This window comes from Taurulus bubalis (assembly GCF_910589615.1).
Source record: "Taurulus bubalis genome assembly, chromosome: 6".
In the NCBI taxonomy this organism is placed as follows: domain Eukaryota; kingdom Metazoa; phylum Chordata; class Actinopteri; order Perciformes; family Cottidae; genus Taurulus; species Taurulus bubalis.
The window spans coordinates 21,053,411-21,285,011 of NC_136594.1; the positions used below are offsets into that span (position 1 = coordinate 21,053,411).

General features: G+C 41.7%; 11 protein-coding genes across 13 annotated transcripts in view; 8 read left to right on the plus strand and 3 right to left on the minus strand.

Annotated features, from left to right (window-relative positions):
* prkcaa (protein kinase C, alpha, a) overlaps positions 1-13,217 on the minus strand; it is a gene marked incomplete at both ends in the record, with an annotated part of 127,884 nt that extends 114,667 nt beyond the window's left edge. For all 3 annotated transcript variants that reach the window (XM_079220168.1, XM_079220166.1, XM_079220167.1), the window contains 2 exons: positions 11,239-11,270; positions 13,051-13,217. In XM_079220168.1, coding sequence (XP_079076294.1) covers positions 11,239-11,270; positions 13,051-13,217 — 199 coding nt within the window. The remainder of the gene's footprint in view (positions 1-11,238; positions 11,271-13,050) is intronic.
* Positions 13,218-16,251: 3,034 nt separating this feature from the next.
* Positions 16,252-25,046, plus strand: LOC306737489 (P-selectin-like). The gene is made up of 17 exons (XM_079219222.1): positions 16,252-16,330; positions 16,618-16,797; positions 17,328-17,424; positions 17,532-17,608; positions 17,846-18,031; positions 18,115-18,294; positions 18,432-18,629; positions 18,932-19,008; positions 19,566-19,576; positions 20,163-20,275; positions 21,039-21,215; positions 21,488-21,584; positions 22,424-22,500; positions 22,789-22,977; positions 23,415-23,594; positions 24,057-24,254; positions 24,931-25,046. The coding sequence occupies exons 1-17, from the start codon at positions 16,261-16,263 to the stop codon at positions 24,993-24,995; spliced, it is 2,172 nt and encodes a 723-aa protein (XP_079075348.1). The 5' UTR covers positions 16,252-16,260; the 3' UTR covers positions 24,996-25,046.
* A 3,077-nt stretch (positions 25,047-28,123) lies between these two features.
* nol11 (nucleolar protein 11) lies at positions 28,124-36,008 on the plus strand (the record flags this gene model as incomplete). Its single annotated transcript, XM_079220188.1, has 18 exons — positions 28,124-28,270; positions 28,803-28,916; positions 29,677-29,733; positions 30,023-30,171; positions 30,338-30,395; positions 30,644-30,785; positions 31,305-31,511; positions 31,915-31,991; positions 32,470-32,593; positions 32,693-32,784; positions 33,038-33,103; positions 33,192-33,376; positions 33,584-33,709; positions 33,878-34,120; positions 34,302-34,380; positions 34,482-34,574; positions 34,989-35,096; positions 35,473-36,008. The coding sequence occupies 18 exons, from the start codon at positions 28,124-28,126 to the stop codon at positions 35,584-35,586; spliced, it is 2,181 nt and encodes a 726-aa protein (XP_079076314.1). The 3' UTR covers positions 35,587-36,008.
* A 1,940-nt stretch (positions 36,009-37,948) lies between these two features.
* Positions 37,949-78,372, plus strand: LOC306737605 (nucleosome-remodeling factor subunit BPTF-like; the record flags this gene model as incomplete). The annotated part of the gene is made up of 36 exons (XM_079219352.1): positions 37,949-38,522; positions 41,476-42,298; positions 45,905-45,956; positions 46,189-46,357; positions 48,904-49,122; positions 49,780-49,989; positions 50,934-51,122; positions 51,559-51,725; positions 52,063-52,239; positions 52,348-52,529; positions 52,759-52,890; positions 53,640-53,769; positions 54,606-54,741; positions 55,127-55,426; positions 55,629-57,744; positions 59,386-59,510; positions 61,067-61,219; positions 61,406-61,556; positions 62,465-62,504; positions 62,732-62,957; positions 63,410-63,559; positions 66,444-66,574; positions 66,957-67,071; positions 67,258-67,454; positions 67,570-67,810; positions 67,917-68,179; positions 68,352-68,465; positions 68,574-68,735; positions 69,014-69,096; positions 71,272-71,497; positions 71,784-72,109; positions 73,038-73,211; positions 73,375-73,567; positions 74,409-74,493; positions 76,372-76,558; positions 77,472-78,372. The coding sequence occupies 36 exons, from the start codon at positions 37,949-37,951 to the stop codon at positions 77,476-77,478; spliced, it is 8,925 nt and encodes a 2,974-aa protein (XP_079075478.1). The 3' UTR covers positions 77,479-78,372.
* Positions 78,373-83,730: 5,358 nt separating this feature from the next.
* Positions 83,731-90,087, minus strand: LOC306737490 (uncharacterized protein; the record flags this gene model as incomplete). The annotated part of the gene is made up of 6 exons (XM_079219223.1): positions 83,731-83,918; positions 84,194-84,385; positions 85,102-85,188; positions 86,504-87,160; positions 87,986-88,024; positions 90,030-90,087. 6 exons carry the CDS (start codon positions 90,085-90,087, stop codon positions 83,731-83,733), a joined length of 1,221 nt encoding a protein of 406 aa, XP_079075349.1.
* A 175-nt stretch (positions 90,088-90,262) lies between these two features.
* On the plus strand, positions 90,263-97,492 carry LOC306737722 (importin subunit alpha-1-like). Its single transcript, XM_079219494.1, has 10 exons — positions 90,263-90,361; positions 90,443-90,577; positions 90,942-91,030; positions 91,801-92,069; positions 92,467-92,561; positions 93,715-93,978; positions 94,523-94,756; positions 94,952-95,134; positions 95,983-96,129; positions 96,947-97,492. Exons 1-10 carry the CDS (start codon positions 90,296-90,298, stop codon positions 97,034-97,036), a joined length of 1,572 nt encoding a protein of 523 aa, XP_079075620.1. The 5' UTR covers positions 90,263-90,295; the 3' UTR covers positions 97,037-97,492.
* A 936-nt stretch (positions 97,493-98,428) lies between these two features.
* Positions 98,429-147,956, plus strand: LOC306738121 (E3 ubiquitin-protein ligase SMURF2-like; the record flags this gene model as incomplete). Its single annotated transcript, XM_079219949.1, has 19 exons — positions 98,429-98,480; positions 120,024-120,062; positions 121,975-122,083; positions 127,289-127,422; positions 130,717-130,782; positions 131,297-131,381; positions 131,646-131,729; positions 133,354-133,565; positions 135,459-135,543; positions 136,767-136,925; positions 143,547-143,760; positions 145,349-145,452; positions 145,535-145,649; positions 145,857-146,035; positions 146,708-146,845; positions 147,020-147,140; positions 147,249-147,450; positions 147,694-147,769; positions 147,857-147,956. The coding sequence occupies 19 exons, from the start codon at positions 98,429-98,431 to the stop codon at positions 147,954-147,956; spliced, it is 2,274 nt and encodes a 757-aa protein (XP_079076075.1).
* Positions 147,957-153,202: 5,246 nt separating this feature from the next.
* Positions 153,203-154,892, plus strand: LOC306738448 (uncharacterized protein; the record flags this gene model as incomplete). Its single annotated transcript, XM_079220298.1, has 5 exons — positions 153,203-153,343; positions 153,959-154,057; positions 154,244-154,322; positions 154,436-154,508; positions 154,622-154,892. The coding sequence occupies exons 2-5, from the start codon at positions 153,986-153,988 to the stop codon at positions 154,890-154,892; spliced, it is 495 nt and encodes a 164-aa protein (XP_079076424.1). The 5' UTR covers positions 153,203-153,343; positions 153,959-153,985.
* A 2,018-nt stretch (positions 154,893-156,910) lies between these two features.
* On the minus strand, positions 156,911-172,141 carry LOC306738446 (centrosomal protein of 95 kDa-like). Its single transcript, XM_079220296.1, has 21 exons — positions 172,085-172,141; positions 171,110-171,238; positions 170,125-170,232; positions 169,830-169,940; positions 168,465-168,585; positions 167,459-167,577; positions 166,949-167,127; positions 165,972-166,038; positions 165,650-165,717; positions 165,078-165,274; positions 164,821-164,932; positions 164,472-164,589; positions 164,172-164,377; positions 163,438-163,533; positions 162,263-162,413; positions 160,118-160,287; positions 159,913-159,987; positions 159,547-159,699; positions 158,876-159,022; positions 158,691-158,762; positions 156,911-157,098 (listed from the first exon to the last, which is right to left on the minus strand). The coding sequence occupies exons 1-21, from the start codon at positions 172,107-172,109 to the stop codon at positions 156,922-156,924; spliced, it is 2,601 nt and encodes an 866-aa protein (XP_079076422.1). The 5' UTR covers positions 172,110-172,141; the 3' UTR covers positions 156,911-156,921.
* A 12,969-nt stretch (positions 172,142-185,110) lies between these two features.
* Positions 185,111-190,499, plus strand: LOC306737492 (C-type mannose receptor 2-like). Its single transcript, XM_079219225.1, has 9 exons — positions 185,111-185,422; positions 186,341-186,483; positions 186,626-186,726; positions 186,896-187,029; positions 189,016-189,105; positions 189,366-189,449; positions 189,595-189,737; positions 189,878-189,978; positions 190,274-190,499. Exons 1-9 carry the CDS (start codon positions 185,305-185,307, stop codon positions 190,416-190,418), a joined length of 1,059 nt encoding a protein of 352 aa, XP_079075351.1. The 5' UTR covers positions 185,111-185,304; the 3' UTR covers positions 190,419-190,499.
* A 9,978-nt stretch (positions 190,500-200,477) lies between these two features.
* LOC306738032 (C-type lectin domain family 4 member M-like) lies at positions 200,478-203,153 on the plus strand. The gene is made up of 6 exons (XM_079219862.1): positions 200,478-200,699; positions 200,988-201,080; positions 201,712-201,783; positions 201,929-202,071; positions 202,212-202,312; positions 202,706-203,153. Exons 1-6 carry the CDS (start codon positions 200,624-200,626, stop codon positions 202,845-202,847), a joined length of 627 nt encoding a protein of 208 aa, XP_079075988.1. The 5' UTR covers positions 200,478-200,623; the 3' UTR covers positions 202,848-203,153.
* Positions 203,154-231,601: the final 28,448 nt, after the last annotated feature.

Consider the following 231,601-nt stretch of genomic DNA (forward strand, 5'->3'; position numbering starts at 1 on the left):
ACAAATTGATGCATTCTGAAAGGACACTGTATCTGCAGTGGATAATGTGTGCCGACATGGGCTTCACAACAGTTAAAGCATATTCCATCACGCATGTGCCTCATCTCCTTCAGATGGTTCCTACACTTGAATCCTAACCTGAATGCCTTTCAACAAACACACAAACGACTCGACCGGAATGTTGCATTCATATGTGAATGTGGAGAGGGCAGCATATGGCAGTGAAAGCATGGTTTGTGTCTGTGTTGCATTATGTAGTTCAGTGCGCCGTGCAGGAATATCTCCTCGATGATGGGTTCCTCTATGTGTGTTTGCTAAACACTGTTGCAAAACAGCGAGCCTACTTTTTTTTTTTAAAAGCCAGTTCTGTGTTCGTCCTCGGACACACAACCGTCTCTCTGGCGCTAAATACTGTCACATGCTTTACGGTTGTTTTAAGGTTGTTACGTGTTTTATGGCTGTTTATCAGCAAAGAAATTGCTGTGCTGGAACAATAAACTGGTCATTATTCCCAGTGATAAACATGACAGAGTCCTGTAAAACTAGTCAGCCACAATAAATATCAACTATAACCATTCCAGACAAGCTGAAGGGGGAATCACGACGAGTTGAGACTCACCACTTTGGCTCCCCATGCAGTATCTGCACGCTCTCAACCTGTTATGACTGAGCTGCCAAACGCTTCCTCCTGTAAGAGCTCAAGATCTCCGAGCAAATACATAGCAGACCCCACGACACAGAGCTGCTGGCAGGGCCCTCTCACTTGCACCTGACTCTACATGGGTACACTGTCCATCCTCATTTATTTTACATACATCAGTACACGCGCACACACCGACACACACGCTCATCCATAACATATATTTTGTTTCTAGTTTACAAGGCCAAGCCTGGGCAATTAGTAGGGATTGATTTTAACACTCTAAGTTATGTCAGAAGTTAAAGCTGCTTGCAATTAACTTGTAACAGTAACGTCGATGCTGCAGCAATAAAAAGGCAAAAGCCAGAATGGCAGTTTTGAGAACAGGAAACGGTTGATGTTGCATTCTGGCATCCACACAATGTCACATCCAACAGAGGCTAATAAATAATAGTCCCATGGGCGTCACATCCTTCCAACAGTGTGTCGGTTAAACAAAAGCCACTCTTTGAGCCAACTCTTGTTGTAATCACATAGGTTTTAGTTTCCCCTCTTTTAAGAAGAGAAGAATCCACAGAATTATTCACAAAGAGCACTCCTGTCTTTTTTTTTTCTCTGAATTTTTATTGAATAGACTTTCTCTAATATGCAAGATTAATATAAATGTTCTCATAATTGCAGTCTATCATTCAAAAAGCATTTTTTATTTCTCAAAAAGGTCAAAACTTGTTACCATAAAAACCTTCTTTTCTATTTCATCCTTAATTTCATCCAGTGCTTAACACTGGCAGTCAGCCAGGATTCATAGAACCGTAGTTACCTTCGTAACTTTCGATACATTATGTGTGTACACAATTACATTAAAACTGGAGTCTGCAATTTTTTGGAAGGCGACGTTGGGATATAATAGCTTGAAATCACATTGTAATCCAAGTGGTCTGAGAAAAGCCTGCCAAGTACCAAAGTGTTTCAGAGTTGGAGAGAAAATGTTGCTAATAGTTTAGCTTTCTGCCAACCGTCGCAAACGGCTCAAGGCTCAAATCAAAAGGGCTTTACAGTCCCACAAGTTTGCAAAGAAAACATGATAAAGAATTTTCGCAGGATCCCTATCAGGATCAAGATAATGTTTATTAAATGATTGACCATTACTCGTGTGCATAGCCCGTGTCTGGTGGGAGGGGCTAAGAACAGAGGGGAAGGCTGCAGGGAGAGGGCTGGGGTGTTTTTTTTCTGCCTTCTCTAGAAAACTGCCTTAAGTCAAGGGTATTCAAATCCCGTCACTTCTTTACTCAACAACGTAGAACTTGAATTCTGCGTTGAGGTTTGGATATTTCCTACAGAATGCCCGAATGACATGCATAAATCACGCATCCAGACAAATTGCAGGTCCCAAAAAAAATGTCGACTGCATTTTGTGTATTTTTGAAATGGCAAATGTACATGCAATACAAATCCAGTATTTGAGCCAAATGCAGCAGCAGCACAAAGCCATGTGATGCTTTGCTGGAGCTGCGTCTTCCAACTGACAGAGAGAGAGAGGGGGGGGTAGAAAAACCTGACCATTCAAATTCCATGTGACATCAGCATGACAGCAGGGACATGGACGTCATCCCACCTGGGACTGCTCAGTCAGTTCCCTTCCTGCTCTCAAATCCCCTTATCAAACTGTGAAACAGATTTTGGCTACATCATGACAGCATGCAATCAGGAACTGAATAGGGCTCCATTATCTCATGACATGCAGGTGTCAGAGGATGTATTTCCCTCCATGCAGGAGCCGTCCTGTGCCAAGAGACAAACAGATCTGCATCAACCTGTCCTCCAGGTCTCCGTGGAACCCAAGAAGCTATCTTACTATCACAACTCCATTTCAAATATTGACATCAGCGCTCAGTCACATAAATTTAAAAGCAATATTAATGATGAATGCTCAGTTTGTAAGCACTGGGATTTACATATTCCAGCACAGTCCCCGCAGGCTGACAAATAACACAATCAGAAGCATTTTTTACTGTGAAAACACAAGCTCATACATTGCCGAACACAGAGGAGTTATCAGGAATGTTGAACACAACAGGGCATTTCGCCCAAATGCATAATGGGAATTCAGCTGATAAATAATGCAGACCGCCATGATAGATTAGACTACCCTTAATGCAGCTGGTCTGAATTGATTGTCTTGAAACAGGAAGCGACGAGAGGCTTTCAGGAAAATTCAAGGCGACCATACAGTTTACGTTGACAATGCTGTTTCTGATCAGAACCAAGCTGCTGGCCAGCACCTCTCACTCACTGTCCAAACTTATCATTCAGGCTTTTGAATATATATATATATATATATACATATATCTAAGCAGTGACATTAAAATGGGCATGTTCCGTTTTTCTGAAGGTAAAAGTGAAACAACCCAGTTGTCAGCAACTCAGAAACGTGTGCAATCCGTCTTACATCAGTTTTACCTTCAGTGAAACAATTTGCACTTCTGCAAATAAAATCACAACAAATAATCCTTTGTCGCTTTACAGCACCTCGCATTCACAAGGCAACAGTCATCTAAAGACTAAATATGTTGTCAGGTCAGTAATTACAGTTCTTACTGCTCAACCACATTCTTTCTAAACCACAGGGAAAGTTTAGTTCAGTTTAGCTTCAACTCTGAATGACTAGACAATAACACGAATGAAATAGCTAATATTAAAAGGGTTATATTTGCTACATTAGCCAAAACCACGAGATATTTCAAAATTTGTTTGGTCTTAGACAACACTTGAGGTTAGTTAGTGCACAACAGACTTGTAGAACGACGGCACATTGCAGCTGTTCTGGAGGCTTTGAGAGACATGCAAGACATCTAATGCTGGTTTTTGATTTGCCATATATTTTGCTCAGCTACTGCCATTGACTATCAGCGAAAACAAGTTGTTTTAGTGTGTTCAGAGCACTTCTTTAGACAACCTCAGCTGTATATATTAGTTGTGAGGTAATACTGCTCATGCTTGTCCAATCGGTTTCTGCTGTTTCCACCTGAAGACGACATGAGGTGACCAGCCAGTCAGAAATTAGCAGCTCTTTGAGAGTTATTGTGACTTAAAGTGTTTTGCAACAGAACTCAAAGCTTATGGACGTTATCATGCATTGATACCAGTTGCTTACTGTCCAACTAATGTTGTTTTTACAGTAATAACACAGTAATGTGGTGATAGTTCAAACAACAGTTTGTTCTGAAAGTAACAGATAGTAATAGCGAGGAGTTGTTTTATCCACTTTCTATGGTGAACCTGAATCTGCGGTGGCGCTCCATTTACAGCTGCGGAGGCTTTAGGCCGACCAGCTTTTACTGCTGGGGATTCGCTGGAGCAGCGTTCAGTAATACAGGCCATATCTCTTCAGGCACCAGAGAGCACTATGCAGGTCATGGTCCTGATCACATCTATGATTTAAAAGGCGTCAAACACACCAGCAATGACTGGAGTCTGTACAGGGTGTGAGTCTCTCTCAGTGTGCATATGAGACTTGTTCAACAGTAATTAAGAAAAGAACCACACCGATATGGGGCCAACTATTGGTTGATATTGTTTTGTCTCAACCTTATCAGGAGACACTATTTACTATTTAAGAAAAAGTCACTTTAGCTTTTAGTGAAGACACCTTGATACAAAAGTCTTTGAAATTATGTGAAATTTGAAATGAATAACAGTCAAAGGTTAATAAGATGTGTGTGTTTTTTGTTAATGGGCAGTAGATTGTCTTGCACCTGTTTCTGTACCATTTTAACAGTTTATTGCGCTGTCTTAACCATTTTTCTTTCTTTTGAACTAACTAGACTGGATTGGGGAATATGCCTCTGACTTATATGTATACAAGGCAAAAAGAAAAAAAGCTGTGAGTGGTGATCATTGGGGTAGAGTCCATACAGTGTATGATTTGTGTACATTTCCGTAGGAGGAAGAAATAATGACTGATGTCTTCCAAATACTCAAAATAAGTTGCTGACATCTGCAGAACTTAACCGAAGTGTGTCCCCACAAATCCCTTATGTAATCAAACACGGGGCATCTAAAGACAGAGCAAGTGTTCATCCATAAACAGAACCTGCTGTATGCAGAGCAGTGTGTCTCTGCAGGGCCCCAGGGAGCAACTCTAAATATAGCCTAAACTGAACTCTGCCCCTTTCCCTGTCTGTCTCATACACACACACACACACACACACACACACACACACACACACACACACACACACACACACGCACGCCTCTTCTCTGCTCCATTCAAAAGGTCTCTAAATCTTGTATCTTGATGAATGTTAAGATAAGATAAGAAAACCCAGACCAAATCCGCATCTGCTATTTTCCTCTGCTTCACCTATATGGGATGGAGGGATTGAATATGTGTGTGTGTGTGTGTGTGTGTGTGTGTGTGTGTGTGTGTGTGTGTGTGTGTGTGTACGAAGAGAGAAAGAAAGTGACCATATAGGAGCAGCCCCATGGGCAGAGGGCACTGCAAAGGGCAGTTTTCTGGCTGAGAGCCCAAGAAATGAGAGGCCAGACCGATTAAACTATAAGTAAAAACAGAGATAAAAGGAGAAGGAATGGAGAGATTAGACAAGCAGTGTAATCAAGAAACTGGCTGTTAGCATCAAAGCTGTTGTCAATTAATCAGCTTCATTGTTCTAAGTAGGACTGTGCGGTATACCGGTTTCAGATTTCCATACAGTATGAATTTTTCATATACCGTGATATATATCACGGTATATCAGTGATTACACGTAACAACTGTTGTTGCGCTACAGCGGTCAACTAGACAGCGGTGCCGTCAGCGACCATCACCGTCAACAAGCCATGCATATCCACAAGAACAGCAGGCCGCAACATTTTTTTCACAGTTTAATACCAGAGCAGTGGAGCTACTTATCTGTCAGTGCAACTTGGTTCACTCATGGTTCAAAATTACACAGCCAAATTGCATGATGGGAAGTTGGGCGGCGAACAGCTGTTTGTGTGGTGTGTCTGTCTGTCTCTTTCTGTTTTTTTTTGTTGTGCGAACTCTACCCAGAATGCAATGCGGCGCTGTAATTTTATAACAAGTGTGAACCATGACTGAGCCCAGTTACACTGACAGGTAAGTAGCTCCACTGCGCTCCCAGTTTTAAAGTGGACAAAGTAAATGTTGCTGCTGGCTGTTGTTGAGGCTGTGGACGGCTCGCTGACAGTACTGCTGTCTAGTTGACTGGTGCTGTTAATGGAATCAATGTGTTTACTTGTTTTTTTTTTAAAAAATACTGTGAAACCGCCAGAATCTTACAAAATACCGTGATATGAATTTTTGGCCATACCGCCCAGCCCTAGTTCTAAGTATACAGCCCACTTTACAGCAGAGAGGAAGGGTATGAACAAAGGCACGGCCAGTCGGCCTCTTAGGTGGCGGAGGCCACAGATGCAGCAGGGTGGCCTGTGGTCTTATGGTTTAGGGCTTATGAGAATCCCAGGACTAGTCAACGGGGCTTTCATGTGTCTGTCACAGGCCATTTCTTGATGGCATGAAAATGAGGGTTTAAGTTTTCATGGCTGAAACTGGGACAAAAATAAAAAACGGAGGGCCAAGGCTTTCCCCGAAAAAAAACAGCCAAACAAATACATTGTGAACAGAAAGCTGTAGAAAGTTTTCTGTGGAACCCGCCAATTGTCAGATTGAAATTCATTTTTAGCTATAGACCAGAATATGGAGGGGGCACTTTTGAAAATCATCCCGCTGGATTTGGACTTCAAAGTTTCATCACAGAGATTTAACCCTTGCTAGTTTTCTGCTCGCTGCTATTCCACTAACAAATTGATATAATCGCGCTCCATTGGATGGAAGAAACTAAGGACATTACTTATGAAAAATAAGCTGCGGTAATAAACTGCGGAAATAAGCTGCGGTTATTTGAATAACTGTGTGTACTCGTAATGCAATATGTTGTTGTTGTCAATATGTAGCTACTTGGCTACTAGCATTTCCAGTCATTTCACTGTAAAAGCATTACTAGCTGAGGCACACATCAGCGTGGTTGATTTCAGGGCACCTGAGGTTGAAATTGTAATAAACCATCATGAAAAGATGGAGTTTATTACAGGCTGTGTAACCCCCTGGAGGAATAAAAGCTTGAACCGATGTATCACTGTCTGCATGACCAACAAATCTGCCGAGCTGTAGCTGTGGCGCCGTCAGATGCTGGCTGATGGTTAGGTCTTGATGTCTTCCATCCATCACAATGTGTAGTCGCCGGTCAATACTTCTATGTGCACAAACTGCCTTGTGTTTCTGGCCACCAGGGTGCTGAGCCTTCAGCATTGTAACCAGGTCTTCTAACATAGGACGTGGGGCTCAAATGAAGCAGAAAAAAACATTGTCTGAGAAGCATGTACTGACTGAGCGAATTGACATGGAAAGATGAAACAACAACAAGCAGTTATAGTAGAATCTGTGCGCCAGCCTGCAGAGACAGGGGCGAGTTTACCTTCCCATGGCCTGTCAACAGGGGCTTTATTGGGATGACATGGTGGCGGATGTGTACTAGGATGCTCCGAGTACTGTCCAAACAATGAACAGCGAGAGATAAACAAAGACACTGTGTATTGATGGGATTTGGCGGATGAAACCTGCCCTCCATCTAGAAAACGGGCAGGAAACATCCCTGGAGACCCATCACAACCAGTTTCAACTCCTTCCCTCTTGCAAATTCCTTGTATATACGCATACATGGCCAATAAAGCCATTTCTGATTCTAAAAGTATTTGTAGTCCTTATTATTTGTCTGACAGTGTCAAAGTGTGGCCTCGCACATTAAGCAAGGCCACTAATGATCAAAGGACCAAAGAGGCCAGGCTGCTTTGTGTGATTAACTGGTTGGTTGGAGTTGTTTGGGGATTCTCATAACAGAAACACAATCATGACAAATGACAATTGGTCCAAATGCATTTAGCTAGCAGGGCACAACTAGGGTCAAAAATCCATCACCATTGATGGACATCAAGTAGACTTCTCTCTCGGGAGGCAACAGAAATACTCATTAGCTTCCTCTCATGAACTTTGGAAGGCCTCGGGGCAAAATTCAGTCATCTATAGTCTGCCAATAAACGTCCAATGCACTGGGGAAGTCAGAGGTTCTTCTAAAGGAACCGTAGAGCGAGCACAAATCCATCAAATGCATCGACACTCGAGAAATGAAGCGGTGTATGGAGCAGAACATTTTACTTGGTCACCCTTCTGTGAAGCCTCTTGGTTCTCCGTTGACGCCGTAGCTTTCACGTCTTTGTTGAAATATGTGTTACGCAATATGTGCACAAAGGCCTCATGATACCAACTCCATCCTGAAAAGTCACCTTGTCGCAGAAACCCTGGATTAACGAGACAATCTGGAGCAAGTAATGAATATTACACAAACACTCCTCTCAATGGGAGGCCTCTGAAGAAGGCACTTGACCTCCAACACTTAAGGAGGGATGCTCAGTGGCCGACAGAAGAATGTGGCTCGCTATGAATACGTTTGGCTGAATGAAGGTGAGGCTACGGGACGGGATTTACACCGTCGGCTTCACCCTCGGAAAATCAGACCTCGGAGAGATGAAACCCAAATGAGAAACCCAAGCCCACGGCCCGGCTCATGTGAACTCAACGAGAGCTGAAGTGTGAATCCGCTGAGTGCACTGAATTGCTCGGCTGTATTATAATGTCAACGAAACTCATTTGAGATACCCTTCTGCACAGCGGCTGCCGCCTTGAGCCTTGAAATGAGACTCCGCAGGGAAAGTAGCCAGGTGAAGGCAGACAGGCGGATGGACGGATAGTTCCCGATGCCGATAGCATCTAGAAAGCTGGTTACTGATGTGATTGTTTGTTTACACAACATTAACTCTCCTCAAAATGGACTTTGTTCTAATGTTTCATTCCAAGTGTGTTTTCTTCCGCATCAACATAACTCATGTTCAACACAATAAACTTGATGTGTAGCACGATGAACAATGCTCACATCCTCACATACAAATTCACTACAGTACAGCAGAGTGAGACTAACTACTCTTTTTCTTATTCATGAATCAGACAATTATTTTCTGGATTAATCAACACATTTTTTGGTCTATAAAATGCGTGTGATAGCTGCTAAATATTCAAGGCCATGGATGACATAATCGAATTGCTAGATTTTTTCAAAGAACAAATCCAAATCCCAAAGATATTACTCTTTTTTATTTTACAGTTATAAAGACTAAGAAAACCAGCAAATATCACATCTGAGAAGCTGAAACGAGTGAAATGTGTTTTACACGGCTCCAATGATTAATAAACTAGCAGAAGGGTTTTGAAATCTCACTTCCCATCTGGCAAAACATTTATGTACCTCTTATGTTTTTATATCTAATCCCAAAATGTTCACAAAAATAACCACACACAAGCGACACATTTAATGAGCTTTAAATGTATGCAACAGAATTACAATGTCAAGCTCACAACATGTGTTATACTGTGCCGCCCACCCTATTCTTAGAAAAGAGACATTTGCAGGGCTGAAAATGAAATGTCACTCTTGTTAGAGAAATGCCACTCTCCGGTTTATTACTTTGCCACTTCAAGTAGGGGCTGAGAGGCTCGCTGGCTCTGCTGGAGCACTCGACCCTCATTTTCTTGAAGCTTAAGTTGAATAATTGATGGCTAAACAGATAATATGAAATGGGGGGAGGCTTTCTCTCTTTGAATAGCTGCAGTGGTAACCAATGACCTTCATCTTGATAAGGCACGCATTATTTATTTAACATTATTTATGGTGGTGGAAGAAGGAGTGGTCAGTTTTGGAGCGGTGCCGCCAGTCCTCTGCTGTCTGGAGAGAAAAAAAGAAATCTCCAGAGCGCCGTCGGTGCGTAAGACCTCTCTTTCGCATCGTCTCTCTGACGTCCTTCCAATCACTCAATTTATCGCTTCCTGTATGAAAGCAGGCGGTAAACGACGAGGCAGGAGGAAAATGACAACTCGCTGCTGAAGCTGAGGAAGAAGGCAGGGGGCGGGAAGGGGTCTGCGGACACACTGACGATAATGTCAAGTTATGCAAAAACATGTGAGGCTGTCAACACTGAGCCTGGTTTCACCCGAGGGGGAGCGGATACTAGAGAGCAGGCTGCCTCCCACCTCTCAGAGAGGAGATCACATAGAAGGGTGGATGTTGGGGCTTTTAGTAGTCAATGTGCTCGTTCCTATAACGTTCCAATAATTGATTTTCCTAGACACAGGCCCGTACGGACACACGAAGCGCCTAAACGTACGAGTACGAGGATTCACGCTCTCTCTGACACTCTGACGCTAAGAGAGAGAGAGAGATTCCAATCAAGTCCTTCTCTGGATGCTTTCCTTTTTGCCGTGGTGAAATATGACACACTTTTGACAGACTTGCTCCAGAGGACATCTGATAATAACTAGTACTGCAGCAGCTCTCAGAACCAAGTCACCAGAGATGACACGTTGTAAAACAAATGCCTGTGATCAGATATTTAAGTTTGAGGGAGGTTATTTTGTTGTTGTTTTTTTAAACCAGTGTGTCCTGAATGTAAATGTGACTTCTTCCTTTTTTTTTGGTCTATGCACATAACTGTAAAAGCCTGTGAAATCCAGATCAGCAACGGCCATACTGAAGACGGACTTTTGGAATCTTTTTTTTTTTAGGCGCTAAAACAACATGAAAGACTCTGTATCTAAGTGCAACATCAGCTTAACATCATCCGCACCGTTACCTGGGCACTCTGCGTCAGAGTCAGACTTTGGCAAGCCCGCCCGTTTCCACATTAGATGAAGAATTCTGAGAGTTGATGCGTGCTGAAGCTCAACTGGTGATTTTTGGGGGGCTGACGTGGGGGACAAGATGTGTCCTTAATCCCACATAGAGGTACAAAATAGTCTCACCTGGCATCCTTTTGTTTTTTAGCTCACACCATTTATATCAAACACACCTTTATCCGACTCTTTTTGCCAAACTGTTCGCTACCTGTTGTCACTCCACTTGTTAGGAGGCGCTTTATTGATAGATGAACTGCTAAATAGCACATTCAATTCCAATCATCACTGTGTTAATAAACATTTTAAATGGAAGTCAGCACCATGCACAAAGCTCATTAGAACTAGATCCCATTAACAAACAGAAACCCGCCCTCTAGTTCTACACTGCTTGTTAAATAACAATATTTAAAAAAAACAATGTTGTTCTATGCTCATTTCCTTCAGGCCACCTAATTTAAATACATTATGGCCACAATAGCTCTACCCTGGCTGTGTGTAAACAAATAATGCCAAGCTTGCAAAAAAGCAAACAAATCAATGAGCTGTTTTTTTCATCGTCTTCGTCGCAGGTCGGACAAATTGCGTTCTTCACGCGGGCCACCAAACATAATTTTTTCATGTTAGCCGCACACATGAAATGGAGCGCCGCTGTATATGTTCAGACTTGTGAAATGTGGGAGTGAGAGAAGCAGCCAAAAGCCTACGCTGAACACACTGTACATGTCTCACACACACACACACGGTCAGGGTCTCATTACATCTGAATGAGTCAGCTGTCAGTCAATTCTGCATTTACCTTGGCACTGGAATCCTTGTTTTCCAAACCCCCTGTGAAAACAAAGAAGGCTGAATTACATGGTTGTTTAACTCTCTCTCACACACACACACACACACATATACAAAACACAGAAAATCCATTAATTGATTCCCACCAGAAACACAGTGTTTCATTATATACCTCTACTATTGAACATTTTCATATTTTGCTGGTTTAAGGTTTTAGGGTCCGTAAAGAGTCCTGTTTCTGAGTCTGCCGTGGTGGAACTTGACTGGCCGTGCGAAGCCCTGACTCCAACCCCATCCAACATCTCTAGGATGAAACACCGGCGGTAAGCCATGCCTCCGGACTGTCGGCCTCACGAATCCTGAACGGCAACGAGTCCCTGCAGCCAACATTTCATTTAGCTGACGCTTTTATCCAAAGCGACTTACATGTTTGCTCTGTACACCGTAGACACAGCAACGGGGAGCAATTAGGGGGTAAGTGTTTTGCTCAAGGACACATCGACATGGACTAGCGGAGCAGGGGCTCGAACCACCGATCCTCTGATTGAAAGACGGGCATGCATCTATGCATCATAGACAGCATACATACTTTGGGCACATTCAGTGTTTCTTCTACTGCTGTCAAATGATTTGATTTTAGTCACATTGTCAGGACAGAAAGAAAAAAAGGTTCTCAACAGCTGAAACACTGCGAGATGAATACTAAAATATGTTCCGATTACAAGTCACAAAACGCACCGCTTGCATAAAGAGCCTCCTTTCTGAAACCTAGCAAGCCAAAGCAACAGGTTGTTGCCTTCAAGTTGTGCGTTGAGCTTTTGTTTTTGCTGAGGAGCGAGTCGGACGGGCACAGGTCCTGATGTAAAACTAGCAGCAATAAAAAAGGCCTGAGGTACACAACCCAGAGGACAGTAAACTACCAGGCTGTCTGCGCATCATACTTTCCAAATGTCACTAATGGAAATAACTGCAGCGTAAAGGCATCATCACCCCTGCAGGTCACGACCCACTTCATGTGTTTCAACTGAAACCACATGTGCATATATATGTGGAGCCGATTGCCTGAAGGGTTGGTGAAGTTCTTTTCCATCGGGGGTCTCTCAGCGTCAGTACACCGGAGAATGTCTCCTAGAAATCCAGCCAGTGAGCAGCAACACAAGAGCTTTTCAGCAATACATGCTGTGTTCCCTCACAGTAGGAAGAAGGAAACTGAGGATGGAAGGCTTTATTAGCTGGACTCTGTGCCAGGAAGAGGGAACCTATTAGTCATCCGAAGACTTTAACCAGGTTCCAATCTCAGCAACTGGAGAAGTGGACTTTAACAGTTGTATAGTTTAGGGACACATTGCCACTAATGGAGACATATGTTCATTCATGGTTGTGCAACATTGACGTTGTTCTCCAAAAAAAAAGGGTTTCTGGGAGTTACTGGGATCACTTTGTCACACAAAGATGAAAATTGCTGCTTTCATTTAACTTCCATATATTACATGTATTCTAAACATGAGTTTGACTCAAACAGCCATGGTGCCAGTGCTACACTAATAACATAAACAACAGATTAACTCCTCCCATATGGGATCGCTTGGACCAAATCTCGAAGAAAGTGGGATCCCCGGAACAGAAATCCACTTGGGTAGAAAAACCCGTGGTCACTTTAAGTGTTACAGACGAAGTGTATGTGGCAGGATTAAGAAGGGAAGGTTAGCATGAAGTTGTGTTACATCTTCCAACACACTCGACTGAAGTTACCAATATGCAACAGGCGGCAGCAGTCGTGGGGGAGTGCGGGGTGGTGGAGGTGGGAGGCGGGGAGGCTTACCAGATGAAGTCGGTGCAGTGGCTGCAGAAAGTCGGCTGCTTGAAGAACCTGGCTGTGAATTTATGGTTCTTCACCTCGTGGACGTTTTTTTGCCTCAAAGCACCTTTGCGAGCGAACCTGTTCGCCACGTCCGCGGTGGGCGCCTCGTTTGAATTCACATCAGCCATGTCGTCCCTTGCGAAGAAAAGCCGCGCGTAAAGCTCTGGTCTTCTTGTCCTGGAAGAGTTTCCCGTCCGTTTGGAGGCGCAGCCGTCAGGGTCGAGCCAGCAGAGCGCGAGGCGTCGGTCTTCACCGGAGACACTGTACTTACTGTCTGAGGGCTTTCCCTGCCGTCTCCACTGGGCTGCTCCACTGACAGCTCTGCCAAGCTAGCCACAGCGGAAACGCATAATACATCCGGTTAGCACCTTCAAAATAAAAGTGTTTTTGTTGTTGGTGTTTTTTTTCATATCTATTGTAGACTGTTTTATACAACGCCCAGTGTGACTACAGTTTGTTCAAAAGTGACAGCCGAGTTGATAAGCAAGACAGTAGTAGTTCTCAATCCTGGATTATTATCCTAAATATTAATGTTAATCAATATTACGGTCAAGACACTTTTTTGTGCAGGAATTAATCTACACAAGCAACTATGCAACACAAAAACGATTTAATACCCTGCAATAAATCAAGAATGCTAAATTGTTCAGTCATAATAAAAGAAAAGGTCAGGCTGTGTTTGAGCATGCACCCCATTTGTATTAATTATGTTAGACAACATATTCACCTCTCAGTATTAGGCAATGTGAGGCAACAGCACCACAAATCACTGGCCATAAAGTTGAAACAGCGCCTCTCTAAACAGTTATATAACCTTTGTGAAGGTGGGATTTATTACAGGGCTTTGGGCTGCATTAGCTTCAGCCACCGAATACACTGGCAACTGAGTGTGTACAATTCCTAAACTGCCATAAAAACAGCTCTGAGTGTCCTTTGTGTAGCCGTGCATCTGTGTGGCCTGCATTTGCTGTCAAACAATACATGACAGCGACAGCCACCAACCAAAACATTTCTGCATATAAAGTCTTCTACAATTAAAAAGTACTCAAACACAAACTAGATAATGTTCCCAAGTTCAGCTCCTTGGAAGATTCAACCTTCAAGTCATAAACAGGAATCTCTGAATTGCCATATTATTTCTGATTTCAAACTGTCAATCCAAACGCTAGAGAGAGCACGCTTCTGTTTTTAAATTGTATTTTATTTCTAAGACAGACTTCCTTCTCGTGGTCCCAGTAGGCCATATCCTTGTGTAACTTGACGCTGCTCCTCACGCTTCCTCCTTTTCCATCTGGCTGATGTCACGCACAGGGCTGATGTTCCTGCAGCGGGACGAGGGGGCCCCTCGTCCCGCTGCAGGAATTGTGGATGGGGAGCGCCACCGTGTGGAAACATGGCGTATTACACACGTACAACCGCTCTGCAGAAATTGTTTTCAACAAGTGCTCAGTTCGGTGACATTAGCAGAGATCCAATGAATGTTGTGTTTGAGTCGCTTCCACTCATTTTGTGCTTATGTCTTTCAGAATACTCAGCCTGGATGTGTATAGTTACAGTCTTTCATAGTCTAACTCTGTCCTCTTTTAGACTCACATGTCTGAATGCTGCAAAGGAGTTACAGTCATTAATTTATAGTTTAGTCCTTCACAGTCTTAATAGTTCCTAATTTATGTTGTCTATATGTTATATGTTTTTTTTTAACTTTTAAAAAATTTTTTGCACTTTATTATTATTATTATTATTATTATTATTATTATTACAATTGCACAATTCTCTATATGTTGGACAGAAGAGAAACATACTTTCGATCTTCTGCATGTTTGCACATTGCACAAAATTGATAATAAAACTGACTGTGACTTTTTTGACTTTGTATGCATGCATCTATAATAAAAGAGCAACCTCTTCATGATTAACAATGTTGCTTTGCATGTAGAAAACGTGGGAATAACGATGAGATCACCACTGTAGACCTATTGCCCAAGACATGTTTACACCTAAGACTTTGCTTATGCCACCAACCTGTCTGACCCAGCCTCATGTTCACAGACACTGTGTATCTAGTCCTTCATAACCACCATTTTATTAAACACAAACCAGATAGTTTTAGTTTCCGTGTTTGTCTAATGTGCTTCATTGGGTTGATTGTTAGGAAAAATCTCTTGCTGTTGTTATGAACATGCCTCCAACTGGATTCCTTGCTCACACACACTGCAGCAGGTGGTTTGTGTTTCGGCTGGAATGCAATTCCTCCCATTTGAAGTGTTTTCTCACAGCTGTCTCACAGCCCGCCAGCTCTTTTGACTTGCTTGCTATCTCTAAAACGTTACCAATCCTCTCCGGTTCACTGACCAGCAGAGCAGCCTGGTCATCTCATGCGAAAGACAAATATTTGCAAATTAAACGGGTTTAGATAAACCAGATGAACTCTTTGCTGAAATGATGTGTTTTTGGGGCTCAAGTCAATCTAAAACATGCATCACTGAAGAGAAAGAACAATAACTCGTATCTGTCAGTGACATGATGTGTATTTCATTCAAATAATGAAGCATATCTGCTTAGTTGAACCAACAGTATGACTCAAATCCTTTGACCTAGTTAGGTATTGCATAATTTCAGTGGACATGGTTCTGCAGATCAAAGTGTTTCTGCCTTTTTTTTTAAGTAGACTACCTTCTTCTCTTAAACTTTCTTTAAACCTTAGCCTCTTTCTATTTTTCTTGTAGTTGTAAACCTGAACTGTGTGTGTGTCTCTGCTACAGCCGTACAACATGGTTTATATGAGTGTGTGTGTGTGTGTGTGTGTGTCTCTGCTACAGCTGTTTAGCATTACTAAAAAGTACGACATGGTTTGTGTGTGTGTGTGTGTGTGTGTGTGTGTGTGTGTGTGTGTGTGTGTGTGTGTGTGTGTGTGTGTGTGTGTGTGTGTGTGTGTTTGTACAGTGTCTTGGGATCATTATTTATGAGTTCAAATCAGGCTGCTGGCTTCTTGTACCAAATCCAGGTTATCGACCAGTTCTGGGTAAAAATGCAGGAGTTAAGACCTTTGTGTTCAATCAATAGGACCTTACACTGGCATCTGATTGGTGATTGGAGTGGGCTGTCAGGGGCCCGTTGACCCAGCGGCAGCCCTCATGCTGGCATCACTGAGGAGACTTCACTCCCGAGAAGATGGCTCCTGCGTTGGCTTTGTTGGTCCTTTGCCAAGTGGCTTTATACACAACTGTAACATCCAAGAACGGTAAAATAGAGCAGGACGATTGCTTTATGTGTCTTTGTGCATCGACTGTGAATCAACTCTTTTCTGCTTTTTCCTCATGTGCTGCAAGTATTTCTGTACTTTTAATCACTGTCCTTTATCTATTTTGAATGTATCTATTGTACAAGATTGATGCCGTCGAGTCAAAAGTATCAAAATGTGCACAACTTTTACAACAACCCCTGACATTTTAATCTGTACATTGGATTATGGGATTATGAAGCGTATACTGTTGTTGAATATTAATCCTGTGAAACCTTCTGGTCCAGTATGTAGCCGTCCTGATGTCGCTGACGGGATTGAGGAGTTGACCCTAAAACGTGTGTATGAGATTGGAGAGCAGGTGAACCTTGTGTGTGAAAGGGGTTACTCGCCTTCCACGGCGACCCCTGGAAGGCTGACCTGCACCAACACAGGAAGATGGACACAGTCAGACCTGGCATGCACCCGTGAGTTTACTGGGGTGTTGGACTCTCACTCTACGGCATCGTAACAAAGCGGTTTCAGAGTGCACCGGTGTAATACTAGAACAGCTGGAAATCCTAAATTGTTACAACCATCCAAAAGTAGAAGGTGTGAGCAAGGCGGGAGAAAAACTGCTGACCTTCAAAAAACAAAGTGAACCCCAGAGGAGTTAACTTCCCAGTGTGTAGCAGGAAATATTTTACTCCATGATATCCAGCTTCATCTTTTCCGCCTGTCACATGATGAGGTCCAAATGCAAAGAACAGCATTTTTGAAGGATCATTAATTCTCTTTAATTATTCATAATGTATTTACCAGGACAAAATATGACTAAGTAAATATACAATGTACCATAAAGAATAAGGGTTTTCAGCAGATTTATCAAAATAGTATATCAATATTCTAGTTTGATTTAGTCCGAAATCATCTGACCTCAAAAACATACCAGTGTCTCACATTCTGGTGCTTCTACAATGTGTGTGTATACAGTAGTACTGAACCATCTCTTCTGCAGCCAAGATGTGCCCAATACCTCGACCTCTGCAGCCATTAGCAATGGGAAGGACAGAAGCTCCATTCAAGAGTGTGCTTAACTTCACATGTAGTGACGGGTAAGATTGATTAAGATTTTAAAAAATCTAAAAAAGTCCAGTTCTGAACAGATCATCAGAAGCTGTGTTTACAATACTAAATTTGAGAATGATGTGAACTTTGTCAGGTACGTCATGCAAGGAGCCAATGAGAGCAGGTGTTCACATGATGGTACCTGGAGCAATCCACCGCCTCTCTGCAAAGGTACTGGAGGAAAATATATGCAGTGGAAATGATAACAGACTCTGTTCTTCAATGAGAGCAAACATCACATCCAAAGTCATGTTTTATCCTTTAAGGAAGCTTATTATTTATTGATGCACTTGTTTATTAAGTAAGTGAGATTATTTGTGCGTGTGCAGAACATGCCTTACATGGATGTCATTGTATACATAGAAGAAATGCAGCGGAGTTCTAGCATGATCGCTTTACTTCTTACAGCCGTGAACTGCCCACTGCCCAAGTCACCTCGAGATGGAAGGATCGTCTTTGATAAGCCAGTTACTGGAAGCACCACCATGTATGGGCAAGGCTGGACATATGAGTGTAACCCACGTATGGCACCAAGCTATGAGAGGGGATCCTGCATGGCTGACGGAACCACGACTGAGCCGCCGGTGTGCCGAGGTACGCTGCCAGTGTTTCTCCATGTTCTTTGGCCATCCTTTTAACTGCTAAATAGCGCCTCCTCACCTTTGTGATCATCCCAGAGGTAAGCTGCAGCATCCCAGCAGCCATACGGAATGGCTTCATCACCTTCGCTGTGATGAGACAACACAGCTACAAGGAGACGGTTAAGTACGCCTGCAATGAGCATCACATTCTGGATGGAGAGCCTGAGATACAGTGCCAAAACTCAGGAAACTGGTCTTCCAAGCCAGTTTGCAGAGGTGAGTCATGGGAAAATCAGATCTTGAAAACTAATCTCAGCCTGAATTCATGTATTTATGATTTTAGATCAGGAGTAGCTTTGTAAACCACAAGTATTCATATGAAAGGTTACTGAACATGAGCTTGTCCCATCCAGCTCCCTGCGCAGTTGGCATCAAAAGAGGCCGCATCTTCTACAACGCCAAGAAGCTCTGGATCGCTGACCTGAAACCCAACAGAGTCCTCCATGGAGAGCATGTTGCCTTCTATTGTCTGAACAGAGAGGAGAGGTGTGGCTACCCTGTGGTCAGCACCTGTAACGACGGGACCATCCCCATCCCAGAGTGCTTTGTGGGTGAGTTCTATAAGTTCGATTTCCACCCGTCGAGGTTTGGAAGCTCAACAGATAATAACAAATATGAATGCATTCAAAGGGTTTTAGATTTTAAAATAAGGCAGCGTGAACACTTGTACAGATACAAAACCTTTAACCCAACGTGTTTCTAATGCTCTTCTTAATATATGACTCCAAACTGAGGATGGCCCCAATAAATCAGATTGCTCATTCCAAGTTTTTGGAGAAGTCCATTATGTTTCCATAAAGCAATGATTTTATGATGACTGTAATACATCTGCCTTTCTTTTTCTTGCTTTTAGAACCAGGCAAGGTGGAGTACACCTTAAAGGCCAAAACCCTTCCATCAGAAATCACTATGTGTGTTGCGTCACCCCCTGCTAGACCTGCATAACTTTAAACACAATGACCTGAAACACTATGTACACTGATAGATATGAATGATTGGACCATGCTACAGAAGACAGATGGCACTTATTTCCTTGTGCCTGTCATTGTCAGCTAATAATAAAGTCATTATTAATTGAACAATTAAAAATGTTTGGTTCCTGAAAGAGTCTTTGTAAACTTGTGTACTTTTCAATCCTCTGATGCATACCAGTACATACTGAACATACATACGACAATGAAAACTGAAGATGTGAACTATTTGTGGCTACAATCTGACATAATTTCCCAGGAGGTTTGAGACCAATTCACACCTCATTCATGTGCGAATCTGACTTCCATGCGACCTTAACCACTCTTAGTTGATATATCACGGTGTAAGTAACACTCAGAGGTGCTTTTTTCAGTATAACTAATGTAGTGATGAGTAGTGAAATACCAAAAGACAGTGGAACGAAATTGCACAAAGGCTGAGGCCAAAAATAGATCAAACTTATGCAAATTTCAACTTCTCACCTTCAAATAAAGTTTGTCTGCATGTGTTTGTAGCATCTAGCTTTGTAGATCTCAGCTCAGTTAAAGTAAAGTAATGCAGACTTCGGTCATCACTTCACTTCAACCTGTTTAAATTTGGACGTTGATATCAAACATGTAGCTGATCGCTGAGAGATGCATTAAAGATCTCACTTCTTTCTGAGTATCGTACACAATAACTCTTTGTTATCTCTATATTTGTGCTGAGATTGCATTGTCAATTGCCCCTTTATTAATTGTTGGGTGCGGAAAGGGACATTTATTGAATAAACAATCTTACACCTCATTACCAAAATTAGATTCTTAGGTTTCGATGCATCTCTGCTCTTTAATAGGATTTGAGCAGCAGCCAAATGGGGCCAAAAGGAGTTTCATAATATTGCAGCAACATGGGAAAGTCCGCTGCTGGAGCGTTTCACTTCCAGTATAATGTCACGAGGATTACAATCTGTTATTGCAAAAGGGAACCAAAAAAAGGAGAAGAAGAGAAGAGAAAACAAGGATCACCAGCCAGCAGTTACTTCATGCTGCTCTTATCTGTTTATTTTTCGAGGAACACAAACAGCAGTGAGAGAGGGGACAGAGATTCAGACTTTGAAGCAGAAACCACAGGAAAGAACAGAGGAGCGTCTGCACATTTCTACAAAGGATGGAACGCATGCTGGCTTTGATTCTGCTGTGTCCATTTGTGTATTTTACCACCGCGGCATCCAAACAAGACAATGGTATTTGCTTTTATTTCTTACTTTTGTAATCTTTACATGGCTCAAACTGCACGCATTTACAGTCATTACTTTGCTGTTTTCACTTTAGCGTCAGGCAATGTTACAAGACATTAATTCTCAAGGCATTTTCTGAAGTAGCAATGACGATGTTTAGTTTTGGATGCATACAAAGCAATTATTTATTTTCATTAGTTGTTTGAGATGGTTTGTTTCAATGTGTTGTGAAGCTGACAGGAAGAAAATAACACTTTTTATGTCTTTGTAAAATAAAAAATGTTTTTGTTGGATGCAAGTTTCTGCTACTGCCTCCCTGTCAAAGGTCGCCAGCATTGCCTGTCATATTGTTTAAATGGTTGACATAAATGTGCAATATACAGTAGTTATCACTAATAGAGTTATCACTATTTCAGAAAAGTGGACCAAGTAAAGCCGTGAAGAAAGTTATGCTCCTTCAGAATAATCAACTTCCAGTAGATGTTGCTCTTGCTGCATTGCACATATTTTTTGTAGGGAACAGAAAACAGTACTATAATGATATAATAACTAAACGGTTGAGACAAATACAAACTATAACGACACTTTCACACACATTCCTTCTGTTTCAGGCTCAGCAGTTGAGACACACACGTGGCATTTAAGCTCAGACTAAATGCTTAACTCCTTAAGTGTTAATGCCCATTGGCTTGTCATATATTGGAATATTCTTTTCCAAGTGATTTGAGAGTCTATACATAATCATCATTAAATCCATTTGTCCTTGCAGTGTGTCTAAGGCCTGAGCTGGGTGCCAACATTGAGACAGATGGGCTCCAGAGGTTCTTTAGCCCCGGTGCAGAGTTAGCGCTGTCCTGTATACAGGGATACACCCCCGTGCTGGGCCCTCGGAAGATTGTCTGCGGTGCCAGTGGACAATGGACGAAAACCAAATTTTTGTGCATACGTGGGTCTCCATTATTCTAGTGAGAACTTGGGGTCAAATGTATACACTTCAATTCAATTTGACTATGATTGTTTTTGATAGGGCATAGAAAAATGCAATGCGTTAATACATTTTGGGGAGAATTGTATTTATTTATTTATGTGATTATTGTACTCTCATCTATAATATTATTTGTATTGGTATTGCTATGTTTGCATTATTCATAACTGAATAACTGAATAGAAAAACCCTTACATTCACACGTGTTCTCTGTACTGTTTTCTCTCCTGCAGCAAAACGATGTCCCTATCCTGAACCATTGGCTAATGGAGAAGCGTACTATGAGGATGTCGTGTTCCAGAGTATGATTAACTACACGTGTTATGAAGGGTAAAACAAAAACATCCTGTTGAATTTCATTGTGTCACCTCTGGCATTTTTGAAAAAGCAAATGGGAGGGCCTCTAATCAAGCAAACAAGTCTATTGAGCAGACAATACAATAGTGAAGCATGTTAAGTAAAGTGTAGTAAAGTGTGAGGGAATTGTGAAGATAAACCAAAGATAGATCAAACGCTGGAATTGAGTAGTATTTGAAAGTATTACCTCAAATCAGCAGGGCACACAGCTGTTGATCTGACTTTGCCTGCGATCACATGCCACGTAAAGATTTCCTGGCATTTAAAAAGCAAGCATTTCATTGAATATATTCATATATTTCTCTATGTGATCTGTTTTACCAACACTGGCAAGTTAACATCGCAAGAGGGACCAGGTGTGAGTATATACACGCAAAGAACACTTAACTGTTGGGCACCAAGGAAGTCTGCACACTGCCAGGCAACATTTTGATCTACTTGAAAGGCAATAAGAAGAATACACTATTTATTTCGAGCCTAACAGTGTGCAGACCTGAGTTTTGACTATTTAAGCATCATCAAAAACAACAAACAGAGCTGCATACGGAGCGGGTCCTCTTACGGAGCCGGCCACCATGTTTCTACAGGAGCCCAGAACCAAACCCTGGCTCCAAATAGGGCCATTCCTGTATTTTCTGTCAGGCAGCGTAGTTCTCCTGCTCGCTTGGCACACGGTAGAAGTTTCAGTTGGTTGAAATCTGCAACCTTACCGCTAGATGGCACTAAATCTAACACACTGTTCCTTTAAGACAAGCATCATGTGTTTTGTTTATTTATTTGCAATCTAAGCATGATCTGACTGCTCTGCACAGGTACACCTTGACTGGAGACAGTTCCTCAGTGTGTCTTGCCGATGGAACATGGAGCGCAGCAGAACCAGAGTGCACGCGTGTGTAAACCATTACATCCTTCTGCAAGGCTGGGGAAAATAAATAAGAAAGCATACAACTGGATTTTCTGTGGCCTTAGAAGACAGGCACCCGATTGAATGATTCTGTCCATAGGCCCTATATTTGTAGTATCCAGAAATGTACCACAACTTACCCCTCAATTTGCCCTGTTGTAAATGCAAACTGATCAAATAAATATATAAAAAAATCCTGACACATTACTCAGTGCAAGCATGCGATATACTGTATATAAATTGGGCCTATTCTCTCTCTTTCTTCTCTTGCAGCCTTGTCCTGTGGTCTCGCACCGATCCCACAGTTTGGGATGATCATTTATGACAAGAGGATCAGAGGGGAAACCACTGATTACGGCCTTGCAGGGACGTACGAGTGTCTGCCTCCGTACATAGTTATTGGCAACGCAAGAACCGAGTGCACTATCACTGGCAACTGGACCAAGACACCTGAATGTCGAGGTATAAAGGCATTGCAAGAAGTATTTACTGACCACAACCGTGTTTTAAACTGTTGTGACGCTTCAACAAGCAGGATGATGCTAACCAAAGTTATATTAATAATATGACACGTACACTATGAGATTGGGTGAATATTTCAGTAATGGGTGATTAGGCACGATTTGAAATCTCTTTCAAGAAAAAAAGAAAAACTACGAAACAGTTTTGGAGGATATGGGGGATTTTCTCACTCCTATATTGGTAGTACAGCGAGAAGATAATAACTAGTGGGAGCTGAGAAGGCACACTAATAACACATTAGATGCAATAGCACCCCCCTCTGGTCTTCAGCATCTCCAGGAAACATTTCCAATCCACTTGAACTGGGATGATTAGCAGACAAAAATATGAAAACAAATAGTGTCTCTAATGAATGGACTAAATAATTCCTGTTACAGTGGTGACCTGCCCTCCTCCGGAGAACATTGACAAAGGCTACATGTCGAGCAACGACCAGAGAGACTATGACTACAAGGAAACAGTCAGCTATGGCTGCAATGGAGATTACGTACTCGATGGAAGCCTCCAGATTGTTTGTCAGCAAAATGGGAATTGGTCTGAGAAGCCATCCTGCAAAGGTAGGGCTGCAACCAATGTATTGTATTTTTATTTTACATTAGAAATGACACATTTCTTGGGTGATCTTGATAGGTGAAGATCCTGAGACTGGCTTGTAGTTGTTTTTGAGAGTTTAGTTCTGCAGTAAAGGGTGGCATAGGAACGGTATTCATAATTCCATCTCGGCCTTTTTCCATTTATTTTACTCTCAACTTTACTTCAATCCCATAACTCTTTTTTTGCCTGCATTGAATATTATAAAAGTGTATATACATTTGGAAATGCTTTTCAGAGTTAAAATGGTCAGTGGAATGCCTCTGCATATGAGCTAAACTTTCAGTTGCCATCTAATATAAACCCAGCCTCTCGTTTACAGGTAGCTAACCACTCTCAATCTCAATGTCCTGCGTCGGGACACATAAACAACACAACGCTATCTATCAAGTATAATGTTTTTTGTTTCTTCTACTTGTCACATGCAGCTCCTTGCCATGTTGGCATACAGAAAGCAAGGATATTATACAAAGGACAAAAAATCTGGATCAAAGACCTCCAGCCTAATGTAATCTTACACAGAGAGATTGTCTCAGTCTACTGCATGGACAAGGTCCGGAAATGTGGTTATGCAGTGTCAACCCAGTGCAACGGTGGAATACTCAAAATCCCTGAGTGCTTTGAGCGTAAGACATATTTCATAACATATCACCCAATAGCTAGAATATATACTTTGCTTTATTCCATTTTATTTATTTTGTATTTTTAAATATATTTGTCATATTTCCACCTAAGACATAAGCAGTGCCAGCTTGTGTCTGCTGTTTTCATTTTTTTTAAATGGCATTAAAAGCTGTTTTCTAACTAGATTTAAAGAAACTGTGTTTAAAAAACTATTGATAACATAACAGGTGTACACTTAAACTATCAGAACAGCTTGTGCGGTACATGATCCAAGTGTTTCATAGCCAAGTGATTGTCCTCTGGGTTCAAAAGTATAGTTTTTATTCCCCATCTCAATTCAGATTTCCCCAAATAGCTATTGGTAATAACAGTACATTATAAATGAGTTATTGCAATAACAAATATAAAAAAAAAAATAATAAGATTTACAGTCTCCTACAAATGATCACCAAGCTTGGTCATATCGCTTGGAGCAGCTACACTTCCCATCAGACTTATTATTGTTCAACCCTGCAGTGAACAGTAAATCACAGCAGGACACATGAATGCTTTTGGGGGCAATATTCTTTCGACATGATCACTAAATTATAAAAGAGAAACACTTTGATTATTAATGGTCGTTGGCTCTATTATGGTAAGTGTATTCTAACCTGTTCTCTGTGTGTGTCTTTTTTCTAGAGCCCAGGAGTATTGATTATAACCTTTATTCAGCTTCACTTCCATCAGAAATCGAACAATGCTGAAAAAGCAGCAGATCCCTTCTCTGATTTTTATTAAACTACTTCCATATACAATATGTGTTGGTGTGTTTTTGTTGTCGTTGTGGTCTCCTTCTGTCCACCAAATAGCCACAAATAGATTCATAGGAACTGGACACTGAGACGCTGATAACACAAATCTGAAAACAAAACAAAAAAACATACATTTTCCAAACCTTTCATGCTCCGCTCCTCCTGATTGGTTGGGATGCTCCTGATTTGTCAGTAATCAAAACACGGAAGACACTGAGCAGGTGGTTATGAATTAAATACAGGATTGTTAGACATTTCACTTTATCTCACCTGGAGGTTCTACGACACAAGGAGACTACATTATACCTGAAACTTTTGCCAACCTGTACCTCACATTTGCAAAATTGTTTTTAGTGTGGTGGTGCCAGACAAGCGCCCTATTATACAAGTTCCTTCCCGAACGAATCCAGTTACTCTTTCACTCTGGTATGCACAGGTCATGGTGATCTTCTACCTTTCTATATACTCACTTTCTGATCATCTGTATTTCAAATTTTATATAATTAAAATTAACACATAGATTATGCAAGTAATGTACTGTAATTAAAATGCATAGCTTCTTAATTGAGGAGCGCTTAAGGTTCTTGTAATATGTGTTAATAGGTAATACTATTTCCTCCTGTATGTACCTGCAAAAAGCATAGCTAACTTTTGATAAGTGCAAAACAAAGGATGTGTTAACCTTAATAAGGCATTGTTCTATGGGCATAGTCAACTGCTCATCTCAATGTCCATTTGGCTCTTTCCCAGGCAACGCTGCAAGTCCAGGTGCTGTATCCCCATGGTATCATGGATAGGTACTGTACTTGGATAGCTCCTCTGACCACAGGATTAAGCAAACATGCTGCTCTCTTTTAAGAGCCAGCCAAATTTGACTTTGAGATTTGGTTGTGTGTGTGCCAGAAATAAATGTCCTCCTGGCCAAATGAAGGCAGAATTGGCCATGAAGAGCCAAACCAGAAAATAGCATGTCCCCTAAGGAATGTGAGCTGAAAATAATCCTGCCCTGGTTCAAATTGAAAAAGGATTCGTTCCATGACATCTGTGAAGACATGCAATGTGCCTGGGATTATATCGCGTGTGGATTTTGATATTCCAATACTCCCAAAGTGTCCTTCTGCTTATTGTCCAGACTGCATATTGTTGAAGGTAAAGAGGTCACTTCAGAAAGATAGTCAAAATGTTTCTGAGGACCAAGGGTTTCCTACAGCAATCTATTAAGGTTACCAAGAATGTGTGTACACTGTTACGCTGACCTGCCTATAATGCTACAACCATTTCTAAAGACTTACTGTCAGTAAGATGACACTGTAAAGACATGCATTATGTACCTGAAGGCTTGCTGGAGAGTCAGAAAAGATTGGCTTTCTGAAAGCTGCGGGAGACTTAAATGGCCAGGAAAGCAGGAAAGGTTGCAGGACCTTTTTGCATTGTCAGAACAGATTCTTGACTGTGCTCCTTTTGAGTTCCCTGTTCAGTGGATACAGTTCATGTTGTGTAGCAACAGCGGTTTCCAAGGAACAAATCGCGGAAGTAAGTAGCTTGAGCTGAAAGTGACCACATGAAATGAAAACAATCGCAGTAATTAAACAAGAGAATAATGGATGAATACCATATGACCAATAGGATCAGAAAATTCAAAAAATAGAGAGTATAGAATACATAACATACATATGACACCACATCCATACAATTTGGATTAATCCAATGTTAGTTTTCGGCTTATGTGAACTGATGTGAACTGCAAGCCAATACAATGTCTATAAAATAGTGTCTATCCTGCACAGTGGGTATATCAGTTCAAGCAATCTATAACATCCACCCTGTGTCCATGTGTCAATTCAGCTACCATAAACATACTGAGCTTAATTATCGAATGCAATTAAAAGGTTGCAGCTAATACAAATGCACGAGTAACTGTTGGATAAAAACTCAATCAGAATCAGAATCCGTTTATTTGCCAGGAATGTTTACACAAACGAGGATTTTTTTCTAGGCAGAAGGCGCATAACATTAGACATGAGACGTTAGACGAGACAAACAACAATCAACAATCAACGACAACAACAGTGCAATGGGTATTAAATTAAGTATAAGATAAAGTGCTCAGACAAACAGATAACATTAATGTAAGTGTATGTTAAGGTGACATGTGTGTTTAAGTTAAAGTGTATGTTAAGGTGACATGTGTTTAAGTTAAAAAAAAAGTGTATGTTAAGTGGCATGAGTGTTTAAAGAATTTTGATCAGACAAACATGTAACTATGACCGTACCCATAAACACTGGAACACATTGGGTTACATAACATCCTCCCTTCAGAAAGCCTCATAAATTCTGAGATGGGGAGCAGCAACAGCAAGTGTAACCGTGCCGACAACCCACATCCTGTTTGCGCTAGGTCTGTTTCCACCAGTTAAACAGCAGACCTATCTCCTTCACCTGCCTGACAGGCTATATGAGGATCACATGACACCATTTGATTTTGCACAGACAGGATGTTTCCTTTCATATACAAGTTTCCTCCCTTTCTGCTCCTTTTCACCACATCCATTAGATCCATCCAAAGGCTCCAGCCCAAATGCATAAGGAAATGTTGACCTGTGAGAGAAAGCACATATTTGATTACTTCTATTGATCTTTAAGCCATAGAGATTACTTTTGTCTGTAAATCTGTACCATTGGTGGCTCTTTTTCTCAAACTAGTGGCTTCATTGATTTACTGTGTATATTCACAACTTTATCCTGTGTAACTACTATTAAACATTGTTTTGGGGGTATATTTGATTACAAATATATAATAACAATAACAATAATAATAATAATAATAATAACAACGAATCGTCCTCCTTGCAACTACATCGAACAGAATGCAAATAATGCACGGCTTCTCCACGTTAAATCAGAGTTTCTGTTTCTGTAATTTTCGCTTTACACTGTGCGCGCTCCCGCGAGGTGCAAGACAAATCTCGACGAGGAACGCGCGCGGGCACGCACAACTCGACAGAAACACCCGTTTGCCTCCGACAAGCGTTCGTCTCTTCTCGCGAGATCCTACGAGTTCTGCTTTCTTCTCGTCCAGCATGGCCGCGCTCTATGAGGGATACACGTTGTGCGGACTTGCTCCAGCTCAAAATCTGTCAAATGCAGGTATTCTGGGGATCGAAGAGGAGAGAGACAGCGACCATGTCGTCGTCACCGACTCAACCAGATCGGTCACGCTGTACAAGGTAACGTTTCACGTCTGTTTCGAGGCGGCTCTCCTACCCAGCTGATCGGCGCGACCTGGAGAACTCGTGTTGGCATCCTCGGCTGGTCTTAGCTACTGTGGCAGAAACCATCAGAACAGACACGACACGATACAACACACATAACGCCACTTCCAGCTGTAATAGCGCGGACTCCTGTTGCGCCAACATCGTGAGCCCGGGTCGGCCCGGTGATAGTAACCGGTGTGCCAGCATACAACTACACGCAACTGTGAGCTAACGGGCGCTATGTCGCACAGCTTGCTAGCCGGGTTGCTCGGTCGGAGTGTGTATTACTTTCATGTACTGCTCCACATACCGCCAAACGGTTTACCACGCACCAACCGTTCAGAATGGGCCTCACTTGCTTGCTCCCTACTCTCCCAGCGAGGTGGGCACACTATGGCATAGTGGCAGCGTTTTAGGAAGTGAGGGGGAACTTTTGTTTGTGTTGTAGCGTCATTGCTGGTATTTACCGGTGCTATTTTCATGCATGTGTTCGTGGTCCCGCCAGGTTTCGGACCAGAAGCCGCTGAGCAGCTGGACTGTGAAGCAAGGACAGACACTGACCTGTTCAGCGGTCTACAACCCGCAGACCAAGGAGTATGTGGCGGTGTCGGACAGCAAGGTAGGCTTCACGTCTTCTTCTCTTAGTGGTGTCTGGAGCACCGCCTGTACAGAAACCTGGAAATAAATTGGGGCAAAATGGATACATTCTTACATGTAAACATGTGAACAGCTGCTGCTGTGACTTAATGTCACGACCATGCTTGAATATCTGTAGCATTGCATAGTTGATTTTAAACGCTGAGTAATACTTTATACACTGTGCAATACTGTCATCACGTTTTTGTGCAATACTATTACTATATTTTGTGCCTTATTTGTATTCATCTTTTATCTTTTGTATTGTAATTTCTGTGTGTTAGGAGGACCCAGCAAAATAAGCTTTTCATTGTACAGAGTGACTGTCTGTTATCTGTGCATATGACAACAAACATATTTTTTAATGTAATAGTTATTACTCAAAGTGAACTCCAAAGTGCAACAGTGGCTGAAATGTTGCTTCTTTTTTTCTGTAAACTTGTACTTTCTGAATTTCCATTCTGCATGACTCATTCTCCCACTCACTTGACTACCAGCTGTACAAAAGATGAGACAATGTTCAGGAGGCCGTGTCCATATGATTTATTATTCACTTCAGTGTTACCTCATTTAAAGGTTTGACCGTACTACTGCATTTGGCCCTTGATAAATAAACTGAAATTAAGTTGTTATTCACTTTGTCTTTCATTTAGACTCTAGGTGTCACTGTAGATCTGTCCTTTGAGAAATAACTGCCCGACACTTGTCACAAAAGTAATGTCTGTGTTTTTTATTTTTTGAAGGTGATCAGAATTTGGAAGCAAGAAGACCTCCACTTGGATCAGGCCTTCAAAGCAACCGTACGTGAACTAGTTTGAACAATGTGTTGTCTGATCAATCCAGAAGTGATTCCACCTGATTTGTGAAAAGCCCCGTTGCCACAGAGAGGGATGAGACGTGATGAATAATACAATCGGGGACAATGACTTTGTGTTTTCCACCAAGCATGCTGGAAGCAGTTCATTCACACTCTGTCACAGCTCCATTTGAACATGTCCATTGTGCCTTACCGATGCCACTGAAACTACAATCTGAACCGAGTCTGAGCCCATCCTCATTCCTTCTCCTGTGTATGAATTCTCTCTCCAGGTGTCATCAGATGTCTGGAGGGTCCACTGTGTGGCTGGAGGGGAGCCTGTGGTGTTGTTCCTTAGAGGAGCAGTGAGGCTCCTGGACTCCCTACTTGCTGCTCCCCAGCAGCCCATCGAGGAAGTCCTGCCTCAAGAAGAGGCCATTAGGTCAGTATCACTTACAGACCCGCTAAACCCTTTGGGTTATAATCTGGATTGAGAGTGATGTTTACATTTTAACAATTTATATTGACAATTCAATTTCAAACAATAGCTCGGGTTGTGCAGCAGCCTCACCTTTTAGCGTGTGGTTGATTGTTCCTTTTGTCTTTAGGTGGAGCACCAACATAGTGACAGAGTCACAGCAGTTTGTCATTTTCACAACCGAACAGGTAACATCATTTAAATTGTACAGGAGACACAAAAGCTGATAACTAAACAGAATGACTTCAGATTTAAGCATTCGTTGTGCTTGTAACTTGTAAAAACAAATAATTTGACTGTGAATGGCTGCCATGTATTTCCTCGACCCTTTTACCCAAAACTATTTTATTTTGTCCTTGACTTGTCCTCGGACATCAACTCTGTTATTGGTAATTCTAAAGGCCAGTTTGCCTTGGCTGTCAATGTCGTCCCACAGAAAGGAGATCATTTCCTGTACCTGCAGAGACTGAATCCCAACACCCTCCAGAGGTACCGGCTGGAGAGGGAAGAGCCGGGTCTTTCCCCGCTCAGCTTCTCTGCCTCCTACAGGGATAAACACATCTGCCTGCTTTATCTCTGTAAGTCTGAGTTTCCTGTGAAAGTATTTTTAGTATCACTGTTTGACAGCAGAGGCTAATTTCGCGGACTTCCTTTTCTGTGCACCGCTCATTGTTTGCAGTCCTATTAGCAAGTTGAGATGCGAGACTGCGATTGCCGTTGAAAGACAGCGTGTACAGCAGGATTGATTCACAAGTCGCCGGTTTACAATCTAATTTCAAACCAGTGAAAAGCTTACTTATCGTCAGACGATAGTCGGGAGGTTTGCAGTTCTTTTGCTCTCCACATGATCTACGAACCAGGACGCTTTGGGCGACAAAATCTTGTCCTGCTGCATACATATTTTGTTTATGGTTTCGCTACTGTGAGTTAAGTGTTTCACAACCCAAAAAACTCAACAGAAAAACAGCAGTGACTAATTGCACATTCATTTTTTGGTTTATTTCAAGTTACACATTATGTTGCACATGTAAGATAGGTGTTGTGGTATTAGTTTTCTCATTAATCTTTTTTTTGTGCCTCATTTCCCTTCCATCCAGACCCTAATGGTCATGTATACCAGAGTGTAGTCTCTGAGAGGGTCCTGGTGGCTGACGAGGGGGCCCAGGCTCTTTCACTGCCCCGCAGCCTGCTGCTGGGTCTTCCCGTCGGCGAGGGCCTCCTGGAGTCTGCATCGGCTCAGGCCCTGGACGAAGCACATGTCGCTGTTGTGGGGGTGCCACACCCCTCTGCCGGATCCGGCAAAGGTAAATGCATTTTAATCACACTGCCGCAAATGAAGACCCCAGGGGCTCTACTCAGACAGGTTGTCGGATATTATTTGCATGAGCAGCTGGCTGGTTTTCACTCTGCTAAAAGTGCCTTTTTATGCAAGGCTCATTTTAAGTAAGTTAATATGGGATCTACGGAGAGCTGTGTTCTCAAGGTTTTTAGGATGAAAAGTTCAGTGTAGAAAGTGGCAACAAATTAAACTATCATCTGTCCAATAAAGGAGCTGAATTTTGTTTCTAGTGTCTCTGTATTGTGCTGTGGGGAAATTACCAGGGTTTTTGGTAATGAAGGCATGATGACCTGAAGCCATGTGACTCCAGTATCTAATGCAAGCTTGTGTGTGGGTCTTGAACGTCTCTCTGTCTTTGATTTTTTCAGACTTCCTCTGCATCTGGAATACCAATTTCCAGACGCTTCAGGCAGGAAAAGAGATGGCGGGAAAAATCTACGGACAGGTAGGAATGTTTGGTGTGTGCGTGTGCGTGTGTGCGTGCGCACATAACCCACCAAGAGAATTGTATTTCTTTTTGTGTGTCTCTGTTGTATGTTCAGTAGATGAAACAAATACTGGTAATACTTTTAGCTATGCTGACTGCTGGGCCCTAGCGCTCATACGGGACAATCACCAGTGTGTACATGAGTATGTGTGAGCCTAGCACCCACTCCAGCTTCCTTCGTGGTTTAATTACTGTAGGCCAAGGTTCCCTGTCCTTCCAGCTGTTGGGTGCTGATGGAGGACTGTATGACTTTGGCAAAGCATTGTGGCTGCTCTCCACCGTGACTGGGCTCTCTGTCCCTCCTCACAACTTTATTGCAGTTTACATTCTTAATATTGACGCTGAAATAGTTGTCCTAGCTCATGTTATCACTGTTAATCTTCGCTAACTTAAAATTCCTGTTTGTATTCTCTTTCCTCACTTGTCTTTGATCTAGCTATGGAGTTTTTGCAACAAGTTATTCATTCCACATGGGAAAACCCTCTCAGTTATTCCATATGAGTGCCCCAAATCTTCCCTGGCCACTGCACTGGGAAAACTGAGGCAGGTCAAGACTGAAGGTGAGCCTAAACAAATATGCAGTAATAACATGTTCTTGCACTAATTTGACACTGCAGAGTTGTTCACTCGGTACACTGTGCTTTTTCTTACTGCAACAGAGTCCAAAGCTCCCACTTCTGTACCATCTTGGAATAACATCCTGCATGAAGAGAAAGCTCATCCCTCGAGAACAGTGGAGACCAGGAAGACGGTTTGTAGATTGATCTATAATGGGTAACCTAAATGACTATGTAAAGAAGTATCGGTCTCATCAGACAATTCATCCCATCTTAAACATGCTCGCACACTAGAACCATAACAACACCAGTTGATGAACGTGACACCGATTTCACGAGTCAGCAATTCACTGCTTTTGCTTTCAAGTTGTAAAGTTGTGAGTCATGGTTTAGTAATTATCCCATCAATAGTATCATCCATGGTTGTATTCCTCTCATTCCATACAGAGAACAACCCGTAAGAGCCAATCAGCACCTAGTTTAACAAATTACCAAGTTCTGGAGCTCATCAAGGTAAGAATAAGATTATTATTTGTATGATTTTCTGGCAAAAAAAGTGCAATTTTATAATTGAAACAAATATTTTAATTTCCTCATGCAGACCGCACCAGTAGAAGAGGTCCAGAGGGAAGTGAAGGTGCTCCTCTCAAGGACAGACATCCAGGATCTGCAGCCCTCGTTGGGACAGCTCGCATCAACCCTGGTGTCCCGGAGCCTGCAGGATCCAGCCTTCTATACCCCCAGCAGCCTGGCTCAGCTAGTGCACACTCGGTGCCTCTGCCACAGGTCAGTAAGGCATGGCAATGGGATCAAGGTGATGTTGTTCTTTGAGTGAGAGATATAACTGAAAAATATAAATAGATCACATCTCAAAACTATTTAACTGGTATTCCGTCTGAACCTGTTTTTGAATACGAATGTCATAATTGTGATGGTTTACCATAATTGTCCTTTCTGCTTTATGTGACCATTCACCATCGTGACGTTCAACAGTGTGTGTCCCGACCTTGTGCTCCTGGCCCTGGAGAGGAAGGACTACTTCCTGTGTCAGCTCTGCTTGCAGTTCTTCCCTGACATCCCTGAAGCCGTCACCTGTGCCTGCCTGAAGGCCTTTATCAGGTAAAACTGATGGTTTTGATTTAAGTGCACAACCCCCAAACTGATGTCCTCAGGGACAACATATTTTGGGGATTTAGGGTTTTAATAATGTGATTTTTAGCCTGACTCGGTGTAGTGAAAAATGCGGGAAGAAAATAAACGGTGTGTGGCTCTACCATGGTCTTTCAGCATGTCAGACGTTGACGTAGCGAATGGGAGCCTGGAGCCCGGCAGTGTCTCCTTCATGGAAACCCTGATTGCTCGAGAGCGCGGCCCGGTCGGCGCGCTGAATGGCTTTTGCCCCACCTCCGCTGACGAGGACCGCTCGGACGGCCTGGGTGGTGGGGGCACCAGAGCACAACAAGAGGAGGAGAAGACCTCAACGCCACCAGAACAGATCTGTCCAGTGGGATTGCACAAAGCTGTCCTACTGTATCCTGCACTATGTTGCCACATGTTGTTGTTTATTTATCATTTATCATAGGATTCAACCCCTACCCACATATTGTATACCAGTGACAAGCTTTGTTATAGTTAAACAGCATAATGGCAGACTCTTTGTCCGCAGTGATTTTAATTGACTATGTATGAGATCTTAACTCAAGCTGTATAGAAATGAGGTCCTGCAGACGGCGTACAGCGACTCCTTCCTCCTCCCACACCTAAAAGATCTCTCTTCCCAACAAGTTGTTGTGAGTGACCGCCAGTTAATTGCATATTTTTATAACACCAACTATAGATGCTTAGACGAAACGCTATTTATAACATTCAATGTTCTTTCTCGTCAAATCAGCTTTTCCTCCAGTACCTGCAGTTCCTTTACCTAAAATATTCCCAAGATGCTCTCCCACAGACTCATGGATTGAGATCACCAAGCCTGACTCAGGTCTGTGTCAATGTCTAACTGGATAATTAGTGTGGCCGTACTTGGCATATTGAGGCAGCTCGCATCTCCTGTCACACCGGGACACGTCAAGTGACGAGTCCGGATGCAGAAAAATATACTTTGCTGACAGATTGTCAAATCCAGATATGGTGGAAGTCAGACTCGCATTTTGAGCTGAACTGCGTGCGGTTGGAATTAAGTTCAGCCAAAGAGCATAAACTTCTAATATGTAACAATCATGTAAAAGCGCTGGACTTCTGCTACACCAATCTGTCTCTGCAATAATAACTGGGTTGTCAGTGAATTGTTCGTAACTAAATGGTCGTAAACAAAGGCTGGAAGGCAACACTTCAGTCATTCTAGTTGGAAGGGAATGAAATTACTAACTCTGTTTTCCTTTGCATGTGATTGTAGATCATGGATTGGGTATGCTTGCTGTTGGACGCCCATTTCACAGTGCTGGTGATGACTCCAGAGGCCAAGGGCTTACTGCTGAACCTCCACAGCTTCATCAAGTCTCAGGTAACCAGCCGTACGCCCTGCAACTGGCTGCATGTTAAATATTCTAGTCAAATGGAAAACTACAACATCAACAGGGGATGGGATCACATGCACAAACTACAAATATATATTATGTGTGATTTTGTTGTTGTTGTCATAGCTCAAACACCTGAAGGGAATTTTGTCAACTTTGCCACAAACGTCCATCTTTACTCAAGGATTAACTGATTAGAATTTGGTGGTCAAAGGTCATAGACATGTTTTATAATTGCCAGGGATTGGGCGTTGGGTTGTGTATGGCAACGGGATACAGAGTACTGCATTTTTATCAGAAAACTGTTGCATCTGAAAAGTTATCTGGGAAAGAAATTGACGAGAAGATGCCTTGTGTCCTCAGGTGAGACTGGTTTCTGAGCTCGGAAAGATCGAGGGCAGCCTCCAAGAGCTCAATAAGATGAAGGTGAAGAAGGACGTCGGACAATACTCCATTGAAATTATTGAGCTGTTTTAGAATGTGTATACTTTTTAATAAATCTTTGAGCTTATTGGGTCTTTTCACCTGTACTGGTTTGAAGGTCGTATACTTGTCCCAAATGGTCACATATTAAGTGCTTTTTGGTAAGAAAGGCTGGCCATCAGACTCCAGATGTGTGAGTTTTACCGTGTATGAATTATTGTTAATGTGTGTAAGTTAGGCATTGCATACATTGCAGATGCCTTTGAACCTTGTAAATGATGACCATTAAGATAATATGGCTGGCATGATAAATAAATTGTCTTCTCAATGCCAAACTGGTTAATAATTGTCATAATCATAGGACTCTACCTTCGAACACAACTGTGAGAATGAATGGCTGTTTCTGTCGGCTGTGACTTTGTACCGGGTTTTCCACAGGAAAGCCTTTTATATTGAATACAAATATATAATTTGAAAACTGCTAATCCTTGTGTGACTTTGTTTGTTTCATTAAATGATACTTGTGAAGTAGTGTGGGATGCATTGACATTAGTGGTGATCGTCACGATTTTTGCACGCTTTTACTCATTTGTATTACTTTTATAATTCTTAATGGTAATTTAGGTCATTGTACTCATTTGTGTAGAAGCACCTAGCCATACCGTGAACTGAAGTTACTGCAAAACTTTTATTCTACTGAGAGGGTTATGAAGAGCGGTATGAAGAGAAGTAAATCTACAAGAGGCCCTACTGTAATACGCTAAATATTTAAAAAAGTAGCAGGCATATAGTTAACAAGTTGCTATTACTTGGTGTAGAACGAGCATTTAGCAAGTGGAGCATACATTGGCATCACTGCCAGTATTGTGCTAGCTTCGATGGCATTCTTAATGTGGTATAGTGATCGCAATAACCAATGCTCCAACAATCTGTCACTTGAGTAGCTGCTCTGATTCCCTCCATAATGAAAATATATTAGGGCCACAATCACAAAAATGTTATTCGTTGTCGGCAGGATTCGAACCTGCGCGGGAAGATCCCAATGGATTTCTAGTCCATCGCCTTAACCACTCGGCCACGACAACTGATGAAGAGGTGAGGGGGATAAACTCGAAATGACCAAGATGCATTCATGTGATGTCAATACATAGGATAGCTTGGCTTGCTATGCGGGGAAAGCCAGAGCTTTGGTTTTGTGCAGTATATTATTGAAGTGAACACAAATTGGGGGGAAAAAGAGGCAGCACAACGAGAGCAAAGACGAAGAGTTACCGTGAACATACCGTGCTCATCAAGTCAAACCCAGAGACATATGGCAAGAGTGAAGGATGTTGCAATTGCAACTCTGTTACTATATTCTTTGGTTGACCTTAAACGTTATTGCAGGCTACACAGCACAGGTTTGATCAGCAGGTGCTCAGCACTCCAATAACATGCCAACGTAATTTGAACAATTAAGCGTCAACTGAACAGGCTGAACTGGTTGAAAATGGAGGTTCCCCTGTAATACTGAAAAGTACATTTAAAGTCATATTCAATGCATTTGTCTAAAACATTTTTTACAGCTGTTTTGCACATTTACGTAATTTAGTACGTGTGCTATTTACTTTCATTGCAAATTCAGTTTCATGTTTTACAGCTAAATGTCGGACGTATGCTTATATGTTCTCGCCTGGCTTTGCTGTGACGACGATGGCGACATGGCGGAACAAGAACGAAGATGTTTCACTACACTCGATCCACCTGCGAGTATAACCACCCGCCAAAACCCAGTCAGTGCTAATAACGTGCTATTGGCATAACACGATTGCATGGATAACTAATTTTATGAACTAGCACGGCAATTGCGTGTATTGTAGAATAGTGAGTCACGTGACCTCGCATACACTCAGGCCTGTTAGTGTCAAGTTAGAGGATAAAAAACGCACCTTCCGATCTGTTACAGTGAGCTCGTTAAAACGAAAGCATTTCAACTGTAAATTTGGATTATACAACGGCTGCATTGAAAACAAATAATGACTGTAACCTTGTTTCATATCCATGCTCTGTTCTGTGCATCTCGGTATTAAATACTGATTTGTATGATTTAATTTAACTGTGCCTTTAGTTTGAAGGAACGCGTGCTTTACTTCCGGTAGAGCCACTGGTTTCCATGGTTAGCTTTACGCAGCTCTGGGGCCTGCTGTGTTTTCAACGGAGGGAGAGCTGAGAAAAATGGCGTCTGCAGGCGACCCAGAGCGGGACACCGGCCATTCAGTTTGAGCTTTCCGCCCTGAAATTGAGACCGGGGCTTGGTGGAGTATTATCGGGAACCGTCTCCAGACCTGCTGGGTTCTTTCTCCCCCGCTTTTCTCCGGAGTGCGTGGCTTATTCGAGCTCCGAGATTGAAGCGGAACAGAAGAGACACTCTCCCACAATGAGGGGGAGAAGAGGAAGGCCGCCCAAACAAGCAGCCGCGATGCGGGAAGGTTCACCCGGGCCAGTCCGCGGCTCCCGGGGCAGCCGGAGTAGAGGGATGCGAGGACGGGGAAGAGGCAGAGGACGCGGCCGGGGACGGGGTGTAATTGGCGGCGTTTGTGGCATTGGCTCTGCGGAAGTGGAGACGGAAATCTCCGGCCGAGAGAACTTTCATCCGACCCGGGGCCGCAGGAAAGTTGGAGCCTCAACCACGGCGGCGGCCGCGGCATCGCGGGGCAGAGGAGGCAGATCGAGAGGCAGGGGGTCGAGAGGCAGCCGCGGCACTCGAGGCGGAGGGAGGCGGCCTCAAACCAAGGTGGTCTACGACGACAACAGCGACGAGGAGGATGATAATTTAAGCTACAGGTCAGACGATGATGAACTCCTGAACGACAATCCTTCGTCGGATCTTGAAGAGGAGGAGGCCTTGGGAAACGAGTCTGACTATCTGGAGGAACTACCAGATGATGATGATGCCAGCTACTGTACCGAGAGTAGTTTCAAGAGTCACAGCACGCTCGGGAGCACCCCAGGTACGTTTGTTTGCAAGTGCACGCACTTCACCACATTAATTAAAGTGTGCATTTTATTTTTTTGTAGCTCAGTACAGAAACCAAGCCGCATTGTTCAAAATGGAGCTTGCACTCAGAAACAGGCCTTTGTTTACCGTGTGCTCTGCTTGCACTGGTTTACAGATCTGCTCCACGCTTCAACCGGCTCTGGTGTTTTTGACTTTTCGTCAGATCAGCACATTTTTGTTGTCGATTTATATTGCAGAATTCATTTTTTTTTTTTTTTTTTTTTTAGCAGACTACTTTGAGCGCGCGGTATTTAACGTGTTTGAGTAGACGCGGAGTATCTGGATGTATGGACTGTATAGCTGTCATTCATTCAACACTTCTTCCGATGTTAATGTTATGCACAGTACAGTACGTGTACTTTATACTATGTCAAAGACTGCTCCTTCAATACACGTGGTTATTATAAACATTGTTTTCCATTGGCCTTCAGATAAACAGTTCATAGATCTACTTTTTATAGGGCTGTTGTCCTAAAGTGAAAGTGTTAACCGTTAAATAAATAACGCTATTAATTGTATTTTATTCATGCTCAATCATCAGACCCGTTCAACTCTATTTCAGAAGACACATTTAGTTGCATAACGCTACTATATGCGCTTGACAGGCTTTTGTTGTGAAGCGAGTCGCTCTTTTTTTTCACTTGTTGCAAAACACCAACTCGTTACAATATTACGCGGGTCACCGTTACCATGGTAACCGCACTGTTTATCAGGTGAGCTCGTGGACAGTCGTGTTAATTAAGAGGCGCCTGCAAAAACAAATCAAATTGCATCACTTATGTTATGTTGTGCAATGCGCGGGAAGTAAGTCTATAAAGGATGATATCAACATAGGGTGATTCACAAAGACTCAATTCAGCTTTTTATTAATTTTTTGGGGTTAATTTTTGATCTGAAACAAAAATGCTCTTTTGATAGAAACACTTGAATAAGATTGTATTTCTTGATGTGTTCAGCCTATATAAGTGATTCAGGGATTACTCGCATACCTCTCGACTTCAAATGGCTTTTTACAATAATGACATGAACATGGCTTGGTCTTTCCTAAGACCAATGGCCTGGACCAGAGGGTTTTTGTTTTAGCCAAGGGCCCCTTACAAGATACAGAAGGATATGTCCTTTGCATTATTTTTTTTTCAAAAAGAACAAAACAAGATCATTATATTCGACAGATATAAACTTTATTTCATGATCATCTAAATTAATGAGTCTAAAAACCTTTCATGGACTCCACTTTGAGACTCACTTGTCTGGATATTTTGTTGCTTTTCCTGCCATGCCAAATCACATACTTTTGGGATAGTATATACTGTCGGGACATAATACTTCCACATAACATTGCATCATGAACTTTGACCCCTTTACTCCTATATATTCGATATATGTAATAGCTGGTTACATACAGGTATTTTTTGGAGAACTGCATTAGACATACAATGCATTGAGACATACAGTGTGGATGAAGTGGCGTCACTTTCCAGGATTTGTTGGTGTGGTCTCCTTATGAAAAGTAAATGTAGCAACGTCTACAGTAAAGTTAGAGCTCATGAGTCAGGGCAAGTCAAATTTATTTCAATACATAGCCTAATATCACAAATCTCAAATTTGCCTCAGGGGGGCTTTACAATCTATACAGCATATCCTTTACAAAGCCCGCTTCGGATAAATGAGAAGGCTATATGAGCACAGTAATCTTCTGATTAGTGAATAGCAACAGTATACTAATCCTATAGTGATTTCAAGAAATGTTTCTTCTTTCATGTCAAAACCATGCAGTCCGTCCTGGCAGGACCGGGGTCGTGAGGCCAGGTTGAATGACCTGCACTGAGCCATTCACATCAAATACAAATGCAGGCTTTTACACATTCCTGTTTTCAAAGTACAGTAAATACACTGCACCATATGCATATATTATACAGTAGAAAGAAACGCAGGCTTATTTATCAAGTGGGAGCATTCAGCTGATTGTCTTGGGATAAGAATTAGCTTGTCTACTTTTTTATGAAGTCACTCTGTATCACGCTGTAAAATAAATCCTTCACATTAGCTCTAGCTGTGTTTCCCATCAACATTTGGTGCTGTACGAGTCCTATGTTGTATTTTAAATTGATAGTGTTATATTGCATATTGTTATTGTGTCCTTTTTATTAGAACAAATTAAATTACAAGTGGCACTTTGGTATGCCGCTCGGGGCATCCCCTAGTGCCCCCAGGCAAACTGGAAGAGGGACTCTTCGTCAGGTACACTTTATGAGAGGTCGCCGATGGGACGTTTGACAAACTGTTGTTATCGGAGGAACTGGGCTCCGATAGTGAGGGATGGCTGCACAGCCGCCACCCGTCAAACACCAACATACATCACTGCTTTCTGTCGCTGTTGTCCGAACACATAATGAGGGCCACTTTTGCTGGAAAAATGTGCGCGCACGTGGTTAACTCCTGAAGATCAAAACAACTGTTGAAAGCCCCATGTAACTTGCCACTTAAGACCAGGATGACGGGGAGGTCTGTCACTCAGTCCACTCCAGCCATGAATGCCAGACAGACTATTATGTTTTCGATAAGAATTTTTTTTTTATAGAGCAATACTCAAGTCAATGAAAAAACATTCAATTCATTATTCGGACGACAAGGTTATAAAACGCAGGCTGCAACACAACGCAGCACTGTCAGCTCTTCATTGGCCTTTTCTTGCTCCAAATTATCATTTTTGTATAAGCCTGTTAAAATACACTCTGGGTCGACCTCGACACAGTATATCAAGTTACCATGGTTAACATTTGGTGTTGATGAAAAGCAAAAAAGGTCCTTTTATTATTGTATGTATATTTGCCGTTCATTTCCTTACTTTACTTTGTTCCGTCATCCTTCTAACTCCTGGCTCTTTTTTTTCCCACTTCTTGCAGGCCGGAAAAGGAGTCGGGCATTGCGACCGCAGTCTCCCATCCTTGAGGCAAAGGACATTCCTTCCCTGCAGCTTCCTAAGTCCTCTGAGGATCTCCAGGTTCCTACCTCACAACTTCTCAATGTGTCTGCCGTCTACGAGGTCCTCCGCAACTTTGGCTCGGTGCTGCGGCTCTCGCCGTTCCGCTTTGAGGATTTCTGTGCAGCGGTGGCCGGCCAGGAGCAGTGCACACTGTTGGCAGAGACCCACATCACCTTGCTGAAAGCTATTCTCAGAGAGGAGGACACTTCTAACACCACATTTGGTCCCACTGACGTGAAGGACTCCGTCAACTCCACTCTGTATTTTGTGGACGGCATGACCTGGCCGGAGGTGGTGCGGGCGTACTGTGAGAGTGACCCGGAGTACCGGCACATTCTGCCTTTCCAGGAGTGTGAGGATTACCCGTACGAACCGTTGGAGAGCAAAATCAAAGTCCTCCAATTTTTGGTGGACCAGTTCTTGGCGACCAACATTGCCCGGGAGGAGCTTATGTCGGAAGGCGTGGTTGCCTACGACGACCACTGCAGGGTATGCCATCGCCTCGGTGACCTGCTGTGCTGTGAGACATGTTCAGCCGTTTACCATCTGGAGTGTGTGAAGCCGCCTCTGCAGGAGGTACCGGAGGACGAGTGGCAGTGTGAGGTGTGTGTGGCCCACAAGGTACCTGGTGTGGCGGACTGCATCCCAGAAGTGCAGAGGAGCAAACCCTTCATTCGACAACTGCCAGTCAGCTTTGACCGACACAACCGCAAATACTGGTTCCTTAACCGCCGCATTGTCGTGTAAGTTCACAATGTTTCATTCATGTGCCAAGAGCTGCCAGTGTGGGTGACTTAATCTTGTTACAGTCTTGAATACTGAAAATATACCAAATTAACCAAACTTGTAGGAGAAGTACCTTAAATATGCAAACATTACACTGATCACTTGGTTCCAAGTGTTCTCTCCAAAATAGTAGCACAATTAAAGTACACCACCAAACTTGCACAACCAACTTCCACATTGGCTGGAATTTCCATGATTTTAATTTTTTTTTAAGCGAGAGTAATAAGCGTGCTGTAACACAGTTTAATCAGCTCAAAATTAGAGTGTCCAAAGTTGTCCCATAATTCTATGTCATAGAAAGTGTTCATGAATGTCACAAACCATCTGTATGGACAGAAGAGGGATATAGCCAGTAATCTATTCTGCACACACCTGTACTGTAATATTTGAATGACACATTATATACTGTAGCGGATATCGATGCAGCTGATTATTATTCATTGATCATTATTTGTGGGTCAGTTTACTTCGCCCCAGCCTCTGGGCAGTCACCCAGGTGAGCAGAGAGGTCATGAGTGACCTGCATTGACCCAATTAAATTGACTGGGTCTGTTTGGAAAGCATAGAGCAGTACTTAGAAATGCAAACATGCACACCATAACTTAGTTTAATGAGAATGGCGTTACAGAACACGTTATACGCTGCATTACTACAGGTCTGAATCCTGAGTTTGTGACAGAAAGTATTTAGATAGGGCAAAATGTAAAGGCCTGGACCCAGGTAAAAAAATAAAAAATATGAGTACAGCATCTGCATATAGGTTGGACCAGCTGTATGGTAAACCAAAAATAACTGCATCCGTCAATAGGATTTAACATAACCTGACCATCAGCGGCATTGTTCCCATGTATTAGCAAATTATCTCGGTATTGAGCAGTCACAGAAGAGGGGTATGTGTGTGTGCGCGTTGGGTCAGCGGCAGCAGAAGGCTGGCTCTATGAACCATAAAAGAGCATGGATCACCTGAACATTATCAGATTTAAAAGGGAATGTGGCCCGAGGTTTGTTAGTGCAGCATTTTACTCACTTCTTTTTCTGCTCTCCAAATTGGCCCCCAGCAGGTGCTGCGTTACTGATCCCCACTCTCCCTATAGAGACTGTGTGTGTTCGTGCATATAAGTAGTGTGCACAGAGGAAAGTTTGTGTGACTGGATATACGTGCAGTGAATTGTGTGTGTGTGTGTGTGTGTGTGTGTGTGTGTGTGTGTGTGTGTGTGTGTGTGTGTGTGTGTGTGTGTGTGTGTGTGTGTGTGTGTGTGTGTGTGTGTGTGTGTGTGTGTGTGTGTGCGTGCACATGTGCCTCCAGTGAAGTGCTGAATAGACACTACTGTTACACGGCCTCTGCGTGGACCATGCTGAGAATAGTTCCACTAAACTCTAACTCTGACACTCTTAAAATGTCACACATTTCATGGAAAAGTTAGGGAGAGCAGATGTTTTCACAGATTATTGATATTCTCAGTGTTTTAATCATTTAGAATAGAACAAAGTAGGGCCAGGCAATAATTTTGGTTGTTTGTTTATCATAAGTGGAATCTAATTGTGAACATATGATTGTATCATGAAGCTCGGGAGAGGCCATAGAGGACGAAATTGATATTTTTAGAACACGATTAATTATTTTGCTCACGTGATATCATTTACTATCAACATTTTATCAAATGGCTCCCACATTCTGATTAATTTGTGAGCACAATGTATGCAATAATTATATCATTTTGGCAGTGCACAAGGCAAAGTCATTCATTTCAGCCGACAGGATGAGTTATCAAGACAAGTTGACATCTTGTTGATACTTGAAACGGGCGCACTGCACTTCATGCGTTAGGGTTAAAAGCTGGTCTGTTTTGCTGGCTCTAGAGTGTACACACTTATGTGTGTGTGTAAAATGATAAAAACATATGTTTACCCAATTTCCCCACAGTGCTACATACCAGGGGAAAACATTGTTGTAACCATTTTCTCCCAAAATACCCTTTGATTTCTAATTTGATTTCCTGTTCAGAAAAGCAACTTGGCTATAAATATTTTGAGTAACTGTTTTTCTTTGGGCTCTCTGCAGTCTACTCAGTGGTCAGATTGAAGAGGTTTGAACTGTGATTTGTCAGTCCATAGTACGTCCATCAGATATTCTGTTATCCAGTTCCAACATGCTAACCCTGAAACTTCACAGAATCCTGTTCCTATTTAAATTTGCACACATGTTAATGCTCAGCTTCCATTTTTTTTTACCAATGTCTGGTGATTTCTTCTATTCTTATTTAACTGTTGCTCGGAGAGATCTGTCTCTTTCTGCCCTTTCAATTGTCAGTCTGGGTCAGACATTGTACAGTGTTTTTTTGTTTTGCAAACCCTTTGTACAAAATAACATCTAGCCATAAACAGGACTTTCTACAGCATAAAAGACAAATACAACATTTAGAGTAATCCTCTCAGCCATCTGACAAATCAAGCGTTTGCTGCCGACGACCACAAACCTTTGAGCGGTAGTGTGTACATGTGTATGAAGTACGTTGTAATAAAAACAAAGTAAAATTCATGCTTTGTATTTTATGTAGACTACTTTCAGTATCTAACCATTTTGTACAGTTAAATACAACAAGTAACCTACAAATCAACTAATAATTCTCTTCAGCACCCTGGACAGCCAGCATTTTGAAGATGCTCCAAACAACCAAGCATGCTCTGAAGTGCTGTTTTTGGAAACGCATGTCAAATTGAAAGTAGAAACGCTTAAAAGAAAATACCCTAAAATCAATTGTTATCTGGATGTTGCCAAGAGACCTCTAAGACTCCAGCCAGCCCTGTGGGTGACTTGTACACCGATACTTTACCTCTTTAACAAATGTTACACACTTGCAACAAACATCCTATCGATAAGATATTTACATAATTTTTGTTCATGGCTTAAAAAATGCCTCCCTACTCTCTGTCTGGCAAAGCGAGATGAAGAAACCTTGGAAGAACAACGGAAGACATCACAGTCTGATAGACGGTTTTGAAGTGTGCAAGATTCTTGAATAGACTTATTGTCCTGTGTTTTTCCAATGACACCTTTGCCGCTTCGCTCAGCTGTTCACAACTGCTCATATTATTGTGGTTGTGTAATTCGTTGTCTATGACATAAATGGGACAGCATTGTATTGCCACAGACGGATTACAAATCAGCATTAACATTTTTTTGTAAGGTCCACTATGTTCATGATAATCATTCGAGCAGGCTAACCATACAATGAACGTATACAATGTAAGGATCGGCCAGGCAAAATGATCGTCTAGATCGTACCTTCATCACATGTTTGTGTCATGGACACATTCCTTGACATCAGTGTGAATTAAATGTTTAGATTTAGAGAAATGACTAAGCTGCAGTTTTTGCTAAAATCAGTGTGAGAAGTATTCAGTATACTGACGAGACAAAAGCCAAACAAATACCACTAAACACACAAAGCTACACAGGAGTATATAGAAAGAAGGCATATGTAGATCAATCATCTTTTTCCTGTTTGTCCCACCCATCACTGTTGTGTCTCCTAATGTTTCCCCTCCTGTTTCCCCTGCAGCGAGGAGGATGGCGAGCAGGAGGACAAAGCCATCTGGTACTACAGCACCAAGGTAGCCGCAACTCGTCATTGTCTCTCACTGGCGGTGCTCGTCACACTATAACATTTTATTATTTAGTTTTGAAAGACTCTTGTTACTCTTCTTTTTGACTTACTGACTACAGTTGTATGTCCCAATCTCACTCTTTTAATTAACAAAATACATCCCAACATTCTCAGTTTTTTTTTTGGGGGATGTGCTGCTGTGAGCCAATCTTGTATTGCACTTATTGAACTCCTCCCAGGTCCAGCTAGCCGAGCTCATAGATTGTTTGGATAAGGAGTACTGGGAGGCCGACCTGTATGCGGCGCTTGAGGAGATAAGGGATGAGGTGCACGCACATATGGACATCACTGAGGACCTAACCAACAAGGCCCGTGGCAGCAACAAGTGTTTCCTCACTGCCGCTAATGGTAAGGAGTTATTCACTCTTTCTCAGTTTAAAAAAAGATACATTTTCAGAGGATCTGAAATGCTTTCTGTCGCTGAGTTTAATCCTGGAATCAGTGGAAGAAGGATCTCTTTAAAGTATTTCCTTTCTTCCTTTTCTCTCTCTGTCTTTCCACTCCTCAGCCTGCTTTCCCCCCAAAACTCATGAATGCCACCCAGTCATAGATGGCTGGGCTGTAGGAATCAACCCAGCTATTATGTAACCTTACTCTGGTCCCAGTTTGGCCAGTGTCCAGCTCTCGAGCTTCCCTTCAGTCGCTCATCTATTCCTTGCTTCAGACAGGAAGTCCACCAAATCTTTGTGTTTGTTTCTTTTTCCCTGCTGCGTCGGTGAAAATTATGCACTTGTGCACATCATCTTTGTAGCTGTGCAAAGAACAATAAAGGGTTCAGACATAGCGCTACACTTTAAATGGTGCTGCCCTATGTGGTGTTTACTTTTGATGATGCAACCGCTTGAGTGGAGCACTTCTATTAAACTTCTGCGATGCACAGTTTAGTTAAAGGTCGTCATTTTCTGCAGACTTTAACATAAAAGCCGTATGCCTGTATGAATACAGCTTTTGTCAAACTGACAGCGACGGCTTCCTCCCAGTGTATGTTGTCCACGTAGCACACTTGATACTGAAGACACACAAGTGATTGATTGGTCAGGACTCAAGAGTGCCCAACAGAAAAGTGCTTGGCAAAAACAATTTATGTCAATGCTTCTCTCTGTTTTTCTGGTCTCTTTATGCTGTCCTGCACAGTGCAGATGAAGGCCTTTTATTGCTTAGCTTATGTTAAATCAGTAATGGTGTAACAGATGAGTCATACTCTGCTGCAGGACTTTACAGTCTTCCGCTGTGTATCAAATGACCCATTGTGCTTATCTCTCAATATGCGACTATCACTCCTGCTCCACATATTACAACTGTTGTGATCAATCTAAAACACAGCATGATGCCATTGTGCACTGGAATCTAACTTTATTATGGTGTTTTACAGCATGTTTGGATGTTAAATGCTCCTAGTCAACATCGAGGATTCACACATTTAAAAAAATATTGACATTAAATTATGTAATGTGAATACTGTCTGTTGCTGCTACTATTTGTGAAGTCTAAACACATATGTCCGTTGGAAGGTTATTCTGTTACTTTCCCTAGTTTGGGATTTTAATATTAAATTCAAGCAAATCATTTGTTGTTATTTGTATTAGGTTGTAGTTGTATAGCCCTTTTCAAGCTTGGATCACATAGACAGCATTTCAAGAAAACACAAAACAACCACTCATATAAAAAGAAAAACGGCTAAATACAAGCACACAGATACCGTATGAAGGAAATGTACAAATAAATCGTTCAGCCGAAGATCTGAGTGGCCCTTTTGGACAGTACGTCAGTTAAAAGTTAAAAGTTCATGTAAAGCCTTGAAGACTTTAAAATCTAGTCTGAATTAAATTGGCATGCAGTGCAAGGGGGCTAAAATGGGTATAATGTGAGAAGAGCAATGATACTAATGTTGGTTTTCGTTTAGGTTCGGTCTTCCTCGTGTTGTCCTGGGGTCATTTTGACCCCAAATTAAATATTTTGCCATCAAAATATGTTTTTTATTCGTCCAATGGTCTGAAAATAATGGGGGTTGTTGGATACTATGCTCTTCATGATTATAATACATTTTAAGTAATTTGATTGATCTATGTGTGATTTTATTTAATTTAATAACGTCTGTTGTCCTCTGGGGTCAAAAAGACCTCACAGCACAAAGTGGTGCAATGGGGCAACTTCTCACACCATACAGCTTTCCAAAACATCTTTGATGTGTGGGGTCAAGTAATGGTTATGACAACAACAACAACAAAAAACAGGTCTTTTCTCACAGGTGTTGGGCCTTTCCCATTTTAGAGAGAGACAGGCAGCACAAAGAGGAGGCAGAAGGGCTATACTGCACAGGAGGCTTGTGAGCAAATTTGAGGACAATGCTGAACATAATGTGGAAGAATCAACACGGTTTATTGGCCCTAAATTCCAAAAGAAAAAAGAAAAAAGTGTGGTAATGGTTTGGGCTGAAGTAAAACTAAAGGTGTAAAACAGAATTGATTGACAATTTATAGTATATGCTTTAAATAACAGTCAAACGGCTGACCCCAAAAGACAAAAGGTGTATAGCAATCGGAAGGACATTACAAGGGTTCATTCTTTGTTACCTGAAGAGATTTCTGACTGAATTTTAGTCTGATGCTGTTGTTCTACCTTTCCTTTCAAATGTGCTTAGTTCAGTCTGGCGTTTAATGGGTATTTGTGATTTATTCATCACGTTGAATAACAACTAATTTTATTTTAAGGGTGTTCTCAGTATCTTCCCAAACAGCCTTATTAGACACACAGTAGCAAGATTTGAATGGATTATTTTGTCTTCTTTACTGTGTTGTTGATCACTTCCCTGATTGTGATTTCATGATAATCACACGCTATCTATTTTCACATCCTTTCATTTCTGTCGTCTTTTCTTTGCTTCTGTCATCCAGAGGAGATCCTGGAGCGGCTGCGGACTAAGAAGGAGGAGGAAATGGAGGAGGTGAAGAGACGGGCTGCTGAAGAGGCGCAGAAAGCGCAGATGGAGAAAGAGAAGGAAGATGAAGAGGCCAAGTTGAGGGACGAGGGGCAACAAGAGGGCAAGATCAAAGATGTGACCGAAGAGGAGAAGACAAAAGAAGAGGCCATGGAAGAGAAAAAGGATGGTGAAGGTAAATATGTAGCCCAAAGTAATGATAATAGTAGCACAGAACAATTGTACGGTCTGGCCTGAAAAGCTTTTTCTCTGGGTATCAATTCCTCCATTCAATTCTAAAGAAAAAGACATCACCACAATGGTGAAATTAGTTATTGATTTTAAGAATGAGCCATGTTGTAGTTTGGCTCGGAGACCAATTAGCAATGCTGTGCTCTTTTTCAAGACGAGCTAGTGTGGTACTCATAAAGCTCAAAGTTAAATTTATATCTGTGATTTGCTGGATATATTATACCGTGCAATAAATATGCCCCTATACAGGATGATAAAACATTTATTGCATATGCAGCAGAACAAAACTCTTCCATCTTTGGTAAGCTTATTGGCCTCGAGAGCATCATGTCCATGTATTCCCATAAATGCTTGATTGCATTAATCTAGAAAAGCTAAAGGTAGTAAAAGTTTAAAGATAATATAATGTAGCTCTGCCAAAAATGTCCAAATTTAGATTTTCTTTTTTTTTTTTTTGATGATGATGATGGAAGGATATTTTAGGATTGGACCACATTCGTCAGCTCCAACCATCACTGCTTCTCTCCATTGTCTCCAAGTGTTGTATGCAGTATACCATAGTATCCACAATATTTACCATGTTGCTGCTGTTCACCTGTAGTTGTTGAAGCTCCACCCACTGGCCAAGATGGCAGTAGTGGCAGTAGCATCTCAGACGGACCTACACTTCTGGCAACCTCTGCCCCAACACAAACCCTCCCCACCACTGTGAGCTATGGCCTGGCCTCGGAGGCTCCAAAGCCCTCGGCCGCCACAGAAGCGCCTCTCTTAGCGGGATGTTCCCATATGAAGGTCTCTAACGACACCGAAGGTATACAACGACATTTCAGGGGGTCGTTGACCTCATTCAGCTTTTTTTGGGGTGATCTGCTTTACTGTCACAGTCCGCAACTTCACAGAATTGTGTGATGAATCTCATAGCAGTGACTTGTTTTTTGCCTTGACGTTCCTCCTGGCCATTTCTCAGCCTGCTCCTTTGCATGTGGCTCTCATTCCTTCTCCTGGCTTTTGTGTTCAATTGTCAATTTTTTCTTCTTGAAACCTGGCGTCCGCCCTGGAACACCTCCAGCCATTTTGCACTTGAGCTCTTAAATCCTCATGCTCTCTTTTTCTCTAAAGAGCTTCGGAGCTGATTGCATCGATTTGATTTGCAATCAGATGGCATTGTCACCGCACTCAGCATGACTAGAACCGAGCCTCGGACAACTGCATTTACATTGCCTGGCAGAATATCTCTTCTCAATAAGCTTTTCCTCTGCTGCTTGCTTGCAAACCTCTGATTAATAAACTATCTGTTTAGATAGTGCCTTTGTTGAAAAACTGCACATATTCATCTTTAATAATTGCAGAGCTTCACCGTTCATTGTTGCGGTCAGTGTTGTTGTGTAAGCCTTGTTGGAGCCTTGCCTTGCCTGGACTGGTCGCCAGTTGCTTTCAAGTGCCCCATCCCTAAATTTGTGCTGGTTATTTGACGCATGCATTCCACGTGACTTATCAGTAGAGGGAGCTATAGCCTTTAATATTACAGAACTATCACAAGAAAGTTTCTATCTTCATTAAGACTAAGCTTCTACTTGGTCATCCTTGACTGTCTGGTTTTTCAGGATCAGGCAGTTCAGTCGTACTTTACCGGAAACAATTATTATACGAACCATGCAAGATTTCTCAGATTAAGAACACAATCTAGACAAGCTGATCTCGTTTATATAACTGTTGATCCTCTTTTTTTTATTTATTTTATTTTTGTCTGTGTAGCAGAAAACCCATCATCAGATTCTGTCCATGCCAGTGGAGATGGCATCCACAGCCTGAGCCAGCCATCCCAGACCAGCGAGGAGAACAGTAACAGCAGCATGGGAGCCAGGGTCCCTCCCCGTGGGCCTGAACCTCCAGACCTGGCTGACAAGTCCTCCCAGTCATCCCTGGCCAGCCTTGATGACACAGGTCGGACAAAACATTACCTTTTATAATTACGTCTCGTTGTTTTCTAATTTCTGTTGTACTGTTGAAACTGTACTCGGGTATGTCTAGCAAAGAAGATCTTGATCTTAATGAGACTTCTTAATTAAATAACGGTGAAGTCAAATTGACTTTGCAAGCCTAAACTGATGACAGAAAAACAACTGTCCTCTATATCATACCAGTCATCTACACATTGTATATCCCATTAAATAGGCCTGAAAACAGACAAGCAGCCCATCTTACATGATAGTTTTCTCTGTACGAAAAAAGATGTATTCTGACTGTTGCTTATGTTATGCATCCTCTGTCATGAGGGTATCACTTTCAGTGATCATTGCACATCATACACTCTTTCAAATAGACTTTATAACAGTCTAACACTTTGCTTTTTATGCTTTTTCTGGCATCGGGATTCCAGGAGACGGTAAAGGAGACGGCGATACGGGTGTCGGCAGTAGGAAGTCTGCAGCCACTCGCATGGTGACCCGGCTGAGGAACCCAGAGAGTAAGCTGAGCCAGATGAAGAACCAACAGGTGGCTGCTGCTGTTCATGAAGCCAACAAGGGCTTCAAGGAGGGCAAAGAGGTGAGGAGAACCATGGATGATCATGCTTTTGCTCTTTTAGACAACAAAAATAAAAACCTGCTTATTCTCAAACGCACAAGAGGAGATTTTGAAGATGAGGTTAAAGGCCTCTGCGGAAGAATTCAAGATTTTGCTTACAATCTTTTATACATTGTCCTTAACTGACGTGTCACCTATTAAATCATAGGACTCTACTATAGCTTATTTCAAGGCTGCAATGTTGCTGTCTCTAATGAGGATTGTAATTTTATACAGAGAATAGAATAGATGGGAACATAAAGGCAGTCTTTTAAATAAATCCGAATGACTTGTATCTTTTCCCCCCCTGCCTCTACAGGTACTAGTAGTAAATGCACAAGGTGACATCACCCGTGTGAGCACGCGGGGCAAGGAGGTGGTGATGAAGGGGACACTCAGCCAATACTTTAAGCTTGGCCAGGAGGGAAAATACCGTGTCTATCATAACCAGTACAGCTCCAACACTGTGGCCCTCAACAAGCACCAGCACAGAGAGGCAAGTAGCACGACAACTTGTTATAAACCGATATTGAATGTCCCCGGTCTTTCAGATGCTTTAACTTAAATCTCTGACTGAAACCTACTTTATTTGTCTTTTCATCAGGACCACGACAAGAGGCGGCATCTTTCCCACAAGTTCTGCATGACACCGGCAGGAGATTTTAAGTGGAATGGGTCTATCCATGGCTCCAAGCTGCTGACCATCTCCACATTGAGAATCACCATCATCCAGCTGGAGAACAACGTTCCTTCACCGTTCATGCACCCTAACTGGGCCTCTCACAGGTAGAGATGTAGGCACTGTGATATGAAAATGATTTATTACAAGACTGATACTTGCGTGGCTTCTTATGTGTTTAAGAACCACACAAAATGTTCAGTAAGTTGTCAGCCTTGTCGGTGTCTTTCTCTGATTAAATCATCTTATGCGTAGATGTGAAAAAAAGGTCAGAATTATAGCACTTTTACGAAAGTAAAAGCACACCATAACACCATTTCTTTGCTTGTTTTGTAGGACCAATTGGATCAAAGCAGTTCAGATGTGCAGTAAAGCCAGAGAGTTTGCGCTGGCTCTGGCCATCCTGGAGTGTGCCATCAAACCTGTGGCCATGCTGCCTCTCTGGAAGGACTCACTGGGCCACACTAGGTAGTACAGTGTGTTTGTATGTTTACTCTACATGCTGTGTCCACACTGCACTACACATATTCATAAATCGGTGCTTTTGTTATGTGAAATTAATATCTGCTGTGGTAGTTGATTTCTTAAACGCCCATCAACTAAATAGTAATTATCATTCCATCCACAAATTCACTTGAAATGCAAGATATTTATACACAGCAAAACAAGATAACTACTGAAACCCCTCGTTCGCCGTGTACACAGGGGTTGTGTGGTTAGTTTAGCAGACCACCCTAGCTGTGAGGCATAATATTTAGACTGCAAATCCACTACCAGTACCACCCACATCTGCCTCTACTACTGCTTTAACACCACAGTGCCCATTTAAAGAGGTGATTGTCCAAGATTTCACACGGTTAGGATCAGAGTGTGTGTGTTTGAGACTGAACTGTGAGCAAAGTAATTGAGTGAGAAATGTAGACAATTGTGTCTTTGTTTAATTTCTGGTCAAAGAGCAACTATTACCTTTTCATCTTTAGTCGGTACTTTAATTATACTTCTACATGACCCAAGAAGCTTACCAATTTGAAAAAAGAAAAATAATTATTTTCATAATTATGTGTTTCCAAAGGGCTGAAGAGATGGGCGGAAGTGTTGAAAATAGATTCACAATATACTTGTGGTAGTCTTTGTGGAAGGAGAATCCATTGCAGATACAATTTAAGAGCACCAGGCTATACTGTATGAGAATACAAAATAAATTAAAATGTTTTCAGGTTAAACCGCATGACATCCATTGAGCGTGAGGAGAAAGAGAAAGTGAAGAAGAGGGAGAAAAAGCTGGAGGATGAGGAGACAATGCAGCAGGCCACCTGGGTCAAGTACACCTTTCCAATTAAACACCAGGTAGGTTGCATCCAAACCTGGCTCAAGATGAATTTATCATATCAGAAATTAGATATTCTGTACTTAATACACACAAGGAACTCCTTCTTGCAGCCGTGTGTGTGTGTGTGTATATGTATATATATATATATATATATATATATATATATATATATATATATATATATATACTAAAGATATCCAATTCAGATTGGACCACCATCACTGCATTTCTACTCATTAGTGGCCACGGTCATTTGATTGCTGACTGCAAGCCTGACATTTTGACTTGTCATTACAACCGTTGTTTATGCACAACACAATACAATAAAAATCCACTCATGTAAATGAGCATCGTCAAGCACACAATACTCCGACGTATGCTGATGTCTATGACATTAGACATAAGATATTCTGTAAATGCACCACTTGATCAGTGACAAGCTTGATTTGATAAGATATCGCACCCTTTTTGTTTTACTTCTATTGTCCGTGCAAACACAACATAAAACTATATTGATAATGACAATACTATTTTACTCCGGTCTACTTTAAGATTTAGACTTTGCTGCCTGGAAAACTGAGGCATTACTTTGGGAAAAGCCACTGTGTATGTTTTCTGTATGCACGTGAGTGACCATCAAGGGCTGCAAGTTGAGTTATGATGCGAGTCATTTCCAGCAGCAATTAGTGTCAATGGGTTAAAAACCTCTGAACTTTTAATCTCTTTTTATGCCTTTGCTCTCCCTATTTTTTTCTGTTTTTCCCAATTCACTTTTCTCTGTGAACCTTTTATCTCTTCTTTCATTATCTCTCGTTTTACTAATTTGTCTTCTACTTTCTGGTCCTATTTGAAGGTGTGGAAGCAGAAAGGAGAGGAGTATCGTGTTACAGGCTATGGGGGTTGGAGTTGGATCAGTAAGACCCATGTGCAGCGGTTTCTCCCCAAGCTTCCTGGCAACACCAACGCCAACTACCGCAAAGAACTGGAAGGTCTGAAACAGGAGACTTTTGGAGCCTAAAATGTGGTTTTCTATAATTTAAAGTCTCTTTGACTCTAAGAGGGAATTAGTCTCTCTCAGTAATCTCAACGATGTCACTGTGTGTGTTGGTTGACCTCCTGTTAATTAGGCATATCGTTAATGTGTCTGGATGTTATTGAGTTGGTTCAATGAGAGAATCAAAGATAAAATAGTTTAAATTTTTGTTCTTATTCATTCTGATCGTTTATGTTCTTGTTTATCCTTTTACCTTTGGCTTCCACCAACTATTTCAAATGTCCAGCAAAGCTGCAGATTAACTGCAAAGTCCAAAACATGTTCTTTATGTAATATAAGTTGTATTTATTTGTCTAATTAAGTCATTGTGTTTTCCAAAGATGCTAAACTTGGCAAGAAATGTACCCTGTTGGATTTGAGTCGACGTGCCAGTGTGGCTGCACCAGAAGCTCAGGGAGCTGCTGTCTTAAGCAGTGAGGCAAAAGATGAGGACTCCTCCAGCGTCTCCAAGCCTGCACCAGATCCTCCGATGTCCGTCGAAGATGTGGAGTCTAATGAGAGGATGGAAGAGGAACAGAAAGAAGGGGTAGATGAAAAGGAAAAGTCTGAGTTGTCAGCAGAGGAACCGCCTGCAAAGATGGAGGTGGACCCCACCGACTCACGATCAGAAGAAGAGCAAAGTATGACAGAGTGACTTGCACTGTATTAATTTGCATGTGGTTCATGAGTTGTACTTTATTTTAAACTTCAACAACTTTTATAATTACAACATTTACTTTACTATTGTGTGTCCTTCCCAAGCGGTTTCAACTTGATTGACAGAGATTGTAAGAAGAATTGTACATAAATGCAGATTAAAGTCTGAATTAATTTTCTCTCCAGAGTCCAGTATTCAGGAGGAAAAGGCCTCCATAAAAGAGGAGCCTACCGAGAGCTCGACACGGCCATTTAACTACGATGTAGTGGATGTCAGCAAGGGCTTCCTCACCCGCATTGCCTACAAGAAGAAGGTCAAGCCCTCCAAGCTGGACATCCTGCTGGAGCGACGAGTGAAGCAGCACGCTATTGAGGAGAAGCAGCACGCTATTGAGGAGAAGCAGCGGCAGCAGGTGTCTGCCCCCAACTGTCAGACTCCTGCACCAGTTTCGTCCATTTCAAACACTGCCTTGAGCACTCCTGTCCGGCCGCGGTCACCACTCAAGCCCCATACTCTCGCCCAGACAAACCTTGCACTGGGCAAAACTGTGAAAGTGGAGGAGAAGTCTTCCACAACACAAACTCTATCGGCAGGAATACTCGGAGGAGGAAAGGTCGAAGGGGAGAGTCAGGCTGAACTCTCTAAAACTACAGATGAGACTGTCCCTCTTCCTCTTCCTCCTCCCGTTCCAGACTCCGCACCCAAAGACAGTTGCAGTACAGGTACACAAAACCAAACCGCCTCCATACCTCAGGTATTGGAGGCAGACTTAGTGGAAAGGACTATGGGGCCAAAAGAAACTGATCAGATCAAAAGAGACTGTTCAGGGCAAGAGGGCGTCACGCTGCCTGTTGTACATGAAGCAACAGCAGGGGGGATATATAGCTCTTTAGAGCGACAAACAGCCAGTGTACCATCAGATGTTACCAAGGCTGCACATATTGAAAACACAGGGTCTGAGGTACCCAACTTGAAATCAGACTCTCAAAGAACATGTGTTCTGGATCACATAAGCAGTCAAAACACATCTCCTTCAAAAGGTATTCAGCAAAACCCAAGTTCAGCGCATTCAGGTACAGAGGAAAATGGCACGGGGCTAGAGAAGAACCAAGAAAATACACACCCCGCTGGACAAGGTAGACCCGAAGGCAATAGCACTCCCAAGCCAGTTCCTCCTCTCCCTCAGGTAAATGGTAATGATGGCTTGGGGAGTGAAAGCATGTTGAGTAGCTCTGTTATGAGCTCAAATAATGGTGTGCTTACCAATAGTCCACAGCCCAGGGTGAACAGCATAGGTAACATCGACGAACAAGGGCTGGTTGTCAAGGACGGCACACAGCTAAAGCCTTTATTGAACGGCGATTTGGCCCCCCTCAATGATTGTACAGCTGTTGTAGGAAAAGAACCGAGCCCAGCTTCTAAGGTAGAGGTAGAGAGCAAGACAATGATGTCAGACCAGGACTACAAACCTCCACTGAAGATGACGAAGCTAGAGAACAACATAGACGCACTGGGAGCGAATACTCAGAGCGCTCTGCAGAACAGCAGCACCGCACCATTTCAGTCGGCAGAGACCAAACCCAGTACTGCCATCAAGATCATCAGAATGACACCATCTCCGATCCCTTCAGCGGAAGAGTCCAGTCTGAGCGACGACTTCGCGGAGGAGAATAGTAACAGTGGGACGACAGAACCACTCAAGACCATTATCACCCAGGTAACCACGACCTCCACAACCACCACAACAGTAGTTTCCACAGAGATGAAGATGGCTAAAGTGCCGCTGATGGCATCTGGAGTGATTACGAAGCCCGTGGCGTCGACCACAGAGAACAGTGCGGTGTCCACCCTGACCACCATGACCAAAACAACTGTGACCAAAATCTGTTCACCCGGGCTTGATGGTCAGTCGGAGGACAGCCAGAGTGAGATGGTGACGCAAGAACAGAAGACGGCGCTCTCGGCCTGTATCAGCAAGTCAACCAGGGACACCAGGGGGAAGACCTCATTAACGTCGGTCACCGTGAGCCTCGAGGACTCCTCATCGACGAAGGGCCGCGTCCGCCTCCTCAAGTTCTCCCGCACCAAGAAGATGCGCTCGGACACCGCGCTTCCTTCTTACCGCAAGTTTGTCACAAAGAGCAACCGCAAGAGTATTTTTATTCTGCCACACAACGACATGAAGGTGCTGGCGCGGCGAGGTGGATTCCGAGAGGTGTCCATATTTAGCTACAACGCCAAGCCAGCGCTGGACATCTGGCCATATCCTTCACCCAGGCCCACGTTCGGCATCACCTGGAGGTAAGCACGCGCAAGCTTCTCAACCGTCAGAGCCGCAGGCATTGTTAATAGTTGTCATTCTTTCTGTCACTGTACATGTGCCACTGACAAAGTCCCTGGTTAAGTAGTACTTCTCAATGGGGGAAAGTCATTATTTGCATTTGACCCATGCATGTCTCTTTGTGTGTTGAGGTGGGGGGTGGTGCACCAATGCCTAACATAGACAACTTGGATCTCGTACACACAGACAAGCACAACTTTATTCCAAATGAATTTATCGTTGATATCCTTCACCATGAAGTGGATATCAGATGACAAAACAAAGTCTGTGTAGCTTTGTGCCCTCTAGCGTTATATACAGATGCTTAATTTGAAATGTTTTTAAAACCACACACTTCTTTAGCAACTAAGAATGTACATTTGTGATGTTTACAACAGAAGGAATAAGGCTGCTAGTGTGTCCCTTCTGCATCCACTTTAAACCCTCTCCTGGTTTTGTCAAAGTGCCCTGTCCTGTTGATTTGTTTTCCATTATGTCGCCCTCCCTGCCTGCTGTTTGTGGCTTTGGCCCTATGGGATGTTGTGGCTCTGAGCCTGGTGTCACACGGGTTATTTCAACTGGGCCTCAGAGATCTGAAGCAGTCATGAATCATCAGGCAGACAAGTGTCAAGGTGTTCATTTTGTGCAGTGACCCAGACCTGCAAGCCAGGGAGGTTTTCCAGCAGGTGGCTTGACATGGAAAAGGGAATATCTCACACACACAGCCGGGTGGAGATGTTTTTCTAGATGTTTTAAACTAGTGCCAAGTTCTTTTTCAAAACAGCAGTCATGGCCTTAATGATGCACGGAAGGAATATTTCTACTCTCAGATCGGTCTGTTACACCCCAAATTGTTAATTAAATTAAAAAGGGCCTCATGAAATATCCACAGGCTCCCACTTTGAACTTTGTGAGTTAAAACTGTTGTTTTACTTGCTTTTGTAGTCTGAGATAATATCTAGCCCTTAACCAAATTAGCGTATAAAATTCACTCCATTCCATTCTCCAAACCGCTTATCCTTTTTGGGGTTCGCAGGACGCTGGAGCCGATCCCAGCTGACATTGGGCGAAGGCAGGGTTCACCCTGGACAGGTCGACAGTTTATCACATATAGAGACAGACAACCATTCACTCTCACATTCACACCTACAGGCAATTTAGAGTCCAATTAACCTGAGCTGCATGTCTTTGGACTATGGGAGGAAGCCCACACTGGAACATGCAAACGCCACACAGAAGGGCCGTCGCTCTTGCTGTGAGGTGAGACTGCGAGCCACTGCTCCACCGAGCAGCCTCAGCATATAAACTTATTTCTTAAATATGGCAGCCAGTAGATCTTTCATCATTACCGCCCTGAGGGTACAGCAACACCACCAAAAACCTCTGTCCGCCTCTTCCTGTCCCATGATCATGCTCCAATGTGTTTTCTGTAACACGAGGGAGTCGCTGGTGGCAAGTTGCCTGACACTAATGAATTGTATGACACCAGGGTGAGGGGGTGCCAAAAACCCTTACTTTTATGTGCAGGTGCAAAGCTGTAAACGACCCACAATACTTGGACAAATGTTTACATGCTACCATAAATATATGACTAGTGCTTGAACCTCTGGGTTGTGTTACAGGTATCGCCTGCAAACGGTGAAGTCGTTGGCTGGTGTGAGCCTGATGCTGAGGCTCCTGTGGGCCTGTCTGAGATGGGACGACATGGCCGTCAAACCATCTGCTGCTGTCGGCACAACACGGACAGGTAGAACACTCCCAAACCATTCAACTGCCGCCGAATATAGATGTCCTTCACCCGGAGAAGATGTTGTTGTTTGATATATAAATGATGTAGAAGTGCCCTGATCTATTTTCCTGGATGAATGTTCTGCTTTATGTATACCCATATTCCTACCTATATTGTTGATGATAGATGCAGCTAGTGTTTCTACAAATGTGGATCAACTGTAAGCCTGTGTTCAGAAAACTGTAGCATTTCTGTGGTTCTATAACTTGATAGTATCTTCCTTTATTTACTCGGGCTATCCCTCCTTACTCCCATGTTGGCGTAGAGCAGCGGTTCCCAAACTTTTTAGGACACGCACCCCCTTCTACATCCCGACCGGGTTCACGCACCCCCAAACACCCACACCTTAAAAAAAAAAAACGCAACAGAGCCTATTTATAGCCGTATAAAATCGGACCAATGCGAGAACTGTTTGCTCGCGCGTGGCGTTTGTTAGAAGATTTAGTCCGCTGTATAAATTTCAGTTACACAAGGCGTCACTTTTAAAGAGTAATAAGGATGGCGAGGACACACGCACAGGCTCAGAGGCAGATTGCATTTCACATTTATTTACTTAAACACAGTAAGCCACGCAAAGAACAAAGAGTGGCACATGCACAGGCTCAGAAACAGATATAAATAAAAAAGGAGGCTCCAGGGGTGCGCGCACCACACTTTGGGAATCCCTGGCGTAGACCCAACCCATGAATGAGACTGCAATTGTTTTTGGCTGTTTTGTAACTCTTCCAATTTGGATCTAAAAAATGAAAGGGGCTTCTGACTTGCACTGGCATGCTTGGTGTTCAGGTGGCGGCGCAAATAAGAGGCTTCAGACAGCTGTTAGCCAGAACCTCACTGCACAACACGCACTGTGGCTTCCGGCAATCTGCATTGCTAATCCAAGTGAAGCCCAGACCCAGATAATTGTCATCATATTTCCTCTTTTTTTTCCCAGTCTGATGCTCACTCTCGTTTCCTCTTTTTTCGCCTTGACTCCGCGATGGGCCTCTGTGCTCCCGGTTTGTCTGTGATATCCCTTCCTCCTTCTCTGTCTCCTCCGTCTCCTCTTTCTCCGACTCCCGGTCTCTCCCCAACGCACCTCTCCGTATTTTCATGGATGTTGCTGAATGAATGAAATGACGTTAGGTGCACAAGCTAGGCTAGCTAGTGTGTACGTAAAAGACAGTCTGGCGGCCGGACCGGAAGTGCATCTATTTATTAAATTGTACGTTTTTAATTATAAATCTTACCAAGGGAATTTTTATCATTAAAAAATCCTACTTAATTTTTTTTAAATTATGTTTAATATTAATTATTACACCATTAGACCACCATTACATTTTTCCTCTCGCGCACCCCCTAGAGGCAGCTTGCGCACCCCACACTTTGGGAATCCCTGGCGTAGAGAAAGACACAAACATGTGTGTCTGAAAAAGACACTGTCCCTAGTCTCATGTAGGCGTCACAGTGTTTTATGTTGGAGTGCTTCTCCTCCATCTTCTCGGACTCTCCTCCTTGTCACCATACCAACCCAGCCTTATCCCCACTCATTGCCACAGAGACTTCAGACACTGAAATCACCACCACAGAGATCATCAAGCGCCGCGACGTGGGGCCCTATGGCATTCGCTCAGAGTACTGCATCCGGAAAATCATCTGCCCCCTGGGAGTGCCTGAGACTCCGAAAGGTTAGAGGCACTTTTTATTCCTGACACGGGAGAAAAAACATGATTTAGTAGTTTTATTTTAAGAAAAAAGTATAGTTTATTTGTGTCTATTTCTATAAATCGGTTGTGTTGCTCCTAATTTGTACTGCACTGTTTACAAATTAGACACGATAACTCTGATCTGGTATTGTTCCACCACCATCCCAGAAACCCACACCCCTCAGAGGAAGGGCCTGCGCTCCAGTGCCTTGCGCCCCAAGAAGCCTGAGCCCGCCAAGCAGACGGGCCCAGTGGTGATTGAGACCTGGGTGGCTGAGGAGGAGCTGGACCTCTGGGAGATCAGAGCCTTCTCGGAAAGGTCAGAGGGTCAAGCATGCCATGCCTACATTTAAAAAATATGTCAAACTGGGGAGTCCAATATTATTCAGGATGGTCGTTTTACGGTATCAGCAGCTAAGTCCAAATATCCTCCTGGCTCTGATAGCGGTAACTTGCCTTTTCCTGACAAACGTGTGTGAGGTAAAAATGTAGGCTGTTTCAGGTAGATGCTCAAAAGGATTTTAATCCATGATATTTACCATCCATCGACATAATCACAATCTAACTTGTAAAGTGTATGGAAGGATTGTATTGTGTTTTTTAAATGGGACGTAGCATGAAAAACTCACACTTTTAGTATCTTTGCGCATACATTTGGTATCTGGAGGATAACTGTGACAGGTCGTCCTTCGCTCAGGATCGGTTCGATCCCCGCCCCCGCTTGTCCATGCGATGGCACCTTGCATGGTAGCCCCTGCCATCTGTGTATGAAGGGTTAAATGAACATGTAGTGTTAAAGCGCTTTGAGTGGTTCTAGGACTTGAAAAGCGGTATACAAGTACAGTTCTTTTGCCTACCAATCACATGCAGGCTCATCAGAATAGCTACCCCCATATGAATACACGGCTTGAGAAATACCTTTGCAAAGGTACACCGTATTTATCAAAGCAGACTGGGCTTTTTTGAGAGGAGGACTTAAAGAGACAGGCGCTAAAACAGAAGGTTCATTCTGTCGAAATATACCTTGATTCACCCTCAGACAGTATAAGAAAATAATGTTTCTGTTTTATATTAAAGCATGAAACGTGTTCTTATAGAAAGCCAAAATACAAGTATGAACCTCACAGTTACCATAGTATATCCCCTTCAAATGACTTGTCTAACTTTCTTTGTTTTTCACAAATGTTTCCTCTGTCTTAAGCTTGAGGTTATTTTTTCTTTTTACAGGGTGGAGAAAGAGAAAGCTCAGGCAGCAGAGCAGGCCAAGGTGAGTGTTGTTCAGCGCCGTAGTCTTTCCACGAAATGTTCAATTTCTTCAAAGGCACATTCATCTTTTTAAAGAAATTATACAAGCATGCCTTTTTAAAAAGAAATACATATATATGTGTTTCAACTTAGGCTTGCATCTTACTTTTATACAGATTTTGTTTGTTGGCATTTCTTGTGTATACTTCTGTCTTGGGTTCCTATGTTTATGTACCGACTGTTTCTCAGAAACGCCTGGAGCAGAAAACGGGCATAGTCACAGCGACCCCAACAGGGACTCCCGCAACACCTATCGCCACGCCCAAAGTCATCGTCGGTTCACTGTCAGGCCCGGGCACCCCCACCACCAAGGTGGTACTGTCCACCAAGATGGGCACCCCTGTCACATTCCAGCAGAACAAAAACTTCCATCAGTCGTTCGCCACCTGGGTGAAGCAGGGTCAAAGCACACAAGGTACTTTGCAGAGGAGCGTAACTAATAGCCAGTTAGCTGTACTTTAGTCTGGAGGAGCGTCAGAGAAGTACAGTGTACTCTTTGTTCTTACCTAAATTAAGGGGCAGGGCATGTGAGAACAAATCTGTACATGCGTGTTCACAAGAGGGGACATTCACCCTATATAATCTGAGTTATGTGCTCTTACTATGTTTTTGTTACTGCAGTTGTCTTAGTTTAGCCACAAGCAGTGTGTCAGTCGATTGGCTCTAATGAACTAGACAATGTTGACGTGTTTCCCCAACAAAGTACAAAGCTTTCTGAAAATGGGTTGTGTTTCTGTTTCACGTACAGTATCTGCCCTTTAAGTGTTGATCGCCAGCATCGGCGTGTTGGTTTTCTAAATGAATTGGAAGTAGTGATTATTGGATTTACTTTATTTGTTGTAATGTTTTGTTTGTTTGCTTTATTAGGAGTGGGCACGGAGACCACCTTGACCACGTCTGGTGGGCACACCTTCCAGATCACGGGGACCTCGGTGGGTGGAAAGGTGGTGACCACCAAGCTGCCTCTGCCCGCCAACAGCAAGATCGTCACAGTCAACGTACCGACTTCACAAGGAGGTACGGAAGGTTTTAATAAGTCACAGACGGTTACATTTCTTCTTTCCATCCGCCACCATTTCAGGATGCATGTTTGTTTGTGTTTTCATTGCTTCCCCCTCAGACCCACAGCTGAGACGTGTCAAATGTGTCAACGGAGCCAAATTAGATTTGGCTCATTACTTGGATGCCATTGTAAGCCATTTAGTGTGCCAACCACGCACACAGCGCTCTAGAGGGACTGAGTCTGTCCGCACTCGTTTTAAATGTTGTTGGTGCCAGCTACCGCAGGCCCAAATATTTGGAAGTCTACAAATAAGACACAAATTGGACATCCCCCTGTCCTTGATTGCCACTGTCAGTGAGCCAAGTAGACTGTCTTTTTTAAACGGCCACAACTTAGCAGAACTATAAGTGTTCACCTCTATTAAACAAACTGGCCCCTTGCCTCCCTGAGTCCGTTTAATTAATCACTTAATTTCGCCTGTTTCCAGATCTCAGAATGTATTTACATAGCTCTCATAGTAGTGTTTTTAGACGCAGCAGGCAGGTGTTTTTAACTAAAACTAAGCCAATAAACTGCTGGTACTGGTACAGCAGCCGCTGCCTTACAGAACAACGTACATCGTGGCAGACGGTTTAAAGCCGCCTTCCTGATATGTAATGTTAGCTATACTAGTAAGAATTAGCTTGTATTGCTCAAATGCTTGATTACTAAACTTTTCTTTCGTGGGAGAATGCTCACGACCCCCTTACCTGATTATGTATGTATGTATGTTTATACCTTGAAACCCTTTTCACTTCTCTAGAGTGTGCAGCATTTATCAGATAAAAAGACATATTTACTTCGACTGTTGGTGGAGAACGAAAACAGAGCTTAAAGGAGAGTAACTATTGGGCTCACATTCACCTGCTGGACAAATGGACTGTAAATGACACTTTGCTGGTTGCTTGATCTCTAAGCGAGTTCCTTTTCCATCTGTTTCCAGCTAAACAAATGTAAAAGGGGCTAACATTTCAGTAGCAGTCAGCCGCTCCCTGTGTATTGTGCTACTGTGGCAGCCTGGTCTGCATCAACTCCGTTGTGGTGCCCACTATGAGCCAAAATCATGAGTCAGCAGCTTAATTTGGTGTGGGACATCATGTCTGGCTGTGTCCTGTCGGCATGGTAATCTAATAGAAAACTGTTATTTTGGTTGGATGGTTTTTGGGACGGTAGACTTGTGTAGTCTGAGGTTCTAAATGCAGACTGCGGATTCAGTATTGTACTATCTTAAGTTAGGTGTTTTGAAACGTCAATACTTGCTTTCACAAAATTACCTGACTACATGCTATATACTTTTGATGTTTTTTTTGTTTTTTTTCAATGATATTGCGCCATTTCAAGTTGAAAGTATGCGTCAGTGAAAAATGCAAAAACAGTGGATAGGAAAAGTTAATCTGGAGATTAAATAACTTTCTAAGGTGTATTCACGTTTTGATAAATACATTTTTTTACAGGTTCAAACTCATTTTTTATCTGTTGACAGAAAAAAAATGAACACAATGATGCAATGATGATGCCACTAAAAATGGCATCATAGTATGCAGTAAATGGACCATTTAATACAGACTTGCTTTCATAAAACCTTGCATTCACCAGATAAAGAGAATGATATTCACCAACGATGCAAAGAAAGTGATTTTTCTTACCTTTTGAAGTCCCCTTGAAGGAGAAACTAAGTTCAGGTGGAGTGTAACCATTTAATGGACATGTGTATTTATCCAGCATGACTGTTGGGCGCCCTGTTTGTTTTGGAAGGGCTTAAGGAAGTTCGGCATGAAAACAAGTTTACCCTGAGGTCTGCGTCCCAGACAGGTAGCCCTCTATAGCGGGATTCCACTTTTTTTCCCCTCCGTCTTTTTGAATGAAAGTGTACCTCTCAACTCCGGAGTCCCAACTCCCCGACCTCTCCAAACAGCCAGTCCATAGAAAAGCGTGTTTGATGTGTGTGAGCAGAGCAGCGACTCCCCTGGTCTTACGACCGGGTTTAACGTCCCCGTTTGAAGAGGGAAACCCTTGATGTATAGGTTTACCTGCTCGGTTGCGGTTGAAAAACCGCAGCAAGAAGGCAGCGGCAGGAGCGGAGGAAAGAGCGACACTCTTATGGTTTCCATTTCTGCCATCAGCTTCACGTGAGCTCATTAAGGCACAGAGCCCACCGAACAAATATGAAACGCTCCCTTTGTCAGATTGAAGTTTTAAAAAAGTAGGATCTCAATTCATGCATAATTTATGAGGGGGCTCAGGTATGTTGGGGGAAACCCAACTAAGCTTTCAGTGAGCTTTTGAAGATTTTGTTTACCTGCTTCACTAATATTTACCGTTGCTGTGATCAAACGCTGGCCATCAAGCAAGGAGAGAAGCCCACAAATAATGTATTGAGTTGCTTCAATGCAGGACTTCTGCACAACAGCTCACTTGTGACGCGCATGTAGCCACTGCTTCACACCGGTAATTGTATTAGGGATGTTTTAGCATTTTGAAATGTGTTGGTGGATGTGTGTTTGAGGTTGTAAAAGACAGGTATTTGACAAATAAATATATATTATTTATACAAATATAAGCTTACAAGCACAATTACGATGTTATCTTTAAGCCGCAAGTCTTAACCCTGTCCTTGCAGAATTTCTCTTTTACTTAAAGTCATTTGTTCCTCCATGCCATTATGTGTCAACACTAAAATGATCTCCTTGTCCCTCTCATCTTTCCACCTGTTGTGTTTTTGTGTCGACTGATGGCGAGTATTGACAGGCCACGTCCTGGGAGACCTCGTCTTCACCCGACCCCTCTCCTCGGGCCTCTGGCTTCTCTTTCTTCTCATTTGTTCACTCGGGTATCTTTCTGCCTCTCTTTTCTTTGAAGGTGTGGTGCAGCAGAAAGTGTTGGGTATCATCCCCTCCAGCACAGCGGGCGGTGCCCAGACCTACACCACATTCCAGCCCCGCACCACCACGCTCAACATCAGGCCCAATACCCCAGGCTCCCAGCAGCAGGTACATCTGTCTTCTTCTTTCTCTGAAGTATCCAGAGAGTTGTTTGAACTTAATCAATTTGTTCACCCTTTTGTGTGACCACAACTAGCACTACAACATTTTCTGCTGTGCTTCCTCGCGTCTATTGCCTTCTGCTTTGTTTTGTTCACATTGAATGTTCTACTATGTTTGCAAAAAGCTGTGTCATTACTTATTTTGTTGCCTGTGCTGTTGGCTCTTTTTAAAGAAGGTAACTTTCTCATCTTTAAATTATAGAATATAATCTGCTCCAGACTTGCTCCTTTGTACCTCACCTTGATTCGTGACCTCCAGAATCTGACAGTTTAGGAGGAAAATGCTGCTTGAAACTTATTATCAAGTCTTAATGTAAATATCTTCCTAGGTTCTGGCTGCAGGTGGTCAGATCCGTCCAGGAATGACAGTGATCCGAACACCGATCCAGCAGACGGGACCAATGGGAAAGACGATACTCCGCACACCCCTTGTGGTCCAGCAAGGTAATATACATTTCATGGGAGTTAGAGAATACTTCTCAGATGGACAAATAGCAACCCACCCTTTTTAAAGAATCACGGCAAACTCGCAGCACATTTAGAAACAAGCTAAAATATAAACGCTAACTTTTCACCGCATGTGTCAAAGTCTAGTTGAACTTACCATTGTTGTACACCTTTCTCTTCCAGGTCAGGGTGGACAGCAGGTAGTGACGCAGATCATTCGTGGTCAGGCCGTTTCCACAGCATTATCTGGTGCCAGTCCGGTCGCCACGGTCACTGGCCAGGGGGTGGCCAGCACCACCGTAGCAGGCCAAATGCCCCCACGGGTGCAGGGGCAGGGCCAGGTTAAACTCACGCTAGCGCAGCTCACCCAGCTAACACAGGTTAGTGAAGAGTCCCCCTTCTCAGATGACTGATAATGGGATACATCCATCATTTTAAATTAGACTGGCGCGTAGGCTGTGAGTCACCTTCCCCTCTCTTCTCCGCCCCTCGTAGAAGCAGCAGGCTGGGTCAGGTATGGATCGGCAGGCTGGGGTCGGCGGTACCCAACAGGCTCTGACGGTGATGGTTCAGGGCCAGGGCCAGACCACCGGTCAGCTGCAGGTCATACCTCACGGGGTCACCGTCATCCCAGGACCCGGTCAGCAGCTCATGCAGGCATCGCTGCCTAACGGCCAGGTGCAGCGCTTCCTCTTCACCCCCATAGCCTCAGCTGCCGCACCCACATCAAGCACAGGTATGATATGAAACGAAATTAATCTGCTGGGTGATTTGCATTGAATGAGGGTGACATTTTTTTGATGATGCTTCTCTCTGACCCTTTTTTCTCTCTCACTCTCCAGCCACCACAGTGGCCACCTCCACCAAAACCCCAGCACAGCCCGCTCAGCAGGCTGCCGCCCCCGTCCAGGCAGGGGCAACCCCCTTGGCCACCACTAGCACCCCTTCGTCGGCCACCCCACAGGGCCAGTTACCGCCTCAGACGCAGGCCCACATGCCCATCCAGTCTCCCACCTCGCTGCAGGTGAAAACACAGGGAGGAGCCGCCCAGCTGCAGCTGCAGCAGACACCGCAGCTCATCAGCATGTCTGGACTGCAGCAGCAGGTACAGGTATGATTAGCAAAGAGACCCTGTGATCGGTAATGTAACGTTGGTCATAACCGCGTCGCACTTACCAAAACCGCTGTATGATGGTGTGCAGCCGTAGGAGACTTTACTGTCCACAAACCTGGTTTTCAGCTCTGTTAAATTTGTGTATCTTCTGTGTTGTGACTAGGTGTTGGCGCAGCTGCAGGCCCAGCAGGGTGCAGGCTCTCTGCCACAGCACATCAAACTGCAGCTTCCTATCCAGATACAACAGACTGGGACCACCTCAGCTCAGGGAGGACAGGTAGAGCAGCAAGCCAGCTGAACCAGACCCCAACCTAAATTGTCTTTATAGGACCTGCTTCACACATTTAAACTGTCTAAACCTTTTCGCACTATGCCCTCTGCACAGATTGGGAACGTAGTGACCATCCAGGCAGCTTCTGTCCAGGAGCAGCTTCAGAGGATCCAGCAGCTCCGAGAACAGCAGCAACAGAAGAAGAAACAAGCTGCAGAGGCCAAGAGAGAACAAGCGCTCAACGCAGCCAGCCAGAGCGACATCATTCAGAAACAGGTGTGTGTGTGTGCATGTGTGATACTGCCTCTACTTCTGTGTGCATGTTTGTTTTCCTCTCTGTGTTTTTGACAAACTATCTTGCCAAACTCTAGTACACACTTAACATCACTAAAGTTACAAAGGGTTTTCATAAAGTCCTATTTAATATTTTTTCCCCCACACGCTGTTTTTAAATTGGTTATATGTGTTTTTTTTATTTTGTATTGCTTCACTGTAGATGTTTCCTCTCCAAACTGTGGTTTCGTTCTGACATCCTCCTGCTTCGTGTGTTTCAGGTGGTGATGAAACAAAACGCTGTGATCGAGCACCTAAAGCAGAAGAAGACCTTGACGCCTGTAGAGAGGGAGGAGAATCAGAGGTTTGTGTGCAGTTTGTCACCAATCGCAGTGAACGTACTGCGGCAACATGTTTTTGAAACAGCAAGTGCACCATAGAAATGGAAACGATCGCAGCACCAGACATCATGGTGATTACCTGTGGCACACTTTTTTGAATTCGTATGTGTCCATGCTGTGGTCATATGGATCTCACTTGGGCAATCGGTCATTCTTTCTCCATTTCGGTGTCCAAATACCAAGTTGGGAGGTACAACACAGCGTGGGAACTCTTGGGTGTGTAACCACCAACAGCTGCGTGTACTCACTGTGACCCGACAAGACAACACAAAGGCAAACCCATGTATCTATGAGAGAAGTTGCACAATAAAATCACACACGGCCCTCCAATTTGTTGGGATATAGCGAGATGACACTTCTCTATATCAGAACTAAATTAGCTTTGCCACGTTTGATAAAATAATGCCGCTTCCCTCTCAGTACATACTGTGATAAAATGGGCAGAAAGATAGAAGAACAACAAAAAACTGTTAGGAACACTACAACTACTATAAAACCAGAATCTATCAAATAAAAGTCAAAGTAGAAGAATGTTTAGATAGTCGTTCCTCCTGATATACGCTGTAGATAGATGGACTCTGACCTGCAGTTGACCCTGACAACCATGTGTTTATGTGCACAGACGGTGTGTCAACACTGTACCCATTCACACAAACCTGAAATACCAACCCCAGACTACCGTGACATCACTACAGCAGCTGTCTGTTGTCTGTCTCGCTGCTTATTTTTTTAAATCCTTTTTTCCATTTCTTCATGTCGTCCTTTTCTCGCACTTTTCCTTCAAAACACGGCTCTGTTAGTAACAACACCGAGCTCTGACGTCTGCAAGCGTTTGTGTGTCCACTTTCATCAGTATCCACCACTTTCATGCTACATTTGCAGTGTGTACTTTCAGTGTCCGCGCTGTAGGAACCCTGGCCCGTTACTGACCTCGGCAGCAGTAGATGTGTTTGTTTGTTATTCAGACAAACGAGCACTGAACGCAGCGTTCTGGCGCTAAACGCGGACCAACAATTTTCAATCTTAGTTGTGAATGTTGCCGAACATGAGTGAACATACTCGGGACACAGAGCCATGAATTATCTTTCTTTACTGTCATGCTGACGTTAAAATAAATGTTTTATTTAGTTTTGTTTTTATAGTATCTCTGTATTTGTTGTACTTCCTTTTGATTGGCAGGAAGTTAGATCACCAAACAGTATAGGACCCTACACATGACCCTGAATCCCCATGTGCGTTTTCTTCCTCTCTTTCCAATGTTTACAGGAGCAGCGGGGCTTCCCAGTCGTCATATTTCTGTCCATCTCTCCCCATACCCCTCTTTTAAACCTTAGCTCCACTCCCATGCTACTCAAGCACAGTCTCACACAAATAAATTCTCAACAACCAAATATCCCTCTAACATCTGTAAGACTTGTGGCTGGTTCTCACAGGGATGATGACACGGCAGCGTCGCTTTTAGGAATTCATTATAAAAGAATAAGATAAATCCTAGTTTATTTGATGTTGCACAGCCGAGGAAGGAAAGATTTAGAGCCGGATGGGATACAAGGAAAGTCCAGAACCCTGGAGTTTGTAGTTGCACAGCTTACAGAACTGAGCCACCAGAAAAACTCAAGGAGTGAAATACTTTCATTGTTCATTGACACGCACTGCCATGTCCTACGCATGGAAAGTTAGATGTTCACATTTTTTTAAGTACCCAATAGCCGTGCAGGTTGTCCTCTCTAAACCATTGAAGGGTTGTTTGGATAAAAAAAGTGTGTCAGAGGGATAACTTTCTTCCTCTGTGACTTCAACTGTACTGACTTTCTGAATTCAAGATTCAGATGTGATAATCCTTTCCTCCATGCTCTTTTAACTTTCTCTCTCAGCAGAAGTGTTATGTGTATTTTATGCCTTTTTTATTTTTTTGAAATACCCTGAATGGGACACAGCCCTTTTTCACATGAGTCCTCATTAGATTCAGTAGGGCTAATCTGTGTGCTGTGTTTTTAGGCAAGACTTGACATTTTTCTACTGTATCCATCCTCACAATACAGTACTTCACTATGCTATACAATGAGCATTTATGATCCTCTAACTTTTGAAAGGTCAGGAGGATAGAAGTCAGTCAAGAATTCCTTTTGTCTGTCCAGGATGATCGTATGCAACCAGGTGATGAAGTACATCCTGGACCGGATAGACAAGGATGAGAGGCAGACTGCCAAGAGGAGGAAGAAGGAAGAGGTGGTGGAGGCAAAGAGGAGGTTGGCCAACGCCAGCAAGCTCTCCTCGCTCCTTTATCGACACAAAGAAAGTCTCAAGATGGAGATCCTGAAGAAAAGGGCGCTTCTCGACAAGGAGCTGCAGCTAGAGGCCCAGGTATGAAAGAAGGCGGGGCGGGGGGAACAAAAAAGATGAAGAATGTGGGAGAAATATGTGTCCATTTAAACATTATCCAACGTATACGTTTTCAAAACTTTGAATTATATAAAAAAAATAAGCATGAAGTTTAAAGTGCAATTACAAAGACGTGTGGAAAATGGCATTGGAAGCACCTTTATTTCTTTAAAACATTATAAATCATGAATAACCAAATATAAATTCAGCTCATAAAGGTGTCCTCCACCCATTTTAACCCCGTCTGTCTTGACATTACGCTCCTCAGGAGGAGCTAAAGAAGGACCTGTTGCGGATGCGGAGGGAGAAGGAGAGGTCTCAGGCTGCAGCCCAGCAGGCAGCTCAGGCCGCCGCCGCTGCCGCCGCCCACAACCAGCAGCAACATACTCTGGCACACAAGCATGGCATCACCTCGCCACACCACCTCACCACGAGCGGCGGCCCCGCACACAAGCGGAAACGGGAGGAGGAGCGGGAGACCGCTACGTCAGCCAAATCCAAGAAGAAGAAGATGATCTCGACGACTAACACCAAGGAGAGCAAAAACGAGATCAAGCTCTACTGCGTGTGCAAGACGCCCTACGACGAGACCAAGTATGACAATGACCTCTGGAGTACTCTTGAATTCAAATACTATATTACCCAGGGGGGTGGGCATGGTAGTAGCATGCCCAGTGAAACACAATTTCAGAAAATTCCCCCAAAAACGACAACATACTTACCCATTTGACTGGTGAAACGATTCAATCAGCTCAGTCAGTAAATTAACTTTCCTTTCAACTACATAAATATGGTTTCAGTTTTTGTTCCTGCCTCTCAGCTTCTGAGGTTGTACTTTCCAATGGTCCAGAAACTATAAAGGAAGAGTTTACTGCCCTGAGCTTAGCTGACTAGTCAAACACAAACTGCAGGATGAATGAACGCAGCAACAAGTGTAGAGCATTCATTCATCCTGTGAGCAAGCACTGGTTGTAGAATCAATATTGGGACGAGGGATGGAATTTCGTTTAAAGTTGATGTTTAAACGTCATTTATGCAGCCGACTTCCTGCTAGTAAAAAGAACGAATTAACCCAAAACTTCACTCTGTTTGCTAATTGTATCAATGTGGTCATGTACCAAAGCAGAAAAACAACCCCCTAAAAAAACAAGCCAATTTCTCCATCTTGCCTTGAGTATCCTGATCCGATACTTCTGTTTACCGAGATAGTACAGCAGCACAGTGCCCACTTCAAGTACATTAAAGTTATTACATACAATCCAATGTATGTGCTTGACAATGAGATGGATAATGTATTTCATTAAAAAAAAATTACCTGAAATCGTCATTTTAAATATTTTATGTAATTTGCCTAATGCTTGGATGTTGTGGAGACATGCACATAAAAAGGCTGTGCTATCTATTGGATGACAACCTCATTTTAAACTAATGTATTAAAATCCATTATAGTTTTGTATATCTTTTGACATACTGTAAGTGTTAATTAGTGACAAAACCGTTGCATCCTTTTCCCCCTCTACAGGTTCTACATTGGCTGTGACTTGTGTACCAACTGGTATCATGGAGACTGTGTGGGAATTACAGAGAAGGAGGCCAAGAAGATGGACGACTACATCTGTGTGGAGTGTAAACGAGGCCAAGAGAGCAGCACGGAGGAGCTGTACTGCATCTGTCAGACGCCGTACGACGAGTCCCAGTAAGTGTTTGCGTGCCTCGCTCTGCTTCTGTTGGAAAACCAGGCTTCAAACCCTCAGCTCTGCAATAAGCGAAATATCAAAATAAGGCTTGACCTAAACAAAAAATATATAAATCGCATTGATAGGCAATGCAAAGAGTAAAGGTTCCTCTTGCCGTCACAGGTTCTACATCGGCTGTGACCGCTGTCAGAACTGGTACCACGGTCGCTGTGTGGGCATCCTGCAGAGCGAAGCCAACCACATCGACGAATACGTGTGTCCACAATGTCAGTCGACGGAGGACGCCATGACGGTCTTCACGCCGCTCACTGACAAGGACTACGAGGGCCTGCGGAGAATCCTGCGGTCCTTACAGGTAAACAAACAGCTGCACAAACGCGTGTGCTTACTGTGTACAGTAGAGCTGAGCAATACATGGATTTGATAAAGAAATGATTTAGTTAACAAGTTCCTTGTCTTTTGTAGGCCTAGTTTGTTTTGACGTAAAGCAGTTGTGATGGGAACAAATCTAAGATTGTAGTTTTCAGCCATATTGTCCAGCTCTAATTCACAGTATTGTAGAAGTGAATAAAATGTTCATACTACAGTCAAGCTAGATCATTTCACTTACCTGGCATCTCGGGTGTAAAAGACGCCAGTGTGAAGGAAACAATGCGTGCTCCATTACACTGGTAACCCTACAAATACTTTACAACTTCAATCTGCAGAGCGAATCGGTGGATGAACTGAATTCCATTCGCTGTTCAGGCAAATGAACACTCAGCAGTAATCTGTCGTAGTAGTTTAATTACAAGCGATAGCCGACCACTAACACAGCTCCTTGTGACCCCACTCCGGTGTAAGAGCAGCAAACAAAAGTCCTCTGTGTCCGTCTTATCTGATGGGTTTGGCTCCGCAGAGCGCTACTTGGACAGCTGCCTGGCCTCAGCTCTTCTTTTTTTTTCCAGCTTCCCTTTCTTTTTGCCTCTCATTTGGTCCTCCTCTCTCTCTCTCTCTCTCTCTCTCTCTCTCTTGAGAGAGAGAGAGAGAGAGAGAGAGAGAGAGAGAGAGGTGTGGAAGAAAGTAAGAGGGAACATCTGTGTTGATCCACCTGCCTCCACTGTCATTTTCATGGTGCCGTTTGTTTTTCTTCGTTGGTTTCAGCTTTTTCAAGTGTCTTGTCTTTCTCTTTGTTTCCCCTCCTCCCTCCTCTGCAGGCGCATAAAATGGCATGGCCGTTCCTGGAGCCCGTGGAATCAAACGACGCCCCGGACTACTACAGGGTCATCAAGGAACCAATGGGTGAGTAGAGGACATGTGTAAAAGCACACAAACACAAGAGTGAATGTATCCCAGAGAATTCGCCTCCTGAACCGTTAGAGTCGGCAGCTACCCCCGACCCGAGCCTTTTCTGTGCTCTCCTGTATTTGTGCACATGTTGAGCTTATTAAATGCGCCCCATCTCCTTCACTGTGTTATCACTGACCTGAACAGGTTTCCAATTAATAGCCTTTTGGAATATAATTAATATCAATGAGGAAAATCTAGAAATGATATTCAAATCAGAAGTATCATACAAACTTTGCACATTTGACTGACCATTGCCATGAGGTGGTGAGGCTGGTTTTTCACAGCACATTCCACATTGTTTTTTAAAGTAGCTTGTTGGTATTTTTTGGGTGAAACTCTTAAACAAACACAATGTAGTGAGCCATCAAACTGCAAAACGACACAATAATAATAAAAATCATCAAAGGTGGTGTCAGTTCAGTCACATTTCATCATTTCAGTGTGAAGAAGAATCTGCAATGTTTTGTATAATCAAGTAAAAAAATATGAATAAAGGTCAAATACTAAATAGTTAAATAATTGTTCTGATATTTCACTGACATGATTGGTGATTCATGGATTAACTGATGAGTCGATACATTTGCAGCCCCAGATTATACCACAAAATATTATTGGTAACTATAATTTTTAAGAAAACTTAAAAACATCATATCTTTTGTGTATTGGCTTCTCCAATGTTACGATACTTTTCATGTTGCACTTTGTGGCTCTGTTATGTAGGAAAAATATGAAAATTGCAACTCTTGACTCCAAGATTAGGATTGGTTGTCATCCCCATTTGGAAGATAAAGTTGCCTCAGTGGTGCTGTTTTCATTTCGTAATTGCTTCGGGTTGCTGGAAGCAACACCCAGTCTCTATATCTTCAACTTTAAAACACAGCCAGGCAGGGAGGAAGCCCTCCAACTCAGATCAAACCGGCCATGTACATGGGCACTTGCGTCAGCAGGGCCTTTTTGAACTTCCACACAAACAAACCGTTAATGAGCTGGTGCGGGTCTGCAGGGCTCCCTGTGCAAAGGGACCAGCCTCACACTTAGCTCCTGTTGGCCTGGTGCTGGAAACTCAAGTCCTCTCATCTCCCTTCAACTGCAAGAAAAAAGACCTTGTTGGTCTTCAGGAAGAGGAGGAAAAAAAAGCAGCATTTGACTTGTGTAGGTTTTGAGATGAAATCTGATGACAGAGAAGAAGGAGGTCTTTGATATTGACCAGGAGGGTTGTAAGCTCCTGGCCAGCTGAGTGGGGGTTAAGGAGGTTAAGAGTGGGATATGTTTGTTTAAAAGGCTGCCCCCGGGACGCCGTGCAGAGCAAACCACCGGCAGCAGCAGATTATATGCAGCCTCGCCTGTTGCCAGTTAGCTTCCTCGCTGGCTCAATCTTACCTTTTCTTTGTATTAACTTGAATCTAACCTGGTTAGTAATACTGAAAGCTCCCTTCTACGGGGGGCGTAGACTTGGAAGCACTAATCTGACACTCGGATAACGCCGCTCTCCTCAGGAATGACACATCGGTCAGATCCCAGTAACTGATCTGGAAGGCGGACTAGGTCGAGGTTGAAGCTGGCAACGATTTAGAATTTTTGCTGTTGCATATAAAATGATGAACTGTGCTCCCAAAAAAGATTCTTGAATGTATGTCAAACACATGCCACATAAGCTGCAATTACTATGACGCAGGCATGCTGATCGGTGGAACAAAGGCGGTTAGGAAAGCCAGATGTGTATCTGCTGCTTCCGCATATGTGATGTTTGTCTCACAACTAAATGTGTCGTGTTTTTTTTTTTTTCATTCTTTTCTATTACTTACCATTGTTTATATCCGCTTTGCTTAGATCTTTCCACCATGGAGGAGAGGATACAGAAGCGCGAGTACATCAAGCTGACAGAGTTTGTAGCCGACATGACCAAAATCTTTGACAACTGCCGCTACTACAACCCCAGTGACTCGCCCTTCTACCAGTGTGCCGAGGTTCTGGAGACCTTCTTTGTCCAGAAACTCAAAGGGTTCAAAGCCAGCAGGTAAGACGGGGATACTGGTGACGGTCAGAACTGATGAGGAAACAAAACACAGAAATGGCAGCAGGGGACTGGGAAAGCCGCCGGGTCAGAGAATAATGTGTCCCGAAGTAAGAGTTCATTAGTAGATCCAGCTGTGCTGCTGTGAAGCAGACTCCGACCTCTGACCTCCTTGGAGGTTGGGTGGATGCACACTTTCTCTAATGAGAGCAATAAAATGTAACTTCTGAAGGGTCGGGTTTGGGTTGTTGATAAAGGAGTATTTATGCAGTTCGGATGGTGTTGTAAGAACGCTGCCCCGCTCATCACTAACATAAAATATTTTGGATTATTTAAAAGCCTGAATTGATCTGAGCTCTGCAAGGGAGGCTTTTCCCTTCTTTCTTTCCCCACAGACTGTATAGACTTTCACACTCTTGAATCCTCTCCAGTTTCATGTTGGTGGTGTCTTCGTTCAGTCTTTAGTCAGCTCATTTTTCACCAAACAGCAGTACATTGAGATGAGAACCAAAGCTCTCGATCATCCAAAGGATTTAAAGCAAAGTTTGACCCTGTTCCTCATGGCCTCGATGTTCCTGCCTGCCCCGTAGTATGAAGCAGCAAATGAGCCCTAATAACTCCACCATCTGGTCACCTCACTGCATCGCTTTAGGTGGATGCACACTACAAGATTGATATTGTTTATATTTTCATTCAATACAGGTTGTTTACATGCCTTTGCTGTACACAGTTAATTAGGTTATTTACTGAAGAGTTTACCTGGAGGGAGTGAGAATGAGACACGCATCTTTAAGCGTCTCAGCGCTGATGTCTAATTAGTTCAGTCTTGTGGTTTGCATCCAGCTATGTGCCTGAAACGGTGATGTGCTTCACCCGTTTGTATTTACACCATCCATTCCCTCTTTCTCTCTTGCAGATTGTGATGTCAAACTCCTGGGTGCCGGGGTCACTCCTAAAACAAACAAAACAATAATTTGCTATCCCCCTCGGACGTTGCTGTTATTACTTGTTTAAAACGGCGTTCAAAACGTTGTACGAAAGTGCATATATTACGCCACACTGTAGGTGTGATCCTTTTTTTATTTGAGAAGCAAAGGAAAGGAGAAACAAGTTTCTACTGTTGAACAATGGCAGCCATGTTGGTAACACAAAGCATTCAAGGGAAAACATATTTTCTTACACTTCTTGCAACAGATGATATTTTGTTGATGTTTGAGTTCAATATAAGACAAAATATGAAGTTTGTTCTCTTTTTTAAGACTCAGTTTTGAAGAAACAAACAAAAAACTATTGATTTTGATTGTAAAGTCTGACTTCAGCTCCACAAACAGATACGTTATCTTCTAATTTGACTGAACCTTTGTTTATCGTATCGGTCATAACAAGCTGCAGCTGAACATTTTACCTCATTTCTTAGCCAAGCATTTTAAAAAGCATGCAACATTTAGCAGTTTCTTTTTATTGGCTGTACCCATGTATAATGTTATTTTATGTGCATATTATATCTCTTTTGTGAAGGACTGTTTTTATTTTCTAAAGGAAATAATAGTAGGATCTGTAAAGATAGATTGGAGAAAGATATAGTTTAGCTTTCCTGTTCAAAATATGGCGAGCTCGACAGTCTCCAGTTGAAAGTCCTTGTACATACACTGTGGGGCTGACATCACATCGTACATAACATCTCACCAACATGGCTGCTTGGCCTCTGTCAAAGTGTCTGACCCACTGGCATCCAATTCATGTTTTTGTTTGTTTTGTTGTTGTTTTTTGTATTTCCCCTAGTGCATATTTTTGTCATATTGTAAAGCTTTTAATAAAAAAGGAAACACCAAGACGCTTTCCAACTGTTTTCTTCCTCCTCTCTTTGTCCGTCTCTGTAGGTCTCATAACAACAAACTACAATCAGCAGCCTCTTAGCTCCCCCCTCCTCCTGTCCCTAAATTCAAGAGTAAAAAAAAAAAAAAACAAGCCTCGAGGCTCCCTCTGAATGACTAAGCCTCGTGGTCCGATTCGGGCTGCGAACCAACCTGAGCCCTCTCCGAAGCAGAGCACGCTCCCCGCTGAAAAGCAGCTCGCTCTGCTGTCAAAGCGCCCGACCTCCAACACCTCCATTGCAGAGCTAAAGCAAGAGCGAGAGAAGCCCCTTTTCCTCCAAAGTGTCACTGGGACGTAGCAGCAGAGAGGTCCCACCTTCAGACCAGGGGCAGGGCGGCCTCGGACTCTGTCTGGCAGTCGGCCTAATTCCCACCAGTGCATCCCATCCATGAGAAGAAAAGATCCAGATGGGAAGCGCAGATTAAGTTGTCTGGTTGGATGTTAACTGCTCTCACTTCAGCAGCAGACTTTTGAAAGAGTTGTGTTTATTTTCTGTAGCTGATCACTATTTTTGTGTGTCCTATATAGCAAAGTGTCAGCTTTGATCTTCCCACCCAGAGGTGCAACTGTCATTTCATCCCGTCACATTTTGATGACACAAACATCCCATTAAAGCCTAGTCCCTGCCTCACATGGAGATGTTCATGAGGTCGATGTGAAAATGCTCTTTGTGTGCGTCACGCGTGGCTAAAGGCCGGCATCGCATCCATGTACAGGACCTTGGAGTTCATGCTTCTCCTATTTACCGACTGTATGCCTGAACGCAGCGTTTTATTGTTTCTAGAGGAACAAATGTCACTCTTTGTCCCCTCACAAGAAAAGAAAAAAGAAGATCCCCCATTGAAGCCAATCAGATTTCAGATCCTCCTTGTGCAGCGAATCTCAGGCGCCGCGTCACCTTCCATGTTTCACGCTTAACTCCACTGCACCCAGTACTTCGGACTATGTTGTGTAGCGCTTCACGAAGCATGAACCGGCCTCGTTGAGCCAAACGGGGTGGCTATTCCCTCGCAGTGGCTCATTTCACTGTACATGTCCTGATGCTGAGAGGCCCCATTTTTAATAGATGCTAGATTTCTGAAATAAATAAAAAATAGCCATGAGGTGAATTAACTTCACCACGTGCGTAGACGGCACTCTCTCGAGTAATTCAAGGGGTCTATATGTGGACCGAGGGTCGCTTTAATTTCCACAGGGTCACACCATGGACAGGCCATCTCATCCACCACATCCTGCCGCTCTTCTGACCTTTTACCGTTTTGTGTTTTTCTGAAACGCAAGTGAAGAATGTTGACGAGCTCTGTTCTCCTTTTTAAGCTTGAGCTTTTAGGTTTACTGTGTACACACACACACACACACACACACACACACACACACACACACACACACACACACACACACATCTCGTCAAAAGCTCTGATTCTGTCCGTGACTGAGTCTGTAAGTCTCTCTCCCCTTATCTGTCAGCCACTTCTTCCAACATATTTCATTGAAGTTGACAGGTTGGCTCACACATGTCTCTCAACTCGCCCTTAAAGCACGGTTAAGTAATTGGATAATGGACTTTTCCACTCGGCATCAACTCAGTTATGTTGCGGTCTGCGGCAGCATGTCTGGGAGTTAACTTTGAGTGGGGACTGGGGAGTCTTTGTACCGTGGGGTTTGTATGAACATTTTATAGCTGCATTTTTATCATATTTGGAAACTTTTTTGTAATCTGTGATTATCAGTTTTGTAGGCGGGGGAGCAGTCGTCAGGCACGGCCTTTAAGTTGTTAGAAAAAAAAAAAAGATTAAAATTAAACAAATATTTTGTTTTCAATCAGAGTTGAGAGATAATGTTGCTGCTGTCTTCTTTACTGTGTTTGTGTGTCTTTCACACAAATGTCTGTTGCTTTGTAATCTGATGACGATGTGTTTCGTCCACTGTTTGTAATCACTATTGTATCCTATGGCTGTCCAAATATGTAGAGATGAAAGACTTTTAGAGCAGTAGAAACTTTTATTTTTCACTCTTTGAACCAGCAACTAAGCCCGTCTGTATATTTTAACTGTCTATTTGTTTTCTCTTAAATTGAAGTGAATTCTACATTTTAAGTGAAATTGCCCTTCATATTAAAAGTGCTGCATATTGTGAGCATACAGGTATTGAATACTGGGGTAAAGTGACACAGTTAACTCTTGGAAAGAGTTTTTCTTTTTTTTGTAAGAAACCAACCTGTTCAACATAACTTCTAAATGGACATTGCATTTATTGTATTATTTATTCATATCAATGAAATGTTCTCAGTTTTTTTTTTTTTTTGTAGTGTTGAGGAAGCATAACCGCAGATAAAAAATACTCTATGTTTTTAACTGATTGTGGCAACTCTGGAGAGATTCTCTTTTGTACTTTATAGGACATTTCATCCTAGATAATAAAGTAATGTTTTTGACACCAGTTCTCCAAAGACTTGTGTTTTTTATTGTCTCTGTTCATCTTATACGCACTGGAGAGTAGTTTATCTGACCTCAACATACTCGGCTGAGCTCTAAAAGTGAGCACAAGAATCTTGAATTGTTTTCTGAATGTAATGCCAAAGCAGTGTACAAAAATCCAGATTTGTGTCACAAAAGATTTTTTGGGAGGACCTGGTTCCCATCAGCTTTTCAGACCACTTGTGAAGTGATGCAAAGGAGGGTGAAGGCATGAGTCTGCCTGGTCCAAAGTGATGCATAGATTTTGTACAGAACATTTAACGGCAGAGGAGAGAAAATGAAGAGGTCCTCCATTGCCTTTAAGACCATGTTGGGTGTGGCAGATATAACATCTGTTCCATCAGTATTAAATAAAAGATCTGGCATCTATTCTATAGTGGAAAATTGTGAGGCCTAAGTGAGATGTGTAATTGAACATACCTTTGAAATAACATTATTGAACGTGTATTCTATAGCCTAAATGTACTAAATAAATTAACCAACTAACAACAAACAAGTTACTATCTACGATGCACAGATAGGAAGAAACAGAGGGCTCATGTCCCACAGAGCCTCTCAGTGAATGAATCTGACCCGACGCCGCAAGTTCAATCCCTTTCTTAAATCGTGTCAATTATCTGGACCAGGTCATGACCTCCAACACATTCATACAAACTCTTCCTGTGATCAAATTACACACACACACACACACACACACACACACACACACACACACACGTCCCTATCGTAACCCCCCGCTCAAACCGCTAAATGAATCCAGAGGCTCTGGTGGACGCTGCGAGCGTCGCAGATGTGGTTTCAATCCGCCGCCCTCGTCTCTTTCTCTCACTCCCCCCTTGTGGCTTTGGGGCTATCACACAGGAAGCAGAGAGATTCCCACCTCCCTCTCCTCTCTAACCCCCTTTCTCTCCCCTCCTCCTCCTCCTCCTTTACATCCTCTGCGACGAGGAATGTCCTCCCGCTGCGATAGTAGCCAAGATGTGGAGCAGGCTCCTGTTTCCTGCCCGCCTGCATCTGTTCCCTCCAGCGCTGATCTCAGATAGAGGCTTCCTCCGGCCTGGGAACCAACCGGCCGAGCTGACAGACGGACAGAAGGGGAGAAAAGAGGCTTATCCCCCCGCCTGCCTTCGACGTCCAAGTTCCCTCGTTGGTCTGTCTTCCCGGAGGCCAGACAGAGACCATGGTTGTTGAACTCTAATTAGAGTGACTTACTTTGGGAGCTCCTTCCCATGCAATCACTGGGGAAGATAATGAGGAACAATGTTTCGGTCAGTGGGCAGATGTATGCGATTGCATGAGCGGAGGGTTGGTTTAAAGACAAATAAATTCCTCACGGGGTCGTTGAGTACAAAACAAAGACACATTTTTATTGGGTTCATGTATAGGTAAGCAAAGTAAGCGTTCAGTGCAAGGTTTCCCTTTCATGAGCTCAGGGTCGTACTGCAATCAAGCCAGAGATCTCTGATTAAATAAGAAGCTATCCCGACCCAACACGCCCTCTCCTGCTTCAATCCCCTCCCTGTGTCATCTTACGTAACCGTATTTATTTCTCCTCCACCTGGCCCACGTCTCTCTCTTTCTCCCATCCTGCCGAAATACTTTAAATACCCCTTTTTGGGCTTTGGCCCTCCCAGAGGAGGATGTGTTTGTGTGTAAGCGAGAAAACAAGAGCCATCCCAAAGAGGAGCTGTGACGGAGGCACTCTTCCAAGTCATGTGTCCAGGTGCGGTGCGGATCAGATTCCTGCGATTAGACTTATGGCTTATCCCCTAAAACAACCCCCCCCCCACTTCAGCAAGGCCCCTTTTGATGTCCCAGTGTACTCGGGCAGATATTTCATCGTGGACACATAATTAAAGTTAGAAAAATAAGCCGTTCTCATGACAAGCAAAGCTCTCCATCCCTTTTTCTCCCTCCTCCTCCACTGGGGGTTGTCGCTGCTTTTTCAGGCCCTTCATTCCCTCCCTTCGGTCCTTGTAACAATAATAGTGCATTTCCTGCTCACCAATAACAACCACAGTCACAACATGCGTGGGATCGAGTGTTACACAACAATTATGTTTGGTTCTACACAACATTTTGCATTCACATCAACAGGACTGACGTGTGGGATTTGCACAATGAGATCCAAGGTTCCTGCATAATATGTACTATGCAACTGCTGACATTTATTTTGAAAAGCCAGTGTGTTTGCATGGACAATAAGTTTCTCTTCAATGTCCTACTGAAGTGAAAAACAACATTAAACCAGTGATCTTATCTGTATGCGTGTTCAAATGTGTGCTTACAGGTTATAGTGGGAACACAGAGGCTGGATCTGACTCAACAGAAGAAAATTGGCTTGCTAAGCGCACGTGAATAACACAGAAACACGCCCAAGTGACCTCTGATGCAATATGATAAAATATACCCATTCTATAAACTAATTTTGTGGCTTCATTTTCCATTTTAAGTGTGCCAATTGTGTACCTTTATCAATGTAGGGACTTCATGAACCAGCCATGAATGAATGAGGAGTTTGAGTGATAGCGAGGACACCCGGGTCTGATGCCCCAAAAGTTACTAAATGATGGTGCGAAATCCATTTAATTGAAGCTGCTTGTGTTTTCTGTCGAAGAGACCACAAGTCCGTGCTTCAGGAACTTTACAGAGGAGTAAAAAATATGAACCAGGGTTTGGATACGTCATAGCAGTCCATGTGAAAATAAATCCATGCCTTCTGCAAAATGTCTTCCGTCTTGCACAATACTGAGGGGCGAGTTATGATCAGTTCAGGTGAGCTGCAATGTCCCTTCCCCTGCAGCAGGGGGTCTTATCTTCGGTTCACCTACACCTGGAGCGGGTGGCCTCCAGGGCTTTCTGGTGCCTCCGCTTGTTGAATCTCTTGACGTAGTTGTTGCTTCGCAGGAGGCCGTCTCCGGGCTTCAGTTTACCCCCGAGTAGGTTCAGGAGGTCACTGGGAAGGTGGCGCCTCCGGTGGTAGATCTGGCCCATCATGATGTATCTGGTCCCTTGAGAAGGAAGAGGGAAAATGTTGAAACGCCAAAGGCCCACGTGAGTTCCCACATCCCGTACTTAATTTAATTCATGGGGCACGCATTTCTTCTTTTAAATCGGATCCTAAGTATCAACTGATCTTGAGTATCAGACACATTTTTTAATAAACCTCTCAATGAATAAAAACCTAATATAGTTAAGAGCTTTCACAGTTTCTAGAGTTGTCTTTTGTTTTTACTAAACTAAACATGGTTTCATGGGGGCTTCTGAGCGACCTTGCCACACTCACCGAGCTTGATGTCAGGGCAGGGCTTGCTGCACTTGTAGGTGTCCAGGACCAGGAGGCGAACTTTGAAGAAAAAGCTGTCTGGGGTCACGTAGAGACGACTCATCTTGTAGAAGCCGTCGCTGCTCACCATCAGTGTAATGAGGCGTATTCCTCTGCGCAGCACATCGATGTCGTGAACTATCCCGTTGACAGCTGTTAAAGGAACATGACAGACATCACATGTCAACATCACACCTCCATTCCGAATAAATTAGATTAGATGAGATATTCCTTTATTAATCCCGCAGTGGGGAAATTTGCAGAATTACAGCAACATACCGGTAAAGTGCACACAAGAGACATACAAAAATATAAATAAACAGTCATAAAAACAGTAAAGAATGCACAATAACAATATTATATATACAAATAGAATACAATGTATTTATATTGCACAGTTGAGGTGGTTAAAGTGACCAAAGTGATTGAAGATGACGTAGATGTGATCTACTGGATCTCAGCTGGTTGTGCAGCCTGACAGCAGCAGGAAGGAAGGAAGGACTTTCGGTACCTCTCCCTTACACACCGGGATGAATCAGCCGGTGGCTGAAGGAGCTGTGCAGTATATGCACGTTTGCATGTTTTGTGAAGGCATCGTTTGGGAAATACGCTTATTTGCTTTTATATGCCCAGAGTGAGATGAGCAGACTGATGCCACTCGTGCTTGTTTGCTCACTACCATCTGTCTACATTATCTCTCCAGTTCTACTTTTAAGCAGTAGATAGTGATCAACTAGTTAATAGCTACCTCCATAATGCCAGGGATGTGTTCAAGAATTTTCAGGCATGTTCATTATTTGACCTTTATGAACCTTCTTCAGCTGCATTTGTGACAAAAACACCGTCTCTGTCTCCGGCTGGGTACGTACCAAACTCACTGTAGCAGTAATACTCTCTCTCCTCCTTCTCCTTCCTGCACTCGCTCATGCAGAAGGCGTCATGTGTGAAGTCGGACTCTGCGGAGAAAAAGACAAGCAGACGACAGGATGGAGGGATGAGAAAAAGAGGGACAGTCTGCTGCCAGACTCTCATTCCAGCGTCATTAGAAAAGAACAAGGTTGTGATTACAAAACCCAGGCGTCGCATTCCTCCACATGGGACAGGGGGGGGCGGGGTGTGTGTGTGTGTGTGTGTGTGTGTGTGTGTGTGTGTGTGTGTGTGTGTGTGTGTGTGTGTGTGTGAAATACATTTTCCATCTTAATCACAATACCAGGACCTTCTCACTTGCTTTGCTTTAGTTTCATTACAACTGCACACAAAGGTACATTTATGGGGAAGTGGTTGTAATTAGTGGCGAGGGGGGTAACAGTGGACGGGTTCAAACCATCTCTGTCTTTATCACTGTCTGAGTGAACTCTAACTCTATGAACTCCAGTGTACATGATATCACTGCATGACTGACTCATGACTGACTCACTCATGTCTTGTTTTTAGGCGTTTTGTGAGGTGGTATTTTGCAGCCTTCTATTGGACAGGATGCCGCGGAGAGTGACGGGAAATGTGGGAACAGAGATGAGGGACGACATGCAACAAAGGCCCTCGGCCAGACTCAACCCAGGGGACGTTGCAGTGACATGGACAGTTTGTTAAACCTATAGGCCACCAGGATGCAACATTTGGCTTTTGAGCACTTGTTTCATTTTTGTTCAAAGACATGTTGTTAAATTTGTATTATTGTCAGGACGGGTCCTTTTTGTGATCAAATGTTAATCCTATCTTAACTTTGCAGGAGATAAATGAGAAATTAAAAAGGTTAAAGGGGATATATCATTCTAATTTTCCTCTTCATACTTGTATTTTGGGTTTCCACTAGAACATGTTTCCATCTTTAATGATAAAAAAATTTATTATTTTTTCTCAGACTGTCTGTCTGAATATACCTGTATTTACCTCCTGTCTTAAACGCTCCGTTTTAGTGCCTCTGTTTAACGTTTGGGGTTCAATTCAGTGACAAATACCAATGTTTTGTGATTGGTTTAAGTTATTTGTCCCTGTGAGCGTGTAATATAACAATACAAGGACATTGAGCAGTAATAATATTTTCACAGATGGCTAAACTCTTACATAATTTCTATCTTTGGAAATAATCCCAAAAGGGGATTTAAAAAAAAAGAAGTTCAAGCTCAATAAAATAACACTCAAAGACGTTGCTGCATATGTGGACAACCCTGTATGGACACACAGGTCAGGTCACATGTCAGCTCACAGGTCAGGTCACATGTCAGCTCACAGGTCAGGTCACATGTCAGCTCACAGGTCAGCTCCCCGTACCTCGCCTCAGGATGTCAAACTGGTAAAGCAGGCTGGAGGAGCGCCGGTTGAAGACGACTGGCGGGCGGCTGTTGTTCCGGGTCGCCGCACCGATACCAGACTGATACAGACTGGACTTCCCCGGCCGGTTCTCCTCTGGGTCCAGTCGTCGGTTGGGGGGATCTCTGCGCGGGGAAGGGGCCGGCTGGTGCGGCTGAGGCTGTGTGAGGGCCGGGCCCCTGGGTCTGGAGTTGGGGTGTGCATCTGGTTCGGCCTGCTGAGGAGGACTGTTGTTGGACTGGGTCTCCTGGCTGGTTTTCTGCACAGTGCGGTTGGTGACGGCCGCCGTGGCTCCAGTCAGCAGGGTTTTGGGGAGCAGTCCAGAAACTTCTCCTCTGCTTTTCTCGCTGTTGTGCTCCACCAGACGGTCGCTCTTGGGGCCCTTTTTGCTCTTGTTGTGGGGCCCATGGTGGCGAGGGATGGGGGCCAGGTCACTGTGCTTCGGCCAGACGGCAGAGGGTAGAGGATGCAGGGTGAACTTGGACTCGCCGGCCTTGCTGCTCTGCTCGAGAAGCTCATTGATGGGCAGGGAGGGCTCTTTGACCAGCACCCAGCTCTGGTTGTGTGGAGCTGGATCCACAAAGCTGCTTTGACCCTTTTCTATCAGAGAGTACAGCTCTGCGTTGACACAAACACAAATGTGTACTTCAGTTAGACATTTCCTTCCATTTGGTTTGTTAATGTGATATACAATCCCCTTGTCTTCTAGGTAGGAAGGATACAACAATGGACTCATCTAATTTAAATCACGTTCCATGAAGCATATGTAGGATCTTATTTAGCTTAATTAATAAAGTATGACAAAGTTATTCTTAACTGGAAGTTTATCAGGAACTTTGATCGTGATAACTTACTCTCGAGTACGACACTCATTGATCTGAGCATAAGTGGGTCGTAAATGTCTCGCTCGATTAGAATCTACAGCTCAGATATTAGATTTTATAATGAAGCCCAATCCACCAAAGTTATGAAATGCTGCCAAATATTATTCACTTAGCATTTTATCTAAATCACATACTTGTTTGGGGATTTAACAATTTCCTCATGAATCATGCAGACAATGCTTTCCTCAGAATCTTTCACCTTTTTTGTTTTTATTTTATTTTATTTCATATATTTTTGACAAACACCAGAATATTGCTGATATAATGGATGTTGTATTAGTGAGACCCAAAGCTACAGATAGCCTCAGTGATGAACAGTAAATAACTAAATAAAGAATTCACAACGGAGCATATTGCTGTGAGAGTGAAATGATACTTTATACTAATAAATAACAAATATAATGATACTAATTATACTAAATAGACCTCATTAAATGAAGGCAACTTGTAAAGCAACAAGTGAGCACGTAGAAGAAGAAAGAAAAAAAAACGTTTTTCTCCAACACATAAACATATACAGAACTACAAATACTAGTTTAAATAAAACGAGTACACTCACCATTGACAACATGCTCCTCTGCCTTGTCGAGAGGAAACCCTAGAAACAAGAGAAACAGAATAATCCCTGTCATCATGAATGTTCAGTGTGGACACACAGGTCTGCAACAGAGACTGAGATCTTTATACGAGCGGCTCAGGAATGACATGAGATGGAGAGGGAGACGGTGGGACGTCCCTAAAACAGAAGTAAACACTTTGACATGACACTCCTTTCATTCATCACTGGATTCTAAAAATGCTGCCACAGCTGTTTACAATACGAGAAGGGAAATACGGTTCTGTTGTCTTTTGTTTACCAAGTAGGATTTATGTAAAAGATAACTGCGTTTCTCTTCTGGTATTTCCAGTAATCCAAATCTTCTGCACTGATGGTTTTCCTGCTTTGCTTTTTTAGACAACTTGCTGGACACTATTATATACACTCAACTTCAGGTAAGTGATACTAGAAAACTCTCTCGTAGCTTTAGCGCACTTTGATGCGAGGTGGAGGCTTACCAGAGTGCATTAAATATAAACAAGGACTTACTGCCCTCTGGTGGCCACAATGAAAAACTGCACCACATCAATAAATGAGATAGCTTTAAATAAATTAGGAACTTCTTAAAGCAATCCGATACGATAGCTAATTAACATGAAATGAGCGTCATGTTGTTATCTAGTGGTCACAGTTTTTATTATTCTTTATTGCATAAATAAGAACATGTATTTGAACACTTGGAAAAAGGGCAAGTATGATTAAATATGTATGTATTTCGTAGAAACAGTATTCAACAGTGTAATATAGGAAGAAATATAGAACAAAATATAATGCTTGCTATAATTTCTGCTTGGACGAATTTAACGGTTTGCGGCAATTCCTCACTCTGACCACTTGAGGGCAGTGACAGACAATTATCACCTCGACCTGTTGAGGGTCATGTGACAGACGTGGTAGCTGAGCTAGCTAATGCTAGTGACTTTTTGGTGAGTTTTCTGCAAGTGATGACGCTTACGGTGTCGAACTTCCGGCTGGGCTGAAGTGAGGACTATTCGAGTTTCATTGTATTTAATCGCGACTCTTCACAGCCCTCTGATGGACAGTGAGGGATTTGAGCACATCATTGAATTTGTCAAAACAGAATAAATGCACAAATTATGGAATATTCTCACTTCCGGTAAATACAGAGCTTCCCATTTTCATCAAACCATCCTCATGATGTCACAGCAGAGCCCTCTCATCCATTTACTCCAAGAACCCCGGATACATGCGAGGCATCCAATCTAGTTTCAGTCAGTAATGCCTGCTGCTCTGCTCTTCACTTTTACATAAAAGCTTGAGTGAGGTTATTCTTATCGATGTCGCTTATTTATTCAGTACGTGCTGTTACATTTATACATTTAGATGTCTTGTAGTTTAGATGCAGAAAATACAATTTAACTGGTAATTAGTAGTTACTTTAGTTTGCGGAATAATTAGTTGATCCGAGAAGAATTACCAAGATCATTGAAAAGGAGGTAAATGCGACCCAGATGGGACTCGAACCCACAATCCCCAGCTCCGGAGGCTGATGCCTTATCCATTAGGCCACTGGGTCAATACGTAGCTATTATAAGAAAACAACCTTTATAAATACAAAAAAGCGTCTCAGAATCAGCGGTACAGCGTGCATTTTTGCATTTAATTGCACATTGTTATTTAGAGTAAATTGAACCCGCGGTACAATGGCTCTTTCAGACATGGTTGCAAAGGTGCACAATGAAATCCAACCAGTGCCAAAGATGTAGTGGTTTTATCTCGCGATACCAACAGCGGTTGCCTTTGACAACGTATATGTTGTTTTACCATGGGCGGCGCTTGTACCCAACCGACCAATCACAATTAAGGAAAACAGGCTGTATATAAATGACGTCAGCTCTGTTATAAAAAAAATTGACAAGAAACCTAAGGTAAGCACGTCGCCCATGCTGTTGGCCACATGTAGCTTACATTTTAAACAAATGTACATTAACATGAATAGTTAATGTTATTGTTTCTGATTTGTTGTCGGTCCTCTTCTGAATACCAGCGGGGTTGTGGGTGTATAACGTTACCGGGGAGGCTTCGTGTTTGACGAGCCACATGGCGTTAGATAACCGGCTTGGCCTCCAGACGAGCAGCCGGTGATCCGCTAGCGTTAGCTCGCGCCGATTCGCTGCCCAGCTAGCTAGCTAGCACAGGGGAAGGCAGCCGTTGGTCCGCCCGTTAATTTGTAACGTTACATTATTATCTTTAAACAGGGAGTGTCTTCAACAAATCTGCTGGAATCGATTGTTTTGTTCAACGGTCATAATGTCCGGGATTACCGACAACGGAGATCGTCTCACCCAGTTTAAGAACAAGGGGAAAGACGCCAACGTGAGTACCAGACAGCCCGGGAACACTGGCTCATCGTAAAGACATGCTGTCTTGTGATACTATGGGGTTTGACTTTTACAGGAGCTGAGACGAAGAAGAGCGGAAGTCAATGTGGAGTTACGAAAAGCAAAGAAGGATGATCAGATCCTGAAGAGGAGAAACGTCCAGACTCTTCTGGACGATCCGTCCTCTCCTCCGCAAGACCCCGATGCACAGGTAGACAGACAGCAGCGCATCTTTGTCAGCTCTCTTTCTCTTTCATGCACTACTTACTTGATTTGTCTGGGAAGAGTAAACTGGACGCACCAGAAATAAATACAACTGGTTTCCATGTGTTTTCCATGTCTTGGATTTGATTGTATAATTTAGTTGCCCACAGATGAGTTAACTACAACAGCCTCCATGCCTCACGATACTTTAAGAGAATAAGTCTGGTCAGTTTGAACCGTAGAGGCTGATACAACTAGGCTTGCGTGTTTGTGGCCAAAGGTCAATGAAGAAACTGGTCCATGTTGAGGGTTAATTTGAACACAAGTGTTCTGGGTAGATGGATAATCTGCTTCTTTTCCTTTTTCCCCAGCCTGCTCAGCCCTGGTCTTTGGAGAAGATTGTAGAAGGAGTAAACAGCGAGAATAAAGATTTCCAGCTGGAGGCCACGCAGGCTGCCAGGTAAAATCACTTGAAAGACCAGTTTGGACATGCTAACGTAATAAAACTGTGTTACAGTGGCATTTTATGCTTACAAAAAACCCCAGTCTGTCTACCACCAGTGTATTTTATTGTTTATATTCTAATTTAAATATTTTAAATTTGTCACGCAGAAAGAGCTAAAATTGCATTTCATGCAATCCTGTATTGCATGACAATAACAAATCCTTCAAGTGACTTGGTGCGTTATTTTTATGCGCCAGCCATAGCCGGAGGCATTATGTTTTTGGGTTGACCGTCCACCCGGTCCATTCTAGTAAACCCAATATCTCACAACGCCTGGATGGAATTTCGTTATATCTGGCACAAATGTCAAGGATGAGCTGATTTAGAATTTGATAGTCAAAGGTCGTGGCCTCATAACATATGTTTGCCCATAACTCAAGAATGTATATGCTAGTTATGACAATTTCACACAAACGTCTAATAGGATACAATTATGAAGTGAAGACATTTTGGACAGGCATAGATGTAAACTGCAATTAGACTGGTTGGCACAGTCATACAATTCTGGTTTCTCCAGTCTTTCCTCATCTGCAACACTATCCTATGTATTATGACACAGTCTCATCACACCAGGTTTTAAGCATATTCTTTTGTGGACTTGCTAGTTTTTATCGAGTTGTTCAACTTGATTACCATACCCTAGTCGTTACTCTGACATTTAAACAATGCTAAAAGTGACTTTCTCTTTATTAACTCTCAAATGTTTTTTTTATCCTGGTGTACAGGAGACTCCTCTCCAGAGAAAAGCATCCACCTATTGACCACATCATTGCTGCCTGCCTCATCCCGAGGTTTGTTAGTTTTCTGGATCCATCTGAATGCCCCGCCATCCAATTTGAGGCCGCTTGGGCCTTGACCAACATCTCCTCGGGTACCTCAGACCAGACCACTGCCGTAGTGGACTGTGGGGCTGTCCCAGCCTTCATCAAGCTGGTGGCATCACCCCACATGCACATCAGCGAGCAGGCCATTTGGGCCCTCGGTAACATCGCAGGTATCGTATGCTGATTACATTCAACATCTCTTTGTGTTTGAGTCTCTTGTTTTATTTCTGATGCTGATTACATTATGTTGTTCAGTTTTTTTTTACAGTTTGCCTCCATAGCTGTGATGTGAGGATCTGTTGTTGTTGTGTGTAACTATGCTGTTCTTGGTCTCCACAGGCTTTAATATTGAGGGAATTTAAGTTAATGTAAAAGGTTGTGTGCTACAATCTTAAAGGTTTTATTTTGATAAAGTGAGTTCAACGTCTAACGGTGATTCATGCAGGATAAGAAGGAACCAATGGTCTATCAGAGTAGCAGCATTGGCTCTTTCAGTGTAGGTCTATCTCTGAAATGCTAAACTACCTGTTGTAGTAACCCGACTGTATTTCCCTCCCCCACATCTAGGTGATGGACCCAACTACAGAGACCTAGTGATCATACACGGGGGTCTCCATCCACTCCTAGCCCTGCTGACAGTCCCTGACCTGTCTCCGTATCCTGTGAGTTTCAAAGTTATGGCACTGCTGGTTTTGATAGACAATTTTCTTTGACTTGGCACTGTGGCCCTGCAGAGGCCTGGTATGTTCTGTTCAAGTATGTTCACCCACACCGTGTGAACAGGGACTGCTGTTCACACTGGTTATCAAAATAGCAAGATTTCTATGGTGGGGCAAATTAACTGAATCAAGCTCTTTATCCAAGAACCTATCGGCGATCAGTCGGACATCGAATGAGATTCTTGGGGCAACAGACTATATTTCTGGGGTTCCGATGTCGCCAGCTGATATTCAGGCCAAGACTGCCTTTTCTGTGCGCTGCTCATCGTTCACAGTCCGATTAGCAAGTTGAGATGTGAGACTGGAGTTTAGAGATCACGTGTCACAAGTAGCATATTTACAAGCTCATTTTAAACCGATAAAAAGCTGAATCATCGTCAGACGATGGCTGATGGGTTTATAGGTTGCTTTCCGGCAAATGCGAGCTGCCTTATTTGCTCCCCACATGACTTATTTATCTGTATTCAACCAAAGCCTGCTCAAACATGATGTATTAATAGTGCTTGGACTATAAACAGAAAACGGATACTGTATATGAAAACAGAATGAAAGTCACTGTTTTATGGATTGATACATTTCCTTAAAATATTATTCATAAAAAAAAGTATCTGAAATAACCACTGGATAAAGCCTATTTTTCTTTACTCCTGTGTGAGAGAAATACTTGACAAATATAAAAGTACTGATTATTTTCTCATTTAATCAGGAACTTTATTCCAAGATGAACATGATGGTTTCAAGTGAAATTACTGAGAAATAATGTATAAATATGTACAGATATACGCTGACTGTTTACATGCATGCAGACAAAAGCATAGTTTTCCATTGAGATTTTCTGATAAGTTTGAGTTGGTATGTGCTTGTTTATCAAATGATACAAAGTAATGGTATTTATCTGATATCTTGATATATGATTTCATCATGATATGATTCCATTGAAAGATTACAAATGATCATGTTCAATTATCACCCTGGCCTAGTTTGGCGATGGCTCTTTCCAGAAGTCCTTAAATAAATTTGAGTAATCCCAGGATCTGTTACTCTAACAACGATCATGTTATGACACTTTCAATTTGTTCTTCTCCCACCATACCAGTTTGGCTACCTGCGCAATGTCACCTGGACTCTGTCCAACCTGTGTCGCAACAAGAACCCCGCCCCTCCTATGGTGGCGGTGCAGGAGCTGCTTCCAGGCCTGCTGTGCCTCCTGCACCATGACGACAAGGAGATTCTGGCCGACACCTGTTGGGCTCTATCCTACCTGACCGACGGCTCCAATGAGAGGATAGAGGTGGTGTTGCAGGCTGGCCTGGTGCCCCGCCTGGTACAGCTGCTCGCCTGTGGGGAGCTCACCATTGTGGTATGTAGCTGCTCTGTTGACTCTGAATTCATGACGGCGTTTTGATGAACATAATTGCTTGTTCCATTGGATCCAAGATTTCTCCTTTTATGGTCACAAATACCAACACTCTTCAAGAAGTTTGTCACAGCCCACACTAACCTGCTTTTTGGTGTATATCCTCCTGTATATTTTACCTTTCCCTTTTTTAAAGTTGATGAAAACAACTTTCTGTCAAGGTCATATTTTTTTTAAACTTGTGTTCTCATTACTTCTCTCACATATGTTCAGTCCTGTGGTGTGTTGGCTGAGTTTAGGACCGATTACGGTGACAACAGCTAAAGTCTTTGGTGCAGATGTGTGATGTGGACCTTTGTAAATCAAGCTTAGTCTGCTGTTGCATGCATTGTTAGCGGCTTCAGATAACTGTGCTGCATTGTCACATTAACACTCACAGCATTTAGGTATCTTATCACATTTATTGTCATCACCATCATTCCTCCTATATGTTTTTCCTAAATCGTCAACACTACAGATGATTGTCTTGCTCTCCTTCACCTCCCAGACTCCAGCCCTTCGGTCAGTTGGCAACATTGTCACTGGGACAGACGAGCAGACACAATGTGTACTGGATGCAGGGGCTCTGGCGATGTTCCCCAGCCTGCTGTGTCACCAAAAGCACAATATCCAGAAGGAGGCAGCCTGGACAGTGTCCAATATCACTGCTGGCAAAAACACCCAGATCCAGGAGGTTGTCGATGCTGGACTGGTACCCATGTTGGTGGAGATCCTCCAACAGGTCAGAACAGAAAATATAGCTGGCTTGTTACAATAGCCCAAATGAGATCTATTAATTAATAATAAATCAAGTTATATATATATATATTATTGATTGTATTTTTAAAAGTCTCAGTGTATACATGTATTCTCTAATTGAATTGTGTCTATCGTCACTGTCTCTGCTAGTTTAACATCTGATGCCTTTTCTGTTTAGGGAGACTCCAAGACTCAGAGGGAGGCGGTGTGGGCCGTCACCAACTATACCAGTGGTGGAACGGTGGAGCAAGTGGCCTACCTGGTCCATTGTAATGTGCTGGAGCCTCTGCTCAACTTGCTGACAGCCAATGACAGCAAAGTCACCCTGGTCATCCTGGAGGCAATCTACAATATGTTACAGGTATATTGTCAAGAACCTGTGTTTGCATAAGAGTTGTTTACAGTAAGCTGGTCTGGTTAGTTCAATCAAAATGCTGCGCGTCAAGTGGATTGTACCACACACTTATGGTACAATCCTCTGGAGCCTTACTGTACAGCCTATCCATTCATCTTAGTGTTACATGCACTGAATTCCTACTCGATTAAGTTATCGGTGATGTATCACATTACACACAGTATCTCAACATTATATGATCATTGTGTAACAATTTAGTTGTAAACTACAGTAAGCTCCTCCAAAGCATGTTTTAGCAAACGGTACTGTCAAAGCACATCAAATCTCTAGACTCAAAAATCTGTCTGAGATGTTGAAGACGGCAACTTTTTCAGGAGTTTCTTCTTGATGTACGCCAATGAGCAACTTGATGACGACGTCTAAAGATTGTGTGTGCATTGAGACTTTTATAGACTATTATACTTGGATTTTAAGAAAGTTAGATAGAAATTGTGCAATGGGTTTGGCAAGTAAAGGAAAATGCACTAAAATTCAAACCAGCCAGTCTCAATCTCAAAGACTAATTTAGAGTAGATGGTAGACTACTGCCTATAAATTAAAGTCAGCAAATCATTCAGGAGAAATATGCTTTTAAAAGTGCTCTTGCATATTCTTCTGCCAGCAGACATTTCTTTTAGGTCCTGAAGAAATGAGGATTTAAAACTGTGGCAGCTCCGAGATTAGGAAACAGGAGGATTTGCGGGATTTAATCTCAGTCTGAATAATGCAGATGGATTCTTGACAGTCACAGATTAAAGTGGATGATCCGGGGAACTATTAGTCTTACCGAATTTTTTTTTTTTTTCTCTCCACAGATGGCATACAAAACTGGTGATATTGAAAAACTCTGCCTAATGATTGAGGAGATGGGTGGTTTGGACAAGATTGAGGCACTTCAGTCCCATGACAACGAAGCTGTCTACAAGTCCGCTCTCAACATCATAGACAGATTCTTCTCTGAGGTAAGTGTTACTCGTTAACAGGGGTCCCTACAGACTAGCCAAGCAGAAACCATCGCTAAATTTGGTTTATACTTGAGTTTACACTGGATTTTCTACTGCATCTGTTATGCTCTGCTTTTGTTTATTTCAAAATGCACAAGTGCTGAATTTGCCAAGACTTTGCTGGAAAATATCACTCATAGTTTGCTACAATTGGGATGCTAACCACTCCCTTCAACACAAACAAGGACATCATTTAAACCGACAGAGGAAGTATGACTATGTTGTCAATTATTATTTCGCCAGCAGAGGCAATATTCACCTGAAAGTTCACTATGCGAGTGCCCAGATGTGAATTTGCTTCAACACTGGAAGAGAATGTTTTTTCGTCCTGTTTTTTACATAGAATAAAAGGGGATGTAGATTTTGTTTGTGTCACCATGCTTGTATTCACAGATGAAATGACAACAGTCTTGGTAGATCTGGCAGTGTGGAAGACGTTAGTTGTATGGTCACACCTCGCTACTTACAGTTGCCCAAAAAAAAAAGTGTGATGCAACAATAAAATAGCCTGAGCTAGATTTTTGCTGGTTACTGCAAGGTTCTGTTTCTTCGATATAATGCTCATTTAAATGTTTATAGAGTGTTTTTTGATTTTTCTGGTGAAATCACTGACCAAAGGCCTCTGTTGCCTACCATATTTAATACTACTCAAAGTGGACTCTTTCTTGGCTGACAGAAATGGTCCTTGTCCACAGAATCTATTTTAATCCATCAAATGATCCTTAAAACATGTTAAGACTTTGTAAATCCTGTAATGCTTCTTCCTGTCTTTCAGAATGAAGATGATGAGTCTGTGGTTCCTGAAGCTGCAGGAGACCTCTATACCTTCCAGATCCCCAAGGACCAAAGCACTTTCCAGTTTTAACGTACCCAGTGGTCTCTTTGTACCTTGTTGATATTTTTGTAATTTTTTTTAGACATTTCATCCTTGTACGTGACAGTACAAAGACTAAATTTCCCGGTTTCAAAACAAGATTTGTAAATAAATGTTACTCATGCACCAGTTACTTTTCTGTATGGGTGTTTCAGAAATAAACAGCCTATGTACAGGGCCATGTGCCTCATGTATTTGTAGAAAAGATGTGAAGGAGGTGCGGTGTTGAGAATGAATTATTGTGAGAAATGGAGAATTGGAGTTGATTCTGTCACCACTAGGTGTCACTGTTGTTATTAGTTATACTTGTGAGTCCACATGTTGTAAGTGCCCTGTTCTATTTCTTGTACATTATACACTATTTTATGAATTCAATCTATGTTTTAGTGCGTTCAAAAGTGTTACACTATATGGCCATGATGGCTCATCTATAGGGAAGGAGCAGAACCAGACTCAGAGACTTATTGTCAAAGTAACTGTTCTCACTGTAGACCTACATCTACTGTAACTTCCTTCAGGAAAACTGTCATAATGCGCATTGGTTGAATGTGGAAGATCCAAAGTGTAAACTGTCCTTATGATATTTGATTAACCTTTGTGACTTGATTTGTTTGGCCCCTGGTGGCATAATCATTCATATCATATAACCTTGCATTTACTCCTGAAGATATGTATAATTCATTTATAATATATAAATGAGTCCTCTATAAGCAATTGCGCCGATCATAACTGATTGAACTAGAGTAGTATTATTCCAAATAATCTATTGATATATTTAGAGTAGCCTATCAATTTAAACCACTCAACTATATATATTCAAACTATTTCGCAGGGACTGTCCAGTTCGTTTATGTCTACATAAACCGTGTCCAGCTGTCCAGATAAATGCCGGATAAGGACTTTTAAATTCAAAGTAAAATAATTTGATGATCGTACGGATGTTTTTATTTTGAAGGGTTGTACCGGATGTGCTCTTCTCGCCTCTGATCGTCCCGCAGTCGCTCCGTCTTCACCATCATCACGACTAACTTCAGCTGAAGCAGCACGGACAGAGCAGACGCCTGTCTGGATGGAGGGCAGACCGTCTAGTTGACTCGTATCAATACCCGTGGCTCGCAGTGAACAACATTAGGGCACATATTTAGGATTAGTTATTTGCATTTTTATTTTTTGTTAAACAGGGGCCCACGTGAGAGTGATATTTCAGCGAAGATGATCCCATTATGTTGCAGACACAGTCAGTGTGATCTGCTATGGTGATACTACAAGCTACCCCAAGCTAGCAGAGGGATTGTTTTGGGAGATACCTTTTCGAGACCCGTACGCTGACACATGAATTAGACGCTTTTTGTGAGTTTTCATCCAGCTGGAACACAAAGGGGGATGTCTAGCCAAGGAGTGAGGAGAAACGGCCCAGTGAAGCTGCGGTTGACAGGTAAGCAACCGTAAACCCGCTGCTCCTGCGCCGCTAGCCTGCTAGCCAACCAGGCTAACATCTGCTGGTGGTACATGTGCCTTATGTGATATAAAACATGTTCCCCTCGTATTCTATCTGTGTTTACGTTTGACTCGCATTTAATTAATAATTTGTGGAGCCGAATGTAACTCACGATGACCCACTGAGCAGCCTCGAGAGACAGTCGGCGAGCTCGTTAGCTGATTGTGTTGCATCAACCTAGTTAGCTGCTAACGTCAACGCTACTTGGCATCTTTGCTCATAGGTTTCTCTCAGAAGTTAGCAGGGATGAAATACGTAAGCTAAATATCAGTAAGTCTGTGATAAAGTCCATCTGTCCCGATGGTCTTTCAGACTATTTTATATGGATATCTTGACTCAGTTATTAGGACTGATCCTCTTTTGTGTAGTCATGTTTCGATAACATTTCAGGAGGTGTGTGTGTGTGTGTGTGTGTGTGTGTGTGTGTGTGTGTGTGTGTGTGTGTGTGTGTGTGTGTGTGTGTGTGTGTGTGTGTGTGTGTGTGTGTGTGTGTGTGTGTGTGTGTGTGTGTGTGGCTTCATACTTGGGCTTTAGTGAATGTGGAATCATTCATTACAGTGGTTTGAAGAAAACAAAGTGGATCATTGCGTTAATTTATTTAGAAAATGGGCCCCATAAAAAGGAATAGCCTACTATCATTACCAAGAGAGACACATTCATTTCAGCATATGCATTTTGTAACCAGGCACTTGCTGGAGCTCTGAGGAGCTGTGGTCTTACAGGAGGAGCAAGAGGGATTTTTGTGTTTTAACTTTAACTGGTGTATGCAGAGGCCAGATTTCCAGCCATCCACCCCCATCATCTTCTGGTGGCAGCCACATCAAATGATACATCTGAAAGTATTCAGAAGGTACAACTGCTGAGCTGAAAGAGAGAAGCGAGAATCTAATGTCTCATTTGGAAGAGGCCATTAACTGTATTTGGTGAAGGATCGATCACTGCTGTTCTTTTAGGGCTCAAAGCTGTGCAGAACGACTTTTAATTCTCACAGCGTAGAATAAAGACAGGTGTTCTATCATGTTATTATTATTGATAGTCATCATATTAGTGGTGGGGAACAGGTTCATTGACCTTCAAACGTAGAGTAATACTGTAAAGAGAAATGAGCTCTCAAGCTCTAAAATCTACCCCGCTCTCCTGCCCAGGGTCTTTTCCCCCCTCCATATGGGGAATGGTTTTAAATGGGCTGCAGTGGTCTTCAGACGGAATCCCAGGAATGTGAAACCTCAGAGAGGAAATGTGAGTCTTTCCCGATTATAGACACATCCTCTGTCTGTCCTTTGCAAGAGAGAAAGGATAAGGGAAACTGTGTGTGTGTGTGTGTGTGTGTGTGTGTGTGTGTGTGTGTGTGTGTGTGTGTGTGTGTGTGTGTGTGTGTGTGTGTGTTTGTGTGTGTGTGTGTGTGTTTGGGGGGGGCGAGAGAGAGAGAGAGACAGACAGACAGACAGACATTCGGATTCATATGGCTGTGAGCGACCAACTGCTGCTCACACAGTGATGATTAGTGATGCTAAGTCTGCGTTTAGACTTTAGAATTCATTTGAAGTGTTCATATTTGTTTAGTTGTGGCCACACTTGATATATATGACTGAGACCATGTGCATTTAGACCTAACGATGCATTCCAGCCAAAGCCCAGTTTACTCCGTCTGCTCTGCGGTCTCTCTTATAGTTTATTTTTTTTCTTTCCGTCAGAGAGAATTAGAATTCTCTAAACCAAAAGCTTGGATCTCAGGAAGTTAAGATATTCAATTATTGTTCTGCCTCCATAATTGTTTTTCTCAGGTTTTGGTGTTTTTGCTCGTGGAACAGTTTATTTGATAAGCAATCTGAATTCTTGGCAAGAGGTGTTGTTGTCAGATGGACCTGTTGAGCTGGTTGGTGACTTGTTGGCGCATAATGCACGTTAGTCCCAATTTTTTTTGTAAACTGAATGATTGGTACTGTTGATTCAAACTGAAGCTCGCCTGTCTTTATTTTTTTTAAGATCTTTCTGTGTTCTTCACTATAATATAAAATTGGACTGGCTTTGTTCTTGACATGTCTCCTCCACTTAAGTGAAGCTTTCCTAGATATATGACTCAGCTGAATTTAAAGTGTGCCGCTGTTTTAGTTTGCCACCCTCACTGGGATCCCCTTTCGTCAAGGCAGTGGATTAGAATTTGCCTAAAGTGGGTTTACACGCGCACTGCAGGATTTTGACTGAATTCATCCCCAGTTTAGTCATCCCACACTGCATTCAAATGCCACCTTCTAACTTCTCACGAAGGCTTTTTTTTGGAGCTCCTCCTTGTGTCTACAACATTTATCTGGGACAGCTGCTATTTGACGCTTAAATTAATACAAAAAAACATCCTAGCTTGAGTTTGCTTGTAGGCGGCGTGTCGTCGGGTCCCCACAGAGCTCGCTGCCAAGCTTGTAAAAGCAAGCAATGTTGGATTTCGAGAGCTGTTATTCCTAACACTGCAGGGAACCGACAATTGGTGTCTCCTGCTCAGTGAGAGTTGGTGTATGATTTACTGAATTCAAACAGGAACGGGGTGTTTTCTCTTGCTTTCCTTCACTGGATGGAATCTGGAGTTTCTCAAAGTGAATGACATGAGACGTATGAGGGGATGAATCCATCGCTCGCCCCCTTTTTCAAATATGGCCTCTTGGCTGCACAAGCCTCGAGTTGGCATGCAGCAAGCAGCGAACGACTGGAAGAATCATCTCCTCAGGATTCTTCCTGTTGAGTGTGAGTGTGGGACACACAGGCTAGCAAGGAGGCCCACATGTACATTTGTCATCTTCTCTCATACTGTCTGTGTGTATTTCTCCCTTATTTTAACATTGGGAAGCTGGTCCCGAGGCCAGTGAGCTGGTGATCAGGATAAAGATCAAGCCTCCGTCCCTGGCCCAGCGTCAGGGCAGACTGCATTTCAGGGTAGATGTCAGGGACCAAGTACAGCTGTGTGTTTATATGTGCAAGCATGATGTTGTGTGTTCCCCAAACAGAAGACAAACACACAATTTCACGTGCACATGCACGCAGATACTCAGGTACACGTTGAGCTTCCACAGGATGTGCTGTCGGCATGCGATGTTGAGCTAAATTAGGCCTGTCGGCTTCCTAGAATATCAGGAATGAATGATACATAGAGTGCACCGTGGTGATGGTGAGAAACCGACAAGAGCTGTCAGGTTTCCCACACTGGGTAGAGGAACAATTGTTTAAATTGTAATTATTAACTGCCTTTTTTTTAAATTTTGTTCTTAATCAAGTTAAACAGCCTGACATAAGAGGAAATCAAATACAATTATTGAGAAATGGTTCTCTCCGCTTGGCCTAATATGGCAGGTGTGTTATACATATTCTTTTGTATTTATAATCGGTGTCTGACTCACTTCGTCATTCTTACCTTGAATGGATTAAGTTGGTCATATTATTTCTGCTGGCTAGCCTTGCTGTATGATTTTCAATGAAAGCTGATTACATAGATGGTCACATTTAATCAACACATTGTGAGCTGCTGGTCGGGAAGGGACTTGGACTATGCATGTGCTGGTGGTGTAATTTATTAGAGTTTTGACAGTTGAATTGTGGACCAGAGTTGGGGATTATGATTCATCCGCGCACAATGGACCTGAGTCATATTGACGTGTGCGTGTTGTTACTCTCTGTTTTATGTATCCCTGGCACCAGCTTAATTTAGGAACAAGCAATGCCTCGAGTCCGGCAGAAAGTGCAGTTTGACCCAGTTATGAGGCAATTAATAGGCACTGCTCAAAATGTCTTATTCCTGCAGAAATTACCTCTACAATACTGAGCTAAGGTATCTATCCAGCCTACATTTCTGCTATTCCACATACATTGGGGGTGGGATCATTGCAAATAAAAAGATCCCACCCCCCATACAAATATGGGGGTGGGATCATTGCAAATAAAAAGATCCCACCCCCCATACAAATATGGGGGTGGGATCATTGCATGGTTAACTGGTGCATTTCAGAAAACTGAACATATGGTATCAGGAAAGATGAGGGAAGATAATCTGTTAATGTGATGCAGATTCAAACTCGTAGCATAAGGACGAACCCATGTAGAAGGTCGCTCCTAAACCTGAGCTATTTAGGGTGCACCTCTACTTCACTACTTTGGAAACGCAGTGTGTCTGAGGAGGGCAGTGGGCAATTCATCTTTGCAGTCCACTACAACTGTGGGTTATAGACAGCATGCACTAAAGTTTGATGCATTCAAGCCGACATGTTGATTTGCATACTGCTTACCTCTGACTTTTGCTCTTTCTAGAAACAGAAATGTCCTCTTTGACTGGACTCCTTGTTGTTTTCTAAATGTTTCTTTGTGATCATGTGGCGTCGCCAATGTTTTACTCCTCGTCTTTAGACATGTGTGAGGGAATAGATATTTTCGTGTGTACATTATTTTTTTGCTGATTTGTGTTTGTGACTCAGCTCAAACACTTTACATTTGATTATTTGAAGACAAGAGAGCGGCCCAAATGGGAGCAGACCCCTGCTGCTGCTGTCATCAGCCCTTCTATCGTCGTTCCTCCTTCCATCAGCTCATCTCTTGTTCATACTCTTATTACCAGTTCATACACTGGTAATATGTGTTCCCTCCTGTTTAAGCCCTCTCTTACATACCTTACACACAGGTTTTGTTCCAGGTTTGTAGTTGAGATCAAAATGACGGCTACATTTGAAGATGGGGATAGTGTCCGAGTGCCAGAAGTACGGGATGGGAAGTGGGAAGAGGCCAACCCACTTTACGCCGCTGGTCCGATTTGGCGTTTTTTCTGATTTGATCCGGTCACAAGATGGTCTCTAGTTTTTAGAGATGCACCGATTGCAATTTTCTTGTCCTATTCCGAATTTCTTTGAACTTTTCTTTCATGCAAAATCTTTATTCAATTGTATTTTCATATAAAACATTGGCTATTAAATACATTTGTATCTCCAACAATGCACCAAGTTGAAGGACCTTTACAGTCTCAAAATGAAAGTGCTCCAGGTTACTGCACAGTTGCAATTCATCTATAAGCATGTGCTTACATGCGATGATGCAGACACAATTTATTTTGCAGCCCCAGTAAGTCTGGCACAAGAAAGACACCTTCACACTGACGATATGCAATTGTTCTGATTTTAACTGGCTCCATTTAAATGTTAAAACACTGAAGGGACATTATTCTATGCTTAAATATGTTGCCCTGAGAAGCTGAGGCAGGGGTGACTAGTGTAAACTAGTCTTACTTCATGGGATGCTTGCCTCTGTAAAAATGCATGGTCTCGGCATGAGAAATAAGGCTGGTTAATGACCTTTGTTTCATTTGCAGTGAGTGACTCGGATGAGTCGTCTGGCTGTGAATGCGGTGTCATCCTCTCGTGTCAATATTCGGTACTATAGATTAGTCTGTGCACAGTTGTCAAGGAAGAGAAGATGCTCTTTTACATTATACTTCATTTAGCTGACGCTTTTATCCAAAGCGACTTACATTTTTGGTCTATACACCGTAGACACAGCAACGGGGAGCAATTAGGGGTTAAGTGTCTTGCTCAAGGACACAACAACATGGACTAGCGGAGCCGGGGCTCGAACCACCGATCCTCTGATTGAAAGACGGGCATGCTAATCACTGAGCCACAGTCGCCCCTGATTTCCCTGCTGCTCTTGTAGCTGTGTGTGTCTGAATGGCTGATTGGTCCTTCCTCTAGTGTTTGGGGTCACTGTGTTGTGGTTAGGTTTTGTAGTTCAGTACAGAGCTCTATACCCAAACTTCCTCCCGCTCTGTTTAGTCTGCATCACAAGTATATACTTCAATTGACCACACAGACACACGGATACTACACTATACAGTCTTTCAGTGTTCATGTGGCTCTTTTCATCATATGGAAGCTTTTATATTCACTTTGCCGTGCAGCTGTTCCAGCTGTATTTATCCTTTCTGTTATCAGTATATCTGAAAGGGGTTAACGGTTTTCAGATGCAGCAGACCACACACAATTATGTTGCACATTGTGCCTACTTTGTAGTGGAAAATTAATATCTGCTCTTGTGTTAATCCCAAACAAGTTTCTATATTTTATTTTCAGATATCTTCACCTCCCCGAGATAAGCAAAACCCACTGTTTCTAAATCTCACAATAGCAGGATGGTGAAACTTGTATAATGTCCCTTTTCATCTGAATGTATCGGTTTAGTTTTCATAAAAAAGATATTCATTCTTGTTATGCATGCATGCATGCATGCGTGCGTGCGTGCATGTGTGTGGGTGGGTGTGGTGAGACATTTGGAAGAACGAAGAATCATTTTTGTGGAAACTGAACTTTGATTTCCCTGCTGTATGATTACAGACAAGATTATCCTGCCAAGTCTAGCACGTTTTTGTCTCAATTGCTTTCCTGCTGAATGCGACTGCATATGACACTAGCGCGACACTATCACGTTCGAGGAATGTGGATGATAAATGAATGGATGCTTGTGTTTGTTTACGTTATGGGGATAGGGTAACCTTTGTTGGAGACTCTTGGCAAGCATCTGGCTTGGTACTAAAGTCATTCATGCAAAGAGAAGTTTAGATCACCTTGTGGTTCCGTAGTGCTGGCTGACCCATTTCTCTTGCTTTTCCAATAATCTGCTGACATTGAGCCAGAGTCAATGCAGTATTATCTAACCCACGGCTCACCTGGCCAGCAGGAGCTGAGGTACAACTGTCAACTCTGGACATTGTGATGGTGGCACACAAAAGGCTGTTTCTGTCTTTTTAGCTCAGAGTATCACAATGTGGAGTTAAACCAGAGTCTCAGAGTCTCAGTAAGATTACCTAAACCCACTAAGGTCTGATGAGGTTTGAAGATTTTTTTTTCTCTCTTCTTGTCTATAAATCTTTATGAATGAATTGGAAGATAACAGTCCCTGAAAGTGTACACACACACACACACACACACACACATACATACACATACACATACACATACACACACACACACACACACACACACATTTTTGTGTTATTATTAAGTTGCTCTCCTTACAGTGTTCATCGTCAAGTTGCTTTGATGAAGCTCTTTGTATGTGTTTTGGATTTTGGCATTGCTGATACTGATTTACGGGGATGGAATTCAATAATGTGGGCGAATAGTGAACACAGAGCTCCGCACAGTTTGTGGTCATCTCAGTTTCTCCTCGGTGCTCATATTTCATGCAGTGGGGAACCCCATAGTCTCTGGTGGGTTGAATTATACCCTTTTGTTTCATTGATACATTTGTTTTTAGTTGACTTGTGGATTTTCCTGCTGGGTTTAGCACATTTAACACGACTACAGCATGGCAGACATACAGGAGCATTGCTTTGGAGAGATGTCAGATGTGTGCAGCTGGTTAACCCTCTATTAACTCAACATGGATGCAACTTGATATCTGATCGGGCCGTAATGATTTGTTTTGAAACATTACCGTTACAAATGACAAATTCCAGCTGGCGTAGCATTTTCAGGCACCGTCTGTGTATCTCGACAGCGCTGTGTTTTAAGAAGAATTTGGCATGTGAGGAGAGACTGTGACTCTAATGAAATCTCGCAGGGCGCTGCCAGTCTCATAACTCAGCTTTACGGTTCTCCACTCATGACCTGCGTTTTACCATGCAACACAGGGAGCATACACACTTTCTATTGGACGAAAAACTTCAGTTCTGTACTTTACGGCAACAAACGAATCAATTTAGTACAAATTACATAATATGTACATGGGATGCATTTATATTATTATGTACTGGTTTCTTATTTACTACATCACAATTTAGCCTATATGGCTTCTCTCTATGCATTGTACAGCTTCTTAGACTTTGGTTGTTTCAGTCAGCCCTCAGTTTGATCTGCTTTTCAAATTACTTTTGAACTTGGTGGCATCAGCGTACTTCTGAGAAGGAAAATGGAAAGACTGAACACCTCACTATTGCATAACAGCCTGTGACTGGAAAGAAGGTGGTCTTCAATATGCAGAATACATTAAACTTTCCGAGGGCTTCAGGAGGATTTTCCTGCAGAATATGGAGAAGAAATATCACCTTTTCTTTTCATAGGCCAAGAGCATTATATCTCTCACAGCCTCCTCAGAATTATGAGGAGAGGCAAAAACTTGAGTCGTAAAAATTTAATTTGGAACATGTGAAAAGGCAGGTAATTGGTTTACAAATGGTTTTTTCTTTTTTTTTTTTCTACTGCAGTGTTTCTCCTGCACTTAACTGCGTCCTGGCTGTCCGTCTTCCTTTCACTGCCTGAACTCTGTACCCCACTGCAGTGTCTCTTCATGTGTCCCTGACTTGTATTATCCTGTACTTTCCTCTTCAGTTTTCTTTTCTTTCTTGGACAGGATGTCCCTCATCTCTCTGTCATTTCTCTCTCTCTTCCTTCCTCTCCCTTATTCACCCCCGGATCTAGTCCAGACAGACGACTCCGCCGGTGTTGCTGCAGTTTGGTGTATTTTTTTTCTTTCTTTTCTTTATCTGTTCTCAACTTGTGACACACACACACACACACACACACACACACTCACACACACTTACTTCCTGTAGCGGTCCCTCACCACAGTGCAGTACTTGGTATTTGTCAACGTTTGTTTGGGGACCCTAAGGAGTCTGAGAGGATTCCAGGGACCCCGAGCAAAGAGCATCATGCAGTGTTGATACAATTTAATGCTAAACCAACAGACCAAATCCAAATCAATAAAAATGCTTGTATATGTTAATGTTTATCTAACAGAAATCTTTGCATGGTAATGCAATGCAAGTAATGCCATTTAAAAGATGTTGTTTGTAGCTTCATGCTCGGCTTCAGTCTCCGTCTCTTTTTGCAAGAGACGATGTTGCCTTTAACTTCATTAGAGCAATGAAAACTGAGACGAAACGCCAACATCTGTTCCTAAAATGAAATAAAAATGGTGTCATCCAAAACTAACGGGAATGCTATTTTAATGAATGAAACAAAATTAAATTAACTCAACTAGTTTTTGCCTTTTTGAAGGAATAAAGCACTTAACTTTTCAGTGGTGGCTTTTTTTCAACCCAAGAGAAGCAGGAAGACAGGTTAGACTTTAAAGATCACACTTTCCTCCCCCTTACTGTTCTCCTGCTACTGTTTCTGCGGTCAGACTGTCCACCACCACCTCCGTGTGTGTGTGTGTGTGTGTGTGTGTCTGGTAGACCACTCAGCATGTCTACTGTACGAACACGCAAACGCACACACACACACACACAGGCTGACGCTCACTGCCACTCAAATTGCATCCCCCTCTCCGAGTCTGTTTTCAGTGTCAGTGTGGGAGAGAGACAGTCAGGGGACGTGAGTGATGCAGTAGTTTTAATCATGGAGATGAGGATCGAGTTGCTCGGACGGCGCCGGTGTGTCTCTTTAACATCATCACAATAAGGGCAGGATTTCCCACCTGTTTACGAAGGTCCAGAATGATGAAAGATGATTGCTTCAATGCTTCCTATCTTGCTTGAGAAGTAACAGCTTTGACCCCTCATTCACTAACACATGTTTGATATGACTACTGAATTAGGGAATTACTTATTTTTAGAGTGATTTTAGAGACAATATTGCATCCTTAAAGGCTATTCTTCATATAAGGGATTGTCAAAGATTTGCCAACATTTTGCAAAATGCATGGCATTGCAGCTACTGGATGACAAACTTACAGTTTGAATCCGTTTCTCAATATAGCAGTAATTAGGGCCTGATCTGTTTCAAAATGTGAATAAAGGCCCAAAGCCGACAAATCAAAGAACGAGCAGCGTTGCCTCACATCGCTCATGTCTGGATCAAAACACAAAGCAAAGACTACGGCCAACGTCCAACTAGCATGTACGTTCTGCGCCTGTGTGAGAGGAATTAACTCTGTACCAGCTGGTGGCGGTCGTCTGTATTCATCATACAAAATAGAGAGAACGTAAGACCAGACGGTGGATATACAAGCCTTTTTATGTCCCACTGAACAACTTTCATAGGAATGAATGGGGCTGTATCCAGTTCTCTTGTACACCCATTATCTGTGCCCTCTTGACTTTAATCGTTTGCTTGCCTTCTTCACTTCCATATCATTTCTCTTGCACTGATTTTCTTAAGATGAACAGCCAATCCGAGTGATTTCTGTTACTGACGGATTCCACAGCCATTTAACGGGCTGAATCGGCAGAAACACAACAACAAGGGCTGTCTAGTGCCAACGGGGCGGGACACCCTGCAAAGAGTGGGACGACAGGTGTTCACCAATGGCCGACTGTCTTTAGAGTTGATAGTTTTTTATGCAACCAATGCTTATTTAAGTAATATCTTCTGAGATGTTCAGTTGTTGGATCAATTCAGTCCACATAAACTATATTTGGTCACTGTCAGGTTATTGCTGTCTTGTTATAGATGTCCTCCTGTGCCACACATCACCACTTTCCACCCACAGACAACAAAAAGCCCTCGGTTCCACCGTCAAACTGTGCCGGGTGTAGCTGCATATTTATATGTACACAGAGATGAGGAAAACTACTGCAGCCTAAAGTAACCTCTCTCGGTGTCATTCATTCTCAGAGTGACGGGAAACGTGGCCAACACTGCCCCTTCGCTCACACTGCGCTGTCTTCACAGTAGCTGCCTGTCTCTCACCATTCTGTCTCACACTTCTAACCACTTGCCTCTGAGGTTGCTCCTCACAACCTGTTCTTCTGTCAACAGGATAGTGAATAGAAAAACAGCATAACTCGAGATATATTAGGTACAACTGGCATTTAGTGTAAGTTCTAATGACATGTCACTTCCCCAGTGACTTGGCCATATTGTACATATGGACTTCCATATGTACAACACAAGCGCTTTGAGTGGTCGGAAGACTAAAATAGACTAGATTCAAGTACAACTCTGTGAACCATTTACAACAGCAGGCAGAGTCTATATGGCGCACTATTTGTTTGGGACAGCAGCAGACTGCGAAGAATTCAGTTTCTTTTCACTATAGTCTTAACAAGCATATTTGCCAGTTTGCACTGGCTCATTCTAGAGATGATTTAATACCATTTTTCCTTCCCGACGAACTTGATAACCGAAACTAATAATGACCAGATTTGTTTTAATCCAAGAAAATACAATCTTTTATGTGAGTTTTATGATCGTTGCACCACTAACGAGCACATCATGCTAACGGATCGGGTAGCGAGTGTCATGTTTTATTGTTCCTGTGTAGCGCAAATTAGTTGATCAATTATGATACCGTAATATCTTATTGGTGCATATACTCCTGTACTCGCAGATACTCGATCCAGCGGTGTCGGGGGCATTTCTGATGTAGAGTTGAAACATGGATGTGTGGGTTGAAAAGCTGTGGAAAGGCCAAAGCTTAAAAAAAAACTGCAATGCTGGCAGTATGTGATACGGAGAAATTTCAATTTGAACAAGTTCAACAAATCTTGACAATAAGTCATATTGAACTGTCTGACAAAACACTGGATGTTGAACACTAGATTATTAATGTGGAACTTGTTGTTGTTGTTGGCATGGACCAACATACACAAGAGACCGATGGAGGTTTGATTTTATGTATTTTTACAGTCTCGGCCTTTAGAAATCCAAATATGTCTCTGCGCATATCAAGTGTTTGTATGCTTTTGTGGAGTCTACGTTAGAAACCAGCTGTTCAATAGTGAATTGTCCCTTTTTGTGCTCAGGTTTGCAGCCAAAGTAGTTGTGGGATGCAGAGATAACATGATCTATTACCCAGTGATTCATCTCTGCCTCTCTCCATCACCCCCTCTCCTCTCCATCGCCGCTTTATTTTCCTCACATATTTCTCAGCTTTCTTCTTTTCTTTGTCCCTATCCTCTCTTCCATCACTGCAGTTCTCCTCTTTTATTGCTCTATTTTCCTCCTCTTAGCGCTCTCTAGATCTCCACCTCCCCACCACAACTTCTGAATACTATTTTCCACATAATCATGGTCGTCATCTTCCTCTCCCCGTCATCCCTCATTCCCTTGTTTCTAAGGGCTAATTGGGCTACATATACAGTTAATAAGGGAATCCTGGCACCCATATGGTAATAAACGTGCACACTCAAATGTACTATGTGAACTTGTTAGGCAAACAGCTGCAGGTAGTAGTTGCAGTTTTGAGCCCAATACGCACTACAATCTTTAAAGGGAAGAAACCGCCTTATCTTGGCTTTTAATTCTGATGAAGAGCCCAAAATACTTCCACGCACTGATACTCGGATTCTTAGGTGATTTGATTATACAGTTAGTATGACTTTCTAGCTCATGTCCTCCATTTCATGTATTTACTGATTAAACTAATTGATACAGCATGCACTCGGCCAAGCTGATAGTGACTGAAACACTTCCCATGTTGACTCACTGTTAGTGTACCTAATGAGTCACATGGGAATTACTTTCCTGTGTTATGATATTACACCTGACTGTCTCTACATCCAGTGTCAGCTTCCCGTATGAATTTTTCATTTACTTTGTGACTCAGTCTTCAGATGAGCTTGAATCCCTCCGGCTTATTTCCTCCACCTTAATTCTTTTATTTCTGTACCCCCCCCCCCCTCCATCCTTTTCCTCTCGGCTTTATGTCACCTTTCTTTTTTGGTTTCCAACCATCACAACTCGCCATCTGTTCATTATGTGGCAGCTTTCCTCCACCTAAAAACTTTGTTTTATTTTATTACCTTTGTTCACCTCCTATCCATCTTTGGCCATCTTTTTTTTAATAGTGTTGTTTATAGAAGCATTTATTAAAGACTCACAAAAGGTGTCCCCTGTATTTCAGAGACGCATACATCTTGATGGATGAGATGACTCTAGATATGGCAAAGCATGGCAATAACACATGGGATGGTATATGTCATCCAACAAGATGCGAACAAATCACTTTGAGTTTTGAGACAGCCAACCTTTGAGATTTCACTGATTTAAATGTGACAAATGCTGAATATCTCATACGTACACACTATATCCTTTCTATATTCTGGTCATTATTGTATCCCTCCTCTCACATCCCCTTATCTCTTTCCGCCATCCCTGCTACTCCTCCCTCAGAGTTTCCACTGTTGCCAGAATGTCATCACCATCAAAATTCCCTGGTCCAAATTAACGTCTCCCTTTTCTTTCCCTCCCACCGCTCTCCCTTCCTCCCCCCTCGACTGTCTGCATTCCACAGATTTGTGACACTAGATAGACCTCGCTCCACCCTCCTCACATTCCCCCTCCCTTCTTCTCCATTCCACCGTAGATGCCTCCAGATGAACATTTCGTCCTTACCTTCTCATCCCTCTCGAAACCAACCCTCCTCCTCTGTGTAGTGACTACGTTCCACTCCAGATTCCTGACTCCAGATTGTTGCCGTCTCCTCGGGGAGCAGAGAGGAAGGGGAGTGTCAGCTGTAGACGGCTGGCCTCTCAATTGAATGACATAATTGGCATCCCGAGCATTCACTGGGCTGGAGCAAGGCTGAGAGTGAGAGGTTGGGAAATGTAGTAATGGCTTTCCAGAGGAAGTACAATGTAAAATAGATCCCCCATTTAGGCAACATTTCCCAGTTTTGGATACCTATAAATGCTAATTCATACTACATCATCAATGTTTTGCAGTGTGTACTGAGCATGCAGTTGGTCACATACACACAGTGCACTTGTGCTTGACATCTTTCCAACATGTACTGTGTGTTCTAGTGAGGGAGCGAGCCCGCCAGGGAGGCGTGAGGACGGGAAAAGGAAGTGTTTTGTTTAACTGTTGAACAATGCTGTGAATGAGACAGCATGGGGCCGTATCAAGAGTCATAACAGGAGCAACGGCCAAGGTTGTGGGCCTTCCCTTTCAAATCTGATTGAATGACACTAATGAGTCAGGGGACGTCAGTGGGTGTGTTATATGATTTCTTTTTTTTTCTTCTTTATTTGAAGGTTTCCTTTACTCCAAAATCAGTTACCTTCTCAAAATGTAGGAGGGCTCTTGTTTTGCCCGTCCATATTTAAGGTGGAGAGATTTGAAGAATAATTTAAAATTCTCAAAGAGAGAAGTTTACTATGTCTCAATCCTGGCCTATTTGGTCTCGGTAAGATTACTTTTGCTGATGTCAAATCAAGGAATGCTGCTCCAGAAATACAGGATGTCTTTAAAGTGTAGAGACCTTGTGGAATCAGTGAAGCACAGAGCCCACGTTGGCTGGCATCAGGTAGGGTGTGTGCAAAGGTAATCAAATTCTGGCCTTGGGCCACATGCACATTTCATTACTTGGTAACTTAGATTTAAAAACATATGGATGTTCCTTCAGTGTGTGACTTTTCCCCTTGCATTATTCATCTTCCCACTTTGATGTGTCTTGGTACAATTTTCTGTCAGTGGCGCCTACCTGATTCAAAAACATTGTTATCATAACGTCATGCTTGTGGATAGGCAGGACGTTTTTTAGGTCATTGCATGTCTCTGACCTAAAAGCAGTAATACCCTTGGAAAGAGCCATGATCAACTTCATGGCTTTATGCACTCCATTAAAGTGGAGTTTGAAATGATCTAGTTAATGATCAAACTTGACACCACAACCTGAACTGTTAATATGTCTCAAAGGGTCATGAATTACATTTGACGTTTCTCCTACTCAGCTTAAGCTGCATTTGATTTAGCTCCACCAGGATATGTTTCCAGTTCCTCTTTCTGACTGTCAGGTCATTAAACCTGTTTGTTATTGTCTTGTGTTTAGTTGGAAATTAGTTAAAGGCGTTTTGGAAAGAAACAGATGTTCTGCAAAACAATATTTGAAGTACTGCAAGACTAGACGCCTCGTTTCACCCTGAATGATGTCGCCCTGAGGGGTTTTAACTGAGACTCTTTTTGGGCTTCCTACACAGCCAAAGTCACACTCCAGTGTGTTGAGCATTTCCTTTTAAACAGCCCTCACCCACACTGTTGACCAAGCTAATATTTGGTAACACTTTTTTGAGTCGTGTTGATTAAAGACCTGAAAAAGCATTAAACTGACATAATCTCTTTTTAGGATCACAACTTTAATTTGACTAATGGTTTGTTAGTGACACTTACTGATTGGTTGATTTATATATACCGGTATATATTTTTATTTACTTAACTTTGATTGTTTTGCCAAAAAGGTAAAAGAACTTAATTGCACTCAGTTACGTACATCTGTGCATTCCCATTTTAACATTTCTGATGACCACATTGTAATAACTTGTCTTCATGCAGCATGAGAACCAAATGCGGGTGAAATTAAAAGATGCTAGAATCACCACTGCTCTCAAGCACACTGTTTTTTTTCATGACAGTATCAGCAGCCAAGCTCAGCAACTGGATGCTGATACAGTTCAGGTTTACTTTCCTGTCCTTATAGCGCTGTCAGAGAATTACTTGAACAAATGGACCACAAAATGGCTACACTTGACCGTGGAGTTGGCAGTGCACATGCATCACGCAATCGTCTACTGGAGCTACTGACCGCAAACCCTTTGGTCTCGGGGCAGAGCAGCCCAGCTCTGTGGCTTGATAATGTTAACAGAGTGCAAGAGGCTAGAGGCATGCTGGTGGTCCAGTGCAAATCATACACTAGTGTGCACTTGAATGCAGCCCATGTCCTTTTGTCTTGTCATCCCCTTTCTTCACAGACAAAATCTAATTTTCCCACGACAATGAATTTACAGGACCTTGAGGCCATTTGATCAAGCTTTATCCTCGCTCAAAATACGCTCCTTTATGCATTAATACCATTAACCAGTCACACATTTTTTTTTTGTGTTATGAATTTAAAATGTATCTGTCAACCTTTGCTCTTGTGCTGCACATTTTCACACAGCTTTCAATTCTTATTCAGAATGAATATTACCACCATGAATGCAAACCACTCAGAATTACGTGTCTTCATGAATGTGCTCTGGGATAGCGTTCACAGCAGCATTTGTTCTTGTTTTAAAATTAATGACACTGCACTGAGTATCAAGCTAAATGACCCGATCCATCAAACAGTGACGCAGTTTTCAAAGAGAGCATCATCTTTGGGTTTAGAGGAGTTGAACAACTGACTTATCCAAACCACTACCCCTTTTCCCAACGAACTGCGTGAGGCGATAAGCATCCATTACAAATGGAGACTCCCATGAGAAAACAACGGGCACCCTCACGCCTGACTGTTTAAGACCTTTCACCCTTTGACCAGAACTAATGCTACCCGTTAGCCTGACCTTTTGTTTTCAGACAGACGGACCAGACAAAGCCCCCCCCCCTCCAACTGCCTCTTTGTGGTCGGAGGCCCACTGTGCATATTTAGTAATGAATGCTAAGGGCCTTGCTTTTTGTAATACGTAATATAATTAGTTTACATCATTTTGCACTGATGTATGAATATTACAATGTATTTGGCATAAACCCTATTTCAGAGGGATGTGTAATACTACAATACTACATTATGTTTAGGGGACAGGCGACCACAGAGGAGCGGCTACACTTCTGCACAACATACACGGATGGCCAGTAAGGACTGAAGCAATTTTAAGATCAGGGTCAGACGATTCTCCCACACTGTAAAAGGTGTTTGGGGAGTCAATCAAACTCATATAGTGGAATACAAGGCATCTCGTGCCCATACTCATCTACTTCTCAAATTCAAAGTCGGAGGGTCGAGACACAGATGTCATGACTGCCAGACATTCAGGGCTGGTGTGATGCAACAATTGATTAAGCGGGGGCGTGTCCCAACCCTAACTAAAAGTATTATTATGTGTACCGTTCACAGGGAATCAGACTACCGACTCGTCTCTTTAGTGCCCTGTGTGTTAACATGAGGCGACAAGGCAAGTGTGATATCCACACATGTAGATTATTACATCTTTAAAAACATTTAACAGTGAGTCATTAGCCTAAAAAATATTTTGCACATATTCAAAAGCACTGAGACGTCATAAATAGTTTCTCTACTTTCAATGTCTTCAAATGCTGGTTCGCAAGCTCAATAAAGGTGTGGCCTTAAACGGTACTCTACCAGTTCCCCTGGAGATAGGAAGCTATGGTTGACCGCTGCAGCCCAAGGACATATTGTCTGGGTCAATGACAGGCCGCTGTCTGACTCCGCCTCCTTTAGCGACCAGACAGTGGTAAAGGCATTATCACAGCACGTTACTTGCTGAGATGGATAGGCTTGGTTTTAGTGTATGCGTTTGATTTATGGCTTGTTTCACATTGTGTAATGGGGTGACTCACCTACAAATGGTCCCAAAACAACAGCTGTTTCAAATCCTTTTGATAAACAATGGAGCAGAGTTGACCCCTTTTTGACCTTTTAACTACTATTACAGCTTGGTTTAACACAAGTGCAGCTTTGGGTGGTCAATGACGGAATCGGCAGTATTTAGGAAAAAAATGCAATGTCACAGTGAAATGCACTGCATCTTAAGTTTCTGTGCTGTTACGTATTTCACAGTAAAACAGAATATTTGAGCGGTGTACAGCTGTAAACACCCGAGTGGAGGATGAGTCATCAAACATTTGAAACCGTTTTAAAAAGAGAAGAGAGGGATTTGAATTACACAAGATGCTGAATGCTTTTTATTTGGGATAAATGAACACTTAATACAGACACAAGATTAAAGTGTATTTTTCATTTCACTGGGACTGTAATGTGAGCTCTTGTGCATGGATGTTGGAAAGTGTCACATCAACACCAGAGACATGGCAGAGAACCGTTCATCTGGCTTTAGTAAAGTTACAGGGATTGCGATTGTCATCAATATCTTTAAGCTGGTGGGAAGATCAGCTGTCTGAACTCTCTCCAGATAAGGATGCTGTTGTGAGACCTTGTTGCTCATACAGTATTCAACAACCACACAGGATTGCTTATAATGAAAGTGCAACCAAATATACAAGGATTAATTGTAACTTCAGGGTATGACTCATCTGTTTTTATAACCGCCATTATGTTTTGAAACCATTTTATAAAAAATTGGTGATAAAATAAGAATGTTGCTCTGATTAATTTCCATCCAATAGGTCGGGAATGAATTTAAATCTTTTTCCGCTCACAGTAGGCATCAGGAAAAGTCCTTGCAGAATCCCCTCCCAAAAAAGTGTTCAAGCCAGATGTATTGCCTCTCCTCTTACTGTTAAAATGAGGGTTTCTGGTGGGCTTAATGATCCGCGGACGCTATGGGCAACTTCGCCCCAGGGCTTTCTGCTCGTTTACTGATTCCTAGTTGACCTAGCTTTCCGTGTTCGGATCCGAATGAGTCTGGTCCTCTGCCAGCCCTGGGTCACCATGGCCTGCCTGCTCACGTGGCAGCTATTCAACACTGCTGGATCCCTACAGGGCACAGGGATGAGATTTGATTCCTCATTGATGCTAGGGTCCACAGTTGTAGAGTCTGCATAAGCCCAGATAAGATTATCAACATATTTAGGCATGTTTATCTAAATCCTTGTGGGGCTCCTTTTTAAAATGACATTGAAATCTGTGGGGGCAGTATTTAGCTGAATAGAGGTTTTCTGAAAATGTCTCAGCCTGCCTACATTTTTCATTAACTTATCTTTGTTTTAAATTACGCTTTGTACTTTGCTTTAGTAGTGGGTGATGACGGTGCTTTTTATATAGCGACCTAGTGCTGCTGAATTGCTAAAGGCTGAACCGAGAGCCAAGGAGCCCTTTATAGAAGAGGCTTTCCCCTGATCACAAGGAAGAGAAGTTCATAATCCATAAAGAACACTGAACTCTGAACACACTAATGAACATACACGTCCGGGTGGCTTTCCCTTGCATCTTGCTGTTGCATACATTCTCATGGTACTCACAGTACCGTAGACAGCCTGTTGTTGCTAATCACCAATAAGTCAATAATGTACCTTGTAGAAACCTGGAATAAGATGAATTGTTTTACTATATTGTGATGTGCCATCATGGAAACCTTGACGGTAGTTTTATCTCTGAACTTTGCCATGTTGTCATTATTGCCCCATTGTCTAATTTATGACCCCTCTTCGTCATCATAATCATTGCTAGTGGTGAAAGGCCATTGATGATTATGAGTGAGGCTTTCCCCTCTGTGGCAATCGTGGCTGAGACACTGGAGCAGTGTGCAGGTTAATCCTTTAATCTTCATTAGCATAGTTTGGTAACCAGAGAGCCAAGTCTGTATCGTTGCTCAGCACCCTCCGTTCAACCCACTGGCTGTTTACCAGTGTTGCCTCCTCAGCAGCCGTGAGCACCCAACAGCAAACCATATGACACATGACGCTATGAGAATAAAAGCTGAATGTCACACAACGTGGGTCAAAACTTTTCCGAAGTAGTTTGGTAGCCTGGGAATAAATCTGCTTTGCAAATGCTTGGTAACGAAGGAAATTCACTCTACATGTTTGTTGGACCTCAAGGATAAACACACTGCAAATGTGAACATGACTTTTGTTTGTTTACAAGGAAGCTCCACAGGGCCCCTTTTTAAATAACATCTCCAAACTAATAGTGCAGTTTGTCATTAAACCTCTGCTGCTAATATCCTGGGAGACAAGTGGACAAAATAGACTCATACATATATCTTTGAGGCAAAGGTTAAGGCCTAAGATGATGACCTATTTTAACTTGTGAATGATTTCTTTAGTTGGAATCTCTGTCCACAAATGTTCTGCCAAGATTTCAGGCCTCTGTCTGTGCTGTTTTTCTCCTGTCTGCTGTCAACACTGTGTCCATTTAGTCCCACAGGAGGCTTTTCTGGCGGCCTCTGATTTGGCCTGTGCCCATACTGTCGGCTTTGGCAATGTAATTTCCCCTGACAAGCTGATGGTTAGTGTTCATCCCGCCAGCCCAGTCAGTATAATTTGGTTTGTGTTAAGATCGTCTGTTTCCATGTTGTGATTCTGTCCGATTTGTCTTGACTGTGTCATTTTGGTCACTGTCAAGGTCTCCACATTGAATGAGTTTAATACTAGGTTGGCTTCCCAGGCCTGTCCATATCTTTTTTGGAAGCAGTGCTTGTTTAATCGTGGCAAGTTCACATGTTCGAACAAGATCTATTGTATAAACCATGCACACGATGTCTCCAGCACAGCACTGTTTTGGCGTTGGGATCTTAATGTAATAAATGTGTATTTCTGTGCTCGTATCAACATCTGAAATGGTTAAAAGGTTTAACTGCATAAGAGTTCTGTCCTTCAAGCTACAGATATTCATGTATCTTACTTTCTAAATGGGGCTTGTGCGTGCATAGTAGGCTGCTGTAAAAAAATAAAATGCATACAGCCGCATCAAGTAGGACGACAGCGGTCGTGACAGGTTTTATATTGTGTTGTCAATGTTGAACAATATTCCCTTTGGAAGCCTTATCTTTCTGGTTTTCAGAAATAATAGATATCACCTGAGGCGGGCTATAGCAGAATATATATTTTTTACATTTATTCTTGTGGTTTTTATGGCTTGTTGCTCCATTAGACAATGGTAGAGGGGAAGTGGCAGAGAATAATGCTAAGACAAAGAAGATCTATGTATTTTGTTTAACTTTACTCTTTGCCCAGAGACTAAGGCCGTGATACGGTTGGAAAAAAGGGTTCACGTGTACCTGCATTCATAGAGGCATGAAAGTGCCTGTTCATGACCATGAATAGAAAGTACTGAATATAGAAAATGCATGGATGTTTGGAAGCCCTTGCAGAGAGATTGCACAGTTGTATACGCCTTTTTCTTTCCTTTGAGTTTAGCACCAACTCAGTCATCTAGAGAAGTGATGAAGGCGTTGGTCTGTCGCATCTCTCATGCTCACCGTTTTTATTATCTTCATCGTGTTGGTTTTGTCTGCTACTGCTCGAGGTTGTTGCTGCTGGGCCAGTCTCTACTTTGTCTCGCTTTATAATTGTCACAGGATTGTCTGGCCAGCTCCAAACAAAGCATGGGCCTGCTTCAGTTCACCCAGGCCCTCTAACAAAGGAGGTAGACATTTAGGAAGAAAGATTAAAAAAAGACTACAGCAGACAAAACACAGACTCTCTTACTTTGTCGGCCTCTGTTGAAAGCTATTGCATGTTGTCTGTGATGCAAAACCCCAAGGACTTGCTTCAGACAGGAAAAAGTGCTCCTCTACTCAATATTTTAAAAGGAGGCACTCTTGCGACTGATCTCAATGCCTGTGATGCGACGATGAAGATGGACAAACCTATATGTTGGCAAAAAGACAGCAGTAATAATCACTCAAAAGAAACTGTCAACTTTTTACAACTGTGCTTTGATAATCATTTTTAAATAGTTGAGAATTTGTAATTGCAGGGTAAAAGAGGTATAAAGATGACGTACCATTGAAAGCTGACTATGTATATATGATGACAGCCAAGGTTCTTGTGAAAACCATCTTTGGCCTGTTTTTTTTGTTTTTGTTTTTTTATCTCCTATTTTTCATCTAATTTGTGCACATACAATATTTAACCTGACACTAACATATCTGTATTTCTTCTCTTCCAGTCCTGTGCGCAAAGAACCTGGCAAAAAAAGACTTCTTCCGTAAGTAGATCCTATTTTTACATGTTGCTATTCTTGTCCCATTCCCTCCCTTGTGCATTGAAACGGGCTTTGTCAGCAGTGGCAGCTTGCTGGCTTTTGAAGCCGTGCTGTAAATGAAGTCCCTCAGGAGCTGTCTGTCTGCTTTACACACCAGGAGGCTTGGCACGCACAGGGACCCACCGCTAACCATGCTTCTAGAAATACGTATCAGGTCTAGGGAAACAGAGGCAGTAGACTTCATAAAAAAGAAAGAAAAGGGCTTTAATTAAACTGGACAAAAAGAACAACTTAATGTTGATTAAATTAGAATAAACAATGTGTAATTAAGAAGACATTTCATCCCCTGATTTTGCATTTGGTTGTAAAAACATCACATGGCAAAGTTGTAATGGAGACCTAAATATGTTCAGTTTGATCAAAGTAGACTCTGCAAGCCATGTCTGACTTTCTTTTAGAAAACAAGCTATTGAGAATACAGAGAGACTAAAGAGTGCGGCACCATTATAGTGAGATTAGACTATAAAACACAAGTGAAAACAAACGTACAAAGATAGTTGAAGGTCATAGTGGGAGGAATAGGTGTGTTGTTTTCTCTCTGGCTTCTAATTTCCTGCTAGTTAATGTTTAGGTGTAGTCCGTTTCGTCAACGTCTGTTTAGGTGATCAGGGCAGAAGGCCATCCTGTCGCTGGCATTAATGTAGGAGGAGACGTGTGATTTAGTTCTACTCTTGAGACATTTCTCACAAAAGAATTCCTCTGAGAAACTTGCATCTTTTAAATTAATTGGCCAGAATAAAAGTGTTAAATTGCAAGGTGGAGTATTTGGCTGGTAGTTTGGTTCTCCATTAACTTGGAAGTCATGAATACAGACAATAGCGAGTTCATTTTTGATCACAAAGAGGGAAGTCTCACAAAAGCATCAGGCTGACTGAACAGGTTTGACTTGAAGTATTGGTGCCCATAGGTACACATGCACGCATGCACAGCCACACAGAGGACACCAGTTAAACACGGCAGATTTCCAACCAAATAAGATACCGTTTCAAGGTTTTCCTTATAGTTATAGAGAAGAGTAGAGTTAAAAACAAAGCTTCAATGTCCCAGAACGGGGATTTCTCTCAGACAGCAGTAGTAAATGCAAAAAGAAAAGAACTATGAATACAAATGGCAAGCAATACAACACACACATACTGTGCCTTGTATTGAATGATACTGATGATACCGTGCCAGTATCTAAATCCGCACAGGATACTACTACCGCTGTTAGAGTCGTCTGGGAGACTAAACTTAATGAGCAGTATTATGATCAGAGGAACTGTGCAATAAGAATTGTAAGCTCCCCTGATGGTCCCATAACAAAGGTCCAGCACAATACCATGTCTTGTAAGGCAAGTAACTTGTAAAAAAATATGACTAAGGGACTTATCCACAGAGCAGCTATGAAAATCCCCCATAATAAAGATGGGTGCATCAGGGGATTGCTCTGCAAGCTGCTGCTGCACTTTTATGATGACTGATGTGGCACTGTCCACGTTTGCTTTAAGGTGGATATAAACAACCATGATAAATAATTGAGGAAATTCTCTTGGCAGGTAAAAAGGTTGCAGAGAAACAGCTAAAAACTCAATATGGAGGAAATTCTCAGAGGCTGGTCGTACTCCTGCAGGCCAAACATTGCTGTAAAAAAACCTTCTTGACAGTAATGTCAGTGGATCAGATAACGACACAAACAAATCACCGGGCTAGAGACCGTATTTGCTTGCCTTGTCTCTCTGAAATGAGATAATTGCACTACTGAATAACTGAATTGTGAGATAAAGTTGCAACTGCAGTCTCATATAATGGGGGGGTTTCACATCATCACACACAGTTTCTTTATTAAAGGGATTCTACTGCTCTTCTGCTTTTACAGGGTTGCCAGATCCTTTTGCCAAAGTGGTGGTGGATGGCTCGGGACAATGCCACTCTACAGATACTGTGAGAAATACGCTGGACCCAAAGTGGAATCAACATTATGATCTGTAAGTTAACAGAGCTGTTGGGTAGTATTTTGACCTGTTGTGTATACCACTGATGCCTCATTTAGTGTGTGAATTTGTGAATGAGGTCACACACCAGCGGAAATGTTAAGCCGTACAGGAAGTATTGTTATCACAGAAATACGCCATGCTGGTTCTGCTCTGTGGTATGTCTCTGTGTGCAACTGCCATGACAAGTGTTTCAGGAATGCAGATTGAAACGTCACTGTGTGCAGAGACACCCATCTATAAAGCTTTTGAGCTGTTTTATATGCGAACAAAACATCTTGTAGAGTGAGATTTTAGACATACCTCTGGCCTCACCCTGACGAATGTCAAATGCATATGAGTTTTATTGGGAGGAAAATACAACACGTACTGCTATGAATTCCTTCTTCCTCAGATAACAGATTCATCCTATTTTGGATATTAGCCTTTTGACCCCCGATTCCTCCCCTAGGGGGAGAGAAGCCCTTCTAGAGGCCTTACAGGTCTGTTCAAGTAGTCGTATGAACCCCAAATGAGTTCTAATACTTGTGTTATTTCATATCTTTTTTTTCAGAATTTATTCGTGAAAAAATGCACACTTTTCTGAGCCAAATGTGTCTTTTAAATTGGCCAACACACACATTTAGAGTGTGGCTTTAAATTATATGAGATTACAATGATACAATGAGATGATTTATTTCAAACAAAATCTATGAATTTTGAATTACTGTGTTTCCTTTTGGTTCAGTTTGGAACGAATCACAAGCATTAATGTCCTCTTTCAGGAAAGTTTAAAGGGATGCAGGAGGAAAAACATGTTTGTTGTTAGATGGTTACATCGCTGAGGAAAGTTACAACAGCAGTGCATCCCTTTACAGACGTCTGTGTCGACAGGCATTTACGAGGAGTGATCCCCCAAAGGACCCACTGTGTAGTCGAGAGAGATGGAGGGAATCAGTGTTAGAAAAGGGGATTTGGGGAAAATGAAGCATGATGGAAATAACTGGAAATTTCCAGTAGAGAAAAAGAGCCAAAGGTAAGAACGAGGTGTGCTCAAGAATTACAAAGGAAAAGGTGGAATACTTCTAAGGTTAACATATGTATGACAATGAGTATCATAAGGAAAGCCCAAACGGATAGATATCGAAATAATAAAATAAAAATGTCATCATTTAGGTAAAAGGCAGGTATTCATTTTTTGATGCAAAACTGTCAATCTTGTCTTCGTACTGTGTTCAAATATGTGAAGGACATTTTTCTTAATTCTCTGACAATGTATAGACCAAGCAATTGAATTAATATAGTATTCAATAACACACACACACACACACACACACACACACACACACACACACACACACACACCTGTTTCACAATGCTGCCTGTGCACTGTCAACATTAACCTCAGATCCCCTCTTTTACATAATTCGCTCCCTTCTCGATCCCCACCCTCTCGGAGGAGTTTGTTTCCCTCCAGCGACCCCTGGCCTCTTCCTCTGGTTCAGGAAATGGCTAACATGCCACAGAAAGCAGATGAGTGTGGGAATGCCCCCACCCATCTCCAGCCTTCAGGTTTAGGAGGTTGGGTCTTTTTGTCACATGACACTGATACTACCAGAAGCCTTGTATCTCTACATATCATACATACCCTGCAAAAAGTTATATCTCTCTAACGGTGTCAGACAAGCTTTTGAAAAATGTCGTATGTGTTGAAAGTTCATGAACTTGCAGTAATGTGTACGTAGGTCTGGTTTTGGCAAGTTGCCTGCTAATGCTTGGCATCTGTTTCCAGCCCTTTTAGTATAAACTCCTCACATTGCTTTGGTTAGACGGTCCGAATGGCTTCACTGCTCCCTCTACCTTCACTCCATAATAAATGCTGTACATGTTGTGCTGTGCCTAAGTGAGAGCCTGTGTCAACTAACAGGGCTTCACAAATACTGCCTGAGCAAGATTTGGTTTGTCCCCAGTAATATGAGGTTGAACACACCATTGGCAATAGCAGTGCTATCCATAGCAGTGCTATCCATATAAAAAAATGCATTGGCAGTCGCCAACAAGTTGACGCTTCATTACAGCCTACCTATCACAAGCCTTGGCAGACATACCCACTATAATCAAAAAGTGAGTAACTCCAGACATTGATTAGTAGTGGGTTAACCTTCAGAAGATGTCTTTCTACTTCATTCCTGTCTGCGCTGAGTTGGCACAGTAAAAACGTGGGTTGACCAAGGAGAATGCTAAAAGAGAGCAAGTTGTTTGCGCTGTTCTTGGAAACAGGAATGGTTTTGGTTGTATATTCAGTACGTTTTGTATTTTTAGTCTTTCTCAGTCTTGGACTGACTGCAAAGGTCCAGCCACCTTCGAGGAGCTCTACTGCCAGACATACCTACATTGCAGCCAGAAATCTTTTTAGTGACGTTATTGCTTAAATGTTCACAATTTTCTGTTATGAGAGACAGGAAAAGTCTGTGGAAGCGTATGTCCAAAAGTGGAAGAATTGAAACGGGGTGGTCGGCTCAATGTAACAGCGAGGAACAAGGGAATCGAGGAAGAATGCTTTGGCATTAACTCAATTTACATAAATCAGATCAAGATACTTGATATGGACGAGCCAGAGCTGCAGACTCTCCACTCTGATTTATTTTTGTCTTTTAAAGATGTTGTCCAACATTAATATGAAATCTATCCAATCGGGAAATAAATCTCATTTGTGATATCCCAATGTAATGTGCGTTCCCATGGCAAGAAAAAGTGTGGGAAGTCGTGCGGGTCTGGATTTAGTGTGTCCTGGAAAGCTAATCTGGATTTGACCCAAGAATTTTTCCCCTCCTCTGCTGTTGTCTGTAGGATTAGGAGGGCTAATCCTTGCTTTTGTTTTTTCCGTAACTACCTTATGAAGTGCGTGAGTAAGAGCGATATAGAGAGATTGTTTTTAATTGTTTTGTCTCCGTGCTTGACCAACAGCACTTAGTCGTGAATCATATGAGAGTTTCTTGCTCTTCTTTTTGAAGTAGATTTAGTGCTGGAAATTGAATAATTCAACACCATGAATAGAAAAAGGAGCGTGCCAAGAACACGAGGTGAATCCTGCACATACTGTTCTGCTTGAGTCCTTGAGGGGAAGAAAAAGATGATTCTAATAACTTGCATTATATCATTATTAATTCATTTCTAATTCATGGTATCTGTTATGTAATGCCACAACATTATCTGGAAATAGATTACTTTAATAGTAGCCTTTATTACATTTGGTATTTCAAGGGTATATTTATCTTACTGGGGCATATTTGCACATAAAACCAAGCCTAGAAAATGTTTTGATGGAATTATGGATAACATTTTTGCTTTTCGATGCATTTAATGGTGATGACTTGAAAGGGAAATGGAGACACTTTTCTTCATGGAGATGCAGCCAATAAAGGATGTTGACCAGTTTCAGATGGTGGTCACACAGTGAGAACTGGTCCTGTTCAGCAATATGGTCCAGTTTTCTGCATACAGTTTGCACACCAAATACCCTGTGGCTGTTAGAGCAACACCAGCCACCTATAGAAGACAGGGAGTCACAGTCAGTCCAGTCTGTAGTTATGTGTGTAAATACTAAATACCCTTATCTGTTTTGCAGTCCACTTATTAATCGGTGCTGACTGTTAAACCCACTCCAATCTGTATTAATCTGCTGTCGATAGCAGTGTTGCAATAATTGCCTCAGTACCTGCAATGTTATGTCTGAGCACATTGTTAGTGAAGGAATAACATGTTTTACCTATTTTCTATCATTCAGACACTCAGTCATTGTCTCGTCAGCTATTTCAGTTCTCTTGTTTTGCTCCAAGATGCTTTGCACACCACACCTTTGCATCACATTGACCTGTTAATCTCACAACTGCACTGTACTCAGGAAGAGCATTGAGTTGCACCACAGCACACAAAATGCAGGGACTCAAATTTAAACATAACAGTACAATGCTTGCAGAGCTTCTTCAAAAGTGATCTAATCAATGTGAACATCAGCACTGCTTTAATTAGCAGTTTTCCTGGAATATTCTGTATAATCCCATATTATGGCGTGAATGAACCATTCACAAATTAGAGGGTTTGGAACCTCTCACCTACAGTGGGTGCTAATCTGTAAATATCCATTTCCTGGGAAATAAGGCTTTAATTAACTCGTCTTTATTTCAGAAGAAAATATAAAGTTCAGTTGCAGAAAACCATGCTCTTTCATTATTTTGTCTTTGAATAATAACCGGCTATCTACTATCCATTTAGTAGATCGTAATCTAGACGAGCGTCAAAGCACAGGCCGACACATCGGCATCCGATAAGAGAGAACAAGTGAACGTGCCAAGATGCTAACCTCTGCTACCGCATGCTGATCTGATTGTAAGATAGCAACAACGGAGTCAACCACTGGATACACAAAATGATCCACCACTCACACAGGTTGTAATTTAACTTCAGTGCAACAATTAACTAAATTCTGAGATTTGGCTCACATAAAATATATATATATATATATATATATATATATATATATATATATATATATATATATATATACATTTTGATGCGTTTAGTAGGGAAACCCCACTTCTTGCTAGTGATACACAGCATATTATAGAGCTTGGCATTGGTGCTGGCTGCTAGTCTGTAATTACGTGTGTGTGTGTGTGTGTGTGTCAGTGACTGTGTGATTGTGCATTTGAATGTTGAACTCTGTGTGTTTACTGTGGTAGCTGTCTGGGTCTCAGACAGTGGTGGCGCACATCACGGGGACTTCCTCTGTTCTTCAACCACGACTAGACTGGCCTCAGCTGCGCTTAATCTGCACAAACACTCAAGCACGTCCACACAAGGTACTTTAAATCAGCTAATCGGCCTCATTACACAGTCTGAAAGTCTACACCGCAAACATGGTGTGCATTGTTCTCTTGCTGTCGGGGAGAATTAGTTTGAAGAGATGTGAAATACTAGTTTCACTTTTTACTCTGTTTCTTTTAGTTGGTGTATTTGTTATTTTTGGAAACTTTCTTGAGTGTCGTAGCTCATGATTTCATTTGATTGTTCATACCCTGTGAGTTGATGACCTACTCTGTTCTTTTCAATGCACACACCAGCGAACATTGTGTGTTCTTGAACCCTTTCGTCAGGATTGCAAACCACTTTTTGGTCTTATTGAACTGTTTTCCTTCCCTGCTTCTCTTCCTCTGTCAGATACATCGGAAAGGCAGACTCGATCACCATCAGTGTATGGAACCACAAGAAGATCCACAAAAAGCAGGGCGCAGGTTTCCTCGGCTGCGTCCGCCTCCTGTCCAACGCCATCAACAGACTCAAAGACACTGGCTGTAAGTACGTGTGGTTATTGTGTGCATACTCTGTGTGGGGCTGCAGTCTGGTCTCGTCATGCCCCCCCTGCATGCTTACCATAGCCTTTACCCTGGGGCCAGTCTGGATTGTTAGTGAAGAGTGATGGGGAGGGTAGGGTCCACTGGCAAATAGAGAATTTATTAATGAATAACTTAAAAGTGGCTGAGTGGGCCATGTTAACCTCTCTTCACACATATATGCACACTCATCCCGCACTCAGAAAGACAAATGTGTCGACAAGACATAGGGTCTCCAACAACAGACAAAAAATGTATTTCAAGGAACCTTGCCTTTTTTTTTGTTGTGTATGACTGCAGCGGTTTGATAGCTATAGCCTGCTGCTACATGTGTAGCTCTTTCAACAGTCCCATCCTCAGCTTGCAGCCTGCTGCTGCTTTTGTGCCAGCCATTCATTGCCATGAGATTTATGGGCACAATACTCAAGCAACTCCTTTAGGCCACACATATCAGAAATATTGCCTGCTGTAGACATCCGGCACTTGGGACTAAATCAATGGCCACAATTCATTTTTACAGCAATGCAACTGTCTGTCCAGAAGCAAAACACTTTTATTCTTGGAAACAAATTCCTGCAAATATACTTATTGGCATTGTTTTGCACAAGCTCCAAAAATGGAAATAAGGATGCTTTTTTTTTGTGGGATAGTTGTGTGACATAAAGTTGACCCCTAGACAGTGTGGGGAACATACAAAGGACGGGCAATGAATTTGCACAGACACATTCTCAAACAGTTAGTTTCCCGTCTGCGTTGCTTGAGACTGCGGCTCCAGTGTTGTGCCCTTTTTGATTTCCAACTGATTCTGACTCGCTCATATACACTTAACTGTTGTACATACTGACAAATTAACATTCTTTCGCACATTTGTCTCAAAAAATGTCAGACATGTACCAGAACAACCACACTGGGTTACATATTCTTCCTTTTTAAAAATATCCAGCCCTTTTCTTATTTCCATTCTACACAGTCACACCCCACAACCACTAAAGGAGTTGTCTGACGGAATATAATTGCCATTTGTTGGATGCTTTTTATCCAAACTGCATAGTTGGATATTTCCATGAATGTAGGTAGTCGGAATTTGGTTGGCACGAATGCGATAGACTTTTATGCCAACTCCAAAAAGCTAAATACTTTAAATAATGGTACATAATATGCATCATGTTTGCTCCTAAATGGCATTCTTGGCACATACTTTAAAGGTCACCCCCTAATCCACCAAAAATCACAAAAGGGACCTTGACAAGCCTGGTGCCATGCTTTTACCCTACTGGGTGCCAAATGACTTGTCCTTAGATTTACCCACAGCTTCCACAAACAGACAGTTTAGGCTCCAGACCAGCCACTTACTGTACAGCCAACCTGGCATAAATTATACTTTTTCATAGCCACAGGAAGTGGACAGGGAGACGGCTCATGATCTATGACAAGACACCAGCGCTCACATTACTCCCTGTCCTTGTCCTGAGTGCTGCAGACACACACACTGTGCCCAGTCTGTGGTCTGACCAAGACACACACACACACACACACACACACACACTTGCAAACCAAAAGTAGATCTGGCATGATTGTCTAGTTTACTAGAAGTCTGTCTGGCTCTACACTGAGCTCCATTTCCTGCAGCATCACAGACACAAACCTCTGAGTCCTTTGTCCTACTTCGGAACCCACAAATGCAGTAACACACACATTTTCAAAATGACTTGCCTGCTACACATGCTACTCTGGCTTGCTTTCATCCTTGATGTTTATTTTTGTGTCGTATTTATAGTGTTGATATAACAGCTTTTTTATATTTGCTGATTGTGATACTGCATATAAGTGCATACAGACATAAACCCACAGAGATACAGATGCGCATGTATCGACACTAGACACACTCCGCTCGTGATGGTCAACATGCACATATTTACACGAGTTTATGTGGTTTGTTTATTGTAGCAACCACTTTCCCTCGCTCTGAGGAATTGAATGGTGCAGTGAGGGTGTGTGGTGCAAATGTTCTTTCTCTCCGTTTCTGCCTTCTCTTATTTAAGAGAAAAATCTGCTTACTATTCCAGCCATGTAAGGCTTAGACCATCCCTGTTTAGTCTAGACACGTATCCGCAACAGATTCTCACACACAAACGCATGCACACACACTTCTGGAAACAAGCTACAGGGTTGTGTAGATCTGCTTAGTCTATAGAAGCAGACACACCATTTCACATGCACGCAAAATCACACAAGACATGACAAATTCAGTCTCGCTTTGGTTTTAGTATTATACATAGAGAACTGGGGCATCTCTTTATCTTTATCTCACTCTCTCGCTGCCTCCTGCATATTTCCCTTCCTCTCCATCTCCTACACTCACACTCTGAGGTCTGATTAGGTTTTACATTTTCAGATTTTAGTAAGCCAAAGCCCCTGCAGGACTCTTACCCTGCGCGCGCGTGCGCACACACACACACACACACACACACACACACACACACACACCATACATACCAAGTGATCTCACTCCTGCGCTGGTCAGCTTGACTGGACATGCAGAAGTTCCTGTGTGTGTGTGTGTGCGTGTGTGTGTATATCTGTGTGTGTGTGTGTGTATCTGTCTGTGTGTGTGTATCTGTCTGGATCTTGTTCTGAGTCTTTCTGGGTAGTGTTATTGTGCTGTACATGTCTGGCAGTGCTATCTTGTGCTGAGCAGACAATTGATTCTCTCTTATCCAGAAACAACAACTGCTAACACATTTTGTGTCCAAACTTTTTTTTTGTGCCCAATTTTTTCATCTTACACACAAAATGGGTGAAGCTTTTGCAGTGTGTATTCTGCAGAGAACACTGTTGTTATAGTTGTTTTTGTTTACATCTTAAAGGCACATTTTTATGCAGACATAATTTGTTGCATTGCAATTTTGACGGGCTACTTCAGTGTGACCTGTTTGACTAAGTTAGACCGTCATAAGCACTGTGTAAAACACTCAGCCTCCCCATTCCTTTCAATGGCAATGCATTGACGCTGCGAGGTTGTCGACACAGAAGACTACAGCAAAAAAAAACTATGTGGAGTTATCCAGCAATGTTCCGTGTTGGACAATAAAGTATGTTTAGGCACACATTCCTGGTATGTTACTTAATTGTTGTATAACACAAACATAGTAAATCGACTGTTTATCTGATGATTATTGGGATGAAATATATCAAGTTGGTTGTACATGTGGGCAGATGCTTAATCAATGGTCATTGTTTGTTTTATCCCTGCAGATCAGAGACTGGATATGAATAAGTTGGGCCCCAATGACAATGATACTGTGAGAGGACAAATAGTCGGTAAGAAATACAAAACGCACACACCTTCAGTGGCATACTGTATGTCGCAATAGAAAATGTCATTCTAAGTGTAGTCTACATCCAGTTTAACCATTACATCGTTTTCCACTGTACATTTACTAAAACCACTGAACCAATAACAGCTGGAAGACATTGTTGGATATCAGCGTGGGTATCAACCGTGTCCTGCAAGAGTGAACTGATGTCTCAAGGCATTGTATTATTTAAACATGAGAAAACACAAATTGACCTAAACTGCATCCTCTCTCAATACTCTGACTCGGTTAATTAGTTATTTAAAAAGACTTTCATTTCCTTATTTTTTCTGTCCTTTGTCTTTAATATCAGAAGAGAACAGGAATAAGGAAGAACACAAAATGCATTAGTGAAACAGGCAACCACATTCCATTGGGACTTAATACAAAATGATAAATATACTAAACATTACCCATATAATGCAGCTTAGATCATGACAGTGATCTATTGTCTTCCCTGTCGTTTGTTATCCGTGTAGTAAGTCTTCAGTCCAGAGATCGCATTGGGACAGGAGGGCCGGTGGTGGACTGCAGTCGTTTGTTCGACAATGACTTACCCGATGGGTCAGTATTATCACAGGTTTTAAGAAAAAATGAGCGATCCTATTTGTGCACACAAAAAATTAAAAAATAATAATCTTGAAGTCTCCCATTTTTTTTGGAGCCATCTTCAACTCTGTTGAATGTAATCTGTAGTTTAAATGTGTGTGCTGTTAGATTAACATGTTCTTAATGATGACATAGGTGCATTTTTTTAACTTTTGATATTGTTTTACGACAAGTACAATGTTTGTTTCTCACCTGTTTTTATATTCTGCCATGAAACAGCTGGGAAGAGAGAAGGACCGCCTCCGGAAGGATACAGTACCTTAACCACATCACACGTACCACCCAGTGGGAGAGACCTACGAGGTACATACTGCACACATACTGCACACATACTGCACACATCCTCAACTAGGACTTCAAATACAACAAACATGACTTTTTACAACGAGCATCGGCAATCTATTTAAGTGGTTGTACTTTTCCCACCCTGCCTTTCCAGAAACAGCATGTCAGTAATGAGTGAATTGCTGTCAATTTCCTTCGCCCCTCCCCCATTCCACCTAAAACACACACACACAAACACGTAGTCACGAACATATGCACCTAAATAAACTAGCCAGCCAGTCGGGCAGCCAGGCTTTACTTGGCCCATGTTCGTGCAAAAACAACTGTCGCCTTCCTACTTGGCCCATATCAGTGGAGCCGTGAGGGAGTAAGCAAACAAGTAACTCCCCCACCTCCTCACCCACTCTTACGACACATCTCTAGTGGCCCCCAGGCAGCATAGTGGAACGCAGTATGACGGACAGGAAATGGTGAAGAAAGGGTTTATTGGCAGGTCATTTAGTGAGGCAGAAATGGTGACGCTGAAAAGGAAGATGAGCAGCTCGGGACTGTGCAGGAGGAAGAGATGACAGAGGTTAAGGAGTGAAGGGTAAGATTAACAATTGGGAGAGGAGGTGATAACGGATTGCTTTTTTCTCTCCATTTTCTGCGACAGCAGGTGCAATAATTACCATGTAACATTGTATGCGATAGTGTGGGTGTAGATGTGGGGAAATGCCCTCAGACATTGGAAATAAGAGCGTTATAACCTTAAGGAAAGACCAGGGAAAATGGAGGGAGACGTGGGACAGAAGTGAAGGGGGAGGAAGAGGAAATAGGAGGGAGGAAGAGTGTGTGGAAGGGGTGGGAGGTGTGTTGTGAGTTCAAGGTTTCAGATAGCCATGGCGTCAGGGACTCCGGACAACCAGACAGTGGTCACACATGCTACACGCACACACATACACACACACACACTAATATTAGTAAGTCAGCCTGTCTCTGTTTATGTCAGCTTATCAGATATCTTTTTGTAAATCCTGCAGTCAAGTAGCACACAAACACACTAAAGATTCTACTGGAGTCTTGTGAGAACTTTCTGTGTGCTTTTATGCAGCCCATAAGCCTTCATGTCACTTTAATCTTCACCATACAATCTATTTTCTTCTTGAGGAATGATGACACATGCTGTTTTCCAATAATTGCATGATACTAATTGTGTGTGTCTAGACATCACAAGAACAATTGAACTGGCGACAGCTATGACGGAACCCATCGCACACCCATAACGCACAGTAGCCCTCCACACCCAGGTTCCTGAAAGCAGATACAAAATATGGTTCACACACAGTGCATACATTCACCAAAACCGAAAATCAACCACTTATCTCTCACTCATTTAAAACGATCGACCACGGGTGTAACTCTTTGGAACGAAAACAAACATTTGTGTTGTCCGTGTCAATGTATTCATCCAGTTCACAGCAAGAAAGTTGGTGTTGTTTACCCAAAATGCTCTTCAAAATGCAAAGTGTTCATTCTTTTCTGATTTGTTATGAAATGGTTAAATGTATCATATATTAATAGATATTTAGAAATCCTAACTTGAAGGAAATGAGATTAAGATGACACTGCCCTTACATGCACACTCGCTCCTCTTACCCAGGCCTGCGTCGGAGTACTCCAGCCCATCCGGGCGGCCGCTGAGCTGTGTGGTGGACGAGAACACGCCAGTGATGACGCCTGTTAATGGGGCCGAGGCCAGCTGCCCGCCGGGAGAACCGCGGATCCAGGAGAGACGGGTTCGATCGCAGCGGCATCGCAACTACATGAGCCGAACACACCTGCATACACCGCCTGACCTGCCCGAGGGTTATGGTGAGAGACAGAGCTGCAACACACACAATCACATACACAAAAGTGATTCAATCATGTAGCTGCGAAACCATGAAGTGTTGTTTGTGGAACGTTTTGCAGTGTGTTGGCATGTAAATAGTTGATGCTACCTACATGAGCATTGAATCTTTACTATCTCTGCCATGCAGCATCAATAAGGCCACCTGAAAATGTTTGAACACATCTGACTGACCCCCATCTGATGTTTTCAACAAATGTTGGTTATATTTGCTTGTCACTGCTGTTTCATTGCCAGAATCAGTGTTGACGTTTACTTGTTATTACAAAATGTTTCAGTGCAACTGCAGTGCAAAGGGCCCTCCCTCTGGTAGTCAGGGTGACGTGTCAGGGGAATACTTAACACCTGGGACACCGAGTGAATACTTTTAACTAGCTGGTACATGCGAGAGTCTGCTGTAGTCATAGTGAACTGTTGAATTACCCGTGTCACTGATATCAAAAAGGCAAGCTGAGATGAAGTCCCAGCCCACAATCATATGCAATCAAAGACGTGGTGAGCGGCTCCTTTGGTGGCGTCTTCTTTGCAGCCTGGAGGAAGTGATACGTTGAACATTTTATTTCTGCCCTTTTCATCCTTTCCTTCTCTCTCTGTCGGTCTCTGTGCTGCCCTTGGGCTCACCCTTACCACAGCACCACATCATGACAACTGCAATCAACACTTGCTGTGTGCCTCTCCCCTCTTCTTTTCTTCTCTCCTTTTCTGTCCTCGCCTCCTGTTTGCAGACTGATCTCTAGCAGTGAGGAGAAAGAGGGCGAGCAGGGTATTCATAGCTCGGTGTTTAGCTCAGAGAAGGCCCTTTAGGTCATTGGTAGTTTTTAATGTCTGTAATTCCCTTATTCATGGCAAGAAAACACATTGAGAAAGTAATGCAGGAGCTAACACGATCACATTTTCCAGCATTGGAATGCATAAAAAGTGTGCTTGTCACAGCCAGCCACAGTGCAGCCCACAATACCCACAGAGTATATAAAATACATTATTATTCTAACTGTGGTCCACTTTGCCAATTATTTAGAATGTACTATTGGACTTGTGCCCCCTTTTGAAATGTCCTGTTGTGTCCACTGAGGCTGGCCAAGGTCGGACAAAGTGAGTCACTGATGCCCAACAGCTACTGAGCGTTCTTCCTCAGCTGAACCCTCTGAACCAGCGGCTGGGTGTGGTGAGGGAGCGTGAGAGTGGGAGAGTGTGTGAGGGGAAAGAGAAGGAGATGTGGGTAGGAAATGAGTTGTGCCAGTAGGAAGTTGGGGTGGGGGGGCAGTGATGGATTAGCAGGTCCATATGCACACACCAAAACCACGCCTGTGCAGCACACACACACTTTGTGCTAATGCTCACTCTCCGTTCATTCATGAGCTGGATGAAACGAGAGATCCAACAAGCCAATGATGAACCATTCTCTTTGGATTTCTTCCCCCATTTGTTTATAGTATATATATTTATTTTTAGTGGGTTTGGAGTGAGTGACAGGGTTTTCCTTTCCCTTTCCTTTGGTTTTAGAGGTGGGAATGCACACCAACATTTAAGAGAAAAAAAGGAAACTAGGATGCATCAAGGAAAAACATTCATGGAAGTCTCTGATAATTTTCCCTCACGTTTTATTTTCCCCATCCTCTTTGGATCGGTCTACTGGAGAGGAACTAATTGATTACATTGGCCCGCACACCTTGAGAAACTCTTGTCCTTGCAGTTTGCCCGTCACATCAATTATAAACAGAATTCCTCTTCTATAAAATACAAAAACTCACTGCATGTCCACAGAACAACTGCCCCAGCAGCAGGATTGAGCTTGTTTCAGTTCTGTTTTTGCATTTCCAACATATTAATTCCAATCTATATTCTCTCTGTTTTAGAGCAAAGAACAACTCAGCAGGGTCAAGTCTACTTCCTCCACACGCAGACTGGAGTCAGCACCTGGCATGACCCTCGGGTGCCAAGGTAAATTCTTTGTTTTACAGTTTTCCCATGTTTATTGACCAGATTTGTACAAATGTATTATTATCTCAGCTACACATTGACTAAAATTGACATGATACATGTTCTGCAGTGCTGACAGCCTGTTATGTTTTGTTCCTATTGTAAAACTTGACATTTATTACCAAAACTGACTGGACTGGTCTAGATCAGACTAAATTTTTCATTTAATTTCTCAGGGTTGTGTTCAAAAACAGTCTAAATCGTCATATTTCATGCTCCTGTCCGGGTCAGCCAAACTAATGGCCTCTGAATCCGATGTGGAGTTGGATGAACATTTTTGGACCGATGTTGAGCTGAACACGGGGCCAAGGGCTCGCGGTTCTGCATTCAATCAAACTGTTTCACCAACTCTCAATAGTCCACTTGCTAATTCACCAGAGACTTCAGGCACTGCTATTGCGTTACATTTTTGGCCGCGTCTCGGTGAAGCTGCTGCTCAGTGATGAAGCAAATGCATTTAACATTCAGCACACAGCAGCAACCTCTGGGTTGGGTCATTTTGGACAGAGCTTCTAAAATGACCCAGTATGTTGTGATGAGTGCAGCGAGCCATGTGATTTGTCCCTAAGTGATGTGTCCTCGCTTCACACAAGGACAAAGTACTCGCACTTGAACACATAGACACAAGCACAGGTCGTCCTCCGGCTATAGCATCGTCCCAGATCAGGGCTTAGGTTTCTACTGACGGGAATGTCGGTGCACAGGAGAGAAGAAGAGTGCTTTGTCAGAAGGATTATGACAATGTTAATTTAGTTGATGCTCTTCGGTCTGTTGAGAGGTCCAGTCTAGTGGTCTGATTGAGTCCTGTGAATATGCTGGTAAAAGGAAAGTCTAGGAACTTATTAATGTAAAAGGTAATGCAAACCATTGAACTTAAGAAAAGCAGCTAATAATGCATTATTCCTAACAACAAATTTGTAAAACCACAGCAGGGCTGGGACTTTTTTTTTTGCAATTCAGTCAAATCTGAACACCATTAAAATAATTTAAGCGACTCTGAATGGAATCAGCATCCAATAAGTTAGTTCAGTCAGTTAATTACATTATAATTATATTATCCATGAGAGGAGGACTTTTGATCCCAGTCACTAGTCAGTGATGATCAAATATGTTTGTTTTGAGTTAGCATGTATGTCTGCATGTATGCATCGTTCTCTCTAATGGTTTCCATTGTCTTTGTTTAGGGACCTAAGCAATGTGAACTGTGAGGAGCTGGGTCCACTGCCACCAGGCTGGGAGATCAGAAACACGGCCACAGGTCGCGTCTACTTTGTCGACCACAACAATCGGACGACACAGTTCACAGACCCGCGACTATCTGCTAACCTGCATCGTGTGCTCAAGTAAGTGTAGAAATCAGTAATGCGTTTGAGCCCTCAGGATATTCAAGGACATTACTTGGCTGTGGTTTAGATTTGTGTTACCAAGGACATAGGACAGGTTGCTGTTTGCACAGTATTTGTGTCTTTCTAAATAGCAAGATAGCAATACTTTGAACACAAAACTCTTCCAAAACAGAAATGGTCAAATATATCGCTGAATGCAAATGCTGTTCACAGTCCCCTCGACCCTGAGAACTTAAACTAGTGGGGACAAAAACACAGAGATCAATAATAGTTGCTGTGAAACAACTGCAGCCACGGTATTATATCTTAAAGCCATTTACTTTGAAGCCATTTAAAATACCACATACCCTCTAACAAGCACTGCGTGCGAAGAGTTTCATTCATTTGGCAAATTAAGGCAAACGACCTGGAAGAGAAAATCAGACATTTTCCTTTAACGAAACACAACAAATGAGCTGATGCTTCTCATTGTGCTGTTCATGTGCATCTTTTATACGTTAAGTCCAATGTTTGGCTCACTGAGTGAGAGGACACACAACTGTATAGCTTTATATTCACACTATTCATCCTGAAAATGGACATGATGACTTCTGTCTGGAGATGCTAGAATAACCTGATCACTGATGGCTGTCTTGGTTTCATTATCTCATCTTTACATTTTTGTCTTCCTCTTTTTGTCCCTTCCCCTCCTCCTGCCTTTCTCACTGACTCTGTGCTATCTCTTTATCTATTTCCTCTCTTTTTTTATTTGTCCTTCCTCTGTTGTTTTCTTGTTTTTCCCCTCTTCTAATCTACCTGCATTCTGTGTTTGGTGACTTTTACTTGTCACCTCTGTATTGCTGCTCTTTTTCTCTTCTTGTCCCAACTGTCCTTTTTAATCCTGTCCCATGTTGTTTTAAATGCTCCAATCCTCGTCTCTGTCATTCACATTCTTTTTGTGCCCTTTCCTCCTGCTTTGTCTTTTCATCACTGTTCTCCTCCTGTTTTTCTCGGACAGCCCAAGTCCAAATGGTTCCCGTGTGGCCATGGACAGCCAAAACACTAACCTCAGGTAACCTCCACACACACACGCACACACACACACACGCACACACACAACGGTATTTTTGCAGCCTTGCACATGTATTCACATACTTGTACATGGTCTATGACATATGTGTATGTGAACATTGCAATCAGCACACAGACCGACAGACGTTTTTATATTCTCGCCCAGCCGTCTGTATAAAGCAGTTTCAGCAGCCAGTCACTCAAAGTTACACACACACACACACACACACACACACACACACACACACACACACACACACACACACACACACACACACACTCTCTCACTCTCACTGTAACCCTATTAGAAAAAATGCTGACCAAGATACTTTTACACAGGAGAATGTCCAACGTGTCTTGTGTATATACATGCATAACCTTCCTCAGGGGTGACTTTGATGTGGATGTCATTCAAGTTCAACACACACACACACACACACACACACAGTGGCTATCTGGCCGTGTCTGGGGCTGTCAGTCCATCTCTCAGTGTGTTTGTGCTGTCTGTCAGCCGTCTGCCTCCACTGAAGATAATCTCGTAGGCAGCTAAACCAGCGGAGAGGCCCAGTGAGGCTGACCTCGCTCGGCAAAATAATACTAAACACATGCTCGCTGAACACCCATAGGATAGATACTTTAGCAGTGTGTTAGCTCTTCTACTGATTAAAAAAATTAAAATATGACAACTGAGTCGTGATATTTGTATGAAAGGAACCTGTGAGTAATGCAAATCCCTGATATGAAAAAATGAATTCTAGGATTGTTCTTCGTGTATTTTGGCTGTCAGGAAGCTTCCTGTACTTTTCGCCTGCCAGTGTGTGAGGCAGGAATCATTAGAACAAGAGGAACACAGAGCGATCTGGAGATTTTCCCCATTGCTTTTTTTGTGCAAATTCTGAGTCGAAACCTCTTTCAATAACAGCGGCTGGCACGACAGACATGTTTGGGAAATCAACATCTGGTCATTTGGTCAAATAGTATCCATATGTGTCAGAACAGCCTCTGGTTGTGAGTTGAAGCTCAGCTATGTTATCCAGTCAGCATCATTAACTGCTTGTCTGAGTCCTTATTAGGAGACATTTGAGAGAGTCCAGACAACGTTTTAGAACTTCGAAAAGGTCAAAATTAACAAGCCAATTTCTAATGCAGTTTTCCATGATGCACACTGATTAACAAAAACAAAAAATTAAAATGTCACAACATTATATGTGCAATGTCCAACACTCTTAAAACATGAGTAAAGTAAGTATACTTATTTGGCCTTTTTCTTGAGAAAGCCAAATGTAGAGTGCTTGTATTTTAGATTCTGGAAAAAAGTTGAATAGATCCTTAAGCAAGGCAGTTTTTTTCTGACTTTAAGGAGCAGTGTTTCAGATCTAGAGGTGATGTTGCAGATTCCATCCAACTTAACACCCTTTTGCTCACCCTAACCTTTCCAAGCAGGCCAGAGAACTATGGTGGCCTTCAGCTGACGTAAATATGCGACATTGTTTATTTTAAGAAGTTTAAATTGTATAATAGGCCAACTGGAGAGGTTAATGAGCTCAATCTCATCTGTTGAGCTAAGTTGGTCCATTCCATCTTTCATTGGAGATAAATCTGTCGAGAAAAAGAACCTCAGTTCATTGTCAAAAAACCTGATCCAGATTTTCCTCAGAGCAGTTTTGGAATAGATTAGTGCGGTGCAGTTGTCTAAAAACACATTTTGAATGTAAGCCCTCTTAAAATGTTATTGGGTGCGCTAAATGGTACCAACAAAACAGACATAATGTTGGATTGTTGACTGGGTGAGAGGCCAACTCTAAACACCTGACACTCTGACAGCACGCCCATAAACAAAAACAACAGCAAGCAGAATTACACCGGTCGCATGGGCGTCGCATGGGCGTCGCATGGGCGTCGCATGGGCGACGCATGGAGGCGACGCATGGAGGCGTCGCATGGAGGCGTCGCATGGAGGCGTCGCATGGAGGCGACGCATGGAGGCGACGCATGGAGGCGATGGCATTCTGCGAAAAAACACATACTGCACATGCACAAAAACGGCTAACGGTGAACCGTTTTTTGGGTGGGGACAGAACTTAACACTTTTGGATTTACCTTGTATCTCTTAACCCACTTTTTTTATTTAGTGGGTGCAGGTTTTACCCCAAGTCTGTAGGAACGGGTTGTGTTGTGTCTGTAAGATTTAGATGTGACATGACAACATTGTGAGTCTGCAGTTGGCACCTCAGACTGCTGATCCTCCAGGATGCATCTCAGTTAAATGTGACTCTTAGAATAATGAATTGCCTTGAATTGTCAGACAGTCAGACACGGCTACATGACTGTGGTCTGCCACACTGTCTCTCACATACTTAGCTTCCTCCCTTCCACCAGCACATAGTATATGTTTGAAAGATTACATCAATGTTTGCTGAAGGTATTTTTAGTTGCTGCTGAATTTAGGTTTAGTGGGCATCAGCAGGTATTTTCCCAACCAAGTTATAAATCTTCATGCCATTTATATCAACATTTGTTTTGATATGTTTAGAAGAGATTATGTATTCAATTTGGTACATTATGGGTGGGGGTTTCATTTAACATGTGAAAGATAAATATAAATGCAAATTATTGGGTAGGCTACATATATAGTGCGTGCAATATATACAGTATTTCACATACTGTACTTCTCAAACCTCACATGTAACTTGATGGAAAAGTAAATTCCAGTCATAAACAGTGTATTTGTATAGCAGAGTAAATCTGTCTGCATGTGTTGCATTAAAGGCCTGTCAATATAGGAGTAAATGGGAGTACAGGGTCTTGGTCTGGCTAATTTAAATCTTAAATCCAGACAAACAGAAATTCACTTCTGTTTTATTTGCATGCACAATTTACTGCACTGTCGGCACTAGCTGCTTTTTTGCGGTCATATATGCTGTATACATTATGATAGGTCAAAATAAAGCAGAAAGTACAGCAGATTGTTTCCATTCTAGGAAACATTGTGCAACGCTTTAATTCGTTCCTCTCAGAAAGAGTTGTCAAATGCAACACACTTTTATCAGAAGCCGCCTCATCACTGCAGCTGTCTGCTGCTCGTTTCCTGTACTTCCTGTATTTTTTAAACCAGTTGAAAGGTGCTGATGTGCTAGTTTGGCAGGTGTGAAGAATGATACAGATCACACATACGTATTGACTAAACACAAACGTTGTACAAATAAATAGTTCTGTCCACATGCGCTCACACACTTTGACTTCACGTTCTGTAGAGTCGGCTTCACTGCCAACCTCTCTGTCCTCTCCTGTGTAAAGGAGCAATGCAGCAGCTGATACTCAGACTCATAAAGGGCCCTTTGATTCTCTAGGCTGGGGGGGTGTCAGAGTGGGTGTGTTGGGGTGGCTGGTGTGGCTTTAACGCCACTGCACCTACTCAACACTCATTACAGCCCACCTGTGGCAACTTCCATGAAAAATAAGTACACTTTCTCTTCCTCCCACACAAGCACCCACTCTTGTGCATGCACTCTCTCACCACACACACCCAGTCTGCCGCCATGAAAATACAGTACGGGGATGGGGGACTCTCATGACTGTGCAGGTTCAGGTGCAGTTGACCCAGTTCTGGCAAAAGTTCACTCCTTGACTTCTTTTCCTTCTGCTCCTTCCACCTTGGAATAACAATTATAAAATCCTTTGGCTCTGGTTTTGAATTTCAAAAGTTATATTTCTCCCCAAGTAGTAGTTTGCTCAAGCTGTCAACCCAATAGGAATCATTTCTCTCTTTTGGCTCGGGCAGGTTTTTTTGCTTTGCTGGGCTTGTATTTTCTATATTTACCATCAAATATGCAGAGCTCGTCCCGTTTGGAAACCAGAGACGATGAACTATGTTGAAACGTAGTTTTAATTACATTGTGCCCTCAGAAGGGGGAAAAAAAAGGGCGCTGAAACTACGCTTTATTATATGGTTCTTCAGCTTCCCAGCCAAAAGCAACTCATTTGATTTTGTTTTAAGGCCATCTTTTCTTCCCCGCCTCCTTCCTAAAGTGGTTTTCAGGACTGCAGTCTTACCCTTTCTTTGACATGCTTGGAGCCCCAGTGCCTGCCAATAAAATAAATAGCAGCCGTCTTGATTATACAGGGATAGACTGGCGAAACACTGCACCCGTTTAGTTTGGAAAGCCCAAACCGACTGAACCAGAGAACCCAAATGTACAAGTGTCGGAATAAGTGGGTGGCTATGTACTGCTACCTTAGAAGGTCTCGCCTTCCTTTTTATACACCAATTCATTCTTTGTTTGGCCGACAGCAGCCTCGACACTCCACTCCCAGTAGAGGACAGTAGCTTCTTTTAAAGAAATCCTCCGCTGGCTCAGCGTCTCCTCACAGGAAAATGAGGGCTGCTGTCCTGTTGAAGGGAGGGATGGATTATGTTTTCACGAGGCCCACCCAGGCATCCCACCACCAACACCACAATGAGGGCTGGAGGAGACCAGCACTAGAACATTGACCATGGCCCACTTGAGCCAAGATTGTATTTGATAGTTGTCTCATCTGTTTTAGAATATAAAGAGAGCAAAAAGGGATGAAGTTCAGGAGCTAAGTTCCTTGAGTTCCTCGGTCCGCTGTGCAACAGGCATACTTCCCTGCTCGCACCTTTACTACACTTTGCCCTCTTGTCGGGGAAAATTGCAAATTTACAAAATAAGGCAGCACTTTTGCCAGGCAATCATGAACTCAGAGCAGCGGCTGGTATCTACATTTATCAGATTATCGTCTGCAGCTAAGAGAAAGGCATCTTCAGTGTTTGGGCTAGTCGACAGAAACGAGACTGGAAGTTTACAAAAATGTTGATGTTTTTTCCCCTTTAACCTCAAAGTATGAGGAAGGGTGGCAGCTCCAGCGGTCGGCTGATGGAAGTTCCAGTTGAGGTTGGTGGCAGGGAGGCCTAATCACCCTGGGCTGTCCGCTTCTTTATGCTTGACAGCTGGAGTAATGATTTAGGGGAAATTAAAATAATTCAAGTTGGTTATGTTAGACTTGAATGTGTAATGAGGAAGAGAACACTAGTTAGCCAGAAGTGCCAGCTACTCTTACACCACCTTCTTTTGTATATTTAGTTTCCTCTTTCTCTGTCTCTGTCCTGGTGGTGATATTTACCAAACGTCTGCTCAAAGGTTCAGCCTGTCCACAGGTCTGGATCCGATTTACTCGGGGCTTCGGGCTCTGTTTAGAGGAGTGAGGGGGGTGAGCGCTGGAGAGGGAATTTCTTACCAAACTTCCTAGTTCAGCGGTTCGAGGATATTTGAGATGGAGGGGTTGGGGATTTCCCTACAAGACATATCCCTCTTTCTTTTCGTATACATCTGTTTCCTCAACTGGAGTCAAAGCAGCATCCAAGAAGAAAATATATAATACTTACGACCATATGACTGAAGAACACCACATATAAATAGGAAAAAAGCCCCTGAGGTCAAACTGTTTAAAGTGAATGGTGAATCGGACTGAGGTGTTACTCTTCACCTTTGTCTCTTCCCTTCTGCCCTTCTGTCTGGTCACGTATCTGCCCATTCATTATCCCTGCAGCCATCCGCCTCAGCTGAAGGACCAGGGGGGTCCTGGCGTCCCCCAGCAGGCTCTGTCGCCAGCCCAGCTGCCTGAAGAGGCCGAGTGCCTGACGGTACCCAAGTACAAGAGGGACCTGGTGCAGAAGCTGAAGATCCTGCGGCAGGAACTTTCTCAGCAGCAACCTCAGGCCGGACACTGTCGCATCGAGGTCTGCCGTGAAGAGATATTTGAGGTAAAACAACAACTTCACACTTGAATAGAGAATGACATGTTCACACACTGGAACGCTCACAAACCACATTTTAACAATGCCCTTGTGGAAGTAGATTAATGCTCTTCCTAAATGGCCTCGTGTTGCCTAGAAAACGTCAAGAGGAACACAAACACTACCTCTCTCCGTGTTTATATATTATGAACCACTATGATCCCCAAAAGGTATTTGTTTGAAAGGCAACTGATGTGCTTTAAACCATAAAAGGAAATATTTGGTTGACTGTTGAATACATTTGCCTAAATGAATGCAGTTGCATTTATTTATTTTTATATAAAGTGCATTGACCATGGGTTCTTGGAACCATCTGGCATTCACAAAAGCACAAAAAACATGCAAACTGAACACGTCCATGAAAACAAAAGCAGAATGCTCACAAACCCAGATCTTTGCATTTTACAGGCATTCCTTCACCCCATTTACGACGTGCACCAGAAAAGGGCCCAGGGCAGCACAGAACCACTACTCATAACCGCTTTATGATTTCCAGGGAAAAGCAGAACAGAAAGGCCTTCACAACACCACAAAAAAAAAGTGTCTCTGTTTCTTTTCTTCTCCTGATCTGTCTCTCTTTTTCTTGCTCTCCCAATCATTTGTTCTACCAAAGCGAGGCATTCTTTCTGGATGATTTTAAGCAGCTAAAGAGATGGGGGGAGAGGGGAGGGTGGGAGAAAAGGAGCTCAGGCAGCAGTGGCAAGTATTTGAGGCCAGACATAACTTCATAACTACAAGTTGAGCAATGAAAAATATGACTTCATCCCCCTTCGACGTGACAGCTGGGTAAGGGGAAAGTGTGAAAACCAGCCCTGCAGAGCCACTTGGGGTTTTCGTGCAGGAACCAGTGCTGCGGTAACCGCTGGCAGTGTGTTCACGCAAATGTGTGCATGTACTTAAAATGGTTCTCGTCTAATTTCTCCTCTACATGTGTTCTTCTGGGCCACAAGTTGACATACAATTAGCACATATGAAATGTTTCACTCGGTGTGCGTTCCATCAAGGATTCAGTGGAGGTTTGTGCTCATCAACATGAGGTTAGACTATCAAAAACGTTCATGTGTTTAATGGCATCTTACAGCCGACTGTGCAGCCTAATCTCCATTGTGCTGTTACTGTTGCAGCATTACTGTTGCTGCAGCAGGATGCTGTTTACTGTGGCGTGGCCGCTGAGTCTCTTTGACTTCAACCTCTAATATCAAATGCTTTGTGCAGGCTGTTGTACAGAGTCTGAAACTGGAGTATCGTGAATAGAGCAATGATCCTGCACTGGAATAAAGTCACAATTGTTTGCTCTGTCTTTTATGACAAGACAAAATCAATCGCAGATGGTATAGTTAAAGCATTTAGAACAGAAACAATGGGGATCAGTGGTCATTGGGTACGCACTTTCACAGCTGCACGTCTCTGTCTCGCTGATGATTGGTCGACTGGAGTGTCACACCCACTGAACGCAGTCAGGAGAGCCACATTAGTGCAAATTCAGAGAGAAATGGTAAATCTCTTGTTTTGTGTACTGCATTGTATTAAATGTGCTGTATGTGTTGGATTGTAGGAGTCGTACCGGCAGGTGATGAAGATGCGTCCAAAGGATCTCTGGAAAAGACTGATGATCAAATTCAGAGGAGAAGAGGGTCTGGACTATGGCGGGGTAGCAAGGTAATTAGTCACATGTTTATTTTGACGTGGTTTTACATGTCGTTTTTGTTTTTTCACAGTCAATCTGTGTTTTGTGTGTCAGGGAATGGTTATACCTGCTGTCCCACGAGATGCTGAACCCCTACTACGGCCTGTTCCAGTACTCCAGAGATGACATCTACACTCTACAGATCAACCCGGACTCTGCCGTCAACCCGGTGGGAATTATTTTTGTTTTATAGTATCGTTATGATTTGAGTTTCATAATGATTTATTTGGGTAAATGGATTGTTTTTTTGCATGCGCTATAGGTTACTGGTATTGCGAAAAAACTGAAGCTGTATAATCTGAATCTGATATAATAAGAAAGAATAACATGATATGAATTCTAGCATTAATAACAATAGCCCTGTTTTAATCTGCAGGAGCACCTGTCGTACTTCCACTTCGTGGGTCGCATCATGGGCATGGCGGTGTTCCACGGCCACTACATCGATGGAGGCTTCACTCTGCCCTTCTACAAACAGCTGTTGGGAAAACCGATCACGCTGGACGATATGGAGTCTGTCGACCCGGACCTCCACAACAGCCTTGTCTGGATCCTGTGAGACTTTTTTGATTCTCTGCAACACATTATTCTTTCTAAATTCTCTGTGGCAACCCAAAGTTGGAGGAAACGCATATTGAACTAAGACTGTTGTCTTACTGTTAATTGTAAATTAATTCAGAAAGCGGTTGTTTGCAGACGTGCCCTGTTATAAGGGGGACAGGAAATAAAGTCATACATATATAAATAAAAAAAGCATAGGGACATATACTTATGATGCACACACACACACACTTGGCCATACTGTCATCTATTGACTGTGGCGCCCTCTTCTGCCAGTGAAGCTAATGACGTCTGCTCTCAGAAATAAACGTCCTTGTTGGTTTTTGGTGTTCCCCTGCATGTTTTGACACAAAGTGTTTTCCACATGAGGATGCTTTGTTTGTTCAATTATCTTTGCCTGACCATGTGGAGCTTAAAGATGATAAATGCTGCTTTTTAATGAAAATAAAACGAACTACAGCAAATAAAAGAAACTCGTAAAGACTCAACAGGGGACCAGCTAAAACTAATCACAATAAAACACATTATATAAAGACCCTGTACTTGTCGAGTTGCAGATTACTGATGTGTGTCTACATTTTGTTGGACCGAATCCAAAAAAGACATAATTTCTGTTTCTTATTGTGACATAGCTTCTCTCTCTAACCTGCCCTCCCTCCGCTTCAGGGACAATGACATCACTGGTGTTCTGGACCACACTTTCTGTGTGGAGCACAATGCCTATGGAGAAATCATCCAACATGAGCTCAAGCCCAATGGCAAGAGTGTCCCAGTCACAGAGGACACCAAGAAGGAGTATGTCCGGTAAGCAAGTTCAGTTTTCATCCCACAAGTGCCAGAGATCACCGTTTCTATACGGCTTCTCTGTCCTTCCACACAAAAGGAATTCAGTGTCATGGAGATGAATCTGTATTTGCAGTCCCTCAAGTGTTAAATAAACGGTTTCCCCCACTCACTCCTCTCTCATGCCCTCTGCAGGTTGTATGTAAACTGGCGTTTCCTGCACGGCATCGAGGCTCAGTTTCTGGCTCTGCAGAAAGGCTTCAATGAGGTTATTCCTCAACACCTGCTCAAATCCTTTGATGAAAAAGAACTGGAGGTACGAGATAAAAAAAACATATTATGTCTTCCAAAATACAAGAATTACCTCAGGTACTCTTGTCTTGTGTGGTCTTAATGAAGTTTCTATCTCCCGCTCTACCTTCAGCTGATAGTATGTGGCCTGGGAAAGATCGACATCGCTGACTGGAAGTCCAACACCCGCCTGAAGCACTGCACCCTCGACAGCAACATCGTCAAGTGGTTTTGGAAAGCCGTGGAGACGTTTGACGAGGAGAGGAGGGCGCGGCTACTGCAGTTTGTTACCGGCTCCTCCAGAGTCCCACTGCAAGGCTTCAAGGCTTTACAGGGTACTTATGTTCACATGCGCAGAGACGATTTGTAAGAATCAGGGAATACAGAAAATTCCAGGAGCATATTTTTTTGACCAGCATAAGTAACCCTCTGAAAAAGCGGTCCGCCTGCGGCCAATGCAGCAGAGGCGCGATTAAAAAGGTGTCAGGACTTTGTTAGCTGAGATGCTGATGGGTAACTTAATAGTGTAAGTTGATGCTGAACTACAACCTCATGCATCCTGTTTGTTTTGACTGCAGGTGCTGCAGGGCCCAGACTCTTCACCATTCATCAGATCGACGCAAACGCCAACAACCTGCCCAAAGCCCACACCTGGTGGGTGTCGCATACACCTGCAGGCACAAAAACAACCTCTTTGTGTCTCACGGCTCCATTCATACCATCTCCTTCTTTTCTCCACAGCTTCAACCGGATTGACATTCCGCCCTACGAGAGCTACGACAAGCTGTACGACAAGCTGCTGACTGCGATCGAGGAGACCTGTGGCTTCGCAGTGGAATGAGTGTGTGTGTGTGTGTGTGTGTGTGTGTGTGTGTGTGTGTGTGTGTGTGTGTGTGTGTGTGTGTGTGTGTGTGTGCAGGACTCTGATGGACTATATTATCGTCACTGCAGGCGCACCGACGGGCTCACGCAGAGCCGGCAGTCTTCCTCTTCGCTCTCCGCTCTCCACATTCTTCCCTTATCGATGTCTGTTTGAACAGCTGCTAGAGAGCTCTCCCCTGTCATTTAACTAGTATTCCTTTATCTGTTTGGGTTTTGTTTTGGTGTAATTTGTGTGAAGTACGGAGAGCAGAGTGATAGCGGTTCATTTAAGAGCTGCTGCATTTCTTTTCAAACGCTGTGAGTTGTTTGCGAGTGAGCAGCTTGCTTTTGATGGCTCCTTTTGCATTTAGAAAAAGAAACGGCAACGCCCGGTCATCCCACTTTACATTTTATCAAATCAGGAAGTAGTTCATACACTTAAAGTTTTACATCTTCCAAAAGTGTTTTCAAAGTTGTCCCTAAGCATGAGAGCAGTGAGTCACTATATTGTTTTTCAATTTAAACTGCTTGAATTGATCCTTGTCGTGCTACTGAATCTTCAACACTGCAGGTAGCCATATCTTGCCCTTATTAGCCATCTTAACCTCAACCAATACACCTTCCAATCCTCACGGCTGCAGTGTTGGTGTGCTTTATTTTGTATTAGCGCCACAAATTCATCCTACCTCTGTGTAATTCTTTGATATTTGAATGGGTTTCATTCCAAAATGTTATGTATTGATAGCTAACTCTCTCTTTTTTTCACAACATTGCATCATAATTTGTCTGATTGTCATACCAGCAGTCATTTTGTAACTGTAAAACCATATCATTGACATTCTCATACAGACTGTCTTGTATGTGGGTCTGATGTTTTGTGGTGTTTTTGGGGTTGCACTCTTGGTGGATTGTTTAAAGAAAGGAGGGACGGACTCTGGTGAAAAAGAGTGTGTGAATCTTATTTTCTTTCCCGTAATCCCTGCAGTGTAGCCACAGCGCTTGTAAACTTGTTTCTGCATGCTTAAACATTCGTATGCAAGGAAAGTAGACAGTTTATAGATGAGTTTCCCATTATCTCTACTAGCACAGTATCCCACATTTAAAGCGGCAGAGGGGATTGATCCTCCTTTTCTCACATTTGTCTCCGACAGTTACAAGTATGCATGTCTTTATTTTTTTATTTTTTGTATCCAATTCAGAATAACCCAGCACACTTCCAGTCAGATCATATGTTAAAGGAGACAACAGTCCAGATGGGACAAGATTTTCAAGGCAGGCGTCTATTTTCAGTCCCATCCTCAGTTTAAAAAGGCCGAAGTATCTTTCTCTCTGTCCCTCGTCACTTTAGAGCACTTTACAAACTGAGCAGTGATGGCAGGAGTGCTTTCTTCACGTTAGATTGAATTATACCATTTCATTTGCTATGTGACTTCATTAGAATTATACGGAGTAAAAATTATCTATACACCTGTCATTGTTTTAGTATATATGTACAAATGCATAGCTATTTTCTATATGATTTTCTTTTTCTTTCTGTTCTATTCAAATGCAAGCATGTTGGTGTCACGGGCCTCTTTGCATTCTCAGGTGAAGTTGTTTTGTTTTTGTTTTACATCCATTAGGCTAGTGTGTGAGGAGGGGTACATCTGGTTGTAATAAACTATATTTCGGGGGCGCCTGTCTTTAAACTATGTTGGAGCCTAAAGGTTGGCAGTTTAAAGTGATATTTTCTTTTGGTCAATGGCTTTCACTTATTAACGCACACATACCTTCATAGGAGGACACGAATGGCCATATTTGCTGCTCTGGAGGTCTGTGTCGCTGCTGAATTCCAAACAGCACAGACAACAATGTTATTTCATTTGCACAGGAGCAGTCTGGTTGCAACATGAATTTTTAAAAGCGACGAAATGGACTGAAATGCTGACGGTGACCTCAAACCCTCAGAGCTGCAAATGTTGGAGGTTGAGTGCTGCTGAACTCCTGGGTGCTACGCGGTGAAAATGTTGAAACTAAATAAAAAGTCACCAAAAGCCAGAAAGTCAGCAGTGAGAAGCGGCTCCATCAACACAGCCTCCATCCAAAGAAAACCTCTCTGCATGAATGGACGCTGAAGAGATGAAGCCTATTTATTTGCATAATTATTACTCTTTGAAAACTTTTTGAATTGGAAAAATCTGTTAAATGTTCTTTTTTTATATATGTATACTGCCTGCATTTATTTGTAACCATGAACAGTTTGTTAGCTGGTACTCGGAAACCTTGAGTTTTTTTTATTTTGTAGTCATGACAAAACCGAGAAACACAACATAAAATGGTCGTCTTTGTACAGTTAAAAAGGAGTTATTTGATTTTTACCTTTTAATTACCTGACTCGGAGGCAGAAAAGAAATGCATTACACTTTTTTTTTTTTTGCATACTTGGGCTCCAAGTTATAATCAGACACTTCCTTCTATTTACCGAATAGTTAATGGACTGATCAATTTTTTTTTTTATGTAGATAACACACATACATATATACACACATGGTCTTGATATGCACACATGTATCTTCGTCCAGTGCACACGGTCCACTTCTGCTCTTTGTAACTTTTTGTTGGCACCACGTTTTCTGGCTGGTTCAGTCTTCAGTGCAAAGGTTTTGGGGGTCGAGGGCTTCCAGACAGGAGAAATCCCACTTTTCCCCAGTAAAGCAGCCAAATTGATCAGACTTTTTCAACAATATAGCAGGTTGTGTAAAAGTGGTTAAAAAAAAAAAAAATTAAATAAATAAATTCAAGCTTTGAAAAACATGTGAAATTAAGAGATTGATCTGATGACTCTGAATAGATTGAGTGCCAGTTCTGGCCACAATGATTTACTTTAATGCTGGTTTAATTGGTTACGAACCAGAACAAGCTGTGCAATGTTCAACTCTCTCCCCACAGTTTAAGTACAAATGTATATGTGTGTGCTCGCGTGTGTGAGAATGACTTTATTAAATTCAGTACAAAACAGTAAAAAAAATATCGTAGCTTTTTTTTTTTTTAACGGCACCATGTTTTATTTCTTTTGATTTCCTATCTCTTTTTGTATTTATTATTACAGTATACTGTATGTGTTCATAGTTTTTCACATCAGCTGCTCTGTGAGCGTGTAACTGACACCTGTACATAAGTACAATAAAGAAGCAAAGTAATAAACTTCTTGTACCCTTGCAGAAAGCTGAGCAATAAAACTATGCTGTTTGGACCTCACAGCATTATGTTTTATAGAACCATGTTTACTACTGTCTTTTTTTTATGCTGAAAGTTTAAAAGACTAAATAAGTACATCGTTGAATCTACAACACATTGTATAGGAAGTGTCATAGGCTTATTTTATACTTTCAATGTTAGCAGTCAGATACATCTAAAGTAGGATCACATTTTTCCCCTCTGGAATATAGCGGAGTAGAAGTATTTTATAGTAGTAAAGTAGGTGTAGGCTTGTCACAAAAACTCAAAACATAACATTTCTGTAGTTTTTAAATACACATTAGATAACTGCTAACAGTAGAATGTTACTTTTTGTTGGAGTCATTTTGACTTGCGTGTCCCTTCAAACAGAAGACGGCAGCTTGACCCCGGACTCTGTCCATTCCAGTCCGCTTTTCTTTGGATCACTTTCACCAGACCTGTGACTATTATAAACAATAATGCAGAACATATCTGCGTATTCTGCCAGTGTAGTTCTTTAAATGGATTAGCTTCTTTCGTTCTTTTAAAACATTGTAGTGACTGTTGCTTTTTGAAGGGACTTTTTTCTGGATTTCCCGTTTTCTCACAATTTGATATAGCAGAGCATTCAGATTTGGGCTATAATGTACACAAAGCTCTGGTGAACCCCACAAACAAGAGCAGTCACAGAATGTCAGTGTAACTAAGCAACGCTATTAAAATACAACTACTTTATTATGTATGTATTTTTATTAATGGGACTTTATATATATAAAAATAATGGGACTTTATATTATCCTATTAATAAATATATATATTAATAAATATATATATATATATTTATTTAATTAATAGGACTTAATGAATGGGACTTAACAGCCCTGTAACAGCCCCCACTGTCATAGCCTGGCTAACTGTCAACTGTATTATCTGCCAGTAATTGATATGGCATTATGACATTCACAGAGAAGCTACAACATAACTTGTAATATATAGTCAGACGTCTCTTGATAAGGTTATCATGAACATACAAGCTCCCAATCTCCCTCTTCCTATAGCTAGCTACTCGACTGGTAAGGTAACTTGCTAAACATTTGCTATGCACTAGTCTAGACAGCATGCTTGCGTCATTAGCATATTAGCATCGATTGCTAGCTTGATATTATAATCATCAATATAACATGTATGTACAATAGACTATGTAGCCAGACCCAGACATAAAATATACATCAAGCTAGTTCACATCTGTCACACTCAGATACAATATTTGTCTTGACAGACAATCCATGAACTTGAAGATCTGAAGACTGAACTGGTGAACAGTTTTTTGATTTGTGGAGAAAGTATTTTAAATACAAAAAAATAAAGATTTTTTATCAGCCCTATCAAATACAAATGATAGAATACTCAAAAGTAATTGAAATACGTTTTTCAAATACAAGTAATAGAAATACTGTCCATCTCTGCCTGCATCACAGGTACGATTCATCTTTGTCCAGTGCTGGCTTGCTGATTATACTCTTTTACTTTGTACTTAAAAGGTCAGTTGGTTGCAATCCAAATGTGAGGATATAATAAGTTATTATATTATCCCACAAAAATTCCACTTGCAGTATGTTGAAAAAAATTAGAAGAAGTCAAGAGTATAGACGGTATAAAATAGACGGTGTAATATTTGTAAAAGTCGCAGTGTGTGATGTCAAAGAAAAATAAGTATGTAAAAGAGATTAGTGTAGTATGCCATAAAATAATTATAGTAAACTATTTTGAAAAAATATTAGCAATGTTTGAAAAACAGAATTATTAATTAATTATTGTTATGTTTTTAGTACAAAAAGTACATTTTCATGAACTAAAGCCAAATCAGAAACGAGCACACAGGTGTTGCGCCCCATTCTGTAACTCATCTGATTCTGCACCGGAAGTGATGTCATCACGCTGTGGAGAACAAATATGGTGGCTAAAGAGGGTGCTAAAGCGTCCGAGAAGTCAGCTGTCGCTCACTCTTCCGTTAAGAGGAGGAGGGTCAGACCGGAAGGAGGCCACCGAGCGAGAAGAGAAAGTGACAAAAGGCGCAATAAGACGAGAATAACCGTAACGAGGTGTTAACAATGCGGAATTGAAACGGACTCAAAGATGGCTCCCACGCTACTGGACATGTACCCTTAGGTCTGTATTCATTTATTTATCTACCTTCGTGTTCACGTGAAGAGGGGTTCTTCGTGTGTGTGTGTGTGTGTGTGTGTGTGTGTGTGTGTGTGTGTGTGTGTGTGTGTGTGTGTGTGTGTGTGTGTGTGTGTGTGTGTGTGTGTGTGTGTGTGTGTGTGTGTGTGCGCGCGCGCGCCAAGTACTCCCCAAGTATGGTACTCGTGTACACGTTGCATCTCAGAGGGAAAACATTGTAAGTTTTTACTCCAGAAACATTACATTAGTTACGAGTTGTATATACTATTCCAACCTTTTTAATTTGGTACTCAAGGTATATTTTGATGTTAACACTGTTATTCTTTTACTAAAATACATTTAATGTAGGACTATTTCTTGTAACAGTATTTCTACACTGTGTACTAGTACTACTTTTATTTTATTAAAAGACCCGAGTACTTCTTCCACAACTGCCACTTTCTTTATAATTGATGAAGACCATTGTCCTAATTTGACAAAATAGTCTTTTTGAATGATAATGTAATGATGAATATCAGTATGACAAGTTAATCCCACAAAAAATACATGCACGAGAAGGTAGAATTTGATGTGTATCCTTGTGCTAATTTGTCTGTTTAGTGAAAGTGTGCATCACTAATACGGTTCATGATGAGTTCACCAAATGATGAGCGGAAAACTTGCGCTGCTCCTTCTGTTCAGTCATCTGCAAATGGAAAGGTATTTGTGACTCTGACACATCTCCTACACAAACTATCAGTCCACGGGAAATTAATGCTTATTATTTTTCAAGCAAAATCACCAAAAACACAAAACATTTTAGCTTTTTTTTTTAATGTGCTAGATAAATAAAACTGTCGCACGTTTTGGGTCATGCTGATGTGCTGCTGCACCTTTTTTAAAAAGGAGTCGGGGATTAAAGATGCTGCTTGCCAAAAACCAAAGAGTCTAGACGAGTGGAAGACGAGCAACCGGTCAGAAAATAGTGAGTCATCTTCACTTGAGCAAGGTCCTTCTCCGGCAAAATAATCTAAAGATTGCAAGCAAATTTTTAACATGTAAAGTAATAACTGATATGTAAAATGGATCCGCACCCAGATATTCAAGCAGAAGAAGGATTCATCACCTCGTTAAGTGTGGGAGACGGACGCTACCTGGTGGATTTGGGGAGGTAAATTGGTGTTATTAATATCAACGATCCAAATGTAGGTATTTGTTGTTGAAAATTTAACCTACTTCCTCATTTGATACCGTTAACAAAACCCTCTTTTCTGACTCCCTCAGCTCGTCAGAGGTCATCGTCGATGAAGAGTGCATCCTTCAGCTGTTCAAGTCATGCCGGCAATGCAACAGACAATGTACCGTCAGGAAACGCGTCAAAGGACTCAAGCTTGTGGTCAACCAGGCGTGCTGTTTCTGCGAAAGCCGATCGAAATGGACCAACCTGCCGGGTGACGAAGACAATGATGATGAGGACAATGATGACGAAGATGATGATTTGCAGATAAACGGAAAGGATAAAGCACATGGACAGACCAACTCTGCCCAGCAGTGATTCTCCTACTGTCACTGTGCACCAGTGGTTGTAACAAGATTATGTTGAAACAGCAACTTCTCTGTATGTTTTGACCATTTTTATTTACTAATCTCACACGCGTCAGAGAACCATCTGAATCTAGTGAGAGGGAGGTTCCCCACTGCTCTTCTCCCTCTACACACCAACGACTGCACCTCAGAGGTCGTCTGCTAAACTCCTGAAGTTCGCAGACGACACATCGGCCTCGTCAGAAACGGTGATGAGTCTGCGTACAGACGGGAAGTTGAACGACTGGTCCTCTGGTGTGGTGAGAACAACCTGGAGCTGAAGAAGCTCAAAACTGTGGAGATGACAGTGGACTTCAGGAGGAGCCCCTCAACACTCCTCCCTTTCCACTCGCAGTGACTGATGAACAATTAAATCAGACACCTCCATCTGCACTACTTGCACTATATCCAAAATGAATTGTTCAATGTTCATATATATATTATTCAATATATATCATATTAGTTAAATGTAATGCTTAGTTTCTGTGTTCTACTCTGACTTTAATGTCTTTTTTATACATGTACGAAGAGAGCAACGTGTAACCGGAGTAAAACTTAATTTATGTGTACACAAAGCTGATTCTGATCGGCTCTTTGCCAGGCATGAATACTATCTGTATAGGTTGAGTAAATTCTGGAAAAAGAAATACTGCCTATTAAATTGAAAGGTCCCCCAAAATGTAAAAAAAAAACTACAATTAGTAGCAGGAGCCGCTGAGTCTTGCAGAAAGTAAATTCACCGATGTCGTTCTTTCCAGACTGCTCCCTTAACTAATCTGCACTTTGAGATCTGATCATTCTTATTAATATTAGGTGTAAATGCAAAGGACAGGATGGGAGGTTGGTATCCAGGTACAAATAACATGTTGATCAGAGGGGTAAAACTTAAATACTAAATCGAAACACCTTTTTTATCATTTGAGGCCCAGTTATAGCCAATCTGAAACTAGCATCCAATAAGTACCGGTATAACTACAGGTGATTATTCATTACAGTTAAGATTTAATTTAAACTTCACTGTTGGAATTTGAAATTTCAGACATGTTATTTTGTCATGCTACAGATGGAGCAGCCTCGTTACAGGATTTGTTCAGTAACTTTATACGTTTTTGATACTTTGATCAGTTGTACCTGAATAAAATACTCAAACAGTAGACTGTATCTAATGCAAATCATTTAACCTTTAACTGTGAGCCAGTAGTTTATGATCCCACACATTTAATGGATGATGATGGGGCATTTGTGTGCTCATCAGATACAATATTAGTGGACAGTGTTTTAACAGTGATACCCTTTGCATTGGTTAAAAACAACTATATGATTAGTTCTGACAATAAAAATCAATGAATCTGAGGAAAGGGAGAAGTCATGAACGACTTGATTATCATCGCCCCTGGTGATCGCACAACACCAGGCTAATTAAAAACCAAACAACATTAAAGCTTAAAAATAAATAATCCACCTGCATGGTTAAATCACAAAAGGAAGACATCGCACATATGAGAGGGGGACGAAATCAAAGTTAAAAATACATCAGTGGGAATTCATGCTTGTTAACTTTGCATTGGTGGTCCTCGTTTGGCAAGAGGAAGAACATGTTGACTAGTTGTTTGCTACAATACCAGCACACACAGGCTGCACAGTGAGGGAGCCATTGCAAAACATTCCTACTTATCAAGTATTAAAACCCATGGAAGAAGGAGACTCGGTCCAAGATGTCGTTAAGTTCCCGTATAGCAGCTGAGGTGATAGGAAGTTAGCTAAATTAGCCAATAGCTACATGTGGAGTGTGTTCAGTTAATTATTAACCACCAGGACTTGTTCAGTTCTTAATTTCCTATTTTGTGCAAAGATGTCGAGGAGACCGCATTGTTCTGCCAGAATGTCGTACCCTTGGTTGTGAAAAGCAGAAACAAAGTCTTTTTGCAGCATGTTCCTATGATGTGAATCCAGTCTTGATCGAGCGGAGCTTAAAACAGCCCCGCGCTGCACCTCCCTGGTCAGTGCAGGTAGCTGGTGTTGTACTGGAAGGAAGCCACCTGGACCCGATTGCGCAGCGTCTGGACCTCCAGATCCTGGAAATGGTCATCCTCGTCGTTCTGCACGATGATCTCCTGTAATTCACCGATTTCCCGCTCCATCCTGGAACGCAGCTCTCGCTTCATCTTCAGCAAAGCCTGTGAATGGCAGTGGTGGAAGAAGATGTTTTTACTTTACTAAAAGTAATTAAGTATAAAAATATGCTCCAAGTACATGTTTATATGCATACAAACACAGTCAATTAAGGAATACATTCCTCAGTGGGTGAAACGGCAGTGCCTACATGTACCAGAAAGCATTGCGTGCGAGCTTTTGAGTCTGACGCCAAACATAAATCCTTCCTGGAAAAAAAAAACGGTAGCTCGCAGAGGTCAGGTGGGCATTTCAAACGCGACTACAAAAAGTTAGAAAGGCGTCTCAAACACTTCAACACAACATGCCGACGTGGTGCATCGTGTCGGGGTGCTCCAGCTACAAAAAGAGGAGAGAGGAGCTTGTGAGCGTAAACTACCACCGATTACCAACAGATGTAAACGCTGTAAGTTATTTGGGGTTCTAAAACTCCAGAGTAGTGTGGACGCTAGGCGTAAACTTGGCAAAATGTATGCATTTTAAAATGGAAAACGTAGTAGTGTGGCTGCATCCTAAGAAGCCAGGAACACAGGTGCCAGCACCTAAGCAGTAGCTGCACATTTGTCTATTCTTTTATTATTCTGGGCCAGCTTGAGCATTCATTATTGATACCAGCAGCAGGGCTAAGAACCTCAACACCGTCAAACAAACAGCATGGGGGTCTCCACAGAGACTGTGCGTGCATGTCGTCTGAACATTTGCATCTGACCCAAAACAGTTCCATTATTTTATTTCCTAAACACAATTTAGAGAGAAAGACACACTTGAACAGACCCAGCAGCAGCTGCAATAACCAGCTTGAAGGTATAACATGTAAACACATTGTCAGCAACGCTTCGTAAACACAGCATTTAAAATGTGCCTCTCCTCTCCGGTTTAACGAGAGAGACAGAGTGACAGGCAATAAGCTGGGTGTGCAGCCTGTTCTTGTTCACTGTGTTACACACCCACGTTCAAATGCTCTTTGTGGGAGGCATCAAAGAGTTTGCCGTCTTGGTTCAAACTAGGTAGCCTCTGCTTTCATTTTATTACCTTCATAATTATTGACGCAATCATTTTCCTTTGTGCTGTAAAACACAAGGGACCCGACCCGATCGCTGACAGATTTGCATAGTGAAAGCGAGGCTGATGGGGAACCCGTCTAAACGAGATTCTTTTATCGCCATTACATTACATTTCATTTAGATGACACTTATCCAAAGCGACTTACATTTTTGCTCTATACACCGTAGACACAGCAACGCGGAGCAATTCAGGATTAAGTGTCTTGCTCAAGGACACATCGACATGGACTAGAGGAGCCAGGGTTCGAACCTCTGATTGAAAGACGGGGATGCTAACCATTGAGCCACAGTCGCCTCATTACATTGTACAATCAGCATTTACTTAATAAGTTGAAGCAAAAAATAATTTCTTTCCCTTTTTTAGAAAAACACACCGCTTTATAACATGAGTCCATTTAAAAATTGGTGATTTTTGGCATTTTAGCTGTCGGATTAAAAACACATCGCTCATGTCAGACAAATCTGTCCAGAGAACATGAATAGGATTGAAATGTAAAGATGTTTGCAAAAACAGTAATAAGTCGAATGTTTACCTTCTCTTGAGCTTTTTTCCGGACCTGAATGTCCTGCCGCTCTTGAGAAAGTTTTTCAGCAAGTAGTGAAAACTGAAAGAGAGGAAGCACATTAAATTATGAGTTTATTCCATAATTCCATTATAAAACTATACAAGAGTGTGTGTGTGTGTGTGTGTGTGTGTGTGTGTGTGTGTGTGTCCTACTTGGTCTTTGTAGTAGTTCTCCATGGACTTAATCTGGTTCTGGTGTCGTCTCTGATGATCCAGCCGCTGCTCCTTAGCGTAGGCGTTCTGCTCTCTCAGCCGAACTTTCTGGAGCTCCAACCCCTCCTCAAACAACTCCCGAAACATCTAAACAGACAAACAACCACACATGACGCAAACGACTAACAACAGATTTTTCCATGGTTTGTGATCTAATATTTAACTTAGAATATTACTTAATATCTCAGGATATTCTTGGACAGCTCTTGGTTTCTCTCAAGCACCCACACACATATTTTAAAACGGGGGACCTAACTTGCCTAATTAAGTTTGGGTTTCAGAAGAGATGGACAATGTCAACACCCTCATAGCCATCAGAATGCCAAATATCAGTTTTTTTTTGTTTTTTTTAAATCATTGAGTATTGTATGTATTTGGGTTGTGAACTGGACTGTTGGTCAGACAACACAAATCCTAGTTGCCATATTAAGCTCTGGGAAAATTACCTTTTTTGTGTCATTTTTCAATACTTTGAAACCGTAACATTTTATGTACAAGACATTAAATAAATGAATTGAAAATATTATGAAATTCTACATTTAAGTAATCGTTAGTCGCCCCCATAGTCCTAGAACTGGTGTGCAAAGTTGTGAACGGCCTTCACTACCCACCCTCTCCTCCTTGGTGCGTGCCCTCATCAGGCGGGCCCGGTGCTGGACATGGTAGTCGCTGTGGTACTTCTTGGCTCGTGCCATCTGCTGCCTCTGTTCCCTCAGTCTGTTCTGGGTCGACTTCTGCTGTTGGATACGCTCTTTGAAATCCCTCTGGAAGATAAACATTTTAAGCTTGCAACTGGTCTGCTGTGTGTGACAAACACTGCTTGTCCAGGACAGGCAGGTGAAGTCTGTCTGCATGTGGGTGCACTATTTTGTAAAAAAATAGGATCACACAGTCTAATCATCCATTGTGCCTGTTGTTGATGAGGTTACTAAATGTGAAGCAACCTTTTGAATGTGTGTTTATGTGCTGATGCTCACCAGACGCATGCTGTGGTCCTTATCTTTACGGATGATCTCCACCAGCAGGTCATGTTTCCTCTGGGCTTCTTCCACCTGACAGAGAAGCAGGCGGTTACATATTCATGCATTGGTCCTTCCACCACAGCATACATTCCAGATTTTAAAAAGGGCACAGACACATTTCACTGCACATGGCAGACTTGTAGTGGCCACATCGTCCTACCTGGCTTGAGAGTTTGCTGCGACGCTGGCTATGAGGGGATGACAGGGCATGGAGTCTGTCCACCTGCTGCATCTGCTGCTCCCACATCTGACCCAAGGCATGGGGGGAGATGTGAAGGTGGGGCAACTCCTCCAGGAGCACAGGAAGGAGTTCATTCTCCTTCACTTTCACTGAAGAGAGGACAAGAAAAGGAACATTACAACAATGGTATAATCAGCATAAACTACAATTGGTTGAAATCTGCAACCTCACAGCTAGATGTCACTTAATCCTCACTAGTCCTTGAAAAAGGGAGCTCCAAAGTTAAAATGTCATCAAATAATCATCTTTGACCAGTCACAATAACCTTTGCTTCATAGGTTAGCTGCAATTTCCAATGGATTACTGTTCAAGATGACCGACTATGACCATACAAAGGTTAACATGGTTTTACTATACAGTTTAAAAAAAATGGTTCATAAATCCGTCAGTTTTCAGGAAATTACCATTACTGTTCAGGATGACAGCGTTAAATTTAATGTGATTTTGTTATTATTCTTAATAATGGGAAAGCCACCTCACAATACATGATAACAAATTAATATTTTTTTATTTGTTAACTGCTGTTAAAAAAACTACATCACAGGGTAGCTGACATTTTAATTGCAGTCCTGGTCAGGGCCATGTCCATGTAGACGGGTTCATCCTAAATCGAATCCTTTGAGAATTTTCTTAAGTAACATATAGAAAATATTCTAAAAAAAGCGTACACCTAAACCGATTTTAGGTGCAGCATTTTTGCTGACCACTATCAACTGTAGGCAATACTCTGACGATGGATAAATACCTCATACAACCTCACTTAAGAGAATCAAATCAATGCCTTTAAATACAGATACAAAATTTGCGTATTCAGTAGATGGCACTGTTAGAGGGACGGATTACATACTGGAAATGTAAGGGTTGCCCTCAGGAATGTGGAGCAGAGTGGGGGATATGTTTGATCCGTGCCAAACTACTTTCTATGTTTTTAGTAGCAAAATATTTCAAGTCATTGTATACAAACAGGTTGTGTGTGGTATTTTACAGCTGCATGACAGCCGGGCAATAATTGACAGACCACCAGGCCAGGTCACAAGCACAGGTGAGTCAGTGAATGATCGTCACCATCTGTTGTGGTGAAGAGGTCCATGTGTGATGAATAAATAACACTAAAAGGTTCTCTTGTAGCGACAGCTTTGTGGATGCTGGGATGTTCATGGGGGAACTGTCTTGGAGAGAAAACACTTTTAATGTACAGACTAAGCCCTTAGTCAGCAGACCATTCAGTCCTAGTAGCAATGAATAAACATTGAGCATGAAGATCAGTCCAAAAGAGAAACCATTGCTTCAGAGGCCCTTAATGGTTTGAATGAAGACTTTTCATTGACATGTTTTTATGAATATCTATTGCAATTCACAAAGGAAGTGTTTTGACATCTCCCGCAGTGCATATGTTGTGAACTTTACAGTATCAAGGGGATTGATTAAGGTCCCCGGTAATCCTATTTTACTTCAAGTAAATGTAGTCTACCAGAGCTGTTACTTCTGCAACTATCAATGCAAGTGGGCCACCCAGCCTGCAGCCAGAAATATGAACAGTCATAAGGCAAACACGCCGCCGAGGAAGAAACTTCGGACAAAGAACAAGGCTGCCAAGTTTCGATCATGACAGTTTAGTAAGACAAGCACTCCTGAATCCTCGGTCTCAGAGTCCCATGGCTCATTAGAGACCTGAAGAGCCACGGGTTCACTCCGTCTTAGATAGGACTGACATACATGAATCTGAAATTGGGCACAAATGAACAGAGTTTCAGATGTGCCTTAAGGTGGATCATTATTATGCAGTTGGAGATGTTTGACGAGGATCAGAAATAAAGTGGCTATTAGTTTGGGCTGTAGCTTCAGCTCAACAGACATTTCATTGGCTAATGAGGAACACAATCAGAGTAAAGCAGTAAAAGAGGCGATAAGCGTGGCTCTGCTTGCTGGTCGTAAAAAAAATACTCCACTGAAAATATGGTGAGGTGCCCTTGTGTTGTGGAGAAAAGGCATTTTGAATACTACTCATATGTCTACAATAACAATGGAAAGGTCCATGTGGTAAATGAACAAGTCTTAACCTACTTGAAGGAGCTTTCCTGGGGGCCTCCTGCCATCTCCGTCCTGGTGGGGTTTGTACGTTACGTTGTGAACTTCGCTGGGCCTTCGTTCTTGCTGGGGACAGTCTGGGGGCTTCGGAAACATCCTCCAGTATGGCCTCTCTGTACTGTCGCTCCTACACACACACACACACACACACACACACACACACACACACACACACTTAATTGTATAACTGTTCTGTCTGCACAGCACTAGTTAATTCACCTTTATCATTTCATACTAACTTTTGGAGTTAAATTGGCGCTTACAAATTCATTAATTTTCTTCTAGAACATACCTATAAATTACATACCATTTGTTTGAATACATCGTAAAGTCTTTGATATGTTAAGACAAACTGCATTTTTCTACAATACATTACAACTTTGCATTCTACCTGAACAAATGTGCTTTCAAATATGAATCTTAGTAGTGTAGCAAGTACAAGTGAACATTGCATTTCACTATTATAATATTAACAATTATTAATCTAATTTTGAAGTGAACTGTTTGAAAGTCAGGCCACTGTTTTAATATCAGCCTGAAATAATGAAGTAAAGAACCAAGCAACCATAAACTAGCACAGAGCTAGTATTCACAAACGGAGCATATTCCAACTGAAAGAGTTATTTTAAGCAGCAGTCCTCGCACAGAAGTTAAATTAATAGATGTCACAACAGTTTGAACCAATACAAATCCCCTCTGACTAAAATACTGTCTGAAGCCATATTCATTTAGGATTAGTATTACCTGGGGAACTCTAGTAAATTGTAATAATTGCAGAGGTCGTCTGCCATGTCCATAACTTGTTAAAAAAAAAGAATCCACTTCAAATGATCTACTATATTGTTTAATGTTTTGATAGTAATTCAAGAGGGTCATTACGCTACACAGCATGGAGACCCATTCTCACTGGAGCAAGAGGTCTTTGTGAAAATGATATAAACATAAATAGGCCTATATAATAAGAGGCGATTTTAAAAATCACATGAGGTCACCATTAAGAAAGCTATTCATTTTAATCTAGTGATGAGAATTAACTCAACTAAACTCTGTGTAAGAACTTAAACAAGGATGTTCTGTAGAGAGGAGGGGAGGCCTAAGAGAGAGGTCCTTGTTGTATTCATACTATATTAGACTTCATACTCATGACTTACGGCTTGTTGAGCTTTGAGGCGTGCCTTGTCGAGATCTGCCCGTTCTTTGTCTTCATATCTTTTCAACTCCTCCTCATAGGCCTCATTCTCCAGATACTGAAAGAGAGAGATTCATTTTTACTTTAAACATGCATGAGATCATGAGTAGAACCGAGAGCAGCAGCACATTCATTTAATAACTCAAATTCTAAACATACATGACTGAAAAACAGGAAAGCAAATACACAATATCTTGATGTAACTTTTTTTCCTGTTTAAAATATGCAACATCTCTTCAATCCAGGTGAATTTTTGTTGTTGAAAAAAGGTAATTTACTTATCAAACACTATAATATTGGGTGGAATCATCGTGGCATTATTATTACAAACTTTTAGAATGTCTTAGTCGAGTGCTTTTATGTTCTAATTTTAATTAATCTACATTTATAAACTACAGCTAAAATCCTCAGAGTCAGGCTTCAGTGAAGCAGTTAAATCTATTGAGCAATCTGCAAATTACAGCCAGTTGACATCGTCAGCTTGGTGGAACCCATTATTGAGTTCAACTAAAGTAGTTGTAGTAGTAGTGTCGTTAACTAATTAAAAACACAAAAATATCTATTATATCAATACATCCTATATTATAGCACCTTGAACCTACCTGTGTATGCAAGGTGCTCTGAATAAACAAGCCTTGCCTATACGGTACATTTAAAAGGGGAAGCACTAAGGAAAACAAATAACTATGGGAATACCTTGCTATGTTTTCTGTGAGACAGTCTGTGATGTAGCTCTCCTCGCTTTGAAAGATCAGAAGCTGCAAGGTTGGTTTGTCTCCCATCATCCAGACTCAAGGCCTCTGCCATGGCATCTTCTAACTGTCCGTGCAGGGAGCGATGGACCCGTGGAGGGGAGGGGGATAAAGAGCGTGTCTGGTGGGTGGGTTCACCGCCAGCTGTAACTAATGCATGTTATGATTCAATACATGCATTTTTATTGTGATCAGCTGTTAAAAGATAGTGAATGTGTTAGCCGTGTGCTAGCCGTGTGTTTACCTGTGTGTTGTCTGGGAGTGCTGCCACACTCCATGATGCTGTCACTGTGGTGGGACTGCTTGTCCTCTTCTCTGACTTCACTGGAATCTCCGCTTTCCCCCAGAACTCGTTTGAGCATCTATAGGAATTACATGTCGCAAACGTAAAAAGAGATCATTCACAAATATGTTTTTATCCTGGAGAAATAAAGCAAACTGCATTGAGCTGACCAGAACTACATGGACTGAGAGCAACATACTCCAACCCAAGCCCCAACAAAACAGACACACACATGCAGAAAGGATCAAAATAGCATTTGCTTGAAAACATTCATGACAATATGCTGGGACGTCACACAAACTACACACACCTGATCGAGTTCCTCAAGTCGATGGGAAAGGTTTTCAGATATGTGATGTAGCTCCTCTTCTGCTTTCTTGTTCCTCTGTCTGCGATACGACAGAGGCTCCTCCAACCTGCTACTGCTCAGGGAGACGATTACAAAGACACCATAGAGCAGAGACAGTTAGTCAGAAACATGGTCCCCTCATAAAATAATGTCAATGAGGACATGCTATTCATTAATCTGTAGCTTCCTACAGTTCTCCAGCATTCCATCTGTCCTACCTGAGGCCTGTCCCAACTCTGTGATCTATCCTGCTGTCTGGTTGCTTCAGTGTACAACCTTGATACTCCTCATCTTGCTCTTCCTCCTCCGTGTCTGCCGGACGATGGTTTGTGACTGTCCTCTCATCCTGCAGGGTGAGGAAGAGCACATCTGGCTTGGGGCGGAATAAAACCCTCCTGGGGCCCCCATTGGTCGGCTAAAATTAGACAAAAAGTAATTCATGTTAATTTGGTGACCAATTTCACATTTCATTTAATATAACATTTATGCTCTGGAAATATTTTCAATAAGTCACTTTAGAAAAGAGTAAATGAGCCAATGGAAAAAAGAAAAAATCTGTTCGTATTTTGAAGATAATATCCAATGTTTATTTTGTAATTCCATCTGGAGTGGATTTAACCAGTGTATACTGTATTTCACTATATGCCAGTTTCAGTGTCCACCCTTGTTAACAGAGCAACCCAGGTCACTGGAGATTACCCAATACTTAAACAATAATAATCCACACGCATCTGTGTGGGTTTGATGTTGCTGCAAAACTGGTACAAGTGAAGGCATGTTACTCTCTTACCTCTAGCGTCTGCCCCTCTAATTTGGTCCCGGCTCTTTGCTGACTGGACAAAGACTTCTCCCTCGCACCTGGAAATTGAGCAAAACATGACATCAAGAACAAAGTCACACTCTGATGGGGGGATTTTCACTTGTTAGCAATCACACGGGCAGAGCAGATAAACATCTCCATGTGCTCAGCTGCCCGGGAGATCATTCATAACTATCGATCCAGTCAAGTGCTTTAATCCTGGGATGTTTGATGCGATTTAAGATATCAAACCGTTTAACCCCTTGACATTTTAAACGGCACAAGAATAAAAAGATATATTTATTTTACTCACCCGGAGACTGGGGAAGAGGCGACTGTAGTCCGTTGGTAAGAACCGTCTCAGCTGGTGGTTTAGAGGTCTGAGTGAGAAGGTCATTGACAAAGTGAGAGGGAGAAAAGAGCAAGAAGAAAAATGTCTGAAGCTGAGCAGAGACCATCCCAGTTACATACAGAGGGACACAGCTTAGTACTGAACATATTGTGCATCTAAAAAGGTACATCTTCTAAAATCATTTATGAGTGAAACAGTTGATCACAGATGACAAGACGTTTAGAATACAAAGAAATGAGAGAAAAATAATGCAAGTAGCCACGCAATACCAAGCTCCTGTGCATGTCAGGGCCTGCTATTAAGTAAGTGTACCGAGTCAGTCAGATGGCACTTCCTGGTTTCAGTAATTCCCTAATGAAATGATAAATATGGGCATGTCTGTACTTTTCCTTTGACAGGTTATGTTACTTTATTGTCTTGAATACGATATCGCTTCCCTTTGCTTGACATTCTGAAATAGTCATACTGCACTGGAAAGCATGTGGCGAGACTATAATTTAACGTATATTCAAAATGTAAGACAACATGCGACATTGTATCAGTTAAGGACAGCAAATATCACTTAATTCTGATAATCTGACCTGGACTCACACGGATGCATCAGCAAGAATTTGCCCACTAAAACAACAGATGTGTCTGGTTTAGTGAGTCACATGTCAACTACCATAACGTTGACTCAAGTTCACCTGCCAAAAGTACTTTCAACACACTGTTGCTACTCTGTCCACACCATTGGTTAGGATCAGGGTTTGGTTTAGGTACATATAACAATCTTAAGCTTCGGCTGAACCTTCCTCACACACAGTGAGGGTGTGGTTGATCCGATTATCAGTACAGTATTGATAACAAAGTTTGCATGTCCTTTCACTGCACGCAAACAAGAGGTAAATTTACTGTCAAACAATTGAACCTCATCATACTGAATTAAACCAGGCTACCTCTGTAGTGACAGGAGCGGCTCCCTCCTCGGCCTGCCTTTGGCTGAGGCCAACAGCTGTTGTCCATTTGCTGTCGGGTCCGTTGCTCTGAGAGGGAGGCTGCAGAGCGATGGCTGAGGGCAGCGGCTCAGTCGGTGGAGCATCCTGAGCGTCCAGAGGACCAGAGGCGGTGACTGCGTCTGAGGTTTGGGGAGGGACGGCCAGTCCTTTCAGATTAATCACGGCAACTATTGAAAGAGTTACTACAGCTGCAAATTAAAATCTTAATAACATTGTGACCTCTCTTTAAATGACGAAAATAGTTTCAAACAGCAATGCAAGGTCATCTGAGAAATCTTCTAGTCAGGGAACATGATTTCCTGACACACCTTATTGTAACACTCTGGCCCAAAAAAACATCCGGAAATCGAGGGAGGAAAAAACATTGATATGCCTGCCTGAAGAACACAAGTAATTTCCCCCACACACACCGTAAACGGGGTAAAGATGGGCTGCTTTTGCGTGTCTTACCTTCTAGTTTGGCTGTGAATGTGCGTGCTGAGACTCCCAGCCCAATGAGCTCACTAGCTGATCCCATCTCCTCAGCATTCCAGGTATGGAGGGAATCTTTACTGGAATGGACAGCGGACCTGATGATACGACGCGATATTATTTACCCAAAGTTCACACAAGTACTATATAATACAATTATAGATATTTTTCTGTGATATACTTTCTCTGAATTCATCAAACGACAAACCGATATAAACTGTGGAACTGACAGATAAAAAATTAAAAAAGGAGCCAATGAGTACTCTGCACTAAAGACATTAAAATCATTAGTATTGCGTGGTAAAATGAGTTTTCCTGATCTAAGCCTTGTCTTAAATTGGGTCATTTGACATTGCAGTGACATGAGTTGATGGTGAGGAAGAACCTCCGGATACTTCAGCTTGTATTTCTCTGGGTAGCCAGGTGACGTGCTTAACAGAAATGCCTTGTTGTTTTGCCTTGTATTGCACAAACTAGTAATGTTTCCAACAGAGAAAATTGCATCACAAAATACGAGTGTAGACGATGTTATGGATGAGTGTACATTTTACAGCATGACAAATACGCTTTCTCTGTCAATATAACAGGCCTCAAGCAACCTATGGCGTCAACGGACTACATTTACTATTTACGACATTTACATAGAAAGGTGTCAAATCATCCCTTTAATATTTACACGACCGCTGAAAATTTGCCAAACTGGCTGTTGTGTCAACAGGACGACCAGGCTGGATCTGTCCTACAGCTGAATGACATGGTCGCTGTCACGTGGTACAAATCTGCCTGTTAGCAATATTTTGTTTACGGGAGAGCTTAAACCAAACAGAAAAGTTAGTATTTTATTACTTTGTTTGAGATTTGTATTAATTAATGCTGAGCCTTTTCTTCATAAAAAGGCACAGGGTTTGTAACTGTTGTGTTAATGACATGTATCTCCAATACAATTCATCTTAGTGTTTGGAGAGTGTGTAGGAGAAGAGCTTACTCTCCACTGGATAACAAAGATTCTCCATCCAGTTTAGTCTCCTTCTCCCGTGTGGCATTGCAGCTTGTGGTCGCCTTGGTTTCATCAGGCACATCCTCATTGACACTGTCATTCAGTTCTTCTGAAAAAAAACATATGAATAAATGACACAGGGAGAGAAAAAACTAAAAACAAATACAGAAAAAAGACCCAACGAAGAAAACAATAAGAAAAGAAAGTAATATTTGTGATCACAACAGGTAATGACCTCCATGGAATTTCAAAAGAGGAACAAACTCACATGACCTTTAATTCAACAAGCTTACTCTCAGTATTACGCTGCTGTGGAAATTCACTGTTCAAAAAGACAAACCTCAAAGACACTGCTGAGAAAGTCTGACAAACTCCTGAGGCCATCTAGTAGTTCTGAGAACTAATGTAAACTTAAAAGCCAAATACAGCAACTACTAACCAACCGCAGCACTAAAAGCAGAAGCACAACTCGTCATTGTTAGACACTGAAGAAAGACATCGCAATGTAGCAATGTCACCACATCTCAGATTAATAATCATTCCAGCCACTAACAACTCCAACACTCAGCACACACCTCGCAGTACAGACAGCTGTTAGCTAGATTGTACTCGGTACCAACTCCAGTACGGCACATCCAGGACGTTTAATTAGGCCATTTAGAAATGTAGATCACTTGTATGTGCAACACAGTCATTCACTACTAATTGCTGTTTGGCAGCGGCCTGAGGGACGGTCCATTCATACAAAGGCATGCTCAGTTCTGGCACATGAAGAGAGCCGACTGTTCTCTTCAAAATTCCTGCACCAACTGGTTTTAAACTGGGTTCACGACACATTATATCCTATTCATGCTGAAGGACAAACCAAAAAAATCTCTCATGAACACAGACTTACGTCTCAGTCAGTAAAAGGAGAAGTAGCTGTTTCAGGCAAACTGAGAACTGCAGACGCTAAAGGCTGCCATTAAAATGGTAGACTGGCTACTGCTCTGCAAACCATGATGAGATTTAAATATGTTGTATTGTATGTATGAATCATTGATTGATAACAGTTCTGATGATTAGGGCTGCCCCATCTAAAATCAACTAATCTGTACATTTACACCTAGTCGACTAAGATTTCTTCAGTAGATTAGTCTTTTTTTTTTATGCTGAATGACTCATTTCCAAGAAACTTATAAACACATCTCTGGTAAATTAGAATGGTGCTTTTGTGAATGGTTGTGGAGAACCTTGGGTATTTTTATTTGTGACATAAGACTAAGCATCTTTGTGTGCAAAACTTTTGTTAGAGATAAAAACACAATTATCGGTCAGGTTGGTGAAGGAAAAGTGACAAAAGAATCTGCCTACCGCCATTCTGTGACTCCTCGCTTATCTCCTCCTTGAGATATTCCAGGAGGCCATCGAAAATTTCCAAGAGGTTCTTGATAGACTCTTGGTCGCCCCCGACGACATTTTCTCCTGCAAACACACAGCCATGCTCAGCATTATTCTCAGGTCTTATTCTGAGAATATATGCTTTATTGCTAAAACAAAATGTGTCCGGTAAATGTCCTGCGGCCCCCTTCATAAAAAAAAAATATTATTTTATATTTGCTTATGACTTCATCAATATTGTTGCAAAGAGTGATCATGTTTATCATACCTGTAATGTGTGAGAGACTGATCTGAAGGTAGTCCAGGGAGAGTGAATCAATCACAGACTGAACGTTATGGGCGTTATCCTCTTGACTGCATGGCACTGCAATGTAATCTAAACAAATACAAACACACCAACGTCAATAACCAAAGCATATATGAGACCACAGAAATGCACAACAATGCCAACAGCCCCATGTATTCATACACTTCTGTGAACACAGTGGGCCGTGACCTTAGCTCTTTCTTGAACATAACAATGTATTAAGGAGCTCAGCGACATTAAGAGTCGCATGATTGCATGTTTAACGGTCTTAGGAAACATTCCCGATATACTAAGTACACTCAGGAGAAGTAAAACCTCACAGCTTGTCAACCTTCAGTGGGTTTAGCCCTTTGATTTTAATTTTAATGGCCTTGTTAGAGCTCCAAATTATGGTCATTTTCATCATTAATTACTCGGCTGACAATTTGGTGAATTAATGAATCATTTGGTCATTTTGCCAGTTTGACCAACAATACTAAATATTTAGATGTTCAGATGATTATCACATTTTACAAAGAAAAAGAGCAAAACACCACAACTAAGAAGCTGGAAATGGAGAATGTGTGGCGCCTTTGCTTAAGAAATAACCTACACAATTAATTTTAATGATATATAGCAGTTGATTTAAAAGTTATGACAATAACAGGACACAAACAATACGAGTGCTTCATAAAATGGTTATTAGGTTATATATTTAAACATAAATTGCATGCTATGTTTCTTTGTGGCTAACAATGACTGTATTCTGTAAAAACAGGTAAAGGCAACAACCAAGTTACAATGTAAAGAGCAACTTGTAGACAACCACACTAAAGTAACACACGACAGGGCTGCTCATGTACGTGAATATCAAATTAGATGTCTACTATTTTTCTGTTGATCTAGCTACTTATCGATCGATCAACCAACTGTGTTGACATGTGGCTGGTCTGCAGCTAAATCTTACCTGGAACTTTCTCCCCCAAGATGTTTTCATACAGAGCGATGAAGACATTTGCATCACAGTCCGTCAGTTTCTTCAGCCTTAGCTTTATGGGACACTTGCTGAGTAGATCATTTGCCACATCTACCCAATCTGTAGAAGAATGCAACAGTCTTCACAATACTCCAACACAGTAAAGTCCTTATTTTGATATAATACCTAGAAAATATTTCTACAGAATAAGAAAAATAGACCAGCATGAAATGGTTCAACAGAATAATTCCTTAAGAAAGGAGACATCAGTGTACAATGAAGAAATACTTTACTTCTAGAGCTCATTATGGTGACATGCACTGTTTTTAAATCACAAAGCAGGTTCAGTACCTCCTCTAGGGGTGACAATGTTCAATCGTGCCCATCCGCGGCAAACTTAAGTTTGAGAGCGGGGAGTCGCCTCTCCCTGTCCCAAACACCAGCGACTTGCTACTCTTTGTTTCAATGTAACGTTATGTTTTATACCTCATCTGTGTTGTATGTTTTAGTGGCCTTTGAGTCTGACACTAAAGATAAACTGAACTGAACTAACGCTAGCTAGCTTCCGTCAAAGACACATATTACATCGTTCTTAACTAATAATACCGGTGGCCGTGGATTTGGGATGTTCAAACAACAAACCGGCTATCATCTAGAGTTACCTGCCTCCTTTAAATCCCCTCCGACGTATTTCCCCATAACTTTGCCGGTTGAGTTAACTCACAAGAAGCTAGCTAACGTTGCTACTTCAGTGTGTTTGTTAACGGCAACTTTACCAGAGGACGTTAAACTGAGAGCTCTACTTTTTAGATGAAATGATTTAAATGTTACTTTAATGTCAGGCTCGGTGACAGCAGGACAGCTAAGCTACAATAACCTGGCAGCTCACGTTAGCTGTGCGTTAGCGTAACGTTACGTGTCGCTAGCTCTCTCCGGGACTGAAGGTCCCCGGCTCGGCTGCCTTACCTCTCTCTCCCTCCTGGGTTCCCATGAAACAGCTGTCGACGAGAGGCAGTTGAAGATCAAAATCTATTGACTAAGTTAGCTGGGAAGGAGTCTCGTGTCACCCAGAGCCCCGACCTCACAGCTGGGGTCAGTTGTGGTGTTTGTTGTGGGTTTCTGGGAGAAGGAACTACCGTCTCTCATTTAAAATTGAAGTCTTGCCTGATTGGACGTTGGGCTCGTTTGTTTCCGGGTGTTTTCTTTCCTGGGTGCGTAGCGCCCTCTGCTGGTTACTGTGTATAACACAGGAAATAGGCAGCAGGTTAACATCAAATACAGTTTTTTTGTTTTTATCAACTCAACTGACAATGTCAAAGCTGGAAACCACAATGTATATCATAGACTACATCTCCATACTTTCACGGGTTATGTTTGAAATAAAATAGTCAGACGCCACCAGGATTAACACTATCTGCTGATCCCATTACATCCACTATTATGGTCAGTTCGTCCACTTCTGCAGATGATAATGGCATCAAATTAAACTGTAGGAGCTATTTATTTGATATTAGTATTTAGTTATTTTACTCACAATTAGTATTGTTTAATTATTCTAGTTGTTTGCTTATTTAGGTTAGATTTATTTGTATATATTAGGATAGCTTTTTCTTTTGATAAGATAAAATAAGATAATCCTTTATTAGTCCCGCAGTGGGGAAATTGCAGGATTACAGCAGCCTTGCATACAAGAGAGACACATAGTAAAAACAATCAAGTAATATAAATAAAAATAACAATAAACAGTAGTAAAAAAACAGCAAAGAGAAGAATACAGTAGCAATTTTAAATTAAATATACAGACGTAATAAATAGTGATAGTTGTTAGTTTAGTTTAATTATTTGTAGTTGTTGTCTATAGGTTTACTTAGTCTTTTGGTTTATTTCTTTGTTAATTGGGTAACGCTGTGGGCAGCTGGGGTTTATATATAGGAGTAGGCAGTGTGGCAAACCAGGGGGTAAGGCGGAGCAGACAGAGCGCAGGGGCTGGATCCCCAAGCTCAGGTTGGGGAGGTGATCGAGTGAGTGCACTTCCCAGTGCAGGTGCTGCAGCCAATCGGCACATGGCATTGGACACACCTCCGGGATCCTCCTCTGTTGCTCTCCCTCAGATTTCTTCCCCTTTTTTTCCCTGTGAAAGGGTGAAAAGCCCTCCGAGGCAAACTTGTATTTGTGATGTTGGGCTGTATAAAATAAACTGAATTGAATTAAACTTTTTTTGTTAAAGTACTACTGTCTCTGAGTCTACTGTTTTATTGCTGAATCTTGCCTCCAAGTCCCCCGGGTTGCCACAGCAGGTACAGGACCAGCATGCACCTGGGTAGGCCTATGTTGTTGCTAGTTAAACAAATGATCAGAAAGACGGAATCCTGCATGGACAATGCTTTCTTTTAGCTGCGTAATCAACATACCCATGGTGCCTCAGTGGCCCTTTGATTATGTTTTTCTTTGATTTATTGGACAAATGGCCACGACATAGACCTTGTGGCCATTTCTCACTTTTGAGTAAATGAGAAATGGGTGTTTCCTATATTGATTTTAAAATTACCCTAATTTATATTGTAATGTTATCCTTTGAAAGTGGACTATTTTCATCAGTCCAGTATGAATTTGTACCACATCTCCACAGTGTAAGTTGTACTTTTTTAATGAGCAATCAACCACAATTGTATGGCTTGAAAATTGGAATTCGCATTTTATTTAGTCAGAAGGTAGCCAGTTGCCTTCAAATGCCAATTATGTACCTTACACTTTACAGCAGACTTTTTTCACAGCATATGTTTTGGAAAAAACACAACTATGATGAATTGTTCTGATTATTAGTTGTCATTATTTACACGTATGCTTTTATTTCTGTGATATGTTGAAACTTGCTTGAGAAAAAGGTATTACGTATTGTATCCACTGCCATGGAAGCCAACCAGAATTGCATCGGTATATTACCCTGCCCAAAAAGTCAGTTACATGGTAACTGCTTCGGTCCCTTATATATAACCATGTGTATATCTTGCTTGTAAACCCAAATAGTTAGACATTTTTCATCTGTAACTGTATTCAATAGATTACAAACACACTACAATGTATACATAATTACTGACAAAAACATGTGAGAAGAGTCTCATTATATTTTGTGCCTCAAAAGTGGAAAGCCCAATCCAATGTTTGCTTGATCTGATCAAACTATATAATTCCAGTTTAATGTCATTATGATGCTCTCATCTCCTCCACTGGACCATGAACATAGGATGCTGTTTTATCATTGATCCACTGATAGAAAACACTCAAGTGATTAACATAGCTTGTGTTTGGTGTTAAAATATCATGAAATTGCAGCGGTTAATTTAGATATAAGTCACAGGGTGAAAAAAGAGAGGAAATGTAAAATCACTCACAGAGAGAAAGACACAGTCCAATGTTGGCAGCAGCTTGAAGGACACACAGGAGTCCGAAGCTCACAGCAACCAGTCTGTAGAGTTTTTCCTCTGTGTGCAGAATTCAGAAAGACACACTATTATCATTATTATTATTATTATTATTATTTTTATTATTATTATTATTATTATCAGGCAGCGGGCGTGATGTTTATTTCACTTCCTGCACACCGTCTGTGGATGAAATTGAACAGAATCCCCACCCGATTCTGACAAAAACTAAGCACTCCAAAATCTCTGTACCCAAACAGAACAAGTTACAGAAAGTATGATGCTGCCAGAAAACATTAAAGTTATTTACTCCTGGATGAAGTGTCCAAAGTCATTTCTGCCTCTCCTCTTTCAAGACAACACTCTGAATATTTGACAAATGAGAGTCATAGCTGCACCGATCTGTAGGCTGCTGCTTCTTCTTCTTCTTCTTCTCTGGTGACGATATGAATCTGATGCCATCTCACACTTCTTCATTTTACGTTTGTTATTTAAGACGGTTTCCTCCACATATTGAAAGGAAATTTTAAGAAGTCAGCAGGAGACACACACAATCATATTGCTGGTGCTTTGTAATAATGATCTGCACAAAAACACAGACAATGCATGCACACTACTCTGTTGTTCACTTTTTGTTTGAAAGAAAAGGCGCGACTGTCTCAAAGTTTGAAACCTTTGATATAATTGCATATTTTACTGGTTAATTCACAATAAATAATGTTATAACAATCTAGAGACAGTGGGCTTCTCAGAAAATCTGTTGATCATCATAATCAGAGCACATACAAGTTATTAATATAACATTTAAAAAACCTCTTGGTTCAGATCACGAGACGATTGTGAAACCAATATGTGTTTGTTCCCCTGGAACATCTTGATACTTCTGCCTTGGCCACTTGACGGGCAGCAAGGCCGAGATCCTCCTTGTGGCACTGGCACCGCAGTGGCAAGCGTGTGTCAGGCGTCAGGCAGATTAAACATGAACAAAAACCTTTTAAATGATCTCTGCTTCCCAAACATGCAAAGCATTCAAGACTCATTTCAACACCCATGCAGATACAAACACATTTACCTCCAGTACAACCAGAGCTAAACGCTGCTTATGAATGCCAATGCAAACTGCAAGATGTAAAACAACACTCAATACAACGTCATAGGAGCATCACGACCACACTGGGTTCTAGACTCAGGAGACCAATACATGGATACAATAAAAACACTAGGGTTTCTAATGTAGTTCATTCAAGACATAAGATAATGATTTTGTAGTTCCCCTTGTTTAGCTTTCAGACGGGATTATTTTTGCACTTGCATTATCGTAATAAGATCTTTAACAATATCTATGCAGATATATTCTCATGTAGGATTAAACTCATTACACTGCACACGTATAAAGCTTCTGTCTGCAGAAATAGATGTCAAGATAATCAAGCATTCCCTGGCTGGACCCTGGAAGTGTTCCTTGTGTCCTCATCTTCCCCTCACTGCTCCTCGTCCTCTTCCTCAAGCAGACACCAGCCCCCTGTTTATTGTGTACCTGGTCAGGTTCCTCCAGTCAAGTCCTCTAAACAAGTTTAGCTCAATCCACACACATAAATAGCACCTATCGGCTACGTCACAGAGCATGCGATTGGTTTATTTCAGAGTAACTCTGCATTCATGAGTGAAATTCAAGTTTCACCTGATGTAAAAAAAACATAGTACTGTTATGATATTCATGGTCGGCCTGACACACTTTAGCAATTGAATGGACTTAGTTCACCATATATTTATCCCTGTTACTCAAACCACACAATGACTGTCTTCATTTGTCAGTGTGACAGCTTTTAGACACTCTACAAGTTATTACTTTTGCAAAAAGATATCCATATTGCTATTGTAGCACTGCTCCCTGGAGAGCTGCTAAAGTAACTTAAAATAATTGTTTACACTATGACACTATGTGAATAACTCTGGATTTTCTCTGGATTTATCCTTGATCACAGTCCTACCCAAAAACTAAATCTTCAACTATCAACCTATAATACATATACATACTGACATAATACTTAAATATCATGAGAGCCATTGTGTCATGTTTGGCCTAAAGCACATCAGATAAAACAACATAGACCTGTTGGGTGAAATAATCATGACATGAAGCAACTGGTCAGTTATGATAATGCTTAACTTCTAGGACTCCTGAGATAGTTTTGACAGACTGATGGTCTGTAATCATACTGTGACTGGACATGTCAAACTGTACATGTGACAACAGCTGAGCTACCCGTCTGAAACACACGACACAACGGCCAACATGTTGTTTTTGACACTTCAAACCACACCTCGTGGTTTTCCTCAGCACAGGAAGCTTTGCAGTTGTCATGGAGATAGTTCAGTTCACGTAGTTTGTATGAAATATGGGTGTGAACCGGTTATCCATGTCCCTTTAAAAGATGGTATCTGTCGGTCAGATGTGGGTGTCCTTGATCTTTCTCCAGCCGATCACTGACTCCCGGTCATTGGCCTCTGGACCTCTTTCAGGGAATCACGGGGGGCGTGTTTTGCTGTTGAGAGAGTAGTTGAGAGCAAATGAGGATTGATGGGATCTCTGGGTAGCACCGATCACCCCTCCCCATTCTAATGACATCACATGCAGACTGATGTTAAGCGGTTATCAATCTTCAACTTCCCATAAATAATTATATCCCTTAACAATTTGCACCCTTCATAGTCTTTTTTTCCACGTGCTCCTTCAAATAATTTGATCAAATCAAACAGACTGTGAAGTGAGAGATGGGCCGCTCAACTATCCATAGACTCCAATGTTAACAGAGACCAAAAAACGACATGAACAAAACAGAGTTTTGACACCACGAACACACGTTAGAGAGTCTACTCTTTCTTACCTTGCAGACCTTTTCTGTTTGGCTTTTGGACAGGGCTTTAACTTTCTTCAGGAGCTGGTCTCTTTCTTTAGCCAGGTTGGTGTTACTGGTCTGTAGCTGGTCTCTTTCTTTAGCCAGGTTGGTGTTACTGGTCTGTAGCTGGTCTCTTTCCTCAGTCATGTTGGTGTAACTGGTGTGTAACAGGACCATCTCCGTTTCCCGCTCAGAGTTGCCTTTGGTGACTGTTAGACACATAAACAAACAAATAAAGAAACACTGTCAACCAGTATTTTCTTCTCAGGGCTTCATCAGTGTGCTAACAAAGTACTCACACAGGCAAACTGCAGTTATGAGTCCAGTCAGGAGGAGGAGACACAGCAGACCCAGAACCACTGCAGCAGCTCTGCAGGAACTCTTCTTCACACCTCCAACACCTGAGGGTTCAATGCAACATATCTAATTTGCTTGTTTGTATTCCAGTGTAAAATAAAGTCAAGTCAGCCTTTATGTTGTCTTTTCCCATCATACAACACACCGCAATTCAAAAGGGTGCCTGGATACAGTATAGTGTTCACACAAGGTGGTTTGTGTTGGTGTTTAATGGTCATATGAGCAATTGGCACTTGTATAGATGTGTATGAATTGTCTTCATGCACTGGGTATTGACAATCCCTTGCTGCTTGACTCTTTCCACATTATTGTCTCTCACACACATCTTTTAGTTTTTATATTCATTTTTTCTATTCTTTTCTGAATGTGTGTACCCATGTGTAAAATACAATGTACATGTAATGTGTTTATTACCTGAGAGTACACGTTCACTTCTGTTTGGCCCCAGAGTGTGGATCAACAGATTTCCATAAATATTTTCAGACATTTTCCTGTCCCTTTCCGTCCTGCTGGGATGTCCTGAGGGTCTCTCTACGTTCATGTAGATATCCATCCCGTCATCCATGATGTTCAGCTGTCCTGATGGTGCAGTTTGGTCCTGTGGTGCTGAAGCCATCAGAGCATGCAGAGCATGCTTTTGAAATGTATTGTTCTCAACTGTGAGTAACGTCTAAAAGAGTTGCTCTTGATGATGTCTTTCTCACATCATCAGGAAACTGATGGTGGCGTGAACTATTTTCAGTTGTCTAACTTTACCCATTTGGCCTATTAGTTGCAGCTGCATGATGGTGCTTTCCATTTTGGTTTGTGCAAATATATTGAATGTCAAAGTTACAATATCTATCTATCTATCGTTATGTAGACTGAAAGACAGATATGGTTAGAAGGCCAGTATTCAGCTACAGCACTGACTTTATTCATTATTGTATGTTTTTGTCATTACACTGTAATGTAATGTTGAATAATCTTTTGCTTTTCCACACAACCTGGTAAACTGTTACCCAAGTTTAAAAAAGTGAACTCTGTTAAAGTATAGCCTCAATAAATGTTGACAGTGCATTTTTAATTTTAATTAAAAGCCCCTTGTATAAGTGTACCCTACCTCATCTGAATCGTTCCATGATGGCAGATTAATTCATTTCAGTCGCACAATTTAACAAGCCATTTATTGTCCCAGATGCTCCATTAGATCTTTTATTTTAGTATTCCTCTCCTCCCCTTGCTTCATGCCAGCCAATAATCTCACTCATATTCAAAAACAAAAGGTTTATTATTAGTTGATAAACAGCTCAAGTCGGTCCACGCATTGCTTTCAATTTTCACGAGCAAAGTACATGCCAATAAGTCGTGTAATGATGCAGTCAAATACAGTAACACCGCCACAAAATAAGGTATGCTTCATTGGAGTGCGGAAAAAAAGGGAATACCAGCTCCACCTTTTTGTAGCGCTTCAAGCCCCCCTCTTCTGATGGAAATGACTCAATGTGTGACCACAGAAACAACACATGTGTTGAGTACATTTCCTTCCTCATAAGTCATGACATCATTCTTCTGTCTCAAATCCAATTCACCTTGAGCAGGATTGTGAAATGTGAGTTGAGATTAAACACAAGGTAAATTGACTCGTTTATATGCCGAGTTCACAGATCCAGAAGTTTTGTTCTCTACATGGTTGATCATTCCAGCTGTTCTCCATTTCATGGAACTTTATTTCTACACAGCCTCATCCTTCAAAACTGTTTGGCTCCCCAGGGTGCCAGTAGCTGAAACAAAAACAAATCATATTTTAAGGCAACATAAGAAGCATCTGATAGACAGCAAGATGATGGAATGTGACCAGGTTTAAATTGCAAAATGAAAGTGTTTCCTCTGATTTATACATTTTAAGATAAACATCTGAAAGAAGTTCTTGAATAAACGAGAAATGTGTGAACCTTTTGGTCAGCGGAGTGCCATCCACCCATATCCACGTCCCATTGGTTTCTCCCTCCATCAGTCCAATCCATGTGAGCTTGTTGAATTTTCTTGTGAAATCCTTTTTTTGACACAGAAAAACAATAATCACGATAAAAATGGAGCCGATTTGAATCCACCTCACAATAGTAGTGTCACATTCATTACACGTTTTACTCTTTATGGTATATCTTTTAACCTCAAAGTCATTCATGCATTAATACCTGCTCTTACTTGCTGTTGATAACCACCAGGTCTGCACCTCTTTGCAGACAGTCATCTCTGCTTTCCTGCCAGGATTTCTTGTCAGAAGAAATGAAATAGAGACTTGGACGTAGATAATTTACTTTAAATTGATTATGCATAATAAAGCTCAAAGTATAAAAGAACAAAAAACAATTGGAAATTTAAAAAGATAAAAATTTGAATTCAATCATTCCACATTAATGTTATTACCATAGTCTGTAAATCATAAACTAATAATTTCATCCAAAAACATATTTTAAATAAAATGTTTTTACTTTCACCAATGTGTCTGCACTAAGGTACAATACAAAACACTGTCATAGAGATGGCAATTAAATGAGATGTTTTACCACTGCCTTTGTACTGGACCTCATTATATTCTGAGATGTTTCTTGTATTAAGTATAAATACATATATATGTATAATGCAAATTTACAACTCTCAATATAAAGTTGTCCAGCTCAACACCATCTTATACTAGGACCTCAATAATAAACATATAATTGAATTAACACATTTCTGACATCACCACATACTGAGCTTGGTGAAGACGTTATGACCGGGCTGTTGTTTTCACTTGCATTACTACTGGTGGTCACTGAGTGTATAATCCTTCTCACAGTTTTCATTTCATCATCACTCAAATTTAGAGACAGCTCTCTTTAATGGATAATTAAAAGCCTAACAATGAATTGACGGATATTTTGTCAAAAGCATAATTATAAACTGCTCAGAGAAAGTTTCATATCTTGTCAATGCAATTACTCAACTGTCAGCAAGCAGATTTCCTGGTATTAAACGCAGGGAAATGTTGAGAGCAGCTTAAAGGATACACAGGAGTCCTAAGCTGACTGCAACCAGCTTGAAGAGTTTTCTCCCTGTGTGCAGAAATCAGACAGACACACAACATAATCAGCCTGCTAGTTATCTGGATAATTTGAGCTCAATGCTGGATAGAGAGTCTGTTTTTCTTGGGACACTGTTGTGCAATCCACAGCTTCTTCGTTCTTCAATCGCTGCTCAAACCAGAATTAAAATACCTGCAACACTTCAAAGCGGACTCCAATCTGTTTTTGTTTGACATAAAAAGTTCATTAGACTCTGTGTTAAGGTTTTTTTTTTTCAGAAGCAAACTTTGGCTTTAAAATGACCACAGAGTTTAATCAGAGTACTTTGTACAAACATCTGTCTTGTTTTTTAATTATTAATGAACAACAGATGAACTGAAGAGTTTGCAGAACAGTCTTTTCATCCTTTACAATTCTTTTATAAACACAACTATTACACATAGAAACATTACGGCATTACTCTCTGATACTTCATGAGCAGTCAGTTCAGTTTGTGAATAATTGCATGACAGGGAAAATCTTCCATTACAATACAAACTTCATCTGACAGAGTGTGAAGCATAAACCAGCAGATCATACAAGAGACATTAAGTTAAAATGTCTGATAAAACATTACAATGGTCATTAAATGGAAGTAAAATCTGAAATCTGCGTGTGGAAGACAGTGAGGTGTACTCTAATAATTCATGTTGCCTCTAGATGTGACATCTGAGCCCCTGTGAGGTATTTAGATCAAGAATCACAACAATATGTGCAACGTCCTCACTGGTAGAGCTTGAGATGACAAATACAAAATTCCCACATTGCTGCCAGCGCTGGGACCTCATCTGTTTCCTGATACAAAGCAGAAGTGTGCCACAACCGAGCAAAATGGCCTAAATGTCTATCAAATTGTTATTTCAGATGGTTGTTTGTCAGGTGTTTAATCAATGCTTTTCCTTCCCTCCATCCCTGCCGTGGTCATAAATTATAACCAAGATTTGAAATATGGGAAATGTAGAAGAGGAGGAAGTTCTCAATACTAATTTCCACCATCAGATGTCAGGCTAACACATTGCTACAGGATGGGAAATCATAATTCATTTTTAAAAAGAAGCACAAGAACATCACATACCCAACACACACAACTGTTATTGATTGATTTAGACATGAGTATATATTAATATACTAGTATAAAGTATATTCCCTCTGTGCACAGGAACATATAGCACCAACACCGATTTAACGGTTTCATCTGAGCTGATATACTGAGGCTTCAGCTGGGACCAGATGTAAACAACACACAAACAGGAAAACCACCATTTCCTGCACATAAACTGAGACTAATAGACTAGAGCAGTGTTTCTCAACCTTTTTTCAGTGATGTACCCCCTGTGAAAATATTTGTTTTAGCCGAGTACCCCCTGACCAGTTCAAAGCATTTTTTGTTGAAAAAAAGATGTAACACACAGTGACTGTGCCATCAGTTTCTGATAATGTATAATATATACAATTCATGAATATATAAACAAAAATCTCACGTAGGAGTGCCTCCATGTACCCCCATTTGAGAACCAATGGACTAGAGATCTCCACCAGATCTGAAAAAGTCTAGTTGTTTTTAAAGAGGGCTGATCTGACAGTGAATGCTTATTGTATTTCACTTTATTCCTTTGTTTTTCTTTAGGGTGCATCGATCAGACTTTAATTTAAACTTTAGACTTAGGATGCAAGTATTTTAGATCCATCCACAACCAATGTAAATAGCCCAAAACAAAATGTGATTAACCTGAATGGATTTAATTAGAGAGAGGACAACAACTTTAGAATGGGGGGGGGGGAGGTTAAAAGGGGGGTTTGGGCCTCAGGTTGACAAACAACATCCAACAGGATTATGCATCTCTGTCATAAAATGAGCGGAACACTTCCTCCGCCGAGTTAGGCATGCTCCTCCACTGATGAGTCTGTAATGACCAGATTGTACTGTCACGACCTGGAGTGGTGGAACGGAGACTCAGGCGCAGAGGAAAACGACAGGAGGCACGTTGAGGGAAAAATCCAAAAGTACTTTAAGTTAACAAAAAGACAGGCTTCCAAAAACACTGGATCAAGCGCAGGAACAGGCATCAAAACAGGGATTAAAAAGGGCACGGAAACAAACAGGGCACACACCGGCTAACACACAGTAATACAGTGGTATACAACGCCAATCTGGCAGGAGACAAGGGAAAGCAGGGGAGTATATATAAGAGAGGGGAAACACAGGTGTAGGGCATGAACAATCAAGACACACACGGGAGGCGCGCTACTGTCACATATTGCAGTATACAACAGTATTTTTTCCTTTTTCAGTTCGCTAACTCCGCCCATTACTCTTCAAAATCCCATTGCATCAAGTCTCTACTTATTCAGCACATAGTCAACATAAAGACTGTGAAAAGGAAGCCTTAGATATCATAGATCCGTGGTTTTATTCAAGATGGAAGAAGACGGACTCTAACTGAAGCACCAAAGTGGACGGAGCGCCACCTGCTGCTCCACCCGGCCTACAAACACCGCAGAGGACCCCGTAGTCCATGCTGCTCCTGTGGCTCACTGAACAAGGTAAATGGAATATCAAAGTCAGCATTACCGTGTTCAGTCATTTTGTGTTGAATTAACATTGTATTGTATTTATTTTTTGCCAATAATGTGAGTTGTTAACCGCATGTGGCAAGCATGCATGCTAACGCTTTCAGCTAACTTTAGCTAGCATACCTTAACTCTACTCTCTGGAGTCACAACATTTGATATCGTTATCTTTCTATCGAACCGCGTCACTGGAATGTAGAGTTATTTAATTTTCAAAGTCACCGGAATTAATTTCTCCACAATTGAATCAAAATAAGTGAAGTTTGATAACGTGAGCATGGTCCGGCTATGTTAACTTCAGCTATCACTAACCTATAGCATTCACTTTGTTAGTTTAATTTAGATTCAATTACTGTTAAATAAAGGTTAAAATAAAGTTCCCAAGTAAAATAGGATCCCTAATTGATGTTGTAAAATCTAACTTAGAATTTGTATTTGTTTATTCTAATGGGGTTTAGTATTGAGTGCAAATACTCTTTACATACCACACCTAATATATGCTTTCTCTGTTATTACATTGTTAGGTGCTTCATTGGGGAAATTTGTTACAGTGCAGAGTTTAATCAAAGTTTGCTTCTGAAAAAAAGAAAAAAACTCAACAGAGTCTAATGAACTTTTTATGTCAAACAAAAACAGATTGCAGTCCGCTTTGAAGTGTTGCAGGTAATTCTATTCTGGTTTGAGCAGCGATTGAAGAACGAAGAAGCTGTGGTCAAGGGAGAAAATGAGGAAGGACAATGATGTGAGCAATACAAAAAAATGAAGAAGTGGATTACACAAGTGTCCCAAGAAAAACACATTCTCTATCCAGCATTGTCCCTCTCCAGTCAGCTGGTAAACATGGCCAGGTTTATCCATAAAGAGCAATCTGAGATGGACTATGTGAATGTACCCGACAATGACGCCCGACGGGATGCTGGAGGGACTGCTGCAGTGTCTGGTGAGACAGAAAACCTACAGTTCAACATTCTAATAATATAGATACAGATTTTAATAGATGATTCAAATTCCAAGAACAAGAATCTATTTCAATTTTAAGTTCACATGTGAAAATGTATTCAAATATTATTGGTCTGCTTCTTTGTGACGTCAGTTTATTGAGTCATTTTTACACGAAAGGCCTTCTATGTTCATGTTTTGATTTATTTAATTGACATAGTTCATCGTCAAGTACCTCATGGCTTATGGAGCTGCCTGACTTTGTCCTCACATACAGTCCTCCCAAACTGCCAACAGAGCTCAAATTAACTGGCAGGCTGATTATGTTGTGTGTCTGTCTGATTTCTGCACACAGGGAGAAAACTCTTCAAGCTGGTTGCAGTCAGCTTTGGACTTCTGTGTATCCTTCAAGCTGCTCTCAACATTTCCCTGCGTTTAATACCAGGAAATCTGCTTGCTGACAGTTGAGTAATTGCATTGACAAGATATGATACTTTCTCTGAGCAGTTTATAATTATGCTTTTGACAAAATATCGATCTTTCGATCGGTTGATAAATGATAACAAAGCAACACCTCATTATATTTATGTGTTTGTGCTCTCAGGCTTCCTCACAGTTTCTTTCCAATTCAGTAATATTCAGTGACACACGTTTGGGGAAGTTTATGATCAGAAATTGTCATGGGGCTTATCACTTTCAGATTGAGTAAGAAGAGGATGGGACTTTCCATTCATATGTTTGACCTTATTAAACCAAAGTAACACATTTTAGCCTGAACACTTCCGTATCGTCCAGTAAACATTACACCACACACTGTCGCAATCTTCTCCTGCCCTCTTGACAAAGTGGCCTTGAGCAAGATGCTGAACCACACATTGCTCCTTGTGCATGTGGGCTAAAGCGTTGGTTGAATGGGATGTACACATGAATTCTCAAAGAAGAGTTTCTACTTTCTTTCAGTCAAAGAAACAAGATGCACAAACCGGAGTGAGGAGACTGACGGGCTGAAGAGAGAACTGATTCCCTTTGGTCAGTATGAAGATGAAACTCTTCATACCAGCAATGAGAGCTTGCATCTCGGGTCAAGCTGGATACTAAATATATTACTTGCATATTATAAACTCCCGCCAACACATTGCAACTGGACAATCAGAGCTCCTCCTTGTGCTTTGTGGGTTTCATTTAATTGACCTGCTTGTTTTGGCTGGGAAAACAGTCTGATTCAATTCATTGTTAGGCTTTTAATTATCCATTAAAGAGAGCTGTCTCTAAATTTGAGTGATCACGAAATGAAAACTGTGAGAAGGATTATACACTCAGTGACCACCAGTAGTAATGCAAGTGAAAACAACAGCCCGGTCATAACGTCTTCACCAAGCTCAGTATGTGGTGATGTCAGAAATGTGTTAATTCAATTATATGTTTATTATTGAGGTCATAGTATAAGATGGTGTTGAGCTGGACAACTTTATATTGAGAGTTGTACATTTGCATTATATATATATATATATATATATATATATATATATATATATATATATATATATATATATATTTGTGTATTTTTTTTTATGTGTATTTATACTTAAGAAACATCTCAGAATATAATGAGGTCCAGTACAAAGACAGTGGTAAAACATCTCATTTAATTGCCATCTCTATGACAGTGTTTTGTATTGTACCTTAGTGTAGACACATTGGTGAAAGTAAAAACATTTTATTTAAAATGTGTTTTTGGATGAAATTATTAGTTTATGATTTACAGACTATGGTAATAACATTAATGTGGAATGATTGAATTCAAATTTTTATCTTTTTAAATTTCCAATTGTTTTTTGTTCTTTTATACTTTGAGCTTTATTATGCATAATCAATTCAAAGTACATTTCTTATAGTCACATTTGTTCATCTCTGTGACATTAAGCTTGTCTCTATTGTCCACAACAGATTGTTATTTCCAAGAAGGCTGGGTCTATCTACGTCCCAGTCTCTATTTCATTTCTTCTGACAAGAAATCCTGGCAGGAAAGCAGAGATGACTGTCTGCAAAGAGGTGCAGACCTGGTGGTTATCAACAGCAAGGAAGAGCAGGTATTAATGCATGAATGACTTTGAGGTTAAAAGATATACCATAAAGAGTAAAACGTGTAATGAATGTGACACTACTATTGTGAGGTGGATTCAAATCGGCTCCATTTTTATCGTGATTATTGTTTTTCTGTGTCAAAAAAAGGATTTCACAAGAAAATTCAACAAGCTCACATGGATTGGACTGATGGAGGGAGAAACCAATGGGACGTGGATATGGGTGGATGGCACTCCGCTGACCAAAAGGTTCACACATTTCTCGTTTATTCAAGAACTTTTTTTAGATGTTTCTTATAATGAATAAATCAAAAGGAAACCTTTTAATTTTGCAATTTAAACCTGGTCACATTCCATCATTTGCTGTCTATCAGATGCTTCTTATGTTGCCTTAAAATATGATTTGTTTTTGTTTCAGCTACTGGCACCCTGGGGAGCCAAACAGTTTTGAAGGCAAACATGAAGGCTGTGTAGAAATAAAGTTCCATGAAATGGAGAACAGCTGGAATGATCAACCATGTAGAGAACAAAACTTCTGGATCTGTGAACTCAGCATATAAACGAGTCAATTTACCTTGTGTTTAATCTCAACAAAAAGGTGGAGCTGGTATTCACTTTTTTCTTCGCGCCAATGAAGCATACCTTATTTTGTGGGCGTGTTACTGTATTTGACTGCATCATTACACGACTTATTGGCATGTACATTGCTCGTGAGAGTTGAAAGCAATGCGTGGACCGACTTGAGCTGTTTATCAACTAATAATAAACCTTTTGTTTTTGAATATGAGTGAGATTATTAGCTGGCATGAAGCAAGGGGAGGAGAGGAATACTAAAATAAAAGATCTAATGGAGCATCTGGGACAATAAATGGCTTGTTAAATTGTGCGACTGAAATTAATTAAAAAGCCATCATGGAATGATTCAGATGAGGTAGGGTACACTTATACAAGGGGCTTTGGGCTTTTAATTAAAAATAAAAATGCACTGACAACTTTTATTGAGGCTATACTTTAACAGAGTTCACTTTTTTTAAACTTTGGTAACAGTTTACCAGGTTGTGTGGAAAAGCAAAAGATTATTCAACATTACATTACAGTGTAATGACAAAATAATATAATAATGAATAAAGTCAGTGCTGTAGCTGAATACTGGCCTTCTAACCATATCTGTCTTTCAGTCTACAAAACGATAGATATTGTAACTAATAGGCCAAATGGGTAAAGTTGGACAACTGAAATAGTTCACGCCACCGTCAGTTTCCTGATGTGAGAAAGACATCATGTTAATGATCGGCTGGAGAAAGATTAAGGACACCCACATCCGACCGACAGATACCATCTTTTAAAGGGACATGTATAACCGGTTCACCATATTTCAAACAAACTACATAAACTGAACTATCTCCATGACAACTGCAAAGCTTCCTGTGCTGAAGAAGACCACGAGGTGTGGTTTGAAGTGTCAAAAACAACAAGCTGCCGTTGTGTCGTGTGTTTCAGACGGGTAGCTCAGCTGTTGTCACGTATACATTTCAGAAAGGTGAGGAATAAAGTTGACAGAACCTCTGGTTAAACTTTTATTTTATGCACATAATATCATCTTTATAGAAGCTCTGAATCGAGACATCCAAGATTCAGAGATGGTTGAACGTTAAATTGTGGGCAGGACTGTGATCATAGATGAATCCAGAGAAAAGCTATTCACAGCCTGTTGTTTATGATGAACAATAACGAATGAGCCCTTTTCAACACCTTGTGAAATTTTGCTTCATTCAAGAATTTTTAAAAAAATCGTTTCCATGTGAGGTTCACCAGGAGGTTTTTTGCATTAATATTTATGTTCTCTGATTATGAATATCTACAGGCTTTCTGAGAATCCCACTGTCTCTAGATTGCTATAAAATAATAACCAGAAAAATATGCAATTATATCAAAGGTTTGAAACTTTGAGACAGTCGCGCCTTTTCTTTCAAACAAGAAGTGAACAGAGTAGGGTGCATGCATTTCTGTGTTTTTGTGCAGATCATTATTACAAAGCACCTGCAATATGAATGTGTGTGTCTCCTGCTGATTTAAAGTTCATTGCAATAAATGGAGGGAACTGTCGGAAATAACAAGCGCAAAATGAAGAAGTGTGAGAGATAATAATAACTTGCTGTGAGAGTGTTATGTATTCAGATTCTTATCGTCACCAGAGAAGAAGAAGAGGAAGAAGCAGCAGCCTACAGATCGGTGCAGCTATGACTCTCATTTGTCAAATATTCAGAGTGTTGTCTTGAAAGAGGAGAGGCAGAAATGACTTTGGACGCTTCATCCAGGAGTAAATAACTTTCTGGCAGCATCATACTTTCTATAACTTGTTCTGTTTGGGTACAGAGATTTTGGAGTGCTTAGTTTTTGTCAGAATCGGGTGGGGATTCTGTTCAATTTCATCCAGAGACGGTGTGGAGGAAGTGAAATAAACATCACGCCCGCTGCCTGATAATAATAATAATAACAATAATGATAATAATGTGTCTTTCTGAATTCTGCACACAGAGGAAAAACTCTACAGACTGGTTGCTGTGAGCTTCGGACTCCTGTGTGTCCTTCAAGCTGCTGCCAACATTGGACTGCGTCTTTCTCTCCGTGAGTGATTTTACATTTCCTCTCTTTTTTCACTCTGTGACTGATATTTATATTAACCGCTGCAATTTCATGATATTGGAACAACAAGCACAAGCTATGTTAATCACTTGAGTGTTTTCTAAAAGTGGATCAATGATAAACAGCATCCTATGTTCATTGTCCAGTGGAGGAGATGAGGTTGAATTAACACAAGGGTGGGGATCTTTTCACACAATTCCATAACCTCGGTGGTATTACTGTAATAAAAGCGTATCTTTCAGACAGTTCCAGTGCAAGAATGCCAGATTTTGAGGCCATTATCAAAAATTTGACTGAAGAGAGAAAGAGGAAGCTGAGCACCTTCGGTGAGTCTGAAGATGAACCTGAATAAACCTTCAAGACATGGAAAGAAAGAAAAAATACAGCAACATCATAAAAAGGTTTTATATAACTACTTTGCTTTGACCGAAATGTGAACATTTATTTTCATGTTTTTGTTATCCTCAATAGATCATTACTTCCAACAAGGATGGGTGTATTTTTCCCACAGTTTCTATTACATTCCTTCTAATCGGACGTCCTGGAACGAGAGCAGAGCTGACTGTCTGCAAAGAGAAGCAGACCTGATGATCATCAACAGCAAAGAAGAGCAGGTGTGTAAAGTGAAATCTGCCTGTCAGAGACGCAAGAGAAAAAGTGTGACATCATATCAATGGTCACCGAGATGGAAGATGGCTGAAATTGGTTACATTTAAGTTAAGTTTAGAAATGTTTTTTTTTTACTGTGAACAAGGAATTTGCAAACCAATTCCAACGTCGCATGTGGATTGGACTGACTGACGGAGAGACCGAGGGGACATGGAAATGGGTTGACGGGACTGCACTCAACACAAGGTTCATACATTACTTTTTTCCCCTTGTTTAAATCAATCATTAATAATGTAGTATTGCTATATTGGAGCAATATTACTGAATAAAATGGTAGCCACCTTCATGAACCCTTCAGACAGAAGTGGTAGCACTCCACCGAGTGAGGAAGAAATCCTGCACCATCTTTGATTTGTTTTAGTATGTTGTTGAAATGTATTTGTGACTGAATGTTTCTTCATGGGCTGCAGCGTTTGGCCTTTTTTTGGTTTCTTTGGTTGTGTTTTATAATAAAAATGTATTATGTGTGGTTTGGTTTCAGCTACTGGAGGCGTGGGGAGCCCAACAGCCATAAAAAGGAAGAAGACTGTGCAGAAATAAGGTTTTTTGACAAAGAAAACAGCTGGAATGATGAGGGATGTATTTTGAAAAACTTCTGGATCTGTGAAAAAGTGGTGGCTCTATAACTCTGCATCCAAACCCATCAGTGTTGCAATAAGCAATATTACAACATGATGTGAATGTTTTACAAGCATAAATAACTGAATCATCACGTATAAATTATACAACCTCTGCTCGACATTTTACATTCATTTTAATTTTCTTTTCCCACTCACATCATTAGTCGTTCTACACAAAATACATCATTTTATTATACATTCTTTTAAAGGTCTTTGAAGCCAGTAGCCTATTCCAGTATGCAAAATAATATACTGTATGTGTATGAATGTATTTGTTATCCATATTTTTTTCTTCAAATGATTAATCTAAAAACATGTTGTCTGTGTGTTTTGATGAACATTTGTTTCCCTCTTTAAATTGAACTCTTCACCTTAAGTCCTCAAAGAAAAAAATAACTGACATTATGAGCTGTTTTTAGTTCCTGTTGTGAAACAGATCTATATCTCTACAGTAACTGTGAAAGTTCTCTAAAGTTTAGTTTTCACTTCTGCTGTTGAGAAATAGATGTTTATTCTTAATGGTTCACACTGTAACAGTTCAATTTCTACAACTCTAACGGTGGATTTGAAATTGTCTTGCAAGTTTTGTATTGTTAGTCAGTGAGTATGAGAGACATAAGAAGTGAGAAATGTGCCGTTCAGTTTGTATTTTCTCATCATCGTCTCAAGCTTCATTTTAAAACAGTTCAACAGTTAAAGTGTTTTAAAATTATGCTTGGCTATAAACAAAAATGGGCAACTGCACCGAGGCCAAAAAGAAAGTTCCCCAGCTTCCTGTGTGGCCAAACACAAAACAAACTCAAATGGTAAGGGATTCAGGTGGCTAATAATGCCTTTATTATTTTAGTTAATACTACGCATACATGGGGCATAATCCTAGATTTCTGACGGACAGAAAACCTTGGGCAGGGTAATATACCGATGCATTTCTGATTGGCTTCCATGGCAGTGGATACAATACGTAATGCCTTTTTCACAAGCAAGTTTCAACATATCACAGAAAGAAAAACCAATGTGTAAATAAAAACAATTAATAATCAGATCAAATAATCATGGTTGTGTTTTTTCCAAAACATATGCTGTGAAAAAAAGCCTAGACAATCTGCTGTAAACACTGCAAGGCAAATAATTGGCATTTAAGGCAACTGGCAACCTTTTGACTGTAAATAAAATGTGAATTCACATTTTGAATCCATACAATTGTGATTGATTGCACATTAAAAAAAAGTTATTAAACTAACACTGTGGAGATGTGGTACAAATTCATTCTGAACTGATGAAAATAGTCCACAGTCAAAGGATAGCATTCAAATATAAATTAAATTCATTGTAAAATCAAAAAAGGAAACCCCTGTTTCTCATTTAGAGTTTCAAAGGTTTAATTTTGTCTGCAGAACTGGACCAAATGACCATAACAGTGGATGTAACGTGATCAGCAGATAGTGTTAATCCTGGTGGCGTCGGACAATTTCATAAGACCCCCTTAACCCGTGAAAGTATGGCGATGTAGTCGATGACATACAATGTGGTGAATGTTTCCAGCTTTGATATTGTCAGTTGAGTTGATAAAAAAAAAACTGCTGCCTATTGCCTTCGTTATACACAGTAACCAGCAGAGGGCGCTACGCAACCAACAAAGAAAACACCCGGAACAAAAAACGAGCCCAATGTCCAAACAGACAGAACTTTAAAAAAAGATCTGTTTTGATTTTATCAAATTATTTGAAGGAGCACGCGGGAAAAAACAGTATGAAGGGTGCAAATTGATAAGTGATATTAAATGTAAGGGAAGTTTAAGATTGATAACAGCTTAACATCAGTCTGCATGTGATGTCATTTGAATGGGGAGGGTTGATAGCCGTTACCCAGAGATCCCTTTAATCCTCAATAGGCTCGTTCGTTAGAGCTGCGGCCGCAGCAGGAGGCGTTGACAATAAACTGCAATCAAGTCGGACAGTTTTCAGCTGCCTTTATAGTAGACACAGGAAGTAAAAGAAAAAATGACTTCCTGTTAGTTCCGAACTTTTGTCTACTTGTACTTTACAGATCATGTTTGGATTCATTCATGTGTTTGTAAATATATATTTATGTAGAAATGTATCTGTAGCTGCATCCTTTGTTCTTTTTATGTCTGCCTGTGAAATGCATTACTACTCATTTAGATATGTGTTATATAAATACGATTTTGTATTATCACCACACAAGATATGTTTAAAGATTAAACATGAGACGAATAGTCAACAATCCAGCGTTAAGTATTACAACTACACATAAAATAGGATTTTCTCCAACACGTAGTGTTTGCTGTCAAATCTAAGAGCCAATCAGCTCTCTGATGTGGCGACAGCCAGGCGTTTCCCATCATGCACTGGGCCACGCAGTCCGTGGAGAGCTACTGCGGCGGCTGGCTCTGAAATTGACGGCCGGCTTGATCTCGTGAGAGTATCGTTGATCACGTGTGCATGACGTTAGAGCAAGTCGGGAGCAAGTCGGACACAAATCTAACCGGCATGCATTGCGCGCCGATCGCCGCTGATCGATTCTGCGCAGAAGATTCTGCGGCCCCCCTGACGCCCGGAAAGAGGTCCAGAGGCCAATGACCAGGAAGTCAGGTGGAGAAATCCGACCCACGGCTGCAGTCGAATAGTCAAAAAAGTACCTCCTAACGTCTAACCCGAAGCACTTTTCCTTAACCTCTGTAACAACGTCACGGGGTCAAGGAAAGATGGGAAGAATTCATGAGGAGTTAGAAAAAGATTACCGCGGAGTTTAGAGGATCCGACTCCACTGTCACTAAGCGACGTAGTTATGACGCGACGGCAGGCGGATGTTAGTGACGTCGGTCTGCAGAGTTGGAACTACAATGTTTTGACTTCAAAAAAGATCATCTTAAAAACTTTGTCTGTGTATTCTTACATTGTTGCGTCATGCAGACAACAAAACAACCTGGTTCATAGTATTACTTTATTAACGAGGTTGGAATAGAGATGAAAGAAAGAATATGAAAGTGAAACCAAGGTATTGTACTGGTGCCTGGCAGTGGGGAGGCGTCGCTCGATCACCTCTCGCTCTCTCCGGCCAATCATGGGGAGGCAGTGTGCATGATGGTCGGGTTGCGGCCCTGTGATTGGTGGAGCAGAGAGGAGGCGGGGTGTTGACCTGTCGGGGAAACGGGACGGTCAAGTGTGTGAGACGAGTAGTTAGCTACTTGTTAGCTGTTCTGTAGCTTCGGTGTGGATATACGTGAGATATTGTTCTGAGATATATGTGATCTACGAGTCGTAAGTGTGGATGCTACAGTATTTTTCACAGAGTACAAAGCTACTAAACTGTCTCTTTCAGTTTCAAACATGCTGAATTAAATTGAAATCCTGAAGCAATTTGGGACAGTCTCAGGATATAAATTAAATTTCTCCAAAAGTGAATGCTTCCTTTTAAACAATTTGGCAATAAAGACTCCAGGAATGCAACTGCCTTTCCACAAGTGTGAGTCTGAATTCAAATATCTTGGTATCTATATCACCCGTAAATTTGAGAGCTTATATAATAGGAATTTCTCTCCATTAATCACCAAAATGAAGACAGACTTTGACAGATGGCAAACCATCTATACTTCATTAACAGGCAGAGTTAATTATGTTAAGATGAATGTTCTACCACACTTCTTATATCTGTTTCAAGGTCTGCCAGTGTTCCAGCCTAAACTCATTTTTTAGCTATTTCAAACAAACTACGTGAACTGAACTATCTTCATGACAACTGGAAAGCTTCCTGTGCTGAGGAAAACCACAAGGTTTCAGACGGGTAGCTCAGCTGTTGTCACGTGTACATTTCATATATGTGAGGAATAGCATTGACAGAACCTCTAGTTAATCATTTATTTTATGCACATAATATCTAGATAGGTAGATGGATAGATGTTATAACTTTGACATTTTTGACTCAAGACACCACTTGGGTGTAATATGTTAATGACCTTTTGCTTGCCCCCCCCCCGCCACACACACAGAAACAGTGTGGGACGGAGCCAGTGACACTTTTTGAGACACCTTGCTGCTGAAAGACATGAAGCTAGTAACTCCGAGTTACAATTTGTGCAGCAACAGACAACATTTTTGGTACATTTATGCTCCTCTGGAGACTTCCCTTTGCGCCCTAATCCATGATAAAGGCCTCTCCTCATATAGACTTTGTCCTGTAGCATAGTTCTCGAGTAAGCTAGACCTGGTCGCAGCAGGACAAACGCATTGTCTCCGTGCTGTGGCTGAAAAAGCCTTTTAGAGATATTGTCGGTTATGCGATCATAACGTTTGGGCGCTGCAATGTTTTTAACCCTGAATCTCTTCTTCTAGAATTTGAGGATGGCAGAACTCCAAGTTATGTGCACTCCTCGTTCAGACCTCTCTGATACTCATTAGCCTAACCCTGATTTCATTCTCTAGGTTGATGAGTCCAAATCACGTGATCCATCCAAAGGACATAATCGTGTTTGTTCTGTTGTTAATTCAGATTGTGCCACCCTTGTATATGATTCTCTTCCTCACCATTTCTCTGCACAGGCAGCTGAATTGGTTGTTTGAAATATCTCAAACCTGATGGTAAATCTTGTCTCCCAAAACATCTTTTTTCTCACTATGCTAAGTTATCGCATGGTAAAGACCATGCGAGTAGAGATAGTATGGTTGAAATGATAACAACAACTTGGTTCACTAAAGGTTTTTCGACCTTTGCACAAAAACCCTGGAACTCCAAAGAGTGGCTCGGACCGTTCCAAATTCTCCTCACCACCCACACAGCGGTGAAAGTTGCAGAGAGAGCAACTTGGATCCATGCCAGCCATTGCAAAAAGGTTCCTGCACCGACAGACTCACTTACAGACTCGGGTGAAAACGTGAGCCCAACCACACAGACAACTGCTGTTCCATAGGCAGTCCAACGCTGACTCAAAACAACAGGAAATGCAGACAAAGTGCCACTTCTGTGTTGGACTTCGGAACACTGACGACAACGATGGAGCGATCGCGCCCATGGCATTTGTTTCGACAGCCAGGACTATGTGTCCTAAGAGGAACAATGTGTTGTTTATTGTTTTTAACCTGCATAACAGTCATTCCAAATGTGTTGATGCATCATGTAAGTTACCACCGATAGGGACTAATTCTACTAGAATTGTACACATGACAGACGCACCTCCCATAACACCTCCTCCCTCTACAGAAAGCACTATGACGATACAACTTGAATCTAGGTGAATTGTTCGATTTGATAAGCATTTCCAGCTATGACAATTGTATGTATTTTATTATTTGGTTTTATTTTTACTATTAGTACTGTACTATTTTTCTTTTCATGATTATGTTGATCAAGGGTATGATCAAAAGAGAGGAATGTAATTGTTGTATTCTGTCTAGGAACCTCTTAAGTGGCTTGCAAACCTGTTAATGCAAATATCCTTCTGTCTAATGTTAATTGCATGCCACTCCCGTAGCTGTAATCTGCCGACAGGTCATGAATCAAGGAAAGGAAGAAGACCAGGTGGTCTGGTCCTTTGTTCTAGCCTCAACCTGAAATCTTTGGTTTAATCTATCTTTGTTCTCTGTATATAAGTGCCCATGTAAGATGTGAATCCTCAGTGCATCCTTGAGCAGAGTCCAGAGTGACTCTGCTTGGGGATGGCTCTTCTCTGCGCAGGGAATAAATGATTTCATAGACAAGTTCTGGATTCTCGATGTTCATGATTTCAGCTTAGAAAGACTCAACACCGGGTAGGGTGAATTTTACCGTTACAATCTCTAGTCCAGTGGTTCTCAAATTGTGGCACACTTCTGCTTTGTATCAGGAAACAGATGAGGTCCCAGCGCTGGCAGCAATGTGGGAATTTTGTATTTGTCATCTCAAGCTCTACCAGTGAGGGCGTTGCACATATTGTTGTGATTCTTGATCTAAATACCTCACGGGCTCAGATGTCACATCTAGAGGCAACATGAATTATTAGAGTACACCTCACTGTCTTCCACACGCAGATTTCAGATCTTACTTTGGAAAATCACTTCCATTTAATGACCATTGTAATGTTTTATCAAGGCAAGGCAAGTTTATTTGTATAGCACATTTCAACAACAAGGCGATTCAAAGTGCTTTACATAAAACCATTAAAAGCATCAAAACATAATGCAGAGAAAACAGGATTTAAAACAGTTAAAAAATCTAAATAAAAAATTTAATAAAAGTTGCAGTGCAGTTTGAGAAATAAAATGCAGTAGTGAGATGCAATAATTGAATCTGGTTCAATTAAAGGCAACAGCAAACAGAAAAGTCTTCAATGTGGACTTAAAGGAGCTGAGGGTCTCAGCAGACCTGCAGCTTTCAGGGACCTTGTTCCAGATATGTGGAGCAGAAAAGCTGAACGCTGCTTCTCCATGTTTAGTTCTGACTCTTGGAACAGAAAGTGGACTCGTCCCAGACGACCTGAGTGGCCGGGATGGTTCATAAGGTAGCAGCAGATCACAAACATACTTAGGCCCTAAACCATTCAGTGCTTTATAAACCAGCAGCAGGATTTTAAAGTCAATTCTTTGTTTGACAGGGAGCCAGTGCAAAGACCTCAGAACTGGAGTGATGTGATCCACTTTCCTGGTCTTAGTGAGGACTCGAGCTGCAGCGTTCTGAATCAGCTGCAGCTTCCTGATTGACTTTTTACAGAGGCCTGTGAACACACCGTTACAGTAGTCAAGTCTACTGAAGATAAATGCATGGACAAGTTTCTCCAAATCCTGTTGAGACATAAGTCCTCAAATTGAGGCAAATTAAACAGATATTTTAACTTAATTCCTCTTGTATGATCTGCTGGTTTATGCCTCACACTGTCAGATGAAGTATGTATTTAATTACATGCAATTATTCACAAACTGAACTGACTGCTCATGAAGTATCAGAGAGTAATGCCGTAATGTTTCTATGTGTAATAGTTGTGTTTATAAAAGAAATGTAAAGGATGAAAAGACTGTTCTGTAAACTCTTCAGTTCATCTGTTGTTCATTAATAATTAAAAAACAAGACAGATGTGTGTATAAAATACTCTGATAACTCTGATTAAACTCTGTGGTAATTTTAAAGCCAAAGTTTGCTTCTGAAAAAATGGCGCAGCAGAGACGTGCACTAGCAGAGAGGACAAGCAGGAAAGCATATATTTGGCACAGATATCCTACTTTACAAATATTACTGGGTATATTCCCAAACTCAAAAACACAAGTTCAAAAACAGATTGCAGTCCGCTTTGAAGTGTTGCAGGTATTTTAATTCTGGTTTGAGCAGCGATTGAAGGACGAAGAAGCTGTGGTCAAGGAGAAAATGAGGAAGGACAATGATGTGAGCAATACAAAAAAATGAAGAAGTGGATTACACAAGTGTCCCAAGAAAAACACATTCTCTATCTAGCATTGTCCCTCTCCAGTCAGCTGGTAAACATGGCCAGGTTTATCCATAAAGAGCAATCTGAGATGGACTATGTGAATTTACCCGACAATGACGCCCGACAGGATGCTGGAGGGACTGCTGCAGTGTCTGGTGAGACAGAAAACCTACAGTTCAACATTCTAATAATATAGATACAGATTTTAATAGATGATTCAAAATTCCAAGAACAAGAATCTATTTCAATTTTAAGTTCACATGTGAAAATGTATTAAAATATTATTGGTCTGCTTCTTTGTGACGTCAGTTTATTGAGTCATTTTTACACGAAAGGCCTTCTATGTTCATGTTTTGATTTATTTAATTGACATAGTTCATCGTCAAGTACCTCATGGCTTATGGAGCTGCCTGACTTTGTCCTCACATACAGTCCTCCCAAACTGCCAACAGAGCTCAAATTAACTGGCATGATTATGTTGTGTGTCTGTCTGATTTCTGCACACAGGGAGAAAACTCTTCAAGCTGGTTGCAGTCAGCTTAGGACTCCTGTGTATCCTTCAAGCTGCTCTCAACATTTCCCTTTGTCTCGCTCTCTGTGAGTCATTTTAAACTGTGTCTACCTTTTAAAATCCAATGGACGACTGAGCGATTGTTAAATAAAACTTAAAATCATAGCTTGTTTTATGAAAAAAAAGTGCTTTTTAGGTTGTTTTTTAAAGGAAATCTGCTTGCTGACAGTTGAGTAATTGCATTGACAAGATATGATACTTTCTCTGAGCGGTTTATAATTATGCTTTTGACAAAATATCCATATTTCGATCGGTTGATAAATGATAACAAAGCAACACCTCATTATATTTATGTGTTTGTGCTCTCAGGCTTCCTCACAGTTTCTTTACAATTCAGTAATATTCAGTGACACACGTTTGGGGAAGTTTATAATCAGAAATTGTCATGGGGCTTATCACTTTCAGATTGAGTAAGAACAGAATGGGACTTTCCATTCATATGTTTGACCTTATTAAACCAAAGTAACACATTTTAGCCTGAACACTTCCGTATCGTCCAGTAAACATTACACCACACACTGTCGCAATCTTCTCCTGCCCTCTTGACAAAGTGGCCTTGAGCAAGATGCTGAACCACACATTGCTCCTTGTGCATGTGGGCTAAAGCGTTGGTTGAATGGGATGTACACATGAATTCTCAAAGAAGAGTTTCTACTTTCTTTCAGTCAAAGAAACAAGATGCACAAACCGGAGTGAGGAGACTGACGGGCTGAAGAGAGAACTGATTCCCTTTGGTCAGTATGAAGATGAAACTCTTCATACCAGCAATGAGAGCTTGCATCTCGGGTCAAGCTGGATACTAAATATATTACTTGCATATTATAAACTCCCGCCAACACATTGCAACTGGACAATCAGAGCTCCTCCTTGTGCTTTGTGGGTTTCATTTAATTGACCTGCTTGTTTTGGCTGGGAAAACAGTCTGATTCAATTCATTGTTAGGCTTTTAATTATTCATTAAAGAGAGCTGTCTCTAAATTTGAGTGATGATGAAATGAAAACTGTGAGAAGGATTATACACTCAGTGACCACCAGTAGTAATGCAAGTGAAAACAACAGCCCGGTCATAACGTCTTCACCAAGCTCAGTATGTGGTGATGTCAGAAATGTGTTAATTCAATTATATGTTTATTATTGAGGTCATAGTATAAGATGGTGTTGAGCTGGACAACTTTATATTGAGAGTTGTAAATTTGCAATATACACACACATATATATATACATATATATATACTTAATATAATAAACACCTCAGAATATAATGTGGTCCAGTACAAAGGCAGTGGTAAAACATCTAATTTAATTACCATCTCTAGAACAGTGTTTTGTATTGTCCACAGACCAAACGCACACATAGTGTGTCCAAAGGTTGAATTAACACAAGGTTGGGGATCTTTTCACATGCTACCATAACCTCGGTGGTATTACTGTAACAAAAGTGTATCTTTCAGACAGTTCCAGTGCAAGAATGCCAGATTTTGAGGCCATTATCAAAAATCTGACTGAAGAGAGAGAAGATTTAAAGAGCAAGCTGAGCGCCTTCGGTGAGTCTGAAGATGAACCTGAATAAACCTTAAGACATGGAAAGAATACAAAAATACAGCAACATTATAAAAATCTAAGTTAACTGCTGCAATTTCACAATGTTGGAACAACAAGCACAAACTATGTTAATCACTTGAGTGTTTTCTATCAGTGGATCAATGATGAAACAGCATCCTATGTTCATGGTCCAGTGAAGGAGATGAGGTTGAATTAACACACCGGTGGGATCTTTTCACATGCTACCATAACCTCGGTGGTACTACTGTAACAAAAGCGTATCTTTCAGACAGTTCCAGTGCAAGAATGCCAGATTTTGAGGCCATTATCACAAATCTGACTGAAGAGAGAGAAGATTTAAAGAGCAAGCTGAGCGCCTTCGGTGAGTCTGAAGATGAACCTGAATAAACCGTTATGACGTGGAAAGAATACAAAAATACAGCAACATTATAAAAATCTAAGTTAACTGCTGCAATTTCACAATGTTGGAACAACAAGCACAAACTATGTTAATCACTTGAGTGTTTTCTATCAGTGGATCAATGATGAAACAGCATCCTATGTTCATGGTCCAGTGAAGGAGATGAGGTTGAATTAACACACCGGTGGGATCTTTTCACATGCTACCATAACCTCGGTGGTACTACTGTAACAAAAGCGTATCTTTCAGACAGTTCCAGTGCAAGAATGCCAGATTTTGAGGCCATTATCACAAATCTGACTGAAGAGAGAGAAGATTTAAAGAGCAAGCTGAGCGCCTTCGGTGAGTCTGAAGATGAACCTGAATAAACCGTTATGACGTGGAAAGAATACAAAAATACAGCAACATTATAAAAATCTAAGTTAACTGCTGCAATTTCACAATGTTGGAACAACAAGCACAAACTATGTTAATCACTTGAGTGTTTTCTATCAGTGGATCAATGATGAAACAGCATCCTATGTTCATGGTCCAGTGAAGGAGATGAGGTTGAATTAACACACCGGTGGGATCTTTTCACATGCTACCATAACCTCGGTGGTACTACTGTAACAAAAGTGTATCTTTCAGACAGTTCCAGTGCAAGAATGCCAGATTTTGAGGCCATTATCACAAATCTGACTGAAGAGAGAAAAGATTTAAAGAGCAAGCTGAGCGCCTTCGGTGAGTCTGAAGATGAACCTGAATAAACCTTAAGACATGGAAAGAAGAAGAAAAAAATACAGAAACATTATAAAAATCTAAACTAACCGCTGCATTTTCATAATGTTGGAACAACAAGCACAAGCTCTGTTAATCACTTGAGTGTTTTCTATCAGTTGATCAATGATAAAACAGCATCCTATGTTCATGGTCCAGTGAAGGAGATGAGAGCATTATAATGACATTAAGCTGATATTATATAGTTCGATCAGATCAAGCAAACATTGAATTGAGCTTTCCACTTTTGAGGCACAAAATATAATGAAACTCTTCTCACATGTTTTTGTCAGTAATTGTGTATAAATTTTAGTGTGTTTGTAATCTATTGAATAGAGTTACAGATGACAACTGTCTAACTATATTTGTGTTTATAAACAAGATATACACATGGTTATATATAAGGGACCGAAGAAGTTACCATGTAACTGACTCAGTTTTAGAAATAATGTATTGAAAACAGATCAGATGAACTAATCCACAGACCAAACGCACACATAGTGTGTCCAAAGGTTGAATTAACACAAGGGTGGAGATCTTTCCACATGCTACCATAACCTCTGTGTTATTGCCGCAACAAAAGCGTATCTTTCAGACAGTTCCAGTGCAAGAATCAGAAATCTGACTGAAGAGAGAGAAGATTTAAAGAGCAAGCTGAGCACTTTCGGTGAGTCTGAAGATGAACCTGAATAAACCTTCAAGACATGGAAAGAAGAAGAAAATACAGCAACATCAAAAAAAGGTTTTATATAACTACTTTGCTTTGACCGACATGTGAACATTTATTTTTATGTTTTTGTTATCCTCAACAGATCATTACTTCCAACAAGGATGGGTGTATTTTTCCCACAGTTTCTATTACATTTCTTCTAATCAGATGTCCTGGCACAAGAGCAGAGCTGACTGTCTGCAAAGAGGAGCAGACCTGATGATCATCAACAGCAAAGAAGAGCAGGTGTGTAAAGTGAAATCTGCCTGTCAGAGACGCAAGAGAAAAAGTGTGACATCATATCAATGGTCACCGAGATGGAAGGTGGCTGAAATTGGTTACATTTAAGTAAAGTTTAGAAATGTTTTTCTTTTACTGTGAACAAGGAATTTGCAAACCAATTCCAACGGCGCACATGGATTGGACTGACTGACGGAGAGACCGAGGGGACATGGAAATGGGTGGACGGGACTGCACTCAACACAAGGTTCATATATTACTTTTTCCCCTTAAATCAATCATTAATAATGTAGTATTGCTATATTGGAGCAATATTACTGAATAAAATGGTAGCCACCTTCATGAACCCTTTAGACAGAAGTGGCAGCACTCCACCGAGTGAGGAAGAAATCCTGCACCATCTTTGATTTGTTTTGGTATGTTGTTGATGTATTGTAGAGTTGGAAGTTATGGATCACTTGGCTTTATTTTTAGGGTATAGTTCAAAGATTTGTGTAGTTTGTTGCATTGTTTTTAAGCAAAGCAATCGCATCACAGTTCAAAGGCACTTCAGTTCAGTAATGTATTTCTGACTGAATGTTTCTTCATGGACTGCAGCATTTGGCCTTTTTTTGGTTTTGATTTTTATTTCTATTTTCAGCTACTGGACGCCTGGGGAGCCCAACGACCAAAACACGGAAGACTGTGCAGAAACAAGGTTTTTTTACCAAGAAAACAGCTGGAATGATACGCCTTGTACTGTTAAAAACTTCTGGATCTGTGAAAAGGTGGTGGCTCTATAACTTTGCATCCAAACCCATCAGTGTTGCAATACACAATATTACAACATGATGTGAATGTTTTACAAGCATAAATAACTGAATCATCAAGTATGGATTGTACAACCTCTGCTGGACATTTTACATTCATCTTAATTTTCTTTTCCCACTCACATTATTAGTCGATACACAAAATACAGCATTTTATTGTAAATTCTTTTAAAGGTCTTGGAAGGCAGTAGCCTATCCCAGTATGCAAAATAATATACTGTATGTGTATGAATGTATTTGTTATCCATGTTTTTTTCTTAAAATGATTATCTAAAAACATGTTGCCTGTGTGTTTTGAGGATATAATTTCGTTCCCTCTTTAAATTGAACTCTCTTCACCTTAAGTCCTCAAAGAAAAAAATAACTGACATTGTGAGCACTTTTTAGTTCCTGTTGTGAAACAGATCTATATCTCTACAGTAACTGTGAAAGTTCTCTAAAGTTTAGTCTTCACTTCTGCTGTTGAGAAATAGATGTTTATTCTTAATTGTTCACACTGTAACAGTTCAATTTCTACTACTCTAACGGTGGATTTGAAAGTGTTTTGCAAGTTTTGTATTGTTAGTCAGTGAGTATGAGAGACATGAGAAGTGAGAAATGTGCCGTTCAGTTTGTATTTTCTCATCATCGTCTCAAGCTTCATTTTAAAACAGTTCAACAGTTAAAGTGTTTTAAAATGATGCTTGGCTATAAACAAAAATGGGCAACTGCACCGAGGTCAAAAAGAAAGTTCCCCAGCTTCCTGTGTGGCCAAACACAAAACAAACTCAAATGGTAAGGGATTTAGGTGGCTAATAATGCCTTTATTATTTTAGTTAATACTACGCATACATGGGACATAATCCTACATAGATTTCTGACGGACAGAAAACCTTGGGCAGGGTAATATACCAATGCATTTCTGGTTGGCGTCCATTCCAATGGATAAAATACGTAATGCGTTTTTCACAAGCAAGTTTCAACACATCACAGAAATAGCATGTGTAAATAATAACAATTAATAATCAGAACAAATAATCATGGTTGTGTTTTTTCCAAAACATAAGCTGTGAAAAAAAGCCTATAAAGTCTGCTGTAAACACTGCAAGGTACATACTTGGCATTTGAAGGCAACCTTTTGACTGTAAATAAAATATGAATTCCAATTTTTAATCCATACAATTGTGGTTGATTGCACATAAAGAAGGAAAACTAACACTGTGGAGATGTGGTACAAATTCATACTGGACAGATGAAAATAGTCCACAGTCACAGGATAACATTCAAATATAAATTAAATTCATCATAAAATCGAAAAAGGAAATCCCTGTTTCTCATTTACTCAAAAGGGTGAAGCTTGATAACAGCTAAACATCAGTCTGCATGTGATGTCATTTGAATGGGGAGGGGTGATAGCCGTTACCCAGAGATCCCATCAATCCTCATTTGCTTTCAACTACTCTCAACAGCCCCCGTGACGCCCGGAAAGAGGTCCAGAGGCCAATGACCGGGAAGTCAATGATCGGCTGGAGAAAGGACACCCACATCTGACAACCCTGTCTCCTAAAAATTACGTTCCCCCAGAACTAAAACGCAGTCTCAATTACAATTGACCAGAAACGTATCTGAAGTCGGTAACGGGGCCGCTTGGCCGCCGCCGTTAGGTCGGTAACAGCCTCCGTCGCCCCAGGGTCCGGTAACAGCCTGGTCATACAGAAATGTTGTAATGCGTCAAACACAAACATACTGGTACAGATAAGATGTTTGGATGTGGTCAGAAATGTTCTGAACACATCCATATCAGTCAGTATTTTGAAAACCAGATGTTTTGTCCCGTGGCTCTTTCCGCCCATTTGAATATTTTTTCCACTTTTTGCTGCAGCTGATTTGACCAGAGAGATCCGAGTGTCTGCTGAGTTGACCGCAGTGGTTTACTGCACTAGATGGTGTCACGGGGTGGGGAAGGAGAGGACCCAAATGCCGGAGCAACGGTTTCAAAGTAAATTTATTTCCATAAACAAAACTTAAGACAGGCTTCAAAAACGGGATGTGGAAAGTACAAAACCAGGACTCCAAAAGACACGACTACTCACGACGAGACAGCTTACAGGGGGTAACACCAGTACAATCCGACAAGGGGACAGAAGACAAACAGGGTTTAAATACAAGAGGAGGGTAACGAGGAACAGGTGGAAACAATGAGGGCAGCACAGGTGAAAGGAATGCACAAACAGGGAACAGGGCAGACAGACAATCACGGACAATCACAAGGGAGGAAGTGCAGGAACACAGAGGACACACAAGACAAGGACTTCACAATAAGACAGGACACCAAACAAACCAACATCGTGACAGTACCCCCCACCCCCTCAAGGGGCGGATCCCAGACGACCAAAACAAAACTTAGTCCCCGAGGGTGGGTGGAGGGGTGACGGAGGAGGGACCAGGAGAGAGAAGCAGTCCGGGGGCATGGCAGGAGGACGGCCATCAGGCGCACAGAGTCCCCTCCTCGCTCTAGGAGCGAGGAGGGGACTCTAGAGGGGAACCTGGCGGGGGCAGCTGAAGGGCAGCGGCGGCGGGGACTCGAGACGGCTGCAGGGCGGCGGCGGGGACACAGCGGGGGGACGGCACAGGCAGGATCCCCTCAGCCTCTCGATCGGTGACCTCCATGAAAATTTCGAATTCCGCTGGAATACTCATATCCTTGGAAAAACAACAACGTAGTAGCTCAGTAATTAATAAAGAACGTTTGGACAACATTTAACATTTAGTCTTTGTTTGGGTTGAAACTATCTCTGTGAAGTGAACATGAACAGTTAATGAATACAAAGTCAATGAATTAACAACTTATTATCCATTTTGAAAACAAAGGAACAGGATGTAAGTGTGTTAAAGCAGAATCTACAATATCCACGAGGCTTCACAGCTAAATGCTACAGTACTCATGAGAAGGAGTGTGAAGAAGGGCAAAGTTGCTGATATAAAAATGTACTTATACTCCAAAAGTTAAATAGCTAAGCTGCAGACTGCATTGTAAGTTTTCTCAACGTTGTAAAATGTTGAAAAAGAATAAAGCAACCTTGAGTTCGATGATTTGATCGTTGCCATCTTGGCTTTTTTGCAACCAATAAACGGAAGTGGCCATATTTGGACGGCAGGGGAGTGACATAGAGACGTATACGGCTCTTGTAGGTATCGACCTGTCAATCCCAAGGTATCCCAGCCCTAATAAAGCATACTCCACTTTATGGACCATTTTACTCTAAATGGACCATGATTCATGATGATACTAAATGAACATCATGCTGTATTGAAGACGACTTGAAACTCGTGATTGAGATAATAGACATGTTTGAGGTAATACAGTAGTGAGAGGTAGGGTCACTCGCTCATAGTTTTCAATACAATCTGACTTCTTTTTGCAACCAGAAGGGACGCCCCCCTGCTGGTCAGTAAAGAGAATGCATGTTTAGGACACTTCCACATTGGCCTCACTCTTCAGAACCGGAGGTTGCCACCTGGTTGGGTCTGAAACTACAAGTTTGAACATAAACGAAAAAAAAATGTTGGTGTGGAGTTAAAAATAAGTGATCTTACCAGACGTCTGTGACCCACTTCTCATCTCTATCTCATCAGCTCGACTGAATGGTTGGCAGGAACGTTTTTTTCAAAAGTTGCTAAACCCTACAGATTTTACTTAAGTTGAATTCAAATACTTTGCAATAAAATGTCAAGAATGTAAAGATTTAGACCTGAATCCATTAATCATGCTACTAAATATCTATACAATGGCTTTCAGGTGAAAAAAAAGTGATTTGGAGCTGAAGTTACTCTTTGATCACGAAGAAGAGTGACAACAGTAATTATTATTTATCAGTTATTATTTCGGACTGCTAAAATTAAGAAATAAACATTTACCTCGAATCTTTCCCTTAAGTTCATTCCTCTCCTTGGCCACTTCATCAAATCTTCTCTGGAGCTCTTCATGTATTTTAGCCAGGATGTTACAACTGTTCTGTAACTGGTCTCTTTCTTTAGCCAGGTTGGTGTAACTGGTCTGTAGCTGGTCTCTTTCCTCAGTCAGGTTGGTGTAACTGGTGTGTAACAGGACCATCTCCGTTTCCCGCTCAGAGTTGCCTAGGGTGACTGTTAGACACATAAACAAACAAATAAATAAACACTGTAAACCAGTTTGTTCTTCTCAGGGCTTCATCAGCGTGCTAACAAAGTACTCACACAGGCCAACCGAAGTTATGAGTCCAGTCAGGAGGAGGAGACACAGCAGACCCAGAACCACTGCAGCAGCTCTGGAGGAACTCTTCTTCACACCTCCAACACCTGAGGGTAGAAGTCATGTGTTTCATTTATCAATGAAAAAGCACAGGTGTTTTTACAATCATAAAATAGGTTAGGTTACTTTATTTGTACCCATAGGTAGACTTGGTTTGCAATAGAAAGCGAGGCATCCATCTCAACACATATTACAACAACACAGACATCAGGACAAACATGATGATAAAAATACACGAAGCTACAAATCAGTGCGCTGTTATGATTATAATTTGTTCACCTGAGTGATGGCTGCTGGAACAAAGCTGTTTTAATGACGCTTTGTTCTACACCGTGGTACTATACCTCCGTCTAGAAGGGAGAAGCTGAAATTCCCTGTGCAAAGGGTGGGAGTTGTCCGGTTTTCTGTTGTAACTGTCTGGCACAGGGACTCTTGGCTGAGCTGTGACTCACCAATCAGCCTACTAGGCCATTTAGCAATCTGATGCAGAGAGTTTCTGTTCTTTGAAGACAGGGTTACTAACCATGGCACCAAAGAAAAAGATAAAATTGATTTAAATAAAGCACAATAAAATAAGGTCATCATGGTTTTGTCAATGTGGAAATCGGACAGTTTCCTTAAACAAAACAAATGCTGGTGCCACTTAACACTTCTGACCTTACCAGTTTTTCAAAAGTTTTCATTCAAATTGATGTAAGAGCAACCGGTCTAAAATCATTTAGGCTTTTGGGGCAACTGGAACAGAGACTACCACAGCATCCTTCCAGACCGTAGGGTCATTTCTCTATTTCTGCTCTGCAGTGACCATCATTTTCTTCATGGCGTTTTATGTTTAGCCGTAATCCTTAAGTTTATTAGCACCAATAAAAAACATGAATGACAGAAAACCAGACTCTCACTCTCCCCTTCACTCTCTCGCTCCTTGACCTTCCTGGTGTCGTCGTCTTAGCTTTACTGTAAGACATATTTAGTCGTTCCTGCGCTGCCTGTGTGTGAAGAATGTTCACATATTAACATGAACCTGCAGACAACATCCTGAATGTGTTTGGATGTATTTATTACCTGAGAGGGCCGGTCCAGTTCTGTTTGGCTCCAGAGTGTCGATCAACACATTTTCATAAACACTTTCAGAACTTTTTTACAAACTCTTCTTTTTGCCTGATAGTTCCTCTATATTCTCATAGATGTCCAAGTGACCCATGACGTTCAGCTGTAACTGCACAGTTTGGTCCTCGCCGTCCCAATGTCTTGAGCGTGTGCTTCTGATATGACAAATCACTGTTCTGAAATGTACTGAAACGAAGCGACAAACATAGGAACACAGATGACAGCACACCATTCACACATGTGATCTCCGCTTGCTTTCACAGGAACTGAGGCCTGGTGGTGGGAGTTATTTTAGTTGACCACTTTTACCTGTTTGGTCTTGCAGGTGTTTGGCCTTCCAGATGCATGGTGGGAATTATTAAGAACTCGTAAATACGTACTTAAATAAATACATGTGATCCATCACTGTACTGTCTTTTGGATTTTAGCCATCTGGCCAAGGTAGAGGCCTGTGTGGAGATGGACCACTTCAACCTGTGCTGGCCAGCTGGAATGACGTCACCTGTTGAGTCAAGCATCGCTGGCTTTGTGAGGAAATGTCAACCTTTAAAGCATCGGCTCATGAACATAATATCATCATATGAGTGTGTACATATACATGGATTAAAGGACTTTTGCATGCAGCAGAGCTAAAACGTTCACATTTGAATCAATTCTGAATAAAAACATAAAAAAATAACAGAAATAAAAAACAGAAAAGGGGAAAAATAAAATCCTAATTTGTGCATATTGGTGATACTTTTGGATCAACAGTATACGGTATGTTTGGTGGCTTACTTTGTGGAGGTATTTTGTTTTGCACTTTTGTGGGAACCTCCATTTGTTATTAATACCCAACATAATGTAGACATGAACAGAAACAGAACATATACAACTGCAAAATGAATAAACTACTATAATAATCCTTTATTGATGATTTTAGTTGGCTGAAAATATTTTGTTGATGGTTAATGAGAAATAGAGACCCTGTATTAATGAGTTTATTTTGCAGAAGGAGTTGTCCTGAAGGCCCTTGAGGACCTCCTGGTAGATCTGGAGGTCTGTGAAGTCCAAAAGGGGTCTGAAGAAAACCACAAAGAAAATGTGTTGCATCAAAACACCATGCATCACTAAACCTCCTCTATTATTATTTATGTTGAAAACAGTACCACCTACCTTTCATGAAAAGACTTTCCACCTTCTATCTAAATTGATAGCTGTAACCAGGGAATCCTTCACGTCCATTTTATACACATCTGTATTTCCAGACACATGTCACCTCCGCAAACTAATATTTTATCCATAGAATATATCATAAAATATTTTATATTATTGTAATAAAATCTTTGCATATTATTTGTATAATATAATACAATATAACATTATATTATATTCAATAATATATTATCAGGATCAGTGTGAGCCTGAATTAAACTTTGTCTTTGGGGCCGTCAACATGGCTGCATGTGCTTTATACATGAAACATATATAATGTATCACTTTCCCTTGAACAGTTATGGCCACCATTTGGAGAAACTGTTCTTCGTCAGGATGTCGTGTAAGTCATCCACCACATGAAGGTGCAACAGAGCAAAACATGTGAGACAGAGAATCTCAATGTTAAATTAGAGAAGGAGGGAAGCTGGAGACGCAAACCTAACTTGTATTGTTGTCGTGGAAGATACAGGCAAAGCTTGACTCACATGCAGACATGAACTGTGGCAACACTTGTATGTAGAAGGAGGAGAAGTTAAAGTAGAGCAGGACACTTACATCTGACTTAAAGCAAAGGAAAGAAGCACAAAACAAGTTTATTCACATATTTATTAAGCAGTGAATTTAAATATGAATAACTGTCTATTTATTTTAATCAGCAGAATAGATTCAATATGCTTAAATATTTATAATAAAAAATAAAATGAAAACAATCTCTAAGACACAAAACTATATTCATCTGATGGCATAATTTAAGCAAAATGAACATAAAGAAGTCAAACACAAACAAATGTAAAATTAAAACAACATATTTTATGGATTATGATTACATGTTTTTTAGGTTCAGATTCTGGTGAGCTGACAATGTTAACACACATCAAACATTATATTCAGCGTTTAAAGCAACAAACCAGATATATATGTACATTAATTATACACTTTCCCCGTAGAGGAGCTTGAGCATTATATTCATGCCGTCTTGTCAACTTTAGCTGAAACTGGAGAACGTGATACAAAGTATCTCTCTGTTTTCATGTAATTGTTTGGTTGGTTTGGAGTTATAGAGGCAACATCTTCTCACATGCCCAGAATTTTGTATTTTCACACAGGTCATCATTCCAGTTTTTTTCTAAATAACGGGGATTAATTTCTGCACAATCTTCATCTCTGAACTGATGTCCATTTGGCTCCAAAGGGATCCAGAAGCTGAAACCCCAAAACTAACAATTAACTTTCCTTTTTAAAGAATGCACACCAAGAAACAAGACAGGAACCCAACATCAACTCAAAACCAGAAGGTTCCCTTAGAAACAGTGTTTTATTGAGATTGAAAGAGATAGAGTTATCAACATCAATTATAGATCTAAGGTCTCGTCGGTTGTGTAATTCTACTGATAGAAGCTATAAGTCTTCCGGTCTGTATCAGTGACACTGAACAGACATATTTCACAAGTAAACCTTTGAGATGCATCATCTTGTTTTTTAATTAAGGGGGTCCCAAAATGTTTTTGTAATCTTAAGAAAAGTTGGTGGGTTAATAACGTTTACCTGTTTTTGTTAGACTACCACAATAATGAAAGAAAGCTGAATAGTGCACCATGACAACAGACACGTTAAGTAAAGTACCTTTTGGTCAGTGGAGTCCCATCCACCCATTTCCATCTCCCCTCTGTCTCTCGATCAGTGAGTCCAATCCACATGGGTTTACGGAAACGTCTCAAGAATTCCTTGTTGACGGAGAGAAAAGACATCAACATGAATACAACATGCAACGTTGTATGCTGTCATCCACTTCTGTAACATTGTATTTATTTAGTTTTTCACTCTTCACACACACATACAGACACAGACCTGCTCTTCTTTGCTGTTAATAATCACCAGGTCTGCAAATCTTTGCACACAGTCCTCTCTGCTCTTTAGCCAGGACTTTGCTAGTGAAGAGATGTAATAGACACTACCGCTGAAATACACCCATCCTTGTTTGGTATACTGATCTGTTTCAAATTGAAAAAGAGAAGAACATTGTAATAGATCAGTAATTAAGAAAAACAACTAGACAAAAATCTTGAAACCTTATTTGGGTTTATACATTCTCTATAAAATGAACACAAATATTGAGTAAATACGAAGTTATTGAAATAACTAATTAATTTCCATTTTGACAATAAAGGTCAGAGATAAAATAGATTGTACCCAGTAAGTGGGTTAAACCAGAATCTATAATAGAGTTTCCTTGGCAACTAAATACTGCAATACCCATGAGCCTCGACAGTTAAATGATGCAGTACTCGTGAGAAGAAGCCAGTCAAGAGGAGCAAATTAGAGCAAATTCAAAATGCTTTTTTTTTTGTTGAATTTGTGAAAAATAATGAAAAATTCACCAACGCTCTAATAATGAAATAATATGCTGCAGATTGCATTGTCAGTTTTCTCAACGCTGTAATATGTTGAAAAAGTTGCATACAGCATTTTGTGGGAAATCTGATAAATAGCCTCCACATGTTTGGAAATGAAGGAAAGAAATTGTTGGTGTTAAAAAGAAGTGAGCTTGACAGACCTCTGTAACAACTTCTCATCAGCTCACGGCTCCACTGAACTGTTGGTGTTGAGAAATTACCAAACCATTCAAATGAACAGTACTTTGCACTAAAATGTCAAGATTTAGACCTGAATCCATCAACAACAATATTATACCTTTACATTGTTTGTGATTTGGAGCTTAAATTACTCTTTGATCACTAAGAAGAGTGACTGACAACAGTAAGTGTGGTTTAAGTTATTATTTCGGACTGCTAAAATTAAGAATTAAACCATTACCTCGAATCTTTCCCTGTAGATCATTCTTCTCTTTGGCAAATTCTTCAACTCTTTTTTGGAGCTGGTCTCTTTCCTCAGTCAGGTTGGTGTAACTGGTGTGTAACAGGACCATCTCTGTTTCCTGCTCAGAGTTGCCTTTGGTGACTGTCAAACAAAGAAACACTGTCAACCAGTATGTTCTTCTCAGGGCTTCATCAGCGTGCTAACAAAGTACTCACCAGAGGTGTCAAGTAACGAAGTACAAACACTTCGTTACCTTACTTAAGTAGAAATTTTGGGTATCTATACTTTACTGGAGTATTTATTTTTCCACAGATACGTGCGCGCGCACACGAGCGCTGAGCACACACACCAGCGGACAGAGCGCTGCGAAAAATATGTCGCGTGAAAAGTAGACCGCTATATCTGCGTTTTAAACGCTCCCGGGGTGAAGATGCAACAGCAGCTCTCCTGTGAGGAGCAACCGGAGTTCTCCTCGCACCGGAGCAGCTCTCCTGCTCCAGGTGAAACGAGCCACGGTGCTCGTGTCTTCTACCAACAATGAGCTGCTGGCTTCACATATTACAAAAGTACAAAGTACACGGATATAAAACTAAGTCATTAATAAATACATGGACAAATGCCTGTACTTTCGGGTAAATGGTTACGGTACGCCGTTAACAGGTTAGGCTTGCACATGCGCGATTTGACGCGACACCGTGAGCGCCGTGAGCTCGTCTTTTCCTGCTGTTGCGTTTCTCAAAATAAAAAAAAACAGATCTAAGCTCAATATTGAGCATGAATTGAGAGAGGCCGTATCAAATCTACAACCCCGTTTATAACATATGTGTCGAGGAAAGCAGGTCACTGCAGCCACTAATACTGATACAACGTGATGGCTCACATATCTGCACTCATTCTGTTTTGTTTGGCAAAAAAAATTAAAAGCTTATTGTTTTCCACAATGAGCTATTTAGTAGTAACTAAATATGAGTTATTTTTTTGCACAGATAGAACTTACACAAAACATTGTCTGATGGGGCAATCTGATTTACTTGAAAGTGATTGCAATTTTCTTTATTCTGTTATTTATAAAAGCACAGATGAGTCACACAATTATGTTATTTACAGAAAAAGTTTGAGAACCACAGCTTTAAGTGTTTGTGTCGGAGTCGCCGCCGCCGCCTATTTTGCACATTTACAATACTTATAGTTATCATATCTTCCGCTCTATGAAACGCATGTTAATGCTCAGTAGTACACATATGGTACTTTAATGTATTTGCATTGTAATAAAATGTGATAATTTTAAATGGGCATATATGCAGCTGAAACGGGTAGCCTAGTGCATCCCACATTTTTCAACGTAACATTTTAAAACATTATAGTCATTATGGCCTTTATAAAAATGATTGTTTTGGGGGAGGTGGGGTAGTGCACCATAGGCCCCTGAGACGCGGCTTAAGAGTTTGTCCTTAATGGAAAAAAAACATTCCCCTTACATTGCTTTTACTTTTATACTTTTAAGTAGTTTTTAAACCAGTACTTTTACACTTTTACTTAAGTAAAAAGCTTGAGTTGATACTTCAACTTTTACAGAAGTATTTTTAAACCCTAGTATCTATACTTAGACTTGAGTAATGAATGTGAATACTTTTGACACCTCTGGTACTCACACAGGCAAACCGCAGTTATGAGTCCAGTCAGGAGGAGGAGACACAGCAGACCCAGAACCACTGCAGCAGCTCTGCAAGAACTCTTCTTCACATCTCCAACACCTGAAGGTAGAAGTCTGCGTTTCATTTCTCAATGAAAAAGCACATGTGTTTTTACAATGATAAAATGAATGATGGCTGAATTCCACCTAGTGGATGTTTACTGGTATGGTGTGTACTAACTCACTGGCACAATAGTTTTTAGTAATGTAACTGAGCCTTCATTAATGTTCCTAGTTCCAGATGTGCTTCTCTGCTCTGACAAGTCAACATGTAAACTGTGGAGAAAGGTCTGTATTCAGAGGTTCACTCTGTCAGAAGACTACAAAGAGTGATGTGAGTCTTTCATTTTTCTCTATTTCTGCTCTGCAGTGACAATCGTTTTCTTCATGGCGTTTTATGTTTAGCTGTAATCCTTAAGTTTATTAGCAGCAATAAAAAACATGAATCACAGAAAACCAGACTCTCACTCTCCCCTTCACTCTCTCGCTCCTTGACCCTCCTCACTATTGTTCCTGATAATATCGTCTTTGACTTTACTGTAAGACATATTTAGTCGTTCCTGCGCTGCCTGTGTGTGAAGAATGTTTACATATTAACATGAACCTGGAGACAACATTCTGAATGTGTTTGGATGTATTTATTACCTGAGAGGGTCGGTCCAGTTCTGTTTGGCCCCAGAGTGTCGATCAACACATTTTCATAAACACTTTCAGAACTTTTTGACAAACTCTTCTTTTTGCCTGATAGTTCCTCTATATTGTCATAGATGTCCAAGTGACCCATGACGTTCAGCTGTAACTGCACAGTTTGGTCCTCGCCGTCCCAATGTCTTGAGCGTGTGCTTCTGATATGACAAATCACTGTTCTGAAATGTACTGAAACGAAGCGACAAACATAGGAACACAGATGACAGCACACCATTCACGCATGTGATCTCCGCTTGCTTTCACAGGAACTGAGGCCTGGTGGTGGGAGTTATTTTAGTTGACCACTTTTACCTGTTTGGTCTTCCAGGTGCATGATGGTAATCGTAAATCATCACTGAAAAGAACGAGTAAATGAGTACTCAAATACATGTGATGATCAAATTATAATGATACACTAAAATGTCAGTGTCTGCTGATTTGACCATAAGCTGTGCTTCACCTCAGATTGCGCAATCCCTCACAAACTGGGTTAAGCGCATGCCTTTTGCTTTTCTTCTTATTTTTCACCACTGTAATATTTGTAGAGACTTTTATTATACACCCTTTCTTTCCATACAATAGTTTATAGTAATAATGTATCCTTTATTAATGCCCTTGGGGAAATTCTTCTCTGCATTTGACCCATCCTTGATTAATGAACAGTGGCTGCCCTGTGAGGTGCAATTAGGGGTTCAGTTTCTTGCTCAAGGACACTTCGACATGTGAACTATGGGTAGACCAGGGATCTAACCAGCTACCTTGCGGTTACGGGACGACCACTCATCCCCCTGAGCTACAGCCATTCACGTTTGTGTGGAACCTATTTAGTCTCCCTGATCTGACAAAACCGCAGAGGGGAGGCCAACAGTAGCTCTACCTCCATGTTATGGACGGTGTCCGGTCTGGTATGCGCACATATGTTGTGCTTGTTTTGTGTTGCTTTGTTGTTGTTTTGTCTCCCCCTCCTGTTGTCTTTCTCACACTTCACAGATGTACACACCTGGTTCCAGTCATCCAATCAACCCACCTGTTCCAGTTCTCCAATCAACCAGTCCCCCTGTTAATAGTCCTCCGTTTTGTCACGTCTCTCTCTGCCCCCTGCATGCTGCACTCGGGTCTCTGAGGTTTTGTTAGTGCGTGCTTGTTTGGTTACTTGTTTATGTTTTGTCTTTAGCTACCCCACCTTTTGTGTAAACTACTTCTTGTTAGCATCCTACTTTGGTTTTGTCCTTGTCTTTGTTACTTCCTTTGGTTGTGCGCACAGGGTCAATGAGGACAGGTAAGATACCCTGGGGTTTACATCTTGCACTCACGTAGGTTTACTTGTTGTTAATACCCTAGGCTAGAGTGAGCACCACTCCCTGTACTTTTTGGGTGCGAAGCACCTGTCCATGGGGGGGGGGGGGGGGATGGGGTTTTGTTAAGTTCTTTTCTTTGGTGCCACTGAAAGTCCTTGTTGTTCCCTGTGTTGCCATTTTTTTTTGTTAATAAACGTGTGACTGCACCCGCTCTGGTCCGGATCTGTTGTTTTTTATGTTGCGTCCCACGCCGAGCCACCACGGGGCGTAACATAAATTGGGGGCTCGTCCGGGATCCTTGATCCTTTTAAGCAACAGGTTTGATGAGTGTTGGTGTGCAGTGCACACGTCAAGTGGACTGATAATATTGGTTAGGTTTGTTGAGGTTCGGCTTAAGGCTGTGTAAAGACATAATGAGTATGTTTGACATTGCTGGTTTTCTTAGTGATCCTTCTGTGGAACAGATTGATCACTGTAAAAAAACGGATTTGTATGCCATTGCGGCACACTTTGACTTTGCGGTCTCAGCAAATCTACTCAAGGCAGACTTGAAAGAAGCGGTTGTAGGTCTGCTGGTACAAAAGAAGGTGCTTGGTACAGCTAGCAGTGCGACGGCTGGTGAGCCTACTATTCCACCCAAATTGTTGTCGTCTGGTACAAAGTACTGCCGGGAGGAAGAGGTAGTTGAGGGAGAGCTGGTTGAGGATGAGTCAGTTCCTTCTAATGGGGAGCTGAAGCCTCCTCGTACTGTGCCCAGATTTTCTCCCTTTTCTTTACCTAGGGTAAGCGATGATGCCCGCCATAAGCTGCGCTTGGCGCGTTTGCAACTTGAGGCTCAGGAAAAAGAGAGATGCCGCATATCGTCACAAGTTAGCTATTCGGAAGATGGAGCTAGAAATGGAGGCGGACATCTCTAACCGCAGAATAGAGTTAGAGATAGCAGCAGAAAAGGAGGTGAAGCTAAAGCGCCTAGAACTAGAAGCTGCTGCTGTAAGTTCAGCTCAGTCTTCTGGTCCTACTGGGTCCATACAATCTGGTCTCTCCACGCCTACCAGAGGTTTTGAGGTGAGCAGAAATGTAGCGTTGGTCCCTCAATTTCGTGAGGCTGAAGTAGATGCTTATTTTACTGCTTTTGAGCGAGTTGCTACCTCACTGAAATGGCCAAAAGAGGTCTGGTCAATACTGCTTCAGTGTAAACTGACAGGAAAAGCGCAGGAGATTTTAGCTGCATTGTCTCTAGAAGATAGTTTGTGTTATGAGACTATTAAGACAGCTGTGCTTCGTGCCTACGAACTAGTGCCTGAGGCATATAGACAAAAGTTCAGGACTTGTAAAAAGTTGTTTAGCAAAACGTTTCGTTGAGTTTGCCCGCGAGAAGGAGACTTTGTTTAATCGATGGTGCAAGGCAAGCGACGTGACTAATTTTGACACGCTGTCACAATTAGTTCTCATTGAAGAGTTCAAGAATAGTCTGCCTGATCGAATGGTGACGTATCTCAATGAGCAAAAGGTAGGGACATTAGCGCAGGCTGCTGTGCTTGCTGATGAGTTTGTGTTATCGCACAAGCAAACTTTTGGGATGCCCCGATATGAGAGTAGATCTTTTACTCCTGCCTTGGCTAGAATGCCGTCTAGTCCGCCACGGCCATTGCCACTCCGCTCCACGGAGGAACGGGAGTGTTTCTATTGTCACCGAACAGGTCACATAAAGAGTGACTGTTTTGTTAAAGCGCAAGCTGTCACAGCCAAGCCAACGACCAAAAGAGGTTGGGTTTGTGCGAACATTGGTGGGTCCAGTGTCACTAGCCCCGGAGATGGAGGGTGATACCCTGGACCCCTGTTATAAGCCATTTATGTTGGACGGGCTGGTTTCCCTCAGCGCAGATAGGTTGGTCCAGTGCGCATACTTGGGGATACTGGCGCCTCTCAGTCTTTTATATTGTCAGACGTGTTACCTTTTTGTGATGACACTGTCAGTGACTCCAGTGTGATTGTGCAAGGCGTTGAGATGGGGTTTGTGTCTGTGCCTCTCCATGAGGTACATTTATCCTGCGGCCTAGCCAATGGTGTGTTTTAAAGTGGGCGTGCGCCCATCTTTGCCCGTTAGAGGCGTCACATTTTTGCTAGGGAATGACATCGCTGGTGGAAAAGTTATGCCAGTTTTAGAAGTTCTTGGACGACCTGAGATTTTGCAGCCTGATGTGTTGGCTCAGGACTTCCCTGAAGTGTTCCCAGCGTGTGTGGTCACCCGTGCTCAAGCACGTAGGTTGGGTGAAACAGTTGATTTGTCGGATACTCTGTTCGCAACTGAGTTGTCTGGGCAGACTGTTTCCCCACCTGTGGTTACTCAGTCCACTGTTGAGCCGATTGTCCCGCTTAAAGTTCAGGGTGATACGTCCACCTTAGAGACCGCTAGGTTGCCTATGGTTCGAAGTAATCTTATTGCTGCTCAGAAGGAGGACGCTACTTTAGCCAAATGTTTTGCTGCAGCTCTTGCTCCAGAGAGCGCTCAGAATAAAGAAACGGAGTATTTCATGGAGAATGATCTCCTGATGCGGAGATGGAAATCTCGCGCTGATTTGGATTACGATTGGAGTAATGTCTTTCAAATTGTTGTGCCTACACCGTACCGACAGTCTGTTTTATCTCTGGCTCATAAACATCTCTGGTCTGGTCATCTAGGGATTACAAAGACCTATGACAGAGTGCTGCGGCAGTTCTTCTGGCCAGGATTGAAGCGAGATGTGTCTTTGTTTTGCCGTACATGCCATGCATGTCAGGTCACAGGGAAGCCTAATCAGGTTATTAAGCCTGCGCCGCTTCACCCGGTTCCGGCTATCGGGGAACCGTTTGAGCATGTTTTGGTGGATTGTGTTGGCCCTCTGCCAAAAACGAAGTCTGGTAACCAGTTCCTGTTAACCATCATGTGTGTTGCCACCCGGTACCCTGAAGCGATCCCTCTTAGGAGTATAACAGCGCAGGCAGTAGTTAAGGCCCTGATCAAGTTCTTTTCTACTTTCGGCCTTCCTAAGATCGTGCAAACCGACCAAGGTACCAACTTCCTTTCGGGTATTTTCGAGCAGGTGTTAACATCACTGTCGATCACACACAGAGTCTCTAGTGCTTATCACCCAGAGTCGCAAGGGGCACTCGAACGATGGCATCAGACGTTTAAGTCAGTGTTGCGCAAATATATAATGGAGAGCGGTAAGGAATGGGACGAAGGGGTCCCTTTAGCTCTATTTGCAGTTAGGGAAATAGTGCAAGAGTCACTGGTTTTAGTCCAGCCGAGCTGGTATTTGGTCACACAGTTAGAGGCCCTTTAAGAGTGTTAAAGGACCAGCTAATGGGCGAGAGTTCGCCCACCCAGCGGAATGTGCTGACCTACGTGAGTCGCTTCCGAGAACGGCTGCACGAGGCTTGCCGTATTGCTAAGGAGAGTCTCTCTGTTGTACAACAGGATATGAAACGGCAGTTCGATAAGAAAGCACTTCCACGTTCTCTTCAAACAGGGGACTTGGTGTTAGTGTTGCTGCCCATTCCAGGTACTTCCATGAGTGCTCGATTTTCAGGTCCTTACACTATTGACAGGAGGTTGAGTGAAACTGACTATGTGGTCAGGACCCCTGATAGAAGGCGAAAAACCAGAGTCTGTCATATAAACATGTTGAAAAAGTATTACACTAGAGGCGACGTCCAGCCTGAAACACGCGGTGCGCCTCTTGTAGCAACTGTGGCGGCTGCGGTGTCAGTAGCGGTGAGTCCTACTGTAGTGAGTGATGACGATGGCTTGAGTTTGCGCAATGCCCAGCAACTGACCCCTCGGTTGTCAAACTCAGAGATGTTGTTGAAACTTCCATCCTTAATGCGTAATTTAAGCGGGGAGCAGGAAGCTGACCTACTCGGCCTTATCGCCGAGTTCCCCTGTCTGTTTGGAGATGTGCCTACCCGCACTACGGTGCTACAGCATGACATTGATGTGGGTGAGTCCCGACCTATTAAACAGTACCCCTACAGAATAAATGCAGACAAAAGAGCTCGTATGAAAAAAGAGGTTGATTATTTGCTGGAAAATAATTTAGCCCAGTTCCAGTCCATGGAGTTCTCTGTGCTTATTGGTTCCAAAGCCTGACACGACTGACAGATTCTGCACAGATTTTCGAAAGGTAAACGGTGTCACGGTGCCTGACTCATTTCCTATGCCCCGCGTAGATGATTGCGTGGATACCATAGGATCAGCTCGCTATGTCACAAAGCTAGATCTATTGAAAGGTTATTGGCAAGTTCCCCTTTCACCACGGGCTTCTGCCATCAGTGCTTTTGTGACTCCTGATAATTTTTTGCAGTATTCAGTGATGGCTTTCGGGATGAGAAACGCTCCGGCCACTTTCCAGAGGTTGGTGAATATTGTGTTTAGTGGTGTGCCTAACTGTACTGCATATTTGGATGATGTGGTAATACACTCTGCAGAGTGGCCTGCTCATGTGGACTCGTTAAGAACAGTGTTTCAGCGACTGGCGGATGCGTCTCTGACACTGAACCTCGCGAAATGTGAGGAAGGGAAGGTTAGAGATGGGCATCAACAGTTACGAGAGGAGGATTGCTGTCAATGATGCAGGTGTAGTGTTTTTAAGCTTAGTTTGTCACATTTGGACTTGCACATCTATGTAAAATGAGTTGTTTATGTGTAGATTACAATGCATGAAATATGATAATTAATAAGGGATATTATTATGAAGGATTTGTGATTGTATGCATATTAAGGTCATTTTTATTACTGTATAATGATGTCCATGTGTACATTGCAATGCTTAAGATAGATTATTGTCTATCAGGTCACAGAGTCACTAGTTTGCTGAGGTCACATGAACTCTGTGCTGCGGAGTGCAGAGGTCATTTGCACACAGACAGTGGTTGAGGGTTTTACAAAGGAGCATTTGGTCTTAAGGAACAAAGAATGGACCACCTGTGGTTCGTCCTGTGGTTTATGACACGAGATAAGGAACTGGAGGGGGATTCGAGTTGCATGTCAGCCAGCCGAGATGAAAGGTTTCTGGGGAAGGATGACTGTAGGCTGAAGTAAGATTCTCATAAGTTGTAACATATAGAACTGAATAACAATTCCTTCTAGGTCAAATATTGCATTAGCAAACAAAGGAGAGCGGAGTGAGGACTTCAGGTACCGGAAAACATGAATGTTATGGAGCCATTTTCAAAACCTGCGCCAAAGAGACTCCGCCCCTGTGGGACTTTTAGCCAATCGCATGCCGTAGATTTGAACCAATGAGGCGAATGAGCTGGGATGTTAAAACCAGATTGTAGATTCCTGTTCGAGGTCTTTTGAGCTGAAGCGAGACAGGAACGGGCTGTGGAGCGGAAGCTCGGAGACCCTCAGCTGAGTATATGTACACTGTATCACCATTTGAACATTAATTAAACCGTTAATCATAACTCTTTGATTTTCCAGTATTTCTTCTCTGCCATGAGCACACGGGGTTCTACGAATACTTTTCACAGGTAATAACTCTTCTTCTTCTGTCAGCTCACTCACATCACAGAAACACAGATTATTTTTAATTATTATTATATTTCTAAATTAATCCATATACTGTAGATATTTAGTTTTTTCTTGCCCGTGTTTTCAGATATCTGTGTCTTAGATTACTGCTGCTGTTCTGAAACAATGGAGATGAATGAAATAATAATATCCAGAGTGACAATGGCAGTTATCTCAAAACCTCAGCAAATAAAAAACAAAACTATCTGAGCGACCAGATAGTTGAAGGGACTTTTGTGTTTCTGATCTTTTAAGGTTGTTGTTGTTGTTTACAATATTCATGAACAGTGGAAACCTGTAATGGTGATCACGTCTGTCCGGGTCAAATTATTTATTATTATTGGATGATTATTATAACCAATTTATCTTTTTCTTTATTTCTCATGCAGCTTACCATCTAATTGATTGAATTTACTGCATTAATATAGATTAATGAAACAGACAGCTTTGCTATATACTTTATAGTTCAAATATACTATAATATAGTTTTGTACTGTTTAAAAAATAAAGCTTACAGTTAAAATAAAAACTTGCATATAGCCTTAAACAGTATTGTGCTGTTTGCAAATACAGCAACACCAGTAGTGCAAATAGGCCTGAAAATAAACTGTAACTGTATCAAGGCTGAACTGTTAAAAACAAGTAGGTCATTTGTCTGATGCCGCATTTTAAAACGACATTGAATCATATTTTGTGGCGCAAACGTGCATGTTTTTGTGGGATTAAATGAATGTCTGTGCTGCAGATGAACCTACAGCTTGAACTCACCCTCTAAATGTTCTCTTCACTGTACAGTCATGTGTCTTGTGTCCCGCTCAGGCTTCCGTCTCAACAACCAGCTGTACGACATCATCACCATGCGCTATGCCAACGAGGGCATGAGCATCGACTTCGACAGCTTCATCAGCTGCCTGGTTCGGCTCGAAGCCATGTTCAGTAAGTCAGCAGCTCACAAACACCATCAGTCAAAACAAGCAGGGTTTTGTCTGTAAAAAATGGATTAATGTCATTTTATATTTTCATTATTATCAGCCTTTTTCACAAAGTAGGGCTTTCACATCCCAACTAATCAGAAACGGTTTATTGCCAGAAATATAGCGAGAGAATATAAAAATGAAAAGAAAGTACTGCAAAATTACAGAAACATACATATAGAATAGAACATTTTAGTGTCAGAATAATAACAATAATGATTGTTAATAATAATGACGACTCAGCACTATTACTGCAGGAGGTGCATCTAAATGAAGCGTCGACCTGCAGCAGAATGAATGTTATTCTAAAGTAGCACGGTGATCAAGAGTTTAGTGTCATCAGGAGGGTTCATATGAAAACAAAATCTAGCTGTAAAACCAACACCAGTCTAATCGGTGGATGATTACCGAGAAAAGAAATAAGAAAAAGAACAACCTTCAGCAACTAAAATTCTTAATTTTTCAGACTCTTCTAAAATATCTGCTATTTTGTTTTTGAATATGAAATAGCTTTACTTCTTCAGGTTTATACAAATAACTCTTTGCTTTAACTGCTCACAACTTATTTATATTACTGAATGCATCATGGTATCACATATGTATACAACTACTGTTATTTAACAACATAAATGAACTATTTTAGAGTTAAAGATTTATGCTGCTGCTCAATTCTTGCTCAAATTTTAATGGGCGATTTATCGTGAGATAATTGTACGATTGTGCATAAACCACCAGAATTATTGAATCTTTTCCATCTTCAGTGGCTCCAGTTGACCATGTACGCCTAGTCAGGCCCATCTTCCTCCAGTTGAGCTCCACTCCACACGAGGACCAGACCTGCCAGCCTTTACCTCAATACTCAGTGTGCCAGATTGTCGTTAGCTCTCATCCACTTCACCTCCAGCCTTCCCGCCCTCAGTCCCCCTCAGCTCTGCTCTTTATACGGCCACATGTTCAACACGCTTCTTACATCTCATCTTTTCTTCCTAGTCCCCTCTATCTCGGCCTTTCGCATTTCTCTCTGCTCTCGTCCTTCCATGGTCATCGAAATATCAGTCTCTCCTTTCAGCCATTAGCCTTTTTTTTTATTTATTTAAAGACACTTGTTCCGTACTTTTCTCAGGCATCAAACACACACAACCTCTTTTTTTCTGTCACAAAACCTCACAGAGCTCCTTTACAGTATCACCCCCTCTACGTTATCATCTTCTTCCGTTATCAGACTGAGCAGTAAGGGCATTCTTCCTGTATTCATTCCAGTGAACTCTGGTGGACGGTGAATAAACTTGTGAATCACTCCTTCAGCGTTGATATTTCTGATAATACAACAAACAGTTTCTTTGGGGTTTTAAAGCCTCCTGTACAAACATCCCACTGCCTCCCCAATCACTTAATTTTGGGAATAAAACCATCCTGCTGGACTTGCGGACACATTGACCGTGCCGGGTACGAGCCATCTAGCGCTCCCTGGTGGACAAACTCAGGCTTCTTTTGTTCATCTCAGCTCCAGATGACAGGAAGTAACCCCCCACCCCACCTCCTCAACATCTGTCCAGTCTTTCAGCTCTTCATGTGGATGGATGAGATTCAAGAACAAATCCGTGGAGCTGACGAGTTTTTATTTAAATAGGTCAAAAATATGGACAAGAAACACAAAAAAGGTTGGGAACAGGAAGTCCATCTTAAAGCTTGTCTACTGTAATAAACACAAGATTGCTTTTCTGTATTCACTTTGATTATATGACGACCTCCAAGTCACATGCCAGTTTGGATGTCAGGATGCATGGGAATTGCACCCTGTGGCCAATGTCGAGCTGGGAGATGAGGCCATGGCTCCAGCTGATGACCTTCCTTTTGCATTTTGGGCAGGCCAAGTACTCGGAAGCAACATAATACATTTTCCCCACGGCCACCACCTGCCTGATTTTCTGATGCAGGCCAGCTGAGGTCAGAGGTAGTTTCTGACACTCTGGATGAGGACAGCACAACTTTACTTGCCACAGCTTGCGTGGCATCCAGAGCAGCAATGGATGGCCAAAGTAATTTTCCTGGGGAGGAGAACTACTGATCTTCAGTGGCACCTGTGGAGGATATCACCAAAGTTTGTCCACCCTGGTGAAGTCCAGTTCTGGATGCCCCTGTGCTGTCCACTTGAACAGAGCTTTTGAGATCCACCTCTGGTCCACTTCAGGCAAGGTGTGTATCCAGCCAGCAGGAAGACAGACTCGTGCTGGATAAAGACCAAGACAAAGAAAGAAACACAGAAATAAACAAATGTTTATTCAGTTTAATATGTTTGATGTTTTAAAGAAGTATAAACGTACATGCAACATGTGCCTCCTCAAACTTAATTGCCTCGGCCAGAAGTGTGCTATCATCCAGCTCAGTGAACTCAGAGGGGTGGGCGAGGCTGGGTGGTTGTCGGGCGGGTGTGTGCCTGGGTCAAAGCTGGAAAAGTAAACAAATAAAACATGAGTATTGAACAGCAATAAATTCTCAACAGAAAAAAATGTGATATAAACACTTTTGCTTACATGGTTTGACTAGGCTGGGAGAAACCAGCCTTTTTACAGCATTAGCTTTTCTGGTTCGGCATATCTCTGCCCAAGAGGGAGCGGATAGAGGAGGTGGCAGACTGCTGGGAGGTGGAAGAGTGCTGGGGATGTCCAGCATATTGTTCTTCTTTCATGGCAATGGCAATTCTGCCAGAAGAAAAGAGCTCAATAAACTCCCTGAAACACCCCTTGTTGTGTGCATGTTCCGGGGAGTCCGTGTTGCCGCCTTTGGGGTCCCTCTTCATTGCTGCCACCAGGAAAGCAGCGTATCCCAGGGCATTTTCAGCCACCCACTTGAAAGTCTGCCCACGAAACGAACCAAACTGGATTTGGAAGAACCCCAGCAGGTGTTTCTTGTTTGTCAAATCTCCATGTTGCTGAACTAAAGCTGTTTTGGCCTTGTCCAGCACTGCATCTGGGGACATGGGTCGCATCCATGGCTTTTTACTGTTCGCCACCTTCACCTTTGTGGCCTCACTTGTGTCTGTAAGGGAAATACTGCCATCTCCTGAAGCGAGGTTCCATCTAGATTAAAAAAAGAATATATAAAGGAAACGGAGATAAATAACACAGCAGTGACTGATTAAATGGACACAATATTTGGTAACATTACTTAAGGAAACTGGGTATATTACTATAATTTATATTCAGTCAAGATCACCTTGTAATATTCAAAGTATGACAAGTAAAAGTACTCATTAATCATTTGGACGCAGAATGATCATTAGATTATTATTACATATGCATTACTGTGTGCAGTGTAGGCATTGCAAACTGAAGGTGATTACAATTTAATAAAATAACAAATCAGTGCAAGAATGAAGATCACTGTGGAAAATATAAAATACAAGATTAAAATAATTGGATGGTAGAAGTATAAAGTAGAATACAATATAAATACTCAAGGATAATGCAAGTACCTGAAGATTATACTTCAGTACAGTAACGTTACTCTACTATATGAAATTTCCCTAGCTATTTTGCCTCACTGCATGGGACAAAGGAGTTTTCAAGTGAGTAATGTTAAGTGTTTGTAACTTTCCGTTCGTTAACTAACTGTAAGTTACAAACAGGTGTCCAGTAACGTTACAGTATTGTAAGACTTACGACTCACAGACGAGTACACTATTTCATGTTATTTTAGGTCTCGTCATGCTGTAACATTACTTTATTGTAAATGAATGAATACATACAAATAAACACTATAATAACCGTGTAACTGCGGACCACTCCAGTCCGCACCCCCATCCACCAAGTGACGTTAGCTACCCGTTTAGCTCGCTGCGGTCAGCAACAGACGGGGGTAGTTAGTTGGTTAACGTTGTTAGTTAACGTTACATTGACTTGACATGAATGAAATGTCAGTAACCATAAGCCCAACTAAGGGTTGCTATCGGCGAGCAAGCTGAAATATAACGTTACAGTGATAGGACAGGTGACGTTATAACCACATTATGACACGTTAGCTAGCGGGTCATTCATTCAAATAGCAATGTATCTCAATTAATTTCTATTGACGAGAGCTATAAAGGATGCACTTACTTTCGAAATGTTATTTGGACAGATGACAAACAATCGGTCGGCCTCTGGTCATTGTCCGTAAATTTCCATGACGCTCGTGACCTCGCAAAACGTCGACTGGGCGTAAACAATCGTACTCGGCCATTCTCGTTAATCATCGTGAGCCTCCGTGAGGTCGACGACGTGGATTGGCCAATTTGTGGTTGCAGACTGAAAGGTGATTGGCTCTCGCAACCAAGAATTACCTCGACTCGCGGGTCGATTTGAACCCGGGACTCCGGTGCGAGAGACCGATGCACTAACCGCCAGACCACCGCGTTAGACATAAATTTTACATGTCAACGCAGTTGGCGGTTTTTAATGTACATTGACATGTACAGTAAATGCCTAACGCGGTGGTCTGACGGTTAGTGCATGGGTCTTTCACACTGGAGTCCCGGGTTCAAATCCGGCAGCTTTAGTCGTGTTGAGACGTAAGATCCCTTAGAATAGAGTCCACATGGACTCGAACGGGAGTCTCCCGGCCAACGGCTGCCCAAAGTACTTTCCATTAGGAAGAGAAGTCTTCCTAATGGCTGTATGGGGCCTGTGTGGGTCGTGTGATAGACGACTAATCCAGGCATGGCGTTAGGATTTTTTTTGTTCATTTATAAATATGAATATATATATATTTAAAATATATATATTTATAAATATGAATATATATTTATAAATATGAATATATATATATTTAAAATATATATATTTATATATATAATCTAAATGAAATTATATTTCATTTAGATTTTTTTTGTGCATGCGCAAATCCGAATGACTGTATGAGACCTTGGGTTCGTGTGAAGACCACTAATCCAGGCATCGCGTTAGACATTTTTTTGTTCATGAATGAAATTATATTTCATTTAGATTTTTTTGTGCATGCGCAAATAGACTGAATTTGCACCTCTGCATTTATAAAGCAATATAATGGTGGCAATGTTTTTCAGGCTTTTCCTCTCAAGCTTATTTTAGCTTTTAATTCCTTAATTCCTTTCTAATTCCTAACTACAGATAGCCACATTCTGTAACTACCTGCACTTACATTGCCTCCGTGCATCATTTACTTTGAGCTAAACTCCTTGGTATAATCCTGCAGTCGTTGAGAGAGACGTTACTTGGCAGAGTGAGAAATAAAAAATACGCTTTTTTTTTTTTTTAAAGCCAAATTATTTGGGGGGGCTGAAGAACAACATGACTGGTGTCACGGATGAGCTCACTTGAAGGATTAATTTAAAGGAATATATTTCTCTGTGTGATTCAATGCAGGTCGATATTAGAAACACAGCTGTCTCTTTTAATTGTTTTTACTGAAAATATTAGCGTACGTCTGACGCGACGTGGAGTCAACGCTGCCCTGAGACGACAGCGAGTGTTCACTGCCCTCTAGTGGTCACAGTGGAGAACTGCAATACTAAATCATTGTCAAGTGCAACTCATTGGTTGAGTGATTTCTACAATGACACCAGTGACACTAGTACTGCTGGTCGCTGCATTAGTAGAGAGACGTTTTAATAACAGTTTTAACTTTTCCTTTGTGGTGTCGTCATCACATCTGGGCTGCACAGCGCCTCTCTGCTCTTCCATGGACTGCAGCTGCACCGATGCTCTCTGCGGTCCGGTGCTAATTGAATGGCTTAAATGAGTTAAAAGCAAGAAAACGTCTCAATCGCAGCGGAGACAAACGGAATACGTCTCCTGTATTTTCGCTCACCAAAAAAACAAAAAAAACAGCCACCAAGCCAAAAGGCGTTATTGTAGTTTCTCTGTTGGGATGTCGTCATCTGAAAATGCTGCGTCACATGCAGGTATGTCGATTACTGTTATTGTTACACAAGTCTTACAGGCTATTACTAAAAACAACAATAATAATCATATTGTGTCATATCAATGAAATAAACGAGTAATTAAGAGCACAAATATGATCTGAAATCTAACTAAAATGTTTTCTTTAAATATTTGCTTTTAAATATAATTTATATTATTACAAAATGATAATATACATGTAATATGACGTGCCATTTTGCCCCCCAGTCTGTGACACGTCACCGCTTTGGGGAAAGGCGCCGCAGAAGGAGCCGGGATCATGGGGAAAGACGACGACGACGACGACAGGAAAGGGAGGATTGTGAAGAAGGTGAAGGTGGTGGAGAGAGCGGGGCTCTGGCAGCGTCGCGGCTCTCCATCACTGCAGCCGCCAAAGCGGTGGGAGGAGCTGTGAGGAAGGGAGCAAGGTGCTGTACAAGCACAGGAAAACCTTCCTGAAAACTCCTCAATGAACAGTCAAGTGTCCCTCGTTGCAATTTACAACCTTTGATCAACGTAGAGGGGTGATGTGTGAAAGTCTTTCTTTTTTACATTGTGCATCTAATGTTATCTCTGTTTTACGTCAGCACAATGCACCAGCACTTTCAAACCACACTATTAAATAGGAGTGTGTGTGTGTGTGTGTGTGTGTGTGTGTGTGTGTGTGTGTGTGTGTGTGTGTGTGTGTCTGCACCCTACAGAAAGGTAAACATCCTGGTGTGATGCGGCCCGTGTGGATTGGTAACAATGAACATAGCCACACCTTTGAATTGAGAGAATTCACATGTTATAATCAAGGTAATGTCATAAAAACGGTGAGCAATTCAACTTACTGTACTAAAACATTTGCAAGTGTAAAAAAAGAGATTTATCTTTGACAGAAGTTCAACACGCTCTACTGCTTCCCCCCCATCCCATTCTTTTTTTTCTTGTATGTTTATATATCCCCGACACGAAAAGACAGTCTTGTCAAAGAAACAATCCAGGAAAGACGACAGCTAAAACATCGGCGGAATAATCAGTTCCATCTTTGGCTTCATTTAAGATACGACACAGTGTTTATAATAATAATAATAATAACAATACATTGCATTTGTAATGCACTTTATATTTGAGCAATCTCAAAGTGCTACAGAACAGAATAAAACAAGAACATTTTTTAAGATACATTTAAAAGCAAAGCCCATAAAAGATATTTTAGCAGTAAGCTTTCTTAAAAAGGTGAGTTTTTAGGTCACGTTTAAAAGCCTCTGCAGTCTGTGGGGCCCTCAGATGGTCGGGGAGGGTATTCCACAGCCTCGGAGCTGCAGAGGAAAAGGCCCGATCGCCCATAGTGCGGAGCTTGGTTCTGGGGACTTGGAGGGTATTTTTGTTTGCAGAACGGAGGTTTGAATGAATGAGGAGGTCTGGGGGGTGAGTAGTTCTTTTAGGTATTGGGGGGCATGTCCGTGAATGCACTGATGAGTGAGGAGGGAGAGTTTATACTCAATTCTGTGTGGGATTTTAGATGAAAAACAAATGATAACATTCTGCTTCGAGCTCCTAATCAGTGGGACTAAGATAATTAGAAATGTAATATATCGCATTACCTTATCACATGAAGGTCTGAACGAGCGCAACTGGCGTTTGATTTGACGTCAATCACATTATGGACACGCCCACAGGAAGAAGAGCGCTAATTAGGCAGGACAAGTGAGAACACCTGTTGAAGTGCAGCAGGGCCTTGAAACGTGGCGATTACACAGGAAATAGAAGAAGTTTAGGAAATTAAACATGGAATCCTGAAGCAGTATGTGATCACAGGCATTGTGTAATAGGATTTTTAACAACAACAGTTTGGGCTGTTTCAGCCCACTTAACAGTCTAACACCTATATGGCCATTCTTTGTGTATTTATCTCATTCCTACCAAAGATAATGCCTCCTAATTAAAAAAATAGCAATTTATGGACTTTAGTTTAAAAGGCACTGAGCTCTCCTGCTCTATTCTTCTATTCCCAATCTTTCCAACACATTTGTTCAGTCTGCATGTTTCCTTGGCTGTAGCTTAATCTCTGGTTGACTGGATGCCGTGCAGGAGGAGGTAAAGATACAATAAATAAAAATGCAAACATTGTAAGGCCAAATCTCCTCCAAGGCAAAAAAAAAAAGATCTGACATGAATGTGTGAATTTGAATGTTTTGCAATTTCCCTGACTAACAGAGCCAGAAAACAATGTGCATGCTATGCTACGCTACATAGAAGGCAAATAACAGAAACGAATGAGTACTTTTGAAAACCTGTGAATACGCCTTTGTAGTGAAGGACCATTTGTGTGAAAATAAAATCTGACGAAATGGAAGAAGAAATCCTCTTCTACGTCCTTCTCACAACTGAAAGTTGACATCTTGAGTATTCTTGCAGCACCCGCATTTTGGCTCCGCTTCCCTTCCTTGTCTGAATTGCATGTTTTCTCTCACTAGGTATCGATCTAGATATCCAAACTGGCAAACTAGCAGTTCATGTAAAATCTACAGAACTATAAATCGTGCTACTGTTTCGTAATGCCAAAAGTGCGCACAGGTAAACCAAAAAGAAACGATTTAACGACATATTCAGAATAACAGCGTTTTATAGACGGCACTTCCATTGCACTGAATTGTATGCAATGCGTTTATTTATGAGCTCCATTAAGCAGCAATGTTGCTTCATGCTGTAGTGAGGGATGGAGTTTACTACTTTAGCTTAGTTTGTCCACACAATAAGCTCTGATTGACATTAGAAAAGACAAACTACAGGGCCAGAAATGTGCAAATATCATAAATCGTGTGAAAGATGAAGTCAAATCTAGATGTCACTTGAATTTTTCTCCGCGACAGTTAATGTTAACCGGACAGTTGGACACACATTAAAAATGCCATTTCGAACTAGGATTCTCTGTCCGTAAATGAACGGTGCTGCAGCCCACTGATTTGTTTTTTAATTGATACGAGGTCGAAGAAAGGCTGGCGCTTGAGTTGATATCAGGATGAAGTGTCAGCTGGTGTGTCCCACTCCACCTGGTTTCTCAATGGAAAGCTCGCTCCCTTGCGTGGAACCTGCAGCGTTTCTGTATCCCCTGGATTGAAATCCCAGCTCAAAACAGGCACATTACCGCCTGTGCCATTCCCTGTGCCATCCACTGTGGCCTGGGAGGCAGACGTGTCGGTGCTCTCACAGTGAGTCTCTGT

Bases quoted from the DNA above. Each gene is read 5' to 3' on its own strand.
- LOC306737489 (XM_079219222.1), top strand. From the start codon at position 16,261: ATGGCTCCTGCGTTGGCTTTGTTGGTCCTTTGCCAAGTGGCTTTATAC. The intron at 21,216-21,487 runs GTGGGTCTCCAT...TCTCTCCTGCAG, and splicing joins AACCAAATTTTTGTGCATAC to CAAAACGATGTCCCTATCCT. The intron at 22,978-23,414 runs GTATAAAGGCAT...TTCCTGTTACAG, and splicing joins CAAGACACCTGAATGTCGAG to TGGTGACCTGCCCTCCTCCG.
- LOC306737722 (XM_079219494.1), top strand. From the start codon at position 90,296: ATGTCCGGGATTACCGACAACGGAGATCGTCTCACCCAGTTTAAGAAC. The intron at 90,578-90,941 runs GTAGACAGACAG...CTTTTTCCCCAG, and splicing joins CGCAAGACCCCGATGCACAG to CCTGCTCAGCCCTGGTCTTT. The intron at 92,070-92,466 runs GTATCGTATGCT...CCCCACATCTAG, and splicing joins GGCCCTCGGTAACATCGCAG to GTGATGGACCCAACTACAGA.
- LOC306738446 (XM_079220296.1), bottom strand. From the start codon at position 172,109: ATGGGAACCCAGGAGGGAGAGAGAG. The intron at 162,414-163,437 runs GTAAGTCATGAG...GTGTGTGTGTAG, and splicing joins GCCTCAAAGCTCAACAAGCC to GAGCGACAGTACAGAGAGGC. The intron at 158,763-158,875 runs GTAGGACACACA...CCTCTCTTTCAG, and splicing joins AGAACTACTACAAAGACCAA to TTTTCACTACTTGCTGAAAA.
- LOC306737492 (XM_079219225.1), top strand. From the start codon at position 185,305: ATGGGATGTACACATGAATTCTCAAAGAAGAGTTTCTACTTTCTTTCA. The intron at 189,738-189,877 runs GTGTGTAAAGTG...ACTGTGAACAAG, and splicing joins TCAACAGCAAAGAAGAGCAG to GAATTTGCAAACCAATTCCA. The intron at 189,979-190,273 runs GTTCATACATTA...GTTTGGTTTCAG, and splicing joins GGGACTGCACTCAACACAAG to CTACTGGAGGCGTGGGGAGC.
- LOC306738032 (XM_079219862.1), top strand. From the start codon at position 200,624: ATGCCAGATTTTGAGGCCATTATCACAAATCTGACTGAAGAGAGAGAA. The intron at 200,700-200,987 runs GTGAGTCTGAAG...TGTATCTTTCAG, and splicing joins GAGCAAGCTGAGCGCCTTCG to ACAGTTCCAGTGCAAGAATG. The intron at 202,313-202,705 runs GTTCATATATTA...TTCTATTTTCAG, and splicing joins GGGACTGCACTCAACACAAG to CTACTGGACGCCTGGGGAGC.